Raw genomic sequence first — 288,358 nt, 5'->3', positions numbered from 1 at the left:
AGAAAAAGCTGGCTTGAAACTCAACATTAAAATTAAAAAAAACAAACTAAGATCATGCCATGTAGACCCCTCAGTTAATGGCAAAATAGATGGGGGAAAAGTGGAAGCTGTGACAGACACTCTTTCCCTGGGCTCCAAAATCACTGTAGACATTGACTGCAGCTATGAAGTAAAAGATGCTTGCTCCTTGGAAAAAAGCTATGACAAACCCAGACAGCTTATTCAAAAAGAGGAAACATCACTTTGCTGACAAAGTCCATATAGTCAAAGCTATGGTTTTCCTGTAGTCATATATGGATGTGAAAGTTGGATTATAAAGAAGGTTGAGCACCAAAGAACTGATGCTTTCAAATTGTGGTGCTGGAGAAGACTCTTGAGAGTCCCATGGACTAAAGGGAGATCAAACCAGTCAATCCTAAAGAAAATTAACCCTGAATATTCATTGGAAGGACTGTTGCTGAAGCTGAAGCTCCAATACTTTGACCACCTTACACAAAAAAACAACTCATTGGAAAAGACCCTGATGCTGGGAAAGATTGAAGGCAAAAACGATGGGTGCAATAGAGGATGAGATGGTTAGATATCATTGTAGACTCAATGGACATGAATTTGAGCAAACTCCAGGAGATAGTGGAGAACAGAAGAGCCTGTCCTGCTGCAGTTCATGGGGTCAGAAGGAGTTGACACCACTTATTGACTGAACAACAACGTACATGAGTGTGTGTGCTAAGTTGTTTCACTTGTCCAACTCTTTACGACCCTGTGGATAAGAGCCTGTCAGGCTCTTCTGTCCATGGATTCTCCAGGCAAGAATACTGGAGTGTGTTGCCATGCCCTCCTCCAGGGTACGTGAATATATAATTCATCAAATCAATAGTTAAGAATACTTTAAAAGGTTTCAAGCTTCAAAAGTTTTGGTAGTTGAATGAATGATTATATTGTAACTGAAAGAGACCTATATAACTGAACTAAATTGCTTATCTTCGAGTGAGAATCAGGCTGAGAATTAGGAGTTCAGACTATTGTTTATGGCCGAGATACTATGTAGCTAGAAAATTATTCTGCAATGTGTTTAAATAACTCAGGATGAAATCATTAGTAGGCCATCAAGAAAAATATTTCTGTAATGGGTCACTTCTAAATGTACACTGAAAGAGGCACAGCTACTAATGATATTCAACATAAGAGAAAGTTTGATATAAATTTAACATGTCAGTTGGCCACTTTTATGATATTCCACACTATGATGGTGATACTTTGACATGTTTGCCCTTAGAATATAAGGAACACAGTATTAAGTACCAAATAATTGACAACACCAAAATTACAAAGTGCTCCAAATTAGTTCTAATTCTATATCATGATATAAAATTATAAACCAAAAAAAATCTTGATTTTACACAATACCCTGTTTTCTAGAGAAGAGATATTAGCTCTAATAAATGAAATGTATAAACTATAAGCTTTATCAGCATAAAAAACATCTAATCATTGGTCTAATGACTAGGCTAGAAATTCTGTGACAAAAGAAAAAAACATAATTTAAAAATTAGGGATAGGGAAAAAGAAGAAACATCCATTCATTCTCCAAATACTTGTTGAAAACTTGTAGCTTGGGACTAAATGCAGTTGAGAATACAAGAATGCAAACCTTTATCTGTGACTTTAAGGATGTTACCTAGATAAAATGTGATCATTTTGCAAAATATGAAAATACCAAGTCATTATGTTGAACACCTGAAACTAATATAATGTTTTTTGCCAATTATACCTTAATAAAAATGTCATGTTTTAAAATATATATGTATATACCGAGACAGACAAAGTAATAAATAACTAGAGAAAGTAATAAATAACAGGAGAAAGGAAAAAAGTGTTCAGTTAGGGGAAGAAAAAGATTTTAAGTATAGGAGAATAGCTCTCGATTCTAATATATTAAAACAATTTTAATATACGTAAAAACCTTTTTTGTCATTTCATAAGTTTTCTGATCCACCTACCTGTTATTTCACTGCTTGATGTAATCACTGGAATGGAAGCTACTGAATTGGAGAAAATAATGGGAAAAAAATGTTTTATATGGAAGGAAAATTATGTTTCTGATAATATCTATGGTCATATATAAAATGGATCAACTTGAAATTAATGTTTCAGAGATATCTGATTAAATAGTTACATAGATGTCAAAATATAAAATTAAAGTTTAAAATCTATAGACCACAAGTAAAAAGTCAAAGACTCTTATCAGTTTGTATAACACTCTTTTCTAAAATCTTAAAAACAAAACAAAAACAGAAAAAAAAATATCTCCCCCAAAAAATGTAATTGCAAAGGTATAAATAAAACTGCAAAAGGAAGTTTTGGATTTTAAGTCCCTCGTAAGTTGTGGTTGATGATTATTGCTTACCTGTGCCTGAGCTATTGGTGACCAGTGTAATTGCTATACAAAGGAGGAGACAAATATTTGGAAATGTATGTTCAGATGGTTTTGAAAGACAAGATTATAAAGTATTTATTTAGACACAATTAGATATCTCTAGAATGCAAATAAATGATGAAATGCAACAGTTAAGTTCATTTACCAGATGGTTACACATTTTAATATACTCCTGTACTTCTTTGACCACTGCTTTGATCACAAGTGATTCAGTTAAAGTTAAAATTCTTTGGTGTCAGTTGAAAAGAAAATATAATTTATTTTCAAGGAATTTAGCATACAATTTTCTTCTGTAGCCATTTATTTCCAAATTAGTAACATGCAGAATGTTCTTTTTAGGACACATGGTCTCTAAATAGGGAAGAGGTTCTTCAATATCACAATTGGATGTAGACCTTACTATTTGGCATTTAAGAAATAAATAAATAGAAAATGACAACTTTGGGGGAAAGGGACAAAATGCCTGAGTTGCAAACTCACTCGTAGCTTATTTAGATGCTAAAAAACAAATTAGCAGTTGTTTTTTTTTACCTGCTTCGGTGCTTAATATGGAGGTAGCTGTTGTAGTAGAAACTGTTTGGGGAAGACAATATTTATGAAAATATATTACTTAAATAATTTTGCTGGCAAATTTATTTCAAGAAACCAGTTGCCATAAACTCAATAAACATTTCTGAAATTGTATGAGGAGGTTAATTGACAAAACAATCTTTTATTTAGATCAGTATTAATAACTCTTCTTACTGTATGTTCAACAAAAATGATTAATTATTTTCTGTTATTACCACTTAACCAAAATCTCACAGGAACTTTATTAAGTCTATTTATGGGCCAAGATGAACTCTGAACTTAGCTTTAGGAAACTAACCTATGATAACTAAAATAAATATCACTTCACTGATGATCACATACTAAATACATTATCAAAACCTAAGGCTTCCAATTTATAATACTATCTCTCAATTGACATTACCTCCAAATATTAATGAGAAATAGTATGTAAGTGTACTGCAGTAACTCTAAGTACACTTACCAACCAGTGCATTTAAAGTTCCAAATCCAAAGTTAAACTGCATTTTGCCCAGTACTGTCTTGAATGGATATAACTAAAATAGCCTTATACCTTGCAAGAAATACACAAGTTAAGAAAAATAAATTAATTTTTTTTTCTGTGTTCTCACCTCCCAGAATAATCATGATTTCAAAATATTTACTTCACAGGAGATCACATTCACTTTTTTATTCCATTTGTTCAAATTATCATCTAAAAATGTCAAGCTTTGGATGATGATGTTCAACTAATAATAAGCATATAATACCTATCTTATATTCTAATCACATTACTAACTTAACTCACAGGAGTATAATGAAATTATATTTTGACATATTTTCTAGTAAAAATTTTAATTTGAAATTTTATATCAGTGTATTTATTAGCATATCTTTTACTGGCACAGATTCATGTGGAACTGTAAATGATTATCATAAAAAGAAAGCAGAAATACACATTTAAACCATAATGATGATTTTACCTGTATATGTTGAATTTGTTGGAGTAGTTTCTGAAATAATCACAAATTACTATTATTGACAGAAATGAAAAGTTGTGAAAAAAATTCTAAAACTCAAGTTGCCTATGAATTATCTGTTTCTTTTTTATTTCACTTCTTGCAATTTCAAATACGCAAAAAGAATCATTTATATATTCTTTTGAAGTTTATTGAAATTTCTTTTTAAGATATATGTTGCATATGAATAATCCTTCAAATAGTTAATTCTACCTATATAACTATCATCTTCCATTCCATCCCTTTATTAAACTATTTTAACTGATGTCTCACTTCTTAGTTCCCAGAGCCTACAGAGAGGCAGGAGTAGAGCAAGAGAACTGCCCCCATCTACCAGTGGTTTGACGTGCCTTGGCAGCATTGGTTTTGAACTGACCCAACATAAACAAACACACTGAAATGGAATTGTGGCAATCCACTGAGGAACAGTCTAAAGCATTAAGTACATACTCCTCTACTAACAATGGTCTAAAAAGACTCCAAACCTTTATCTCATCTTTCCTAAATCAATTAGAGTAAAATACAGTGACTCACCACTGCACTCCAATTCTCCTGCGATGCAATAGCTGAAAGTTAAATTACAAACAAAAAAAGAAACAATCAGAAAGAGAAAGAACTTGAAATTTTTAACTCCTAATTATATGAATCTCCTAAATTTAAAGCAACAAATTGTCTAACAGTGAAGATCAAAACAGAACCAAATAAGAGAAAAATAAATAATTGTTTCCCCAAGAGCATGCTATGGATTCAAATTGGTTTTGTTTTTGTTTTTTGTTTTTCCCTGTACTGTTTCCTAATCTTTTCACCGAGGAATTCTTGGGACCTAAAAGAATGTTTGGAATCAAGCTGTAAAGTTAGTTCTTACATTTTCAGTTTCAAACACAATGTTTTTTTTGTTTGTTTGTTTTTTTCCTTTTTTTTTTTATTTTATTTTATTTTTAAACTTTACATAATTGTATTAGTTTTGCCAAATATCAAAATGAATCCGCCACAGGTATACATGTGTTCCCCATCCTGAACCCTCCTCCCTCCTCCCTCCCCATTCCATCCCTCTGGGTCGTCCCAGTGCACCAGCCCCAAGCATCCAGTATCGTGCATCGAACCTGGACTGGCAACTCGTTTCATACATGATATTTTACAAGTTTCAATGCCATTCTCCCAAATCTTCCCACCCTCTCCCTCTCTCACAGAGTCCATAAGACTGTTCTATACATCAGTGTCTCTTTTGCTGTCTCGTACACAGGGTTATTGTTACCATCTTTCTAAATTCCATATATATGTGTTAGTATACTGTATTGGTGTTTTTCTTTCTGGCTTACTTCACTCTGTTTTTGATGGACATGCTGCTCTAGTACAGACCTCCCCTTGAAAGCCTATAAACATGATCTTACATTTATAGAATGAAAACTTTCCTTTTACCCAAAACAATATAGTGACATTTTCTCTGCTGTCTTTTCCACTGATTTAACAAATCATTAGTCAATATGTGGATTTAATGAAAACACAAAATAACCAAAATAAGTAACAAAACTGGACCTAAAGCTGATCTCCTCATTTGGAAATAAGAGTTAAAAATATATTTATTGATTTTTTTCTTGTTTTCTATATAAAAATGTAAGAAACAGAACTATTGGACAGTTAGAGAACATACCATGTTCTCCCACAGTTATCTTGAATCACTCCACCAGCTGGTACGATATCATTATAGAAGCAGCTGCACTCAGCCAAACTGACGCACTTCATGGTGTTCTCATCCAGGTAGGGAGCACTGTCCGGGCATTTGGCATAACAGCCTGTGTGTAAAAATGGCCCTCAGTTCATCTCTATTTGCTGAAACTCCTCAAACTGCATTATATATTTGTACACTTACTTCAATGATTCCAAGAACCGAAGTAGGTAACAGCATACTTTTAGTGAAAAACATTTAAAATTGAACAGGATTCAGATTCTTTGGCAATGAAATATCAACCTGAGAACTTAGAAGTTTCAGCTGACTTAATTTTTTCTAAAATATTTCCTAAATATTTTAAGTGATTTACTACTTTAATGACAGCCACGGTGTTGAACCTAACACAAGACTTGGATAGGTATGTATCTTGAAACGTGAATGCCAATTCTAAATACTTTCGTGAATACCAATTCTAAATACTATTTCATCGGATAGATGAAGATAACAGAAATCATAATAAAATGGGCTGAAAATATCCCAAAGCCTGGGATTTAACATAGATATGACTGTCAGAGTTTTTGTATATCTTGTTTTCTTGCCACGTCTTTATTTTTATCTAAGATATGTAATGCTAAGAGTAAAGTACTTTTTAACTGTGGGTATAGTTAACTGGCCTCCATTCAAGTGAGACTATATTATATGTTGCATTCTGCAATGATAGTCTCAACAAATACCTTGTCTAATGAAACGTATAAAGATTGCTAGTAGGATGAGAGCACTATGTTCTCTCTCTCTCTCCTGTTAAATAGATAATTTATGTCTAGAGAAAATGTCTCTAATGCAGAAATATTAATGTCATAATAAAGATAAATAGCTATTCATTAAATTACAAAATGTAAGACACTGAACTGCCAGAAACTAACAACATTTCCCAGTTTTAAGATATCAGTATAATCTGCACCTTTTTGCCGATATTATTAAACTATGTCTTACCTTCTAAAAGTGCAGAAAATTTCTGGCCAATTACTCGATCTTTGCATGTTTTGGCAGTCACTGTGCCACAAGGTTCATAATGCCAGCTGAATTCCCCAGGTGCGTTATAATAGTCACAGTAGACAGCTATGATTGAATTATATCAAATTACTTGCATTCACTATATGCCAATTTTCAACTTTAATATTCCGAAGCATTTTTATGAGAGATTTTGAATGATACTAACAATAAACAGACCTAATGTGTATCATTCTGTCTTATTAAGTCCTTTGGCTGTATCCAAATTGCCGTATAAGCCAAAACAATTTTTTAAAAAGGAAGGGAAACTTATAGAATCAAAATAGCATTTAAAAAAAAGTCTCACAATAAGGTTGATTTTAGGAAGAAGAGTAAACATTAACTTTTCCAATTTTTGAGCTATTTTAGATCATACTCTATATTCATGGTTTTAATGTCTAGCCTTAAGTGAGGAAAATAAATCTCTAGGAAAATTGGTCTTTTTAAATGTAAATAAGAGTTCCCAAACGAGGTAACTATAATATAATATAATATTTCAATATGTAAAGCTGTACATAATAGGCCGAATAAAATGCAGGTTTAATTTCAACATTTCTCATTTGTCACATTTTCTCTTACAATACCTTCCTTTGGAAGAAAAAGAGTTGACTAATTTCTACTAAAGTTACCACATTTCACACACATCAAAATTCTGTTTATATTCATATTACAGTTTATCTTAACTAGAGCTCTATAAACATTTTCAAGGTGATGTGTGAGGACCTCAAACAGAAGTGATATGTGAGGTAAATATTTAAGAGTATGTAACTATACTAAGATAGATAGGCAGTTCATTGCTCATCTATGAATAAGAAATATTTTCCATCAATATTCAATCTTCCTGTGTGAACAGAACTTTTGAAACTAAAATTGAATTTGATGCACCATGTTAAGTTCTATATTTTCTTAAATAGGTATTTTTTCCATCACTAACAAACATATTAACATGTTTTTAAGCCTGTTTATGTATGCCCAAGAATATGTATTTTCTAGAAAATATGAGAAGATTGATTGTCTCAACAAAACGATTCTAATTATGGTTTAAAGAACAGCAACATATGGGCTTCACTTACGACAGAGATCCGGTTTTCTCCACGTGACACAGACTCCAACTGCACTGCATGCCTCTGCGTACATTGCCACAGCCGTGCAGAATCCCAGGTACTTCCCCTCCATGTCACAGGCACAAGCTTCTTCAATACACGCATCATAGTACTCATTGGGGTCCACCTAAGGAGAGCACAGCACATGAGTCTCTGAGGGCAAAGCCTGTGCCTGTCACTGCTCTCAGGGACCCCTACCTTGTTGTGACACTCTCTGAAGGTGCTGTCCCGAATGATCTCACACTTCCGCACGGCCCAGGCTTTACAGTATGGATTTGAGTCACATGGGAAGGTTTGAGCGACTGTGTCTGAACATTCTTGACTTGTTTTCCAACTATTTCCAAATTCCAGTGTTCCAGCAGCTACTGATGAGTATCTTGTGGTGAAATCATCCTTCAGATCACCATTGTTATTTCCACAGAGACCGCACACCTGACCCTACATAGATCAGAAAGAGTACTGAAAAAGTGCGTTATGCTAGAGATACATAGACAGATAGATTTAGATAGATATATGATAGAGATATTAAGATTGTATACAAGTTTATTTTAAATTCCAAATTTTGGAAGAAAACCAGAATCTGTAGATAAGCTTCTTCTCCCATTTAATACAAGGTGTCCTATATTGCAAAATGATCTAGTACTGATCAAGATAGATGCCTTAAGAATTAAAAAATAATTACATTCACTAGCTTCAAATTTGACAGGACTGTACTCTTAGGTTCTTAGAATATTTTCTCTGAAAACTACATTAATTCTATCTATACACCAAGCAACCAAATATGGCTAAAATAGAATTAATCAGGTTTATTGCATTTATTTTCCACCAAATTCTATCATCTTTGATTACATTTAATATTACATGTGAGATTGAACAGACATGTAGCATTGCTGTATAATAAATATTGCCATTCTCCCACTTTCTACCTTTGAATATGTCCTCTAATTCTCAGTAGCAAAAATGATTTTACTTCTACCATGCTATTTGCAGACTTCCCCAGTGGTTCAGTGGTAAAGAATCCACCTGCAATTCAGGAGAGTCACAGGAGTCACAGGTTCAATCCCTGGGTCAGGAAGATCCCCTGGAGGAGGGCATGGCAACCCACTGCAGTATTCTTGCCTGGAGAATCCCATGGACAGAGGAGCTACAGTTCATGGGGTCGCAAAGAGTAAGACATGACTGAAGTAAACTATCTGTATCTGTTTGCTATTTGCTCTGTTATGGTATGTTGAGATATATATATATATATATACACACACACACACACACACACACACACACATATGAAAGTGATATACATACATTCCAGCGTGGATCCAGTATAACAGAAATTCTTGTATTTTTGTCCCAAATTATGGTTATTCCGTTTAAAAATTTCAGAATCAAGTACAGGCCAACGGTATGAACAGAGTATGAATTTCCATTGAGTTCACATTCCTTACTTTCTGTAGTTTTGACTGCTGTGACTTTACCATCATGCAAGACAATATTTTGATCCTGTAAATTAAAAGACAGACTTACTTACAGTAACATCAATCTTATTTGGCAGTTCATAATCGTAGGGGGAAAAAATAGTACTGTACCTGAAAAGCAACTATAATTTTTCTTGAGCATGTAAGTCCATCCTCACAGCACGGGACGCTTTCAGTTAAAATACGGAATGTGCCATTTTCACGACCACAATAATCCTTTAAAAATTAAATTTTAATAATAATTTATATCAGGAACATGGAACTCAATTACAATATTTGTATCAGACAAATATTTCTTAGACAGTGACACTTTATACTTAATAAATTATCATATGTTACATTATGGAATTTCCAAAAGACAATGGTTATCTGTTACAAGTCTGTAGTCTTGCCTGAGTCCAAACTAACTTCTTTGACTCAGTTCTTTTCCCATTACTTCCATACAAGCTTAGAATTATGCCACAGATGTGTGTGTGTATATATATATATATTATGTAAGTTTATAATCTTAAATATATTTCTAGATTGTTCAGATAGCTAAAAATGTCTTTTTCTTCAATGATTTATATGAAACTTGATATTCACTCAAAACTCATGCAAAACAATCCATATTATGGAGCAAGCATAGACTCCAGAATCTGACAGATCTAGGTTTGAATATGGCATTTTCTACCTAGTAGTTCATGTTGCTTAACCTCTGTAAACGTCAACTTCTTCATCTCCTTCATGGGGATAATAATATAAGCATTTTATATTATAAATGATTAAATGTATAGATTCACTTGGAAAAGAAGCACTCATAAAATGGTAACTGTCACCGTTGCTGATAGTACTGTTGCTAAAATAATGACATCTAACATTTATTAAACACTTATTATGTGCTCCAATATTTTCTCCAATTTGGTTTCAAGCAGGGGCTATTTCCATCATACAGTTAAGGAAACTGAGACACAGAGAAATTAAGGTATGTACCCAAAGTAAATCACACATCTGAGAAATGGCAGAGGCAGGAGTGAAATTTAGGCCTACTGGCTCCAGAATCATCATTACACTATATTACATTTTACTGCCTTCAAGAAACATATATGCGGCATGGTTTTTTTAATTCACATTTTGAGAATAAAAGTCTCCAGAGTTCGTCTAATAATTATGAAGTAAAGAAAAATTGCTTAAAAACGCACTTGTAATTACCTCGATAAATGAATACTGGCAGAGACCATCAAAGCTGTAACTTTTTCCATCAAAAGTTCTAACATGACCTTCCCCGTAGATATGACAGGTGGTTTGACATTCATTTTGTGTACAGTTCCAAGATCCTTTTATGCAAGTACTAGAAGAAAACAATGATACAGCGTGGTAATTGTATCATGCCAAGATCATGACTAAACTCATATTGCTTTTGTAAAGAAGCACAAAGCATATCAGTTTAAATTTTGCAGTTGTCCATTATACAATGTTCAACTTTTTTTTAATTTTATTTTATTTAACTTTACAATATTGTATTGGTTTTGCCATATATCAAAATGAATCTGCCACAGGTATACATGTGTTCCCCATCCTGAACCCTCCTCCCTCCTCCCTCCCCATACCATCCCTCTGGGTCATCCCAGTGCACCAGCCCCAAGCATCCAGTATCATGCATCGAACCTGGACTGGTGACTCATTTCATATATGATATTATACATATTTCAATGCCATTCTCCCAAATCGTCCCACCCTCTCCCTCTCCTTTAATACTGTATAAAATTTGCTTTTAAAATAGTTTTTCTAACTACATCTGACCATTATTTTTCCAAATATCCCAAAGTATGACTCCTTTCCCATAAAAATAAGAGCAGATTGTATACTTTCTAATATCCAAAACAAATAAAACAGTAATTCTTTATTATGTACCATTTGTTGCAGCCAACTGAGGTGACACTTCCTTGGTCATACTCTCGTCCACCAAAAGAGCAAGGGCAGTCATCAGGAAAGACACAGTTCCCTTTAGAATTTCGAACCATTCCTTCAGGACAGTAGCACCCACGTTTGCAAGGCAAGTTCTCCTATAGGAGTAAATATAAAATATACACCATGAGGCACTAGTCTAAATTCATTGCATTATCAGTTGTATTAATACTTGACAATGCACAAATAAACCAAGTATACAGTTGGAATTAGCATTTGACAAGTCAAAATGACACACAAAAATAATATGACCTTCTAATTATTTTTCTTTGATGTTTTAATTTCCATCTTCACTGAAACAAAATTTTTTTTAAATAAAAGTTTTCAAAAATCTAAACTCTAAACCATTTTACTTACATCAAAACTAGGTATGTTCCGAGTGCTACATGTACTATCAACTCTCCTCTGTGCCTTAGGATTCCTACAGTCAACATATTCAGCCCCTCCAGAACAATTCTCTGTGAGACAAAGGAAGTTGTTAGTCAAAGGCGTCTTGATCTGCTTATTTTAACCAAAGTAGATATCTTAAGCTTGCATCGTGATTTCAAAACTTACGTAGTGTCAGATCAATGGGAGTCTGGCAAAGAAGAATCCCATCTCTACAGACACTGGAAATAAAAGAAAATTATAAATTAAAATAAAGTTTCAATGACAGCTTAATACACTGTTATAGCAACTTTCATCCCTCATTCACAAACCCCCTGCTTTATCACGAATAATAAGATCAATGAGATACAGTCCCCCAAAAGATGCATGTGCATGTACTCAATCATGTCTGATTCTTTGCAAACCACCAGGCTCCTCTGTCCATGTGATTTCTCCAGGCAAGAATACTGGAGTGGGTTGCCATTTCCTCCTCCAGGGGATCTTCCCGACCCAGGGATCAAACCAGTGTCTCCTGTGGCTCCAGCATTGGCAGGTGGATTCTTTACCTTTGAGCCACCTTGGAAGCCAAAAAAGATGCATAAAATGTAACAAATTATAAGATATAACTTGTATCCATTATAGGAATGTACAAATAAGGTTCTTATGGACATGCAGAAAACTAAATGAAAAAGATGGCTGGATTTTGATGGATAAATAAGGTTCAACAGATGTTGCTGATAAGATGCAAAGCTGTGACAAAGGAAAGAACAAGGCATGTTCTGATGACTTGTTTGGATAGAAGGTAGGATACACAGGGAGAAGTGGTAGAAGTAAGTTATAACCAGATTTCAGGTAGTCTTAAATGACATGCAAGTTTGTTTCTATTCTTTAGGCAACTGTCACCATAAAATCAGTTTTTGAGCAGCTAAGTGGCACAATCAGAATAGTGCTTTAGATATGACAGTCCAGTGACAGTACCGGAAACATGACAGAGATAGAACAAAGAAAGGTCAGTTAGTTCACACAGTAGTATAAATAAGAGGTTTTAGAGATTTAAAACAGGATGATGCTAACACCATCCATAATTTGGAGGTGCTAGCCTAAGTTTTATTAAAAAGGTAATCTGCCTATTCTCCAGCATTTACTGGGAAAGTATCATTAACCAAATCCCAACCAAATGTTTTGTGTACTTTGTTGATTAAAAGGAGTTGTTACACGTTTTCCTTTAAAATGACCAAATTATTATTATTCATTGCTAAATGATATCTTTTTAAAATTAATTAATTTATTTTAGTTGGAGGCTAATTGCAATCTTGTGGTGGTTTTGCCACACATCAACATGGAACTAAAGAAAAGAGAGAAGGTGCATCCAAAGATTTTTGGAATGACTGCTTCACTTTTGCAGTTATGTTAAGAATTGCTATTTCTGTACATGAAATTAGAAATGTAGATAAATTACTTTGCCCAAACTGCAGGAATCACAACCTCCTTATCCATCACAAGAAGTTATAGTTCTTCAATACCTCCTACCACCCTGGAACAAAGTTTTAATTCTGGAATATGGCCTGGCTACTTTCTTCTTTTCCAGCACAATCTTGTGTAACAATAACCGACTTGTACAATACTATTTCAAGCATTTCCTACATTACTGCATTCTGTTTCCTTGACTGGAAGTCACTCTTCACACTCCAATTTTGTCAGGAAAAAGATTCATCCCTTAGGAAAACTGAAATGCTGGTCTCTTTTGAGAAGTTGTGTTTTTCTTTTTTTCTTTTTTAAATCTCCTGAGGTAGCAACTGGCCCTTTCTGGTACCATATGATAGTATGTAAACCTCTTTGCAATAGTCTGCCTGATGCTTACTCTGAGTCCAAGACAATGACCACTCATCTTTGCAACTCCAGTGCTTAGCACAAAGCCTGGCACATGGTAGGCATTTATTGAATAACTGTTTTTTGAACGATAAATTCTGAGAGACAACTAGGAAGCATTGCCTGAATATGAAATTGCTTTGCATTCTCTGTACGTAGCAGCTCCTAGAATATTTTGCTACTGTCATTTAAAACCAAACATGAGTGGGATATATCAGCAATGGCCATTACAGTGAAATGTACACTCCAGGTAATATTAAACCTTAATGAGAAATACAAAATTTAAAACGTGGCAGGTCTAAAGAAGATTTCATCCTAGCAAAAGACTATTTCTTTGAAAAGCAGTCTGTTGATTTTAAAGTCATAACAAGTATATATGTAATTTCCATACCATTTATTGTCATCAATATGGATGAGTTTGCCTGGTTGCATGACCTCATCATTTATGTAGCAGTCACACTGAGATTTTGAAACACAATTTCCTTCATTATTCTTGTACATTCCATCAGGGCAAGTGCATCCATCAACTGGAATGCCTTCCATATCACAGCTCTTATCTCTCTCTGACAATGATCGGCAAGAACTATTGCAGGTTTTTACATTGTACTTGAAAACTAGGCCGCTAGGACAAGATTGATCTGTTGGTATAGGGAAAATATGGTCAGCATGTAAATATCCAGAGTAATTAATAATCTTAATTCAACTTGATGTTTATAGTATTATAGTGAATTAACCATGAGTTATGAATAATAAAGGAAAAGGTACTTGTCCTTTTTTTCTGTCAGTATTGAGACACTGCTATAATGTTTACACATTCCATTGGAGATAAAGCCCATAAACAAGATAGTTCACTGCTCTCAGGCAGCTTATATTCCTTGGGAAAAGATAATCGTGGTACGTGCTAAAAAGCAAAATAGGAAGTTCTGAGTGTGTATAGCTGGGAACCTGCCCATAGTGAAGAGGAGGGACAGATAGACAGCATGAAGATAGCCTAGACAAAGGGAATTCTATATCTGGAGAACGACTTAAGTTAGAAGAGAGGGGAAAGTGAAAGTGAAGTAATGTCCGACTCTTTGCGACCCCATGGACTATAGCCTACCAGGCCCCTCCTTCCATGGAATTCTCCAGGCAAGTGTACTGGAGTGGGGTGCCATTTGCTTCTCCAGGGGATCTTCCTGACCCAGGGATTGAACCCAGGTCTCCTGCATTCCAGGCAGATCCTTTAACCTCTGAGCCACCAGGGGAGCCCACAGAAGAGAGGGGAATTCTTTCAAAGAGCAAGTAAGAGAATAGAAACTATAAACCTTGTAAGCAGTTTGGTCTTTAGCCTGAAAGCCATAAAATGCCACTGACTTGTTTTAGACTGAAATGTCACATGATCAGGCTAGTTTTTTTTTTCGTTTGTTTGTTTTGTTTTTTTTCTTTTTAATTTTATTTTTAAACTTTACATAATTGTATTAGTTTTGCCAAATATCAAAATGAATCCGCCACAGGTATACATGTGTTCCCCATCCTGAACCCTCCTCCCTCCTCCCTCCCCATTCCATCCCTCTGGGTCGTCCCAGTGCACCAGCCCCAAGCACCCAGTATCGTGCATCGAACCTGGACTGGCAACTCGTTTCATACATGATATTTTACATGTTTCAATGCCATTCTCCCAAATCTTGCCACCCTCTCCCTCTCTCTCAGAGTCCATAAGACTGTTCTATACAGGATCAGGCTAGTTTTATTTGGTTTTACTTTAAAGATTATACTGATTTCTCTGTAGAAATTGAATTAGAGGGAACCAAGACTGGATAGAATACGTTAAGGCTGTATATTGTCACCCTGCTTATTTAACTTCTATGCAGAGTACATCATGAGAAACGCTGGGCTGGAAGAAGCACAAGCTGGAATCAAGATTGCCAGGAGAAATATCAATAAGCTCAGATATGCAGATGACACCACCCTTATGGCAGCCAGTGAAGAGGAACTAAAAAGCCTCGTGATGAAAGTTAAAGAGGAGAGTGAAAAAGTTGGCTTAAAGCTCAACATTCAAAAAACTAAGATCATGGCATCTGGTCCCATCACTTCATGGGAAATAGATGGGGAAACAGTGGAAACAGTGTCAGACTTTGTTTTTCTGGGCTCCAAAATCACTGCAGCCATGAGATTAAAATACGCTTACTACTTGGAAGGAAAGTTATGACCAACCTAGATAGCATATTGAAAAGCAGAGACATTACTTTGCCAACAAAGGTCCATCTAGTCAAGGCTATGGTTTTTCCAGTGGTCATGTATGGATGTGAGAGTTGGACTGTGAAGGAAGCTGAGCGCCGAAGAATTGATGCTTTTGAACTGTGGTGTTGGAGAAGACTCTTGAGAGTCCACTGGACTGCAAGGAGATCCAACCAGTCCATTCTAAAGGAGATCAGTCCTGGGTGTTCATTGGAATGACTGATGCTGAAGCTGAAGCTCCAATACTTTGGCCACCTCATGCAAAGAGTTGACTCATTGGAAAAGACCCTGATGCTGGGAGGGATTGGGGGCAGGAGGAGAAGGGGACAACAGAGGATGAGATGGCTGAATGGCATCTCCGACTCTATGGACATGAGTTTGAGTAAACTCCGGGAGTTGGTGATGGACAGGGAGGCCTGGTGTGCTGCGATTCATGGGGTCGCAAAGAGTTGGACACAACTGAGGGACTGAACTGAAAACCAAAGAAATAAATCAAGAAACAAATATGCAAGGATTAAACAAATATGTTGTTTAGTCAGTAAGTCGTGTCTGACACTTTGTAACATTGAGGACTATGGCCTGCCAGGCTCCTCTGTCCACAGGATTTCCCAGGCAAGAATACTGGAGTGTGTTGCCATTATTTAAAAATAAAGAAAATAATCTTTGAAAGAACCAAATACAAATTTGTAAATACACACACCTAAACTACACATTAAATTAAACTACATCTAAATTAAACTACATATGGATGTGAGAGTTGAACTATAAAGAAGGCTGAGTACCAAAGAACTGATGTTTTTGAAATGTGGTATTGGAGAAGTCTTTTGAGAGTGCCTTGGAGTACATATCAAACCAGCCAGTCCTAAAGGAAATCAACCCTGAATATTCATTGGAAGGACTGATGCTGAAGCTGAAGCTCCAATAGTTTGGCCACCAGATGTGAAGAGCCGACTCATTAGAAAAGACCCTGATGCTGGGAAAGATTGAAGATGGGAGGAGGAGATGACAGAGGATGAGATGGTTGGATGGCATCACCAACTCAATGGACTTGAGCAAGCTCCAGGAGATGGTGAAGGACAGGGAAGACTGGCATGCTGCAGTCCATGAGGTTGGTTGCAAAAAGTCAGACACATCTAAGCAACTGAACAACAGCAACAAACTACACTAAACACACACACACACACACACACACACACACACACACACACACCTGTTGTAAAACTGAGAAGAAAGTAATCTAAAGCCTCGATTTGCTTACCACATAGCCCAGCTCTCCATCCTACCATGGAAGTTTCCTTCTCAGCACATGCTTTCACATAGTTGCCTAAAATTGTACACAGGCAATCTTGGCTATTTTCACAAGTACAAGTGTATTTTTTGCATTCCTTTAAAATAAGAAACATTTATATTATGAAAATATTCAGAACAGGTAAACTGGTATAACAAATCAGTTCATAACCACTCCTCTTCTGGAAAATATTTTGTCCTTGAAACTTTTGGAATTATTTTATGTCTCAAAATATGCAAATTAGCAAATCAAATATTAACTGAGTTTTCCAAGAACTTAGAGAAACTTATTCAAGATTTTCCTCATGTGGGGTTATTTTCTAGTCCCTCTTTTTTGAGTTGGTATATCTAACAATAAAATAAAGTAATATAATCCAATTTAAACTTAAATGTATGTGTTAATCTACTGAAAATGGCTGCTATTTGAACATTTTTAATATCTGATGCTTCTTTTAGTATTATAAAAATATTTCTCAAAAAGGGCTGTTAATGTTAGACCTTCACATACCTCATGATATGGTTTAGGGTCCACAATTGAATGGCAAGAAGCAAAAGGACCACTCAAATCAAGAAGAATTCCACAGTGCCTTTCAGCAAATCGTTCTGGAAGAAAATTAATGCACCCAACACTAGATTAAATACCGTAATTTTTTAATTAAAAGAGAAAGTGTAAATTTTTAAAACTATACTCTGCTTTGTGTCTTTATTAAAACAATTGGTTTTTAAAATGTTATGCTATAATTTGTTATCATGCAAAAAGAATGATATAATAAGAAACAAATCTTTATTAGCTTTGGACTTTTATATTAAATCAGTTAAACTTTTTCTGAAGTGCAATTTCTATATAAAATATGAATAAGGGAACCAGATTAGTTAGGTAACTTTAGTTTAAAGTACATATTTATGTTAAATTATGAAAGGTTGGTGCTGTCACCCTAAAAGGTCAAATCAGTGTTTCTGAAGGTCATAAACTATGACAACCACTATCAATAATTAAAATACAATAATTTCGCTTAGCTGCTTAATTGATACTTGGTAGATTTATCAATAGTCTTCTGTTAAATTAATTGAAGATAGAATTCACAAAACAACCATTTGTTAAAAATGTTTTGCTCGGTGATTTGCAAATTCTTAAGGATGATGACCATGACTAGCACAAACATTGCTAGAAGTTTTTTTAACTATTTGCTGATTGACTTTTAAAAGTGACCATCACCAAGAAGCAATCAAGGACAATGACTGAACCTATTAAAAGGACATTGAGGCCAATTATTCTTAAAATTTTGACAAACTTGCAACCAGGTATCAATGCTTTTATGTAAATATTACTAGCATCTTATTATTGTTAATTTTCTGTATTTTATTTTATTAAGTTATATTTAAAACACTGAAAATTGAAAGAGTCATTTACATATCTCTCAAAAGTGTTAACATATAGTCTGCTTAACATAAATTGGCTTGGTTTCTTATGAGATGTATATATATTTTTTACCTATTCTCATTTTATTTTCATTGCAACACCCACAAAATAAAATAATGACAAAACCTTGAAATGTGCATTACCATACTGATGTTAATGCATTTATCAATTCATTTTTTAAATCAAAAACAAATGAAACTTCAAAAGGAGTCACTTCAGTAGTTTATAAACTGGTCAGATATTTGTTTCAAGTAAGCAGATTAATTAAGGACAAATTAACATTTCATTATAATATATTTTAACTTACCTTCCATTGCATTCCATTATTTATGAAAGAAGCAACATAAAATGAAGCATATGTTAAAATCAATGACGCTAGAGGAATAATTAGAGAAAGACTCGAACTCAAAACACTTGGATTACACCTTATTAAGAACACCCTATCAAAATCTCCATTATCACCATCTACATGAATGGGAAAAATAACCTCATCCACATCCTTCACCACTCTTTGTAGAAATAAACTGAATTATCAATAATATGTATGAAAGTCCTTGGTAAGCTAAAACGTCAGCAGAATCATATAAGGGTACAGCTTTTCCACTAAAATCTCTATCTGGGGTTTGGTATAACTAATATACATGATGGCAGTGGTTAGGAGACTGGATGTAACTACAGCTGTACCGCGAAGTGTCTCAGCAATTTGGGTGAGTGTCGCTATTCAAAGAAATGATCCCTTCTACAACTATATAAAATAGAAATAATAACAAAAGAAGTGATGAGTGAAGTCTCCTCTAACCCTATCATTTTAAAACTATGGAGAAAACTGTATACGGAGGAAAAGAATGGGTAGAGAAGACAACAGTGTCTCTTCCTCCCTCCATTCCCGACTGAGAAGCTTGTTTTCTAAAAGTGCCATCAGCCAGTCAAACTGTTTCTCCACTGTTACCTCTAAAGCTGAAAAAGTTCACAAACACTAGCTGAAAAACTGGATTATCTAGTAGTCTCATATTATTACCAGAATAAGTTTATAATTCCAGTAAAAAATATCTAATTACAGGGTTTGAGGTTCAATAAACATTACCTTTTTCTATACTGATGCATGAAGCAGTGCTAGCTTTAGGACAGGGCATCATTTCCCAAGAACTAGCAAATGCCTGAGATGTCTTTTCTAATATGTTCTGACTTGACATGAAATCATCCTCTGCTCTGTTGTTGTGGGAACCACAGAGTCCTGTAGAAAGCACAGAACAAATTTTAGCATCTTCTCACCTTTGGATTCATATTCAGTTCTTTGCTCAAATCAAATCACGTATGAGCCACATGAGAGTATGTTTTGGTTAGTCTTTACACATTTAAGTAAAATTTCATGACACATCAGGTTAATACTGCCATTTATAATTCCAGGAGCACTGAAACACCATTTGACATGAATATTATTTTCTTCCTGTTTGTTGCTGTAACTTAACCTCCTTTGACAAGGCTTTAGAAAGCATGCCTAAAGTAGAAAGTTTATGACTACACATTTTCAGTTTCATTGTGAAGAGTTGAATCATGTTAAGACCTACCTGCCTTTCTTCTCTGGACCATTCTGACCCTTGAATTACATTTTTTTTTTTTTTGCCTATGTATAAATAAGTAAAAAATGTTCACTTGTTAAGCAAAAGTATCTTGCAATAACTTAGATGGTTTGAAATGAGTAAATGTGGAATTTGCCAAGGTTTCTTTGTTTTGTTTGATATTTGTGACAGTATGTAAAAACTGATTTCTGTAATAGAAAACCTCAGTAAAAGAAAGATAATCTATGAGCAGAAAGACAAGTTGTAAAACAACTTGTTGGAATTGATTTTCAAAAGATTTATAATATTTTCATTTATTCTTCCACAAATCAGTTTTAGTAACATATTAGCAAATTTATATAGAGCATATATTATCAAATCTCACAATAAATCCTTAATTTAAAAACCTTAAGATGTTTAAATTATTGAAAACCATTAGGAAATAGATTTTGTAATAAATAAAGCTATCTACACTGTATGTTAGGTTATTTTACTGAAATATGGAAAGAAAGATTAAGTAAAAATGTTTTACAGTCTACTATTAATGGAGACAACTGAAAATTACAACAGATGGTTACACTAGTGCTTTGGAAATAAAAACATATCTATGAGGTATCATCTCATGCCAGTCAGAATGGCTTCTAACAAAAAGTCTAGAAACAATAAATACTGGAGAGGGTGTGGAGAAAAGGGAACCCTCTTACACTGTTGGTGGGAATGCAAACTAGTACAGCCACTATGGAGAACAGTGTGGAAATTCCTTAAAAAACTGGAAATAGAATTGCCATACGACCCAACAATCCTGCTGCTGGGCATATACACCAAGAAAACCAGAATTTAAAGAGACAGGTATACCCCAATGTTCATTGCATCACAGTTTACAATAGCCGGGACATGGAAGCAACCTAGATGTCCATCGGCCGATGAATGGGTAAGAAAGCTGTGGTACATATACACAATGGAATATTACTCAGCTATTAATAAGAACTCATTTGAGTCAGTTCTAATGAGGTGGATGAAACTGGAGCCTATTATACAGAGTGAAGTAAGTAAGAAAGGAAAACACCAATGCGGTATATTAATGGATATATATGGAATTTAGAAAGGTAATGATGACCCTATATGCGAGACAGCAAAAGAGACACAGATGTAAAAAACAGACTTTTGGACTCTGTGAGAGAGGCAAGGGTGGGATGATTTGAGAGATTAGCATTGAAATGTATATATTACCATATGTGAAATAGATGACCAGTCCAAGTTTGATTCATGAAATAGGGCACTCAAAACCAGTGTACTGGAACAACTCAGAGGGATGGGATGGGAAGGGAGGTGGGAGAGAGGTTCAGGAAGGGGGAACACATGTACACCCATGGCTGATTCATATCAATGTATGGCAAAAACCACCACAATATTGTAAAGTAATTAGCCTCCAATTAAAACAAATAAATTAACGTAAAAAATATCTATAGGACTTACCTACAGTATCTGTGAATTGGTTAGGTGGCATAGAAACATACAATTGCATCACAGGAAAAATTTGAATTTGCATTTTTCCATGAAAGTATGTTTCTGCTTGAAGGTATGAGGAAGATGCATTGAAGATCTGTATTTTGTCTGTTAAAGTAATAATTTATATTAATTAGCAATAATTAATACATTAAACAGTTTTTATTTCTTAAAATGCCTGTATACTGAATATATTTTTTAAAACAGAAACATTTATAACATAGTTAAAAATGGAATAAAGTAATGCATTTTACATTTATAATATTTTAAATGATATCATTAAACTTACCTGAATAATAATAACCAAGATTTCCAAACTTGTCATTTGTGACTGTTCCATCTCTGTTGAACACGTATTTTTCAACTTGAACAGACTAATATTTAAAGCATATTGTTAGTTCATATTAATTTTCAATATGAATACATCTAAGTATATTAATAAATGAACCTAAAATTTTCCCCATAAAGCTTCACTGTAATAGACTAACTTATAAATGTCTAAAATAGTAAACATTTTTAAAGCATTTCTTACATCAATTCTTAAAGGAGGATTATAAAGGACTTTTCAGCCCTGATTTGTAGACGAGGAAACTATGACCCAAGAAGATAACTTGGATTTCCAAAGGTCAACCCACTTATAAGTAGCAAAGATCAAGCTAGGTACTCCCCCTCCCTATGTAGGTTATCTCCAGTTAAAATGGTAGTTAAAATACATGAAATTCTAAGCAAATATAACTGTCTTCTTAAAAGGGCCATAGATTTTAATAATCTAGTAAGTGGAAAAGGTTGACCTGTAATTAGCACCTTAGTTATGTGCCTATGTTAATTTCAATATTCGTAAGGATCCTTAGAGGGCTTCCCTGGTGGTTCAGAGGTTAAACCATCTGCCTGCAAGGCGGGAGACCTGGGTTCAATCCCTGGGTCGGGAAGATCCTCTGGAGAAGGAAATGGCAACCCACTCCAGTATTCTTGCCTGGAGAATCCCATGGACAGAGGAGCCTGGTAGGTTACAGTCCACGGGGTCGCAAAGAGTCAGACACGACTGAGCGACTTCACTTTCACTTTCTTTCAAGGATCCTTAGAACTATACAGATCTTCCAGAGACTTTATCAATCTCATTTATGGTTTTAATTTCATAGTAAAGCCTCTCTTTTTCAACCTCCAAAATTCTGAATTTGTAGAGTAATTGACTCAAGTTTGCTTTAGGAAGCTGATTACTTACCGAATTCAAGAGGAGTGTAACACTATTTAAGCATGTTCCTGACTGACCACTTGGACATGGACGAAGCTCAACACTAATAGACCAATCCTTATCCTGTTAAAAAATACATTATTAAATGTTTATTAAAATGTCATTGAATATATGCTATTACTATGTGATTCATTCATAATGCATATTTTCATTTTTAATATGCAAAAGGCTTACATTCAACCAGTCTGCTCTGAAACTAGAAACCTAGTTCAGTCCATGGGACAGTCTAGGATTGGCCAAGAGTTTTACAGATGGTCCACGTATTTTGCATAAGATATAGACTATCTAAATAGTCTATGATTGGTGGATTCTCTCATTAACCTTTTTTTTTTTCTTTAAGCTTTACTTTTCGTCTTGTCTCTATGGGAATTGTGCTGCATTATTGAGTCTAATAGGACTTAGAGATAACACAGCTTGTTTATTCTCTGGAAAATCCATGATGTGAACTTAAATCCAAGGAGAGAAGCATTTAATTTATAAACCCATAATATAAGTCATGTCAAATATTGACTTCCAGTTCTTATTTCAAGATTTAGGAATCTCTAATCTATATAAAGCAAATATTCTATATATTTTTATGTATTTCCCTCTCACTTTGCCTATCCCCTATCCTCATGGATTATATGAAGAGTATGCAAAAAAGGAAAGGAGATTTGGAAAACTGACTTTTAATAACAGTAACGACATTTTTCAGACACCGGTCCCCATCTCTCACTTCAGGAATCACAAATTCTACTCATCTTTGTTCCTGACCAGGAAGATTAAGTAAAATTGCTTATTCTCATGCCAGTTAAAGGCACAACCTACAAAATGGAATCTTTCTTTTATTGAAATTTAGATTATTTAAAATTTTAATACTGAAAAGAGTTTAAATGTAAGGATAACCTCTATCATACTGTTATAAAACTAAATATCATGTTATGAAACTAAAAATAAATGTAAAGAAATAATGAAAAAAAGGAAAATACTTTATGGAATGTAAAATTTAGTTTCATTTGAAGCACTGGTGAACACATACAAAGAAAAGTAGAAAAGGAAATCTTTTCCTGATATATTTAGAAAATTAATAGTAATAAGGATTTTGATTGTTTTAGTTTTAGCAAAGCATTTCTAAGGAACATGGGTAATAATGATTGTCAATGTCAACATGTGACACAAAGCAGATACTGAAATACACAACCAATGATTGAATTGTTGTTTGTTTTTTTTAATAGTAAATAAAGATGAAGATTGTGTTTTAAACTAGTAAGAAAAAGCTTGGTGTCTATATCAGTTTTCTCAAATGTTGCAGACTATTACATACATGGATGGCCAAAAAGTGACAGTTTCCAGGATGGTTGTATTTAACGCCATCAAAGGTGGTAATCAAACTTCCTTCTATCTTACATCTTCCAGGGCATAATGTTTTAGTGCAAGCCCACTTTGCTTCTTGGCATGTGCTGTTAAAATGCAATGATCATGAAAATGTCATCAATTACATTTTCTTTATGATAAATAGTACAACATTAAAAAAAATCACAACTTAAACTAAGACATCTAGTTAAGTTTTATTATACCATCTTCATTCCCCTCCCAACATCTCAGCCTTGATAAAATGTCTTTCAGACGATGGTATCCTAGTAATTTGTTTTGTACTATTTTTTAGTCTCTCAGTCATGTTTGACTCTTTGTGACCCCATGGACTGTAGCCTGCCAGGCTCCTCTATCCATGGGATTTTTCCAGGCAAGATTATTGGAGTGGGTTGCTATTTCCTTCTTCAGGAGATTTTTGTAACCCAAGGATTGAATCTATGTCTCTCTCTACACCTCCTGCACTGCAGGAGATTCTTTACCACTGAGTCAGGGAAGCTCTAATTCCACTGAACAAAATAATAACTTCTACCTGCTCTGCCCCGTATAATATGGTCTTCCACATTGCAGACAGATTCTCTACCATCTGAGCTACCAGGGAAGTCATAAAGAGACATATAGCTATTGAGTATGTGAAATGTGGCTTGTCAGGACAGAATGAGATCTTCTGTAAATGTAAAATACACATAGACTTCTAAGAATTAATACTGAAAAAGCTGGTAAATTCTCTCAACATTTCATAATAATTTTATGCTGAAATGATAATATTTGCATATGTAAAGTTGTGTTGTTTGTTGCTAAGTCAAGTCTGACTGTTTTGCAACCTCGTGGACTATAGCCCACCAGGCTTGTCTGTCCATGGGATTTCCCAGGAAAGTATACTAGGCTGGATTGTAGTTTCCTTCTCCAGGGACTCTTCTTGACCCAGGGATCAAACCTGCGTCTCCTACATTGGCAGTGGGTTCTTTATAACTGAGCCACAGGGGAAGCCCATATGTAAAGTACATGAATATAATTAATTCCATTTGTTTGTTTCTTTTTGCTTTTTAAAAATAATCAACTGAAAATGTTAAATTATATATGCAGATCATATTTGTGACTCACGTTATATTTCTCTTGAACAGCAAAGCTATATACATTCAATAAATTATAGTTCTTGTTTTCCATAATTATTATTAATTTATTATTATCAGACTAACAGTACATTGCCTATTTGCTGAGAAAATATTACAGTGAAAATGATACATTAGTTTTCATTTGAGTCAGCTTATTCTCCCACAAGGACAAAGTATATTTCTAGAAAGTCCCTTGAATTTCTGCAGATATTTTGAGTTCCAGAGAAAAGTCATAATGAGGGATAGGGAAAGCTATCTGGTCAGCGTTTTGTTCCTGAACTTAAAAGTAAGAATCAAGTTATTCAACTAAAAGAGAAATAATCTATACTATCTTTGACACATTAAAATCCACTCTCAATCAAATATAGCTTCACCAATGTAACCTCATATAAAAATTATTTGAAAAGGGTTGTTTGTAATTGTATATTTTAAAAATATTCTTGAAAATTAGCATAATTATTGTTTCATTATTATAACCATAATTTCGTTTCATTCTTTCCTCTGTTTTGCAACCACCAATTGGTTTACTATTCAAAACATTATTTCAGTTCCTAAAAAAGCATTATCTTTTAAAGATACACAGAAATCTAATATATTTTACATGAAACACACAAAAATTCCTCCAAAAAATGCAAGAATATAAACACAGAAAATGCCAAGAGGTTGAATTTTCTTTCTGAAAAGTTCAAGTGGGAATTTAGGGAATTATTTCAAGTTACGCTAATATATTACTATTATTTCACTATCAATAAAATATAGACAAAAGACACACACATACCACAGAGAACCACAGGAACCTTCACGGACTTCTCCTGACTGATATACCTTTCCATTAGATTCACAGGGACAGTCAGACTTCAACACACATCTCCCTTTCTCTCCAATATCATCCAATAGATAACCTAGAGTACATTACATAAGATTAATCTCAATACTATACTAACATCAGTAAATTTTCAAGCAATGTATTGAGAAATAACTTTTGAGGTTGTTCTTTCAAGTGTAAACATACACTTAAAATGATCATTTCTATTTAAGAAATTTGAAAACTGGCAAGGGTATAGATAACTTTCAGAGCCATAGAGTATTCCTATTGAGCCCAGCATATGACTACAAGATCATCTGTGTAGTATTACAGAGACAGAAATGTATATTAACTTTAAAAGTATCTCTACCCCTCCCTTCCTGTATGTTAGAAGGATGGATTATGAATAGGTGATAATGTATTCAATAAATAATCTTGTTAGAAACAAGATCTCATTATGACTGTGTAACTTCATTTTCAAATGTTTTACCTTCTGGGCAGGTGCAGCCACTCACACACTCAGTGTCTTGAAAAGGAGCCACATTAGAACAAGTTGCAGGATTTGAGGGACCACATTCTTTGTAGATATGTTTTTCTGGGCAAATAGGTTTTTCTGGAGAAATATAGAAATATGCATACATAGAAATCAGAGGAAAATAAATGTGATAAATATATAACATTCTAATGAGTATCTTTTAGAGTAGGAGTCTAAATTTCAAGATATAGGTCAATTTTTAAAGATAGTAACTAAATTATGCCTATTTCCTATGTATTACTTTATGATACAATATTTAATTTGAAGAAAATGTATATTACATAGTATCATTTTACCTTACTTTGACATTGATATTCTATTTATATTTTAACTTATAAAGATTGAACTAAGTATAAATGAAAAGTATATTCAGATTTAATGAAACTCATTTAGATTTTCTAATTTTCTGAAAGAAAATACTTAACCAGTCAACATACTTTTGATAACTTTCTAGTTATTTTTATGGAAATTTTACAGAGTTTCACAAAATTATTTATTTTTCCCAGTGACTTTTACTAATTATAAAGTCTATAAAGTCTCTAATTATATCTTAATACAAAGCACTTATGACAAGTCATTCCACAAAAATGGACCTCAATTTCTTCACAAGTACATGTCAGAGACAAGACCTTTCTTTCACCCGTGAGGTTCCTCCCAGGAGTTACAGGTATTTGAGAAAATTACTTTGAGACACAGCTCAACTTTAAATGCTATAGAATCTTCTTGATTTGGAGTCTGCAATACATTTAAAACCTACCACAAACCACATCAGGATCATCTCTCCAGGATTCAAAGGTGCCAGGACCATCTGAGGCACAGAGGCGGGACAGTTCTGAGTAAGTGTCACACGTGGATGTTTTGTCTCTACTTTGGCAATACTCATCAATGCAGATCATTTTGTAGTCACTGGATAAAGTGCTAACCTTTCCACATTTCTCAAAATAGGTTCCAATAATTTTGTTACAGTACTGCAAAATAAAGCATGAAGTTTTATTAAAGCAACAGGAAAATGAGGAATAAAAGGAGTATTTAGGGAAAGATAAGCTCAGAGGGGGGCGGTTTGTACAATATCCTGTAGCTTCGAAAGGGAAAGTTCTTGAACACTGATGGAAATGGGGAGTTTTGAATTATTACAGTTCCTACAGTGACTGCTAAGTGAAAATTTCACCTCTGATAATATGTAGTGACTTCAAAAATTGTACCTAATTTCATCCAAAATTTCTCTAAAGGTGACATGAAGCTCAGAACTCAAGAAAATGGAAAATATGAGAAAAGAAAAGATTGTCCATGCCAGCGACTAGGATAGTGGATGTTGAAACCACAACAGACAGAAGGGTATTAGCCCTTTAGCTGTCAGTCTGCTTATATAATATTTGATGAGCAAACAAATAAAATAGACTGATTCTGGGCTTTCTTGGTGGGGGTCATGTGAGCTGCTCTGGAAACAGCATATTCTCACGTTGGTTAAGGAAATAAAGACATTACTATCAAACAAAAAAAGTTTTTAAAAAAATTTTTGCAAATTTTAATGTTTTAATTAACGCATAGCAGTTTTATATTCTAATTATGTTTGTTTTCAGATAAATACAAAAGCTGCTGCTGCTGCTAAGTCACTTCAGTAGTATCCGACTCTGTTCGACCCCATAGACGGCAGCCCACCAGGCTCCTCTGTCCCTGGGATCCTCCAGGCAAGAACACTGGAGTGGGTTGCCGTTTCCTTCTCCAATGCATGAAAGTGAAAAGTGAAAGTGAAGTCGCTTAGTCGAGTCCGACTCTTCGCGACCCCATGGACTGCAGCCTACCTACTAGCTAGGAATTACACAATTTCCACCAAGTAATCCCCAGGACAACTGATAATATTCTTCAAGTGAGGTATAAAATTAAGTGAAATGAAATCTCAAAGACTTTTTTTTTACGAACTTTGGTTGGCTAAAAAGTTTGTTTGAGTTTTTCTGTAAGACGTTACAGAAAAATCCAAATGAACTTTTTGGCAAATTCGGTATTATTCTTTGTGTATCTTTCTCACTAGGTAACAGGCTCTGAAGAATTGATGCTTTTGAACTGTGGTTTTGGAGAAGACTCTTGAGAGTCCCTTGGACTGTAAGGAGATCCAACCAGTCCATCTTAAAGGAAATCAGTCCTGGGTGTTCATTGGAAGGACTGATGTTGAAGCTGAAACTCCAATACTTTGGCCACCTGATGCAAAGAGCCGACGCATTTGAAAAGTCCCTGATGCTGGGAAAGATTTAGGGTAGGAGGAGAAGGGGATGACCACCCATGAGATGGTTGGGTGGCATCGCCTACTCAATGGACATGGGTTTGGGTAGACTCCGGCAGTTGGTGATGGACAGGGAGGCCTGGGGTGCTGCGGTTCATGGGGTCCCAAAGAGTCAGACATGACTGAGCGACTGAACTGAACTGAACAGGCTCCTTTAGAGCAAAAACTAGAACTTTGTAACCTCCAGGCTTAACACAATGTCTCATACATAGTCTTTAATATAACTTTATATACTTATTCAGCTAAAACATTTGAGCAACCAGGAGTAAGTTCTCACACACTGTGTAACTACCACAACAGTAAAATGTAATACAGAGCTCATAATCTCATAGGAAACATGTGAGAAAAGCATGAGGCATTTTTATAGATCATAAATTCTAATGATTGGCATTGGGTAAAAGAGAAAAGAGAAAGTAATTCTAACTGCAAAGATCAAGGAGCACTTCACAAGTAAGATAACAGATGATCTTATACAACATTATGGCTTAATTTGCTTTGATAGAAGCTGACAAGATGTTATAAATACAACATCCTTTGTCAATAAAACATGTTTCTTCTACCTATACAATGCATGCATATCTTGATCTTGAGAATTTTATTCTAGATTGAAATAAGTATATGTGAGAATTCCTTCAGTCATCACATAAGTGCAATCTACCAAATTCAAACATTCAGAGAATCATGTTAAGTGCAGAAAATTCAAAGCAAATGATGAATATTTTCAAGTGATGTAGTCAAAAAGTGATCTGTAACTTTTTCAAAAAGATGATAAAGTATACTGGAGATGACAATTCAGACTTGCTGTCTGGGGCAAAAGTAAGGGAGAAAGAGAAGAAAAGTAGTTCTTAGGAACACATTACAGAATTTCTAAACTGTGAAAGTCAAGCCAGTCCCCACTGAGATAATTATGGAGAGGTGAACATATGAGTTTACAGGCCAACTAAAACACTGTTCAAAGAAAATTAGAATTATTATACTAATATATAGTAACTGTCATAATGTTTTAGGGAAAAAATACATGTTAAAGCATCTACAGCTAGACTATAAAGCTGAGAAACAGACCATATGGACATTGGAGAAGAAGCAGTTGCAGAATTCTAATAAGGTCTGTGTGTTAAGAAGAGAATGTTGGCTATTTAAACTGAAACCAAAGGGAATATTGCTGAAGTCTGCTATTAGATGAAATATAAATTTATTACCTGTACTCCATCTTCACAAACTTCATAGCTTTTACTAACAGCTTTGGAACAATCACCAGGAATTTTACTATCAGCAATGTGCTCGTTGATATCATCTCCTTAAAAAGAAAGCAATGTTAACTTCAAGATATAATTATATATGTGCATTATTTTCAAGATAAATATAGACTTGACAATATAAACATTTATTTTAACAATTAATTATTCTTTATACAAAGGCAAATTGTTAACTTTAGATGTATCCAAAATCAAATAATTGTAATTTCCTTTTGGGAGGGAATTTTCTTATACAAATGCATTGAAATCCTACCTGGAGTGCTGTTGAAGTTACCACAAAGACCACAAGTAGGATATTGCTTGTGAAGAGTGAGCTTTAAAAAAATTACATGTATGTTTATAAAATATTGAAAATATCTCAAGACAAAATTTAAACAAATGGAAAGACAGAACCTCTTCATGTTCAATTTTACCTAAGCTGGTTACTTAGTAATATACAACAGTCTTTTCTAAATGATCTGAATTTAGAATTTGCAAAGATCTGACTTCACCTCTTACTGACTGTGTCTTTGGTTAGGTTGTTTAACTTTTATTATCCTGAATTTCCTGAGTCCTATTAACTGTAAAATAAGATTATTAATATTATGTACTTCAAGGTATTTTAAATATTAGATTATGCTTAGTACTGTCCTTGATACATACAGATTACTCAGTAAACCTTATCTCTTATTTTCCTTGTATTATATTATTTTTATAACTGAAAGTAAAGAACAGAATGAACAGGACTATAAGAAAATCATAGGTGGACTTACTGAGAGTTTGTTGTTTTTGTCCCAAATTAAAGACAGGATTCCTCTACGACTATTCAGAACATTATGTTCTCCATATTTTTTAATGTGAATCAACTTATTGTTATATGGTATCTGCACACTGAAAAGTATAAAATACAGTTACACATAAAAGATAATAACAGTATTATTGCATCAAAATTTTTCTGATAATTCATGTTTCTATATTTAGTATCATAAATAATACTTCTGGTAAATATTAAAGGTTTTTCTAGTCATTTCAGAAGGGACACAATGACTTTTTTCTGAATTTGGTAAGACTTTTAAGAAACAATGAATAAATCTTTGGGGCTCTGGAGAAGTGAACAAGAAGAAACTGGTTTGTTATAAAAATAAAATGATTAAATAATTTGAAATGTTCATAAGTAGCCTATCATATCTCATTTTCTTATCCTGAAAAGCATTCAAATACGTCATCCCTTCCAAACATAAATTGCTACTTCTAAAAATAATGGCCTAAGTTTCAGTGTATTGTGAAACCTCAAATTTTTATTTAGCATTAAACATACAAATGAAAGTTGAAATATTCTATTAACAGTTTCGCTGAATATGCATGTTGCCCCAAATCTAGACTCAAAACAGTCAAACAACAGAACTACTCTTTTTTTTAACCACCTTGTTATAGGAATAAATCCCATATACAGTGAAGTCTTACATATGTAACAAGATTTTTTTCTAAATGTCAATATGAGCACCAAAATAGGAAAAGAGTAGTGTATCTTCCCCAACCTTTTTTCCCCCCTTTTTGATCAGATTACTTCAAAATATTCTACATACTTTATTCAAAACACTATGACATTTACCTTTCACCATTAACTAAAAGTATATCACCAAAGATAGAGACATCATTGTTGTCAATTATAACTGTTATTTTTTCAATCTCACTATCATTGTTTCGTTTGATCTCAATATTGAAATCTCCTCCCGATTCAACACAGTGACGGCAGAAAGTATATGTGCATGAAGACTCAAAGGAAAAAACACGGCCGTTGAAAGCTTTATATGCTCCTTTGCCCCAAGTAGAAGCTTCACCTACAAAATATTTAGGGTCAAATATTCATTATTATTTAGAACAATTAATGTAGCTTCCATTTTTTATTTTTTAAGCGTTTATGTACCAAGAAAAAAATTCACTGAAAGGTACCAGTCTCACATCCATCTGAAATCTATAATTTTCTTTCCTACATACTGCAAAATGTGTTAAAAGTAATACCTGAATTCTTGGAAATACCCAAAGTTGGCTATTCCTGCTAAAACAAAAGAAGAAAAGCATCTTTTTTCCCCATGGGAAAGGGAAATTATCTCTATTGTGGGAGAGAATATATGGAGGGAGGCTGAGTTCTGTTTGTTTGTTTGTTTGGCTTTTTATAGAGATAATCTTTCTAATGTTGTCTGAGTGGGTTACCATTAATATTGGATGTGTCACAATTTAAAACTTTTTTAATTAATTAAAATGTGAAAAAATATTAAATAAGTGTAAATAAGTATATTCTTTCTATACATATATATGTGTATGTATATATGTGTGTGTGTGTGTGTGTGTATGTTTATCTGTATGTATGGTGTGTCTGGGTGTATAAAACAGATAGATGACTAGAAAATTTTTTAAACTAGTTTCAAATTTTCTTTACTTGGAAACCTCATTAGGTACTGGCTGCCGGGAGCCGGCATATTGCATATTGAGTGCATATTGAATATTGAGTGCAGCACTTTCCACAGCATCATCTTTCAGGATCTGGAATAGCTCAACTGGAATCCTATCACTGCCGAGAGCCAGCGTGAGGCACTCCGCCCATGACAAAGGTCATGAGGAAGGAGGCTCGGCATACGCAAAGGCGGGATCGAGCCTCAGGAGTCCCCCTGGAAATTCTCGAGCATCTACCCCCAAAACCAGAGTCTGCCTACTTTCTGCTTTGTGCTTTCACCTACACCTCTGACTTTACGGGGGGCTGTCCCCCACTACCTCTCTCTGAAAAAAGAGTTAGCTTACAGCTCCAGTTAATAATTCCTGGGTGTGACAGTGTTTAACCTACAAACTCCTTTGGAAATCCTCTAGCCTGCCTGAATAGGTTTTTCCGGCCACATGTGATTGTTCAGAGCCTCCCAACTGTGAGAGGCAGGAGATGTTCTAAACTGCCTAAACACAGATTCCTTTGAGTAGTTAAAAGATTGATTAGAAATTGTATTGGTAAAGGGTTTTTCACTTGTTGGGCCAATGTTTGCTGCTAAGTCTCCATACTCCTTACCTACTGTGTCCTTGGCAGTGTATTGATTGATATAATGGGTGTATAGAAATGTAAAATGCAGCTTTGTTCAATGCTTTTTGGAAGGCTGGCGCCTGACTTTGGAATAATCACCTTTAGAGAAAGATAAGTTTCTTAAAATGTTAACAGGCCTCCGGGCCAGAAGATGATGTCTATCACCTGAACTTTTGCATATGATAAGTTTACAGGAAAAAAGCCTGGCTTGCTGCATGACTCTACCCCTTCCCCCATTATCCTCTATGCATAACTTAAGGTATAAAAACTACTTTGGAAAATAAAGTGCGGGCCTTGTTCACTGAAACTTGGTCTCCCCATGTCATTCTTCCCTTTAACTTCCGGCTGAGCGTCCATCTGGAGCGTGGATGTCCTCTGCGACCATTTATTTGCCTGGGCTTCTAAGACCCACTCGAAAAGGTGTCTAAGGTGGGGCACCTTCCGCTATTCGAGAGGGCGCCTGCGGCCTCCGTGGTCAGAGCTAACCTGGTGTCACGGGTTATATTGATTTTCCGCGTAAACCAAGCCACTCAGCTTCTTTTCTCCACTGAATTTTCCTACTGAGCTATCCTTATTTCAGCTGCTTTTCTCCACTGAATTTCCTCACTGAGCTATCCTTATTTCAGCTTCTTTTCTCCACTGAATTTTCCTACTGAGCTATCCTTATTCTATTACTCTTTGTATCCTTAATTAAAGTGTAATTAAGCAGTTATTCCCTGACCCTCGCCTAGCCGTCTCTCCTTCGAATACCCTGGATCAGCCGGGGCTGGACCCCGGCAACTGGCTGATGGACATATAAATACATATACAAATTAGAAATAAATCTATTACTTACCAATAATTGCATTTGTTTCTGAGTATTTTGGCGTTGCTTCTGGAATATGGGATCCTTTCTCTATTCAATATAATAAATAGATTACTTAAATTTCTACTATGTATTGGCTTTAAATATATAGAATATTTGGTCTTCTACGTGGGAATTTAAAAATTGGTATTGAAGACTATCAAATGGGTTTTTTATCCTAAATATATAATTTCATCTTGTGATGCTATGATTTGCCAAATTCATATGCATGGTTATCTCTGAAGCCCATATTTTTTCTTGTAGCAATCAGCTGCAGTATGTTCAGACATCATTAACAGTTTATTCATTTTGGGTCATGGACAGTTAATAACATATGCTGCATCCCTTATAGAATTATTTTTTAAACTTCAAAAGTAGAACTTGGTGGCCTATTTTTATTGGAAAATACTACCCAAACAGGTCCAAGATAGATTTATTAAACCAGTCTACTGTCTAATACTAGTAACTCAGTTATCCATATACTAAAAAATCAATTATCCTGATCAAAGGGAAAAATTCATAAACTTGAAATTTGGTTTCCCATAATCCTTTATTCCCAGTGCACTGACTGTTTTATATGTGACCAAGTAAACACATGAAATCTTAGAGCAAGATCTAAAAGCAAGCAACATAATATAGCAACAATTTTAAAAAGTGAATACTTTGATAGAATTTTAAAATATTTTTCACAATACCACTTATTGTATATCTTGAGGCTACTTCTCTTTATTACAGGCCGTCTAACTCAAGTTAGACGAAAATACATTAAATTCTGAATTTATTTATAAAATCAACCTTTAAATACTCTATCTAAATTGATAAATGGGAGGTCGTGTTGTTTTATTTAGGATCTGTTAAGATACAATTGAATGTTTCTTATTCAAAACTTGTTTCAAATATCCAATTGGTCATCTAAATTATGGTATTCAAAGAGAATAAGCAGTTAGAAATTCAATATTGCATGAGAAACACATAATAATATCAAGTTCAGCAAATCAATAATCAAGAGAACATCTTATACAGAGTGAAGTAAGCCAGAAAGAAAAACACCAATACAGTATACTAATGCATATATATGGAATTTAGAAAGATGGTAACAATAACCCTGTGTATGAGACAGCAAAAGAGACACTAATGTATAGAAGAGTCTTATGGACTCTGTGGGAGAGGGAGAAGGTGGGAAGATTTGGGAGAATGGCATTGAAACGTGTAAAATATCATGTATGAAATGAGTTGCCAGTCCAGGTTCAATGCACGATACTGGATGCTTGGGGCTAGTGCACTGGGACGACCCAGAGGGATGGTACGGGGAGGGAGGAGGGTTCAGGATGGGGAACACATGTATACCTGTGGCGGATTCATTTTGATATATGGCAAAACTAATACAATTTTGTAAAGTTTAAAAATAAAATAAAATGAAAAAAAAAAAACAAACAAACAACTGAACATTAAAAATCAAACTACCTGGAGTGCTGAATGGTCCAGATGTACTGTAGTCAGATGAACTTGTGATACCTAATTAATACAAAATGATTAGGCCATTTCTGTTTGTAATTTTATTTGGTAAAATATGAAAAGTATATTTTAAGATCTGATATATATTTCAAAGATCTAAATTCATCAATGGTGATGATAGCAGACTTAGAGCCACATGATGCTATATAAGAAAAAAATTTTTATCAACTCAACAATCTACTGGAGTAACAAAATTATAAGCCTCACTACTAAATGAACTGATACCAATTTATTCCAGATCAGTTGCTTAAAGCTTATTCAGGTAAAGAGAAAAGGGTTGTATAGATAGAGTTCCAAGTCTGCTTTTCAAGTTTCAACCAAACTTACTCTCACTGTGAATTTTTTCACACTTGGGAAATCTAGGTACCATTCCAAAATGTCAAGTGCATAAAGGATTCAGCATTCATAGAAACTGGAAGTATTAAAATTACTAATCTAGATGAACTGAGATGTTCAATCTCAAGATGTCTAATGTCAAGAGACATTAATGTCAGGAGATCCAGAACCTGCCATTTCAAAAGCACTAGATTTACTAGCATTAGATATGCTACTTGGGAGACTATTAATTAACAAAAGTCTATCACTTAATTTGGAAAATTGAAAGCAGTTGAAAACTGACATCCAAATAGCAGAAAAATCTCAAATGGGTAACCACTCCACAATAGAATGATAAGAGATAATTACCTCTTAGTACATTGCTCAGGAACAAAATCTAATAAATTTGAATACCTAGGCTAATGGTAGCAGGTCTGGGGTTCAGAATTTCAGTGTCTCTTTAACCATTTGTATCAACTGTACTTAAGCAAAATCAGTGACAATAAAGAATGAAAAATTCAAATATCTGAATTTCACTGAAGTTTTGACCCCAAAATGTGTGTCCAAAGATTAAGAACAACCCAAAATAAAATTATTATTTCTGTATGACCAAATTCATTAATAGTCAGCTCTAACTGAGACCAACCATTACTACACCACACTATATTTTTTGCTAATTATATTTCATTTTTTAAAAAGGTATTAATCCTAAATTTAAGTTCTAAGTATGAATTGTATTTTTCAGATACTCACTGCTAACTTCATCAAAATAGTTCCCATAGCATATTAAGTGTTACTTTAACAATATGCAACACAAATTTCAATACTATTTAATCTCATGCTTCCATTAAGTGGAAATAATAAATTTTATGAGATTTTCAAAAAGGATGGATCTTATTTACTCTTCTCAGGAATGGACCTGTTAAAAAATACTTTAGCCATCAAGGCCAGATGCAAAATACAAAGTTCAAGCCCAACAAATCAACTGCCACTCTTCCACTTATGCAACTCCAAATCAATTTCACATAAAGGCAACAAAAACTATCTCACACCAATATATTCATAACCACAAAACTAGTTCCACATTCTAGACCAAAATATTAAATTACTTTCATCTGATATCATCTAAAGATATTTCATCATTTTAGGACTTTGCATTGCTTTTTATATTTTATTAAGAAAAGTTACGATTTTCACTATTTTTTTTTTATAATTTACGTTAGAATCGTGCCTTTTTAATTAACAGAAATAAACCTCAATTCTCAAGTTAGGGGAACCATATCCAATAACATCTTTTCCAGCATCACAGGTACCTGTACCACTAACGCCAGTTTCATCAGATATGTTTTGTCCAGAGGTACCAACACCAAGTCCAGCTTCACCCTTGTTTCCTTCACCACTTTCAGAATTAGAAGACCAAATGTTTCCTCCTAATGGAAAATCAAGATGTGATTAAAGAAATAAAGAAGGAAGCAATTAATTTGGATTTCTTGGGAGTAGAATCCAGGTTAAGATATCTGAGCCACTGACTTCAGATCTAGGACTCAAGTATTCAGCCCCAGCAGATCTACCACTACTCTTTCCATTCGCACCAATTCACTGAGTCTAAATCCCTGTTGGTCAGATGACTCCAAACTGAATCCTGAATCTTCAGAAATGCCACTAAAATATTCAGCCTCATTTCTTGCATTCTTTCCAAATACAAAATGATGGTCTAAAGAATTATTTCAAAGCATATCGTGATTTAGAATTATTCCATGCAAAGACATTAACCATCAAAACCTATAGCACTAGAACTAGAGTCCAAAGAACCACCTATTCCATTTCTATCAGTCTATACCACTATGATCACTGTCACCAAATCAATCTGAATCAGAATCACCAAAACCAAATTGAGTTCAGCCCTTCTTTTCTCCATTTCTAAAGCTAGAAATCCTTCCCTCTAGTGGAAAAATTATTATTTTAAAAAATAATGAAATTTTGAAATGCATTTCAATTTTACTGAAAAAATCCAGATTAGGAGAATGTCCGAGTCATGGGCATTGGTCCTGAGATTCATGGATCCAGGTCCAATGGACTTTGCCACCCCATTCTATCAATCTGCTGCCTCCAAATTCCTTTTCACCAAAGGTCAAGCATCAATCCCAAATTTCCAAAATTATCACTACTTGTTCATCCCTACTTCTTACACTAGTACTCCTACCAGAATATATTTAATAAATGTTATGATTCAGAAACTTTTTTCCAAAACTCTTTACTTCAAGTCCAAAATAAAAAGATTCACACTTTTGAGCTAGCAGAAAAAATCAAAATATTATTAAACAATATAATAAATATTTGAAACTCAACTGGATTTCTCAGGAAGGAGACTGAGAGGATACCTGAACTACTGGCATCAGAGGCAAAGCCTTTGAGTTCGTCCTCAACAGATGCACTGCCACTCAAGCCATCCCCTCCAAGTTCATTGATTTCCAATCCCTGTTGACCAGAAGACCCTAAATTGGATTCCAAATTTTCAGACCTGTCACCAACATTGGCACTAACACTTCTCAAACTGGTGTCACCTGCAGAATATAAAATGGTTGTCACAGAGTTTATTGAGAATATTTTATGATTCAGAAATTTATACATGCAAAAATGAGATAACAATACCTAGATCACTAGAAATGGATCCTTCAGATCTAACCACTCGATTTCCTTCAACTGTTTTGCTACTAAAGTCACTGTCACCAAATGAACTTGAACCGGAAGCTCCAAAATCAAATGCAGCATTGACCCTTCCAGCTCCAACTTCCCAACCAAAAGACCCTGTTTCAACTGATGAAAAAACAAATCAAGATCTTATTAAAATTTAATCTTTAATAATTAACTTATTGTAAGATATTATTTAAATGAAAGTGTTTCCACCACTTAATTTAATTAACTTAAAATTTTCCAGAATGAATCTTGATTGGAATACCTGAGCTACTAACATCAGATTCAAGATCTTTAAATCCAGCCCCAACAGATGCAGTGCCACTCAAGCTATCCCTTTCAAGTTCATTGATTTTCAATCCCTGTTGACCAAAAGACCCTAAGCCAGTTTCCAAATTTCCAGAGCTATCACCAACTAAGGTATCACCACTTCTCAAACCGGTGTCACCTGTAGAATACAAAATGATTGTCACAGAGCATATGATTCAGAAACTTGCATGCACAATAATGATATATCAATACCTAGATCACTGGAAATGGATCTTCCAGACCTAGCCACTTGATCTCCTTCAACTGTTTTGCTACTAAAGCTGCTGTCACCAAATGAACTCGAACCAGATGCTCCAAAAGCAAATGCAGCATTGCCTCTTCCAGCTCCAACTTCCCAACCAAAAGACTCTGTTTCAACTGATGAAAAAATCAAAATGTTATGAAAATTTAACCTTTGTTAATTAGGTTGTTGTGAAATTTAAAGAAAAGTGTTTCCACTACTTAATTTAATTAACCTAAAATTTTCCAGAATGAGTCTTTATTGGAATACTAATGACAGCAGACTAATGACTAATACTGTTGTCAGCTAATGACAACAGAACCAAAGCCTTTAAATCCAGCCCCAACAGACGTACTGCCACTCAAACTACCCCCACCAAGTTCATTGATTCCAAAACCCTGTTGACCTAAACTGGAATCCAAATTCCCAGAGTTATCACCAACAGAGGTATTCAAATGTATTTTAACCAATTAATTAATTTAACCAATTTACAATTTTTCTGGAATGAGTCTCAGTTGGAATACCTAAGTCACAGGCATCCAAAATCTATGGATTTACCCCCAGCAGATCCCTTACTGCTAATTTCACTCCAGTCAGCTCTACTGATTTCCAATTCCTTTTGACCAGATGTCCCCAAACCAAATGCTAAATTTCCAGAGGCATGGCTACTAAATTTAGCCCCTCTTCCTATGCTAGTGCTGTCTGCTGAAGTTAAAAAAAGAGACTGTCACCAGGGAATATTTAAATACAACTTATGAATCAATACTTTTTATACACAAAACCTAAATAATAATATTTAGATCACCAGAACTTGATTTTCCAATGTTCCTATTTTTTTAAGACCACTGACACCAACTCCACATGAACCAGAATCATCAAGACTAAATCCAATTTAACCCTCTTTTTTACCATCAAGTCCAAAAATCAAAAAGAAAATGGAAAACTAAATGGAATCTTAAACTGTTACCAGGAGAAATAAACAAAGGATATAAATCATTTATGTTTTTTCTTAATGAAGTCTGAATCAGAATACATGTTATTAAAGAGAGAGCCAAAGCCCATGGATTTATGAACAAACTTCTTACCATTCATTCTATTTCCATCAGTTTCCACATCTTTTAAGATAATTTGCTCTGACACAAAAAATATCTATATTTACTGTACTTTAATGAACCTCAGTTATGTCAATGACTTTAATTTCCAAATATAAATTGATATTTATCTATAACTTTTGACTATTGAAAATATAATATAAAACAATATTGAACAGCATTTTGAAATAAAAATTACTGTAACAAAATTTAGCACTTTTGTTTTGCTTATCTAACCTTCTAATTCTTGACCATAGATATACACATTTGACAGTTTCAAACATTCTGACATTCCTTTCAGGACAATCAGTTCAAATATGAGTAATAGAACTTAAAAATTCAAAAAATCATACAAAAACATGAGACCAAAAAGTTTTTGTTTCTTGTGACAAAACTTGGAAACAAGAGAGTTTAAGTGGCTTTCCCAAAGTCCACAAAAGGTTCATAGGAAAGACTATATAGAAACTGTATTTCTTCATTCCAGGTCCAAGCCACTTCATAAAAGCATTCATTCCACTTGCCTCTTCACTAAAATGTTTAAATTGATTTCTCTTGATGAAAGCACAGATCCTTTAAGAATCAAACGTAGTTTAAAAATCTAAGCACGGAAATTGAAACTGTAATCAGAAATCTTCGAGCAAACAAAAGCCCAGGTCCAGATGGCTTCACAGCTGAATTCTACCAAAAATTTAGAGAAGAGCTAACACCTATCTTACTCAAACTCTTTCAGAAAATTGCAGAGGAAGGTAAACTCCCAAACTCATTCTATGAGGCCACCATCACCCTAATACCAAAACCTGACAAAGATGTGACAAGAAAAGGCCAATATCACTGATGAACATAGATGCAAAAATCCTTAACAAAATTCTAGCAATCAGAATCCAACAACACATCAAAAAGATCATACATCATGACCAAGTGGGCTTTATTCCAGGGATGCAAGGATTCTTCAATATCCACAAATCAATCAATATAATACACCACATTAACAAATTGAAGAATAAAAGCCATATGATTATCTCAATAGATTAAGAGAAAGCCTTTGACAAAATTCAACATCTATTTATAATAAAAACCCTCCAGAAAGCAGGAATAGAAGGAACATACCTCAATATAATAAAAGCTATATATGACAAACCCACAGCAAACATTATCCTCAATGGTGAAAAATTGAAAGCTTTTCCCTTAAAGTCAGGAACAAGGGTGCCCACTTTCACCACTACTATTCAACATAGTTTTGGAAGTTTGGGCCACAGCAATCAGAGCAGAAAAATAAATAAAAGGAATCTAAATTGGAAAAGAAGAAGTAAAACTCTCACTGTTTGCAGATGACATGATCCTATACATAGAAAACCCTAAGACTCCACCGGAAAATTACTAGAGCTAATCAATGAATATAGTAAAGTTGTAGGATATAAAATCAACACACAGAAATCCCTTGCATTCCTATACACTAATAATGAGAAAATAGAAAGAGAAATTAAGGAAACAATTCCATTCAGCATTGCAACAAAAAGAATAAAATACTTAGGAATATGTCTACCTAAAAAAACAAAAGACCTATATATGCTGCTGCTGCTGCTAAGTTGCTTCAGTCGTGCCTGACTCTGTGTGACCCCAAGGACTGCAGCCCACCAGGCTCCTCCATCCATGGGATTTTCCAGGCAAGAGTACTGGAGTGGGGTGACATTGCCTTCTCCAAGACCTATATATAGAAAACTATAAAACACTGGTGAAAGAAATCAAAGAGGACACAAATAGATGAAGAAATATACCATGTTCTTGGATCGAAAAAATAATTATAGTGAAAATGAGTATACTACCCAAAGCAATCTATATACTCAGGGCAATCCTTATCAAGCTACCAACAGTATTTTTCAGAGAACTACAACAAATAATTTCACAATTTGTATGGAAATACAGAAAACCTTGAAAAGCCAAAGCAATCTTGAGAAAGAAGAATGGAACTGGAGGAATCAATCTACCTGACCTCAGACTATACTACAAAGCTAGAGTCATCAAGACAGTGTAGTACTGGCACAAAGACAGAAATATAGATCAATGGAACAAAATAGAAAGCCCAGAGATAAATCCACGCACCTATGGACACCTTATCTTTGACAAAGGAGGCAAGAATATACAAAGGAGAAAAGACAATCTCTTTAACAAGTGGTGCTGGGAAATCTGGTCAACCACTTGTAAAAGAATGAAATTAGAACACTTTCTAATATCACACACAAAAATAAACTCAAAATAGATGAAAGATCTAAATGTAAGACCAGAAAGTATAAAACTCCTAGAGGAAAACATAGGCAAAACACTTTCCGACATAAATCACAGCAGGATCCTCTATGACCCACCTCCCAGAGTAATGGAAATAAAAGCAAAAAATATACAAATGGGACCTAATTAAACTTAAAAGCTTTTGCACAACGAAGGAAACTATGAGCAAGGTGAAAAGACAGCCTTAAGAATAATAGCAAGCAAAGCAACTGACAAAGAATTAATCTCAAAAATGGACAAGCAGCTCCTGCAGCTCATTTCCAGAAAAATAAATGACCCAATCAAAAAATGGGCCAAAGAAATAAACAGACATTTCTCCAAAGAAGACATACAGATGGCTAACAAACACATGAAAAGATTCTCAATATCACTCATTATCAGAGAAATGCAAATCAAAACCACAATGAGGTACCATTTCATGCCGGTCAGAATGGCTACTATCCAAAAGTGTACAAGCAATAAATGCTGGAGAGGGTGTGGAGAAAAGGGAACCCTCTTACAATGTTGGTGGGAATGCAAACTAGTACAGCCACTATGGAGAACACTGTGGAAATTCCTTAAAAAACTGTTAATAGAACTGCCTTATGATCCAGCAATCCCACTTTTGGGCATACACACCCGAGGAAATCAGAATTGAAAGAGACACGTGTACCCCAATGTTCATTGCAGCACTGTTTATAATAGCCAGGACATGGAAGCAACCTAGATGTCCATCAGCAGATGAATGGATAAGAAAGCTGTGGTACATACACACGATGGAGTATTACTCAGCCATTAAAAAGAATGCATTTGAATCAGTTCTAATGAGGTGGATGAAACTGGAGCCTATTATACAGAGTGAAGTAAGCCAGAAAGAAAAACACCAATACAGTATACTAACGCATATATATGGAATTTAGAAAGATGGTAACAATAACCCTGTATGTGAGACAGCAAAGAGACACAGATGTATAGAACAATATTTTGGACTCTGTGGGAGACGGCAAGGGTGGGATGATTTGGGAGAATGGCTTTGAAACATGTATATTATCATATGTGAAACAAATTGCCAGTCCAGTTTCGATGCATGATACAGGATGCTCGGGCCTGGTGCACTGGGATGACCCAGAGAAATGGGATGGAGAGGGAGATGGGAGGGGGTTCAGGATGGGGAACACATGTATACCCGTGGCGGATTCATGTCAATGTATGGCAAAACCAATACAATGTTGTAAAGTAATTAGCCTCCAATTAAAATAAAATAAATTTATATTAAAAAAAACCCAGACAAAACAAAAAAAATAATAAAAATCTCTCCCATGAATTCCTCTAACACTAAATCAGATTTGGTCAAAAATAACCATCAATTCCTGCTTTGCTAATTGATTGCTTTTTCTGTCAAAGAAGAAACTAAGAAACAACCTAGATTTCTGTTTCACTTGCAGCAAAATTAGAGCCAGCTAATCCATTTACTGAATTCACAAAAAATCCATTTTGGCCAGATGCACCCCAGCAAATTCTATTTTTATCTGAAGCAGTGCCACCAAGTTCTGTACCACCAGAGACACTGTTGGCAAGACTACATGCTGAGCTGGTTTTCTTTACCATACAAAAATAATCATTATCAGAGAAAAGTTGCATTCATTCATAGTGTAAAAGAAATTAATCTACACTCACTGCTTGAACTAGGTCTTCATTATTATTTTGAATGTATCATCCCTTCCCCTCCACATATCTTTCCATATGTAATTACACACAGTATAATCAGAGGTGGGTATGGCAGCCAATTTACCATGAGGTTTGAGAGAATTCCATAAGAAAAGTGATGCACTGGCTTCAGAGTTCATTTAAGATTAAGTTTCAATGTGTTCTATAGAACATGAGCAAACAATTCACACCTCAGTGTTGTAAACAAGAGCAAATTTCTATGTTGACTTATTAGTCATATTGAGTTTGTCAATCCCAAAACAGATGAATGGACAGACAGGAAATGTTTGTGTCTTTCCTGTGGATATTTCAACCACAGCCCTACACCTAAAACTGCTATTCCCTTTTTAGTTATCACCACCTGGACTCAAATATGAAATTTTAATATAAAATATTGAAGTTATTTTCTTCACTGGATCTCCTTCTTCGTGACTTTTGCAGAGATACAAACTATAGAAACTTCAGGGACCAGGTAAGCAAAGTAATAGTTTGAATCAGCCAGAAGGAAGAAGTGTATTGAATCAGAAAACACATGCCTAACTTAAAGAAATTAAATTTGTTTCTGATCAAACCAAAATTGAAGGCCACAAACTGCCTAAGAACCCTACTTTATAACATTATTATTTGGCAAATTGAGTATGTAATTTCACGAGGAATCTTGGTATTGAAAATGGATTGTGGTTGCAGACAGAAACATGAGTGTGTGTGTGTGTGTGTGTGTGTGTGTGCGCGCGCGCGCTTACGCGCGCATGAGTGTGCGCTCCGTCGTATCCAACTTTACGACTCCATGGACTATAACGCACCACGATTCTCTGTGGAATTTTCCAGGCAAGAATACTGGAGTGGGTTGCCATTTCCTCCTCCAGGGGATCTTCCCGACCCAGGAATGGAAATGCGTCTTATGCGTTGCAGGCAGATTCTTCATCACTAAGCCATCAGAGGAGCCCAAACCATGAGAGTTTGCACTAAAAATGGGTCCAGGAAGCATTTTAAATTATTAGTTTACAATTATAAAAATGATTGATCATCACGATAATACTAAGAAAGATAGTTTAAGAAAATAAAAATCATCAGGAAGAATTTAATGTAAACTTTGCCAAGATTCTCTTAAAACAGAATACATTACTCTCATTGGCACTGGATTTAGTGTCTTTAGGGCCATATGCTACAAATGAAACAAAGATTATTAGATTATCCCAACTGGGAAAAAGTACTTCTAGGTCAGTATTTTTCTCCAACAGTACCTGCTGGAATGTCTTTTGACTCTAAACTATTAACCGCCCAAAGTTCTCTGACCTGTCTGCAGCAGTTCCTTGAATGCTAAATCCAATGTTAAAGAGTGAACCAAACAAGGGATTTCTTTCTTCTGTTTAAGTCACCAAAGGATGAACTACTGTGCAAAAAGGGACTTACTGTGAATAACAGACATTTTTATATGAAAACAGTATTGCTGACACAATAAATGTGACTAGATTACAATACTATGAAAAGCCATATATTATTTGCTGTAAGCACCTTTATTCTGGTGCTGCTGGGAATGACATACACCCCTTATTAATTTAATTACCATGTCCATATCTTTTTGTCATAGTGGTAAGACCTCAAGAAATAGATGAATAAAGTTGTAAAGATTTAATTGATATGTACTAGAAATTCTTCCTCTCATGGACAGGGCAGAAACCTCCCCATCTGCTTCCTTCTCCAGTACTAAGCTCCGAGTTCCAGTGGTCAACCTTCTCCCATCATAATACTCTACCATGTTGAATTCACGCTGTCCTTGGTTTAGTAACAGCTTGTAAAATTAAAATAACATACCTGATTCTCTTTTCTGTATTTCTGCAAAGAAGAAAGATGAAAACGTTTACTCATAAATTAACATTTGCTCGACTCCTTCAAGAGCTAGTGTAAATGCCATTTCAATGAGGTATACTCTGACAATGTAAAGTTGCACCCCCCATTTTAATCCTCCTAATTATCATTATATGACTCTAACTTATTCCATAGATTTTATCACCTTGTATATACCATTTTACTACTTATAATGTTTATTGCTTATGAACTGTCTTCTAGATTTAAGCTGTATAAACTTAAGATTTTTTGCCTGTTTTATTCACTGAGGTATTCCAGATGTCTTGAAATGTGCTTGAACCATAGAGGATACTCAGTTAATATTTATTTAATAAATACATTAATCAACAAAGGCCTTTTGTTAAGGTAATATATACTGTATAATATAAGGTATTATTGAGGTATTAATATACTGTGCTTTCTATACCATTTCTGTTTTTTTTTCTAATCTCTGTAATAAAATTGAAGAACTTTAGAATTAGTAATGCCTTAATAACTACAATATTATTGTAAATTCATGGAAGACATGCATTTTGGTCACTGATTAGATAATAAAATGCATGACTTGTAAGCAGAACTTAAAGACTATGTAACAGCAAATACAAATAATAGTAAGAAACTTAATTCTCTCTGTTGACAATAAGGGAAGAGAGACTCCCCTCTTTTTTAGATCATTTACTTTAGAAAACTTAAACTCCCTTCCTTTCTCTACCTCTTTAATATGTTTTTTCATCTTTTTAAAGGTTATGTAAGCAACTCAGTAATGTTTCCTTAAGGGATTGGTGACTATCTTTTTGAAATGCTATCATCAAGGGAGAGAGCTCCCCTGTGTCCTGGGTGATATGAACATAACTTCAGCTGGTGTCTGACTCCAAGTGCAAACTTCCCTCCTTTATGATTTTAAAGATACAAGAAAGTATTTTTTCTTATAAAGGCAACTAGCAAACACAGGTGGCTACGTAACTACCAAGCAAACTTAGGACAAATCGTGTGTGATGATTGGTGATGCCAATTGCTCTTGTTTGAGGACAAGTCATTGTTCATCTTAAGGACATGTATGTAGTGGGTTTTATCTTCCTGGCTGTATAAAAGAGAAATATTTCTTTCTGTTCTTTCAATCTCTCCAGATGATTGTCTGTGATGTGTATCACACTCAGGTTTAATCCTTATTCAATAATAAAACTGCTTTCTTTCTCTTCTGCTTTTGTGAAGAGGTTTTCTGCAGTGGCAAAAGATTTTGTATTTAATTACATTTCCCCAACTCCGATTTTTGGACTTAACCATTTTGCATGTTTCTAGTAAATATATTTTTCTATAGCAAACATTATCCAGAAATAAAATATTAAATTTTTGAGACTAGCAATGATTTAGTCTACTATTTAGTTGGAGGAAGAGATCCTTAACATTTAAGACATAATGAAATTATAATAATCACTTAATAGTGTTTGGTTTAAGATGAACTCAAGAGTGCTTAGATTACAGCCAATTTATATTATTATGTTATTAAGTAACCCTCAAAATACTATAACTTTTACAACACTTCTCCATATACAGCGTTTTTTTCTCAACTTGCCCTAAACCTGTCCCACTTGACTATACACTCTTCTCCCTTCCTCTTTTATCTTCTCTCTCTCTCTCATTGTCTTTCTTCACTTCCATGTACTTTTATAACTGCATCTTGAAATCTAAATATCTTAGTTTGATGGCAAAGCAGAAAGAAATAAAGCCATATTCAGTACAGTGGGAAATTTACGAACTTTTGAGTCAGACCCATCTGGACTCCCAGACTTGCAATCAGAATGCCCTTTGTCAATACCTCTCTTAGAGAGGGGGTTTCTACTCTCTCTAGCCACACAAGTTTTACTCTGGCCTTCCTTGAGCCATGGTCCTCCTTAGAGGTCAAAGAATACAGACACAGGGTCAAGGGTATATGCTAACCCAGAGCCAGTTTCATCTTCCCTCCTCCATTGTAGATCATACTATGCCTCAAATAATCTTGAGAGAGATGCCCATGAAGATTCTGGTAGAGGGATTGGAACAACAGGGCCCTGGGCACACATATAATAAGCGAGGATGAAAAATATCTGCTTTATAATGTATGTGTGCATGCTCAGTCACTCAGTTGCATCTGACCCTGCAACCCCATAGACTGTAGCACACCAAGCTCCTCTGTCCATGGGATTTTCCCAGGCAAGAATACTGGAGTGGGTTGCCATTTCCTCTCATTATATTTCACATATTTAATTCATGGGAAGTGTGCACTATATTCATCATATCTCTCCTGAGTTTAACGCCACAGATATATTAGATCCTTCATTTTGTTAGACAAATGTTTCTTCTGAATTTATTCATTCTGTTATTGAAATGAACAGCCTTATATCTTAGCCAGTGTGCCATATTTGTTTCTACTATTTTATCCTTCTCATATTTTATTATGTAAAACTTTCTCAGAAATATAATGCCACTGGGGTCACTAGTAGTAATGGCCAGTATGTTTGTTGTATGTATCACATCTTATATGTGGTATGTATACCTTAATCTACATTCACATTTTTCTCATAGGTTTAAGAGATTTTTATAAATCTAGTAACCAGAGCAGTTTTCTATTTCAAAGGTTACTACCTTCATCAGTACTGACTAGGTATTAAAACAGTTGTCCCAGATTATATTAGAACACACTATGGTATGTTTGTATTAATAAGAAATATTTCAAGTGTTTTAACGATTTTTCCATGGAAGACATGTCTTGTCTCCAAAGAAAAGCAGTTCCACTCTATTGTTATTTAGCACAAATAGCGTAAGAAAAGAAAACAAAGTAATTTACCTGATTTTCTTTCAGCTATTTTGTCATCTGAAGAAAAAGAGAGAGAATTGCTGTCATTAGTACCTTTTTTGATAGATTTGCCAATAGAAAGTGAATCTTGATTGCAGCCAATGCTTGTGCTGTGAGACATTCCCACATCTGCTGACCATAGTATCTTAACACCCCTCTAGACCAGCTCCACAAAGGAAATGGCTATACCAGTCCTCCAACCAGCTAATAGAGTCAGTCTAGATGCATGAATTAGGGCACAACAAAACATAATTCTTAGATGACTGAAAAGGTGTTTCAAAGCATTAATTATTATTCTATTGGCAAAATGTAGATGTTTTAAAGTTTTTCATGTAACAGAAATAATGTATAAACTAAAATTAATTAATGTGAATCAAATGAGTACAATTTTTATTTTACAGCTGTATACTGAAATTCAAATATATACAACTTACAGATAGTTCCAGCATTGCTATTATTATGAATCAAGATGAACTTTAAATAAATAGCAAGCTTGTCAAGCCATAGTAAGTATGTGTGCTGTGCTCAGTTGCTCAGCTGTGCCTGACTTTTTGCAACCCCATGGATTGTAGTCCACCAGGCTCCTCTGTCCATGGGGATTCTCCAGGCAAGAAAACTGGGAGCAGTTGCCACACCCTCCCTCCTCCAGGGGATCTCCCCAAACCAGGGATCAAACCTGCATCTCCTGCATTATCAGGCGGGCTTCCCTGGTGGTTCAGCTGATAAAGAATCCTCCTGCAAAGTGGGAGACCTGGGTTCGATCCCTGGGTTGGGAAGATACCCTAGAGAAAGGAACAGCTACCCACTCCAGTACTCTGGCCTGGAGAATTCCATGGACTGTATAGTCCTTGGGGTCGCAATGAGTCAGACATAACCGAGCGACTTTCACACTCTTTACTACTGAGCCAAGGGCATGAACTAAAACCAACATCAAATAAAGCCAGTTAAAAGATAAAGGGCTTCCTATGTGTTTTGATAAATTGTTGCCAAAACTAAATTGTACATAGTTACACACGCACACACACACACACACACATTTAGCCAAAAGATAAGAAAAAATGGTTTACAGATATGTTTGGGGACTATTTGTCTCTAAAGAAAAATTATACAATAACATTCCCCATATAGGTTTAATATCTGGAAAATTCTATCTGAAATGTAGGTTGCAATTAAGAGTCATCCCCAAATCCTCTTGCCACAAATAAAGATGTCAAAGAACCATGCATGAACTTTTCCCTTCTCGAAAAAAAATTCTGGGGTCTCACACAGAATACACACTATTACAACATATACAAGGATAATGAGCTGGGATCAAAGGTGCTTTCGTCACAGGAAACTGAAGGCAGTAAGTAGGAACTAAAACTGAGTGTTAAAAGCAGATGTAATGATCCTATAAAAACATAAAACTAGATATTCAACATGAGTCAGGAGAAAGAAAGGCAAATTAAGAACAAACATAGAAACTTGGAAACTATCTCCAGAGTAGAGCCCAACTGTCATGCACATATCAGTAAATCCCAAGGGCAACATTCCATGGTATTTAATATAATTCACATTCATTTTTATGTCCTCGAAATAAGGTTAATCTGTGTTCAGAAGTTCCATTTCTTCTTGGGTATGAAGATAGGCTATCTGTGGTTGATTTCAATAAGTTTACCTTTCAGAGAATTTGGTTACCCTCACATAGAAAACTTTTATATGTAGAACATATATTTATCAATGATCCTTAATTATTTTATTCATTCAAAACATATATACTGAGTGTCATTGCACCCATAGATCAAAATCTCACCCTTGAGTAGCTTACAATTGTGAGATAAACAGTGAAGAGTACTCATAATTCAATAACAAAATCAAGTATGTATGAAAATTAAATATATCAATTTTCTGTATTCCATGTTGATGAGAATGTAAATTGGTACAGCTATTATGAAGAACAGTATGGAGGTTCCTCAAACAAAATAAAAATAGCACTACCATATGACCTATTAATTCCACTTGATTATGGATCCAAAGGAAATAAAATCACCATCTCAGAGAGATATCTTCACTCCCATATTCAGTGCATAACTATTCACAACAGCCAAGACATGGAAACAAAATAAGTGCCCATCAACAGATGGACAGCTAAAGAAAGTGATATATATTACATACAATAGAATACTGTTCAGCCATAAAAAAAGAAAATCCTACCATTCATGGCTACATGGATGGACCTTGAAGGCATTATGTAATAGGAAAGAATCTTTTGTATCTAAGTTAATGATTTGTAAGTTTAAATTACACATAATTACCTATCTCTGGGAGCCATGCCTCCCAGGTAATGTGCATTAAGCTAAAATACTTTTGCTTAGCTCACGGGAAACATCCTAACCAGGACCAGCTATGAATGACTGCAGGAAGATTCCCTCCAGAGACTAATAGGAACCAGGAAATAATTTGATTTACTAACCCCCCACCTCCCTCTACACACATACTTTTAGTATAAAAGAGGCCTGAATTCTAATTCAGGCAAGATGGTTCAAGATGGTTCTTTGGGGCATGAGTCTACCTTCTCAGTTTGCTAGCTTTCTGAATAAACTTGTTCCTTGCCCCAACAACTCATTTCTTGATTCATTAGCCTGTCATGAAGTGAGCAGTATGAGCTTGAACTCTGTAACAACTACGTTAAGTGAAATAAGTCAGAAAAAGACAAATATTATACAATTTCCTTTTTATGTGGAATCGAAAAGTATCTAACTCATAGAAAAAGAGTAGAATGGTGATTTCCAGGAGATTGAGAATGGGAGTGATGAAAATACAAACTTCTAATTATGAGATAAATAAGTTCTGGGGATTCAATGTATAGCATCCCGACTACAGTTAACCATTTTGCATCATGTACTTTAAAGGTGCTAAGAGAATAGATCTTAAATTTTCAAGTCACACACACAGATACACATACAAAATAACTGTGTGAGGCAATAGAGGTGTCAAGTAACTTTATTGTGGTAGTCATTTTAAAAATATATGTACACCAAATCATCCATCACATTGTATACCTTAAACTTAGGTCAATTATATCTTAATATAGCTGGAAAATTTTTTGTGTGTTCCAAAAGTGGGCTCAGAATACACCTTGTTATCTAAAAGTGAAGATCAATTTCTGAAAGATACTGACCTGAGTTTAGCCTATAAAATAGGGCTTCCCCATCTATTAAAAAAAAAAAAGTGACAACAGTTAGATCATTTTATACTTCTATATAGCATATATTTTAAAGCAATCAGAATAATTCTATCATTTCCATTCTTCTTGTAAATTCAATATAAGCAATCTGCTTTTCATATCTAATCACTGTTATTTCAATATTAATTTATTATTTTGATCTTTCTTATTTAACAAATCTCATCTATATAGATATATGTAGTATATTTACCTATCAATATACTTAAAAGTTTCATTGTCAGCACATTCTTGGGAACACATGTAGCCAAATAAATTAAATTCACACATTAATATTAACCAATACTTTATATATTTTCATACTAGCTAAATGTTTTAGAGCTGCTAACATGAAGTTTATTTTCTGATCTATATTTCACTCGATTTTCCCTAAACATTTCCTGGTTAATGTGTTAATAAGCAATGAATTAGACCAAAAAGGGGAAGAAGATAATCAATTGTACAGATTTTACTCGAGAGGACAAAATAGTCTGGGAATAAGATAAGAATTGATTATCTACTTCATGCCAAATCTACTGAAGATTTTTTCCCACTTAGCCTGGGAACTGTTTATTTCTTTCTATATATTTGTTGTTGTTCACTCAGTCAGGCATGTCTGACTCCGCGACCCCATGAACTGCAGCACACCAGACTTCTCTGTCCTTCATCATCTCCCGGAGCTTGCTCAAACTCATGTCCATTGAGTTGGTGACACCATCCAACCATCTTATTCTCTGTTGTCCCCTTCTCCTCCTGCCTTCAATCTTTCCCAGTATTAGGGTCTTTTCTAACAAGTCAGCTCTCTGCATCTATATATTTGTGGTTGATTTAACAATACAAATATTTATTCTGCCTGATTCTATGGATGTCTTCTAAATATCTGCTTTCTCCAAATTGTGGTCATTAATTCCTTACCATCCTGTAACCTACTGAAAATGAAGGGAATCTGGTTGGATCCTAAAACTCATTGACTAAGAGCAACAAAAGTTCATTTTCACTAAGGCACGTGGAATTTCTTTTTCCAGGTATACTCCTTACTTCTCACTGTGAACTTAAAAAATTCCTGAATTTTGTCAATCGATAACCAGCCTATGGAAATCCTCTTGAAACATTTGTAATCATTTACCAGAGCTATCATGGAGATCTAGGAATTTGCTTTAGAAATACTCTTCAGTTATCTGGTGAATTTAATATACTTTACCAAATACAAACACATTTTGTTGTGATATATCATTTATGTTTTGAAAATGAAAATAATGTTTCATGATCTATTGCAAACACATGTATACCTGTGGCGGATCCATTTTGATATTTGGCAAAACTAATACAATATTGTAAAGTTTAAAAATAAAATAAAATTTTTTAAAAAAAGAAAAAAAAAGAAATACATTTATGCAAACATAGTCAAAGAATATTTATATTTATATAAAATAGAAACAAAGATTATAGCAAAATGCTATGTTAGATTATGAAAGTCTCCATTACTTGAAATAACATTTTCTAATGGTCTATCAATTTCCCAAGTAGCCAGATTAAGAATAAGAATGTTTTCTCTTAATCATAGAAAATAATTGTAGTCTTCCTCATTATAATTTCTCACAGAAAAGTAAAATGTGTCCTACTCCTAAATTTATAAAATAGATTTAAAATTTCAATATATAGCTAATCTCCTCTCTTTTGCACTTTTCTCCTTATGTTTAGATGGTACAGTTTTCCTACACTTTTCAGAAACAAACTAAAGGGTGAGAAATACATTTGTTTCTAAATATTTTTATTTTGTTTTGCTCATTTTTTAAAAAAAAGATTTATTAGCAATCTTATCTTTCAATAAACTCTAGAAATTAATTAATTTATTTTCTAAAATATCCATGAAAGTTTTAGTTTAAAAAACATTCTCCTTATAAAATTTTTCTTTGATGATGAGCTAGTCTTTTAACTGGTGATACTTTTATGATTTATGAAAACTGAAATTATTGGTATGGGTCTTTAGTTTTGAGGTAGATTCAAGTTCAAAACAGAGTCATCAAAAATCTGTTCACTAGTATCTCAAGCATATGGTTAACAGATAAAGATATTCCCTTAAGTCAGGCTTGTTAAAGCTGAAACAATACATAACAAAATTAAAATCTAATTTCCTTACTTATTATCCTACTCATGGTGCAGGAAAGATTTCCCAGGAGAAAAATATTTGAAATATAGAACATGAAACATTTCAACAAATATATGCATGGATCTATCAAACATGGAAGGATTCTTTAAATTAGTCACTTACTTTTGCAAAAGATGCAAAGTGCCACAACCAAACACAAAAATATTAACTTCATGGTGGTGATTGGGACCTAGAAACAGAAAACAGTCATCGTGGAGAATCAGATCCATAGGGTCCCTTCTATCTGGAGATTTTATACTCACTCATACCACTATATTTCATCATGGGCTAGGTGTGGTAAGCTTAGTGCTGACAGGGCAAAGGTAAATATCACAGCTCACCAGAGATGAAATCCATCTCAAGTCAGTTTAGTGTCTTATTTCTGTGACATCTTCTATCTTGAATTAAGTCCAGCTCATGCCAAATGCAGACCATGCCTTCTTGCCACCCTAGGCAAACAGCTAAGGCAGGAACTAAAAGTCCCAGGATTAAAAACCAAATATGCCAATGATGTACATTTATCTGTACTCTATTAATCATTGCAAAAGTCTTAATACCTCAAGAAACTCAAATACTATGATTAAATATTGTAATTGTCTCTCTGTTAACAATGAAATGTATTTTAAACATTAACCTACCTGGAGACAAAGAACTCTTTTCTAAATGATATATGAACAGGTATTTCCTTAGAGAAATATGTGACTATCACACAGGGTATACATATAGACATACGGACCTATTTAAGTGCACCATGGTTATAGTAATTATTACTCACAAGGATACATAATTCTCCAATAATACACATTTTACCATGAAATTTATAATCAGGCATATAAGTAAGTAGAAAATGTATGATAGCAAGAATATCAGAAAAAATGTTTCTGGCCAAAACTTGAATACAAAATGCCAGCCATGAATTATATATGCAGATGTTCTGGAATAGAAAAATCAAGCTCAAATTAGGATTTAGGAAGAGAAGATCCAGCCTTGGCTGAGCAGGTAGAGAGGGTTGAATGCCTGATACTGGTCAATTGGACCTGAAAAACAGAAGGGTTGACCCCATGGCTTTGATGATGCTTTGATGTTTTTCATGGCTTTGATCTGCTTCTCATCTGCTCCCAATCACTACCAAAGAAAAACTTCAGAGGGAAAATAGTCTTCAGTTTATTCTCTCCAGAAAAGCAGAAGAATCCCAAGAAAGGGAAAAGGTATAAAAACCTTCCTTTCCTTCCCCTTTATTCACTCATGTCTCCACTAATTTCAAAGAAAAAGTGATGCCTTCCTCTTTTGAGGGCCTCCTCATAACATACTGAGTGCTTGTGCTCCTGGGCCCCCTGCTCCTAAAGATCTTGCTGAATTCTTAGATCATTTCAAAAGGGGGCAGAATTCCACAGATTTATATACTTAAAATTCACTTTCCTATTCAAGGTAACACATTTATTGAAGGCCAGGAATTGAAAGTACCAGATTTTTACCTGTAGAACAGAGACCCAGAGAGAGGAACACAGAAACCATGGGGAGAAGGCTTTCATGCCACAAACAGACAGGGAGGTAACAGAGGACCACTTCACCAAGCATAATTTTTTTAAAACCCAGCTCTGATCCTTTCAATAACTCACAAATAAAGACTGTATGGTTAGAATTTTTCTCCAACACAGAAAACAAAAGTACAATTCAGAGAGAACATTGCCACCATTAAATACTGCCATTTGTGATGTTCTTTTCTTTAAACATACACTTCCTTGTGGAGATTTCCTCCCTTCACATTATCATTGTGACATAATTATTCTTTCATGTGCTTGACTGTGGGCTTAGGCATGTAAGAGACCTGAATGAAACATAAAGTTACTTAGAGGCTTTTGGGGGAAATAAGAATACATGAAACATAGAAATTTTCTATAAGTAGAGTTTAGTATGCAACACTGTCGAAGTAAGAAAGAGATTTTTTTCACCTTGAGAAAATCAGGGAAATTTTCATGGTTTCATAGGCTAAGGGCTGGAAAAGGGCTTGGACATGCAGAATCAGAGAGATTCCAAGTGGGAAATGCATTAGGAATAAAGACAAATGCAATTTCAAAATTTCAGTGTCCTCCGTCTTTCCAGATCACTACTTCTAGTAGTCTGATTATAACAATCCACTGATTCCCACTCAGAACTATAATCCATTTAGCCTATTTACCTTGCATTCATTTCATGGCAAGAGTGAACATCAACATTTTAGGAATAAGTGAAATAAAATGGACTAGAAAGTGTGAATTTAATTCAGATGACCACTATATCTACTTCTGCAGTCAAGAACTCCTTAGAAGAAATGGAGTTGCCCTCACAGTTAAAATGCAGTACTTGGATGCAATCTTAAAAACAACAGAATGATCTCAGTTCATTTCCAAGGCAAACCACTCAACATCACAGTAAAACACCCTGATGCTGGGAAAGACTGAGGGCATGAGAAGAAGGGGGCAACAGAGGATGAGATGGTTGGATGGCATCATTAACTCAGTGGACATGATTTTGAGCACACTTAGGAACATAGTGAAGGACAGGGAAGCCTGGCCTGCTGCGGTCCATTGGTTCACAAAGAGTCAGGCATGACTGAGCAACTGAACGACAACAAGAGCCTTTCATTCACCTTCACTTCCCTCAACAATTAATGTACTTTCTTCCTTGGCTTGAAGTCTATGATCAACCATTATCAATATTCCCTGGCATGAATCCCTAATTCCCTTGACCTTCTCTATACTTGCTGGGCAAAAATACAACCATGGCTTAAATTGAACTTTTCTCTATCTATACTAAGCAGATAATCATCACAGGGTAAAAATACATGGTCATGCTATCCTATCTCTCTTAAACTCACTACCCCAAGTGGATCCTTAAGACAGTCAGTCAATTATATTTTGTAGTCTATTTGCTTTTTTCTTTTTCTAATGTTTTTTCTCTTTCCCAAAAGCCAGTGTCTCCTTCCCAACCTCCCTATCATCAATGACCTTACTTCCAAATTTACTAAGAAAATAAAAAACATCAAAAGAGAACATCTACATCCACACATAAAGACATCTTTTACTATTTGTACCCTGAACTCTGAAACTTTCTTATTAATACAGATCAACACTGCATGCTGCCACCTAAGCTTGACCTAACCATTTGTATACTGGATGCCATCCATGAACATCATGCCAGTAATTTGTTCATCTCTATCCATATCATCAAGTTTTCCCTCCTCTTCTGGATTATTCCAAACAGTATCAGATCAGATTGGTTGCTCAGTCGTGTCCGACTCTTTGCGACCCCATGAATCTCACCACGCCAGGCCTCCTTGTCCATCACCAACTCCCAGAGTTCACTCAGACTCACAGCCATCGAGTCCGTGATGCCATCCAGCCATCTCATCCTCTGTCATCCCCTTCTCCTCCTGCTCCCAATCCCTCCCAGCATCAGAGTCTTTTCCAATGAGTCAACTCTTCGCATGAGGTGGCCAAAGTACTGGAGTTTCAGCTTTAGCATCATTCCTTCCCAAGAAATCCCAGGGCTCATCTCCTTCAGAATGGACTGGTTGGATCTCCTTGCAGTCCAAGCGACTCTCAAGAGTCTTCTCCAACACCACAGTTCAAAGGCATCAATTCTTCGGTGCTCAGCCTTCTTCACAGTCCAACTCTCACATCCATACATGACCACAGGAAAAGCCATAGCCTTGACTAGATGGACCTTTGTTGGCAAAGTAATGTCTCTGCTTTTGAATATGCTATCTAGGTTGGTCATAACTTTCCTTCCAAGGAGTAAGCGTCTTTTAATCTCATGGCTGCAGTCACCATCTGTAGTGATTTTGGAGACCAGAAAAATAAAGTCTGATACTGTTTCCACTCTTTCCCCATCTATTTCCCATGAAGTGGTGGGACCGGATGCCATGATCTTCATTTTCTGAATGTTGAGCTTTAAGCCAACTTTTTCACTCTCCACTTTCACTTTCATCAAGAGGCTTTTGAGTTCCTCTTCACTTTCTGCCATAAGGGTGGTGTCATCTGCATATCTGAGATTATTGATATTTCTCCTGGCAATCTTGATTCCAGCTTGTGTTTCTTCCAATCCAGCGTTTCTCATGATGTACTCTGCATATAAGTTAAATAAACAGGGTGACAATATACAGCCTTGACATACTGCTTTTCCTATTTGGAACCAGTCTGTTGTTCCATGTCCAGTTCTAACTGTTGCTTCCTGACCTACATACAAATTTCTCAAGAGGCAGATCAGGTGGTCTGGTATTCCCATCTCTTGAAGAATTTTCCACAGTTTTTTGTGATCCACAGAGTCAAAGGCTTTGGCATAGTCAATAAAGCAGAAATAGATGCTTTTCTGGAACTCTCTTGCTTTTTCCATGATCCAGCAGATGTTGGCAATTTGATCTCTGGTTCCTCTGCCTTTTCTAAAACCAGCTTGAACATCAGGAAGTTCACGGTTCACATATTGCTGAAGCTTGGCTTGGAGAATTTTGAGCATTACTTTACTAGCACTTGAGATGAGTGCAATTGTGTGGTAGATTGAGCATTCTTTGGCATTGCCTTTCTTTGGGATTGGAATGAAAACTGGCCTTTTCCAGTCCTGTGGCCACTGCTGAGTTTTCCAAATTTGCTGGCATATTGAGTGCTGTACTTTCACAGCATCATCTTTCAGGATTTTGAATAGCTCAACTGGAATTCCATCACCTCCACTAGCTTTGTTCGTACTGATGCTTTCTATGGCCCACTTGACTTCACATTCCAGGATGTCTGGCTCTAGGTCAGTGATCACACCACCGTGATTATCTGGGTCGTGAAGATCTTTTTTCTACAGTTCTTCTGTGTATTCTTGCCATCTCTTCTTAATATCTTTTGCTTCTGTTAGGTCCATACCATTTCTGTCCTTTATCGAACTCATCTTTGCATGAAATGTTCCTTTGGTATCTCTGATTTTCTTGAAGAGATATCTAGTCTTTCCCATTCTGTTGTTTTCCTCTCTTTCTTTGCATTGATCGCTGAAGAAGGCTTTCTTATCTCTTCTTGCTATTCTTTGGAACTCTGCATTCAGATGTTTATATCTTTCCTTTTCTCCTTTGCTTTTCGCTTCTCTTCTTTTCACAGCTATTTGTAAGGCCTCCCCAGGCAGCCATTTTGCTTTTTGGCATTTCTTTTCCATGGGGATGGTCTTGATCCTTGTCTCCTGTACAATGTCACGAACCTCATTCCATAGCTCATCAGGCACTCTATCTATCAGATCTAGGCCCTTAAATCTATTTCTCACTTCCACTGTATAATCATAAGGGATTTGATTTAGGTCATACCCGAATGCTCTAGTGGTTTTCCCTACTTTCTTCAATTTAAGTCTGAATTCGGCAATAAGGAGTTCATGGTCTGAGCCACAGTCAGCTCCTGGTCTTGTTTTTGCTGACTGTATAGAGCTTCTCCATCTTTCGCTGCAAAGAATATAATCAATCTGATTTTGGTGTTGACTATCTGGTGATGTCCATGTATAGAGTCTTCTCTTGTGTTGTTGGAAGAGGGTGTTTGTTATGACCAGTGCATTCTCTTGGCAAAACTCTATTAGTCTTTGCCCTGCTTCATTCCATATTCCAAGGCCAAATTTGCCTGTTACTCCAGGTGTTTCTTGACTTCCTACTTTTGCATTCCAGGCCCACAGTATAAATACATGCTATTATTTGTCTTTACTAAAAGAAATGAATAAGTATAATAAAACAAACAAATTTATGTATCTGAACTATTTCTCAATGAACTTGTGATTTTTTAACTGTTGAACTCACTTCCCTCCCAGGTCTCTTACCACACTTCTCCACTGCCCTTAATGGTTAAACTTCACAAGGGAGTTTTTTATGCTTATTGACTCCAGCTCCTGACTTCTCATTGTCGCAGGAACTTATTAGCTTCCATTGTTTTCTCTCTAGCACTTCACACAATGTGCTCTTGTCCAGGACATAGGTGATACTCTCTTCTGTCAATCCAATGGTCAGTTTTCAGTTCTTATTTTATTGACCTCTCAATAATATTTAACACACTTAATTCTTTCTTGACACACCTGACTTCTGCAATTTCCAGTTTTTTCCTTCTTCATTTCTTACTCCCTCTTATCTTCTGCTGATTTCTTCTCATTTACAAGCCCTCTTAACAAACGAACTGCTGCTGCTGCTGCTAAGTCGCTTCAGTCGTGTCCGACTCTGTGCGACCCCATAGACAGCAGCCCACCAGGCTCCCCCGTCCCTGGGTTCTCCAGGCAAGAACACTGGAGTGGGCCGCAATTTCCTTCTGCAATGCGTGAAAGGGAAAAGTGAAAGTGAAGTCACTCAGTCGTGTCCGACTCTTAGCGACCCCATGGACTGCAGCCTACCAGGCTCCGCCATCCATGGGATTTTCCAGGCAAGAGTACTGGAGTGGGGTGCCATTGCCTTCTCCAACAAACGGACTAGAAGCTTAAATTTGGATCTCTTTCTAAACCCTTTACTTCTGTGGTAACTGTACCCAAGCTCTATGGATCTGCAAGGCACTACTCCATTAGTCCCAACTCCGATCTCACCTCCTACCAACTTGCTCTCTCCAGGCTCAGAGGCTTCTCTGTCTTTGGTGAAGCTCAACAGACAGAATCAAAGTCTTTGCATTTGCTATTTCTCTAACTGAAATACTTTCTCTTTGGCTATCCACTAAATTTGCTCACTCACCTCATTAAAACTTGAGCTTTAATGACATATTTTGCAAAAAGCTAATGATCTTGTTTACATGTTATAATTATTTTCCTCCAAAATAACTCTTTTCAAAGCTATAATTAAACATTAGCTTTAAAGCCTCTCTATATGTTAAAGATTAAAATTATATTAGATAATTTATATATTTTTAAATAAATGTCCAGGAGATAGTTAAATAGCATAAATATTTGTCACTATATCTCTATACCCTAATGTTTTATTAAAATTAATATTTTAATTTCAAAGCAAATTAAAAGAACTTTTAAGTTTCTTTTAAAGTCATTTTATACTTTTATGCAATTACTAATGCATACCCTAAATAACAACCACTTATCTCATATAAATCTTTGCTCAAATAATACCTTCTCAGAGACACTTTCTCTGAATATTTTAAATTGCAAACTTCACCCCAAGGCCCTTCTTCCCTCTCTCTGCTTGACTTTTTCCTCCATAGCTTTCACCACCATTGAATGTATGCATTTTTATTTAATCTGTTTAATACATGTAACTATTATCTGTTGTTAGTTCTACAATGCAAATTCAATTAGGACAGGTATCTTCAATGCATTTTGTTCATTGCTGAGTCCCAATACCTAGAAAAGAGCTTGGCATATACTAGATGCTCAGTAAATATTGAATGGATGATTTAATGAATAATTTTTTGGAGGCTCAAAAATAAGCATTACATTAAATAATATGGCAATAAAAATAATAATAGGTGTTAGTACTGAAGCTATTCATGTTAACAGATTTAATTCAACATAATACAGCATCACTGAGTTAGACACATTGTGCTAAAACAGAAAACATATTGATAGTTAAGAAAAGTTTCCCACTATTTGAACTTTCTAGTCCAGATTTATTCTCAATTAATAACACAGGGAAAATGCTATACTAGCAGTATTAATAGTAAATTGTTAGAGTTTATCAACTCCAATTTGCCTAGTAATAAAAAAAATTGTTACAAAGTTTTAATACATTTCTTAGAATTTTTTCACTCTACAGTTAATATCCATAGATCAAATTTGGTTTACAGTGGTGCAAAAAGCCAAGATGACAATAAAATGCCAGTAACTAAGGAGTTCGTCAAGGCTGTATATTGTCACCGTGTTTATTTAACTTATATGCAGAGTACATCATGAGAAACGCTGGATTGGAAGAAACACAAGCTGGAATCAAGATTGTCAGGAGAAATATCAATAATCTCAGATATGCAGATGACACCACCCTTATGGCAGAAAGTGAAGAGGAACTCAAAAGCCTCATGATGAAAGTGAAAGTGGAGAGTGAAAAAGTTGGCTTAAAGCTCAACATTCAGAAAACGAAGATCATGGCATCTGGTCCCATCACTTCCTGGGAAATAGACGGGGAAACAGTGGAAACAGTGTCAGACTTCATTTTTCTGGTCTCCAAAATCACTACAGATGGTGACTGCAGCCATGACATTAAAAGACGCTTACTCCTTGGAAGGAAAGTTATGACCAACCTAGATAGCATATTCAAAAGCAGAGACATTACTTTGCCAACAAAGGTCCATCTAGTCAAGGCTATGGTTTTCCCTATGGTCATGTATGGATGTGAGAGTTGGACTGTGAAGAAGGCTGAGCACCGAAGAATTGATGCCTTTGAACTGTGGTGTTGGAGAAGACTCTTGAGAGTCGCTTGGACTGCAAGGAGATCCAACCAGTCCATTCTGAAGGAGATGAGCCCTGGGATTTCTTGGGAAGGAATGATGCTAAAGCTGAAACTCCAGTACTTTGGCCACCTCATGCGAAGAGTTGACTCATTGGAAAAGGCTCTGATGCTTGGAGGGATTGGGGACAAGAGGAGAAGGGGACGACAGAGGATGAGATGGCTGGATGGCATCACTGACTCAATGGCCGTGAGTCTCAGTGAACTCCGGGAGTTGGTGATGGACAGGGAGGCCTGGCATGCTGCGATTCGTGGGGTCGCAAAGAGTCGGACACGGCTAAGCAACTGATCTGATCTGATCTGATATTTATATTTATATTTGTAATCTTTCTTTGAGGTTTGTTTTTTTTTCAATTTTCATTGTGAACCAGATAATTCAATGATTATGCATGAAAGCATGTAAGCTACAAACCGCATTTGTTTGACCCAAGTGCCTCTCTCCTCAACCACTCGTTTCAGGATTACACTTCAGGTTATTCTTTTTGACCTTCTAAGATTTCAAAGTAACCATCACTGGTATTATAAAAGGAAAAGTATTTTTAAAGGAATTAAAACTATCGACTTAGCAAATGTTAAATAGTGTCCGTAAAAACAATTTTTCTAGGAGGTAGACTCACTTTTGTTCTGCAATTTCTCATTAGGTAGCTTGTGTTTACAAGGAAATTAAGTACTTTAACTCTTTTGTAATGGTATATTGTTTGGATAAAACCATCTAATAATACTAAAACATACACTGCATAACTACGGTACATTGCTTAAAACACATCCATCAAAAAGAACAATAGCTAGATGTTTCCTTCTTGATTTAAAAGGATGTGGCTTAAGTGTCTATACACATAATGACATACTGGTGGAGGAAAAATCAACATTTGAAAGAACAGTGACACTAGAATGGGAAGATTGTTTGTTTTATCAATACTGTTTGCACCAGAAGCAAATACAGAAAATGTTAAACAGTGTCTGTTTGGATTGCAGAACCAAGTTCCCTACTTTCATATATTATGATCTGAAATTATGTTTGAAAGTTGAGTGTCTGGAAATCAGAACCTTTTTGCTGTATGGGAAGCTTCATATAAAAAAAAATACAATTGAATTTTTGAATCAATATTATTTAAATTTATATAAGTAATTAATAATATTTAACATTAGATATAGAAAATGAATAATTTTCTACAGTAAATTACCACCTCCAATTTAACTTTGCCAAATGTTCTTGAAATAATATTTAGTAAGCAGAAGAAATTGTAATATAGGAACAGACTTTCAGAGAGTGATTTTATAAAAGAATAAACAAGAAACTTTCTCAGGGTTCTGATAAACATATTATAGTGGCCTTGATACATACAACTATTCAGTCAACTTCTTTGAATAAAATTTTAAGAGGAGTTAGAACATTGGCCTTCTCTTGATAAAGAGATTTATAGTAGCCATATCCCTCACTAAACTTTGTCTTCTCTCTGCCCTGGTATCATTGAAATCGTTTCTTGTGCTCAACGTAAGACATATTTCTAAAGATCACTCTATTTGTCTTTTAATATTACCCTCTCACCCCATGTATTATATTGTTCCCTCTTTCCAGCTTTCTTCTGCTTCTTAGCATTCACTGCTGTCTTTTCATTCTTCCTGCACTTTCTTAGTTAGGCATACTTCTCAAACCACTTCCAGTGGCCTTCTACTCTATAAACTGAGTTCTCTAAATGGTCACCATGGACAGCTTAATCATATTTATTTGCATTGTTATTTAGTCCAGATAGATCCTTATTGAACATTCTGACACTTTTGATTCCATTGGGCATCTTTAAGCTGTCTCCTCCTCAGCCTGTTCCCTTATATCTCTTCTGAAGCCAGATGTGCTCCAGCGCCTTCTTTCTCCAGTATGACCCTCTTCATTGGCCATTTCATATTCTCATATTTTAAAATGATGGTGTTATAGAATGAATTGTGATCCCTCAAAGTTTCATATGTTCAAATCTTAAACTCTAGTGCCTCAGATTGTAACCATATTTGAAGGTAGGGTCTTTAAAGAATTAAATTAAAATGTCATTAAGGTGGGACTCAATCCAATATAATTGGTGTTCTTATAAGAAGAGAAAATTTGAACAGACGTGTATACAAAGAAGACAATCTGAACACAGGGAGAAGATGACCGTCTATAAGCCAAGGAGAGAGACCTAGGGCAGTTTCTTCCCTCACAGCCCTCAAAAGTAAACAGCCTTGTCAGTGGCGCTAGTGGTAAAGAATTCGCCTGCTAATGCAGGAGACATAAGAGATGTGGGTTTGATCCCTGGGTTGGGAAAATCCCCTTAGAGGAGGGCATGGCAACCCAGTCCAGGAGTGGGTTGGAATTTTGCCTGGAGAATCCCATGGGCAGAGGAGTTTGGTGGGCTATAGTCCACAAGGTCACAAAGAAACAGACACAAATGAAGTTTCTTAGCACACAGGCTGCTTAATCACCCAGTCTTCAATCCTTTGTGATGGCAGCCCTAGAAAATCCCATGGATGGAGGAGCCTGGAAGGCTGCAGTCCATGGGGTGGCTAGGAGTCGAACATGACTGAGCAACTTCACTTTCCCTTTTCACTTTCATGCATTGGAGAAGGAAATGGCAACTCACTCCAGTGTTCTTGCCTGGAGAATCTCAGGGACGGGGGAGCCTGGTGGGCTGCTGTCTATGGGGTCACACAGAGTCAGACACGACTGAAGCGACTTAGCAGCAGCAGCAGCAGCAAACCAATACAGATGACCTCTCAAAGGTCACTTACAGATCTACCTTTGACACACTGTTTTTTCTGAGTCTTGGATCAGTACTCACAACTACCTACTGAACATGCCCATCTGCATGTTTTAAAAAAGCAAAAATAAATGTCAAAAATGAAATAATCATCTTCCCCAAACCTGCTACTCTTTTCTACTTTTCCGGGAGGCCCAACCCCACATTCAAGGATCCGTGGCTGCGCGGGCACAGGAGGGCCTAGAGGAGCTATCCCACATTGAAGGTCAGGAAGGGCGGTGGTGAGGAGATACCCCTCGTCCAAGGTAAGGAGCAATGGCTGCACTTTGCTGGAGCAGCCGTGAAGAGATACCCCACGCCCAAAGTAAGAGAAACCCAAGTAAGACAGTAGGTGTTGCAAGAGGGCTTCAGAGGGCAGACACACTGAAACCATACTCACAGAAAACTAGTCAATCTAATCACACTAGGACCATAGCCTTATCTAACTCAATGAAACTAAGCCACGCCCGTGGGACAACCCAAGATGGGCGGGTCATGGTGGAGAAATCTGACAGAATGTGGTCCACTGGAGAAGGGAATGGCAAACCACTTCAGTATTCTTGCCTTGAGAACCCCATGAACAGTATGAAAAGGCAAAATGATAGGATACTGAAAGAGGAACTCCCCAGGTCAGTAGGTGCCCAATATGCTACCGGAGATCAGTGGAGAAATAACTCCAGAAAGAATGGAGGGATGGAGCCAAAGCAAAAACAATACCCAGCTGTGGATGTGACTGGTGATAGAAGCAAGGTCCGATGCTGTAAAGAGCAATATTGCATAGGAACCTGGAATGTCAGTTTCATGAATCAAGCCAAATTGGAAGTGGTCAAACAAGAGATGGCAAGAGTGAATGTCTACATTCTAGGAATCAGTGAACTGAAATGGACTGGAATGGGTGAATTTAACTCAGATGACCATTATATCTACTACTGCAGGCAGGAATCCCTGAGAAGAAATGGAGTAGCCATCATGGTCAACAAAAGAGTCCGAATGTAGTACTTGGATGCAATCTCAAAAGCGATAGAATGATCTCTGTTTGTTTCCAAGGCAAACCATTCAATATCACAGTAATTCAAGTCTATGCCCCAACCAGTAATGCTGAAGAAGCTGAAGTTGAACGGTTCTATGAAGACCTACAAGACCTTTTAGAACTAACACCCAAAAAAGATGTCCTTTTCATTATAGGGGACTGGAATGCAAAAGTAGGAAGTCAAGAAACACCTGGAGTAACAGGCAAATTTGGCCTTGGAATACGGAATGAAGCAGGGCAAAGACTAATAGAGTTTTGCCAAGAAAATGCACTGGTCATAACAAACACCCTCTTCCAACAACACAAGAGAAGACTCTATACATGGACATCACCAGATGGTCAACACCAAAATCAGATTGATTATATTCTTTGTAGCCAAAGATGGAGAAGCTCTATACAGTCAGCAAAAACAAGACCAGGAGCTGACTGTGGCTCAGACCATGAACTCCTTATTGCCAAATTCAGACTGAAATTGAAGAAAGTAGGGAAAACCACTAGAGCATTCGGGTATGACCTAAATCAAATCCCTTATGATTATACAGTGGAAGTGAGAAATAGATTTAAGGGCCTAGATCTGATAGATAGAGTGCCTGATGAGCTATGGAATGAGGTTCATGACATTGTACAGGAGAAAGGGATCAAGACCATCCCCATGGAAAAGAAATGCCAAAAAGCAAAATGGCTGCCTGGGGAGGCCTTAGAAATAGCTGAGAAAAGAAGAGAAGCGAAAAGCAAAGGAGAAAAGGAAAGATATAAACATCTGAATGCAGAGTTCCAAAGAATAGCAAGAAGAGATAAGAAAGCCTTCTTCAGCGATCAATGCAAAGAAAGAGAGGAAAACAACAGAATGGGAAAGACTAGATATCTCTTCAAGAAAATCAGAGATACCAAAGGAACATTTCATGCAAAAAAAGACAGAAACAGTATGGACCTAACAGAAGCAAAAGATATTAAGAAGAGATGGCAAGAATACACAGAAGAACTGTAGAAAAAAGATCTTCATGACCCAGATAATCACGATGGTGTGATCACTCACCTAGAGCCAGACATCCTGGAGTGTGAAGTCAAGTGGGCCTTAGTTAGCATCAGTACGAACAAAGCTAGTGGAGGTGATGGAATTTCAGGTGAGCTATTTCAAACTCTGAAAGATGATGCTGTGAAAGTGCTGCACTCAATATGCCAGCAAATTTGGAAAACTCAGCAGTGGCCACAGGACTGGAAAAGGCCAGTTTTCATTCCAATCCCAAAGAAAGGCAATGCCAAAGAATGCTCAAACTACCGCACAATTGCACTCATCTCACACGCTAGTAAAGTAATGCTCAAAATTCTCCAAGCCAGGCTTCAGCAATATGTGAACCGTGAACTTCCTGATGTTCAAGCTGGTTTTAGAAAAGGCAGAGGAACCAGAGATCAAATTGCCAACATCCGCTGGATCATGGAAAAAGCAAGAGAGGTCCAGAAAAGCATCTATTTCTGCTTTATTGACTATGCCAAAGCCTTTGACTCTGTGGCTCACAAAAAACTGTGGAAAATTCTGAAAGAGATGGGAATACCAGAACACCTGATTTGCCTCTTGAGAAATTTGTATGCAGGTCAGGAAGCAAGTTAGAACTGCACATGGGACAACAGACTGGTTCCAAATAGGAAAAGGAGTACATCAAGGCTGTATATTGTCACCCTGCTTATTTAACTTATATGCAGAGTACATCACGAGAAACGCTGGATTGGAAGAAACACAAGCTGGAATCAAGATTGCTGGGAGAAATATCAATAACCTCAGATATGCAGATGACACCACCCTTATGGCAGAAAGTGAAGAGGAACTCAAAAGCCTCTTGATGAAAGTGAAAGTGGAGAGGGAAAAAGTTGGCTTAAAGCTCAACATTCAGAAAATGAAGATCATGGCATCCGGTCCCATCACTTCATGGGAAATAGATGGGGAAAGAGTGGAAACAGTATCAGACTTTATTTTTCTGGTCTCCAAAATCACTGCAGATGGTGACTGCAGCCATGAGATTAAAAGATGCTTACTCCTTGGAAGGAAAGTTATGACCAACCTAGATAGCATATTCAAAAGCAGAGACATTACTTTGCCAACAAAGGTTTGTCTAGTCAAGGCTATGGTTTTTGCTGTGGTCATGTATGGATGTGAGAGTTGGACTGTGAAGAAGGCTGAGCGCGGAAGAATTGATGCTTTTGAACTGTGGAGTTGGAGAAGACTCTTGAGAGTCCCTTGGACTGCAAGGAGATCCAACCAGTCCATTCTGAAGGAGATCAGCCCTGGGATTTCTTGGGAAGGAATGATGCTAAAGCTGAAACTCCAGTACTTTGGCCACCTCATGCGAAGAGTTGACTCATTGGAAAAGACTCTGATGCTGGGAGAGATTCGGGGCAGGAGGAGAAGGGGATGACAGAGGATGAGATGGCTGGATGGCATCATTGACTCGATGGACATGAGTCTGAGTGAACTCCGGGAGTTGGTGATGGACAGGGAGGCCTGGCGTGCTGCAATTCATGGGGTCACAAAGAGTCTGACACGACCGAGCGACTGATCTGATGTCTTAATACTGAACACTCTAAGCTTAGAAGTTCAGAATTATTTTGTGTGTATAGTGTTAACTGTAATGTTAAACCTTAGTAACGCAGTGTGCAGTGATGTTAGCTAGCAATAATAATTGATATTAGATCAATTATAATAATAATTGATAATAATTGCTAATAGCTAGCAATAAATGATACATTTCCTTATCTAGGGAATGTTTTGGAATGATTTGTTCCCTATCAAACCATATGCCCTACTAAAAAACTAAACACAAAGAGTAAGAACTACAGAAATTTAAAACATTTTTTAGCAAATGTCTTCAGGACAATTTACTTCATTCAGTGCAGGTAAATTAGTATGATCTCATTTTTAATTGAAAGATGATATGAATAAGTATATAAATGTAAATGTATAATTTAAGAAATTTTTATACAACCAAACCCCATCTAATCATCAGTGTTTTAGATGAAAACATTTTCCAGCATCCTAGAATCCCCTGCCTGCCTGCTTCTCAATCATAATTCCTTTCCTCTTTTATAAAGATGATCACTGTCTTGACATTTGTAGTCACCATTTCTTTACTGCTTCTAGTTTTGCCATGTTATCTATGCATACTTAAACAATAGAGCTCAAATTTTCTTTTAATTTTTATATGAACAGAAGCAAAATGTTTATTCCTTATGTTTGGCTTTAATTGCTCAATGCAATGTTTATGAGATTCACCTAGGTCTTTTATTTTATATTGTGTGTCTATGTGGAGCTATCTTTTAGTTTATCCTAATTTAAATTCTCAAGTCTTCTTGTATAAAGATTGCTATCTTTTATCAGTTCTAGCCATTTCTTAGCCATTGTCTTCTCAGAAACACTTCTCCCCTATCCTTCTTCTAATAGTCCAACCAGAAAATTGAAATTCTTACCCCATCCCACAGGATTCTTGACTACTCAGTGTACATGATTAATCTATTTTGCTATAGATTAATCTGCTGCACTATAAAAAATATCTTTTGTTTATCTTTAGGTTCACTAACTTTTTGTTCATCTAAAATGCTATTAAACTAATCTATGACATTTTTGGGCTACCCCACTAGCTCAGCAGTAAAGAATCTGCCTGCAGTGCAGGAGACCCAGGAGATGCAGGAGACACAGGTTTGATACCTGGGTCAGAAAGATCACCTGGAGGGAAAAAAGGGCAATCCACTCCAATATTCTTGCTGGGAAAAATCCCATGGACAGAGGATTCTGGAGGTCAGTCCATGGGGTAGCAGAGTCAGACACGACTGAACATGGCTTGCCACATGCATATTTGCCCCTGAAAGTAAGTCAACAAAAGACTCAATTTCACTGCGCTCTCTGAATGCAAAGACAACAAAAAAGAAAAAGATGATTTCTTTTAACTATAGCTATTGTATTTCTCCTTTTTAGAAGTTTCACTTGGTTCATTTTCAAATCTCCTTAGTCATGCAATACTTCCGGTTTCCTGATACCTGAAAAAATGTTCAAGCTTATCTTTTTTGCAGACTCTGTTTCACAGTTCTAATATTTGGACTCTTCAGTTCAGTTCAGTTCAGTCGCTCAGTTGTGTCCGACTCTTTGTGACCCCATGAATCGCAGCACGCCAGGCCTCCCTGTCCATCACCAACTCCCGGAGTTCACTCAGACTCACGTCCATCGAGTCAGTGATGCCATCCAGCCATCTCATCCTCTGTCGTCCCCTTCTCCTCCTGCCCCCAATCCCTCCCAGCATCAGAGTCTTTTCCAATGAGTCAACTCTTCGCATGAGGTGGCCAAAGTACTGGAGTTGCAGCTTTAGCATCATTCCTTCCAAAGAACACCCAGGACTGATCTCCTTTAGAATGGACTGGTTGGATCCCCTTGTAGTCCAAGGGACTCTCAAGAGTCTTCTCCAACACCACAGTTCAAAAGCATCAATTCTTCGGCGCTCAGCTTTCTTCACAGTCCAACTCTCACATCCATACATGACCATAGGGAAAACCATAGCCTTGACTAGACGGACCTTTGTTGGCAAAGTAATGTCTCTGCTTTTTAATATGTTATTTAGGTTGGTCATAACTTTCTTTCCAAGGAGTAACCATCTTTTATTTTTCTATTATTATTATTTTTAATTTATTTTAATTTCATGGCTGCAATCACCATCTGCAGTGATTTTGGAGCCCCCAAAAATAAACTGTGACACTGTTTCCTTAGATGACCTCTTTTGCTCTGAGTTGATCGTGAAGCTTCTTTCTCATGTTGTCATCATTACTAGTAGGTTCTGTATATTAAAATGTACACCACTTGTCTTTAAAAACTTATGTTACTTGAAAAAAAGGACAAATATCTATTCCTTCAGAGAAGATGTAAGTTTTTCTTTTTTTTTTTCTAGGCACCTAACCAAAACAACTTTCAATAGTCTCCTGATGTTTTTTGGAAACACATGTGATGTTAATTTGGTCTGTAAATCAGTTGTGAATTAAGAGCTACAATGTCTCAAATTTATTCAAGTCTCCCAGATTTATTCAAGTACACAATGGCAACCCACTACAGTACTCTTGCCTGGAAAATCCCATGGACGGTGGAGCCTGGTAGGTTGCAGTCCATGGGGTCACGAAGAGTCGGACACGACTGAGCGACTTCACTTTCACTTTTCACTTTCATGCATTGGAGAAGGAAATGGCAACCCACTCCAGTGTTCTTGCCTGGAGAATCCCAGGGACGGGGGAGCCTGGTGGGCTGCCGTCTATGGGGTCACACAGAGTCAGACATGACTGAAGCGACTTAGCAGCAGCAGCAGCAGTCACATAAAACTGAAATTACCTCGTTTATGTTATAATTTCCTCTTATAAGAAGGGACTGTCCAGAAATTTTAAGAAATTAATAGATGGTTTAGAATGACAAATTAAATTTCCCATATATGACTATGTGCCAGGGGTATTGTGCTAGTCTATAATGTAGCTCAGACATGGTGGATATGAAGCAGATAAATTTTTTAAAAACCCATATTATAGGGGAGGGAGCAAAAAGGGATTGATTGCAATACATGAAAGTTACCTACAAAAAAGTAATTCTTTGCTAAGGCAGAAAAGTTTTTATTGGATGATCTTCAACCTCAACCCTGTTGTCTACTCCCAGTTACCCTCCCGCTAATAACAAAAAGTCAGAGCATTCTCACTCTACCCTGTAACACAAAACATTACCCAATTCAGAACAGGGATGTACCATCAGGAAACAGGCAGCTGCAGGCAATTCACTGGAGAAGAGAAAATTGTAAATCCTATCAGTCACACTGATTTTCATATTAAAAAATTATGTCCATAGTTAACACCACTGACAGAGTTGCACTTAATATGTTTATTTCAGTAAGTGCAGAAAAAACTCCTGTTAACTGTTTGCAGCTACCACTTTGTCACAAGGAAATCCCCTTGTGGGGATAGTCTGACATGGAATTTAGACCAATGTAGGACATAGCAACCCACTCCAGTACTCTTGCCTGGAAAATCCCATGGACGGAGGAGCCTGGTAGGCTGCAGTCCATGAGGTTGCTAAGAGTCGGGTACGACTGAAGCGATTTAGCAGCAGCAGCAGGACATAAAAAGCAAACCCAGTAAGCAGCAATGAAACTGACAAAAAGGCCATCTCTTTTGCTACCTCTGCACTCTTTCATCAATATATGTCTTACTGTCTTGATGAAAAATAGCTAAATAGTTCACACATAATCAATAATGCTTGCCAGAATTAGATTTATAGGGGCTCCCTTTTCTTTACATCTAAAACTCCCATGTAAAAGTATATTTTTAATTACGGTAAATACTTATGTTTTGATAATGGTTAGTAGTGTTTTTAGTGTTCCAATTAGAAGAAAAAAAATTAATGACTTTTTTTTTTAATAAATTGGTCTTATTTTTTGTATAGTACTCAAGTGAAAAATTCTTAAAATTTCTACGAGAATTTGAAAATAGAATATATTATGCCCACTGGGTTATATCCTGAAATTATATCCTGGATTATATCCTGAGATTATATCCTGGGTTATATCCTGACAACTGATTGTACTATAGGAAACTAACTAAATCTCTAGGAGAAAACTTCAGTTAGCAACTCCTATAGTGGAATGTAACAAACACAGATTAGTACAAAGTTTAGATGGATTACAGACTTACATGTGAAAAACAAAACAAAGTTTTAAAATTCACAAATGTGCTTTTAAAATGTTTATTACTTCATTTAAATACAATGTTCATTTTGTATTTCTTCATAATTGTCTTTTGGAAAAACTGGCATGTAAATACAAAATAACAATGAGAAATATCACAGGAGCAAATAGTTCCATTATTTCTGACTTTTTTTTTTTTAACTACACAACAAATAAAACATAGATGCTTTTGAAATGGAGAATCAGGGTTAAGAATACATAAATTACCATTAACATAAATTTAAAGGCTTCATATAATAAAATTCTCAGTTTTGAGTCTATTAAATAGACTAGTTATCTATTATAGGCTTCCCTGGTGGTTCAGATGATAAAGAATCTGCCTGCAATGCAGGAGACCCAGGTTCAATCCCTGGGTTTGGAAAATCCCCTGTAGAAGGGAATGGCAACCCATTCCAGTATTCTTGCCTGGAGAATCCCATGTACAGAGGAGTTTGGTAGGCTTCAGTCCACGGAGTTGCAAAGAGTCAGACACGACTAAGCAACTAACACTTTCACTTCACTTTCATCCTATCACAGGGAATAGTTTGAAATAAGAAATTTTGGCCAGGGCCAACAGATTTACGCCATTCCGCCCCCCCCCCCCCCCAATGTCTTTTAAAGCAGAAATGACACTTAAATGGTTACCTAGGTACTTGACCCTGACACTCCTATTATGAAGGGAAGTGAAGTGAAGTGAAAGTTGCTCAGTCGTGTCCAACTCTTTGCAACCCAATGGATTATAAGGTCCATGGAATTCTCCACACCATAGTACTGGGGTGGGTAGCCTTTTCCTTCTCCAGAGGATTTTCCCAACCCAGGGATCGAACCCAGGACTCCTGCATTGCAGGCAGATTCTCTACTAGCTGAGCCATAAGGGAAGCCCAAGAATACTGGAGTGGGTAGCCTATCCCTTCTCCAGCAGATATTCCTGACCTAGGAATAGAACTGGGGTCCCCTGCATTGCTGGCAGATTCATTACCAACTGAGCTATCAAGGAAGCCCAACACTCCAACTATAAGAATTTATTTAAACAGTTCAAGTATAATTTAGAAGAATAGGTTAACAGGTACCCATCATAGCTAAAGCTCCTTTCTGTTTCAGCAAACTGGAATGTTACATTCTTATCCCCATGGTCTTGGTGGGAGTTGTAGAATTCTATAATTCTGAAAATAGTTTCTATTTTGACTGATGTAGAATTTGCAGGTCACAAATTAAGGAAAAAGATGAGTACTAATATTTGGAGTGAAGAAGACTGGGAACAAGTAGTCAATGGTGTGGTTTAGCACTTAAAATCAAAATTAAAATATAACAATATCACTTGAAGGACTGAACATTTTATTTACACCAATTATAAAACTTTATGATTTCATATTTGAAGACAGAGTTGCAATATAGGAAAGAGAAAGCTACATCTTTCTTGGATAGGAGGATTTTGACAACATGTTAGTTTCTTATCAGCACATTTTATGGCATTTTGTTTTAGATAAAGTGAAGTTGTATGAGATGCATTGTTTACATCAGCAACAAAAATAACTCATGTTCCAGCAAAGGGCTTCATTAGTGCAAATTCAATGTCTATTTACAAGTATATATGATAACTGCATTTTAAAGCAATCTAAGAAGGAATGTATTAAGCTTTTCTAATATTTTTATTCCACTTCACAGAATATATAGATGGTAATCCAGCAATAGACCTGTCTTAATCACAGAATGCAAAATAAACATAACCTTCATTATGAGTAACAAAACAAAAAATTATCCACTTTGTAAATTTCAGTATGAGTACTACAATCAAGTACTTTTTAGATTTCCTTTTATTACTTAATCCATAAACTTAATTAGGATATATAAGAAATATTACATTTAAAATAGTTCTTTAAAATATATTTTCACTGGTAACAATTTTGTACATTTTTACAAAATAAAATCTATAAACATTCCTTCATATACACATTAGCAAACAGCAAGTAGTGGAAATTATTCTTTTATACATAAACATTTTTAAAAGATATTTACAAGAGAAGATAACCACTTTTCTATCCAAAGATAAAGATTTCCAATATCCCTCTTATTCAACAGATGTTCTTCTCATTTTTTCAGCTAATTCTTTTCTTACTTCAATATGTTTTTCTAAATTTTGCACTTCATGTGGAAGATTGATGTCCCAAACAGACAAGCAAGACTGTATCTCTAGAAAATTAAAAAACAAATCATGTTACAAAGATCTGCCATGAAACATTTTTACCTTTTGTTAATTTATATTTAGCTGTTGGACCAATGTGTATGTGTGTATATATTTATGTGTGTGTGTGTGTGTGTATGTGCTCAGTCATGACTGACTCTGTGGCCCCATGAACTGTAGCCTTCCAGGCTCCTCTGTCCGTGGAATTTTCCAGGCAAGACTACTGGAGCAAGTTGCCATGCCCTCCTCCAGGTCATCTTCCCGACCCAGGGATCGAACCTGGATCTCTTAATTCTCCTGCATTGGCATCTAGGTTCTTTACCATTAGTGCCACCTGGGACTACACACACACACACACACACACACAATATACACATATGCATATAAAAGTAACATACTAAATTATTACCATTTATAAGAAATTATATTTGGAAAGTGTTTTAAAATACATTATAGAACTAACTACTAAATTTTAACAATGGACCTTTAGTAACATAAAACTTCATTTTCTGAAAGAATAAAGCTTTTTCAAACACTTTTCAAAATCAGACTATGATTTGGATAATATGGAGTAGATAAGATCTAAGGAAAAATACCCATGTTGGGTTTGAGCTAGTTCTCATTTAATAGTGGTTGCTAGCTCTACTTCACCAGAAAAATATATTACACTGCTAAATCACTAAAACTTAATTTTGAAGATTTATTTCTAAATTATTTGAACTATAAAGAAGCTATCAATTAAAAATGCCTAAAGTTGTATGCATATGTAATATTTACCTAAATGTATAAAAACATAATATGTTATAATTATTCATGTCATTGCAGTCTGCTTGAAACACAGTATCCTATTAAACATTACCTTTTTGGTGTTGTGTACCTTCAGCACTTTTCCGGTTATACCCCAAAACCAGCATGACATTTTTAAGGCTTCCTATATTAAAAAATAAAAGAGTTCTGTTAAAACAATATAATAAGTTGGACTTTAAAGAGTACAACAGTTCATATTTTAAGACACAAAAACCTTGGAAATTAACTTACAATTCCACTACTTAAGAGATCCCTCAACTGAGTCTGAACAAAAAATACTCTTCAAGGTGATGAACGAAAAATACTCTGCAAGGTGACCAGTACGTTTTAAAGTTAGAAAATTTGATTTACTTTCTTGTTATGATTCTTATTGTGTGAATCTGAGAAAATAGCTTAAACTCTCTGCAAAATAGGCTCAATATTTATATATCACTCCTCCAATAAAAGCTATATATCAAAGAGATAGTGTAAGTTCCTTTTACAGGAATGTATTAAAGAGAGACAAATGGAGTTTTATGGTCTAGTGATGAGATTAGTTACTAAACAGTAACTAAGTTAACTATGCAAAATGAAACAGCACACACAAAACTTTGAGGTAGGATGAAGCATGTATTTAAGAGGGGCTGAACTTTCTTCTAGAGCAGAAAGAGCAAAGAAGAATACGGCAAAGACAAGGGCGAGAGAACGGAGGTGAAGCTAGATCATGCCATATATTGTATATTATGCTTAAATTATTTAAAAAATCAATTAAACCCATTGAAATTGCCCTTTAATGTCAGTAATGAACAACCATTTGGACACCAAGTACATACAAATTAAAGGATACAACAACCTTGGTGAGTAAGACTAGAGAGACAACCCCCCATACACCTACTACTTTGCTTGCATGGACAAGTGTCCTGGCAGTCGTTAGTCACTAGGAGCCCCTAATTCTAACTTTCATGCAACTCTGACACCTATTCATGGAAAATTTGTGAGACTGAAGAGAAACATTGATCTGTCCTTAATACATTCCTGTAAAAGGAGTTTACTGTTGTCTTCATCCTGTTCCAACATTTTTATTATTCATTTGCTAAAGTTACATCCGTTGATGTTGTTTAGTAGCTAGGCCATGTCCGACTCTTTTGTGACCCCACGGATGGTAGCCCACCAGGCTCCTCTGTCCATGGGATCTCCAAAACAACAATACTGGAGTGGGTTGCCATGGTCTCCGCCAGGGAGTCTTCCTGACCCAGAGATCAAATTCACGTCTGCATTATAGGTGGATTTTTTTTTGCTGTGGAGCCACCAGGGAAGCCCCAAAGTTACATAAACTCTAGTTTTATAGAACTTAACCCCATTTTTGTGATCAACTCTGTATAAATACTAAGTCTATTCCCTAAAGCAAATAACTAGTCAAAATAAGAGTTAAGTGTGAGCATCATGTACTATCATGATTTCTTCATAGTTGAGTAGAAAAGTAGGAACAACAGAAAACATAAAGTAAATAAAACATAATGATTTCCCAATATTTGTATGTAGATTATGAAGTATATATTGCTATAAGAATATACACTGGTAGCAATATATACTGTACAAAAATATAAATTTATTTACAGAAAGAAAAACTAAATGGTATTCTTAACAAGGGTAGAAAGTTTAAGATCAAAATAATCATCTGCTTAAATTTCTTTGTCGAAAAGTTAAAAATACTTAACATTATATATCTTTAGCCTTAATTATAAAGAAAAAAGAGAAAGAGAAAGTAAGACCTAAATTTGGTGTTCACTTGCAATACCTGCTTCTCTTATGGGACTAAAAACATCTACTCACTTCATGCTTATAAGGCCCCTATTCAAAATATATCTTGCAAAATTTCACTATGAATTTCTGAGACACTTCATACAATGTTGGGAAGTGAAGAAAAAACATACTCTTATAGTCTTAAGAGAATATGAAAAAAAATTTAAAGGAAGTAAACTTGCCTAACTGTGCAGTCATCATGACTCTAACAGAATCACAAAAGTTGTGAATTATACGTATAATCCGACGAGTTGAAAGATCAAGGAGTAAGATATGGCCTCCTCCAGTTCCTATCCAGAGAGCAGTGTTCTTCTGGAGGCAGAGAGTCTTCACTCTCCCAGAATAACACATTTTGTGTTTCAATTCCTTGCTTACTCTGACCAGTTCCTCCCTAAACCATAAAGAAAGCATGCATTAATCCTTTTTGTTCAAAAATAAAGAGATAAAATAAATGTGACTATACATACAGACACACACACACATAAATATATATACAACATTTTGGATTATGAATGCATGATAAGATTCATTACATATCATTAAAATTATATGAAACTAATTTTGCTAAATATAGAATGTCAAAGAGCCACATTTTGCTACTTAAAGCATAAATTATCAAAGATAAGACAACAATTGCCTCTTAACTTCAAGAAACTCTGAAATAAATAAGATGGTATAATTTTTATATATAACAAACCTATGCGATGCAGCAAAAAATGAAAAGTATCTGTTCAATATAAAGAAAAAAAGCATTACTTTCAACATTTTTTCATGAAGTTTAAAAGTTATAAAAGAAAATTAAAACTATAATCATCTACATGTAAAATATATGAATCCAAATCACTGAATTTTTTCCTGAGCTAATGAATAATTCATGACAAAAATGAGGTATCCAGAAGTAAAAAATTCCAATAATTTTAGAACTCCAGGAAAGGACTAGGCAGAACTGTCAGGTCTTCCAAACAGAAATCTCCTCACCATCCAGAGAAAAACTAAAGTGTTAGTAAACTTTGAAATCTCAATTTACAGATATGGTATATAATCAAAATGTTCTCTAGAAGATAAAAAAAAAATTCTATACAGTAAAACCAAAATAAAACTATACAGTAGCTAGCAAATAAGACTGGTGATGGTCCTGGATGCCAGAGGCAGCACACAAGGTGTGCGGGTGATGTGAAGTCTCCTACACACTTGAGCCTGGTCAGTCTAGCACATTTTCCACCCATATTTTATATTGTTTTGTGACTTCTTCTTTGTAATACCTTGAAGAAACCATGTCTATTATGATTCTATTTTTTTCCAAAGATGAAATTTGCTGGATACCAACAGATGGTGCCAAAAATTATTAATGATTTTGTTTCTGAATTTTTTAACATTTATCTATTTAGAAGTATAAAGGAAGAAAAATAAGCCATAATTTCTCCCTCTGTGAAATCTGAAGTGTAAGGACAGTTCTTACAGGCATGAAATAAAGAACCAATGACACTGTACCTACATTCAACAACACAGGGCACACTTAAAAATTTGTTAAGCAGATAGGCCCCATAGTACTCTTTCCACAATAAAAGAAATTAAAGAAAATATTAATTTACTTTAAAAAGTGCACACAATCTATTAGTTCACAGAGTTTTTCAGTCTTCTTATCCCACACTTCCACAAATGGGCTATTTTTCTTAGCAACATAAAGAGCCGTGTCTACTACCACTGCTATGATGTTGGAATCACAGAAAGATGCATAGGAAAATCTAGAGGGAAAGAAAAGAAAGTCATTTAATTTTTTTTTATTATTTTAAAATGTAATACAACTTCATATTAGCTCTTAATGCATATAAAGGATTAACACTATTTTGAAAAAGAAACAATTATTTCATATTATCCCCTAACCATTCTGAACAGAATACTTTGATACTTCACCTACTTCTGGTTACTTCATATTTCTTCCTTGATAATAAAATTTAAATTTGCTTCCTATTTTATTTCCTATTTTATTAATTTCAGTTTTATCTGGTTATTTATAGAATATTATATTATCTGAATATGTAAAGTATCTTGATTTCTAAGAAAATCATCATAATATCTGTAACTTTATAATACTGCAAAAAAATCCACATTGTCAAGAATGACTGGGATATTAAGGGTCACCCATTTACACTTAAAATCATAAGACCTTTAAATCCACCTTAGTGGCAGTCTTCAAATATTAAAATATATCTGCCTCAACACAAGCCAGTCAAGGTATGGGGGAAAAAATCCACACCATCATCCAAATATTAGAAAGCAAATTGTCATTTTTCTTTCCCCTTTGAAAATAAAGGAAAATGACAGACATTTTTAAACATCTACCTTCCAACCTAGTATATTTGGCATTTCACAAACAGATTGGCAACCAAAGGCCCCATCTGCATGGCAAACTCCAAGTTGTACTTCAAGGCTTAATTTAAATGTCAGCTCCTCTCAAATTCTTCCCTGACTTACTGAAACAGACCAGTCATTCCTTTTTCCATAACTGATGCATTAAATATAAAATATTAATCTATAATGATATTACAGATATTATTAAATATAAAATCATATTCATTAGTATGTCCTGACACTACCCTGTCTCTTTACCATGGTATCTGCTTAATGGGAGAGAGATATTAGACAATGGGTGACAACTTCTGAGAAGTGTCTGTGATATTTCCAAGTGTCTGTGAAACTGGGTCCTAATCTCTTTTTGAAAATGAATATCTTTGAGAGCCTAATATTTATGGCCATTCTATCTAGTAAAGCACCTATATTCCAAATCTTAAAGGGAATTTTAGGGGGCTAATTGATACCATGACCTCATAACATTCTATGTAAAATACAAGAATGCGAGGAGGGCGGTGCTTTTCTTCTTATATCTTCAGGCCTGTTTAAGTTGGTTAAAAGTGGAAATTACAGAATAAGAATGTGCATGTGTGCTAAACTGCTTCACTCATGTCTGACTCTTTGCAACCTTATAAACTATAGCCCGCCTGGCTCCTCTGTCCTTGGGATTCTCCAGGCAAGAATACTGGAGTGGGTTGCCATTTCCTTCTCCAGGGGATCTTCCCAACCCAGCAATCAAACCCGTGTCTCTTACATCTCCTACACTGGGAGGCAGGTCCTTTGCCACTACCGCCACCTGGGAAGCCCAAGTGAGAATACGTTTAACCAAATATTTACCACATGCTAGGAAACAAATCTCTGGAAAAAAAAAAAAAAACAACAGAAAATCCTCATGCATGAGAACTTACCATATATAGCAGTGTATCTGAACTCTGACCACACTTTAGAATCACTTGAGAGTCAAACATAAATACAAACATGGGGGACCCACCCCAGTCTTAACTCATCTGCTTTAATTGCTTTGAGGTAGGTCCTGGGCATCAGATTATTTTTAGCTACCTAGTGGCTTCTAATGTGCAGCCAATTAAGCAGTATGTCTAGTGGTATTGAGAAAATTATTTTTAAAAGTACATTTATAAACTTTTGTGACAGCTATTGTGAGGGGAAATAACAAATACAATGGAAGAAAAAAAATCTAAGGCACCTAATCGCCACAGGTGGGATCACAGACAGCCACCCAGAAGTGACTCTTAGACTAAACAGACAAGAGGCATAGTAATCATCCAGAAAAACAAAGAACCATATGTAAAGGCTAGAGTGAAAGGGAGCATGCTGTCTTCAAAACTGAGACAAATTCATTTTGGTTAAGGCACAGAGGGTAAGCAGGTTGCAAAATATGAATCTACAGAGATGAGCAAGGACTAAATCATGAAAGTCTGATAACTCATCTCAAGGAACTTGGACTTCATGCAAAGGACATTGGAATATCACTGATCACTTCTCAGCAGGAGAGTGGCATCAGCTTGATTTGCATTGTAGAACAATCCCTCTGCCTGAATGTTGGGAATGGATTGAAGGGAAGACAATCAGAGGTTTGAGAACTCGCTGCTATTGTTAAAATGGCCAGGCCTTTGATGGTAGATGGCAGCTTGGCCCATGGTAGCAGCAATCAAACAGTAAGAAGTATACGTATTTGAGAGTCAAGAAGAGCATCAACTGGATAAAGAGTTAGAAACAGAAGAATCAAGGATTTTTCCCAAGTTTCAGTCTTGGGCAATTAGATGGATGTTGAAAAACTAGGATATGCCCTGAGATAAAGATTTCTCACTTAAAGCTAATAATAACCATGGTAATTATCTAACATTTATTGAGAGCTTACCAAGTGCTGGATCTCATATCAAGTTCTTTATATTACTTTTTATTCTTTAGTTTTTCAAGTATCTCTTTGAGACAGGGTACATTACCACCCTCAGGTTAGAGAGGACTGAAGATTTGAGAAGAGCTTGCCAAGTTCACATAACCAATACATGACAAAGCCAGATATGAACAATCTATGCTCTCATCCAAACCCTACACTGCTTCTCACCGAGGAATATGATGAATAAGAACCAACTGCAATGCTTTCGTTAAAACACAATTTGAAAAACTGAAACAACAAATTGGAACAAGGTTTATATTTTATTTTATTCTACTTGAAATTGGTATAACTTTTCTTTTGAGGAAATGTCTGCATAATTATCAACTCTAGAGAGGACTTAATTCCTAAGGTTCATTTCCTACAATCAATAGTTAAAATTATTCACAGGGAAAGTGTGCAAGATAAGTGGAGGAGAAGACCCTGAGTTGACCTCTTCTCACAGGCACACCATCACAACTATTTGAAAAAAATCATAGATTAAAAAAAGACTAGAACCTACCAGAAAAGATCTTCTACAACCAAAGATACAAAGAAGAAATCAAATTGAGAGAGGTGATATAGTCCAATCCAATACCCCCAGGTAGGCGCTTCACAAACGGGAGAACAGTTACAACTGCAGAAGCACTCCCAAAGGAGTAAGAAGTTCAAACCCCACTTCAAACTCTCCAACCCAGAAGCCCTGCACCAGGAAGATGAGCCCCCAGAGCATTTGGTATTGAATGACAGTGGGGCTTGCTTTCGGGAGTCCCAGAGGGCTGGGGAAAACAGAGAATTCACACTTAAAAGACACACACCACACAGTCTGGACTAGAAGGCAGAAGCTGGGTTAGGAGGCAACTGCAGCTCACCCAGGGGACACAGACATCGGCAGGCCAACACAAGCTTCAAGAAACCAGAGGCCACAATAGCCAGATATTTCAGGAACAAGTCCCACCCACCAACAACATGCTCTGGGACTCCTTAGCCCTAAAACAAGAATCCAGGACTTGGTTCTGCCTTCCAGTAAGCCACACTAGCTCCTGGTTTTATCCATTGATGGGCAGGCAATAGCCCCTGGGTCTCCTGGACCCTGACTCCACCCACCAGTAACCCAGCAAAAGTCCAGGGCTCCCCAAAGTTCCACAATCAGATGCCTGATAACCCAGTACCACAAACCAGAGGTTATCTCAGCCTCCATACAAGGCAAGATTGAGCAACCAAATGGACCAGAGGCCGACCAAGTTTAGCAGACTGCTCACATAGTCAGTCAGCTGCAACAGAAAGACCCTTGCAGCCCTCATGGGGGAACCTGTAGAGAATATGGCACTGGTGATGAGAGGGGAATACACTGCTGAGAACAAAAGATGTCTCCTGCAAAAGGCCAGTTCTTCAAAGTCAGAAAACATAACCAACCTACCAGATAAGTTAATATAAAAAAGCAATTTAGGCAAAATTAAGTGACAGAGGAACATGTTTCAAATGAAGAAACAAGATAAAACTCTAGAAGAAGAGCTAAGTAAAGTTGAGTTAGGCAATCAACCTGAGAAAGAGTTCAGAGTTCAGTTCAGTCGCTCAGTTGTGTCCAACTCTTTGCGATCCCATGAGTTAGGCAATCAACCTGATAAAGAGTTCAGAGTAGTGATCATAAAAATGATCAAAGAACTCAAGAGAACTGATGCACAGAGCAAGACATTAGAAGTTTTACCAAAAAAAAAAAAAAAAAAAGAAGTTTTAACAAAGATTTATAAAATACAAACAACCAAACAGAGATAAAGAATATAAGTGAAATTTAAAATGTACTAGAAGAAATCAATAGTAGATTAAATGATACAGATGAATGAATCAATAACCTGGAAGAAACAGTCGTGGAAATCAATGATGCTTAACAGAAAAAAAAATAATAATGAAAGACATGAGGACAATTTAAGAGACTTCTGGGACAACATCAAGCCCAATAATATTCACTATAAAGTGAATAAGGGTCCAAGAAGAAGAAGAGAGACAGAAAGAAAGAAGCTGAGAGCATAATAGAAGTTATAACAGATGAAAAATTCCCTAACCTGGGAAAGGAAATATATAAATTCAGAAAGCAGAGTTCCATAGAGGATTAACTCAAAAACAAACATACCAAGACACAGTATTTATTTATTTAATTAAAATTATTTAATTAAAATAAAAAATAAAGATATAGAGATAATATTACAATAAAAGAGAAAAACAACAAATAACATACAAAGGAATTCCCATAACATTATCAGCTTATTTTTCAGCAGAAACTCTGCAGGCCAGAAGGAAGTGGTATGATATATTTAAAATGATGAAAGGGAAAAACTTAAAAACCAAGAATACTCTATCCAGCAAAGCTCTCATTCAGATTTGATGGAGAAATCAAAAATTTCACAGACAAGCAAAAGCTAAAAAAGTTCAGCACAACCAAACCAGCCTCACAAGAAATGTTAAAGTAACTCTCTAAGTGATAAAGGAAGGGCCACAAGAAAACTGAAAATTATAAATTGAAAAACTTCATCAGTAAGGGCAAACTGGTACTAAAGATAGGAAAGCATCCACACACAGAGGTAGTAGTAAGGGTAAAAGACAAAAATAGTAAATTCATGTATATCCACAATAAGAAGTTAAGAGACATGCAAAGAAATTATATGTAAAATATGGTATCAAAAAATCATAATTGTGAGGGGAGGAGAGTACAAATGCAAGGTTGATAAAATGTATTTGAAATTAAGAGATCAGCAACTTAAAACAGTTAAAGACTCTGCCTGCTATGCAGGAGACCTGGGCTTGATCCCTGGGTCGGGAACATCCCTTGGAGAAGGGAATGGTTACCCACTCCAGTATTCTCACCTGGAAAATTCAATGGTCAGAGGAGCCTAGCAGGCTACACCATGGGTTGAAAAGAGTCAGACACAACTGAGAGATTCTCACTTGTATTTTTTTCCATATATATTTCCACATGTAAAACTCACAGTAGTGATAAGCCAAAAGTCTATAATAGATACAAACAAAAGAAAAAGGAATTTAAAACAGCACTAAAGATATTTATCGAAATACAAGAGAAAAGAACAAAAGAAGAAAGGAACAAAATGCACCTACAAAAATAAACACAACATATTTAACAAAATGGCAAAAAGAACATACATATGAATAAGTATTTTAAATGTAAATTGGACTAAATGTTTTAATCAAAGACAGAGTGGTAAAATGGATACAGAAACAAGATTTGTATATCTGCAGCCTACAAAGACCCAATTCATATATAAAACTGACTGAAAGCTCAGGGACAGAAAAAGGTATTCCATGCAAATGGAAATTTAAAAAGAGCTGGGCAGTGATACTTATATCAGAAAAATAGATTTCAAAACAAAGACTTTTACAGGAAACAAAGAAGGACATTACATAATGATCAAGGGATCATTCAAAAAAGATATAACAATTGTTAAAATATATTCACCCAACATAGAAAAACCTAAATATATAAACCAAATATTAACAGAAATAAAGGGAGAAATCAACAGTAATACAGTAATAGTTGAGGACATTAATGCACTACTTACATCAATGGACAGATCATCCATACAGAAAATCAATAAGGAAATATTGGCCTTAAATAACAAATCATACCAGATGAATTTTACATATATATAAACTGAAGCACATTCTATTCAAAAGCATTTGAATGCACATTCTTTTCAAGTACACATGTAACATACTCTTGGATAGGTCACATGCTAGGCCAAAACATAAGCCTCAGTAAATTTAGAAAATTCAGTTCAGTTCAGTTCAGTCACTCAGTCGTGTCTGACTCTTTGCAAACCCATGAACTTCAGCACACCAGGCTTCTCTGTCCATCACCAACTCCCGGAGCCTACACAAATTCATGTCCATTGAGTTGGTGATGCCATCCAGCCATCTCATCCTCTTCCATCCCCCTCTCCTCCTGCCCCCAATCCCTCCCAGCATCAGAGTCTTTTCCAATGAGTCAACTCTTCACATGAGGTGGAAAAGTATTGGAGTTTCAGCTTTAGCATTATTTCTTCCAAAGAAATAATGGGCTGATCTCCTTCAGAATGGACTGGTTGGATCTCCTTGCAGTCCAAGGGACTCTCAAGAGTCTTCTCCAACACCACAGTTCAAAAGCATCAATTCTTTGGCACTCAGCTTTCTTTATAGTCCAACTCTCACATCCATACATGACCACTGGAAAAACCATAGCCTTGACTAGCTGGACCTTTGTTGGCAAAGTAATGTCTCTGCTTTTTAATATGCTGGCTAGGTTGGTCATAACTTTCCTTCCAAGGAATAACTGTCTTTTAATTTCATGGCTGCAATCACCATCTGCAGTGATGGGACCAGATGCCATGATCTTCGTTTTCTGAATGTTGAGCTTTAAGCCAATTTTTTCACTCTCCGCTTTCACTTTCATCAAGAGGCTTTTTAGTTCCTCTTCAATTTCTGCCATAAAGGTGGTGTCATCTGCATATCTGAGGTTATTGATATTTCTCCCGGCAATCTTGATTCTAGCTTGTGCTTCTTCCAGCCCAGCGTTTCTCATGATGTACTCTGCATATAAGTTAAATAAGATACTACACATAGAAAATCCTAAAGACACTGTCAGAAAACTAGTAGAGCTCATTAATGAATTCAATAAAATTGCAGGATATAGAAATCTGTTGCATTTCCATACACTAACAACAAACAATCAGAAAGAGAAATTAAGGAAACAATTCCATTAGCAACTGCATCAAAAAGAATAAAGTAACAAGGAAAAAACCTACCTGACCTGCCTCTTGAGAAAACTATATGCAGGTCAGGAAGCAACAGTTAGAACTGGACATGGAACAACAGACTGGTTCCAAATAGGAAAAGGAGTATGTCAAGGCTGTATATTGTCACTCTGCTTATTTAACTTATATGCAAAGTACATCATGAGAAATGCTGGGCTGGAAGAAGCACAAGCTGGAATCATGATTGCCAGGAGAAATATCAATAACCTCAGATATGCAGACGACACCACCCATATGGCAGAAAGTGAAGAAGAACTAAAGAGCCTCTTGATGTCAGTGAAAGAGAGTGAAAAAGTTGGCTTAAAGCTCAACATTCAGAAAACTAAGATCATGGCATCTGGTCCCATCACTTCCTGGCAAATGGAAGGGGAAAAAATGGAAACAGTGACAGGTTTCACTTAGGCTCCAAAATTACTGCAGATGGTGACTGCAGCCATGAAATTAAAAGACGCTTACTCCTTGGAAGGCAAGTTATGACCAACCTAGTAGCATATTAAAAAGCAGAGACATTACTTTGCCAACAAAGGTCCAGCTAGTCAAGGCTATGGTTTTTCCAGTGGTCAAGTATGGATGTGAGAGTTGGACTGTGAAGAAAGCTGAGCACCGAAGAATTGATGCTTTTGAACTGTGGTGTTGGAGAAGACTCTTGAGAGTCCCTTGAACTGCAAGGAGATCCAACCAGTCCATTCTAAAGGAGATCAGTCCTGGGTGTTCATTGGAAGGACTGATGTTGAAGCTGAAACTCTAATACTTTGCCACCTCATGCGAAGATTTGACTTATTTGAAAAGACTTTGATGCTGGGAGGGATTGGGGGCAGGAAGAGAATGGGATGACATGGGGTCGCAAAGAGTCGGACATGACTGAGCGACTGAACTGAACTGAACTGAACTGAGGAGACAAAAGACCTGTACTCAGAAAACTGAAAGACTGATGAAAGAAACAAGATGACAGAAACCAATGGAAAGATATACCATGCTCATGGACTGGAAGAATTAATAATGTCAAAATGACTATACTACCCAAAGGCAATCTATATATTCAGTGAAGTCCCTACTAAAACACCAACGGAATTTTTCACAGAACATAAAATTTGTATGGGAACACAAAAGATTTAAATAGTCAAAACAATCTTGAGAAAGAATGTAACTGGAGGAATCACAGGCTCTGACTTCAGACTAGATTACAAAGCTATGGTAATCAAAATATATGGAATTGGCACAAAAAAGACACACATATCAATGAAATACAAGAGACCAGAAATAAACCCACTTACTTATGTTCAATTAATCTACAACAAAGAAGGGAAGAATAAGAATGTACAATAGAGCAAAGACAGTCTCTTTAATAAATGGTGCTGGAAGAAACAGACAGGTATATGGAAAAGAATGAAACATAGAAGAGTCTCTAACAACACATACAAAAATAAACTCAAAATGGATTAAAGACTCGAATGCAAGATTCGATATCATAAAACTCCCAGAAGGAAACATAGGTTGAACACTTCTTTAACATAAATTACAGCAATAAATTTTGGGGTGGGGGGGTCTGTCTACTAAAGCAAAGAAAATAATAGCAAAAATAAATGGGAGGAGCTAAGTACACTTAAAAACTTTTGCACAGTGAAGGAAACCATCAACAAAATGAAGACAACCTACTGAATAGAAGAAAATATTTGCAAATGATGTGATTGATAAGGTGTTAATATCCAAAATATACAAATAGCTCCTATAAATCAACATTAAAAATACAAAACAAAATTAATAAAAGGACAGAGACCCATAGGCATTTTTCCAAAGAAGACATACAGATGATCTATAGGCACATGAAAAGATGCTTACCATCAGTATCATCAGAGCAGCTCAAATTAAAACCACAGTGAAGTATCACCTAACATCTGTCAGAATGGCTATCATCAAAAAGACCACAAATAACAAGCATTGGCAAGAGTGTGGAGAAAAGGGAAACCTCATGCACTGGTTGTGAAAATGGTGCAGCCACTATGGAAATAAAGTATGAAGATTCCTCAAAAAACTAAAAATAGAACTACCATATGACCCCAAAATTCCACTTCTGGGTATTTATCCAAAAAAAAAAAAATTTGAAATGATACCAGCACTCTAATAATAAGCAAGATATGGAAGCAACCTAAGTGTCCACCATCAGATGAATGAAAAAAGAAGATATGGTATGTATAAATATACAAGAGAATAATACCCACCAATAAAATGATTGAAATTTTGCCATGTGCAACAACATGGATGAACTTAGAGGTTATTATGCTAAGTGAAATAAGTCAAAGAAAGACAAATACTATTTGATCTCACTTATATGTAGAATCTAAAAAATAAAACAAACTAGTGAATATAACAAAATTAAAACACACTCACAGATACAGAGAACAAACTAGTGTTTATCAGTGCGGAGAGGAAAGAGGGGAGGGCCAGGATAATGTTAGGAGATTAAGAAGTACAAATTACTATGTATAAAATAAGCTACAAGGATATACTGTATAACACAGGGAATGTAGCCAATATTTTATAATAACTATAAATGGAATATAACCTTTGAAAATTTCGAATCCCTATGTTGTATAGCTGAAATTTATATAATAGTGTAAATCAACAATACCTCAATAAAAAAAGAAAGAACAAAGAAAATTATCCAAAATATATGTGTAAAATTTATATCTTTTGTAAAATAATGAGTTGATTGTCTTTCAAATTCCATGTTTAATTTGATATGGAGATAATGAAAATGATAAAAATTTAAATTGATAAACACTACAAAATTACCATGGATTTTCATATTTTATCCCAAATGTGATTAGACTGGGTGATTTTTTTTAACGTTCCTGTGCTTTCTAAGTTTCATAATGAATATTTACATTTACAACAGAAAAATAATGTATGCATTTTGAAAGATTTTTGTTGGAAATTACAGACAGTATTATTGACATGATTACAAAGAATATACATTAATAAAATGGTAAATTAGCTGCACAGAAAGGAATAACTCACCGCTGATTTGTCCTGGTCTCAATGAGTTTTTGAATGGTGAAATCATCAGAAAATGAGAAAACTTTTGTACCACATCCTCCCCACATAATGTTTTTTTCAGTTAAGTTCACAGATTCACTCAAACACATCAGTGGAGTGCTGACATTTCCTATGTTGAGTATCTTCAAAGGAGTGGCTCCTTTACACTTTGCCAAAAAGAGAAAACACATTCAGTAAATTGAGTATCTACAGAGTGAAACAGTGTAAAATTTGAGCTTCCTAAAAACTACTTTTCCTCTTAAATGGTTAGAGGTATAAAAATAAAAATTCAGGATAAATTTTTCAAAAGGCTTATAAAAACAGGATTTAATTCAAATAGTATTCAATTATCTTTATAACCAATCTCTTCACTTCTCCATGCAAAATTTGTACAGCAGTAACCTAAAAATTCTACTATAATTATTTCTTTGTCTCTCATTAGATAATAAGCTTTTTGGTAACAAAGAGTATGAATGAGTAGGATGTTAAATGACTAGATGGAACCACAGATGAATGCAGGGTGGAGAAATCAATGCTTTAATGATAAATGTGAATCTTAAGAACAGAAAGTCAAATGATTTCTTCAAGATTAAAGAATAGGTTGAGAGCAAGCCAGACTTAAAACTTGTTTCCCTTGTCTTTTCCACAATATAGTTATAAGAAATTATCTACTTCACTTATATAAAAATGGAATTTTTCCATCACTAAGACTATATTATAAATCAGATCTCATTTATCAATTTTTACTTGGTTCATTCATATAAACAGTTAATCAGCAAGTACTTATAGAGAATCTATTGTGTACAAGACTTTCTGAAGCAATGAAAACATAAAAAACAGAATACATGATCCTTGGTGTCAGGGAGTTTATACTCAGAAGGAAGGTGTTGATGAATAAAAATGAAACAATTTAAATTTTGATGCAGAATGTGTTCAATATTTACCTTAACACTTTTATCTTCAAAAATCACTAAGTTGCCATCAGCAGTTCCCACTAAAAGGAAATTTTTCTGCTTGCTAAAAGAAAAAATGTCAAAATTGTTATAAAAAGAATGATTATATTGACCAAGATGGCTTCACATTCCCCCTAGCTTAACTAAACTTTAGACAGGTTTTTTCCCTGGTTATTGGCCCTGACCTCCCTTTCCTCACAGCGTTCATTTGAGAAAACATAAATTGTAACTTCTTTCTTGGCCCATTTAAAATGCAGATCTTCTCCTAGACCCTTCCAAGTTTTATAATTTAAGAATGACTTTCTCAAAGATTTGGGAGCTGTCTTTGAAACGTCATCAAGAAGGATGATGTGCTTTCTCCTAGTCTTTGTAAGACAGTAGGAGCTCAATTTCAATAAGCAGTGATCAGCAAACACAGATGGCCTAATCACATTGACCCTCCTTCTCCCCCAAAGTCCTCCAGCACTTTTCCACTAGCTCGTTAAAGGGTTTAAAAACTCCCCCATCTTTTATTTCAGCAGAGCTGAGTTCAATTCCTCTCCCCTATTGCAATTATCTTAAATATGAAATCTTCCTTGCCTATTTGACTTCCTCTGATGAAATTTTTGACAGTATCCAAACAATAATTTTTGGATCATTGCCAATGGAGTTTATAATTCAGCCACCAAAACTAGGACTTCACATTTTTCTAATACTTATTTATTTTCTGGTACTGACTGAAGGATATGACATATAATCTAAATGACTCATGGAAATCATACTGCCCCAAATATTACAGCAACTAATCTATCATTCATATCTGAAATTCTCTCATTTCAATAACTGATAATGTTTAAGCCATTTTCACCTATTAACAACTTATGAATTCATTTACTGAAGTTTTTGTTTTTGTTATTTTTTCAATCTGGTAGTTAAGTGCTATGCTTTAGAGGCATATAACAGATTATTGATACACATGCATTCAGACAAAGAATAAGAACTCTTTTTGGTAGAAGCCCTATGAAAGTAAATTGCTGTCATGAGTTGTAAAGCGTTGGAGTCAGAGTTGAGGTCTGCAGGCCACACACACACACACACACACACACACACACAGAGAACTGACTCCGGCCAGCCCTAGGGGCTCTGCGGGATCAGAGGCCATGCACCCACATCTGGGTGCTGGGCTGACAAGCACATCCTGGCCAGCAGGCACCCACCCCTCCTCCCCAGCGTCTCCTGAGGCCGCAGCCCCGACTCTTCCCGCCTCCCTCAGGTACTTCCTCCAGCCTGCAGCCCTCTCTCCACCCTGCTGACAGGTGCCCTTGACTGACCTATTTTTAAACTGCTTCAGCCTGATCTGTATACAGGAAAACACCAATATCTTTGAGGCCTCCTATAATTCCCTTTAATACATGCAACCAATGGGAAAATGTTAAAAATTTGCATGTGCTGATACTGTAACAATTTTGCACATAATTAAGTCAACTAAAAGACAGGTAATGCTCCTTCAAGGTCAAATTCACTGTCTTACCTTTGCTTGGAAAAGGAATTGCAATACAAGCAAGTAACAGAATCAGTCATCTTTTCAAGGGTATGCCTCTTTCTCCCATCTTCAGTATTAATGACGAGGAGCATGCCAGACTGTGTTCCAGACACAATCCAACTTTCCTTTTCAACAGGAAGATACACCAAGGCAAGGCACAGAATTCTACTATCAGTAACTTCCTATTAAGAAAAGAAAACACACTCTAAAGGACTTTGGTCTACCGTAAGTGGCTAGAATTTGTACAGAATTATGTAATTCACATATTTAACTTTTTATCTTCTTGCTTTTAATTTTAAAAACAGTGACGATTTTAACTTGCAACAATAAATGAGTTAACTGGCAAAGAAAAAAAAAAAAGGGTCTGTCTAGAATGTACCTGAAACTAAAATTTAAAAACTGAAAATTATTTTCAGTATCATTTCTCACTCAAAATAACACAAGAACACTGTTCAACCTTAAGAATAATATTTAGACATAACACATTTCAAAGCAACTATCAAAATATTAAATTTTTTAAGTCTAGAAATTTACCTTATATTTCCCAATACAATTAGTGACCCATCTTGTAAAAGCCAAACCCAGATCTCCTCTATCAGCCACCCTCAGGTGCTCTGAGTGTTGGCTACTAAGAGCTCAAAGCTGCACCCTTCATTACCTTCAGCCCACAGAGAGCTGGCTTGTTCAGAAGTGGCTGGGAGATTACCCCACTCCTACCATTGGGCAAATTGTGGCTAATGACTGACTGATAAGCGGGACTGACATACCAGACCACTTGCCTGGTGAAAGAATTAATCTGTGCTGTTATCACATTCCAGAGTTTCTTGTGGGTAATGATTGAAAGTTGGAGGGCTACATACAGTACATGGTGTCAAAAGATTGAGCATGAATGCACATACACAAAGCTTGAAGCTAGACTTCCTCAGAAACTACATTTTGCTGAGCTTCTTCCCCTGACCTATGTGGCTTCCCATATCTTCTTTAAAGTTTCTCTCTCCTTGTGCGCTCTGCTTAGTCGTTCAGTCATGTCTGGCTGTTTGAAACCCCAGGCTCCTCTGTCCGTGGGGATTCTCCAGGCAAGAATACTGGAGTGGGTTGCCATGCCCTCCTCCAGGGGATCTTCCCAACCCAGGGATCAAGCCCAGGTCTCCTGCATTGCAGGCGGATTCTTTGCCAGCTGAGCTACCAGGGAAGCCCTCTTCTTTCCTTAAATCACTCATATAAAATCCTGTTTCAGGCTCTGTTTCTAGGGATCCTGACCTAAGACATACATTGTGGTTTTAAAACAAAATACATACCACTTAATTTCTTGTGAATGCACTTGTTCTAACAGGAAGCTAATTTAATAACAAGTCTATATTAGCCCTTATTTAATTTCTTCCTAAGTAACTTTTTTTTAAAAGAACCAGTTGAGTTGCTGCAGTTCCACCTGAAAGTCCTGGTTAGTGTCGAGAATCTCTCAGACCTCTTTCCTGGCTAGGCCCCGGACAATCACTTTCCACCCAGCAGTCGGACACAGATAGCTCTGTCACTGTGTCCCAAACCAAACACCGTGCCTTCAAGCCCTCCCCTGGCCCTGGCCCCAGCCAGATACTTCACATCTATGCACTGAATGCTCCCAAGTAACTTTTTAATTGGCACAAGCTTTAAAATAGTTCACAAAGTGAGTTTTCTAGAATATCACTGATTTAAAGCGTATTTGGATTTACCTCAGAAGTGTATCTTTCTGTATTTAAGTCAAGAAACGAGAGCTGTCCTTTGTCAGTGTGCCCACAGCCCAGCCAAATCCTCACATTCTTGCTGTTATGACTCGTAGCAACCATGCATTCAACAGTAAAGCTTTTAGGTATTGATATACGTCTCATCAGACAGATTAACTCAGCCGAATTCAAAATGTCAAAGACCTGAGAAGTTTAAAAAACAACACACATCAAGTTAACACATGTCTGTTTGAAAGATTATGATGGTAGTTTAGTCGCTAAGTCATGTCAGAGTCTTTGAGACCTTATGGACTGTAGCCCACTATGCTCCTCTGTCCGTGGGATTTCCCAGGCAACATTACTGGAATGGGTTGCCATTTCCTTCTCCAGGGGCTCTTCCTGACCCAGGGATAAAACCTGCATTTCCAGCTTGGCAGGTGGATTCTTTACCACCAAGACATCTGGGAAACACCTTGAAAGATCATATCATTATGCATAATGTTACAGTTTCATCAAGAAAAATCTAAATGTTATTTAAACTGTGATCCACCCAGAGCAACAAGATTAACAAACTAGAGATAAAATTACATTAAAACAATACTTATTTTTAAACTGTTCATGGTATACACACTTTATTATGTAGGGTGTGTTTTGTAACTTTGAATTCTTTGAAAAGAAATCCCCAAAGTGCCAAATTAACAGAAAGTTAGCAGAATCAGGAGCTATTCTTCATTCAGTTTTATACCGCAGAAACACATCATGTTGAAGACAAATATTCGAACCAACAAGAGACTAGAGCTTCTACCAGTTGAAGGGAAATGAAATTTTGATCTTTGGGAACAAGCTTCCCTGGTAGCTCAACTGGTAACGAATCCACCTGAATTGCAAGAGACCCCCAGTTCAACTCCTCGGTTGGAAAGATCACCTGGATAAGGGATAGGCTACCTACTCCAGTACTCTTGTCTGGAGAATCCCCGTGGACAGAGGAATCTGGCGGGCTACAGTCTATGGTGTCACAAAGAGTCAGACACAACTGAGTGACTAAGCACAGCATGGCAACAAACTCACAAATCACCTCCAGATTCTGTTTTTGTTTTTCCCTCAAGCACTAAAGAACTAGAGAGATGGCATAAAGCCAATGTAAGGAAACAACCAGGAGTCAGGAAAATGGAATTAGAGTCTCGTGTCACAGCTTCCTGCCTGCCATGCAGGAGACTCCAAGAAAGCTCCTTTTCACCCAGTGCCTCATCTGACAAAGGTATGAGTTCACCTATCTTGCCTAGCACACATGGTATTTTAAACAGGTATGAGAAAGTTTTTGAATACTGTCATATGCTATGATAAAAAACCCTCAAGGTGATAGGTAAGCTATAAAATACAAGTGAAATATAAGTAAAAATTTAAAAAAGAAAAAGTAAAACAATAATTAAGCTTTGGAGAATATCACCAAGATTTTTTTTTTTAAAGTCTGTGTGATTAATACTGGTAGCAACCAAAATTAAAAAGTAAGACAAGAGGTCAACATGATTATAGGTTGTCTGATAAAGGTAGTGTACATGTCCTCAGCTATTTGTCAGTAAGAAACTGAACAAAAATTTTTCAATTAATTATTATACAAAATTGAGAGTCCAAAATATAAAAACACCTCTTATTTTGATATATTAAATGTTTTACTTAAAACATAGTAAGAGGGACTTCTCTGGCAGGCCAGTGGTCAAGACTTCCACTACAGGGGGCGAGGGTTTGATATGGTCAGGAAACTAATATCCTGCATGCCATGCAGTGTGACCAAGAAATAAAATCAAAATAAAATTTAAAAAACTATAAGAGTTCTATTTCCAATAATATGATAGAAAAGGTTATTTGGACAAGAAATTCAGACTTAAATTGAAGAAAGTAGGGAAAACCACTAGAGCATTCGGGTATGACCTAAATCAAATCCCTTATGATTATACAGTGGAAGTGAGAATAGATTTAAGGGCCTAGATCTGATAGATAGAGTGCCTGATGAGCTATGGAATGAGGTTCGTGACATTGTACGGGAGACAGGGATCAAGACCATCCCCATGGAAAAGAAATGCAAAAAAGCAAAATGGCTGTCTGGGGAGACCTTACAAATAGCTGTGAAGCTCACAGGCCATAGATTAAAACCCTATGGTTACTACGGACTACATAGGATCTTGAGAAATATAAGTCAGACCAAGGAACTAGCCAAAAATGAACTGAACCCACAATACTCACAACAAAACCAGAGAAAGACCTAGATATATGTTTACTATTTTTACGATCAATCTTTCTTTCTTTTTTTTTTTAATTAAAAAAAAATTTTTTAAGTCCTCTATTGTCCTTTAATTTTCACTTTTATAACTATTACTTTGCAAAAAAAAAAAAAAGACCCTATTTTTTTTTCTTCTTCAGCAAACTTCATATATATATTTTATAATTTTTGACTGTGTTTTGTTTTGTTTTTCTCTTCTTTTCTTTAACCTTGTATTTTTGAAATTCCAAACTCTACTCTAGATTTTTAATTTTAGCCTTTTGGTATATGTTATCAATTTTGTACTTATAGTTTTTTTTATAATTTCTGTGACTTTTTTTTTCTTTCTTTTTTTTCCCTCTGTTTCTTTCTCTTCTTCTTTTATATAACATCGTACATCTGCAATTCCAAACTCTACTCAAGATTTTTAATTTATGCTTTTTGGTATTTGATATCAATTCTGTACCTGTATTTTCTTTATAATTTTTACGACATTGTTTTTGTTGGTTTGTTTGTTTTCTCTCTTTATTTTTCTTCTTTTTTTTTAACATTGTATTTTTGAAATTCCAAACTCTACTCTAGATTTTTAATTTTTGCTTTCTGGTATTAGTTATCAATTTTGTACCTGTAGTTTCTTTATAATTTTTGCAACCTTGTTTGTTTTTCTTTGTTTGTTTTTTCTCTCTTTCTTTTCCTTCTTCTTTTCATTAACATCGCATTTTTGAAATTCCAAACTCTACTCTAGATTTTTAATTTTTGCTTTTATGTATTTGTTACCAATTTTGTACCTTTAAGAACCCAATCTTCAGGAACCATTTTTCACTAGAGAACGAGATTACTGGCTTGACTGCTCTCTCTCCCTTTGGACTCTCCGTTTTCTCCACCAGGTCGCCTGTATCTCCTCCCTAACCCCTCTCTACTCTACCCAACTCTGTGAATTTCTGTGTGTTCCAGACGGTGGAGAACACTTAGGGAACTGATTACTGGCTGGATCTGTCTCCCTCCTTTTCATTTCCCCCTTTTATCCTTTTGGCAACCTCTGTCTCCTGCCTCCTTCTTCTCTTCTCTGTATAACTCTGTGAACATCTCTGAGCGGTCCAGTTGTGGAGTGCACATAAGGAAGTGATTACTGGCTAGCCCACTCTCTCCACTATTGATTCCACCTCATCTCATTTGGGTCACCTCTAACTCCCTCCTCCCTCTTCTCTTCTCCATGTAACGCTGTGAACCTCTCTGAGTGACCCTCACAGTAGAGAAACTTTTCATCTTTAACGTAGATGTTTTATCAATGGTGCTGTATAGAAGGAGAAGTTTTGAAACTACTGTAAAAATAAGACAGATAACTGGAAGTAGGAGGCTTAAGTCCAAACCCTGACTCCAGGGAACTCCTGACTCCAAGGAACATTAATTGACAGGAGCTCATCAAACACCTCCATACCAACACTGAAACCAAGCACCACCCAAGGGCCAACAAGTTCCAGGGCAAGACATACCAAGCAAATTCTCCAGCAACAAAGGAACACAGCCCTGAGCTTCAAGATACAGGCTGCCCAAAGTCACCCCAAAACCATAGACATCTCATAACTCATTACCGGGCATTTCATTACACTCCAGAGAGAAGAAATACAGCTCCATCCACCAGAACATCGACACAAGCTTCCCTAACCAGGAAACCTTGACAAACCACCTGTACAAACCCACACACAGTGAGGAAACACCACAATAAAGAGAACTCCACAAACTGCCAGAATACAGAAAGGACACCCCAAACTCAGTAATTTAAACAAGATGAAGAGACAGAGGAATAGCCAGCAGATAAAGGAACAGGATAAATGCCCACCAAACCAAACAAAAGAGGAAGAGATAGGGAATCTACCTGATAAAGAATTCCGAATAATGATAGTGAAATTGATCCAAAATCTTGAAATTAAAATGGAATCACAGATAAATAGCCTGGAGGCAAGGATTGAGAAGATGCAAGAAAGGTTTAACAAGGACTTAGAAGAAATAAAAAAGAGTCAATATATAATGAATAATGCAATAAGTGAAATTAAAAACACTCTGGAGGCAACAAATAGTAGAATAACAGAGGCAGAAGATAGGATTAGTGAATTAGAAGATAGAATGGTAGAAATAAATGAATCAGAGAGGAAAAAAGAAAAACGAATTAAAAGAAATGAGGACAATCTCAGAGACCTCCAGGACAATGTTAAATGCCCCAACATTCGAATCATAGGGGTCCCAGAAGAAGAAGACAAAAAGAAAGACCATGAGAAAATACTTGAGGAGATAATAGTTGAAAACTTCCCTAAAATGGGGAAGGAAATAATCACCCAAGTCCAAGAAACCCAGAGAGTCCCAAACAGGATAAACCCAAGGTGAAACACCCCAAGACACATATTAATCAAATTAACAAAGATCAAACACAAAGAACAAATATTAAAAGCAGCAAGGGAAAAACAACAAATAACACACAAGGGAATACCCATAAGGATAACAGCTGATCTTTCAATAGAAACTCTTCAAGCCAGGAGGGAATGGCAAGACATACTTAAAATGATGAAAGAAAATAACCTACAGCCCAGATTATTGTACCCAGCAAGGATCTCATTCAAGTATGAAGGAGAAATCAAAAGCTTTTCAGACAAGCAAAAGCTGAGAGAATTCTGCACCACCAAACCAGCTCTCCAACAAATACTAAAGGATATTCTCTAGACAGGAAACACAAAAACGGTGTATAAATTCGAACCCAAAACAATAAAGTAAATGGCAACGGGATCATACTTATCAGTAATTACCTTAAACGTAAATGGGTTGAATGCCCCAACCAAAAGACAAAGACTGGCTGAATGGATACAAAAACAAGACCCCTGCATATGTTGTCTACAAGAGACCCACCTCAAAACAGGGGACACATACAGACTGAAAGTGAAGGGCTGGAAAAAGATTTTCCATGCAAATAGGGACCAAAAGAAAGCAGGAGTAGCAATACTCATATCAGATAAAATAGACTTGAAAACAAAGACTGTGAAAAGAGACAAAGACGGTCACTACATAATGATCAAAGGATCAATCCAAGAAGAAGATATAACAATTATAATATATATGCACCCAACATAGGAGCACCGCAATATGTAAGACAAATGCTATCAAGTATGAAAGGGGAAATTAACAATAACACAATAATAGTGGGAGACTTTAATACCCCACTCACACCTATGGATAGATCAACTAAACAGAAAATTAACAAGGAAACACAAACTTTAAATGATACAATAGACCAGTTAGACCTAATTGATATCTATAGGACATTTCATCCCAAAACAATGAATTTCACCTTTTTCTCAAGCGCACATGGAACCTTCTCCAGGATAGATCACATCCTGGGCCATAAAGCTAGCCTTGGTAAATTCAAAAAAATAGAAATCATTCCAAGCATCTTTTCTGACCACAATGCAGTAATATTAGATCTCAATTACAAGAGAAAAACTATTAAAAATTCCAACATATGGAGGCTGAACAACACGCTGCTGAATAACCAACAAATCACAGAAGAAATCAAAAAAGAAATCAAAATGTGCATAGAAACGAATGAAAATGAAAACACAACAACCCAAAACCTGTGGGACACGGTAAAAGCAGTCCTAAGGGGAAAGTTCATAGCAATACAGGCACACCTCAAGAAAAAAGAAAAAAGTCAAATAAATAACCTAACTCTACACCTAAAGCAACTAGAAAAGGAAGAAATGAAGAACCCCAGGGTTAGTAGAAGGAAAGAAATCTTAAAACTTAGAGCAGAAATAAATGCAAAACAAACAAAAGAGATCATAGCAAAAATCAACAAAAGCAAAAGCTGGTTTTTTGAAAGGATAAATAAAATTGACAAACCATTAGCCAGACTCATCAAGAAACAAAGGGAGAAAAATCAAATCAATAAAATTAGAAATGAAAATGGAGAGATCACAACAGACAACACAGAAATACAAAGGATAATAAGAGAGTACTATCAACAATTATATGCCAATAAAATGGACAATGTGGAAGAAATGGACAAATTCTTAGAAAAGTACAACTTTCCAAAACTCGACCAGGAAGAAATAGAAAATCTTAACAGACCCATCACAAGCACGGAAATTGAAACTGTAATCAAAAATCTTCCAGCAAACAAAATCCCAGGTCCAGACAGTTTCACAGCTGAATTCTACCAAAAATTTAGAGAAGAGCTAACACCTATCCTGCTCAAACTCTTCCAGAAAATTGCAGAGGATGGTAAACTTCCAAACTCATTCTATGAGGCCACCATCAGCCTAATACCAAAACCTGACAAAGATCCCACAAAAAAAGAAAACTACAGGCCAATATCACTGATGAACATAGATGCAAAAATCCTTAACAAAATTCTAGCAATCAGAATCCAACAACACATTAAAAAGATCATACACCATGACCAAGTGGGCTTTATCCCAGGGATGCAAGGATTCTTCAATATCTGCAAATCAATCAATGTAATACACCACATTAACAAGTTGAAAAATAAAAACCATATGATTATCTCAATAGATGCAGAGAAAGCCTTTGACAAAATTCAACATCCATTTATGATAAAAACTCTCCAGAAAGCAGGAATAGAAGGAACATACCTCAACATAATAAAAGCTATATATGACAAACCCACAGCAAACATTATCCTCAATGGTGAAAAATTGAAAGCATTTCCTCTAAAGTCAGGAACAAGACAACGGTGCCCACTTTCACCATTACTATTCAACATAGTTTTGGAAGTTTTGGCCACAGCAGTCAGAGCAGAAAAAGAAATGAAAGGAATCCAAATTGGAAAAGAAGAAGTAAAGCTCTCACTGTTTGCAGATGACATGATCCTCTACATAGAAAACCCTAAAGACTCCACCAGAAAATTACTAGAACTAATCAATGACTATAGTAAAGTTGCAGGATATAAAATCAACACACAGAAATCCCTTGCATTCCTATACACTAATAATGAGAAAACAGAAAGAGAAATTAAGGAAACAATTCCATTCACCATTGCAACGGAAAGAATAAAATACTTAGGAATACATCTACCTAAAGAAACTAAAGACCTATATATAGAAAACTATAAAACACTGGTGAAAGAAATCAAAGAGGACACTAACAGATGGAGAAATATACCATGTTCATGGATTGGAAGAATCAATATAGTGAAAATGAGTATACTACCCAAAGCAATCTATAGATTCAATGCAATCCCTATCAAGCTACCAACAGTATTCTTCACAGAGCTAGAACAAATAATTTCACAATTTGTATGGAAATACAAAAAACCTCGAATAGCCAAAGCTATCTTGAGAAAGAAGAATGGAACTGGAGGAATCAACCTACCTGACTTCAGGCTCTACTACAAAGCCACAGTTCTCAAGACAGTATGGTACTGGCACAAAGACAGAAATATAGATCAATGGAACAAAATAGAAAGCCCAGAGATTAATCCACGCACATATGGACACCTTATCTTTGACAAAGGAGGCAAGACTATACAATGGATTAAAGACATTCTCTTTAACAAGTGGTGCTGGGAAACCTGGTCAACCACTTGTAAAAGAATGAAACTAGAACACTTTCTAACACTATACACAAAAATAAACTCAAAATGGATTAAAGATCTAAACGTAAGACCAGAAACTATAAAACTCCTAGAGGAGAACATAGGCAAAACACTCTCTGACATACATCACAGCAGGATCCTCTATGACCCACCTCCCAGAATATTGGAAATAAAAGCAAAAATAAACAAATGGGACCTAATTAACCTTAAAAGCTACTGCACATCAAAGGAAACTATTAGCAAGGTGAAAAGACAGCCTTCAGAATGGGAGAAGATAATAGCACATGAAGCAACTGACAAACAACTAATCTCAAGAATATACAAGCAACTCCTACAGCTCAACTCCAGAAAAATAAATGACCCAATCAAAAAATGGGCCAAAGAACTAAATAGACATTTCTCCAAAGAAGACATACAGATGGCTAACAAACACATGAAAAGATGCTCAACATCACTCATTATCAGAGAAATGCAAATCAAAACCACTATGAGGTACCATTTCACACCAGTCAGAATGGCTGCGATCCAAAAGTCTACAAGTAATAAATGCTGGAGAGGGTGTGGAGAAAAGGGAACCCTCTTACACTGTTGGTGGGAATGCAAACTAGTACAGCCACTATGGAGAACAGTGTGGAGATTCCTTAAAAAACTGGAAATAGAACTGCCTTATGATCCAGCAATCCCACTGCTGGGCATACACACTGAGGAAACCAGAAGGGAAAGAGACACGAGTACCCCAATGTTCATCGCAGCACTGTTTATAATAGCCAGGACATGGAAGCAAACTAGATGTCCATCAGCAGATGAATGGATAAGAAAGCAGTGGTACATATACACAATGGAGTATTACTCAGCCATTAAAAAGAATACATTTGAATCCGTTCTAATGAGGTGGATGAAACTGGAGCCTATTATACAGAGTGAAGTAAGCCAGAAAGAAAAACACCAATACGGTATACTAACGCATATATATGGAATTTAGAAAGATGGTAACAATAACCCTGTGTACGAGACAGCAAAAGAGACACTGATGTATAGAACAGTCTTATGGACTCTGAGAGAGAGGGAGAGGGTGGGAAAATTTGGGAGAATGGCATTGAAACATGTAAAATATCATGTATGAAACAAGTTGCCAGTCCAGGTTCGATGCACGATACTGGATGCTTGGGGCTGGTGCACTGGGACGACCCAGAGGGATGGAATGGGGAGGGAGGAGGGAGGAGGGTTCAGGATGGGGAACACATGTATACCTGTGGCGGATTCATTTTGATATTTGGCAAAACTAATACAGTTATGTAAAGTTTAAAAATAAAATAAAATTTAAAAATAAATAAATAAATAAATAAATAACAAAAAAAAAAAAAAAAAAAAAAGAAGAGAAGCGAAAAGCAAAGGAGAAAAGGAAAGATATAAGCATCTGAATGCAGAGTTCCAAAGAATAGCAAGAAGAGATAAGAAAGCCTTCTTCAGCGATCAATGCAAAGAAATAGAGGAAAACAACAGAATGGGAAAGACTAGGGATCTCTTCAAGAAAATCAGAGATACCAAAGGAACATTTCATGCAAAGATGGGCTCCATAAAGGACAGAAATGGTATGGACCTAACAGAAGCAGAAGATATTAAGAAGAGATGGCAAGAATACACAGAAGAACTATACAAAAAAGATCTTCACAACCCAGATAATCACGATGGTGTGATCACTGACCTAGAGTCAGACATCCTGGAATGTGAAGTCAAGTGGGCCTTAGAAAGCATCACTACGAACAAAGCTAGTGGAGGTGATGGAATTCCAGTTGAGCTATTCCAAATCCTGAAAGATGATGCTGTGAAAGTGCTGCACTCAATATGCCAGCAAATTCAGAAAACTCAGCAGTGGCCACAGGACTGGAAAAGGCCAGTTTCCATTCCAATCCCAAAGAAAGGCAATGCCAAAGAATGCTCAAACTACCGCACAATTGCACTCATCTCACACGCTAGTAAAGTAATGCTCAAAATTCTCCAAGCCAGGCTTCAGCAATATGTGAACCGTGAACTTCCTGATGTTCAAGCGGGTTTTAGAAAAGGCAGAGGCACCAGAGATCAAATTGCCAACATCCGCTGGATCATGGAAAAAGCAAGAGAGTTCCAGAAAAGCATCTATTTCTGCTTTATTGACTATGCCAAAGCCTTTGACTGTGTGGATCACAATAAACTGTGGAAAATTCTGAAAGAGATGGGAATACCTGACCACCTGATCTGCCTCTTGAGAAATTTGTATGCAGGTCAGGAAGCAACAGTTAGAACTGGACATGGAACAACAGACTGGTTGCAAATAGGAAAAGGAGTACGTCAAGGCTGTATATTGTCACCCTGCTTATTTAACTTATATGCAGAGTATATCATGAGAAACGCTGGACTGGAAGAAACACAAGCTGGAATCAAGATTGCCGGGAGAAATATCAATAACCTCAGATATGCAGATGACACACCCTTATGGCAGAAAGTGAAGAGGAACAAAAAAGCCTCTTGATGAAAGTGAAAGTGGAGAGTGAACAAGTTGACTTAAAGCTCAACATTCAGAAAACGAAGACCATGGCATCTGGTCCCATCACTTCATGGGAAATAGACGGGGAAACAGTGGAAACTGTCAGACTTTATTTTTCTCGGCTCCAAAATCACTACAGACGGTGACTCTAGCCATGAAATTAAAAGACGCTTACTCCTTGGAAGGAAAGTTATGACCAACCTAGACAGCACATTCAAAAGCAGAGACATTACTTTGCCAACAAAGGTTCGTCTAGTCAAGGCTATGGTTTTTCCTGTGGTCATGTATGGATGTGAGAGTTGGACTGTGAAGAAGGCTGAGCGCCGAAGAATTGATGCTTTTGAACTGTGGTGTCGGAGAAGACTCTTGAGAGTCCCTTGGACTGCAAGGAGATCCAACCGGTCCATTCTGAAGGAGATGAGCCCTGGGATTTCTTTGGAAGGAATGATGCTAAAGCTGAAACTCCAGTACTGTGGCCACCTCATGCAAAGAGTTGACTCATTGGAAAAGACTCTGATGCTGGGAGGGATTGGGGGCAAGAGGAGAAGGGGACGACAGAGGATGGGATGGCGGATGGCATCACTGACTCGATGGACGTGAGTCTCGGTGAACTTCGGGAGTTGGTAATGGACAGGGAGCCCTGGCGTGCTGCGATTCATGGGGTCACAGAGTCGGACACGACTGAGCGACTGATCTGATCTGATCTGATCCATATCACTACAATTAAAATGCTGAAGAAATTATTTTTTTAACCTCTTAAAAACATTAGGGATCTGACCACACCATACAGAATTATCAGGCCAAATATTAATGAAAGAGAGAATCCAGAGAGATCAGATAAGCCCCAAAGCCTGATTTTCCCTTAAGGCACTGGTCTACTGAAGTAAAACTGATTTGTAGTTTTGAATGCCTTGTGGGGCTGGTGGGAAAGAGTTAAATCTAGGGATTTCCAAAGTGGAGAATGTAGTAACATGATAAAACTGTGATCTCAAAAGGCCACTTATTCAGAATAAATGAAAACTAGAAATGAAGCCATGCTCCACTCCCGCTGGTCTATAAGGAAAGTAGACTTGGGACTTTACAGACACAGGGTGAAAGAGCAAAAGAACCCCGAGAAACTGTTATTCATAAGCTTGCTCTCAAGATTTGCAAATAAGATTCCCATCACCTAGGTGGTTCAAAAACATCTCAAGCCAGGAAGTGAGTTTAAAGCAATTTATAGCAAAAAATATCCAATAAAAGATGTGCAAGACCTGTATGCAGAATTGTAAAATTTTATTGAAAGACACTTAAGACCTAAACAGAGAGACAACCCACATTCAAGAATACAGTGACTTAATGTATCGTAAGGCTATTGCCTATAGATTCAGTGCAAGTCTAATCCAAAGCACAATAGAATTTTCCAAAAAAGTTAACAAAGTGATTTAAAAACTTATATGGAAAAACTAGACCAAAGAACAGCTAAGTCATTCCTAAAGGATAACATTGGGGAGTAGAGGGGAAGACTATTAAAGCTTCAGGAATTAAGACAGGACTGTACTGGAGGAAAAACGGGTAAATTGACCAATGGAAGAGAGTATGTGTGTGTGTATCTTTGAGAGTATATCAGAGAGTGCAAAGGGGAAAAAAAAAATCAATGGAAGACAAAGAAAGAAACAATTTCATAGAAGAAACTGGAAAATAGGTTATCCAAATGGAAAAAAGAAAATTGGATCTAGATAAAAAAACAATTCCTGATGAATTAAGAACTTTATCAAAAGCAAAACTTTTAAACTTTATGAAGAAACCATAGGTAAATACTTTTGTGGCTCTGGGAGAGATAAGGGCCTTTTAAAACAAGATTCTAAAACTAATAGCTAAAAAAGTAAGTACTGCTTAGTTTATCTCTATTAAAATTAAGAAATTCTGTTAAGCAAAAGGCACTCAATAGGAAATAAAAATGGGAACCATGAATTGGGAAAATAAATTTTCAACATACATAACCAACTAAGTTTTAGTATACAATGTAGAAAAGAAAGAAGCTGTTTTAAAATTTCATTTTTATGCAAATAACCTAATAGAAAAATGGGCAAAACAATGAACAAGCATTTTCCAGAAGAGAAAACATATATATTACCAATGAATATATAAAGAAATGCTCATCCTTATTAGTAATTAGGAAAATGTAAGCCAATGTACAAAACTGAATCCATTTCAAAAATATTAAAAAGTCAGATAGTACAATATTTAAGGAGAATATATTTTAAAAAACAGCTACAATAATATACAGGTGATGGAACTGTTAAGCTGGTACAACTTCTTCAGAAAATTATTTAGACATTCCCATATTCCATGAATCTGTAATTCAACTTCTAGATATATAACATAAAGCAATTCTTATGCAATTTGCACTAGGAGATGTACAACCATGCTCATAACAGTACTGATAATAGCATAAAACTAGAAAGAATACCCACTGATATGGTCATGGGTAAATACATTGTTGTGCATTCAAACAATGGAATGGAGCAGCCAGGAAAGGAATCAAACAGCTATGTTCAACAACATGGATGAAGATCACAAAACAATGTTGGGAGAAAAACTGAAAAATCTCAGAACAGCATGTGACTGATTCCATTTTAAATAAATTATGAATACAGGAATATTAAACTGGGTAGTGAAACCTTAAAGAGGAAATAAAAATGATTATCATGAAAGTTAGGAGAGTGGCTGCATTGATAGGGAAAGAGAGTGATGCGATCAGAAAGAGGCATCGGTGCGTTTCTGGAATGTCCGCCCTTGGTTTTGTGCTCAGGGTGGTGAGAGGATGTAAGAGTTTGCTTTAAAACTGCTTTAAACTGTGAGTGTATTTATATGTTTAAGTGTGTGTGTGTGTATATATATATATTTTTTTTAATAAATAGATAAATATTTTATGTTCTGCACAAAATATTGATAAATTTTAATGATACGAATACCTGGGCAGAAGTGGGTCTTTCTTGAGGATTTTCTTTCAAACATTTTTTAATTAACTTCTCAACCATAGGCCATGGGGCACAACCATATTCTTTAACTGGATCTAAAACATTAAAAAACATATCACACTAAAACACTGAACAAATCAGAAAGATTATATTTCTTCTCAATGTGTATGAGAGGTCCAGACACTGCAAAGGAAACACTGATCTCTATAATCCCACATTATTATGAACTGCTTATCACTCTTCAAGCTAATTTTGTTAATTATCTCCACTAGAAACATCAAAAAAGAGTCCTTGATTTTTACAGTATAAAAAGAGACACAAATACCAATTGAATAAAAATAGATTTTCATTTCATACCTTCATTTCAAATAGATTTTGAAAACACTTTTGTTCATATATTAGACTTTTTTGCAAATACTTTTATTTTAATATTCAAAGTAGACAAGCATTCAGTCTTCACATGCCCACAGTCAGTTTTTGAACATTTGTTTTTAAGTTAATGCCATTTTTCTGGTCGGTGTAGAATAGAGACCTGAAAACTTTTCCTGGAAAGCTAATTGATAAAATGAGGGAGATGACCCAGATTGTGCACAAAGTATTAAGTCAAATAATAATTGATTTCCTTCTGTTGGGAATCTTTAAGGGTCCCCAAAAGGAGATAGTTATCTTCCCTGTAGCTGGAACACAGTATACACTCAAAGCTTTTTTTAAGTGAAAAGCAGAAAATATGAGAAACAACTAAATATATTTTAAAGAATATTTCAGAATGCAAACAGAAGTAACAGTTAAGGAATGAAAGAAAAAAGTCCTAGAATTTCTTTAAAGCATGAGTGAAAGTAAAAAGTGAAAGTGAAGCTGCTCAGTCGTGTCCAACTCTTTGCGACCCCATGGACTCTAGCCCACCAGGCTCCTCCATCCAAGGAATTTTCTAGCAAGAGTACTGGAATGGGTTGCCATTTCCTTCTCCAGGGGATCTTCCCAATCTGGGGATCGAACCTGTGTCTCCCACATTGAGGGTAGACGCTTTACCGTCTGAGCCACCAGGGAACCCCTTGAAGCCTGAGGCAACCATTCAAAATAGATCTGATCTCATTAAACACTTATTTACTAATTCTTGCTAATATTTACTACTAAAAATTATTATAGTAAATAATTTGTTTTCATTCCTGCATAGAAATTACTTCCCTCAAGAAAATGAAAATACTCCAAGCTAGTGGACACTTAGTAACTCTTTATGAGAAGAAAAGTCACTAAACCTGGACTTATAATATATTTCCTTTCCTGAGTATTCTTCTAAATATAATACCTAATATATAAATATTTAGAATACTAAAAAGAAACCCTATATCCTCTATGTTTCTCATATGATTTATATTAACATCACAGAATTTAAGACTATTCATGCATTAAACAAAAAAATTAAGAGTTGTAAAATGAATTAGTATATAAATAAAATTAAATAACTTAGAAATGAAGCTGCTAAGTTAAAATATAATAATCTTTATTGTAGATAAAACTTACCGGGTAATTTCCCTTGTATTGCCAATTCATCAAACTCATTCGGAAACTTCAAACCCTCTGCTATTCTACCTCCAGTTGTCAAAATGTCATAAAGTAGCAAACCAAATGAATAAACATCAGCTTGTTGGTTATAAATAACATTTCCTCTAGCAACTTCAGGTGCACGAAAACCTGAAAGGAAACAGACATATTAATAAATATGCTCAAACCCAGGGCTTATACACCCAAATAAGTATATATTTAGGCCTGTATGCTGATGAATAGGAGATGAGTCTAAACAGGCCATATCATCTCTAAATGGAGATATCTTAAGTCAGTTAAGAGCCATGTCCCAAGACATTTCACCCACGCTCAATTTTGAAGAATAATAAGGATAAACATGCAATAATAAATTATTTAGTGATGTTTCACAATTAAATAAAGCCTAAAAGGGGGAAAAACTAGATCCTTCTTAATAATAACTATTCTCAGGGTAGTATTTCAAACAGAAGAGAAGACAGGAGGCAGATTTGCAGATTTTTTTACTCCAAGTCACTTTAACCTGGCTAAAATGTTAATGGACTTATTATTTCAAGAACGTGTGACTCTACTCCTTCAACTCAGTTGAAAACTAAAAAGAAAACCACAACTAAAATGAATAAAAGCCCTCTATCTCAAGTGAAGGTTCATGCCTAAAATTCTTTTATAAGGAAATAAAACCTTTCATCTCACAATAAAGATAAATCATTTTAATCACTTGAGAAAAAAAGAGTAATTTCAACATTACCTATAACAATAAAAATATTAACAATCTAAAGAAATCCAACTATAAAGAAAATAAGTTAAATATTGTACACTATGCAGTAACTTAAAATAATTTTTAAGATGTTATAATGTAAATGAAAAAAAAATGTATAATATAATTCTGAATAGACAAAATTATCACCTGAATTAATTTGCTTAGCTGTGATAATGGTATGGCTATTATGCAAGCAAACATCCTTATACAATACTAAGAAAATACATGCAGATACATTTCAGGATGACACAGCATGATATCTTCAACTCAGTTTCAAAGACTCATAGTCAAACAGAAGAGAAAGAGAACAACAATGTGGCAAAAAGTTAATAATCAAATTATGTGAAGAGTATATAGGAATATATTATACTATTCTTTCAACTTTTTCATAGGCTGAAACATTTTAAAAGTAAACAGTTAATGGGAATATGCAAAATTAAAACTACAAAGAAATATGTCCAAATGTAATAACAATTATTTCCAAGTATAGATATTATGAGTAGCTTTTATTTTCCTTTATAATTTCAAATTTTCCACAATGAACATATATGATCGCTATGGTAAATATATAGCCAGAAAATATATAATGAATTCATACCCTTCAAGGAGTAAACGACTGAATTGAGAAACTGTTTTTAACAATACTCTCAGCAAAAGACAAAGCTCATCAGCCCTTCAACAAGCTAGGAGTCAAAAGGATGGAGACAACAAATTTGAGCATGATAACCTCTACTGAACTAACTGTAAACATTCTCTCATGAACATTTTGCTGCATTTATTCCTCTTCTCTTTCTCTGTTACCATTTCCACACATTTGTATCTGTGTGTGTGTCTTCTTCCTTCTCTGTCACTCCCTCTCACTCTTTCTCATTCTCTCCTTGTCTTTGTGCATGTACATAAAATATTTGACATTATATTAAGTTGAAGATAAAATATTTCAAACCTAAGTACAATATGTATCCTTAAGATAAGGATACATGGGGATCTTTAGGCAAGAATACTGGAGTAGGCTGCCGTTTCTTTCTCCAGTGGACCACGTTTTGTCAGAACTCTTTTCTATGACCCGTCTATTTTGGGTGGCCCTGCATGGCATGGCTCATGGCTTCACTGAGTTATGCAAGCCACTTTGTCATGACAAGGCTGTAATCCATGAAGGGGATCTTAAGACTCCTTTGGACTACAATGAGTCAATCCTAAAGGAATCAACCCTGAATATTCATTGGAAGGACTGTTGCTGAAGTTGAAGCTCCAACGCTTTGGCCACCTGATACAAAGAGCAACTCACTGGAAAAGACCCTTATGCTGGGAGAGATTGAAGGGAATAGAAGGGCATGGCAGAAGATGAGATGGTAAAATAGCATAACTGACTCTTTGAACATGAATTTGAGCAAACTCCAGGAGACAGTGGAGGACATAGGAGTTTGCTGCTGCTGCTGCTGCTGCTGCTGCATCACTTCAGTCGTGTCCGACTCTGTGTAATCCCATAGACGGCAGCCCACCAGGCTCCCCCATCCCTGGGATTCTCCAGGCAAGAACACTGGAGTGGGTTGCCATTTCATTCTCCAGTGCATGAAAGTGAAAAGTGAAAGTGAAGTCACTCAGTCTTGTCCAACTTTTAGCAACCCCATGGACTGCAGCCTACCAGGCTCCTCCGCCCATGGGATTTTTCAGGCAAGAGTACTGGATTGGGGTGCCATAGGAGTTTGGCATGCTACAATTCACAGGATCACTAAGAGTCAGACACGACTTAACAACTGAACAACAGGATAAGGACATTTTCTAACATAGCTATACATGTAATTCTCACACCTAAGTGAAAGAATTATATAAGTAGTTAAGATAGTTCTAAAATAGATCCTTAATAAACTGTACCTATGACATAATGTATATATATCACAACAGTTTCTAATTTGTATCACTATAGCATTTTACACACACCTTCCTGAATAGGCAGATGAGAACTTTCCATTTTACAAAGAACATAATCATCACGAAAGTGTTAGATGTTTTCCTAAGGACACACAGAAAATAAATGGTAAAGTTAAGAGTATTTAAAAATTATGGTTGGATCTCATAGCAGGCTGGAGGCCAGCCCCACTCACCAGCATGCTTCAACACCAGCTGCAGTTCTACACAACTGGAGGGTGTATACAGCCCACAGAGAGGACACTCTTTGAGCACCTGCCTCTGGGGGCCACGTGGGACTGCACTTCTGATTCACAGAGTATATCTCCTTAATAAACCTACTCCTTCAAGAACAGGAGAGATCACAGACTTACTCAATACATACAAACAAACAGAAAATGAGGCAAATAAGACAGAGGAAGCCGTTCCAATTCAAACAACAAAACAAAACTTCAGAAAAATAAAAACAGTGATAGGAAATCCTCTTCATGAAGCATTCAAAGTAATGGTCATAAAGATGTTCAACGAACTTGAGAGAATAACGAAGGAACACAGTGAGAAACTGAACAAGAAAAAAACATAAAAATTCTAAAACTGAGTTTATAACTGAACTGAAAATCACTAACGGGGCTCAATAACAGATTAGATGAGGTAGAAGAATAAGTCAGTGATCATTCTAAGATGATGGAAGACAGAGCAATGGAACTCATCCAGATAGAGAAGTAAAATAAAAATACTGTTTTACATGGACATACATTAAAGTACGTTTGTGACATCATCACCCAGAATAACATCTGCATTGTAGAGTTTTCAGAGGGAGAGGAGAGAAAATGGCAGAAAAATTATTTCAAGGAATAGTGGTAACAGTCTATAACAAATATAAACAAAGACATTACTTTGCCAACAAGTCAAATCTATGGTCTTTCCAGCAGTCATGTACAGATATGAGAGTTGGATCATAAACTAGGTGGAGTGCTGAAGAACGGATGCTTTTGAATTGTGGTGCTAGAGAAAACTCTACACACGGACATCACCAGACGGTTAATGTCGAAATCAGATTAATTCTATTCTTTGTAGTCGAAGATGGAGAAGCTCTATACATTCAGCAAAAACAAGACCTGGAGCTGACTGTGGCTCAGATCATCAGCTCCTTATTGCAAAATCCAGACTTAAATTGAAGAAATTAGGGAAAAACACAAGGCCATTCAGGTACAATATAAATCAAATCCCTTATGATTATATAGGGGAGGTGATGAATAGATTCAAGGGACTAGATCTGATAGAAGAGTGCCTGAAGAACTATGGACAGAGATTCAGACCATTGTACAGGAGGTTGTGACTAAAACCATAGCCCAAAAAAACAGATGCAAGAAGGCAGTGTGGTTGTCTGAGGAGCCTTACAAGCAACTGAGAAAAGAAGAAAAGTGAAAGGCAAATGAGAAAGATAAACTCATCTTAATGCAGAGTGCCAGAAAATAGCACGGAGAGATACCAAAGACTTCTCAAGTAAACAATGCAAAGAAATAGAGGAAAACAACAGAATAGGAAAGATTAGAGATCTAGTAAAGAAAATTAGACACCAAGGGAACACATTTCATTAAAAGATGGGCACAATAACAGACAGAAACAGCAAAGACCTAACAGAAGCAGAGGAGATTAAGAGGAGATTAAGAGGTGGCAAGAATACACAGAAGAAATGTTGGGGGAAAAAAAAAATCTTAATGACCCAGATAATCACAATGGTGTGGTCACTCACCAGAGCCATACATCTTGGAGTGTGAAGTCAAATGGGTCTTAAGAAGCATTACTGTGAACAAAGCAAGTGGAGGTAATAGAATTTCAGCTGAGCTATTTCAAATCCTTAAAGATGATGCTTTGAAAGTGCTGCACTCAATATGCCAGCAATGGCCACAGGCCTGGAGAAGGTCAGTTTTTATAAAAATCTCAAAGAATGGCAATGCGAAAGAATGTTCAAACTACTGAAGGTTGTGGCTGTGAGCCATGTGCTACACTGGGATTCGTAACCTCCGGAAGAAAGGATTTCAAACCAGAGCCAGAGATGAGGCTTGACCACTCAGAGCTTTTTGTGTAGCAAAGTTTTATTGAAATATAACAGAGATAGGGAAAGCTTCTGACATAGACATCCAGAAGGGGACAGAAAGACTGCCCCATTGCTAGTTTTTAGCAAGACAATTTGCGTTTGTTAGTAAGCTTCTAATCAGAAGAGAGAAATGCCTCAAGGCTGAGGGAGTTTCACCAGGCTCTTCTCCCACAATATGCACTTTTGAGATCGTGCATATAGTGACACAAGGTATGTCATCCCCAGCCATAAAACAATTAACAAGAATACTGGTTTGCTGAGCCATTATCTGCACAAGGTTTGAGGGGAAAAAAAAAAAAAAAAAAAAGTCTGCCACTTGTAGTTTATTCTTTTTGCCACTTGGGGACCTCGGGCCTTCCTCCCTGTTACCCTCTCACTACTGCACAATTGCGCTTATTTTATATGCTAGAAAGCCCAAAATCCTTCAAGTTATGCTTCAACAATACAGGAACTGAGAATTTCCAGATGTACCAGCTGGATTTAGAAAAGGTAGAGGAGGCTTGTTGTTAACTTATTCAACATCTGCTGCATCATAGAAAAAGCAACAGGAATTCAAAACAAAACAAAAAAATCTAATTCTGATTCACTGACTACACTAAAAGCTTGGACTATGTGGATCACAACAAACTGTGAAAAATTCTGAAAGAGATGGAAAAACCAGACCACCTTACCTGCCTGCTGAGAAACCTGTATGCAGCCCCAGAAGCAACAGTTAGAACTGAACATGGAACAACAGACTGGTTCAAAATTGGGAAAGGAGTACAGCAAGACTATATACTGTCACCATACTTATTTAAACTATATGCACAGAACATCATATGAAATGCTGAGCTTGATGAAGCACAAGCTGAAATCAAGATTGCTGGTGGAAATGTCAACAACTTCAGATATGCAGATGATACCACACTAATGGAAGAAAGCGAAGAAAAATTAAAGAGCCTCTTCATGAGTGTGAAAGAGGAGAGTGAAAAAGCTGGCTTGAAACTGAACATTCAAAAAACTAAAATTGTGGCATCTGGTCCCATCACTTCATGGCAAATGGAAGAGGAAAAAATGGAAACAGTGACAGATTTCACTCAGGCTCCAAAATCACTGCAGATGGTGACCACAGCCATGAAATTATTATACACTTTCTCCTTGGAAGGACAGCTGTAACAAACCTAGATAGTGTATTAAGAGCAGAGACATCAGTTTGCCCACAAAAGTTCATATAGGCATAGATATGGTTTTTCCAGTAGTCATGTATGGATGTGAGAGTTGGACCATAAAGAAGGCTGAGCACCAAAGATTTGATGCTTTCGAAATGTGGTGTTGGAAAAGACTCTTGAGAGTCCCATGGACTGCAAGGAGATCCATCCAGTCCATCCTAAAGGAGATCAGTTCTGAATACTCACTGGGAGGACTGACACTGAAGCTGAAACTCCAAAATTTTGGCTACCTGATGCGAAGAACTGACTCATTGGAAAAGCCCCTGATGCTGGGAAAGATTGAAGGTGGGAAGAGAAGGGGACAACAGAGGATGAGATGGTTGGATGGCATCACCGACTTGATGGACATGAGTTTGAGCAGCTCTAGAAGATAGTGAAGGACCGGGAAGCCTGGCGAACTACAGCTCATGGGGGGTCACAAAGAGTCAAATATGACTTAGCGACTGAACAACAACGAAGACTCTTGAGAGTCCCTGGGATGACAAGGAGATAAAACCAGTCAATCCTAATGGAAATCAACCCTGAATATTCATTGGAAGGACTGATGCTTAAGTTCCCATACTTTGGCCTCCTGATGTGAAGAGCTGACTCACTGGGAAAGACCTTGATGCTGGGAAAGACTGAAGACAAAAGAAGAGGGAAGCAGAAGCTGAGATGGTTGGATAGCATCACTGATCAATGTTCATGAACTTGGGCAAACTCCAGGAGATAGTAAGGGACACAGAGGCCTGCCATGCTGCAATCCATGGGTTCGCAAAGGGTCAGATATGACTTAGCAACTGAATAGCAACAACAAATGGTTGAAAATGTCCCTAATCTGAGGAAGATTTCCCTAATCCAGTCCCCAAACCTCTAAGATAAACAAAAAGAGACACACACCAAGACACATATCATTAAAATGGTAAAAGTTAAGGATGAAAGTAGCAAGCAAAGCAACATATTACATACAAGCGAAATCCTATAAGACTATAGCAGACTCTTCGGCAGAAACTTTACATGCCAGAATAGAGTGACACGGTATGTTCACAAAGTGCTCAAAGGGAAAAAAAAACAAAAAACCTTCTAACCAAGAATACTCTACCCAACAAAGTTATCACTGAGAACTGTAGAAGAGATTGGAAATTTCCCAGATAAACAAAAGAAAAAGGAGTTTACCACTTTTTCACTGTCCTCTTTCACTTTCACCAAGAGACTCTTGAGTTCCTTTCTCTTTCTGCCATAAGGGTGGTGTCATCTAAATATCTGAAGTGATTGATATTTCTCTCAGCAATCTTGATTCCAGCTTGAGATTCATCCAGCCCAGCATTTCGCATGAGGTACTCTGCATGTAAGTTAAATGAGCAAGGTGACAGTATACAGCCTTGACGTACTCCTTTCCCAATTTGGAGCCAGTCCATTGTTTCATGTCTGCTTCTGTTGTTCCTTGACCTGCATACAGATTTTTTCAGGAGGCAGGAAAGGTGGTCTGGTATTTCCATCTCTTGAAGAATTTTCCAGTTTATTGTGATCCACACAGTCAAAGACTTTAGCATAGTCAATGAAGCAGAAGTAGATGCTTTTCTGGAATTCTCTTGCTTTTTCTATGATCCAAGGGCTATTGTCAATTTGATCTCTGGTTCCTATGCCTTTTCTGAATCTAGCTTGAAGTTCTAAAGCCTAGCTTGAAGAATTTTGAGCATTACTTTGCTAGTGTGTAAGATGAGTGCAATAGTGTGACAGTCTGAGCATTCTTTGGCATTGCCTTTCTTTGGGATTGGAATGAAAACTGACCTTTTCCAGTCCTGTGGGCACTGCTGAGTTTTCCAAATTTGCTGACATATTGAGTGCAGCAATTTCCAAGCATCATCTTTTAAGATTTGAAATAGCTCAGCTGGAATTCTATCACCTCCATTAGCTTTGTTCGTAGTGATGCTTCCTTTTTTTTTTTTTTTTTTTTTTTTGTGATGCTTCCTAAGGCCCATTTGACTTCACACTCCAGGATGTCTGCCTCTAGGTGAATGATCACACCATCATGGTTATTTGGTCATTAAGATCTTTTCTGTATAGTTCTTCTGTGTAGTCTTGCTACCTCTTCTTAATCTCTTTTGCTTCTGTTAGGTCCATACCATTCCTGTCCTTTATTGCATCCATCTTTGCATAAAATGTTCCCTTGGTAGCTCTAATTTTCCTGAAGAGATCTCTAGTCATTCCCATTCTATTGTTTCCATATCACGGATACTTTAAATAATGCTGCAATGATCATTAAACCACATAAGTCTTTTTGAATTAGTGTTTCTATTTTCTTCAGGTAAATGCCCAGAAGTAAAATTGAAGGATCATACAAAATTTCTATCTTCAATTTTTGGAGTAACCCCCACCCATATAGTTTTTGGAGGCTAAATTAAATCATCCAATTATTTATTATTCATTCAAAAGATTTATTGTGTATCTGTTACATCAAGGTACTATTAAAAAACTTAAAACCTTTGGCATTTTCCCACTTGACTGTTAGGAACATTAGGATTAGACTTGTAAGTTCTTAGAGTAGGGAGAGACTTGAGGGGTCACTTAGTTTAAATTTTAATCTATGGCACATAGCTTTTTACATTAGTTGTTTTTTTTTTTTTTTTTTTTTTTTTATCCCTTTAGATAGCAATCCACAGATCTTATGGCTGCACAAAAGGTTACAATTTTTCTCAAAATTAGTCAGAGACAGTAAGGAAGATAATTTTGAGGATACAGAAAGGAATATTTACTTCAATAAGGAAATGGTTTCAACCTTCTTATCTTCTCCTTTTCAAAATATAAGTATCTTCACTGACATAATTCCCAGTAGGAGAATGTAATGCCTATTTATATAACCAGGAATTACCTCAATTATTAAAAAAAAAAAAATGCACTCTTAAGTGCTTCTTGAAATTCAACCAATGAATTTCTAATGATTCTATTTCAACCAATGAACTTCTAATGATCTTATTTCTTGACCATGCTAACAGTTTCTTCCAAAGTTATCTATGGAAAACAGATGCCTTTAGAAAAATCTCCCTCAAATAATAAACACTAAATGATGACAGGATTTTAATCCTTCTGATGGACTGGTCTAGATCAAACATATTGTCATAGATAGCAATAAAATGGCATTTAATGAAAAAGGTATATGAATAACGTGAAATATACTATCCACAACTATATCTTTAAATACAAAACTGCATAAAGCATTACTATAATTCATTTCTCTGAAAATAATAAATCTACTTGAAAATCATTAATTTCAAGAACTCTGAGTAAATAACACTTTAAATCAGACTGTCCTATAAAATTACATACTTAAAACATTGATTCCTCTACCTAAGCAGAATGACACAGCACTGAAACTGAATGGAGGACTTAGACCCAAACATGCAGGAAAGATGTGACAAAGGTGACACTCAAAGTAGTGGAGAAAAAGACATAGTTAAATACATGATAATAGCATAAGTTGTCTGATAAAGAAAAAAGGAGTACCTACATTATTCAAAACAACTAATAAACTCTTGATGAACCAAAAGTTTTAACATAAAATGTAAATCTACATTTATGAGGCTGATTCATGTCAATGTATGGCACAAACCACCACAATATTGTAAAATAATTAGCCTACAAGTAAAATAAATAAATAAATTTTTTTAAGTACTAAAAAATATTCCAATTAAATGGATAATACTGGAATTTAAAAGGCCTCCCTCATCACTCTATCAGAGATGGGTGGTGTAAGAGACACAGGTTGAGAACTGGGGAATACATTGTCTTCGGAGAATTTTAAATACGCAGCTACCTGCACAGGATAGTTACTACTGACCCTGCCTTTGATATATCACTGACTAAACATGTCAGGAAAAACTAAAGATTATTTTGTCTAAAAGAATCAAACTCAGCAATAGCATAATACCATAAACAAGTAAAAGACAAACCCTAAACTGAAAAAAATTTGCAATACATGAGAGACAAAGAGTCAACATTAAGTGAAATCAGCTTTACAAATAAGTAAGAAAAGTAGATAAATGAGTAAAGACAGAAAAATATACAAAACATGAAAGGAAAAATACATGTCCTATATATAAATAGATATTTGAAAAATAAAAACATTAAACTATAACTTTTTGACTATTAACTCCATGAAAACTAAAAATAATAACAAACCCAGAATGGAAAATAGGTGTTATAATTCAAGTATTGATGGAATTTGAATTGATAAACCTTTCCAGAAGGCAAGTAGTGTTTCAAAATTCAAAATATGCCTATCCAGCAATATGATCCTTAGAAATCTACTGTTTACAAATTAGCTTCATAAATGAAAAAATTTTAATTTACAAGTCTTTTAATTAAAGCTTTTTAATATTTCAAAAGGTTAGAAAAAATAAATAAATATCAAGATAAGATATAGTTAACTGAATCACTAAAATATTATGTAAATGCTAAAACTGATACTTAACAAAGAAAGATTTCCCTGAAATAGTAAGTAGAAAAAGAAGATAAAGAAGTAGAATTTACAATATAATATGTATATAAACCTCTTAAGCACATCTAAATCTAGATATATCTCTGTGTTACCAAAGTGTTATTATTTCACTAATTTATGAGAAATACATCTTTCGACCTGCTCAATATCATTCACTGCTTTCACATCAGGACCTTACATTTTGAAAATAAAATCTTAACTTAAAATGACTTGCTTGAACTACTCATCATGGAGTCTTTCACTTCAAAAACCAAAATGGGGAGAGGAGGGGATGGATGGCATTAAAACCTAAGCTACCAACATAACATTTGATTATCAATCTAAACCATAAGATCCTCCAAGCTACTCTACATATATCCTTATCACTGATGACTTCCCTGGAAGAGCAACTGCAATTTCTTCAAAATTTTTTGCCTTATATTTAACTATGCTGGTGACCATAGTAGGAACAGGAAAAATAACATTTCAAGCTATTCAATGTATTCATCACTAAATTTAATTTGGGATGAAAATGAGTATTTTTAACATTGCTTGTCATCAGAAGGCTAGAAATAGAAACATTTACCGCCTGTTTACAAAAGGACAACATTGTCATCTGATCTAATACTGCAAATGATCTATGGTGGGTATAGACTGTACTACTGTACCACATGGACACCCTGTTTAGCATCAATGACCCTCAAAAACTAGAAAATTTAAGCACTTACTAAAATCCTAAATATGCATTGTTGTATTAGGCTGTTCAAATAAGTCATTTATTTAAATATGTGTCACTTCTACTTCTAGGTAAAATGGAACTAGGGACTAGACTTACTATCCTGCATAAAACAATGAAATAACTAGACAACAAAGACAAAATTCTGAATACTGGGAAAAGAAGACAGCGATCCCTGAGAGAGAGCAAGCAAACAAGGTGGGTTCTCCGAATGCCTTTCAGAGGACTGGAAAAAGGGAAGGCAAACAGAGCTGAGCCCCTGGTTAAGAAGACAAAGCAGAAGCTGGGAAAGCAAGGACAGATAAGGAATGTGTCAAGTGTGGTGCTAAACCCTTTATATGAATTTCTCATTTTATTTTTACAACAATCCCTAAACAGATACTATTATTAGGTACTGCTGTTTAACCAAGGAAAGGAATTAGGTGGTTTCTCCAGCCCCAGCTAATAAGTGGTAGAGCAAGGATTTAAACTAAGACACTCTGACTTCATAGCCCAAGTTTAATAGAATCTATTTAATTCACATTTGCTTCATTTTTGTTTGAACAGAAGTGTAAATCCTATACTCAGTCTCTTAACATTTTGTTTATATCACAGGCTCACACTCTCAAAATTTAGAGTAAATTCTAATCATCTTATAAAAAATTTTCTTACAAATAACATTTTCCCTAATGTGAAAGATACCAAAATTTGACCTGCCTATCTTATAATTGATTAATATAGGCAATTACACTGTTTATATGATGCAAAGATGGGAATCACTTGGAGATCATTTAAATAGCCTCGATGTCTGGGCTCCATGGTGACTCCATGGTAAAGAATTCACCTGCAATGCAGGAGACCCAGGTTCAATCCCTGTGTCAGGAAAGAGAAGGAAATGGCAACCTATTCTAGTATTCTTGCCTGGGAAATCTCATGGAGAGAGGAGCCTGGTGGGCTACAGCCCATGGGGTCACAACAAGAGTTGGACACCACTTCGCGACTAAACAACAAATGTCTGGGCTCCACCCAAACTAGTTAAATCAGAATCCTGGGACCCACACATTTGAAAGTCTTCCAGAAGCTCCAAACATGTGCCCACACGGAGGGCTCCTGCTCCACAACTGTAAATGACACAACCCCAGGGGAAACATTCTTAAGCCTACATGCTATCTAGTTACAGCCAGAATTAAAAACACAACAGAATAATCCTCCATCTATCACTTAGAACACAGGGCATTTCTTGCACAAATTATTTCTACATTAGTACATTTTGCCTGAAGCGTCTCCTCCTGCTTTTCTATCAATATTTATTTATTATTTTCTTAAATCTCAAACTTCTCCTTTAAGATGTAATTTCAGAATCACCTTCCTCTATAGGAAGTCCTAAAGACCTATGGCTCAGTTAAGGACTTGCTCCTCTGGACTATCATTGTGCCTTGAACTATATCTCCTGTTGAAACTGACACAATGTTTTATAATGATTGTTTATAGCCCTATTTTTCCTGGCAAAATGTGTGCTTCTGGAGGAAAAATTTCACATTTATTCAGGCACATTCTCCAAGTTCACCACTAAAGCAACTGCTAACACACTTGGAGCAACTGCAATATGCCAGTCCTTCTCCATGTTACTTACATCGATTGTTTCATTTTATCTTTACAATAACTCTGTTGAAATAGGCATTATTTTTCTCATCACAATTTACAGAAATGAAAATTGAGTCCCAAAAAATGAATCTTGATGAACACCACACAGCTATGTTGCTGCTGCTACTGCTGCTAAGTCACTTCAGTCGTGTCCGACTCTGTGCGACCCCACAGACGGCAGCCCACTAGGCTCCTCTGTCCCTGGGATTCTCCAGGCAAGAGTACTGGAGTGGGGTGCCACTGCCTTCTCTGACAGCTATGTTAAGTAGTGTTAATACTTAATCTGATGTTAAGTAGTAACACCAGATTGGTATTTGGTGTTTATAACATTCAATATATTATTGCCAAATGTATGAATAAATGAATAAAAAATAAGAATATTTTCCCCTAGAGAATTTTTATAACAAGTACAAGGTTAAAATAATTGGGAAAATATGATTCATCTAGAAACTATATTTTTCAGATAAGGCTGCATTTTTACAAATGGAATGAATTAAGATCCATAAATCAAAGATACAAGAAATTTATAAATTAGGTCTGATTATATATGACAAACTACATGTAAACATATACTTTCTTTTTACTTTCAGAAAAGTCTGAGTAGAGCATGTTTCATAATTCCTATCAGATGATAGGTATAACCAGAGAATAACATTTTTATTTACCCGAAGACTGTTGTATTTGTATGGATGTTGACTGAGTGAAAGCCATCGGTCAGTATCCGTCTCAGTCAATAGCACATCTGTCATAAGGCCCAGAATTAACTGTTAATACCAACCGGATATAATATAAACATAACCAACTGACTGAGTTAAAATTGAATCTCTTTAAATTATTTGAGGTTGAAATTCTCCATCCCATAGTTACCTTTCAAAATGTAGACAGACGTGGTGCTGTGGTTCTTGCCAGTAACTGAATTGTTAACACCTTTGCCCACAAGCTGTGATGGTCGCTGGCCGGGGCTGTGCTCTCAGGAGGCACAGGTTTGTATCCAGTGTAACCCTAGACAAATTTTAATAGTCCCTAAGCTTTAGTTTCCTTATCTCTAGACTAGGAGTAGTAATACAACTTATGTCAGAGGGTCATAAGGATTAAATAAGATAATCAAACCATGAAAAGGGCTAAGTGTGAGACAAGCACCTCTGTTAATGCTTTGAAAGGTTTGCTCCCATCACCTCCTTCCCTGAGACAAGAGTAATGAACCCGCACTCACAGTCCACATGGCGTGAATACACCACAGTAAGAGTTAGTACAAAAATATACAAGAGTTTAACAAACACATGGTCTTCTGTTTCTCTAAAATTTCTAAGTTAAACCTTATATTGTTTCTCATGAAGTTTCAAGTATAACATTAACAAAGAAGATTCATCAAAAAGGAAAAGAGAAGGAGAGAACTAAAATCATATGAGTGGTAATGATCTTCCACTCAAACATAATTGCTCTGGGGAAGGAATTATGATGGTGCTAGCAGTGGTAACAATTACTGTTATTTAAAAAGTTTAAATTTGAGTTTAGGGCTGATGTGATTAAAAGTGTTCTAACAACAATAAAAACAGAAATGATAAAGAGAAGCTCCAAGATACAGCTAGGAAAAATGCTTACTATGCAGCCTGGGGAAAAAGGGGGCAGAACAGAAAGGATCAGGCTCTGGGTTTTCCTGTCATGATCTTTCTCCTTTACCTGTGTTACTGCACATTGATAAAACAGATTAAAAGGGATCAGGAACAAGTATCTGACTTGATATGAAAAATCAGTTGGATATTGAATTACAGGCAGGTTTTGACCCAAACCAGAAAGTAAGACTCTTAAAATGAAGGGTCATGAGTTGGAAGAGAGTTGAAACAAGCTGGCTGCTGGTAGCCCAGGCCACCGAGGGAGCACAATCAACAAGGATCACAGAGATCCACTGCCAAGTAGGGGGCTGAGGCTTTAACATCAGGATCTCCTCTCCATGAACAAAGTGACAGGGCTGAGGGGAGGAGGAACAAATTGCGGGCCCAGATGAGTGGCCTGGCCCACCTTCACGAGATATGACAGTAATGACAGATCTTCTAAGAGAAGAGCACCATCAGGTGCCTACATCTCTAGGTGGGTTTCTGAGGCCTCTGGAATCCCATGTTCAGTACTTGAGATTTATGATCCTATCAGTTTGCTTTGTTTGACTGGATTTTTAAATAACTAAGATTTATCATGTAAACCTCTGTACGTACATGTTACAGTTGTATGTGATCCAGGGGAGCGACTGTAGGCATACCTTGGAGATACTGCGGATTTGGGGCCAGATCACCTCGATACAGCAATAAAAAGTGAGTCACACAAATGTTTTGTTTTTTCTAGTGCATATTAAAGTTGCTTACACTGAGTTGCTTAGTTGCTAAGTTGTGTTCGACTGTTTGTGACTCCATGGACTATAGCCCACCAGGCTCCTCTGTCCATAGGATTTCCCAGACAAGAATAGTGGAGTGGGTTGCTATTTCCTTCTCCAGGGGATCTCCCTGATTCAGGCATCAAACCCATGTCCTCAGCTGGATTCTTTACCACTGAGCCACCTGGGAAGCCAAAAAAAAAAAGGCAAATAGCTGTCCTTCCCCACCAACCAAAGCCTCTCCACCTTTTCTACATTACATAGAATATTTTACCATACAAAGAGCTTGTTTTGACTACAAAAAGGCAAATCTCAGTAAAGATTTGAAAATATTCAATGATTGGATTCTTTCATTTCAAGTAAGAGGTTTTATAAAGGGTTAGCACTTGAAAAGAAGCAAGACACAGCACACCAGCCGCTGTTTTCCACATTAAGTAAAAAAGGAAAATGTAAAATAAGATATTATATCAGGAAAAGTTCTTATATTATAGGATGAAATACTTTAAATTTCCCAGGAAAACAATTTTAATTTCTCCAAGGCAGACACTGGGTAACAGCATAAGTCACACCATACTGCAGTTTATTAATAGCAACAGCATTATGTCTAAAATTAACATACATACCTCAAAGATAGCTTACTGCTAAAAACTGCTAACCATCATCTGAACCTTTAGCAAGTCATAATACTTTTGCAATAGTAATATCAAAGGTCACTGATCACAGACCACCATAACAAGTATAATAATAATGAAAAACCTTGAAATACTGTAAGAATTACCCACATGTGACACAGAAACTCAAAGTTAGCAAATGCTATTGAAAAACTGGCTCTGATAGCCTGGCTTGATGCACGGTTGCCACAAAAATGCAATTTGTTAAAAAAAACAAAACAAAACTGCAAAGCACAATGAAATAAGGTATGCCTATATAGATTTAAAGGCCAAATAGCTCTAGATTCAATTGTCATTTAGACTGAGCTTTATCTTGGCCACTTACTGCATGACTTTGTGCAAGTTATACAATCTCACTGAGCCTCAGCGTCCTCATTTTACAGATGAGAAGATAAAAGATAACTTTCAGCCCTGGCATGAGGATAGGATAACCATGTGTCTAACGTACCTGGACTTGAGCCTGGGATATAGCAGGTGCTGGAGAGATGACAATTATCTTATTATTATTTAACAATCCAGAGACACTTGCAGCCAGAAAATATACCTTGAAATATTTATGAGCATGCACACTCTACTTCCAACAGATAGCTATGTAAAATGAAAGAGAGGATATGCATATAAAAAATAATAAAACCAGCCATTGGAAGCTGGGACCATTTGCTTATCTAAGAACATAAACTGAGGAAAGGAGAGAGGGTAGGGAACAATTCTGACTACTCAGATAAAGTATTTTCTTCTGTCTTAGGAATATGTTTTAATTGAGCTGCAATCACCAAGATGATGTAAAGCCACTTGCAATTTTATTTACAAACAACCATGTTAGATTTCTCTAAGGATAGAGTTGGCCCCACTAAACAGATGTCAACCCTTCAATTTTCTATTCCCACTCAAACTAAAATCTGAAAGACAGGATGTCTATACAGATCACTTGTCCTGTGACAGTTTCATAATAATGAATCTGAGACAAGAAGAGGAATGAGAGCTGAGAAAGGGAGAGAGGATTTCATGTGGAAAGAATATGTCTAAGATCATGAAAACACAAGAACACAGGAAACAGGATTTTCACTGGTATAAAGTCAGTTAACAATTAAAGTAACAGGAGTATTACAGTAGGTTTGGTAAAAAATGGTTAGAGATGACCCTTAAAAGCAACATTAACTGATGATCTTATGACCAAGTGTTTTAAAACTTTTCTTACAAACTTCCCAAATATCAAATTTTAATCAAAGTTCTTTTGACTTTCAGCTAACTTTGAGATGCTTTAGAGGACCCTTGAGGCATATCAGAGAAATATTAACTATATTATTCAGTATGATAAATTACATAGAAAGCATTATCACATTAGCAATAAATCTACCTAAAAATATACTGTATGAATGAATGCTCTTTATACAGACATTCTAACAATTATATGAAGTTTCAAAATTTGGATATATCCTCAGTTCAGTACAGTTCAGCTGCTCAGTACTGTCCAACTCTTTGTGACCCCATGGACTGCAGCACTCCAGACTTCCCTGTCCTTACCACCATCCCCCAGAGCTTGCTCAAACTCATGTCCACTGAATCAGTGATGCCATCCAACCATCTCATCCTCTGTCATCCCCTTTTCCTCCTGCCTTCAATCTTTCCCAACATCAGGGTCTTTTGCAGTGAGCCAGTTCTTCGCATCAGGTGGCCAAAGTATTGAAGCTTCAGCTTTAGCATCAGTCCTTCCAAAGAATATTCAGGACTGATTTCCTTTAGGATTGACTGGTTTGATCTCCTTGCTGTCCAAAGGACTCTCAAGAGTCTTCTCCAGAACCATGGTTCAAAAGCATCAATTCTTCAGCGCTCAGCTTTCTTTATGGTCCAGCTCTCAACCATACATGACTACTGAAAAAACCATAGCTTTGACTAGGTGGACCTTTGTTGGCAAAGTAAAGTCTCTGCTTTTTAATATGCTATCTAGGTTGGTCATAGCTTTTCTTCCAAGGAGCAAGTGTCTTTTAATTTCACGGCTACAGTCACCATCTGCAGTGATTTTGGAACCTAAGAAAAGAAAGTCTGTCATTGTTTCCATTGTTTCCCCATCTGTTTGCCATGACGTGATAGGGCCAGTTGCCATGATCTTAGTTTTTTGAATGTTCAGTTTCAAGCCAGCTTTTTCATTCTCCTCTTTCATCAAGAGGCTCTTTAGTTCCTTCCTCTTTCTGCCATAAGGGTGGTGTCATCTGCACAACTGAGGTTATTGATATTTCTCCCAGAAATCTTGATTGAAGCTTGTGCTTCATCCAGCCCAGCATTTTACATGATGCACTCTGCATATAAGCTAAATAAGCAGAGTGATAATATACAGCCTTGACATACTCCTTTCCAATTTGGAACAAGTCCATTGTTCCATGTCCACTTCTAGCTGTTGCTTCTTGACCTGCATACAGATTTTTCAGGAGGCAGGTAAGGTGGTCTGGTATTTCAATTTCTTTAAGAATTTTGCGCAGTTTGTTGTGATCCACAGAGTCAAAGGTTTTGGCATAGTCAATAAAGCAGAAGTAGATGTTTTTCTGGAATTCTTTTGCTTTTTCTATGATCCAACAGATGTTGCCAATTTGATCTCTGGTTCCTCTGCCTTTTCTAAATCCAGCTTGAACATACAGAAGTTCTCAGTTCATGTACTGTTGAAGCCTCACTTGGAGAATTTTGAGCATTACTTTGCTAGTCTGTGAGATGAGTGGATCTGTGCAGTAGTTTGAACATTCTTTGGCATTGCCCTTATTCAGGATTGGAATGAAAACTGACCTTTTCCAGTCCTGTAGCTATGTCCAAGTATAATGCTATAGTTCTATTTGTTATGTTAAAATGTATGTCATAACAGTAACCAAACTTCTTTATTAATTATACTGTAACAAAATATTTAAATATGATTTTAAGTCTTTTGTCATTTACAGACAGTTATTATACTCTGATGTTCTTACAAAAGTGCTTCATCTCCAAAAGGATTCATAGGAAGGCTACAGAGGCAGTAACAACAGTTCTATACCAAGATGATGGCTATGCAAAGACTCCAGCCCATATTCACACCAAACAAGAAGCCATCCTGCCCCTGAGGCCCCTAGATCAGGCATCCAGAGATCTTTACTCCCTAACAGACAGGGCTGACACCCCTACTCAGCCCTGAAGCATCTACAGAAGATAAACACCACCCATCCACTTCCCAGTATATAACAGGAATAAAATCTCTGAGGGAGTGATTGAGACAGGGAGATGGCAAGGTACAATCTTTAAAAGAATAACACAGCCCAAGAACATGACATAAACTGATTAGAACCAACTAGGTCCAAGATGGCAGATGAGTTGACTGTCACTAGACCTTGAGCCTCAGTATACACTCACTGTAACACATCAGCAAGCTAAATGACACACTCACAGGCAATATGATAGTTCCAAGGCATACCAAAAAGGTCAAAAACGGCAGTAGCCCAATGCCTAGAAACCTCCTCCTCTTTCCCAAAATAGCTGGAATACTCCTCCCACTCATCAGCCAATGAAATTACTCACCCCTGTAAAAACTTACCACCTTCATGGATCACAGCCTTGCTGTGGCAAAATGGCTCGAGTAACTCAATGAAGCTATGAGCCATGACCTGCAGGGCCACCCAAGATGTACAGGTCATAGTGAAAAGTTCTGACAAAATGTGGCTCACTAAAGAAAGGAATGGCAAATCACTCCAGTATTCTTGCCTCAAGAACCCCATGAACAATATGAAAAGGCAAAAAGAAATGACACCAGAAGATGAACCCTCCAGGTTGGTAGGTGTCCACTATGCTACTGGGGAGTGTGAAGAGGCTGGGCTAAAGCAGACACAACTTTCAGTTGTAGATGTGTCTGGTGATGTAAGTAAAGTCCGATGCTGTAAAGAACAATATTGTATAGGAACCTGGAATGTTACGTCCATAAATCAAGGTAAATTGGACATGATTAATCAGGTGATGGACAGAGTGAACATCAACATCTTAGAAATTACTGAACTAAAATGGACAGAAATGGGAGAATTTAAATCAGATATCCATGATATCTACTACTGCGGGTAAGAACCTCTTACAAGAAATGGAGTACCCCTCATGGTCAACAAGAGTCCAAAATGTGGTACATGGGTGCAGTCTCAAAAATGACAGAATGATCTCGGTTCATTTCCAAGGCAAACCATTCAACATCACAGTAACCCAAGTCTATGCCCAAACCACTAATGCCAAAGAAGTTAAAGCTAAACAGTTTTATGAAGACCTATGAGACCAACTAGAACTAACATCATCAAAGACGTCCTTTTTTCTCATATGGAATTGGAATGCAAAAGTAGGAAGCTAAGATTTACCTGGAGTAACAGGCAAGTTTGTCTTTGGAGTACAAAATGAAGCAGAGCAAAGGTTAAGAGAGTTTTGTCAAGAGAATACACTGGCCACGGTAAACACCCTCTTTCAACAACACAAGAGACGACACAAGAGATGACTCTACACATGGACACCACCATAGGGTCAATATTGAAATCAGATTGATTTTATTCTTTGAAGCCAAGTTGGAGAAGCTCTACACAGTCAGCAAAAACAAGATCTAAAGCTGACTGTGGCTCAGATCATCAGCTCCTTACAGCAAACTTCAGGCTTAAATTGAAGAAAGTAGGGAAAACCACTAGGCCTTTCAGGTATGAAATCCCTTATGATTATACAGTGGAGGTGATAAATAGATTCAAGGGATTAGATCTGGTAGAGTATCTGAAGAACTATGGTCAGGGATTCATAACATTGTACAGGAAGCAGTGACCAAAACCATCCTAAAGGAAAAGAAATGAAAGCAGGCAAAGCAGTTGTCTGAGAAGGCTTTACAAACACCTTTAAAAAAAAAAAAAAAAAAAAAGAGGAGTGAAAGGAAAGGAGAAATGGAAAGATATACCCATCTGAATGCAGAGTTCAAGAGAATAGCAAGGAGAGATAAGAAAGCCTTCTTAAATGAACAATGCAAAAGAAAAATAGAAGAAAATAATAGAATGGGAAATACTAGAAATTTCTTCAAGAAAATTGGAAATATCATGCAAGGATGAACACGATAAAGGACAAAAACAGTAAGGACCTAACAGAAGCAGAATAGATTAAGAAGAGGTGGTAAGAATACATAGAAGAACTATACAAAGAGGTCTTAATAACCAGTGATAACTGGATGCAGATAACCAGGATGGTGTGGTCAGTCACCTAGACCCAGATATCCTAGAGTGTAAATTCAGGTGGGCCTTAAACAGCATTACTACAAAGCTAGTGGAGGTGATGGAATTCCATGTGAGCTATTTAAAATCCTAAAAAGATGATGCTGTTAAATACACACACTCAATACATCAGCAAATTTGGAAAACTCAGCAGTAGCCATAGGACTGGAAAAAGTCAGTTTTCATTCTTATCCCAAAGAAGGGCAATGCCAAAGATGTTCAAACTACAGGGTTTGCTTGTACAGTAAGGTTTTCTTGTACTGCAAGGTTTGTTCAAAATCCATCATGCTAGGCTTCAGCTGGACGTGAACCAAGAGCTTCCAGATGTACAAACTAGATTTAGAAAAAGCACAGGAACCAGAGATCAAATTGCCAACATTTGCTGGATCATAAGAGAAAGCAAGGGAATTTCAAAAAAACTTCTGCTTCACTGACTACACTAAAGCTTTTGACTATGTGGATACAACAAACTGTAGAAAATTCTTAAAAAGATGGGAATATTAGATCACCTTACCTGTTTCCTGAGAAACCTGTATGCAGGTCAAGAAGCAACAGTTAGAACCAGACATGGAACAATGGACTGGTTCAAAACTCGTATAGAAGTCAAGGCTGTATATTGTCACTATGCTTATTTAACTTCTGTGCAGCGTACATCATGCAAAATACCTGGCTGGATGAATCACAAGCTGGAATCAAGATTGCTGGGAGAAATATCAACAACCTCAGATATTCAGATGATACCACTCTAACGTCAGAAAGCAAAGAGGAACTTGAGAGCCTCCTGAGAGCATGAAAGAGGAGCGTAAGAAAGTTGGCTTGAAACTCAACATTCAAAAAACTAAGATCATGGCATCTAGTGCCATCACTTCATGGCCAATAGATGGGAAAACAATGGAAACAGTGACAGATTTTATTTTCTTGGCCTCCAAAATCACTGTACACCTTGACTGCAGCCATGAAATTAAAAGACACTTGCTCCTTGGAAGGAAAGCTGACAAACCTAGACAGCAATTTCAAAAGCAGAAATATCACTTTGCTAACAAAGGTCTGTATATTCAAAGCTATGGTTTTTCCAACAGTCATGTACAGATGTGAGAATTGGACCATAACCAAGGCTGTTGTTGTTTAGTTGCTAATCGTGTCTGACTCTTTGCAACCACATGGACTATAGCCTGTCAGGCTTCTCTATCCATGGGGTTTACCAGGCAAGAAACTGGAGTGGGTTGCCATTTCCTTCTCCAGGGGATCTTAATGACCCAAGAATGGAACCCATGTCTCCTTCATTGGCAGGTGATTTCTATTACCAATGAGCCATCAGGGAATGAAGGCTGAGCTCCAAAGAATTGATGCTTTCAAATTGTGGTGCTAGAGAAGACTGTTGAAACTCTCTTGGACAGCAAGATATTTTTTCCAGGTGGCGAGACTGGTAAAGAACCTCCCACAAAAGGAGGAGACACAAGAGATGCAGGTTTAATCCCTGGGTCCAGAAGATTCCCTGGAGAAGGGCCTGGCAACTCACTCCAGTATGCTCGCCTATAGAATCCCATGGACAGAGGAGCCTGGTGGTCTTCAGTCCCTAGGGTCGCAAAGAGTTGGCCAGCAAGGAAATGAAACCAGTCAATCCTAAAGAAAATCAACCCTGAATATTCACTAGAAAGACTGATACTGAAGCTGAAGCTCCAATACTTTGGCCATCTGATACGAAGAGGTGACTCACTAGAAAAGACCCTGATGTTGGTACAGATTGAGGGTAGGAAGAGAAGCAGGCAAGAGAGGATGATATGGTTGGATAGCATCATCGACTCAATGAATATGAGTTTGAGCAAAGTCTGGAACATAGTGAAAGGATAGGGAAGCCTGGCACGCCGAGGTCCATGTGGTCAAGAAGAGCTGGACACGACTTAGCGACTAAATAGCAACAACAACATAAAAACTGACAATCCCACACCCTGGTGCCTCTCTTGCCTTCCAAGATGATCCACACTCTGTCTGTGGAATGTGTTTCTCTCTGAATAAACCTTCTTTCACTTTAAAGAAAAAGAAAGTGCTACATTAAAATATAAGGTACGAAAATGATACCTGTGATTTCTGGAGACCATAATATATGCACAATATGATATAATACGCAGAATGGGTATGTCTCATTTTACATAATAACCTTGACTCATATTGTTTTACAGGGTCAAAAAGAGACACTACAAAATTTTTAAGTATTTAAGTGCTAACAATCAATAAACTATGAAGAAAGAAAAATGAAGTTCAGTAGTTAAAGGTTTAAACTCACATGCCAATCAGAACCCTCCTACAGTGTTGGTGGAAATGTAAATGGTACAACCACTAGGTAGAAGAGTGTGGAGATTCATTAAAAATACTAAAAATAGAGCTACCATATGATTTACCAATTCCATTCCTACGCTTGTATCTGGAGAAAATCATAATTTGAAGAGATACATGTACCCCAATGTTCGGTGCAACACTATTTACAATAGCCAAGACATGGTATCAACCTAAATGTCCACTGATGGACAAATGGATAAAGAAGATGCAGTACATATATACAGTGAAATATTACTCAGCAATAAAAAACAGAATGAAACAGAGCCATTTGCAGCAACACCAGATGGACCTAGAGATTACCATACTAAGTCAAAGACAAATGTCATATCACTTATATGTGGAATCTAATTTAAAAAAAAACACACCAATGAACTTATTTATTAAAAATAAGACAACAGAACTTATTTACAGATATCAAAAACAAACTCATGATTACCAAAGGGAAAATGTGGCAGGGAGGGTTAAAGCAGGCGCTTGGGATGAACATACACACACTACTATATGTAAAATAGATAACCAACAGGAATCTACAGTTTAGCGCAGGGAACTCTACTCCAGTAAAATTAAAATTTTTTAAAACTTAAAAAAATTTTAATTAAAATTTAATTAAAAATTTTAATTAAAAAATTTATATATATATGTTAAAAAAAGAGCAAGAAAGTACACTTGTGTCAAGAAGAGTGCAACAAAGAACTCCAGCAGCACCAAAGTCCTTATCTGAAACTCTTGGAGCTACAATTATTTAGGGATTTTATACTTTTTAATATTTAAGAAAGTAATAATGCATACAACAAATTATACCAACATTCAGTGGGATAAGAGCCAACACCCTATACTCAAACATATTTATATTTCTGCCATGAAACATACACATTCACAGTGAGTATGAGAAATAAAGATCATAATGAGAGTCAATTCCATTAGGCCAAATTTCACCATGAAATCAGTTATTTAAAAAAATCTTTGGATTTTCAAAATTATTTGGATTTCCTAGTTACAAAAAAAAAAAAAAAAAAAAAGGTTTGTGATCCTAAATCTAATTTGCCTCATTTTATGTAAGTGTTAACAGCAACTAGATTAAAACTTTGTGTGTCCCTTACCACCTCTGTAGTAATTCAATGTTTTTAAGAAATCCAACTTTTAACAATAACCCTGTGTACGAGACAGCAAAAGAGACACTGATGTATAGAACAGTCTTATGGACTCTATGGGAGAGGGAGAGGGTGGGAAGATTTGGGAGAATGGCATTGAAACATGTAAAATATCATGTATGAAATGAGTTGCCAGTCCAGGTTCGATGCACGATACTGGATGCTTGGGGCTGGTGCACTGGGACGACCCAGAGGGATGGAATGGGGAGGGAGGAGGGAGGAGGGTTCAGGATGGGGAACACATGTAAACCTGTGGCGGATTCATTTGATATTTGGCAAATCTAATACAGTTATGTAAAGTTTAAAAATAAAATAAAATTAAAAAAAAAAAAAAAAAAAAAAGAAACATAACTTGACATCAGACATACTCTATGTTTTATAATTTGACTTTTTCCCTAGAAAATTACATCAGTTGGTTTTTTTGCCCTACTGGATACAATGATCAAAATCACAAATATACTGGTCACGATTATAAATGAACATCTGTTCACAGCGTGATAGGCTACAGTGTTCTCTTGAGTCTCCTGAACTCACCCCTGAGGGCAGTGGTTATCCATCCTGAAGATGGAATTATCAAACAAAGCTTGTCACCTACCTGGAGTGCCCTCTGATGTTTTTATCCCCATTCTACAGCAGTACTGAGCAATCCCGTAGTCCGCAATCTTGGCGATGATGGCAGCATTGGGATACAAGGTGAAAAGCAACACATTGTGGGGCTTCAAGTCACGGTATATAATCATAGCTGAATGGAGGTATCTGCCATAAAATGCACAGGAGATTTTATTAAAATGTGATTATATCATAATATATTTTGGCATTATTTTTTAAAATATACATATTCACTAGGAAAAGCATCAAAATTCTGTGCTGTTTTACCTTCAAAGTTAAAAGATACTACAGAAGGAAATCAAAATATGTAAGCCCTGTTTTACAAAGTTTATGCATTTAAAACAAACTAAAAGACATGTTAAATTTTGATAAGTGATTTAAACTTTAAGGCACAACCACTTTAAGCAGAACATGTATTTTTTTGAGACTTCTTTTCTGTATACTTTAATAATCACTAAAAGGAATTCTCAATTCCCTCAATATCATGTAAATATTTTAATTGGTTTAAAATGAAAATACATTAAATAAGAATTGATAGTATTTTGTTATAACTCTCATTTATTTAAAAATTTTAGAAGTTCTTCATAGCCTTTAAAATTCTATCTCTCCTTTGATATTTATTTTTTTCTGAATAAAATATTTCCTAATTTTTTGGAAAATGTTTTCTACTTTTTCAATAGTTAACAAATTAAAATAAAAGACTTTTTTAGCTATTTGTACTATATCATTTGAAGATGCAATCTACTTTAAACCCAGATCTACTATGAATTATCAAAGAACAACTTGAATTGAGAGCTGAAATGAGTAAACCACTGTCTTAGGAAAGGTGATGTGGGGAAGTTTAAAGTCTTTCCTTTTAGAAATTGATCCATTCGTCCACTGGCAACCAGAGTTTGACATTCACTGTAGGTGAAGAATAAAAACTAGCTAATATAAAAAAACAAAACTAAGTTTTCCTCTCAACCAGGTCTTGTCCATTTTAGAAACATGGCCAAAGAGCTATCACTAGCTCTAAAACTCTATTACCTTTCCTTACCCATCTAAAAAATTCAGATTTTTCCCCAGCTCTTTTTACCCTACACCATGACATCAAATTTGCCATAGTTCTGCACATGACCTCACAACTATATTATGTCCTACCTTGAAATTACAATTTTTCACAGAACTACAAGGCTGTATATTGTCACCTTGCTTATTTAACTTATATACAGAGTACATTATGTGAAATGCCAGGCTGGATGAAGCACAAGCTGGAATCAAGATTGCTGGGAGAAATATCAATAACCTCAGATACAGATGACACCAACCTTATGGCAGAAAGCAAAAAAGACCTAAAGAGCCTCTTGATGAAAGTGAAAGAGTAGAGTGAAAAAGTTGGCTTAAAACTCAACATTCAGAAAACTAAGATCATGGCATCCAGTCCCATCACTTCATGGCAAATAGATGGGGAAACAATGACAGACCATTTTCCTGGGCTCCAAAATCACTGCAGATGGTGACTGTAGCCATGAAATTAAAAGACGCTTGCTCCTTGGAAGAAAAGCTATGACTAACCTAGACAGCATATAAAAAGCAGAGACATTACTTTACCAACAAAGGTCCGTCTAGTCAAAGCTATGGTTTTTCCAGTAGTCATGTATGGATGTGAGCGTGGACTATAAAGAAAGCTGAGCACCAAAGAATTGATGCTTTGAACTGTGGTGTTGGAGAAGACTCTTGAGAGTCCCTTGGACTGCAAGGAGATCCAACCGGTCCATTCTGAAGGAGATCAGTCCTGAATTGGAAGGACTGATGCTGAAGCTGAAACTCCAATACTTTGGCCAACTGATGCAAAGACCAACTTATTGGAAAAGACCCTGATGCTGGGAAAGATTGAAGGCAGGAGGAGAAGGGGACGACAAAGGATGAGATAGTTGGATGGCATCATCGACTCAACGGACATGAGTTTGAGCAAGCTCTGGGAGTTGGTGATGGACAGGGAAGCCTGGCGTACTGCAGTCCATGGTGTCGCAAAGAGTAGGATACGACTGAATGACTGAATTGAACTGAAATTACATTTTTTCACAGAACTTAAGAGAGGTAAATTTAAGTCCTTTGTGTCTTTTGGTATAGGCTCACCTTATATTAATAAATATTTGCTCCATTACTGAGTACTAATCACTGCTAGAGGGATCAGGAGCAGAGAGGCAGAAATATCCTGAACTTTCCATTGATTGATGACCTAGAATGTATGTATCATTTAACTTCATCAATAGAAGATTCCTTCTCTTCCAGGATGTAGTTAGAACATTTGACATTAGGCCTATTCCTTTCAGTAGACATATTTTTGGCTGAAAGTAAGAGAGATATACTAATGAAGCTGACCTTAACAATAAGTAATAGGCTTAAAAGAAAAATTTACTGAGGGCTTACTGAAAGGCCATTAGCTACTCTTATCCTGTTGAAGAGAAAAGCTGGGAGATTAAGAAGAAAAAAGTTAAAGCCAAGTCATACATTATTGAATAGCATCCAAATCCTTCCTATTGCATGCCTCTTTCAGAATATTTAAAGACTACAGACTCTCTCAAAACACTTTCCAAAGGTTAAAAAAATTAAACTTAATTTTAAATAATGTCAGTGGGAAGGAAAGATTATCTGGATTAGTTAAAATGTTCAATTACAGAATTTAATCTTAAAAGCATAGTTTTAATAGCTTTAAATAGCAGAATAACTTTCAAAACATAAAAAGTACAGATGTTGCCTTAGTAAGAATAATTCAGCCATAATTTATGTATTATATGACAATGATCATTTTCAAATATTTTATTAAAACAAACTGGCTAAACTCAATTTAGTTATTTTTAAATTGTGATTGTTATTAATGTTGCAAAGAAACTTCTTTGTAACTTACAGTAAACCTTATCTCACGCTAAAGAGAATTATTCTAAGAATAGAATATCTTCATTCATTTAACAAATACATATTGGGCACCTATGAGAGACAGTCCCTGGGGATATAAAGCCATCCTCGTCTTCCTGATCTTTAGGGCCACAATCGAGAGGGAGAGATGGGTATTCTAACAAGACTGCAAAAATGTGATACTTCCCTAGCATTTGGTACTACTTCCCTAGTAGTTCCAAAGCAGACTCTCCCACTAGACTATAAGTTTTTAACCTTGATAAGAGCAATATAATCTCTATCTTTCTTTTCCCTCTTCAGCAGCCAGTGTAAAGTCCTGTGTGGAGCAGAGTCAAAAAACATGTGTTAGCCAGGGCAACTCTTCATGGTACAGTCAGTCATCACGGTGAAGACAGTATGTGAGCAAATTCTAGAGGAACATGAGTTTTGTAGGCGGACAATTTTTTTGACAAGACAGGAATGACAAATGCAAGCACAGACATGGATGCCAAAGAGAAGTCAAGCCCTTCAGCATGGTTGGAATGAGGGCAATGGAATGAAAGGAGTCTGGAAAGGCAGGCAAGAGGCATACATAAAGAGTTCTGAGGCTATGACAGGAATTTAGATGTATTCTCCAGATAACCTGAAATTCTAAGGAGTTTCAAGAATACTTAAATTTTTATTTTGGAATGATATGATATCAGAAATATTCTGATAATTACCTATAAATATCAGACCAAGACAGCAGTAGTGGCATAAAAATAAATTAATCAAGGACCTACTGGGCAAAGGAGTACTTACTTTTGGGGGGGAGGGAGTGGTCTGGATGTGACTACAAAGACCTTTGTTGCCAAATGGGATACAAAATAAAAAACAGATTTATGGTGAAACAAAAGAAAATAATTTCAATTTTGAAAATATTGAAACACAAACTTATAGGAAATATAGGTTACTATACTTCAAAGGTTCAGTTCAATTCAGTTCAGTTGCTCAGTGTGTGTGTGCTCAGCGTGTTCCATTCTTTGAGATCCCATGGACTGCAGCACGCCAGGCCTCCCTGTGTATTACCAGCTCCCAGAGCTTACTCAAACTCATGTCCATTGAGTCAGTGATGCTATCCAACCATCTATACTCTGTTGTTCCCTTCTCCTCCCACCTTCAATCTTTCCCAGCATCAGGGTCTTTTCAAATGAGTCAGCTCTTCGTATCAGGTGGCCAAAGAATTGGAATTTCAGCTTCAACATCAGTCCTTCCAATGAATATTCAGGACCAATTTCTTTTAGGATGGACTGGTTGGATCTCCTTGCAGTCCAAGGGACTTTCATGAGTCTTCTCCAACACCACAGTTCAAAAGCATCAATTCTTCAGCGCTCAGCTTTCTTTATAGTCCAACTCTCACATTCATACATGACTGCTGGAAAAACCATAGCCTTAACAAGACAGACTTTTGTTGGAAAAGTAATGTCTCTGCTTTTTAATATGCTGTCTAGGTTTGTCATAAGGCAAAAAGATAGGACACTGAAAGATGAACTCCCCAGGTCAGTAGATGCCTAATATGCTACTGGAGATCAGTGGAGAAACAACACTAGAAAGAGTGAAGAGATGGAGCCAAAGCAAGAACAACACCCAGTTGTGGATGTGACTGGTGATGGAAGTAAAGTCTGATGCTGTAAAGAGCAATATTGCATAGGAACCTGGAATGTTAGGTCCATGAATCAAGGCAAATTGGAAGTGGTCAAACACGAGATGGCATGAGTGACCGTCAACATTTTAGGAATCAGCAAACTAAAATGGAATGCAATGGGTGAATTTAACTCAGATGACCATTGTATCTGCTACTGTGGGCAAGAATCCTTTAGAAGAAATGGAGTGGCTATCATAGTCAATAAAAGAGTCCAAAATGCAGTACTTGGATGCAGTCTCAAAAATGACAGAATGATCTCTGTTCGTTTCCAAGGCAAACCATTCAATATCACAGTAATCCAAGTCTATGCCCTGACCAGTAAGGCTAAAGAAGCTGAAGTTGAATGGTTCTATGAAGACCCACAAGACCTTCTAGAACTAACACCCCAAAAAGATGTCCTTTTCATTATAGGGGACTGGAATGCAAAAGTAGGAAGTCAAGAAACACCTGGCGTGGAGTACAGAATGAAGTAGGGCAAAGGCTAGTAGAGTTTTCCCAAAAGAACACACTGGTCATAGCAAACACCCCCTTCCAACAACACAAGAGAAGACTCTATACATCAACATCACCAGATGGTGAACACTGAAATCAGACTGGTTATATTCTTTGCAGCCAAAGATGGAGAAGCTCTATACAGTCAGCAAAAACAAGACCAGGAGCTGACTGTGGCTCTGATCGTGAACTCCTCATTGCCAAATTTAGACTTAAATTGAAGAAAGTAGGGAAAACCACTAGACCATTCAGGTATGACCTAAATCAAATCCCTTATGATTATACAGTGGAAGTGAGAAATAGATTTACAGGACTAGATCGCACAGACAGAGTGCCTGATGAACTATGGACAGAGGTTTGTGACACTGTACAGGAGGCAGTGATCAAGACCAGCCCCATGAAAAAGAAATGTAAAAAAAGCAAAATGGCTGTCTGGGGAGGCCTTAAAAATAGTTGTGAAAAGGAAAGAAGCAAAAAGCAAAGGAGAAAAGGAAAGATATATCCATGTGAATGCACAGTTCCAAAGAACAGAAAGGAGAAATAAGAAAGCCTTCCTCAGTGATCAGTGCAAAGAAATAGAGGAAAACAATAGAATGGGAAAGACTGGAGATCTCTTCAAGAAAATTAGAGATACCAAGGGAACATTTCATGCAAAGACAGGCTCAATAAAGGACAGGAATGGTATGGACCTAACAGAAGCAGAAGATATTAAGAAGAGGTGGCAAGAATACACAGAAAAATTGTGTATTCTTGACTCAGAAAGATCTTCTTGACTCAGATAATCATGATGGCATGATCACTCACCTAGAATCAGACATCCTGGAATGTGAAGTCAAGTGGGCCTTAGGAAGCATTAGTATGAACAAAGCTAGTGAAGGTGATGGAATTCCAGTTGAGCTGATACTGTGAAAGCGCTGCACTCAATATCTTCAAAGCTAGTTGAGGATTATAATAAAAAGCTCAAAGCAGCACACAATTTAGAGATATAAGTTAATAGCTGAATATAGAATATGTAAAAGATATGCACAGGATAGAATATATAACATGAAGAAAGTTCTTGGATGTCACTCTAAACCGCTCCATCATTTAAGGGGCTGCAAAATTGTATGACTTTATTGCCTCTTTCTATCTCTGTAGTTATGACTCTATGCTTAAATATATTTGGAAGACAAACCCTAATGCTGAGTTTTTTAAATACACTTAGTGCTGGTAGAAGATTGTTAGCTATTAAAATCTCTTAGCCTTCTATGGCACAGAACCCAGAAGATACATTGGCATTATGCTGAAAACAAATCAGACAAATGATAGGAAAATATGCTGAGATCATTTACTTTATCAGAAACTGCTAGACATGTTATTTTAAGTAAGGTCTCTAAGAACCAGAGATCAAACTGCCAACATCCGCTGGCTTATCAAAAAAGCAAGAGAGTTTCAGAAAATCATCTACTTTTGCTGCATTGACTATGCCAAAGCCTTTGACTGTGAGGATCACAACAAACTGGAAAATTCTTCAAGAGATGGGAATACCAGACCACCTGACCTGCCTCCTGAGAAATCTGTATGCAGGTCTAGAAGCAACATTTAGAACTGGACATGGAACAACACACTGGTTCCAAATCAGAAAAGAAGTACGTCAAGCCTGTATATTGTCACCGTGCTTATTTAACTTCTATGCAGAGTACATCATGAGAAATGAACCACGCTGGATGAAGCACAAGCTGGAATCAAGAATGCTGGAAGAAATATCAACAACCTCAGATATGCAGATGACACCACACTTACGGCAGAAAGCGAAGAAGAACTAAAGAGCCTCTTGATGAAAGTGAAAGAGTAGAGTGAAAAAGTTGGCTTGAAACTCAACATTCAGAAAACTAAGATCATAGCATCCAGTCCCATCGCTTCATGACAAATAGAAGGGGTAACAATGGAAACGGTGAGCAGCTTTATTTCTTTTGGACTCCAAAATTACTGCAGATGGTGACTGCAGCCATGAAATTAAAAGATGCTTGCTCCTTGAAAGAAAAGCTATGGCCAACCTAATCAGCATATAAAAAGCAGAGACATTACTTTGCCAAAAAAGGTCCATCTCAACAAAGCTATGGTTTTTCCAGTAGTCATGTATGGATGTGAGAGTTGGACTATTTAACAAAGCTGAGCACTGAAGAATTGATGCTTTTGAACTGTAGTACTGGAGAAGACTCTTGAGAGTTCCTTGGACTGCAAGGAGATCCAACCAGTCAATAAAAGAAATCGGTTCTGAATATTCATTGGAAGGACTGATGCTGAAGCTTAAACTCCAATACTTTGGCCAACTGATGTGAAGAACCAACTTATTTGAAAAGACCCTGATGCTGGGAAAGATTGAAGGCAGGAGAAGGGGATGACACAGGATGAGATGGTTGGATGGCATCACCAATGCGATGGGCATGAGTTTATGGATTCTGGGAGTTGGTGATGGAAAGGGAAGGCTGGTGTGCTGCAGTCCATGAGGTCGCAAAGAGTCGGACACGCCTGAGCAACTGAACTGAACTGAAGAACCAGATAAAGTTATATAAAAGATGAGATCTCTCAAACAGTGATGAATTTTTTTAAAAATCAATTATTCACTTCACATATAAGTACTTTGGGAATTATGTAGACGATTGAGGAAAAAACCAGGACCTGGAGTAAGTTAAATTAAGGAAAATGACCTGTTTGGTTTTGAAATAGATAAGACATAGTTGCACTTTTCCTAGATTAATTTAGTACAAGGTTCCCCCTGGTGTTCAAAAGTAGATACAGCAACCCAGATCTAAATATGCTTTTATGTTTGGAGGGCTTCCCTAGTGGCTGAAAGGGTAAAGAATCTGCCTGCAATGTGGGAGACCAGGGTTTAATCCTTGGGTTGGGAAAATCTCCTGGAGAAGGAAATGGCAAACCACTTCAGAATTTTTGCCTGGAGAATCCCAAGGACAGAGGAGCCTGTCAAGTTACAGTCCACGGGGTTGCAAAGAGTCAGACACAACTGAGCCACAAACACATGTTTGGTAGCCCTGACGGTAAAGAATTTTCCTGCAGTGTGGGACACCCAGGTTTGATCACTGGGTAGGGAAGATCTCCTGGAGAAAGGGATGGCTCCCCACTCCAGTATTCTTGCCTGGAGAACTCCATGGAGAGAGGAGTCTGGTGGGCTACAGTCCATGGGTTCACAAAGAGTAGGACACAACTGAGTGACTTTCACTTATCTTATAATAATGTGTTTTTCAATAGCTTCTGGACTTCTTCAGGAAAGGAAATCTACTTATTTTATTCTCCTATTATATTCCTTATACAGTATTAATAGTTAAATCCCATATATCAGCAGTTTAGTTTTATTTATTTGTGAGCAGTGTTTGTTTTCCTTACCATCCATTCCATTTAAGTTTTCTGGATACTGCTCAAAAGGAGCAGACACTATTTAAGAAGTGAAGGAAGAGAAGGAAATTTGCATCCACTCTGAGGCTACTACACTCCAGGCAGTCTTTCCTTTCTCTTTCCTGGCTCTCTCCTCAACACCAACACGTATATTGAGGATGTGGTATTCTTGGTGCTACAATACAACTGTGAACAACCTGAAAAGTCCTTACGTCATGGCACTTAGATTGTGGTGGCAAAGACAGGCAATAAACAAACTTTTTAAATGAAAATATAAAGAATACTAGGCAGTGATAATTGCTACAGGTGCCCGAGAGACATGAGATAGTCAGGAACTTCATTCTGAGGAATCTGAGTGAAATAAGTGAGTCAAGAGGCTATCTGCAGGTTAGACATTTCTGGCTGAGAGAAGAAGGGGTACACAGCCCCTGGTATATTCCAGAAACCTCAGGAGAGGTGTGGCTGAGCATGGTGACCAGAGAGTGTGGTGGGAGAGGTTTGATAACAGGAGAAAGATGTGATCCAGCTTCCATATTAGAACAATCTCTTTGGCAGCCATGAGAAGGATGACTCCAAGCTGACTGGAGTTGGGAAGGGGTGGAGAAGCAGGGAATCGAGACTTTAATTTGGGATGTCTTCAATTATTACAGACAAACTCGGGACACTATACTTTAAGTATCAGACACAGTGTAGAGACTACAAAAAACAGAGAATCAGAGATTTAAAACACAAAAAATAGAGAATTAGAGAAACAAAATCAAAGGAAAGTAAGTACATTAAGCAGTGATTTATTCTAGTCTCTATCTCCAAAGGCCATGGCCTTTTCTCTCTGCTGTGCTGCCTCTCCAAGGCTCTGTCTGGGTACCATCCAGCTGCAGGGCTGGTGTACCTCGGAGACACACCATGGTCTTTCAGGACAACCCGACTTAAATAACTCGTCCCTTTCAGAAATCTGACCTCATCTCTCCTCATCAGAATTATCCATGATAACTGAAACTTTCCTTGATACTTTGAAGCCTCACCCACATGTTTTTAGGGGAGGGAGGTCAATGCATGGTTAAGATCATGGGCTCTGGAGCAGGACTTCTGGATTCAAACTCTACTTCTGTTAGCTATGAGGGGTGCATGCTTTTCTTACTCTTATTTTATGAAATTACAAAATCTGAACAGGGAAATGGTAGTTTTACACTCAAATAGTTTGTGAAATATTACCAGGACACATTGTTACAGGGAAGCGCTGTCCTCAAAGTCTGAGAGCAAGTTTGGGCTCATATTCATTATGCACTGAATAGAAAACAGCATGACCTAATCAATTACCTCAAGCCATCGGCCACATGTAGCACGATTCTGTGCTGCAGCGTTCTGGTAAGACTGGTTTTGTCTTGCTGAAGCAGGCGGTCCAGGGAACCCTTGGAGGCTAATTCCATCACCAACATTCGAGGACGAATCCCAGCTGCCAGCAAAGATATTAAGCTGGGATGGTGGAGGTGGCAGAGCACCACCAGCTCCTGCGAAGTCAAAAATCATTTAAGAGTAAATAGACCATCAGTTCTTACCCTAATGCCTCCTTCCATAAGTCCATCAACACTTGGAGAACAGTTTTCCCTGAGTGACTGGATTACAGCAAACTATCCATTTCTTCTTTGAGCTTTTTTATATTTTCCACGTTTTCAGAATTAAACCACTGGTTTTGCAACTACGCTGTGAATTAAACATTTAAGTTCTCCTTTTCTGTTTGCTTTGCTTTATCAGAACATTTAATGCTGGGACAATACATATACTGTGGCAACATTAATAGTTCACGTCAGTCTTACCTACTGAATCTTCCTTGGCCACAGATCCCTGAGCAGCCACTACTGGTCAACTGCACTCGGCGTCTGCAGAACCGCCTGCCTATTATCTCTAGCTTGATGACTAGAAAGTTTTACAGAGAAGAGTATCTATGTCTACAGAAGTATCTGGCATTGCCCCCCACCTAAAAACTCTCTGCTGACTTCCTGTTACTTTTAGATTGAGATCCCATGCGCTTACACAGCCTTCATGGCCTGACCTGATCTCTCAAACCTCATCTCCTTTCTCTTTCCTCCTTGTTCACCACCTTTTCATAACACCTGTGTTATTAAATCCCCAAAAGCCCAATCCCAGCATACACCCAGCTCCTTCCTTCCAGCCCCAGGGTATTTGCCCTTGCTGATCCCTCTGCCTAGAAATCTCTTCAATCTTCACATAGCTAAAGTTTTCTTGCCATTCAGACCTTAGCTTAAAACTCGTACTTCCTCAGAATGATCGGCTCTGGTAATCCCCAGGGCAACACTCTCTCTCTAATCCAAGAAGTTAGCTGGAACAGAGAGGTCTCTATCCTGATTCTAGGCCACATCACATGAGACTTTATAATCTCTTTCATGATATGGTTGTTTTTGAATTCTATACACATATTATTCTGTATATTTCACTCTACTCTGAAACTATATTTACTTGAAATTTATAGCTTCTGTGGTATTAAATTAATTTATGTTTTAAACTATGGTTCAGCAGCAGCTCTGCTTCTTAACAACTGGCTTCAAAGATGGGGAGTATCAGTGCCAACTGCATTTATCAGGAAACTGAAGTATGAAGAATTCTGCAAGCTGAAGAATAAAGGCTCAGTGCCCTAAGAGGAGATTTTTAAGAACACGGGCTTCAAACTGCAATCATACTTCCAGAGAGGATAAAAATCTTTTTTTTTTTTCTTCTATGTCTGATTAGCTCAGTTGGCTAAAATTGATGAGAACAAGTCAATCTAGCTCTGTTTTCTTTCATAAGCACAGACAGAAGCCTAATCCAAATTTCCTATCCTAGAAAAACAGCTCACTGATTGCAGACAGCAAGGAGAAAAAGCCTGTAACAGATCAGCCCTGATTCATAACCACAGGTAGAATGACCCTCAAAATGTAGCACTGAACACTGAAGTGTTTTTCTTTTTTTTTTAAAGAAACACATTACATATACCGTTTTTCTATTTCTATTATTTCCTTGGTTCATCTAGCTGCCCATACACTAATCAGTCCAATATGCTTTTCTAGTGTTCTGATTTCCAACAAGGTTTCCTGAGCACGTTACTTAAAATTTGAAACATGTTGAAGACTAATGATCAAGACTGAAAAATCAATTCATACAACAAACTGCCTACAGACAGAAAAGAAATTGTGCCCAGATTTGGTTCACTGACTTACAAAATATTATATACAAAATGTGTATTAGTTTATTCCTAGAGCTACTGTGTAACTTTTGGTACTAATAATTAAAATTACTCCAGGACATTTTACACAGACATGAAATGTTTTCATTATTCAGAGTAATTAATATATTGCAACTGTACTTATTGTTTATGTTAGTTATTTAGATTCAGATATAGGCACAATTTTTTTTTAATAAATCAAGAAAAATAAGAATAAATAGACTCAAAAATACAGTTGAGTTCTGGTGTAAGATTGCAGAATCCACACTGGATTTTATTTCTTCACTGTGTCTCTCTCACTCATCCCTACTGTTAGGAAAGACTCAGAAAAAAAGAAATAAATCCCCACCAGTATTCAAAACAAGAAAGGGCAATGGAGTGACTACTCTTGGTTATGCATTCAATCAAATTTCATTCTTCCTAAGAGTATCCTGGACTTTTGCTGTGGTACCCAACCCTCACCTAAACAGCTGATGAACGTTAAGGGGAACTGATTCCAATCAGTTTAAGGGAAACTGATTCCAATCAGTCCATCACGGACTGCATGCTGCAGTCCATGGGGTTGCAAAGAGTCGGATACGACTGAGTGACTGAACTGAACTGACTCCAATCCCAGCTTCAGGGAAAAAGGGGAATTAAAAAAAAAAATACCCTGCTCATTACCACATTGATTGGTTCAACAACACATGCCTATGCCAGTCAGCAACAGCACTACCCTGAATATTGGTGTTTGCTGAAAAAAGAATATGTGACTTAACTGAGTCCAGGAGAAGTTTTCAAATGGACTACTGTCGTATGGATTTTGGTTCCTTTGAACTGCAAAAATGCAAAACAGGTGCCCTCTTTTCTTTTGGGCTTGTGAAGCCTGGAACAAGAATTCTCAGAATACTGTCTTTTGTTTGTTTTTCAACAAGAGAAACAAAACAAACCTATTTCACTCCATAAGGAAAGGACAAAAGTGGGATTTTATAACGAAACTCAACTTTGAAAACAGGGTCAATACAAGCATGTGCCAAACAAGGGTTCCAGAAGATTAACAATGTACTATTTAATGTAATAATATTGTTGCATTTCTTACTTGTCTTAACAGCCTAAGTGATGTATGTTTATTAAAAATCTTCACAGCCACTTCTTCTCCTTCATAGGCTGCCCGATAAACAGATCCAAAACTGCCGTCACCTTTCAAAAAGAAAGTACAAAGCACTTGGGTTAATCTGTGCAAGCAGAAAAACTCAATAAATTTTATCTTTTGTAATTATATTTGTTTTGAAGAGAAATCTGACCCACGAGTTTCACTATATCAAGTCTTCTTTAATGCTTGCTCTTCCTTCTACTCCAGGAACCAAGATGCAACTAAAGATTTTGTCTCTAGCCTTTCTGTCTTCCTTTTACACACTTCCTACTCAATTACCTCATGCATTCCCTAACTTCATCTATCTCTGTATGCAGAGAATTTTCACATTTAAATCTATAGTCACAGCTACCACCTGAATTCTACCCTATATTTACAGCTCTGTGTTGGAGATAAGCACTGGCGTGTTCTTCTGAATCTCAACTGCATTCCATCAAAAGTCCCATTCATCATCTTTTTTCCAAAATAGTGTTTATCCTACCTTTCATATATCTGATAAAAACAAAACAAAACTCTTTTTGTGGTCATCGTGGAGTCAAAAACCAAATAATTATCTCATGCCTCATAAGATAATGTGCCTCATGACAGCCCCACAGCTGACCAGCTCTACTGTGCTGCCTCTCTTATGCCCAAGCCTCCCTTCCCATTTCCACTACAATTGTACCCTCTTGGTACCTTCATGCTTTCTGCCTGCACGTGGGGCCTCATGACTTCATTACCCCTAACTCATTCTCTCTCTCCTGAAAAATTAGCTCTGTAATTACATTTTGATTATGTCATTCTCTTGCTCAAAAACAAATCATTCTACATTGTCCCAAATGAAATCCAAAATCAAGTTCATATTCATATTGCAGCCCCAAGTTCCCTTTGTGGTTCTCTTCCTGGTTCTACTTCTTCCTACTCTCACTCTCTAGACTCTGGGCCAGTAGTTCTTCTCCTAGATTTGGCTTCACAGTACATCCAAAGAGCTTTTTGAATGCAGGAAAGTCTGAATCTATCCTCAACGATTCTGACCTAATCAATCCCAGGAGGTACCGTTCATCAGCTGGTAACAGCATAACCACCAGGGTTGAGAACAACCGATCTAGCAAGCTGGAATAGTCAAAATTTCTTAACCATGCTTTCTATCTTCAGACCTCCATCTCCTTGTTATGCCATAATTTACAGAGCTCTTGTTTCTCCCTCAGCTCAACCAGTACTTCTCTGATTGTAAAATGTTTTTAGAATAATTTATCTGGTTTGTTTAGGTCAGTGGTTCTCAATCAGGGTGATGATGCTCCTGACCTCCAACCACCACCCTTGACAGTGTTTGCAGACATTTTTGGTTGTCACATCTGGGATGGGGTGAGATAATATTACTGACATCCAGTGGGTAGAGACCAAGGATACTCCTAAATACCATGCAATGCATAGGACACTCCCCCCAACAAAGAACTATCTAGTTCTGAATAGCAAAAGTTAAGAAACTCTGATCTAGATTGCTTTTTGTAAATAAACATAGAACTTATGAATTTATTGGAAATGGGGTCAGAGTATAAGGAGTACTCATAAACATTCTCCTATCTGCAAGAAGTGTGTGTGAAGTGAAAGTCACTCAGTCATGTTTGAGTCTTTGCAACCCTGTGGACTGTAGCCCACCAGGATCCTCTGTCCATGGAATTCTCCAGGCAAGAATACTGGAGTGGGGTGCCATCCCTTTCTCCAAGGGATCTTCCCAACCCAGGGATCAAACCCAACTCTCCTGCATTACAGGCGGATTCTTTACTGTCTGAGCCCCCAGGGCTCCACCTATCTGCTAAATAAAAGCATATAGAACATAGGTGCTTTTAAAGGTAGTCAAAAGGTACAAACTTCAGTTATAAGGTAAATAAATACTAGGAATGTAATGTACAATATGATTACTATAGTTAACAGTGCTATATAATATATACGCTATGCTATGTTAAGTCACTTCAGTCGTGTCTGACTCTGTGTGACCCCATAGATGGCAGCCACCAGGCTCCCCCGTCCCTGAGATTCTCCAGGCAAGAACACTGGAGTGGGTTGCCATTTCCTTCTCCAATGCATGAAAGTGAAAAGTGAAAGCAAAGTCGCTCAGTCGTGTCCGACTCCTAGTGACCCCATGGACTGCAGCCCACCAGGCTCCTCCATCCATGGGACTCTCCAGGCAAGAGTACTGGAGTGGGGTGCCATTGCCTTCTCTGATATAATATATATGGAACTTGTTAAAAGAGTAAATCCTAAGAGTTCTCATCAGAACAAAATTTTTTTTTATTTTTATTTTTTATATATTAATATATGCAAGGATAGATGTTAATAAAGTTACTGTGGTAATCATTTCACCATATATGTAAGTGAAGTTATTATGCTGTACACCTTAAACTTATACAGTGCTATATGTCAATTACACCTCAATAAAATTGGGAAAAAACACAGTTGTTTCAAAAAATGAACTTTTTGAACACTTCTACATAACATTGCTCAAAATGTGTCCATTAATCCAACACACATCTTTTAGTGCAGTAAAGAGGTATATTTGGGAGAGCTGTATGTGATGGCTTGAGACTCCAGAGAAAGAAAATAATATGCCTGGTACTTGCCTGTATCTTTCAAATCACAAGTCAAGTTTGGTGTTGGTTAAGATCTAGGATTCAGTCTTGAGAATTCAGCATTTTACGTTAACCTACTAGTACTAATCGGAGAAGGCGATGGCACCCCACTCCAGTACTCTTGCCTGGAAAATCCCGTGGACCGAGGAGCCTGGTTGGCTGCAGTCCATGGGGTCGCTAAGAGTCAGACATGACTGAGCGACTTCACTTTCACTTTCCAGTTTCATGCATTGGAGAAGGAAATGGCAACCCACTCCAGTGTTCTTGCCTGGAGAATCCCAGGGATGGGGGAGCCTGGGCTGCCGTCTATGGGGTCGCACAGAGTCAGACACGACTGAAGTGACTTAGCAGCAGCAGCAACTAGTACTAATATAATCACTTCCAGAGTTCTAAGGTATTTAAAATCATCCTAAATTTCCCAATCAATGTAAAAAATAAAGGTAAAAAGGAGTTTATTTACTCCTACATGTCATATCCCAAATTTTAGACTTGGTTTATTAATAATATTAATATTCTGGCATATATTTTAATCATCCTCTCTGTGAAAGTTTAATTAAAATTAAATGTAAATATTCACAACAGCAACAAATATTCCACAAAGTAAAGTCAGAATTGTCTTTAAATACTTTACATTAAATAAATTCAATACTCTTCTCAGCTCCCAAGGACTCTTGGGAATGTTTAGAACTTGAGTACATCAGCAATCTAATACTTTTGAATTTTTAAACTCAAATTGGTTTTTGTGACTATTTTAATGAAAATGTATGATTGTTATATAGAATAACATAACTGCCACTATCACTACATAGAGGTGTTCCTCCTTTATTTATTCTTTTTGCAACTGGAAAATGGCTGAATTACTCCTCTGGAAATTACCTAACTGCCTTCCCTATCACTGGCAATCAAACAATTAAAACAAATGCAAGGAGGTGTTTCATAAATACCTGTGCTTCCACAGAGGTGGAAACCTAGGGTACAAATGTGTGTGAGCAAAGCAAATTCCAGATTTGTAACACGTTACTTTAAAATATATTATCCCAAAGGAAAAACATTACAAAAATATATGAAGACACTAAAAACTATGACAATTTAATTATATGTGAATATTTGCTACATTATAAATAAAAACTGTACCCTGATTTTTATTCTCAAACCAACAAAAACAGTTACCTAAGAGAAACTCTGGAGCTTGTTCAAATTCCAGTTCATCATTATTCAACATAATATTTCTAGGCAGATCAGCCAAAATCAAATCAGGAGCAATCTGAGATATTGGAATTGTGAGCCTTGGTTGATCTGGATTTACTAGGAGGTCTCCTGAGAAGTACATAAAACATTTTTTTAAAAGATAAACCTTTAAGATTGTACATAAATTTGTCCTTTTGATTTACAGAAATAATCACATATTGTCTATGCTTTCCAATCACTCTTAGGTTCACTTTCCAATCTTATTTTTCTCTAGAAAATTTGAGAATGTTTTAAAAGTTGGGTTACTCTTTTTGGAAGTTTAAGAACTCATTCCTAGGTTCACTCACTAGAAAGTAGAACTCAGAACTGCCTAGGCTATTTATATATGCTAGGAAATTATATATTCTTTACTTTCACAACATTCATGGAACACAGCATATGGCTGACATTACTAAGTTACTTCCATGTATCATCTATTTTCATCTTCATAACAATTGTATGGCATAGTTTTGGTTAGTAATCTCACTTCACAGATGACATAACATTGCCCAGGAGCCAGTATTCAAACTCTCACACCAACATTTTTTCTGAATCTAGAGTATAAGATCTTACTGGCAATAAATATATTTTTCTGAACTGTTAACTATAATTGAATGTAGTATCCTCTAACTTATCCCTTATAAATAAGAGCAATCAATTTTTACATTTATTTCAAATCTCACTTCGCAAATATTGAAAAGAGCACTTAAAAACATTTGTAAGTTGTGTCAACACATACATACCTTCTTCCGCTTTCTTCATCAAGTGGTCAAGCAATATTTTTTGATGCTCTTCACCATCATTAAAACTATATAATGCCCATTTCTTCAGCAGAGTTTCTCCTTCACCACAAATATCAATCTCCAATAATCCAGGAAACCACTCTTCCATGAGAGAATCAATGTGGTCCACAACTTGGCCCAAAAGAATACAGCCTATGTCATCCAAAGAAAACTTGATTAACATCCTAGCTGAACCTTATCCTGTCACAAACTGAAAAGAAGAACTATAGAGACTTTTTAAAAAAGTTTAGATTTCTTTATTGGTACAATTCAGTTTTGAATTAATTTCCTTACCTTTTCTACAAGAGGGAACTGTAATTTTTAAGAAACTCTCTGGGTGATGATCTAAAACTTCAGATCCTACCAAGCAGTAAGCTTCAGGAGACCAATTCAAGTAGATGCCTTGTCGCCAATACATTCTGTTTGGGCGAAGTGCTTGTTCTGAAAGAAATTTAAATGAACCCAAATACAGCTATTAATTGTTTGCTGTTCCAGGTTCTTAAAGAAATTTAATTGAACCCAAATATAGCTATTAATTATTTGTTGTTGCATAAATTGTAGGGGAAAAAAAAATCACTGCACATATTACAAGTGACAGTAACAGAGATGTATTTGTTTTGAAGGAAAGTACTGAAATTGTTAATGATATGTTATCTGTTAAATATAATATTAAATATTTCATCCTCAATTTGAAATGAAACAAACAAATGCCCAGTAGATTACCTAAGACAGACTTCAGGTTCATGGTGTGAAGCAGTTTAACATATGTAATAGATGAAAAAGAGAATCATAAACAGGTTCCCATAACTTTTAAAAAGAGGTTGGTGGTAATGCTAAAACCAACACTTTGATGTGAGGTAACTCTCTATATGTTGATTAACTGCAAGCAAGATAAGGTTTATTTCAGAATACAGTACCTTCTACATAAAGCTGATTTTAAGCACAAAACAGAAAAATTATATTTTCCCCCTTGGAGCATTAGGATCTCTCTTTCTTCCAGGAGGAAGAGCTAGCATTGTAATTTATAATTATAGCATGATGAAGTCTTTATTCTTTTTTGTAAACCCCTTAGGGACCATGCAGCAGAATAGAGCTATTGTAATCCCCACAGAGAATGGTTAGGACCTGTTACTCTATTAAACAAAACTCCCTGACTGAAGGGGTGGTCATTTCTAGCTTGTATTTCTCCACGCATGCATGTGTATTTGTGTGTATGTGTAGTGAGATAGGTGTTTTTACTCCAATGACTCTGTAATTTCATCTTTTAAAATTGCTGCTTCTAGTCTGCTTTGGCTTGCAAAGCAAGATATTCATACATAGTGTAAATGTGTCTAAAATAAGTACACATGGACTTTAAGGAATTTTATTCTTAACAAATTTCATGAATTTATCTGTGTATATTTTTATATTGGCCATGCTGAGGTCTTTTGAGCTTATTTCCTGATTTTTAGCTGCATTATAAACCAATAAACTCTAGGAAAATGACATATTAATTTTAATATGCTTTCTAACTATCTTCTCCAAATATTAATTCTTCATTAAATACATACCTCTTCCTGAAAGCATGTAAGGTGAAATTTCAAGCAACCGATTGATTAATCTCGACCAAAAGCCCATTGGAAAATAAGGCATTTCATACAGTCGAATGATAATTTCAGAGTTCTCACAATGGGGAAGCTCTATTACAGGCCTGTGGTCAGACAAACTAAAGATAAAAGCACACTATCATTATATAGCTTCAGAAAATGCCCAACCATGTTGACCAGGGTGCTTTACTACTCGAAATCAATGCACTGATGATGATAAATATTCCAACCAATTTTATTTTTTAGTAATGTTATTTTGCTACATACTCTTCCTACTTCAAAATTTAATGGTTAATCAATTCAAATCATGCTCAGATATAGTGATGTATAAAATTTTTTCAGTAATCCTGTTTACATTATAAATAAATTATTATAGTTAGTTATGTATAAAAAGTAAAGGGATTATATAAAACTTCAAAAAATGTATGGCCTAGAATCAAGTGTATATCTGTGTTTAGAATTAGTTACCATCCATCAATCAGTGCAATTTTCACTTTTCAATGTCATTTACTTTATAACATTTCCCAGGTTTTATAAGGCAGTAAGAAAAATTTCTACAACACAGGGCTAGAATTTAGGCCTCCTTGTTTTGGCCACATCCTCTGAAAATTCACAGTCATAAATTATTTAAAGACTGTTGAAAACTCACCATTTCTCCAGAATCTGCCTAATAATTCCTTCAATATCATATAAGGAACATACATACACACACAGCAACACAAACACACACACTCTAATCTCCACTATTAACCTTTCTTAAATAAGCTGAGCATTGTCAAATCAAATAATAATTATATAGATATAAAATCAGTCATTTACATCTTTAAAATGTCAAATGTAGTTTTCATCAAAAGAAAATGTTATACTCCAGTACAAAGTTTACACAAGAAGAAAAAAATTAGTACATTCATCATAGACCAAAGTTACTTTCACAACTAAAAGAATATATGGTAAATTTCCATAGGGTAATTAAAATTTTAAGTTTTGGCTTACCTGCTTGGAACCAGTAAATACTCTTCTCCAATTGGCAAGGCAATCTGGAATTTTTCTAGGAGTTTAAAGTACTGTGCCATGTAGTTCTTTGGAAATCTCTTTTTCTTTGAAAGAAATTTTTCCACATCTCTGCGTGAAATAATTCCCTTAGGATGTTTTGGAAAGCCTTCCACTTTCACTGTCAAAATCTGAAAGGTTTAAACTTATACATAATCATAGAATTCGTTTTCTGGGAAGTTCTGAATTTAAAGAATTTCCTTTGCTCAGTAAAAATGATCAAAACAATTCTAATGTTGTTAAGTACAACACAGGACCTAATTTCTCTACCTAGCAGCCACGTAAGCCTAGCATCTTTCACACACACACTTACACACAGAAATTATTAAAATAAGTGAGTGAATCCAGATCAGAAACGATGGAGATCCTCTGATACCAATGAACCACAAGCCTTCCCCAGTTCAATTAATACATCAGTCCATTGCCCCACATGCTTATTACAGTCTCATCAATAATATATTCTGGAGGAAATTATCTTCCAGGCTGTTATCACCACAGATTTGCAACAGAAATGCTGCTTTACATTTATACAACTGGAAGTGGGTTTCCATTAGTGGAAAGAGAGGCAGCTTAGTAAATTAAGTGATTCTCAAACAAGTAACCACTGAATTTCAGTGGACTCCATGCAGTCTGAGTCATAGGTCAGGGATAAGGCTTGAGAATCTGCTTTTTTAACAAGAAACTCTGAAGATTCTAATGTGGAGACCATAATTTGAGCTTTGATCATCATCACAGCAATTAAAAATATGAGTTGAGAAGAATTCAGGTTCAAATCCAAACTCTACTGCCAGTTGTATGACCTTGAGAAAGGTATTTAATTTCTTTACCCACAGTTTCCTTCTTTGTAAAAGGAGAAATAAAAGTAACTGTCTCTTAGACTGCCATGAGAACAAAATAAGATAACATACATAAAACACGTAAAATACATATCACTATTTTTAGCAAATAGGAAGCCCTCACATTTTACCAATCCTATTTACCTATTCCTATTTATTTTACTTGGATAAACTAATTTTAAAAAGAGATTTGTGCTTAATTTTCTTTAGTAGATCTATAATATTTAAGGGATTCTTAAATAGAAACACGGGGAAGGAAATGGCAACCCACGCCAGTACTCTTGCCTGGAAACTCCCATGGACGGAGGAGCCTGGTAGGCTGCAGTCCATGGGGTCGCTAAGGGTCAGACACAACTGAGCGACTTCACTTTCACTTTTCATTTTCATGCATTGGAGAAGGAAATGGCAACCCACTCCAGCGTTCTTGCCTGGAGAATCCCAGGGACGGGGGAGCCTGGTGGGCTGCCGTCTATGGGGTCGCACAGAGTCGGATATGACTGAAGCGATTTAGCAGCAGCAGCAGCAAATAGAAACAAACACTATTTGTATTATTATCATCATGTGGTTGGGTAAAATACTGGATTGTAAAATCCTCAGGTCTGAGGACATGTCTTAGTTAACTCTGTTTCTAATTTGTATGTAAAATGTTATTGAATCAGTGAATAAATCATTAAACATAATGCAATGTATAATGGGCCATTAAATAATTAAAACTATAATTTAAGACTTCTCCCATATTCTGTACTTTATAGCCCAAACTGCTCTTAAAGTTTAGGTAGTGAGGAAAACTGCTGTTTTATTGTTTCTAAAGTTGCTAAGTCTCTGCCGGCCTGAGTCCTTTTGAAGGAGGTTGCCATTACAGCATTATCCCTGATACATTACAGCATTATCCCTACCATAGTTTGGCCTCAGGCCAAACTACAGGGAGGGAACACGGCCCCACACTTCAGCAGAAAATTGTTTTAAAGATTTACTGAGCTTGGCATTGCCCAACAAAAGAAGACCCAGTTTTCCCCACAGCCAGTCCCTCCCATCAGGAAGGTGGCACAAGCCTCTTAATCCTCATTCATCAGGGAGGAGACAGAATGAAAACCACAATCACAGGAAACTAACCAGTGATCACATGGACCACAGCCTTGCGCAACTCAGTGAAACAATGAGCCATGCCATGCGGGGAGACCCAAGACGGAAGGGTCATGGTGGAGAGTTCTGACAAAACATTCACTGGAGAAGGGAATGGCAAACCACTTCACCATTCTTGCCTTGAGAATCCCATTAACAGTATGAAAAGGCAAAAAGATATGACACTGACTGTGAATATTCCAGGTAGGTAGGTGTCCAATATGCTACTGGAGAAGAGCAGAGAAACAGCTCCAGAAGGAATGAAGAGTCTGAGCCAAATCTGAAACAAAGCCCCATTATGAATGAGTCTGGTGGTAAAAGTAAAGCCTGATGCTATAAAGAACAATATTGCACAGGAACCTGGAATGTTAGGTCCATGAATCAACATAAATTGGAAGTGGTCAAACAAGAGATGGCAAGAGTGAACATCAACATCTTAGGAATCAGTGAACTGAAATGGACTGGAATGGGCGAATTTAATTCAGATGACCATTATATCTACTACTGTGGGCAAGAATTCTTTAGAAGAAATGGAGTAACCCTCATAGTAACAAAAGAGTCCAAAATGCAGTACTTTGGAACAATCTCACAAACAACAGAATGATCTTTGTTTTGTTTCCAAGGCAAATCATTCAATATCACAGTAATCCAAGTCTATGCCCCAACCACTAATGCAAAAGAAGCTGAAATTGAATGGTTCTGTGAAGACATTCAAGACCTTCTAGAACTAACACCAAAAGAAGATGTCCTTTTCATTATAGGGGACTGGAATGCAAAAGTAGGAAGTCAAGAAACACCTGGAGTAACAGGCAAATTTGGCCTTGGAGTACAAAATGAAGCAGGGAAAAGGCTAACAAGAGTTTTGCAAGAGAACTCACTGATCAGAGCAAACACTCTCTTCCAACAATACAAGAGATGACTCTACACATGGACAACACCAGATGGTCAATATTAAAATCATTATATTGATTATAATATATTATAATATAGTATATAAAAATATTATATTATATATAATATAATATATAATTTATATAATATATAAAAATATTATATATTATAATATATAAAAATCATATATATTGATTATATTCTTTTCAGCTGAAGATGGAGAAGTGCCATACAGTCAGCAAAAACAATACCTGGAGCTAACTCTAGCTCAGATCATGAACTCCTAATGGCAAAATTCAGACTTAACCACTAGGCCATTCAGGTATGACCTAAATCAAATCCCTTATGATTATACAGTGGAAGTGACAGGAAGATTCAAGGGATTAGATCTTATAGACAGAGTGCCTGAAGAACTATGGACTGAGGTTTGTAACATTGTAGAAGACAGTGATGAAAACCATCCCCAAGAAAAAGAAATGCAAAAAGGTAAAATGGCTATCTGTGGAGGAATTACAAATAGCTGAGAAAAGAAGAGAAGCAAAAGGCAAAGGAGAAAAGGAAAGATATACCTATTTGAATGCAGAGTTCCAAAAGATAGCAAGGAGAGATAAGAAAGCCTTCCTAAGTGATCAATGCAAAGGAATAGAAGAAAACAATAGAACGGGAAAGACTAGATCTCTTCAAGAAAAATAGAGATACCAAGGGAACATTTCATACAAATATGGGCACAATAAAGGACAGAAATGGTATGGACCAAACAGAAGCAGAAGTTAAGAAAAGGTCGAAAGAATACACAGAAGAACTAAACAAAAAGATCTTAATGACCCAGATAACCACAATGGTGTGATCACTCACCTAGAGCCAGACATCCTGGAGTGCAAAGTCAAGTGGGCCTTAGGAAGGGCCACCATGAACAAAGCTAGTGGAGGTGATGGAATTCCAGCTGAGCTATTTTAAATTCTAAAAGATGATGCTGTGAAAGTGCTGCACTCAGTATCCCAGCTAATTTGGAAAAATCAGCAGTAGCCACAGGACTAGAAAAGTTTTCATTGCAATCCCAAAGAAAGGCAATGCCAAAGAAGGTTCTAACTACCACACAATTACACTCATTTCACATATGAGCAAAGTAATGTTCAAAATTTTTCAAGCTAGGCTTCAATAGCATGTATACCAAGATCTTCCAGATGTTCAAGCTGAATTTAGAAAAGGCAGAGGAACCAGAGATCAAATGGCCAACATCCCTTGGATCATAGAAAAGGCAAGAAAATTCCAGAAGAACATCTACTTTTGTTTTATTGACTATGCTAAAGTCTTTTAGACAAAAGACAAGACTGTGTGGATCACAACAAACTGTGAAAATGTCTTCAAAAGATGGGAATATTGGACCACCTTACCTGCCTCCTGAGAAACCTGTATGCAGGTAAGAAGCAACAGTTAGAACCAAACATGGAACAACCCACTGGTTCCAAATTGGGAAAGGAGTACATCAAGGCTGTATATTGTCACCCTGCTTATTTAACTTATATGCAGAGTACATCATGCAAAATTCCAGGCTGGATAAAGCACAAGCTGGAATCAAGATTGCCGGGAGAAATATCCATATCCTCAGATAGCAGATGACAGCACCATTATGGCAGAAAGTGAAGAAGAATAAGAGCCTCTTAATGAGGTTGAAAGAAGAGAGTGAAAAAGGTGGCTTAAAACTCAACATTCAAAAAACTAAGATAATGTCACCCATTGCCATTACATCATGGGAAATAGATGGGGAAACAATGGAAACAGTGACAGACTTTATATTCTTGGGCTCCAAAATCACTGCAGATGGTGACTGCAGCCATAAAATTAAAAGAGAGTTGCTCCTTTGAAGAAAGCTATGATAAACCTAGATAGCATATTAAAAAGCAGACATCACTTTGCTAATAGAGGTTCTAGACGTCTAGTCAAAGCTATGGTTTTTCCAGTAGTCATGTATGGATGTGAGAGTTGGACTATTTAAGAAAGCTGAGTGCCGAAGAACTGATGCTTTTGAACTGTGGTATTGGAGAAGACTCTTGAGAGTCCCTTGGACTGCAAAGAGATCAAACCAGTCAATCCTAAAGGAAATCAATCCTGAATGTTCATTGGAAGGACTGATGCTGAAAGTGAAGCTCAAATAGTTTGGCCACCTGATACAAAGAGACAACTCATTAGAAAAGACCCTGATGCTGGGAAAGATTGAAGGCAGAAGGAGAAGGGGACAACAGAGGACAAAATGGTTGGTGGAATCACTGACTCAAAGGACACGAGTTTGAGCAAGTTCCAGAAGATGGTGAAAGACAGGGAAGCCTGACGTACTGCAGTCCATGGGGTCAGAAAGAGTTGGGCATGACTGAATGACTGAACAACTACAAAGTCACTAAGACCTTGTCTGACAACTCACTCTCCATCCCCAACCACACTTGAAGCTTTCTTTGTAGCAATCTGTACCACCAAACACATTAAGTATTCTTGCTTTGGTTGTTTTTCCCATTTGAACATCAACTCCATGAATGTAGAAACCTTATTTTCCCTACTGCTATATAGCCCCAGTACCAGAACAATATCTGGAACATCATTAGGTTCATAATAAATATTGTTGAATGTGTGAATTTTGGGAAAATAAAGTTTTGAGCATTTTATCATAGCATTAGGCTTTCAGGCACTAGAGTCAAACCACTTAGTTTAAAATCCCAACTCTAATTCTCCCTGAATATGAATAATATTACATTTGCTGCTGCTGCATCGCTTCAATCGTGTCCAACTCTGTGCAACCCCATAGACAGCAGCCCACCAGGCTCCCCTGTCCCTGGGATTCTCCAGGCAAGAACACTGGAGTGGGTTGCCATTTCCTTCTCCAATGCATGAAAGTGAAAAGTGATTTATCAGTATGCAATTTGATAAATTATTTAACCTCTCTATCAAGTTCTTCATCTTCAAGGTAGGCACTCAAATAGTACTGTTTAAAAGAGTTGTTCCAAGAATTAAATGAGATAATCTTTGAAAAGCATATAAGTAACCTCTCATATGTCAGCCATTATTACATACTTACTCTATTTTACTTAAGACAAACTGATTTTAAAATAGAAGTTTGTGCTTGATTTTTTAGATCTATAGTGCACTACCAGTATTTGGAAAAGATCCTGGTGCTGGGAAAGATTGAAGGCAAAAGGAGAAGTGGGTGGCAGAGGATGAGATGGTTAAATAGCATCACCAACTCAATGGATATGAATTTGAGCAAACTCTGTGAGACAGTGGAGGATAGAGAAGCCTGGTATGCTTCTGTCCATGTGATCACAAAGGAGTCTAACACAACTTAGCAACTGAACAATAATCACTACTTGTAGCAGATAGTTTCCAAAGATGGACAAATTAATTTTTTTCTCTCCCTAAGTATGTAGGTTGCTTAATCCTTCAAGATATAAAATCCATACATTTTCCCTTAAATCTGAATAAGATCTGTGGTTGCTCTGGTTACCAGAACATGGCAGAGCTAACATTTTACCAGTTCTGTGCCTGGCCTTTAAGAGGTCTACATATGTACAAGAGGTCACATGGAGGAGAACCAACAAACCAAAAATGTGAATATAGCCTTCCTGGAATCTCCAGCCCATCTTAATGAGGAAGTCAAGTGAATGACCCCTGCCAATGCCATGTGGAGGAGACCCACTTGGCTGAAACCAGTAAACCCACAGAATAGTGAGAAACAATAAACTGGTGATGTTTTTCTCCAATGAACTGTTGATGTTTTTCTCCAAATTTACTTATGTACTCTAGGTTTGTGGGTATTCTGTTACATACCAATAAAAAAACTTAAACCTTTTCATAAATTTATCACCTTTAAAATACCTCCTATTATTCCTTCAGCTTGGCTATTTCTAAGGCTAACTTAGGCTCATATGCAAGGAAAGAGACTCTTCCAAATTCCTCATACATTTTATCAAGACTAAATCACCATGCAAGCTTTATAATAGTCAACACAATTGATCCAGTGAGTCCCTTTCATATTTCTTTTATCATATAGTTAGTTGAGTTTTGCAAACTTCTTTGTGTGTTGATGGAAACTTCTTTAATAAGTTTAGTGACCTAAAAGCTCAGGGCACAGAGAGGGTGGATGGGCTCATTAGAGCTTCTGCACGATAAATTATTTCTGCCCTTGCCTTGATGATTCATGGAGGTGAATACCTCTATTTATTTTTACTGATTTAGTGTCAGGAAAGTCATTCTTGTTTTCACTTGATTACTTAGAGCCTTCATTCTCTTTAAACCTTAGTAAAATAACATATTTCAATATATCAGCATAAATAAAAATGATTTACATTAATAAGAAATTTAAATCACTTTACTGACCCTTTAGATCCATCTTTCAAAATAAATTGAGCTGTTCAAATTCCTAACAATTTTCAATTAAATTAACATGCTTATAGTATAACTAATAGTATAAGTATGCTAATGAGAAAACTTTCATGGAGTTTCCACTTAATTACTCCATAGCATCTTCAGAGATTTTATTTAGTCATGGTGGAAATTTGATTTTGTTAAAAGATAGTGATTTTGATGCAAACCAATTCATTATTCTATTGAATATGATGTATCCACCCTAATATCCACATGTGTGCAACTTTAAATATTCCCAATTCATAAGGAAACACATGCACTTTTTGGTGCAACTTTAGTCTTTTCTTGACTGTACGGAGTTTAGTTATTATCTGATAGAATGTGCCACCTAGGGTAACAACTCTTCAGGGTATAATTAAAACCCCCTTTCCTACACAGAATGTATATACCTACAGTATATTTCTTTTTATTCATTCCATTCCTGGCACATTTTTTCAAAAATACATGAATACATCTTCATAGTTTTGATGATTTTTTTTTTATTTTCTGACGTAAGTATTTAATTACCAAATGGGTTAAATATAAAATTTCACTAAAATTTATTGCTCATTTTTACCAAACTACAAAAGCAATGTAGGAGATAATATTGTTACTATTGTTATTTTACAAGGGAAGAAACAAAGGCTGAAAACATTAAGCAATGTCAAAGTTGATAAGTATTTAGGAGAGATTTGAACACAGGTTGTACTGACTCTAGAGTTTACGCTTGACCACTATACTTTTCTGGCTGCATTCTCATTGAGTAGATGAGTAATATCACACTTTCCATGGCTTATTGCATTAGGGTTAAAATCGAATTTTAAAATATCTACCAGAATATTAGCAACTGTCCAATTACAATTAATTGCCAACTGTAATGTTTCAATATGTTCTCAGGTTCCATGGTATAGGGTTTAGCAGTAAATGAGTTCCCTCTTTAAAATAACTTTTTTCCTTAGATGAAATTTAGGGGGGGCGGTCCTAAGATGGCATAGTAATAGGACAGGGAGACCACTTTCTCCCCCACAAATTCATCGAAAGACCATTTGAATGCTGAGCAAATTCCACAAAACAACTTCTGAATGCTGGCAGAGGACATCAGGCACCCAGAAAGGTAGCCCATTGTCTCCAAAAGGAGGTAGGAAAAAATATAAAACATAAAAAGAGAGACAAAAGAGGTAGGGACAGAGATCCAACCCAGGAAGGGAGTCTTTAAAAAGAGAGAAGTTTCCAAACACCAGGAAACACTCTCACTGGCGAATCTGTGGAAAGCCTTGGAATCTCAGAGGGCACCATAACCGGGAGGAAAAACAAATAAATAATTAAAGCCCACAGATTACATGCCTAAATGCCCAGCGGAGAAGCAGCGCAGACACTTGCATCAGCCATTAGCAAGCTAGCAAGCGGGGACTGGACAGGGAAGCGTGGGCTGCTTAGGGTAAGGACCGGGCCTGAATACCCCGAGGGCAAACTGAGGGACCTAACTAGAGATAGCAACCCAGACCCTGGGATAGCTATCCCACAAAAAGCCCTAACCTAAGACACCGCCAGGCCCAGTCACAGAACAAAGGACTGAGCAGAGCTAGCTGGCTGCAGACCGGCCCATCCCCCACTGGAGACAGGCAGGCGAGGGCAGCCAGAGCCAGAAGGGTGCGATCGCGGCTCCAGAAAGGTATCATCTACCAAACTGCAAGCAGGCTTCATTGCTAACCAAGACTCCTTGGAATTCTGGATGGTCAACATCCACCAGGAGGGTTGCAGCCAGAGATCAGCTCCCCAGAAGAGACACAAGGCACACTTGAGAAGGCACGCCAGTTTACACCCAGAAAACCGAGCAGCAGGAAAAGGGAAGGCGATAAGTCACAGCAACTGCACTCGCCAAGCACCTGGTCACCTGAGCTGCTCAGACCAGAGAAGGGCACAAAACGCAGGCCCACTCAAGTCTGCGCCTTTGTGGAGTACCCGAGAACCTGAACCTGAGTGGCTTAGACCTGGGAAGTGCACTCAACCCAGGGCCCGCCTCAGACAGTTCCCGGCAGAGCAACCTAGAGCCTGAGCAGTGCAGACTGGGAAAGCACACACACCGTGAGCCAGGGCAAACCCAGTGTGGCCGAGACACTGGGAGCACTCCCCACAGATGCCAGTGATATTTGTCTGCAGTGTTCCTCCCTCCCCACAGCATGACTGAATAAGTGAGCCTAAAAGAGTGTCCACCACCGCCCCCTTGTGTCAGGGTGGAAATTAGACACTGAAGAGGCCAGCAAACAGAAGAAGGTAAAATAAACCGAAGGAACTGCTTTGGAAGTGACAGGTGCAATAGATTAAAACCCTGCAGTTAGCACCGACTACATAGGAAGGGGCTTATAGATCTTGAGAAGTGTAAGCCGGATCAAGGAACTATCTGAAAATGAACTGACCCCACACTGTCCACAACAACATCAGAGAAAGTCCTAGATATATTTTTACTATTATCATTTAATTTTAATTTTTTTAAATTTTAAGTCCTTTATTACTCCTTTAATTTTCATTTTTATAACCTACTATTACTTTGCAAAAAAAAAAATACCCAATTTTTAAAGCAAACTTCATATATATATATTATAATTTTTGTGACTTTGTTTTTTCCTTTAATACTGTATTTTTGAGAATCTAACCTCTACTCTAGATTTTTAATCTTTGCTTTTTGGTATTTGTTATCAATTTCGTACCTTTAAGAACCCAATCTTCAGTACCCATTTTTACTTGAGAGCGAGAATACTGGCTTGACTGCTCTCTCCCTCTGTGGACTCTCCTTTTTCTCCACCAGGTCACCTCTATCTCCTCCCTCCCCCTTCTCTTCTCTACCCAACTCTGTGAATCTCTTTGTGTGTTCTGGGTTGTGGAGAACACCTAGGGAACTGATTACTGGCTGGATCTGTCTCTCTCCTTTTGATTCCCCCCTTTATCCTCCTGGCCACCTCTGTCTCCTTCCTCCCTCTTCTCTTCTCTGTGTAACTCTGTGAACATCTCTGAGGGATCCAGACTGTGGAGAGCACACAGGCAAGTGATTACTGGCTAACCTGCTCTCGCCCCTTTTGATTCCTCCTCATTCTCCTCCTTCTTACTTCTATTTCCCTCCTCCCTCTTCTCTTTCCCATGTAACTCTGTGTACCTCTCCAGGTGTCCCTCACTGTGGAGAAACTTTTCATCATTAACCTAGATGTTTTATCATCGGTGCTGCATAGATGGAGAAGTCTTGGGGCTACTGTAAGTTTAAGACTGAAAACCAGAGGCAGGAGGCTTAAGTCAAAACCCTGAGAACACCAGAGAACTCTTGACTCCAGGGAACATTAATCGATAGGAGCTCATCAAACGCCTCCATACCTACACTGAAACCAAGCACCACCCAAGGGCCAACAAGTTCCAGAGCAAGACATACCACACAAATTCTCCAAAAACACAGGAACATAGCCCTGAGCTTCAATATACAGGCTGCCCAAAGTCACACAAAACCCACTGACATCTCAAAACTCATTACTTGACACTATAGTGCACTGCAGAGAGAAGAAATCCAGCTCCACCCACAAGAACACAGATACAAGCTTCCCTAAGCAGGAAACTTTGACAAGCCACAGGCCCAACCCCACCCACAGCTAGGAGCCTCCGCAATAAAGAGGAACCACAAACTGCCAGAATACAGAAAGGCCATCCCAAACACAGCAATATAAACAAGATGAAAAGGCAGAGAAATACCCAGCAGGTAAAGGAACAGGATAAATGCCCACCAAACCAAACAAAAGAGGAAGACATAAGGAATCTACCTGATAAAGAATTCCAAATAATGATAGTGAAAATGATCCAAAATCTTGAAAACAAAATGCAGTTACAGATAAATAGCCTGGAGACAAGGATAGAGAAGATGCAAGAAATGTTTAACAAGGATCTAGAAGAAATAAAAAAGAGTCAATATATAATGAATAATGCAATAAATGAGATAAAAAAAAACTCTGGAGGGAATCAACAATAGAATAACGGAGGCAGAAGATAGGATTAGTGAGGTAGAAGACAGTATAGTAGAAATAAATGAAACAGAGAGGAAAAAAGAAAAAAGAATTAAAAGAAATGAGGACAATCTCAGAGACCTCTGGGACAATGTTAAATGCCCCAATATTCGAATCATAGGAGTTCCAGAAGAAGAAGACAAAAAGAAAGGCCATGAGAAAATACTTGAGGAGATAATAGTTGAAAACTTCCCTAAAATGGGGAAGGAAATAGTCACCTGAGTCCAAGAAACCCATAGAGTCCCAAACAGGATAAACCCAAGGCAAAACACCCCAAGACACATATTAATCAAATTAACAAAGATCAAACACAAAGAACAAACATTAAAAGCAGCAAGGGAAAAACAACAAATAACACACAAGGGGATTCGCATAAGGATAACAGCTGATCTTTCAATAGAAACTCTTCAGGCCAGAAGGGAATGGCAGGACATACTTAAAGTGATGAAAGAAAAGAATCTACAGCCCAGATTACTGTACCCAGCAAGGATCTCATTCAAATATGAAGGAGAAATCAAAAGCTTTACAGACAAGCAAAAGCTGAGAGAATTTAGCACCATCAAACCAGCTCTCCAACAAATGCTAAAGGATCTTCTCTTGACAGGAAACACAGAAAGGGTGTATAAACTCGAACCCAAACAATAAAGTAAATGGCAATGGGATCATACTTATGAATAACTACCTTAAATGTAAATGGGTCGAATGCCCCAACCAAAAGACAAAGCCTGGCTGCATGGATACAAAAACAAGACCCCTATATATTTGCCTACAAGAGACCCACCTCAAAACAAGAGACACATACAGACTGAAAGTGAAGTGGAAAAAGATATTCCACGCAAATAGAGACCAAAAGAAGGCAGTAGTAGCAATACTCATATCAGATAAAAAGACTTTAAAACAAAGGCTGTGAAAAGAGATAAAAAAGGACACTACATAATGATCAAAGGATCAATCCAAGAAGAAGATTTACATAAATATATATGCACCCAACATAGAAGCACGGTAATATGTAAGACAAATGCTAACAAGTATGAAAGGGGAAATTAATAATACCACAATAATAGTGTGAGACTTTAATACCCCACTCACACCTATCGATAGATCAACTAAACAGAAAATTAACAAGGAAACACAAACTTTAAATGATACAAGAGACCAGTTAGACCTAATTGATATCTATAGGACATTTCACCCCAAAACAATGAATTTCACCTTTTTCTCAAGCGCACATGGAACCTTCTCCAGGATAGGGCCATAAATCTAGCCTTGGTAAATTCAAAAAAACTGAAATCATTCCAAGCATCTTTTCTGACCACAATGCAGTAAGATTAGATCTCAATTACATGAGGAAAACTATTAAAAATTCAAATATATGGAGGCTGAACAACACACTGCTGAATAACCAACAAATCAAAGAAGAAATCAAAATATGCATAGAAACGAATGAAAATGAAAACACAACAACCCAAAACCTATGGGACACTGTAAAAGCAGTGCTAAGGGGAAGGTTCACAGCAATACAGGCTTACCTCAAGAAACAAGAAAAAAGTCAAATAAATAGCCTAACTCTACATCTAAAGCAACTAGAAAAGGAAGAAATGAAGAACCCCAGGGTTAGTAGAAGGAAAGAAATCTTAAAAATTAGGGCAGAAATAAATGCAAAAGAAACAAGAGACCATAGCAAAAATCAACAAAGCCAAAAGCTGGTACTTTGAGAAGTTAAATAAAATTGACAAACCATTAGCCAGACTCATCAAGAAACAAAGAGAGAAAACCAAATCAAAAAAATTAGAAATGAAAATGGAGAGATCACAACGGACAACACAGAAATACAAAGGATCATAAGAGACTGCTATCAGCAACTATATGCCAATAAAACGGACAACTTGGAAGAAATGGACAAACTCTTATTAGAAAGGTACAACTTTCCAAAACTGAACCAGGAAGAAATGGAAAATCTTAACAGACCCATCACAAGGACAGAAATGGAAACTGGAATCAGAAATCTTCCAGCAAACAAAAGCCCAAGACCAGATAGCTTCACAGCTGAATTCTCAACATAATAAAAGCTATATATGATAAACCCACAGCAAACATTATCCTCAATTGAAAAATTGAAAGCATTTCCCCTAATGTCAGGAACAAGTCAAGGCTGCCCACTCTCACAACTACTATTCAATATAGTTTTGGAAGTTTTCGCCACAGTAATCAGAGCAGAAAAAGAAATAAAAGGAATCCAGATTGGAAAAGAAGTAAAATTCTCTCTGTTTGCAGATGACATGATCCTATACATAGAAACCCTAAAGACTCCACCAGAAAATTACTAGAGCTAATTAATGAATATAGTAAAGTTGCAGGATATAAAATCAACACACAGAAATCCCTTGCATTCCTATACACTAACAATGAGAAAACAGAAAGAGAAATTAAGGAAATAATTCCATTCACCATTGCAACAAAAAGAATAAAATACTTAGGGATACATCTACCTAAACAAACAAAAGACCTATACATAGAAAACTATAAAACACTGGTGAAAGAAATCAAAGAGGACACAAATAGATGGAGAAATATACCATATTCATGAATCGGAAGAATCAATATAGTGAAGATGAGTATACTATCCAAAGCAATCTCTAGATTCAATGCAATCCCACTCAAGCTACCAGCGGTATTTTTCATAGAACTGCTGCTGCTGCTGCTAAGTTGCTTCAATCATGTCCGACTCTGTGTGACCCCTTAGATGGCAGCCCACCAGGCTCTCCCATCCCTGGGATTCTCCAGGCAAGAACACTGGACTAGAACAAATAATTTCACAATTTGTATGGAAATACAAAAAACCTCGAATAGCCAAAGCAATCTTGAGAAAGAATGGAACTGGAGGAATCAACCTGCCTGACTTCAGGCTCTACTACAAAGCCACAGTCGTCAAGACAGTATGGTACTGGCACAAAGACAGAAATACAGATCAATGGAACAAAATAGGAAGCCCAGAGATAAATCCACACACCTATGGACACCTTATCTTCGACAAAGGAGGCAAGAATATACAATGGAGAAAAGACAATCTCTTTAACAAGTGGTGCTGGGAAAACTGGTCAACGACTTGTAAAAAAATGAAACTGGAACACTTTCTAACAACATATACAAAAATAAACTCAAAATGGATTAAAGATCTAAACGTAAGGCCAGAAACTATAAAACTCCTAGAGGAAAACATAGGCAAAACACTCTCCGACATAAATCACAGCAGGATCCTCTATGACCCACCTCCCAGAATATTGGAAATAAAAGCAAAAATAAACAAATGGGACCTAATTAAAATTAAAAGCTTTTGCACAACAAAGGAGACTGTAAGCAAGGTGAAAAGACAGCCTTCAGAATGGGAGAAAATAATAGCAGACAAAGCAACTGACAAAGAATTAATCTCAAAAATATACAAGCAACTCCTGCAGCTCAATTTCAGAAAAATAAACAACCCAATCAAAAAATGGGACAAAGAACTAAATAGACATTTCTCCAAAGAAGACATACAGATGGCTAACAAACACAGGAAAAGATGCTCAACATCACTCATTATCAGAGAAACGCAAATCAAAACCATAATGAGGTACCATTTCACGCCAGTCAGAATGGCTGTGATGCAAAAGTCTACAAGCAATAAATGCTGGAGAGGGTGTGGAGAAAAGGGAACCCTCTTACACTGTTGGTGGGAATGCAAACTAGTACAGCCACTATGGAGAACAGTGTGGAGATTCCTTAAAAAACTGGAAATAGAACTGCCATATGACCCAGCAATCCCACTGCTGGACATACACACCTGAGGAAACCAGAATTGAAAGAGACACGTGTACCCCAATGTTCATCGCAGCACTGTTTATAATAGTCAGGACATGGAAGCAACCTAGATGTTCATCAGAAGATGAATGGATAAGAAAGCTGTGGTACATATATACAATGGAATATTACTCAGCCATTAAAAGAATACATTTGAATCCGTTCTAATGAGGTGGATGAAACTGGAGCCTATTATACAGAGTGAAGTAAGCCAGAAAGAAAAACACCAATACAGTATACTAACACATATATATGGAATTTAGAAAGATGGTAATGATAACCATGTATGTGAGATGGCAAAAGAGACACAGATGTATAGATCAGTCTTTTGGACTCTGTGGGAGGGGCAAGGGTGTGATGGTTTGAATGGTTTGAGAATGGCATTGAAACATGTATATTATCATATGTGAAACAGACTGCCAGCCCAGGTTCGATGAATGATACAAGGTGCTTGGGGCTGGTGCACTGGGATGACCCAGAGGGATGGGATGGGGAGGGCGGTGGGAGTGGGGTTCAGGATGGGGAACATATGTACACTCACCGGCAGATTTATGTCAATGTATGACAAAACCAATACAATATAGTAAAGTAATCAGCCTCCAAAAAATAAATAATTCAAAAAAAAAAGAAATTTAGGAACTATCATTCAGATTATCTGAAGGGATTTAATTAACATTATGGTTAATTAGAAAAGAGATTTCTAATGTAAAAAGATACATTTTAGTAAGTATAAATTATACTTATAAGAAAAATAGCTTCCAGTGAGTACACATGCTGAAGACTCCCTCCCCAAACTCATTTGAATTCATGATTTATCCAGATACAGTCATCCTCCCCAAGGTGATTTTTTACTTCCTAAAATATTTGGAAATGTCTGGGCACATTTTTGCTTCTCATACTGGGAAAGTACTACTGGTGTCTAGAGGGTAGAGGCCAAAGATGCTGCTATCATCCTACAATGTACAACAAAGAATTGCCTGCCCCCAAATGTCCATAGGGCTGACACTGAGGAACCCTGAGCTAGTGTGTTGTTTGAGTGGTTTTCTGCGGCAAATCTACAGAGAGGATTATGGTAGCTAATTAATATAAATTCATTGGTAACTGATTATTATTGATACAAGAAATCATTTTCCATATAAAATATAGACAGCCATAACTACCACTTTTCAAAATGCTAAGCATTTAGAGTTTTATATTATATTGAAAAGTCACAATTTCCTTCCTTATTGTCTACACAGAGGTTTCACAGCCTTATCAATCCAATTATGTCTGCCAGGCTCCTCTGTCCATGGAATTCTCCAAGCAAGAATACTGGAGTGGGCAGCCATTCCCTTCTCCAGGCCGATCGTCCTCACCCAGGGATCAAACCTGAGTCTCCTGCATTGCAGGCAGATTCTTTACCATCTGAGCTACCAGAGAAGCCCAGAGTTTTATATTCCACTGAAGAGTCAAAATTTCCTGACATGCTATAGACAGAGGTTTCACAAGCTCATCAACCCAATTTTCTTATACTTATTTACCCCACAGATTTTCACAAAGCTGTCATTCAATTTATTATATCAATAAACAAGCCAAAAAACTGTGAATATAGAAAATGGTAGAACAATTTGTGAGAAGACTGCATAAAGAAAAACTTCTTGGATCTAGAAAGGTATTATGGAACAGAGTGCCACAAACACCTGTCTATGAATTGAAAACAAAGACATTAAATTCTAAGATATCTTCTCCTCCTCCATGAAGTTCTTCTTTATGCAGTCTTCTACACAAATTGTTCTACCATTTTCTATGTTCACAGTACTTTCTACCTTCAGTCAGTTCACTCAGTTGTGCCCAACTCTTTGTGACCCCATGAACTGCAGCATACGGTGCCTCCCTGTCCATCACCAACTCTCAGAGTTTACTCAAACTCATCCCCACTGAATTAGTGATGCCATCTAACCATCTCATCCTCTGTTGTCCCCTTCTCTTCCTGCCTTCAATCTTTCCCAGTATCAGGGTCTTTACCAATAAGTTAGTTCTTCACGTCAGGTGGCCAAAGTATTGGAGTTTCTACCTTAACTAAACACAAAGTCTATAAAGCTCAGTACTCTAGGTGTCACCTGAAGTTCATTACCCCCATGCCTCAGAAGTATAATATACCAACCTGTGCCATGACTTTACAAAGCCACTTGGGTTCTACAAAATATAAGTCACTTAACTGCAGTGCTGGGTCTTGAAAATGAAGAAGGACCCCTGTAGGAAAAATCAAAAGTGAAACATGGAATTTAGAATATGAAAATATCAAGGGGCTTCAGAGAGAAATCTAGCCCAGTCTCCTCATTTTACAGATTAGGAAACTTCAGCATTGTTGGGGTCAGAGCTGAGACCAGAACCAGGGCATCCTAGCTTTCATCTCAGTCAGCCATTGATTCTCCAAGTGCCAAGTTAAACCATCACAATTATAATTCTCCTGCGAGTGTAAAAATAACTTCCACATACGCTAAATTCACTTGATACTATGAAGGATATAGCTTGAACTTAGAGTCTCACAGCTCCTGAATACTAGTCAAGCTCTAGAATCCACATGTTTTAACTCTGGCTGAGAGACTTTTTCCACTACTGTCCTTAGATAATTTCTAAATTTTTCTCTTATGACATAATATATGATTCAACATCAGTACACATGATGATCTTTCAAAAAGAAAAAAAAAATCAGCGACCTATTAAAGAATTTTGTCAATATTCTTTTAAATGTAAATTCTATACAAAGTTCAGATACATTTTCACCAACTCTACTGCAGAACTTTTAAAAAATATGTAATAAACAAACCTGATTCATTTAGAAAGTGAACTGCATGAGGAAGCTCATTTTCATCTAACTGCAGCTGATGTTCTCTCACAAGTTGTAATAATCGTTTCCGGTCAATTACAGGAAATTCAATTGGCACATTTTTACGCTCTGATAAAATGATTTTCTCAAGTTCTACATAGCAGTCTGGAATCAGCTGCCCAACAACAGGCTGATCTCGGATCTATGAAATTACAGATGACAAGCTGTAAAAATCCATTTTATACATCTATGTGTCAGGTGGTTGGTAAATTCTGTGCTAATCATTCAGAAAATGATTATTTTTAATAAAATCAAGATGCAATGTAAGACTAATTAAATTGTTAGAAATAAATAAGATTACCTTAAAATAAGAAAAAAATGAACACAGAAGCCCATTTGGAAAGAACTATCAAATAACATTGTATGGAAATAATTATCAAGGTATTCAGAAAATCCATGGTGAAATCCAGGACAAATCATTAACCTTAAATAAAGGACCTACTATTTTCTAAGACATTAAATTTACAGGCAATAGATATGCTAACATAAAAGTCAGGATTGTAAGAGCTTTTGGACTTTATTTTTTATTTTTTTTTAATTTTTTTTTAATTTATTTTATTTTTAAACTTTACATAATTGTATTAGTTTTGCCAAATATCAAAATGAATCCACCACAGGTATGGGATGGAATGGGGAGGGAGGAGGGAGGAGGGTTCAGGATGGGGAACACATGTATACCTGTGGACTTTATATTTTAGATGAAAATATCCATATCCCAAAGTAAAATTAAATTTTGTTCTTGCTATTTACAAAATGTAATATTAGTGGGATGTAAATATCAACAGTGAAGTCTGGAGACAGACATGAAATTTCCTCACCAAGCTATGCTTTTTCATGGAGACCTGAACTTGGAAAAATAAAAAATCATCTAAACCCCAATGATTCTATACGAGAGGATGATTTGGGGTCTCTTACACTTAGAATCTAATTAAAATCAAAATTTTAATAGAATGACCTTATGATGAGAGTTTCTGTAACAAAAATATTTCCAAACATTTTTTCTTCTTAAAAATCTAGTTTTAAATAGAAATACAACTTTAATAATAGTAAATGCCTTTGCAAACCACCAGGTGGCAAACTCTCCTCATTTCTCAATCCATGAATATATTCTTGACAATAAAGAATAAAATTTCTACTTGAATTCTTCAACTTATTACAAATATAAATTGGGTTTATTATACCTGCACGTGTGCGCGCGCACACACACACACACACACACACACACACACACTTTATACTTGTTCTTTTTCTACTCTTAACTTGATCCTTTCAGGAACCTGATTTATAGCAGCCATAACCATTACTTACATATTTACTTCCAAACAGTCAAGATTGTTTTGAGGTACCCCTTGAACCAGAAAATTAAATATAATTTCACTAACCTCCACTTTTCATATTCCCTCTCTTCATCATTTATAAATTAAGATAAAACAGAACTTCAGATTGAAGTTTGCGTTTAACCCAAGAAGGGAAACCTACATATAAAAGTAAACAAGAGTTCACACAGTAGTCAAGTAACAAAGGGATGGACTCTACAGGGCTGGATTACAGGGTGAGCAAAGGATCCCACTCTGCTAAGGGGCTGGACAAGACCGAGAGGGACATTGTTGGCACTGATTTCTATTTTGTCCTACTTCCTTTATCATCAGGTCACCAACAGTCAAAAACAGAAAGCTTTTATTCTAAACTCTGCATGGACACATGTTAATAAGAGTGAGACACACAAATATTAGAAAAGATCAAGATAAAAGGAAAAAATGAAAAACAAATGAAAGGCCAAACAAAAAAGATTTCTAAATAGATTAAAAGCTGCTGACTGAATACAGGCTGAGGCACCTCAGGGAGGAAAGAATATTCAAGTTCTGGCAGGCTTATTGTTTTGGGGTCATCTGAATCACTATTCTGCAAAGCAGCCAATTGAATTTTCAAACCAATATAACAGAATGATGCATCCATTTGCAATATATACCTTCCTTCAAATAATACTGCCTATTTCTCAAAGCATTTGTTTTTAAACTCCTCATCCGGTATTGCCTTCAGAGTTCATGTACAAGTGCAGAAAGCAGACTGGCCTTATTGCCAGTAAACTGGTCTAACTTGCTATTAGCCTAAAGTAGTACCAGTCCAGCTTGATGAATCAACTACTTTATTCATAGACTTCCTCAACTAAATTCAGATTTTCTCAAAACAAACTCATACTTTAAGAATTCTTTTTAAAAATATGATAAATGGTCTGATATCAATGATAAAAGAGAAGCTATTAAAATATTATAAGTAACAGCAAAGTTCTGTAAGTACAGATATAGTCTCAAAAGGAAACTCCCTGGGTAAAGATATTTAATTGAATATATTAATTTGGTGCATTTGTTTCTTAAAAGTCATGTCACTCTTTAATCATATGTCTCACAAAAGAGCAGCAAAAACTAGAGATAAATGATATTTTATTCTTCTAACGTAAAACTCCATTAACCCACATTTGTAAAAGCTTTTATTGATTGTGATAAATGTGTGGAAAGATATAAATGTGCAAATTCTCTCTCTGTGCACCACAAAGACTGGCACACTTATAAATGGCTCATTAAGTTTTGGACAGAGCATAATCTGTGGAAATGCAACAGAACTAAGCTAACTGGACAATGTGCTATAACCAAGGTGACCATATAATTTATCATCCAAACTGGAATGCTTCTGAGAAGCATTAGTGAGCATTAGAGAAGCAATAGTGAGACACAATTAATAATTACACTGGGACTGTCCAGGAAAAACAAGACCCTTGTTAGAAGCCACTGCTTTGATCATTAGTACTAATGAGCTAAACCAATAGAGACTAACAGTGAAATCCACTATTGTGTTTGTCATATTGAACTATTCAAAGTGGTTTTCAGTACAGTTTACCCCTTGCTATCTGTAGAGCCCAGGTAAAATTTCTCTTTCCAGTATTAAAAACAAGCATTTGCTAACCAATTTATTTGTGTTTTATGAACTCTATGAACTATATTTGTCTTACCAGAAAGAAAAACTTTATAAATCAAAAACATAATTCTTAAAATAAAGTTTGTATGAACTAGAATATTGCTTATACATTGTTGAAAACCAAATTAGTGACCGTGGTGACCAGATGAAAGAGCCTTCTCTCAATATTGAAGAAAAAACAAATTTGAAAGTGGGATCACAGTGACAAAGACATGAAGGAACAACAAAGACCAAGATGAACATAAAACAGAAACTCCAAAAGAAAGGAGCAGATGGAGAAAAACCAGAGAAAAACACAAGAAAGATAACTCCAAGATCCCAACATCCATCTTTATCCTTTTGATTGAATCACTGCTATAGGATGTTGGGAGAGAAAGGGCATCAGAAATATGTCCTCAGATTCTCTCAGGAACATTCTCTCAGCCTCTCAGATATCCTTTTCATTTCTCTCAGGATTATCAATTATTTTTAATTCTCAATTCTGTTGGTGATGGACAGGGAGGCCTGACGTGCTGCGATTCATGGGGTCGCAGAGTCGGACACGACTGAGCGACTGATCTGATCTGATCTGATTCTCTTCTCAAGACTGCTGACATTTCTTAGCAGTTGCAGAATGTAAGAGTTAATAAATTATATTTATCTACCACCTAGGGTAGGCAATGAACCATGTTACCTTGAAATTAAGGCTCTCATTGATGATGGTTTTCCGAAGTTTTGCCAAAGCATCGGATTCCTCAGTGGCATTCACAAAGTGGTAATCTCGTATTGCAGGAAACCCTCGTTTGTTCAAGAGTTCCTTGGTAATTTTACTGATACAGGCTTTGCGCTGCTTCTCATCAGTAACATCTAAATGTGTGCCAACAAGAATCACAGGGGAAGAAGAAGCACGGGCCTATGGGGGAAGATACAAAATACTCTTGTGTTTGTTTTAAAATCAACACTGCTTATATTTCCATCGATATTCACTTTCTACGAAATTCACTAGAGTCGAAATGAGAATTCAAAAGACTTCAAGAAGAAAATGACAACTGTCTTCCCTTCCTTAAACCTAAGGAAACATATTAAACTTAAGAAATTTTTAAAAGTCATTTTTATGCTCCTTCTTAATCTAGTTATTGTCACTTTTCAGGCGGCCCATGTGACAGAAATAGCACATTTCTTTCTTCTGTGCCTAAAATGGGTTATTCTTTAAGTGTGCTTTAGGCTTCTAGATAAAATAGTATTTAATAACACCCAAATAATATCAGAGTAATACAATTTGTTTTATATTTTCTCTTCCTTATCTGTGAATTAAACCTCATTAATTCAAAGTATAGTAATTCAGTGTGGCTTCTACAAAGAAAAAACAAGTCACTAAAGTAATAAAGCATTTGGACAGTAATTTGAAGTAAAAGATTTATTTGGAAAAAACAAAACTATGTTCGGCAAAGTGGAACTGAACACTATTTTTCATACAAAGTTAAAAGCACATTGTATTTCCTTCCTGACCACTTGCCCAGTCCCCATCTCTTTGAGAGAGAAAAGCTTCATCTAAATTATTTCATCTGATTGATGACTGTCATTTATAACTTTATTGCTACTTCTGTCTTGGGTATTCCTTTGGAAAAGGTGTATGGATTCATTACATATTCTAGTGTATTGTCTATAGATTATAAGATAAAGTCAAGCGTGTATCTGCTGATACTTTTTCAGTTGACCTGTCTTTATACTTAGAAATGTCTCTTAATAGGAGGCTTCCCTGGTGGCTCAGATTTGCCTCATAGAAGAGCCTACTAGAGCATTATTCAATAACCATTCATTTTTACTTTAGTCTCATTTCTAAAAAGGCACATATTTTTAAAACCATATATACATGAAGGAATATCTAACAGCAAGAGACAAAATGGAAAAGTTACAAAATTTCAAATATAATATTCATCTGGGACCATTTAAAACTGTAAGTCCTACAGAGCTTTACACTAAATTGCCTCTGAGGATACAGTTGGTAATGCATAGATTGCTTCTTTTTCTTACTACAGTTTATTTTAAATTAAGGAAATTCATGTTATACATAAGCAATAATACCATGGAGCTCCCTGATAGCCTCGCGGTTAGGATTTGGGGCTTTCACTGCCATGGTCCAAGTTCAGTCCCTGGTCAGAGAACTGAGATCTTGCAAGCCACACAGTGCAGCCAATAAATAAATAAAATAAAATAAAAAAGAATATAAAAATATAGTCTAACATATATTCTCATTTTTAACAGATTAAAAGGGCTTCAAATTTCTATACCTTTCATTAACATAGAACATACTATTTTCATGTCACAACTTAATTACTCCTAAAAATTTCCTAACTCAAAGTTTAAGTTCTTCTAACTTTCTTGCAAAAAAAGTATTTGAAAAGTCTGTTTGATGGTACTATTTGACCCAAATAAATCACCTTATATACAATAAGAAAACCCATGAACTATTTTCTATTTTCAAATTATTAGGTCATATCACCTTTATATTGAAAAGCCAAGGCTTCATGGCATCAACTTCTGCTTGCCCTTTGCTGAGGTCATAGACCGCAAGATACAAGGCTCGTTGGGTCATAAAGTGGGGATGAGTGCTGTAGAATTCCTCACGACCTAAATAAAGATAGGAGAACTTTTCAGTCTTCCAGAGAATAGACAAGAATCCTCTTCTTCAAAAATAAAGTTAGGTGGCACTACCCACTCTTTACCATACAAAAAAAAAAAGAGAGAGAGAGAAAAACAATCAAAAGATAACAGCTACAAGATTACACTGGGTTTTTACTAGGGATTGACAACTTCTTGCTATGTGTCAGCTATGTAGCTTCAGCTGACACGTGCTGGTTCCTAACATTTCCTTCCATGGCTTCTCCATTCTGGTGGCAAGGGAAGAATTAGGAGAAATAAATGACTTTGGAATAATTCCATATGATCCATCAGGTCTCTGTATTGAAACAGAAAATTCAGTTTTTAAATGCCTGTTTTAAAAAAGATATCTGAATAAAAAATTTAGCAAAATAAATACCTGCAAAATCCCATACATTCAGAATGAGGTCCTTCTTCCCTTTGCCTCTTATTTGGATGGGCCAGTCTTTCACATCGATGCCAACTGTGGCACCTTGCATCCCAAGATCTGATTTCTTGATTTTCATTAATTGCTGCAATAAGGTGGTCTTGCCACTCCCAGTATTTCCCACAATCATAAGTTTCATTCGGTTATAGGGCACAGCCTTTTTCAACCGCTGCTGAAGAAACCTGGTATTTGAAAAACAAAAATAAAATAATAAACTGCTTAACAGCATACTTAGGCTATAGGTGAATTCTTATGCACTGAATTATTTTAAATATCAAAATGTCATAATGTACAGTATGCAAAAGAGCACATAACTCATACGAATTTAATAATGCATGTGTCTTTCAATGCATTGTTAATACATCTACTTTGTTAGTGATGTTGGTTGGTCTAGCTGATAATGATTGGAAGCCTCATCAAATATAATGACACTAGAAAGAATCTAAGTATCAAAATGTTTATAATACTCATTAAAATTTTACATAAAACACATACACAATTTCTTTAAATATCACAAATAAAACTCTAAAAATTATGAAGCATAAAATTTTACAAAGCCCATAGGATAAAGAATCAAGGTAGATAAATGTTTAGTTTTTTTTGTTTGTTTGTTAACAAGTTTTATTTTTTCTTTTTTTTTTTTTTTGCTATTGTTTTTTTTTTTAATTTTAACTTTACAATATTGTATTGGTTTTGCCATGTATTAAAGAAGCTCCATAATGTTCTCCACAGTGGTTATACCAATTTGCATTCCCACTAACAGTGTAAGAGGGTTCCCTTTTATCCACACCCTCTCCAGCATTTATTCCTTATAGATTTTTTGATGATGGCCACTCTGGCTGATGCGAGGTGATACCTCATTGTAGTTTTGATTTGCATTCTCTAAGAATTAGTGATACTGAGCATCTTTTCATATGCCTTGTGGCCATCTGTATGTCTTCTTCGTAGAGATGTCTATTTAGGTCTTTCACCCATTTTTGATTGGACTGTTTGATTTTTTGATATTGAGCTCCATAGGCTGTTTGTATATTTTAAAGGTTAATCCTTTGTCTGTTGCTTCATTTGCAAATATTTTATCCCATCCTGAGGGTTGTCTTCTCATCTTGTTTATGGTTTCCTTTGCTGTGCAAAAAGCTTTTATGCTTAATTAGGTGCCAATTATTTGTTTTTATTTTCATTATTTTATGGGATAAGTCAAAAAAAGATCTTGCTGTGATTTATGTCAAAGAATATTTTTCCTACGTTTTCCTCTAAGGGTTTTACAGTTTATCTTTTTTTATGATATTAGGTAGAATTCTAATTTCATTCTTTTACATGTAACTGCCCAGATTCCCCAGCACCACTTACTGAAGAGGCTGTCTTTTCTCTATTGTACTCTTGCCTCCTTTGTTATAGATTGAAGGGAAGTTGCTCAGTCGTGTCCAACCCTTTGCAACCCCACAGACTATAACCTACCAGGCTCCTCTGTCCATGGGATTTTCCAGGCAATAGTACTGGATTGCCATTTCCTTCTCCAGGGGATCTTCCCAATCCAGGAATCGAACCCAGGTCTCCCTCTTTGTAGACAGACGCTTTACCGTCTGAGCCACCAGGGAAGTCTGTGGGTTTATCTCTGGGCTTTCTATCCTGTACTGCTGGTCTATATTTCTATTTTTTGTGCCAGTACTATACTATAGTGTTTTGATTACTATAGCTTTGTAGTATAGTTTAAAGACAGAGAACCTGATTCCTCCTGTCCCATTTATCTTTTTCAAGATCACTTTAGCTTTTCAGGGTCTTTTGTGTTTCCATACAAACTATAAAAATTTTTGTTCTAATTCTGTGAAGAATGCCACTGGTAATTTGATAGGAATTTCTCTGAATCTGCAGACTGCTTTGTGTAGTATATTAATTTTCTATCAATTCTATCAATTCTTTCTCTATCAATTCTTCCAATAGAAGAACATGGTATATTTTTCCATCAGTTTGTATCCTCTTTGATTTCTTTCATCAGTGCTTTTTAGTTTTCTGAGTATAGTTCTTTTGCTTCCTTAGGCAGATTTATTCCTAGGTAATTTATTCTTTTGTTGTGATGGTAAATGTGATTACTTTTTTAATTTCTCTTTTTACTCTTTTGTTGCTAGTGTACAGGAATGCAAGAGATTTCTGTGCATTAATTTTGTATCCTGAAACCTTACCAAATTCATTGATAACATCCCAGCAGTTTTCTGGTAGAATCTTTTGGATTCTCTGTATATAGTAACATGTCATCTGCAAACAGTTTTACTTCTTCCTTTTCAATTTATATTCCTTTTATTTCTTTTTCTTCTCTAATTGCCATGGTGAGGGCTTACAAATCTATGCTGAATAAGTGGTGAGACTGGACATCCTTGTCTTGTTTTTGATGTTAGGGGAAATGCTTTCAGTTTTTCACCACTGAGAATGATGCTTGCTGTTAGTCTGTCATATATGGCCTTTATTATGTTGAGTAAGTTCCCTTTATGCCCATTTTCTGAAGAAGGAAATGGCAACCCACTGCAGTATTCTTGCCTAGAGAATCCCAGGGACAGAGGAGCCTGGTGGGCTGCCATCCATGGGGTCGCACAGAGTCAGACACAACTGAAGCGACTTAGCAGCAGCAGCAGCAGCAGCAGCAGCACGACCATTTCTGGAGAGTTTTGATCATAAACAGGTGCTGAATTTTTTCAAAAGCTTTTTCTGTATCTATTGAGATGATCATATGATTTTTATTCTTTAATTTGTTAATATGGTATACCACATTGATTTATTTGCATGTATTAAAGAATCTTTGCATTCCTGTGATAAACTCCACTTGTTCATGGTATATGATCCTTTTAATTTGTTGCTGGATTCTGTTTGCTAGTATTTTGTTGAGGATTTTTGTGTCCATGTTCATCCGTGACATTGGTCTATAATTTTCTTTCTTTTTTTTTTTTGTAGGTCTCCCCTGGTAGCTCCGTCTGTAAAGACTCTGCCTGCAATACAAGAGACCCAGGTTTGATCCCTGACACAAGGAGATTCCCTGGAGAAGGAACGTTTTTTTGCAATATCTTTGTCTGCTTTAATTATCAGGGTGATGGTGGCCTTGAAGAACAAATTTGGGAGTGCTTCTCCTTTTCCAATATTTTGGAAAAGTTTTAAAAGGATAAGAGTTAGCTCTTCGTTAAGTGTTTGACAGAATTTGCCTGGAAAGTCATCTGGTGCTGGACTTTTGTGTGTTGGAAGATTTTTAATGACAGTTTTAATTTCATTACTTACGATTGGCCTTTTATATTTTCTAATGCCTCCTGGTTCAGCCTTGGACCAATCCCACTGCTGGGCATATACCCTGAGAAAATTATAACTCAAAAAGACACATGTATCCCAATGTTCATTGCAGCAGTATTTACAATAGCCAGGACATAGAAGCAGCCTAGATGTCTATCGACAGATGATAGGTAAAGATTGGTACATATATACAATGGAATGTTACTCATAAAAAGGAATGAGATTGAGTCAGCTGAAGTGATGTGGATGAACCTAGAGCTTGTCATAAAAAGTGAAGTAAGTCAGAAAGAGAAAAACAAATATCATATATTAATGCATACATAAGGAATCTAGAAAAATAGTACTGATGGACCTATTTGCAGGGCAAGAATAGAGACACAGACACAGAGAACAGACTTGTGGAAACAGGTAGGGAAGGAGAGGGAGGACGAATTGAGAGGCAGTATTAACATATATATATCACCGGGTTTACAACAGCGAGAAGCTGCCGTATAGCACAGGGAGCTCAGAGCACAACTCCGTGATCACCTAGATGGGTGGAATGGCAGGGGGAGGCTCCAGAGGGAGGGGATGTATGTATACATAGAGCTGCTTCACAGTGTTCTACAGTAGCAACTAACACAACATTGTAAAGCAATTATATTCCAGCAAAAAAAAATCAAAACCATCAAGATAGAGTATACAAGCATACTGTTATATTCATCCTTGATAGTGAGGTTCTATTTGGTACATGTATTCATACATGGTATACATAATGTATATATTCATATACATTGTACATGCATACATATAATGTACATGGAAAGGAAGAGCATATTGGTTAAACTACATTGATGCACATAAATGATTTTACTATTGGCAGATAATATGTTGCTATTCCTAACAATCTTAATGCAAAGTAATTGAAACTTACTAGAAGTGCTACCAGTGGCTAACAACACCATCTTTAAATTAACAGAACATGTAAATGTTCTTAAAAATAAAATGGATACAGAAAAATACATTTAACTATATTAAAATGCTGCCACAGTTCAAAATTAGAATAGTGAACTAAATCATAAGTGAATCTTAGGGAATATTAACTGATTTATTCTCACAATTAATAGGACTTTGAGGAACATTCTTGATAATCTGCATCACCAATAAACAAGAAAATCAAAGTTCCAAATATCTATTTATTAAGACTTCACTATTCTTTGTCATTCTTCAAAGAAGCAAGTGAGAACTACAATTTCTAAATTACTCCAGGTCTATGTTCTCTCTAAAAATGTTTAAAAGATTTAAAAATATTTAAGTTACATAGTAGCTTGATAGCATAATACTCTGAAAACTTCTTACAACTAAACATTTAGTAAGAACTGAACAAATTTTATATGAGCATCTTTTCCAGTTTCAGAAAGGAAAATCATGGGAAATACTTATGTAGGATGAGGGGGTAGTCATGTTATTTAGCATAGCTGCTCACAAACAGTTTGATCATAAAATAGACAGAAAGTCAAATGTAAATTATGAAAATTTAAGGAAGAGAATTGGGTAAATAGATAACTAGGTAATTAGGAACTACAAGTTCACTGATAATGCAACAATTATTAACTGTATGCCAGACTCTGTGTTTGGTGCCACGAATGAAACAGAGAGTAAACACAGCAGATATTATAAGCAAGTCAAGGATCCATTGAGAAGTAATAACTGAGTTGAAACCTATAAGATAAATACAGATAGGAGCAGTTTGTGGAAATAAAAACATGATTTTATGGGTAGGTAACAAGACTAACATGCTCAAATGGTAACAAAGAATAGAATAAAGTTCATTATTAACTTGAAGTTCATAAAGTATAAAATCAGAAACAAGCATACTTGAAAGTTTTGGTGGTTTCAAAAATGATAAGGTTGAGTAGGTTATCAGCTTCATAGGCAACACAGAAGTAATTTTATGTTCTTAAAGTAACTATAATGCTTTAAGATAGAATATACATACAATAAACACTTCCTACATGAAACCCAGATCGAGAAGCCATTATATTCTGCTCTATTTCTTCAGATTGATAATTGGTAATAAGAGAACAAAGATTAATAATTTCCTTTTAGAGTCCATTTCTACTGAAAAGCATAATGAGGAGAAGTAATTTTCTCAACCTTAACTTGGCCAGGAGGAAATAAAAAGCTCTGCAGTGGCACCAAATAAACCCATTCACTAAGTAAAAAGCAAATGACATGGAGTACATCATGCTAGATGGTCCTATACATTCTTTTTTATGAATTCTAACTGTATATCCACCAAAGTAACCAGAAAAGGACATCGGAAACAAATTCAGTTAAAAAAATAAAAATAAAATTATCTAACCTTATGATGTCTTTGGCTTTACATCCTACATGTTTAAAATCAAAATTAAGATGCAGTTCATCCAAAGGAAGATCCCATATTTTGCTTAATTTCCCCATTTCATTGGGAAAGGATCTCAGTTCCAAGTTGTAACTAACATCAAGAGATGTCAGATTTTCAAGACAGCCAATCTCAGGAGGAATCTTAATGAAATAAAAAAGAGCAAACGCTGTTGGTGGGAAGGAAAAAAAGTGTGCTACCAAAAAAACAAGATGCTACTAGAAAACAAGAGAGGCTCAGAGACTCTATGAGCAAACTGTACAGACTTCCAACAGAGTTCTAAAACTTTCCAAAGGTTTGTCATATTTTCCATCAAAAATGTTTGAAAACATAAAGGACTTACCCAAAACAATCTATGGCATTTGTTTATAATCTTTTAAAACCCATTCTCCCTTGGAAGCATATTTCATCGCTTCACAACATTGAAATAAAGAACTTTTTTTATATGTATCCAAATACAATCGTCGGTGGCTTCAGGCTATTCCCTATGACTATGTTCTTCAGCAAAACCAAAGATCTAATCATCACAAATTTACATATAACTTAACATTCTCAAAATACAACTAAATGTTTAAACCTTAGGTACATAATAATTGCAATATTCCAAATTTTTAAGTAATACTCATTATTTTTACAACAGCTAACAGTAATCTGATGCAAAAAAGCTAAGTACCAAAACTATGCAGAGTTATTCTGGAACCTCATGGTCTCAGACACTTTACACTATTTGGCTTTTACAGACAATAGGCTTGAAGCTGGCAAAAAATATGTTTTCTGGGATGAATGGACAGTCAATTTCAGATTTATAATAAAGACTGGTCCATTTGGGTGAGGGGATGGAGGAGTATGATGGAAGAATACAAAATTTAAGAATGTGAAAAAAAAAGTCAGCTGAAGAACAAAGGCTATACATGGCCTGGTGAAACTTGAGAAATGCAGCATGTCCGAGTCTGTTAACAGATCAGAGGTTTCATGGTAAATTGACACAATTAAAGCATTACATGTATTTGCAATTAAACATATATAAATATATAGATATTCAAAATAAAAGACAATACAAAAGGCAATCTTTAAGGAAATTAAACATGTTAGTATACACATTTACCTCAGGGTAGGATTAGATCTTACTCAAAAAGTAAGCAGTATCAAATAACAGATTTTGAAATGATCATCTATGATAACAGACATTACAAAAGCACATTTTTTCAAATTGGCAATAATTTTAAACAAATATTATCTCCTTACCTCTTTCAGTTTATTATGAGAAAGATGTAGTTTCTCTATTCTAGACCATGCACATGCTTTTTCACTCAAGTCCAAGATACTGATCTGATTATGACTAAACAAGAGTTCCCTTAAGTTCAAAGATCTCCAGTGCACAGGACCTGGTAGATATCGAATATCATTGCTGCTCATATCTAAGGACCGCAGGCTGAAACAATACAATGTCGAGAATAAAAATCAAGTGAGTATTTCCTAAATACATGAAATAACATCAAAATAACTTTCAGCAGAGTGAGAATAAGATATAATTTTAAAACTAATATTATTTAAGTCAGTCCTAATGAGGCGGATGAAACTGGAGCCTATTATACAGAGAGAAGCAAGTCAGAAAGAGAAACAATAACACTATATATTAACGCATATATATGGAATTTATAAAGACAGTAACAACAATCTTAAATACAAGGCAGCAAAAGAGACACAAATGTAAAGAACAGGCTTTTAACTCTCTGGGAGAAGGCAAGGGTGGTATGATTTGAGAGAACAGCACTGAAACATATGCATTACCATATGTAAAAAGATGACCAGTGCAAGTTCGAAGCATGAAGCAGGGCACTCAGAGCCAGTGCTCTGGGACAACCCAGAGGGATGGGGTGGGGAGGGAAGTGGGAGGCGGGTTCAGGATGGGGGGACACACGGGCACCCATGGCTGATTCATTTCAATGAATAGCTAAAACTATCACAAAATTGTAAGTAATCATGCTTCACTTAAAAGAAATTAATGAAAAGAAAGGAAAAATTTTAAAAAACTTATAGATGAGTACACAGGTGTGTTTTTTTTTTTTGTATATGTAAAGGTATATGTGGTAGGAAAAAAAAGGCATGTCTTAACAGGAACACTTAAATAAGGCCCAATAAAAACTAAATTGAAATCTAATTTCCCTACTTCAGAAATATAAAAATGTCAATCAGAATGAAAGATCGCATTTTGCAAACATTTACAATGCATGAGAAATCATAATTAAAAAATGCAAAAACAAATATTAAAATTCCTGCCTTCTATACAAGATTCACAAATATGTAGCTTCCATTTCTTTCTTCAATCTCATTCAAATCTGGATGGATTTTTCAGAGGTCAGGTCCTCAAGTTTATTAACCAGCGTGTCTCAGTGTGAAATATATCATAACACTGAGCATGATATCTTGTGTACAATAGGCCTTCAATGAAAATTTGTTGCTTTCATGCAGGAATAGCTACCCAAAAAGAAAATGAAGCGCTCAGTAATGTCTGACCCTTTGCGACCCCATGGACTATAGCCTACCAGCCTCCTCCATCCATAGGATTTTCCAGGCAAGGGTACTGGAGTGGGGGGCCATTTCCTTCTCCAGGGGATCTTCCCAAGCCAGGAATTGAATGCCCAGGTCTCCTGCATTGCAGGCAGACGCTTTACCGTCTGAGTCACCAGGGAAACAAAGTTTTTAAGAAACAGCAGGAAAACACATGTCACATATACGTTTACATGTGTAGAAAGACTAAAAATAGCAACTGTGGTATATTTGACTATGTAAAAGGTTGCCTGGACTTTTACTACTGTTACTGATTCTTTTCACCCAGCATATTTGACGCATGATAAATTAATTCTAAGATCTGCTAGACCAAGATTCAGATCTATAAAGCAACATTTTTGCTCTACTTTGTAAATGATATTAGATTTTGCTCTAGTTACTTTATAAAAACAGTTGAAAGCAATAAAATTAATTTGACTATATGAAAGGCAAGACACGTATGTGTGACCAACAATGCGACTGAGGCAAAATTGACCATCGTAAAGTTGTTCAAAGGCAATGCCTCTTGGCTTTAAGACTAAGCTTGGAGCCTAAAGGTGGCCAAGTACATGCTCGTTTGTGAAACGAGAACAAATTTAAAGAAACACATATAAACACTGGAAATGTACACCTGAAAATGGTGTCTGAAGGTACAGTGTAATTCAGTTCAGTTCAGTAGCTCAGTCGTTTTCGACTCTGTGACCCTGTGAATTGCAGCACGCCACGCCTCCCTGTCCATCACCAACTCCCGGAGTTCACTCAAACTCACATCCATCGAATCGGTGATGCCATCCAGCCATCTCATCCTCTGTCATCTCCTTCTCCTGCCCCAATCCCTCCCAGCATCAGGGTCTTTTCCAATGAGTCAACTCTTCGCATGAGGTGGCCAAAGTATTGGAGTTTCAGCTTTAGCATCAGTCCTTCCCATGAACACCCAGGACTAATTTCCTTTAGAATGGACTGCTTGGATCTCCTTGCTGTCCAAGGGACTCTCAAGAGTCTTCTCCAACACCACAGTTCAAAAGCATCAATTCTTTGGCACTCAGCTTTCTTTATAGTCCAACTCTCACATTCATACATGACCACTGGAAAAACCATAGCCTTGACTACATGGACCTTTGTTGGCAAAGTGATGTCTCTGCTTTTGAATATGCTATCTAGGTTGGTCATAACTTTCCTTCCAAGGAGTAAGCGTCTTTTAGTTTCATGGCTGCAGTCACCATCTGCAGTGATTTTGGAGCCCAGAAAAATAAAGTCTGGCACTGTTCCCACTGTTTCCCTATCTATTTCCCCTGAAGTGATGGGACCACATGCCATGATCTTCGTTTTCTGAATGTTGAGCTTTAAGCCAACTTTTTCACTCTCCACTTTCACTTTCATCATGAGGCTTTTTAGTTCCTCTTCATTTTCTGCCATAAAGGTGGTGTCATCTGCATATCTGAGGTTATTGATATTTCTCCCACAATGTTGATTCCAGCTTGTGCTTTTTCCAGCCCAGGGTTTCTCATGATGTATTCTGCATATAAGTTAACTAAGCAGGGTGACAATATACAGCCTTGAAGTACTCCTTTTCTATTTGGAACCAGTCTGTTGCTCCATGTCCAGTTCTAACTGTTGCTTCCTGATCTGCATACAGTTTTCTCAAGAGGAAGGTCAGGTGGTCTGGTATTCCCATCTCTTTCAGAATTTTCCACAGTTTATTGTGATCCACACAGTCAAAGGCTTTGGCATAGTCAATAAAGCAGAAATAGATGTTTTTCTGGAACTCTTGCTTTTTTGATGATCCAGTGGATGTTGGCAATTTGATCTCTGGTTCCTTTGCCTTTTCTAAAACCAGCTTGAACATCTGGAAGTTCACAGTTCGTATATTGCTGAAGCCTGGCTTAGAGAATTTTGAGCATTACTTTACTAGCATGTGAGATGAGTGCAATTCTGCGGTAGTTTGAGCATTCTTTGGCATTACCTTTCTTTGGAATTGGAATGAAAACTGACCTTTTCCAGTCCTGTGGCCACTGCTGAGTTTTCCAAATTTGCTGGCATATTGAGTGCAGCGCTTTCACAGCATCATCTTTCAGGATTTGAAATAGCTCAAGTGGAATTCCATCACCTCCACTAGCTTTGTTCGTAGTATTGCTTTCTATGGCCCACTTGACTTCACATTCCAGGATGTCTGGCTCTAGGTGAGTGATCACACCATCATGATTATCTTGGTTGTGAAGATCTTTTTTGTACAGTTCTTCTGTGTATTCTTGCCACCTTTTATTAATATCTTCTGCTTCTGTTAGGTCCATACCATTTCTGTCCTTTATCGAGCCCATCTTTGCATGAAATGTTCCCTTGGTATCTCTAATTTTCTTGAAGAGATCTCTAGTCTTTCCCATTCTGTTGGTTTCCTCTATTTCTTTGCATTGATCGCTGAGGAAGGCTTTCTTATCTCTCCTTGCTATTCTTTGGAACTCTGCATTCACATGGATATATCTTTCCTTGCCTCCTTTGCCTTTCACTTCTCTTCTTTTTACAGCTATTTGTAAGGCCTCCCCAGGCAGCCATTTTGCTTTTTGGCATTTCTTTTCCATGGGGATGGTCTTGATCCCTGTCTCCTGTACAATGTCACGAACCTCATTCCATAGTTCATCAGGCACACTATCTATCAGATCTAGGCCCTTAAATCTATTTCTCACTTCCACTGTATAATCATAAGGGATTTGATTTAGGTCATACCCGAATGCTCTAGTGGTTTTCCCTACTTTCTTCAATTTCAGTCTGAATTTGGCAATAAGGAGCTCATGATCTGAGCCACAGTCGGCTCCCGGTCTTGTTTTTGCTGACTGTATAGAGCTTCTTCATCTTTGGCTGCAAAGAATATAATCAATCTGATTTTGGTGTTGACCATCTGGTGATGTCCATGTGTAGAGTCTTCTCTTGTGTTGTTGGAAGAGGGTGTTTGCTATGACGAATGTGTTCTCTTGGCAAAACTCTATTAGCCTTCGCCCTGCTTCATTCTGTATTCCAAGGCCAAATCTGCCTGTTACCCCAGTTGTTTCTTGACTTCCTACTTTTGCATTCCAGTTCCATATAATGAAAAGGACATCTTTTTGGGGTATTAGTTCTAAAAGGTCTTGGAGGTCTTCATTGAACCTTTCAACTTCAGCTTCTTCAGCGTTACTGGTTGGGGCATGGACTTGGATTACTGTGATATTAAATGGTTTGCCTTGGAAACGCACAGAGGACTGAGTAAATTTCTAGCTCTCTAGGAAGAAACCTTCCTTATGACATTAATCTCCTAATCAATTTTTATAAATAAGTGGTCTCCAAACACATTTTCAGCAAAGCATTATGTTTAAAATATAAGACCATCTATATTCTACAGGTGCTTGTATGTCAGAATTAAGAATCTGAAATCAAACTACCAGTGTGGTGGTTTGAACTATGACTTTGGGCAAGTTACTTCCTCTCTTTAATGAAACGGTGTTCTCATTTTAAAGTAGAGATAATAATAGCAAGTACTGATATGTCATAGGATTATTAGGAAGATTAAAGATATGACACACTGTTACGCAGTTAGAACAGTGCTCCACACACTTTAATGCTAGTTTTAAATTGAGTACTATATATCTGTCTCACACCTTCCATTGCTAAATCACAACTAAGGATTATTGGCCTGTATCTGTATATATATATGCACGTGTACCTTTATGGATTTTGCTTATAATATATAACACTAGTAGAATAGTTATTTAAGATGACAACACCTTTGAAAGCCATTTAATATCTGAATTTGCAGTTAACAGGAAACTTTATTTTTAATGAAATTAACTAAAAATATTTCCAAATACCTGAAACTACAGAAATTTTCACCAAAAATGTCATTCAAACATAACTGAAATATAATTTCAAAGTTAACAGTGTCTTAGCAACATAACCCCCAAAGCAAGTGAAATTTTAAAAGTTAAAGTGACAGCCAGTCCAATCTCATTTGATTATAATAATGTAACCATTAATTACTCTTAAATTGTTTCTATGCAACAATACATTAAATTAAAAGTTTAAAAGTCCAAACAACAACTTAGGTCTTTTGTCTAATAAAAATCAAACATTCATAGATTTTTAAACATTAAGCTTAGTAGGTTTAGAAATCAATTACATTTATATGTCTAAGTTAAAACCAAGTTTCTGAAAGTTCTGTTTCAGCTCATGTGGTTTTTAAAATTAAAATAATAAACTTACTGTGGGAGATGTAAAATTGCTTCTGGGACACACGTGAATCTGTTTTGAGATAATTTTAGGCTTGTGATAGAAGAAGGCAAAAAAGGCATAGCAGCTAAGAGAAAATAAAGGTGAGTTAATGGACATTTTAATCACTTTAACTAGATTTCTACCAGATTCCACACTAAGACAGCTATCAGTGATCTGACATGTAATTTAATTTCCATTCTTACCCTGACAATAAAAAGTTCTACTTCTAAAATTAGTTAATACTACCACAAAATACTAAAATAATACACCATAATTATAAGAATCTTCTAACTTGAAAGCTCTACAAGTGTCTAAATATAAATTCTTCTAACGTCTGCACAAAGGAAAAACCTTTAGAATATTCATTTCCAAGTATGTGTGATATTATGTGATATATACTATGCGTGCGTGCAGCGTGCTAAGTAGCTTCCATCGTGTCCTCCTCTTTGCAATCCTATGGAGTGTAGTCGGCTAGGCTCCTGTGTCCTTGGAATTCTTCAGGCAAAAATAATGGAGTGGGTTGCCATGCCCTCCTCCAGGGAATCTTCCCAACCCAGAGATCAAACCCATGTCTCTTATGTCTCCTGCAATGGCAGGTGGGTTCTTTACCACTAGCAACACCTGGGAAGCCCTATATATATTATATGTTAATTCAAATTACTGAAGTAAGTTTAAAAAACCATTTTGGAATAATTTACTAATCCACAGCATGATATAAAAATTCTCTTTAACACCATCTTATAAAGAATATTCTATGAAATAATTATGAAAATGAAATTGAAAGTGAGAGTTGCTCAGTCGTGTCTGACTCTTTGTGACCCCCATGAAATGTAGCCTGCCAGGCTCCTCTGTCCATGGCATTTTCCAGGCAAGAATACTGGAATGGGTTGCCATTCCTTTCTCCAGCATATCTTCCTGACCCAGGAATCTAACCCAGGTCTCCTGCATTGCAGGTAGATTCTTTACCATCTGAGCCACCAGGAAAGTCCATTGAATAATTATGGATGTTACTTAATAAAAGCATTCTTTGATCATATGATCTTCAGAGAATGGGGAAACACTAGGCAAAATAAAGTGAAATATCTCAAAGCTGTCAACACCCAGGTCTCCCGCATTACAGGCAGACTATTGTCTGAGCCACCAGGGAAGTCACACCAAAGCTGTCAACATTTTAATGTATTTTATGAATTTCCAAAGGGAAATACAGTATTAAAACAAGGTACCTCCAAGGAATAAAATTCTATGGAACATAATTTTGAAAACTAAATAAATCACACTGCCTGTTTTGTCATCTGTAAAAGTGCACCTAAATCAGATGAAGTCTGAGATTGTTTAGCGATCTGAAAATCTGTGGTTCTGTGAAAGTGGTTTGAGAAATTATTTCTTAGCATTTTCAAGGTTAATAATATGGGTTATCCTTTATCAAGAAAATCTTCCAAGGGTCAAAATGTTCTAGGACATTACTAGAAGCTGTCTTCCTAAGAAGCAGAAACTTACATGCTATACCTTACCTATTTCCCAAAAGTATTTGTAGCAAAATAAATTAGTTTAATAGAAGTAATTCTCCACTTAGGAATTAAGAGTCTTTGGGTTCAGAGATTCTTAAGCTTTCTCATTCTATATGAGAAAGACTCATAAAATCAAAGAACTGAAACTTCATTTCACAGAGAAATTTTTAATGGTTAGGGTTCTACTGAGGTTATCACCTCCACAGGGTGTTTTTCCAAATAGAAGGCCATTTCTACAACTATTAAATTTGTGTCGTGCAAAGAAAGCAGATTCCTGAAACAACTAATAAATTAATTCTATGTTCCTGAACATTTCACACAAAAATCTCAGTACTTCAATTTCCTCAATTAGTCAAGCAGAGATCAATCTTGTCCCACCCTATAGGATTTTTGTGAGATTCAGCTGAGATGACATATTGACTATATGCTAGCTTCAGGGACCCTCAGATGCTCTTTTTTTCTAGATCTAATTAAATGCAACAAACACAGACACTTCCGTATCTCCACAATGTAGATCAGATCCCCTTGAGGTACCCTCATAGCATCTCGAAACTTATCATCATAGCACTTAGCACAATACACAATTACATTCATTTGTTCCATCATTACTTACTGTCTGTCTTCTGAACTTAACTACATGTTCCTTAAGGACAGAGTCTGAATTACTTTGCTCATTAGTGAGTGAATAATTCTATACCCAGTTTCAGGCTCATGGTAAGAACATGGTCAATATTCAAGAGGGTGAAAGGAAGGGAAAGAGAAGGAAAGTAATTTTACGTAAATTAATATGGATTTCATTGTTAGTAGTTTCTCGAAAATGTATAAAAATAAAATATTTTAAAGTAAGTAGTCAAACTATATTCTTGTATTTAATAGAATTAAAAATTATTTTACCAAGTCAGGTATAGAATAGGCATGTGGGTGGCAAGGTATGTATATGTATGGCCTCCATTAAGGAAGCTAAAATAGGGGGAAAGTTCCCATTTATTACCATAGAAGTATTTTGTTCCTCAGTATTAGAATTTGCAGACAGGCTAAAGTGAACATAAATCTCGGCTGTCTCACATGCTAAGAGAACATAGAGTATTCCAGGATTTTTAACAAAAGTGGCAATCATATAGTCCGTGATTATAATACTTTGAACAGAGCAAGAGCTCAATGAATATACATTAAGCTAACTAATTTGAAAACTTCTAAATGATTAATTTGATTCCTAAAAAATAATAATAGCACATATACTCCAGAAAACTGCTGAACAAATTTCAGTAGGAAATCCAGTATTTCTGCTTCAACCATCTCAGGCAGCCATATTGAAATTTTAGTATAACCACAGAACCACAGGTTAATGACTACTTGTACTCCAAGATACTGCAGTCTTGGGCTTCCCTGGTGGCTCAGTGGGACAGAATCTGCTTGCAGTGCAGGAGACCCGGGTTCAATCCCTAGGTTGGGAAGACCCCCCTGGGTTGAAGAGGGAATGTCAACCCACTCCAGTATTTTTGCCTAGAGAATCCCTTAGACAAAGGAGCCCGGCAGGCTATAGTCCATGTGGTCACAAAGAGTTGGACACAACTGACCGACTAACACTTTTCATAAGATATTGACATAAGGCTATTGACATAGCCTATGACAATAACAGCATGTTAAATAGCATAATATAATTTTTAATATTTTAGAATTTAAAAACTAGACTAATTTTTAGAGCAGCTTTAGGTTTACAGATGGAGAAGGAAATGGCAACCCACTCCAGTACTCTTGCCTGGAGAATCCCATGGACGGAGGAACCTGGTGGGCCACAGTCCATGGGGTCACAAAGAGTCAGACATGACTGAGCGAATCCTTAGGTTTACAGAAAAATTGAGAGGAAAATACAAAGTTCTCCCATATTCACCTTTTCCCCTCACCACCAGCAGCCCACACACATACATCTTTTCCCCATTATGAACACCTACAATAGAATGTGCTGTGCTTAGTTGCTCAGTCGTGTCCGAGTCTTTGCAACGCCATGGACTGTAGCCCACCAGATCCTCTGCCCATGGGGATTCTCCAGGCAGGAATACTACAGTGGGTTGCCATGCCCTCCTCCAGGGAATCTTCCCAACCCAGGGATTGAGCCCAGGTCTCCTGCATTGCAGGCAGATTCTTTACCATCTGAGCCACCAGGGAAGCCCTAGAGTAGAATAGTTTGGTGTGTTTGTTATAACTGATAGGCTGATATTATTAAGTAAAGTCTACAGTTTACAACAGAGTTCACTCTTCGTTTACAATAGAGTTTACTCTTTGACAGGGCTTCCCTGGTAGCTGAGCTGGTAAAGAATCTACCTGCAATGTAGGAGCTGCTGCTGCTAAGTCGCTTCAGTCGTGTCCGACTCTGTGCGACCCCACAGATGGCAGCCCACCAGGCTCCCCTGTCCCTGGGATTCTCCAGGCAAGAACACATTTCCTTCTCCAATGCATGAAAGTGAAAAGTGAAAGTGAAGTCGCTCAGTTGTGTCCGACTCTTAGCGACCCCATGGACTGCAGCCTACCAGGCTCCTCCATCCATGGGATTTGCCAGGCAAGGAGACTCCGGTTCAATTCCTGGGTCGGGAAGATTCCCCTGAAGAAGGGATAGCCCATCCACTCAAGTATTCTTGGGTTTCCCTGGTGGCTCAGATGATAAAGAATCTACCCACAAAGCAGGAGACCTGGGTTCAATCCCTGGGTTTGGAGGAGCCCCTGGAGAAGGGAACAGCTACACTCCAGTATTCTTGCCTGGAAAATTCTATGGACAGCCAACACTCTCTCCCTCACTCCAAGATCCTGGAAATTTCTGGTTGTTAGCTTTGCCTTTTCCAAAATGTGATACAGTTAAAATTATACAGTGTGTAATCTTTTCAGATTGGCTTCTTTAACTTAGCAATATGCATTTAAGTTCCCTCCACATTTCACAGCTTGACAGCTCATTTCTTTTTATCTCCAACCTGAAAACTTTATATTTAAAACTCTAGCATAATATTTAACTGAAACACCACCTTTAAATCCCCATCTAAAATGTTCATACAGGGCTCATGTGATTACATTTATTTGTTCCATTTGACCCATATAACACTCAAAATAACTGGAAAGAGAAGTCTCATAAAAATCACTTACCAAGAAAATTCATTTTGGCACTTAAAATCTCCATTTTAGGACAAGTCTCAAGGAAGTCCTCTGATAAAGATGAAATCTGGTTTTTACTAAGGTTTAAAATCTTCAGTTCCTTCAGGCTCAAAGGGGAACATATTTCTGATATTTTATTTCTAGTCATAAGAGACAAAGTGAGGATTAAAATTGCATAAACTCACAGGCTTTGAAGAAAAACAGTCAACCATCTTCAAAAATAGCATCAAAACACATTTATTAACTTTTAAATTAATTGTAAAAATTTAAGTCAACTGATAGAAGCTATATTATGAATTGTCTCAGTTGTTTATCACTTTACCATGTAAAATTACTATGGAAACAATGTCACTGTGTGTCAACCTTATGAAACTTCAGTGTGAGGCAACCCTTTTGTCTTCAATGAACTCCATGCTTACCCTTCTAAAATGAGCTGTTCCAATTTCTCTACCACATCACCAAGGTTCGCAGGAAGAGAAGATATCTGATTATACGACAAGTTAAACTGTTTCAAGGTCGGGCACTTCACAGCAGGGTCCAAAACTACCGAGGGTCCAATGTCATTTCGAGAGACATCAAGGTTAGCAATACAATTCATTTTCAACAAGTAAGTGGGAAATGATGTAAATTTATTACTATGCAGATCCAAATGTGTTAAACATTTCAGAGTCTGAAAAGACAACATTTTTAAATTTTTAAATGAACCATCTAAAAAACTTATATCTAGCTAATATTTCTGTCTTCCATACCTCTGGTAACTACAACCATTAAGACTTTTTCAAAAAATTGAAAATATAATCGACAAGATAACTTCAGTATACTCACTAGTCCTATCTGCTCTGCTATAAAATGGGTAAAGACAGGAAAAATATTAATAGGTCAACAGTCAAAAGCAGGCTCACAAAATAAGGTTTAGAGTTTAATTCAGCTTTTGTGGTAAATTATTCTTCCAATGAGTAAAATGGAAGAATAATAATAGGCTCCAACAAATACTTGAACAAATGACTTAATGAATAAGCAGTACAACATAATCCTGGGAATATATTTTTCTCTAGCTTTTACATATTGCTTAACATTTTAATATAAGTAAGATATAACCATAAAGTAGTCATGTATATAGTACATGTGTTATTTCACAAACCCCTCTTTCAAATGAAATATTTTGTTTTAAAAGTCTATTTTCTATTTTTAATATATTATATAGTTATTATATTACTAATAATTATATATTTGTTATATTTCTAGTGTCTATACTCTATCATTTATTATATCCTTATATATTAATTATATATTTAGGCATCATAAATATATTATAAATTATATATAAATCTTATAAATTTGTACTATAGACAATTATTTTACAAACTATGCATAATATATGAATTTTAAATATATAACAAGCAAGTTATATGTTATACACAATATATATTATATAACATATTTATAGTATATATAATGATATATATATTACATGCTGTATATACAATACTATCTTATAATTATAAAATGATAATATATAATATAAAACATGTTATTTTATATATATATAATTAATGACTATAAATATATATTTTATAATTTATACAATACATATAATCATAAATTATATAGCATATAATATATAATGTATGAAATGTTATATAAATATAAACATTATTTGAATATTATATATAAATGATATTTATAATTATATATTATCATATATATATTATATTTATGTGATACAAATATTATATGTTTATTTATATTATGGACTTCCTAGGTGGCACTAATGGTAAAGAACCTGCTGCCAATGTGGCAGACATAACAGACATGGGTTCAATCCCTGCATTAGGAAGATTCCCTGGAGGAGGGCATGGAACCCCCTCCAGTAATCTCACTTGGAGAATCCCAAGGACAGAAGAGGTCATAATATTATATGTAAGTATGTAATTATATACTTATAAGTATATAATTTATATACATAAATATATAAATTTATATTATAAAAATACATTTTAATATAAATAAGAGTTAACCATAGAGTAGTCATGTAATAATACATGTTTTATTTTATAACCTCCTCTTTCAAGTTAATTTCCCAGTTTGCTGTGATTCACAGTCAAAGGTTTTAGTGTAGCCAATGAAGCAGAAGTAGATGTTTTCCTGGAATTCTCTTGCTTTTCTATGATCCAACAGATGTTGGCAACTTGATCTCTGGTTCCTTTGCCTTTTCTAAATCCAGTTTGTACATCTGTAAGTTCTTGGTTCATATTCTGTTGAAGCCTAGCTTGGAGAATTTTGAGTATGACCTTGCTAGCATGTGCAATGAGTATAATTGTGTGGCAATTTGAACATTCTTTGATATTGTCCTGCTTTGGGATTGGAATGAAAACACCTTTTCCAGTCCTGTGGCCACTGCTGAGTTTTCCAAATTTGAGGGCATATTGAGTGCAGCACTTTAACAGCATCATCTTTTAGGATTTGAAATAGCTCAGCCGGAATTCTATCACCTCCAGTAGCTTTGTTTGTAGTGATTCTTCCTAAGGCCCATTTGACTTCACACTCCAGCATATTTGGCTCTAGGTAAATGATCACACCATCATGCTTGTCCAGGTCATTAAGATCTTTTTTGTATAGTTCTTCTGTGTATTCCTTAATATCTTCTGCTTCTGTTAGGTCCCTACCATTTCTGTCCTTTATTGAGCCCATCTTTGCATGATTGTTCCCTTGGTATCTCTAATTTTCTTGAAGAGATCTCTAGTCTTTCCCATTCTATTGTTTTCCTCTATTTCTTTGCATTGTTCATTGAGGAAGGCTTTCTTATCTCTCCTTGCTATTCTTTGGAACTCTGCATTCAGATGGGTATATCTTTTGTTTTCTCCTTTGCTTTTTGCTTCTCTTCTTTTCTCAGTTATTTTAAGGCCTCCTCAGACAACGCTTTTGCCTTTTTGCATTTCTTCTTGGGGATGGCTTTGGTTCGTACAATGTTATGAACCTCCATCAATATTTCTTCAGGCATTCTGTCTATCAGATCTAATCCCTTGAATCTGTCTGTCACTTCCACTGTATAATCGTAAGGAATTTGATTTAGGTCATACCTGAATGGCCTAGTGGTTTTCCCTACTTTCTTCAATTTAAGTTTGAATTCTGCAATATGGAGTTCATGATCTGAGCTACAGTCAGCTCCAGGTCTTGTTTTGCTGACTACAGAATCTTTGAATGTCCTAATGTATAATATAAATATTATTTATAATATATAAATGACATTTATAATTATTTATATGATATATTTATATATAAATATATAATGCCATGTTCTCTTCATATTTTCTTTGTTTTAGCTGGGCTAAACCCTAGATTCCTTTACTTACTCTTTAGAAAATATTTATTGACAGTCAGCCAAGTGACAGTCATTAGTTTCTTCACAAATTACTTTCACTAATCATCTATACAGCCTCTACTATACTTACTAGGCTCCAAGGGTAGACATGAACAGGCTGAAACATTTTCTGTTCTCAAGGAGTTTATAACTTAGTGAGGACAATATACTTTAGATTCAAATTTATAGTGTGAGCGTTGGAGGAAAAAGACTGGGTGCCACAGAAATCCAACCTAGCCTGGAGATTGGATCTAACATGGGCCCCTGTAACTTGGAAGATTTAGTCAGGTAAAAGGAGGATAGAGAGGGGCTATATTTTAGACATCGTGGTGGGGGTAGGGATCACCTTTCTTTCTTCTCTCTCTTCAGATACACAAACTTTAAGGGAAAGATATCACTTAAATATATTTAAAAATCATACAATTCTGCTTTTAAAGTGTCAAAATTATGGTAAATTTTATGTTAGAAAAAGGGAAAATGTATTTGCAACAAAATTAGTTTTTTTAAAACATATAATTCTTTAGCAAACTTTGCAGTTCAATCTAAGAATTCATTTAATAATTTAAAAGGCAGTATGATCATTTTAATTTGTAAGCATATCTTTGAATTCTAATCTATAGTACATAAAAATGATGAACAAAGTAGTCAGAGGACTACCCTATCAGCAGATTACTTTAAAATTTAATTGCTATAAAATAGGAGTTTTGAGCATAAAAATCAATTTTTAAGGAGCATATAATTTTAAGACTTGATTAATGCCTTGTGGGTAGTTTAGTTGAGCCTCTTTGTTTTGCAGACAAGAAAATGAGGGCCTAGAGCAGTCGAAGTGATATGTTCTTATTGTCATACAGTTGGTAGCTGACGAAAGTCAGGACCATCATACCAGATCTAATTGAATTTAAACAGTTTAAGTTGTCTTACTAGAATTAAATAATTGAAGGCATAATCAACATGCAACCTTGCCAGACTTTAATACATACCATGAATCATCAGGACAGAACCTAGAATTCCTTTTAAATCAGATTTCCATTTCCACTGTCTACCCCCAAAGATGCATCAGAAAGATCACATAAACTAAGATACTTGTGTGACAACCAGAACAATGGAGGAATTACCATTCAATGACACAAAAGTAGAACCTTCTTTTTAAAGATTTAAGCATACAACTTAGATACAAATGTAGATGCTCTTGAAATATCCTGAGAATTATAAGGATAAATTAAATTTACTTCACATAGTTGTTGTGGAAAACTTGTGAGCGCATTCTGGTGAAGCTCCAGCTTTTCAAGATGCTCCAAATGACCACTTATACAGGAGTTCTGGCTCAGGGCATCAACATCTTTTAGTTCATTTGCTGAAAGGTCTAATGATGTAATATATTCTCTCTCAGAAGGCAGGGAAGACATGCTCTCTGAATGCTTCATATGGGACTGGAATTTTGATGCTCCTTTTGTCAAAAACAAACAATGGAGATATAAACAAGTAATTTAACTTTACTCAGCAAATGCTTATTGATCATCTACCAGTGTCACTGGTTTTCTATTCCAGTGTCTTCAAGGCATTGGAATAGAAAACCAAACTATGAAACTTTTATTCCAATGTCAGACATGAAAGTAAATAATAAATATTAAATCAGGTAGTTTAAATAGTATAAAAAACAACAGACCTAGAGAAGAACATTAAGAGTGGCACTGGTGGAGGGTTTTATTTACATTTTAGGAAAACAGCAGGAAGGATAAAAAGTGTCTGACATAACATCATAAAAGCTTAAATTTTAAATTTATAGTTGTGTTCCCTGGTGACTCAGACGGTGAAGCATCTGCCTACAATGCAGGAGACCCAGGTTCAATCCCTGGTTTGGGAAGATCTCCTGGAGAAGGAAATGGAAACCCACTCTAGTATTCCTGCCTGGAAAATCCCATAGACAGTGGAGCCTGGTAGGCTACAGTCCATGAGGTCACAAAGAGTCAGACACAACTGAGCGACTTCATTGTCACTTTCATTTTTCTACAGAATGATTTCCATGGAATCACTAGGTAAATAAAATTTGAAGGTTATGTATGATGAAATTGGTACCAAGAAAATTTGAATAATCAGAGGAAATTCACAAAGTGGTATATTCTGCTCAAAATATCTATTTACTTATGATTACTTTCAACTACTTACTGAGTGAATCATCTGATGAAAATATTTTTCTTTTTCTCTTTATTAAATCTTCATGATCAAAAACGGGTCCCTATTAAACAAATAAACATTTATAATAAAATTACCATCACTGTTTAGAGCAAAGAGAACATTTTCCTAGCTGATTTCTTTAGGAGTCCCTATAAGATTACTGGGCTTCGCTTGTGGCTCAGTTGGTAAAGAGTCCTCCTGCAACGCAGGAGACCCTGGTTCAATCCCTGGGTCAGGAAGATCCCTTGGAGAAAGGAATGGAAACCCACTCTAATATTCTTGCCTGGGAAATCTCATGGACAGTGGAGCCAGGCGGGTTACAGTCCATAGGGGTGCAAGACCCGAACACAATTTAGCAACTAAGCCACTACTACTGTAAGATTATTATTAACAGCTAAAGTATTCAAGCAACTAAGCCACACCATAAGACACAGACCTAGTCTGTGCTCCACAGACATGATGCTCTACAAAGAAAAAACAATAAACTATTTCAAAGTGTACAGAGCACATATATGCCCCAGACATGCTCAGAAGTCTACAAACATAAATTCAAAATAGCATATGCATGCATGTACGCACAGACACACACGCATGTGTGCATGTGTACGTGTGTGTGTGTGTGTGTGTGTGTGGTGTGTGTGTATATATATATATATATGTATATATGTATATAGTGGCTCAGCTGGTAAAGAATCTGCCTGCAATATGAGAGAGACCTGGGTTCAATACCTGGGTTGGGAAGATCCCCTGGAAAAGAGAAAGGCTACCCAATCCAGTATTCTGGCGTGGAGAATTCCATGGACTGTATAGTCCATGGGATCGCAAAGAATTGGACACGACTGAGCAACTTTCACTTTCATATACATACAGAGAGAGAGCACTTTCACACATTAGGGAATTTCTCTATCTAGCTTTGACACACAATTTCAGTTATTAAAAGAATGTCAAACAAGATATACAATATTTAACTACAGTTTTTACAATATAACTTACCAATGAACTGGAATGTCTTTGCAAATTTGGTGAGCAACGCTGCAAGGCAGGATCTCCGTAAAATTCTCCTACACTAATTGAATTTGATTTCTTTTTCACAAGAAATGAGCCTTCACTTCCTATTTTTAAATAATAACATAAAGGCAAGTAAAAATGCTGACCTAATCATAAGATGTTAGCATCATAGTTCAATCACAAAACATTTTTAAGCACATTTTCATGAATGGAATTTACCTAATTCCTTTTGTAACATCTTTAAAGTAGAAAAAATGAACTATGCTGGCTTTTCATTTTCAAATTCAACATTTTTTTCATCCACAACTATTTACTGAATGGCTGTCACAAGACTAGAAGCTGAGTAAGTGCCGGAAAAAGATAAACAGGAAAAGTAATCCACTTAATCCTTAAGTGAGCTCACAGTATGGCAGGAAAAAGCCAAGAAAAAAAAAGTAGTATAGTTACAAGTGCTAAAATTAATACCTGGAAGCAGAGAAAGTTTATACATAAATCTGATCAGTGTTATTCTTTTCTGTTTCTCTGAATTTTTCTTAAAAAATTTTCAAATATTGTTTTAAATATTGGAATCGCACTTTAACACTCAACAAGTTTATGTACATTTTTATTTAATTACATATTGTGTAGTTTAATTTATGAAATGACATTAAAATAAATACAATGAGTTTAGCTGGTAGTATTGTTTTGAAAGAGAGGTGAGAAATTGCTTTTAAAATTATGGACTTTCAAGAAAATAAGGATCAATGCTAGCAAGTTATATTTTAAGGATAAACAATGTAAAGCCACTTTTGAGAACCATGCTATTTTAAATTCTATCACTCTTTATCTTTGAAGCATAAAAACTGTGTCAAAACAAATTGTAAAATTTACCTAACCAAAAATCAAGTCGTTTTTGCAGTTGCATTTCCGATATTATCCTTTATTTAAAAACACTTAAAGAGAATTCTTCTTTCAGCCCTGATGATATAACAAACACTGAACTTAACCTCCCCACAACAAATAACTAGAAAGTTGGACAATTTTTAAAAAATAATTGGTTTCAGACATGGGCTTCCCAGTAGCTCAGTGGTAAAGAATCTGCCTGCCAAAGCAGGAGACGTGGGTTTGATTCCTGGGTTGGGAAGATCCCCTGAAGAAGGGAATGGCAACCTACTTCAGTATTATTGCCAGGGAAATCCCATGGACAAAGGAGCCTAGTGGTCTACAGTCCATGGGGTCACAAAAGAATGAGACACAACTTAGCTACTAAACAACAGGCTAACTTAGAAGTGTTCTAGAATCAGTTGGATGCCTACGGTTCCTTGACCAAACTTCCTCTGGGCTTCCCAGGTGGTGCCTGCCAACGCAGGAGATGCAAAAGACACGGGTTCAGTCCCCTGGAGTAGGAAATGGCAACCCATTCCAGTATTCTTGTCTGGAAAATTCCACGGACAGAGGAGCCTGGTGGGCTACAGTCCATGGGGTCAGAGTCGGATACAACTGAGTGACTGACAACACACACACACACACACACACACACACACACACACACACAGATATTGGGCTGCAGACAGTGTAGGACTGTGTAATCCCTGAAAGAAAGAAAACAAATTATGTGAACCTTTCAGGCACCCTAGCTTCCTGCCTGGAGGCAATTTAAGGGCTATGGGCAGTGAAAAGGAATTTAAACAAAGCCCAGTAGCTTTCCTGAGATGAGGAAATGGAGATCAGTGCTCATGGAGATTAATTTAGATGGGAATTCCAGGGCAGACTCACGGACAGAAAGGAAAATGAAGCAAAAACCTGATTCTTTGAAAAAGTTCAATAAAATTGATAAATCTTAAGTGAGAATGAAAAAGGGAAAAAAAGAAAGACAAAAACTATCAATGTCAAGAATTAAAGATCAGATATCACTAATGATCATATAAGTATTAACAGGATAAGAAGAGAATTATTATAAATATCATTAAACAAACTGGTAACATATAAAGAGGACAGATTTCTTGAAAGTTTCAAATTATAAAAACTGACAAAAGAAATAATAGAAAATCAAAATAACCATAAATTGATTACTTTTATAATTAAAAATATTCCCCCTCTGCACCAAAAATATATTCCTAACATACAAGGCTTTACTAATGAATTCTACTAAACATTCAAAAATTAGACCTCTCCTATAAAAAACCTTTCAGAAAACAGTGGAGTCAGGAGCAATTTTCAATTCATTTCAAGAAGCTAGCATTACTCTCATAGTTACAAGGAAACAAAACTACAGACCAATATCTTTCACAGATGCTATATCCTTAATGAAATTTTAGAAAATCAAATAATATTTTAAAAGAAAAATACACCATAACCAAGTGAGATGTATCCCAGAAAAACAAATTTGTTTTAACATGAGAAAATCATGGTAATAAACTAAACAACAGAATACAGGGAGAAAATATGCCCATTGCAACAGATGCAGAAAAGCATTTTCCAGCACCCATTATGATAAAAAGTCTCAGCAAATTATTACTAGAAATTTTCCTCAACTTGATGAAGAGTATCTATTAAAAAAAAAAAAAAAAAACGATAACATCATACTTAATGATGAGACACTGAATGCCTTCCCTCTAAGTTTGGAAACCAGGGAACAATGCCTACTCTTACCACTTCTATTCAACATAATACTAAAGATGCTAGCCAGTGCTATAGGACATGGAAACATTTTAAAAGACAGATTAGAATGGAAGAAATAAATCTTTTTTAGCAAATGGCATTATTGTGAACATAGAAAAAAATCTATGCAGTCAACAAAAAGCTGTTAGAACTCATGAGTTTTGCAAGGCCATATAATACATTAATGTACGAAGAAATCAACCACATTTCTGTAAACCAGCAGTGAATGAATTATTGGAAATGAATTTAAAAACAATACTATTTACAATAGCATCAAAAAACATGTAATACAAAACACTGGAGGGAGAAATTTAAATACAAATAAACAGAAATAAATACTACATTTATATCTAAGAAGACTCATTAAAATATCAGTTCTCTCATTTATTTATATATTTAATCTAAAGCAATTTTTATTGATGCTAATTCTGTATTATATAACAGTAATATAGTATTTATACATTAATTTTATATTAAATGTAGATTTAATTCTAATAAAAATCCCAGCATAAAATTAATTGATTCAAAATGTAATATATGGAAATGCAAAAAAACTAGTATAATAAGAACAATTTTCAAAAAGAATACCACCAGAGAACTTATACTACCAGATTTCAAGACCTCCTATTAAGCTAAAGTAGTCAAGAGAGTATGGCTTTGGATAATGATCTAAATCAACTGCACAGAATAAAGAATTCAAAAATAGAACAACATCTATATGGTCAATTAAATTAGACAAACATGCCATTAACTCAACAAGGAAATAAAGTATATTCAACAAATTATGTTAAAACAACTGAATATCTATGTGGAAAAAAGTAAACGTCAATTCTTCACTAATACTATATACCAAAATTAACTTAAAATGGATTATAGGCCTAAAGGTAAAAGCTAAGATTTTCATACTTCTATAAGAAAACACAGGAGAAAATATTCACACATTTGAGATAGGAAAAGATATCTTAAATGATATAAAAACAACACAAATCAAAAAAGAAAAAACTGAAACACTGCACTTTTTAAAATTTAACAATTTTGCTCTTTGAAAAATATCAATAAAATAAAAAAGACAAGCTATAACTGATAGAAAATATTCATATATCTGTCAAAGGACTTCTGTTAAGAATATATAAAGAACTCTTATAATAACATAATAAGACAATAACACAACAAAAAATTAACAATGATCTGAACAGACACTTTGCAAAGAAAATATATGATGGTCAATAAGAACATGAAAATAATCTCAATATCAGTAGTTTCCAGGGAAATGAAAATTAAGCCCAAATGTACTAGGACTACACCCTCAGTAGAATGGCTAAAGTTAAACTGACATACAATACTAAATGATATAGTGTGATAAACATTAAGAGAAGCTAGAATTTTCGTATATTGCTGATGGGAGTATAATATGGTATAACCACTTCAGAAAACAGCCAGAGATAAATAGATATCCTACTTATATGAAAGTTGAGAAAATACTAATTTAGTATCCTGTGACAGAAAGCAGACCAGCAGTAGGGGGCAGGTTTTTTGTGAAGAGACATGTAAAGGGACTTTTTTGGATGACAGAAATGTTGCATAACTTAACAGTGGTGATGCTTACATGGATATATAAATGAAAACAAACACTTAAAATGTGCATATTTTACTGTATGCTAATTATGTCTCAATAAAGTTAGTTTCTAAAAATACTTGAGACATGAAATTTTTGGAGTAATCCTTACTTATCACCTTCTCAGATACATTCATTCTATCACCCAAAGTCTTCAATCATACTAATCATAATATTTTTAAAAAATCACTTCACCCCATTTTTACCAAACTGCATTATGTTAAATGTCAGCATTAATCACTGCCATTAATATCTCACCATGTCAATTTTTTCTCATGAGTTATTAAAATATTATTTTTAATTCTAACAAACATAAAAATATTTATAATATACTTCCTATTTGCAAGCACTCTCTCAGACACTTCACATACATTTTTCCAAATTCCTATAAATAATCCTGGAATGTTAGCAACACTGCCTTTAATAAGGGTAACAGGTTTACACAAACCACAAAAGGTTCTAGGCAGTGATGGAATATGAAATCCAATTCAAGTCTGAGTCCATGTTTTCACTGCAATAGCCACCATTCACTGATTTGGGGGAGTACAATAACACTTCAAAGTGCAGAGATATATTTTCTTCACTGCCTCAACTAATGGTTAAGAAACAGTAAGCATTAAGTAGTGAATAGAGTTTTCCTCAAGTTTTTCTAAATGAAGTAAATCAGGTTTTTGTCTCAATTTCCATTGTTCCATGCCAGAGTGTGTGTGTGTGTGTATATACACACATATATTAGAGCATAAAGGGAACAACTGGTTTGAAATAGTCACCTTCACTATCCAGGTCATCACTTTGACCAAACACACTGTCAATGTAAGACTCAGGAACGAAGGTCCATTCATCAAATTTATCAACCATTTCTTCTGAAAAATTCCCATTGCTGCCTGAGCCAGCTTCTTCCTCCACAGAACTTTTCATCTGATATCTGAGCACCATCCTTGCCAGGGTGGATCCTACATCTAAAAATAAAGATATATCAACAACTTCTTAGAAGTCAGTAATTACACAAATATAAACATATCAAAGTTCCTTATATAGTTTCATACTGTTAAGAGAAATTTTTATTCTTACTTTCAAGTCACTTTACAACCATAACATTCTATAAAGTAACAGGTAATAAACTTAAATTTTTTAAAAGTCATAAAAATCTACACAAAGCTTTCATGTAGGTGACAAAACTGAACCATTATAAAACTAACTTGACTCTTGAAGGGGCCTCGACGTTGCAGCCTGACAGGCCTGTGTTCAAGTTACTTGCAAGTTGTACAAGCTGCCTGAGTGTCAGTGTCCTAACTGGGAAGTGAAGACAACAGTACACACAGCACAGGATTACAGAAAAAGTTAAAGAAAATGATGCACATAAAGTGTTTAGAATAATACTTAGGACACTGCTGCTGCTGCTAAGTCACTTCAGTCGTGTCCAACTCTGTGCGACCCCATAGACGGCAGCCCACCAGGCTCCCCCGTCCCTGGGATTCTCCAGGCAAGAACACTGGAGTGGGTTGCCATTTCCTTCTCTTAGGACACAGAAGATAATAAATGATATTCTTATTTTTATAAACTATTTGAAAAGTGATTCATTCTACTAAGAAATCTGATAAAATTTCAAAATTAACTTGCTATTTTACTGAATTTTATATTAAGTGCTATAATGAATAAATAAGTTGACACAGTTCTCATTGTCCTAAATATATCCTGGAAATTTTCTTCAAATATTACTCTTATGGCTCACATTACAACATGTGTACATAATTCAGTCAAGTACTACCTGGAAAATACTTTAAAGCTTTGAATTCAAAATGTTTTTTACTCAGAGCACCTGTCAAAAAAATTAAGGCTATGCCCTGCAATATTAGAAAAGACTTGTCAGTACTTGTAAAAAATTTCATACAGAACCAAAAGAATACAGTGAATGTAAATCTCCCTTCATATCTTCAAAGGGTCCTCAATTTCTTACCATTAGAAAACAAAGATTAAAGTTAAGCAGGTTGTTGGCATGAGACTGGCTGAAGTGACAAAACATGGAATCTAATCATTTCTCATTAGTTCCCAAGGTCCCCAAAGGCAATCAGAGAATTTTTTTCCGGACATACTATTCTCATATTCAAAATTTATGGCTACAATATCCCAACTGTGTTTTCACCAATATTACTAATTAAAAAAAAAAACAAAACACTATTCTCTGCATTTTTTTCCCCTTAAGAAGACATTCTATCTGTGGACATTTGGATTTGCAAGGTGCTTTTCTCTCAGTGATTGCAGAGCATTATACTGTATGAATACATCAATTTATTATTAATTTGAATAGTTTCTTTGGGAAATATTTAGATTTTTTCCCTAATTTTTTGTCATTATGAACAATATTTAATGTGCATCCTTGAACATTTTAAGAATGCTGTATCATGGATTTTTAGCACTACATTATTTGATAAAAGTACATTTGTTGTTGTTCAGTCACTCAGCCGTGTCCCTCTCTTTGCAACTCCATGGACTGCAGCAGGCCAGGCTTCCCTATTCTTCACCATCTCCCGGACCTTGCTCAAATTCCTGTCTGTTGAGTCGGTAATGCCATTCAACCATCTCGTCCTCTGTCGTCCCCTTCTCCTCCTGCCCAGTCTTTCACAGCAACAGGGGCTTTTCTAATGAGTCACCTTTTCGCTCTAGGTGGGCAAAGTATTGGAGCTTCATAATCAGTCCTTCCAGTGAATATTCAAGACTGATTTCCTTTAGGATTGACTGGTTTGATCTCCATGCACTCAAGAGTCTTCTCCAACAACACAGTTCAAGAGCATCGATTCTTTGACACTCAGCCTTCTTTAATGGTCCAAATTTCACATCCTTGGCTACGGAAAAACCATAGCTTTGACTAACAGACTTCTGTTGGAAAGTAATGTCTCTGCTTCTTGTTTAATATTCTGTCTAGCTTTATCACAGCTTTTCTTCCAAGGAGCAAGCATCTTTTAATTTCATGGCTGCAACCACCATCTGCAGTGATCTTGGAGCCCAAGAAAATAAAGTCTGCCACTGTTTCCACTGTTCTGCCATTTTTTGCCGTGAAGTGATGGAACTGGATGCCATGATCTTTGTATTCTGAATGCTGAGTCCTAGGCCAGCTTTTACACTCTCCTTTTTCACCTTCATCAAGAGGCTCTTTAGTTTCTCTTTGCTTTCTGCCATAAAGGTGGTGTCCTCTCTGTATCTGAGAGTATGGATATTTCTTCTGGCGATCTTGATTCCAGCATGTGCTTCAACAAGCCTGGAATTTCACATGATGTACTCTGCATATAAGTTAAATAAGCAGGGTGACAATATACAGCCTTGACATACTCCTTTCCCAATTTGGAACCAGTCCATTGTTTCATTTCCAATTCTAACTGTTGCTTCTTTACCTGAATACAGATTTCCAGGAGGCAGGTAAGGTGGTCTGGTATTGCTATCTCTTGAAGAATTTTCCACAGTTTATTGTCATCCACACAGTCAAAGGCTTTCATGTATTCAATGATGCAGAAGTAAATGTTTTTCTGGAATTCTCTTGCATTTTTATGATCCAATGGATGCTGGCAATTTGATCTCTGGTGCCTCTGCCTTTTCCAAATCCAGCTTGAACATCTGGAAGTTCTCTGTTCATGTACTTTTGAAGTCTAGCTTGGAGAATTTCACCTGCTACATTGCTAGCAAGTGAAATGAGTGCAATTGCCCAGTAGCTGGAACATTCTTTGGCATTGCCCTTCTTTGGGATTGGAAAGAAAACTGACCTTTTTCAGTCCTGTGGCCACTGCTGAGTTTTCCAAACTTGATGGCATATTGAGTGAAGCACTTTCACAACATCTTCTTTTAGGATTTGAAATAGTTCAGCGGGATTTTCATCACCTCCACTAGTTTTGTTCATAGTGATGCTTCTTAAGGCCCACTTGATTTCGTACTCCAAGATGTCTGGCTCTAGGTGAGTGATCACACCATTGTGGTTATCTGGGTCATTAAGATCTTTCTTTTTTTTTTTTTTCCTAGTTCTGTGTATTCTTGCCACCTCTTCTTAATATCTTCTGCTTCTGTAGGTCAATACCATTTCTGTCGTTTATTGTGCCCATCTTTGCATGAAATGTTCCCTTGGTATCTCTAATTTTCTTGAAGAGATCTCTAGTCTTTCCCATTCTGTTGTTTTCCTTATTTCTTTGCACTGATCATGGAGGAAGGCTTTCTTATCTCTTTTTGCTAGTCTTTGGAACTCTGCATTCACATGGGTATATCTTTCTTTGTCTCCTTTGCCTTTCACTTATCTTCTTTTCACAGCTGTTTGTAAGGCCTCCTTAGACAATCATTGTTGTATTTCTTTTTCTTGAGGATAGTTTTGATCACTACCTCCTGTAAAATGTTACAAATCTGTGTGTACTTCTTCAGGCACTCTGTTTATCAGATCTTATCCTTTGAATCTATTTGTCACTTCCACTGTATAACTGTAAGGTATTTGATCTAGGTCATATCTGAATGGCCTAGTGGTTTCCCCTCTTTCTTCAATTTAGGTTCAAGTTTGGCAATAAGGAGTTCAACATATGAGCCACAGTCAGTTCTCAGTCTTGTTTTTCCTGATAATATAGAGCTTCTCCACCTTTAGCTGCAAAGAGTATTATCAGTCGGATTTCAGTATTGACCATCTGGTGATGTCCATGTGTAGAGTCATCTCTTGCGCTGTTGGAAAAGGAGTCTGCTATGACCCGTATGTTCTCTTGGCAAGCCTCTGTTAGCCTTTGCCCTGCTTCATTTTGTACTACAACACTAAACTTGCCTGTTACTCCAGGAATCTCTTGACTTTCTACTTTTGCATTCCATTCCCCTATGATTAAAAAGATATCTTTTTTTGGTATTAGTTCTAGAAGGTCTTGTAGGTTTTCATTGAACCATTCAACTTTAGCTTCTTCTGCACTGGTGTTTGGGGCATAGACTTAGATTACTGTGATACTGAATGATTTGCTGTGATTACTGTGATTACCGTGCTATTGAATGGTCTGGACAGCAAAGAGATCCAACCAGTCCATCCTAAAGGAAATCACTCCTGAATATTCATTGGAAGGACTGATGCTGAAGCTGAAGCTCCAATACTTTGGCCACCCGATGTGTAAAACTGACTCGCTGGAAAGGACCCTGATTGGGGAAAGATTGAAGTTGGGAGGAAAAGGGGACGACAGAGGATGAGATGGTTGACGGCATCGCTGACACAATGGATGTGAGTTTGAGTAAACTCCGGGAGTTGGTGATGGACAGGGAGGCCTGGCATGCTACAGTCCATGGGGTCGCAAAGAGTCAGGCACTACTGAGCAACTGGACTGAAACTGAATGGTTTGCCTCAGAAATGAACAGAGATCATTCTGTCATTTTTGAAATTGCACCCAAGTACTGCATTTTGAACTTTCATTGACTTTGAGGGCTACTCTGTTTCTTCTACGGATTCTTGCCCACAGTAGTAGGTATAATGGTTATCTAAATTAAATTCACCCATTCCAGTCCATTTTAGTTCACTGATTGCTAAAATGTCAATTAAAAAAAAATTACATGTACTTTATTAAAGTACATGGATGTACATTTAAAATATTAATGTTGTTCAGTCACTAGGTCATGTCAGACTTTTTGTGACCCCTTGAACTGCAGCACGCCACACTTCCCTGTCCTTCACTATGTCCTATAGTTTGCTCAAACTCATGTCCATTAAGTCTGTGATGCCACCCCCTCCATCCATGGAATTCTCCAGGCAAGAATACTGGAGTAGGTAACCATTTTCTTCTCCAGGGACTCAATTCAGGACTCAAACTTGGGTCTTCTGCATTGCAGGTGGATTCTTTACCATCTGAGCCACCAGGGAAGCCCCATAACACTAACGGATATTGCCAAATTTTCCTTCCAAAAGGACAATTTGAATTTATATCAATAATGTGTGACATGTCTGTTTCCATTTATGCTTATCAACATAATTTATAACCAAATTTGTCTATCTGAAATGCACTAGTATAGATACTAGGAGAAGGCAATGGCACCCCACTCCAGTACTCTTGCCTGGAGAATCCCAGGGACGGGGGAGCCTGGTGGGCTGCCGTCTACAGGGTCACGCAGAGTCGGACACGACTGAAGTGACTTAGCAGTATAGATACTAATGATAACTAACATATTTACTACATACAAGACCTATATTAATTAGAAAACACATCCTTAAGTAAAATGCAAAGTATACTAACTTGAAAATGCAAAATACATATGTATATTTCTACATATATATTTTAATTCATATGCAAGTGTATAGCAAGTTCACAGAAAAAAATAATCTACATTGATTACCTACAGGTAAAACAGGTAAGTTACTGTTATTTTCTTCCTTATGTTAAGTTTTTCTATTTTTAAAGGCACATAGATTATTTTATAATAAAAACTAAAATACTTAACAAAGAAAAGTAACCTCACAGAAAGATCTCAGTTATGATTTATCTTTATAAAATATGAATTTGCTGGGTCATAAGGAACTTAAATATAATGTCAATTTCAAGCGTTTCATGATCAAAAAGAAAAAAAGCCAAGCCTTCACAATATTTTTGACTTAAGTTGCACCAAATGGAATGAAAACTAAAAGATTAGTGATGTTTAAAAATACTACTAAAATTAAGCCTTCTATAAAAGTTGCTTGGAAATCCTTACTTGTCTCTTTTCTTAAATAAGATGTCTTATCTGGAAATAAAGGACCAAGCCAGGAAGGGTCAATTTTTCCCATACAAAATCCTCCAAGACAGATGCTATTATTGGCCAGATCCAGGGCAAGCCTCCTCAAGAGTAAGCTGATTATTTGGCTGTTGCCTTTCCCAATGCTGATTGTCAGAGCTTTCCGAACATCCTGCTCACGAGATCCACTATTCAGTAACAATTCTACCAGTTTGGGACTGCTTGCTTTCTCACATACCTATTAAAGAAAAAGAGAAGGTAAGCATATATTTTTTTAAAAAAATCATGTTTCCTTTATAATACTGGTAATCAAACTTTGTGTGACTTTCTCCTACATCATTAAATTTTCAGTTCAGTTGCTCAGTTGTGTCTGACTCTTTGCAACCCCATTGACGCCAAGCTTCCCTGTCCATCACCAACTCCCGGAGCTTGCTCAAATTCATGTACATTGAGCTGGTGTTGCCATCCAACCATCTCATCCTCTGTTAACCCCTTCTCCACTGTCTATAATTTTTCCCAGCATCAGGGTCTTTTCCAATGAATCAGTTCTTCACTCAGGTAGCCAGAGTACTGGAGCTTCAGCATCAGTCCTTCCAATGAATATTCAGGACTGATTTCCTTTAGGATTGACTAGTTTGATCTCCATGCTGTCCAAGGGTCTCTCAAGAATCTTCTCCAACACCACAGATCAAAAGCAGCAATTCTTCAGCACTCAGCTTTCTTTATGGTCCAACTCTCACATCCATACATGACTACTGGAAAGACCACAGCTTTGACTTTATGGACCTTTGTTGGTAAAGTAATGTCTCTGCTTTTTAATATGCTGTCTAGGTTGGTTATAGCTTTTCTTCCAAGGAGCAAGCATCTTTTAATTTCATGGCTGCAATCACCATCCGTGGTGATCTTGGAGCCCAAGAAAAGAAAGTCTGTCACTGTTTCCATTGTTTCCCCATCTATTTGCCATGAAGTGATGAGACTAGTTACCATGATCTTAGTTTTTTGAAAGTTGACTTTTAAGCCAGCTTTTTCACTCTCCTTTTTCACTTTCATCAAGAGGCTTTATAGTTCTTCTTTGATTTCTGGTCTTTAAATTTAGAATCAAACAAAATAAGGCAAAACTCATTCTTGAAGTAAATTAGGAAAATAAAGTAAGATTAGCACTGTAAGTATCAGAGCAGCATAAATTAAATCTGCCATGTGAGAGCCCGTTACCATGAAAAAGACAACATGATACGAAGTAAAACTCACAGGCTTGAAGTCAAAATACCTGAGGCTCCATCAATTTACACATTTCTCACACTTTCTGGACTTGTTTGTTTATTGGACCATATCTGGGAAACTGATACCTTAACATAGCAAATGCTACTTCATTTACTTGGCAAATGCCTTCCCTTCATTTGTGACATAGAATAACTAAGTGTGTGTATAAATATTATTAAATTCACCAGTGTCACATGCAAAGGACAGTCATCATTCACTGGATATCCAGGACAAGAATTTGAATTTCTACAAAGATATATATTGTCTCTCAGTTTTCTATCTCACCCTGAAAGTTATGCTTTCAGAGCATGTCCTCAAGGTGGGTTAACATGGTAACTGCTACAAAAACTAGAGTGACCACAGTAAGACGAGAGAAGCCTTAGCAACCTGCAGCACAGCACACTGGCCCAACCCCGGCTAAAGCTTCTGAAAGGCAATGGAATCTAACGTTAGCAACTACAAGAATGAAATCATAAGTAACAAAATTAGGATGTCAGGTACTGTGCTACCTTCTGTAAACACATGATCTCCAACTATTTTTTAAAAACCCTATGCCATAAAAAGTATTACTCCCATTTTATAGATGAATATTTAGGAAAAATATGTGATTTGTCCAAAATCTTAGAGCTACTTAATAATACACTTGGATTTGAAATCACATCTGCAGATTCCAAAGCTTGTGGTCCTTTCACAACCTAATATTAATGATTTAAAAAAGAAATATATATCTATTTAGGTTTTCTGCCTATTTTTTAACTGAGTGGTTTGTTTTGATGATAGTAAGCTTCATGAGCTGTTTTTGTAAATTTTAGAAAAATGAGCAGAAGACCTAAATAGACACTTCTCCAATGAAAACATACAGACAGTCAAGAGATACATGAAAAGATGTTCAGTATGTTAAACTAATATAGAAATGCAAAGCAAAACTACAATGAGGTATCACCTCACAAAGGCCAGAATGGCTATCATCAAAAAATCCACAGAAGATGACTTCCGTGGTGGTTAAGGGGTTCAGTAGTTAGGAATTCACCTGCCAAGGTAAGGGATGTGGGTTTGATCCCTGGTCCAGAAGATTCCACATGCCTTGCAACTAAGCCCATGCACCCCAACTACTAAAGCCTACATGCCCCAGAGCTCATGCTCTGCAACAAAAGAGGCCACCACTATAATAAGTCCACACACCACAACCAGAGAGTAGCCACCACTTGCTGCAACTAGAGAAAGCCTATGTGCAGCAACAAAGGCAGCCAAAAATAAATAAATATTATATATATATATATTTTTTTTTAATACACAAACAATAAATGCTGGAGAGAGTATGGAGAGAAGGGAACCCTCTTACACTGTTGGTGGGAATGTAAATTGGTGCAGGCACTGTGGAAAATAGTATAGAGGTTCCTTAAAATCTAAAAATAGAGCTACCATATGATCCTGCAATCCCACTCCTAGGCATAAACCCAGAGAAAAACATGGTCCAAAAGGATATATGCACCCCAAAGTTCATCACAGCACTGTTTACAGTAGTCAAGACATGGAAGCAACGTAAATGTCAATCAACAGAAAAGTGGATAAAGAAGCTGTGGTACATATATACATTGGAATATTGCTCAGCCATTAAAAAGAACAAAATAATGCCATTTGCAGTAACATGAATGGACCTAGAGACTGTCATAGAGACTGAAGGAAGTTGGACAGAGAAAGAGAAATATTGTATAATATCATTATATGCAGAATCCCCAAAAAATAATACAAATGAACTTATTTACAAAACAGAAACAGACTCATAGACTTAGAGAATAAATTTACAGTTACCTGGGAAGGAGGGATAATTAGGGAGTTTGGTATTGACTGTACATATTGCTATAATACTTAAATAACTAAAAAGAATCTACCATATTAAAAAAAAACATGGAGAAGGGACGTGAGAATGATACAGACAAGATGAGATTAGACATGTATTGATAATTCTTGAAGATAACTGATAGATTCGTAGGGATTTATTACACTACTCCTTCCACTTTGGTGTATGTTTAAAATTTTCTATAATAAAGTTTAAAAAAATAAAAATTAGTTTAAAAAGTGATTTTTTTTTTTTTAAGGAAGGAGCAGAGATTAATCAGAGGTAATGGTTCCTGTGGGCCAAAACCTGTCTCTTCCCATCCCTCTAACTACAAGAGAAGCCAGTGGTGGGACCTAGAGACTGGCACCATCCAATGTGGTCTCTGTGTGCCTAGTTGCTCAGTTGTGTCAGACTCTTTGCGACCCCATAGACTGTAGCCCGCCAGGCTTCCCTGTCCATGCGAATTCTCCAGCAAGAATACTGGAGTGGATTGCCATGCCCTTCTCCAGAGGATCTTCCCAAACCAGGGATCGAACCCAGGTCTCCCACACTGCAGGCAGATTCTTCACAGTCTGAGCCACCAAGGAAGCCCAATGTGGTCTATTAAGAACTTGAAATTTGCTGTAAGTGTCAAATGAGCTATAAGAGTAAAATACTCACTGGAATATTTTACTCCAGTGAGTAAAATACTTCAAACACAGGTTTGAAGGCCTGGTATTTTAAAATATTAAATATCTCATTAATAATCCTTATACTGATCACATGTTGAATATTTTGGATATATCACAAACTCATTTAATAATATTTTGAAAATATTGATTAAATGAAATATATCATTAAAAGTCTAAATAAATAAAAGGAAAGATCTTAATATTCAGGGTACCAGGTCAGGGGGAAAAGTTGGTTGAGGGAAATTTCTGAATTCTTCAGAATTAATGTGTGTCCAAACACATTTGGGGGCTCCATAATTACTGCAGATGGTGACTGCAGCCATGAAATTTAAAAATGCTTGCTCCTTGGAAGAAAAGCTATGACCAACCTAGACAGCATACTAAAAAGCAAAGACATTACTTTACCAACAAAGGTCCATCTAGTCAAAGCTGTGGTTTTTCCAGCAGTCATGTATGGATATGAGAGTTGGACTATAAAGAAAGCTGAATGCCAAAGAATTGATGCTTTTGAACTGTGGTGTTGAAGAAGACTCTTGAAAGTTCCTTGTACTGCACGGAGATCCAACGGGTCAATCCTAAAGAAAATCAGTCCTGAATACTCATTGGAAGGAGTGATGCTGAAGCTGAAACTCCAATACTTTGGCCACCTGATGCAAAGAACTGACTCATTTGAAAAGACCCTGATGCTGGGAACGATTTAAGGTGGGAAGAGAAGGGGATGACAAAGGATGAGATACTTGGATGGCATAACCAACTCAATGTACATGAGTTTGAGCAAACTCCGGGAGTTAGTGATGGACAGGGAAGCCTTGCGAGCTGCAGTCCATGGGGTCACCAAGAGTCAGACACGACTGAGTGACTGAACTGAACTGAACATGTGTCCAAGAAGTTTGAGGGGACAGTGCTCTGGTTTGATGGAACCAGCTAAATGCCCACCAGCCTTTAAGGAACACCCCATCTTCAATCTGTTCTCCCGAGAACCACTATAGTACTTTTCTAGTCTAGATATAATCAAGTCATTGTACTATTTTAAAATCTTCTAAAACCTTTCTGCTCCAGGACACTCCCTCAAATACAACATGCAATTTTTCAAACCTCATTTATGCTATTTCTATTGCCTTCAATGTCTAATTTTGTTCTTCATCCAGGGAAAAAAAAAAATATTCATTCTTGAAGGAATAGCTTTAAAGTCTCTTGCACTAAGTCCTTGCTATAACCTCCCAGGCTACACACGCTTCCTCCTCGGGAGTCCATCCCATTTTGTTTAACACAGCACTTAGCACACTGAACCAGACATGTTTATCTGTTTGATGACTAGAATAAAAGGCATGGATGCTACTGCAATTCAATTTGTACCTCTGTAACCTAGCACAATGCCTACAGAATATATTTAATTTAGCAAACTACTAAAATCCGCAGGAGTCTGGCTGGCTACAGTCCATGGAGTCGCAGAGAGTCAGACACAACTTAGTGACTGAAAAATAACAAAAAATCCACTAAGGGCCCACAGGAAATTTGAAAGGAAGAAAGGAAGGGAAGAAGGGAGGGAAGGAGAGATGCCTTCTCTTGGAGTCCCACAAAGTTTTATCTCTAAATTATGGTATTTATTGCCTACCTTCTATTAAGGTGATTTATGTTTTACTCCCTTAACTCCCAAGTGACACTTTGAAACTACCTTGAAGCAGGACACCCCTTTTATATTCTTTACTAATTATCTAGCACTGTGCTTTCCACAGAGAAGATGCTCAATACATTTTTATAGCAGAATTCTCCTTGGGGGACCCAAACTATCCAAGATGATTTCTGACATATGGTGACATGAAAAGTGAAGTGAAAGTCACTTAGTTGTATCCGATTCTTTGTGACCCCGTGGACTATACAGTCCATGGAATTCTCCAGGCCAGAATACTGGAGTGGGTAGGTCGCCTTTCCCTTCTCCAGGGGAACTTCCTAACCCAGGGATCGAACCCAGGTCACCTATGGTGACATGAAGAGAGAAATATTTGTCTTTTATACCAGATAGAAGAAATAAAATAAAACTAGGAAAATAATTCATGAGAGGGAAAAAAAAAAAAAATACTGCTCAGATACCCTGGTGCTCAAACAGTAAAAGAATCTGCCTGCAATGTCAGAGACCAAGGTTCGAGCCATAGATCGGGAAGATCCCCTGGAGAAGGAAATGGAAACCAACTCCAGTATTCTTGTCTGGAGAATTCCATGTAACCCTGGAGGGCTACAGTCCATGGGGTCTCAAAGAGTTAAACATGACTAAGAGGTCAACACTTTCATACACAGTTCTGTATTTTAAATGGGGACAATTCAAATATATATAATCAAAGTGCAACTTTCTATCTTTTCCCATCTTTTCTCTCATACTCTAATTTATAAATAATGCAGCTCACAATCAAAGCCAAGTACTTTAAGCTAGCATTCAAGAGTGAATGTACAAGGCTCTCCCCTACCACCACCACTATAATGAATCCGTTATGTAAACAAGAGATTCAAGTAGGCACAAGGGAGGCAGATTTTCCGCTACTTACCTGAAAGTTATAGTTAGTCCTCAGGCAATTTACTTAACCTTTCTGTGCCGCAATTCCTCACATGCCTAATAAGATAAATACTAGGAGTACTCCTAAGGTTGTTGTCAGGATTTTACTAAGTAAAGGACTCAGAGCAGGGCCCAGGTGGCAATGAATACCACAGAAGAGCCTGCTATTATTTTTATTCAGAATTCATTATACTTGCTCTTCCCACCATGACCTGATAAGTCTTATTTTCATGTCTCTAATTCATGCATTTTCATACCCAATATTAATCCTCCCAAAGCCTAATAAGATTAACTCTGCCCTTAATAATGCAACATTGGTACCTGGATAAGTCTTTACTATGCTACTTTGTACAAAATAAGGTATGTTCAAACAGTCTACCCACAAAAATCAATGTTTACTATTTGTTAGATATAAATAATCTCTGACAACCAGGATAAGTTCTTTACATTTAAAGATCTGATTTTGTTTTAAGAAGAAAATATATAAATAAGCACATTAAGTTCAAAAGAACTTGGGAAGAAGAAAATAAAAACCTTCTGTGCAGAAAGATTTGAATAAATTGAGAGAAAAGTAGAAAGCAGTCCCTGTGCAGAATGTAGAGTAACTGTACTTAAGGGCTTTTAGGTGTGTTGTTTCTCTAAGAAAGACCTGGAGGAAGCTCCCTTTCAGTTCTCTGGCATATCCAAGTAACATTAACACAATGATCTGAAGATCACACAAAAGAAATACAATAAAAACATTACATTATTGAAGGAAATGATTCAATTACTTTTAATAACAGAGAAGCAACTATTTTCATGTTGCCTGCTAAGATGAAATTTGACTAAATTTAAATAATTTGATTATGTATTTGGTTTTAATGAATAACTTAACTGTGCATGAAAATGAGTTACAGGTTCAATTTCTTTTTATGTAGATTGCTAAGTAGTACTACCTTAATCTTATGGTTGACAAATTGATTTGAACCCATAGGTGAGCAGAAAATTAAATAAAGTGAGGCTTTAGAAGTAAGTTATTGAATAATACAGCACTCTGTTGGTTATTTCATAATGCATATAGAGTTCAGTTCAGTTCAGTCACTTGGTCGTGTCCGACTCTTGGCAACCCCATGGACTGCAGCACACCAGGCTTCCCTATTACCAACTCCCAGAGCTTACTCAAACTTGTGTCCATTGAGTCAGTGATGCCATCCAACCATCTCATCCTCTGTTGTCCCCTTCCTCTCCCACCTTCAATCTTTCCCAGCATCAGGGTCTTTTCCAATGAGTCAGCTCTTTGCATCAGGTGGCCAAAGTATTGGAGTTTCAGCTTCAGCATCAGTCCTTCTACTGAATATTCAGGACTGATATCCTTTAGGATGGACTGGTTGGATCTCCTTGAAGTCCAAGGGACTCTCAAGAGTCTTCTCCAACATCACAGTTCAAATGCATCAATTCTTTGGTGCTCAGCTTTCTTTATAGTCCAACTCTCACATCTATACATGACTACTGGAAAAACCATGCCTTTGACTAGACAGACCTTTGTTGGCAAAGTAATGTCTCTGCTTTTTAATATGCCGTCTAGGTTGATCATAGCTTTCTTCCAAGGAGCAAGCATCTTTAATTTCATGGCTGCAGTCACCATCTGCGGTGATTTTGGAGCCCCAAAAAATAAAGTCTCTCACTGTTTCCATTGTTTCCCCATCTATTCATCATGAAGTGATAGGCTAGATGCCATAACCTTAGTTTTCTGAATGTTGAGTTTTAAGCCAATTTTTTCACTCTCCTCTTTCACTTTCATCAAAAGGCTCTTTAGTTCTTCTTTGCTTTCTGCCATCAGGGTGGTGTCATCTGCATATCTGAGTTTATTGATATTTCTCCCGGCAATCTTGATTCCTGCTATGCTTCATCCAGTCAATAAGGGATATTAAATCACTACATAATTGCTTTGTTGGAAATATTTAGAAAATATACATAGGGCTACCTGAATACTACTGCAAACTAAAATTTATACAGTGAAGCAAACTGGAAATGACATGTAATGTACTCTGATACTTAATTGAATTCCTACTGTATGTACAACAGTGAGTTAGATATTCTGAATGATACACAGATGAACACTGTACATCTCTACCTTCATACAACTCACAAACTATAAAAAAGTGTACAAAAATTGTCATGGATTTACACAGCAAGTAAATCTTTATTTTGTATGGAGGTCAGGAAGTGTGGGAAGAGCTTTATTGAGGACAAATAATTTGGTTTATATTTTGAAGGCAGAGCAGAAGAATTAGATAGATGTGTTTGCACAGTGCGTAAGGGAAGGGAGAGAAGGAAGGCACGACCACAGTGCCACTCTACTGCAGGATGGCCCATAGAAGGGCTGTCAATGTGAACAGGCCCCAAAGTGCGCAGTGCACAGGCCACGAGGCCACCTGTGGTAGCCCTGAAGGCAGAACTTTCTAGACAGAGAAGTTGAAAACAGAAAGAAAATACTTAAAAGGTGAATCGAAACAAAACATAACTGTGTGGTGTGTTCCTGGAGAGTGATTCACACAGAGATGCACAGTAGGAGACACGTTTAAAGGTTATTTATCATCTAAACAAAGCAGGTAAACATGTAAAGGGAATGATTAGAAGATAATACCTAAAGAAATACCCTATTTCTGAAACTCTATGAATCTAAACCCTACTACAAATTACAAGCAATTGGGCCAAAAACTGATTCTGTAATGAAGAATCATATGATGTAGGTAAGAGCTATACAATAGCAGGGTCATAGAAAAGAAGACAAAAGTGAATCTTTGAATATTTACCTGACAAATCAAAGAAGTTGCTTCTTTTGCTCGATTGGCATCTGCTCCCAACAGAAGCAGGCATTCAACCATGATGCTGTTATTCTGATCACATGCTTTCTCCAGCATCACACTTTTTAACTCATTATCAATGGCCAATTTTGCAAAGCACTTGCAACAAAGGTTTAGAAACTAAAAAGAATGGAAATGAGGATTAGAGTCAGCGAAATGTGTAACAGTTAGAATACAGGTTAAAAAACATTGTACCTGTTGATCCTTTTGCTCCGTGATACTGGAGGACAACTGATGGAATATTACTGAATCAAAGGAGTAATGCACCAGTAGCTTGGAAAAGGACACTGACAATTCCAGCATCGTCAAGACTGTCTGAAATCCCTGAAAGTGTGACCAAAATTAATAATAACAAGGTAACTATGGACAAAAAAGAATAAACAAATGATATAAAAGAGAGACTGTATACAGTACTTAAAACTTGAGGTGTTCACTTAGCTAAGTAGATACATTTATTGGGCTTGTACTTTAAAGCTGTAAACTTTGAAACAATGTAATAAATACACCTTGCTCTCTCATTACTAAGAAATAAGAAGATGCACACAGAGAATAAGATGCTAAACTTTCGTCTAGCCAAACAGGAAAAAAACCTAAAACACCTAATTTACCAAAATTTGGCTTTTAAAGATTCCTTGCCTAAAGCCATACCTACTGATTGGAAGCTAGATATTAATCAGGATTAGACAGCAGACTCAGCAGTGCCACAAACCCAAATAAATCAGTGACTCGAGTCCTTTAATACAAGACCGCGGATCAGGTTCTATACAGAGCCTAGCAATTCCCCCAACAATTTTTTGTGCTATCTTCTGAAATTTTAATCTCAGACAGATGTGAGCTCCTAGACTGTGTTCATCTTGAGAACATTTTAGAAAAGCTCTAAAGACACTCTGAGGTTTACATCCTTTTAGCAAATCATTTATAAGGAACTGATCGGATACACCATTACTTTTTAGGACCACTCAAAAAGTTGTCTAGGCTCTATTTATGCGATGTTTTAAAGAAAGAATGAACTTCAGACTTGCCTATTATATACCTTGGGTACATTCACCAAAGATCAGTTTTACTTTTAAAATGTTTATCTTTCCAAAATATATTAATGAGATCATCTAAATGTTAAAAATTATTATTTTGAGCTCTTAAGATGCTAAGTTTCTATAAATGCTTCCTAATATTTGACAAGAGAAGCAGTCTGAGGGGCATGTGGTCCACCCACCTCTAGAGCAGAAGTCCTTGCAAACAAATGAATGCAGCAGCAAAGCAGACAATACACACACAGACAAGGCATACAATTCAAACTCAAAAACTTACAAGCACTGAACTGGTCAAATAAAGTATGTTGGCAGGCAAAATTTAGCCCACTGGTCAACAGCTTACAATCTCTACATAAAAATCTTAAAATTTATACCTAGATGAATAAATACTGAGTGAGAGTTTCATACCTGCACAAAATAATTTACCTCAGATTACTTACAATCAATTCTGTCTTGGCTTTAGTCAACCTAGCTTCAGGCACATTACAGAAAGCAGATATATAAAGCCCATTGTTGGTTCTAATCTAAGAATGCTATATGTTCAGCACTTTATAATTTAAAATCTTACATGCATTTTCCCATTTACTAATAATATTTGTGCAAAGATCAGAGCTTAGACATTTTCACTCCTGGCCAATACTGTCATTTTTGAAAATATTTGCTGAGTATGGTTTATGAAAGTTGTAAACTTCATTACCAAAAACACTACAACAAAGGTAGAAATTCTTTAAAAAAAAAAAAAAAAAAAAAACTTGTTTTGTTAACACTAAAATAAAAGTACTCTGAAACAATTTACTTCATCTTCCCTGAATTAATCCTAAACCAATATCTTGGATTCCTCATAGACAGCTAATATAGATTGCATTTTAAATTTTGCTTAATGAAGAACATTTAAAATATTGTTTCAATGCAAGAACAAAATTAAGGGGAAAAATTACTAAGCAAGCAGCTCAAATAAAACAAAGGGAATGACAAACTTCATAATAATTGTAATTTTTATTTATCTAAAATCTAAGCAAATAAAAGTACCTTGGACAGGAAGGGGATCAAACCAGTCAATCCTAAAGGAATCAGCCCTGAATATTCATTGGAAGGGCTGATGCTGAAGCTGAAGCTCCAATACTTTGACCACCTGATGCAAAGAGCTGACTCATTGGAAAAGACCCTGATGGTGGGAAAGATTGAGGGCAGGAGGAGAGGGCGTGACAGAAGACGAGATGGTTGGATGGCATCACTGACTCAATGGGCCTGAGTTTGGGCAAACTCCAACAGATAGTGAGGGACTAGGAAGCCTGGTGTGCTTCAGTCCAAGTCCATGGGGTCACAAAGAGTTGGACATGACTGAGTAACTGAACAACAACAAAGAAAATAAAGCTCAGCTAGCTGAAATTTCTTTAGCATATGCTCTGCTTTTTCACAGAAAAGACAAACGTACTAATTTGAGAGATTTAGTAATGAAACATACGATATTTTGAAATTCAACCCAGTTCTCTTCATCTACTATAATAAAAACACTATGAAATGATAAACGGCTTTCAATTAACTAGAAAATACCCATTAATGCTAAGTAGGAGTTACACCAGCTGCTCTGAAAGAGAAATCTGTACAAGATCTCGATTCCCTTCAAGATAATGCACATACTTTTATCTGTACTTCACCAATATCCTTAAATCGTTGTAGGGTGGAAATCAGAATTTTTGCCAACAGATGCCCAGTTCCCATGCATAAATTCTTCTTTGTAATCAAACATCCTATAAGACTTAAACCCAGACACTGAATTTCTAGAAAAATAAAAGAAAAAAATGAATAAAATGTACTGTTTTAAATCTCAAAACAAAAGAAAAAAATTAAACATGTTCAACTAATAGCTAAAGGCCTATAAAAATCTAAATCCTGACTTCAGTTGTACCAACCTTGGTCATCTGGATACATCTGCAGTGTATGAAGCACCGAATCAATAGCACCTTCCAGGGATAATACCTCTAATGCATCAGGAAAATGTATTATAGATGATATTACTTTTAATCCACACTTCTGAATCCCAGGATTTCCAATGAACTAAAAGTCAAAAGGATAATTAAGTAAATTTGCTGTGTTAAAAAATGAATTCTAATACTTACCTTAGTTAAAGCCAGCTTATAGGCTGATGAAACATAACTAAGGAGTCCAAATAAAATTACTATTCTTGATTCTGCCTTGTATCACTAATTACTTTTATTTATTATTAAGCATAAAAGCTAACATTTTTGCACTTATTAAGTACCTCTTCTTCACCAGGCACTGTACTAAATAATTTCACATGCTTTTCTTTTCAGAGCATCCTTATTAAATATATACTAATCTGATTCCTATTAAAAGATGAGTTCATTGACTGTAGACTGTACACTGCTGAGAAGATACCAAGTTAAAGACATCTGCTGTCACAACCTAAACTCGTAACCAGAAAAAGGCAATGCTGTCCCTCATCATAGAAAATACTAACTGAGAATTTACTCTTTATATGTTTACATGCTATACCTCATTTATTCCCCATCAAGTTTCATACAATAGGTTCACTAACTTTAATGATGCAGGAAAAAGAGCTCAAGTCACATAGCTAACAATTGTCAGGACTAGAACTTCCCTGGTGGCTCAAACAGTAAAGAATCTGCCTGCAATGCAGGAAACCTGAGTTCGATCCCTGGGTCAGGAAGATTCCCTGGAGGAGGGCATGGCAATCCACTCCAGTATTATTGCCTGGAGAATCCCCATAGACAGAGGAGCTTGATGGGCTACAGTCCATAGGGTCACAAAGAGTCAGACACGACTGAGCAACAAAGCACAGCACAGTCAGGACTAGTACTTTAACATAAATGTTTCTGCTTTAAAAGTCAAGAATCTTAATCTGTACCAACCTTTTAAATTCAATTCTTCTAGAATTTGATATTATTTGACAGGTATTCTAATAGAAGCCACTACTTTTCCGAGGCCATCCTTCTCATTGACTAAGAAGAAAACAATCAACAACACACTTTCCAATCACAATCACACCTCCCCTCTTTCAATGTCTGTGACGTTTATCTAACTCTTACACTCTGCTTTTCCATGGTGTTCTTCATCATGTTCTAGGTAGTCACTCACCTAGAGCCAGACATCCTGGAGTGTGAAGTCAAGTGGGCCTTAGGAAGCATTACTACAAGCAAAGCTAGTGGAAGTAATGGAATTCCAGCTGAGAGATTCAAAATCCTAAAAGATGATGCTTTTAAAGTGCTAAACTCAATATTGTCAGCAAATTTAGAAAACTCATCAGTGGCCATGGGACTGGAAGAGTTCAGTTTTCATTCCAATCCCAAAGAAGGGCAATGCCAAACAATGTTTAAACTACCATACAATTGCACTCATTTCATATGCTAGCAAGGTTATGCTCAAAATCCTTCAAGTTAGGTTTAGGCAGTATGTGAACCACAAACTTCCAGATGTACAATCTGGGCTTCAAAGAGACAGAGGAACCAGAGATCAAATTGCCAACATTTGATGGATCCTGGTAAAAGCAAGAGAATTCCAGAAAAAACACCTACTTCCTCTTCACTGACTATGCTAAAGCCTTGGACTGTGTGGATCACAACAAATTGTGGAAAATTCTTAAAGACAGGGAAATACCAGACCACCTTACCTGTCTCCTGAGAAATCTATACATGGGTCAAGCAGTAAACAGCTGGAACTGGACATGGAACAACTGACTTGTTCAAAATTGGGAAAAGAGTAAGACAAGGCTATATATTGTCACTCTGTTTATTTAACTTCTATGCAGAGTACATTATGTGAAATGTCAGGCTGGATGAATCCCAAGCTGGAATCAAGATTGTCTGTAGAAATATCAACAGCCTCAGATATGCAGATGATACCACTCTAATGGCAGAAAGTGAAGAGGAACTCAAGAGCCTCTTGATGAGGGTAAAATAGGAGAGTGAAAAAAGTGGCTTGAAACTCAACATTCAAAAAATTAAGATCATGGCATCCAGTCCCATTCAGTTCAGTTCAGTCACTCAGTCGTGTCCGACTCTTTGCGACCCCATGAATCACAGCACACCAGGCCTCCCTGTCCATCACCAACTCCTGGAGTTCACTCAAACTCATGTCCATCGAGTTGGTGGTACCATCCAGCCATCTCATCCTCTGCTGTCCCCTTCTCCTCCCACCCCCAATCACTCCCAGGATCAGGGTCTTTTCCAATGAGTCAACTCTTCGAATGAGGTGGCCAAAGTACTGGAGTTTCAGCTTTAGCATCAGTCCTTCCAATGAACACCCAGGACTGATCTCCTTTAGGATGGACTGGTTGGACCTCCTTGCAGTCCAAGGGACTCTCCAGAGTCTTCTCCAACACCACAGTTCAAAAGCATCAATTCTTCGGTGCTCAGCTTTCTTCACAGTCTGACTCTCATGGGAAATAGATAGGGAAATGGTGTCCGACTTTATTTTGGAGGGCTACAAAATCACTGCAGATGGTGATTGCAGCCGTGAAATTAAAAGACACTTATTCCTTGGAAGGAAAGTTATGACCAACCTAGATAGCATATTCAAAAGCAGAGACATTACTTTGCCAACAAAGGTCCATCTAGTCAAGGCTATGGTTTTTCCAGTGGTCATGTATGGATGTGAGAGTTGGACTATGAAGAAAGCTGAGCGCTGAAGAATTGATGCTTTTGAACTGTGGTGTTGGAGAAGACTCTTGACAGTCCCTTGGACTGCAAGGAGGTCCAACCAGTCCTGGGTGTTCTTTGGAAGGACTGATGCTGGTCCTATTACTTCATGGCAAATAGAAAAGGAAGAAGTGGAAGCAGAGATAGATTTTATTTTCTTGGATCCAAAATCACTGTGGACCATGACTGCAGCCATGAAATTAAAAGACACTTGCTCCCTGGAAGGAAACCTATGACAAACCTCTTCAGTTTATTAAAAAGCAGAGACATCACATCACTGACAAAGGTCCATATAGTCAAAGCTATAGTTTTGCCAGTAGTCTGGTATGAATGTGAGACTTGGAACATAAAGAAGGCTGAGGGCTATAGAATTGATGCTTTCTAACTGTGGTGCTAGAGAAGATTCTTGAGAATCCCTTGGACAGCAAGGAGACCAAACCAGTCAATTCTCAAAGGAAATCAACCCTGAATATTCATTAGAAGGACAGATACTGAAGCTGAAGCTCCAATCCTTTGGCCACCTGATGTTAAGAACTGACTCACTGGAAAAGACCCTGATACTGGGAAAGATAGACAGCAGGAGGAGAAGGAGGTGACAGGATGTGATGGTTGTATAGCATCACTGACTCAATGGACATGAGTTTGAGCAAACTTTGGGAGATAGTGAAGGACAGAGAACTCTTCTGTCCACTGGGTCAAAAAGAGTCAGAAACCACTTAGCCACTAAATAACACCTTCACTATAAAGCTGAAATACCTTCCAGTCAGACCTCAAATTCTGATGTAGCCTCTTCAACAAAAACCTACTGCCTTCCAACCTTTTTCACTTCCCCCTATTGTCACTGAACAGATTTTTATTCATTTCCCAATCTAGTCCCTCAATACCTCTCATGTGTTTTTCATTCGCATCTTTCTTTATATAGGTTATGGACCGAAGCATCATTTTCTCATCTTGTATTGTCCTCCTCCAACACTGAACTGCTCAGCTCAGATATCATTTCATCTATCATTTCAACAAGACACGCACATCCTTGTCTTCCTTGGCAATTTTCCCCACCATTATTTCCATCTTACCAATTCCTTGAGTAGTAAAAGTATATCAGCTTGGAGCCAATTAAATCTGGGTTTAAATTGTCTCATCACTTAAAGAGTTCCATGAATCTCTGGGCCATTAAAAATGAATGAAATAACATTTACTGAGAAGTGGTATTTAGTCAGAAGGTATTATTCAAGAACATAAAGAAATTCAAAGTGGTACAAAGTGAAGCTGGAGGGATGGCTCAGTGTTTGCCCAGGTTTCCTCACCTCGAAAATGATTCTAATAATGCAGTGTTGTTATGAGGGTGAAATGAGATAAATCATCACCCACGCAGTAAACACTGAGTGGCGGCATAGTTTAGGCCTTGGAATGAACGAACATTCAAGCCACCATAACAACAATAGCAACAACCACAAGGATAACCAAAACCTAAGGAGCATTTGCTATGTGCCAGACAATCTTTTAAGCACTTAAATGAGTTAAGTATTAACTCATTTAAGTGCTTAAAAGTACTTAACTCATTTATGTGCTTAAAAGAATGTCTGGCACATAAGCACTTAAATGAGTTAAGTATTAACTCATTTAATCCTCACACTCACCCCATGATGCTGACACACAATTATTATCCCTGTGTTATTGGTAAAAAAGAATTGAGACACAGAAACCTTTGAGCAGATAACTCAAAGGATTGGGGGCGGGAGGAGAAGGGGACGACAGAGGATGAGATGGCTGGATGGCATCACTGTCTCGATGGACATGAGTTTGAGTGAATTCAGGGAGTTGGTGATGGACAGGGAGGCCTGGCGTGCTGCGATTCATGGGGTTGCAAAGAGTCGGACACGACTGAGTGACTGAACTGAACTGAAACTCTCTTAAGTTCTAAGTCCATATTTCTCCTTTGTTTGACACTAGTATCTTGAACTTAGATGTTCAAAGTTAAAAGTTTATTATCTTCTCAAAGAAAAAAAAAGACAACTCAGATTGCCATTTTGAACTTTCTGTTTTAATTAACAGTACCACCATTTCTGCATCCTAGGGAGGCCAGCTTGAAGAGTACACACATGTGTAGTAGCACAGATCCCTGTGTTCAGAAGGGCCCCAGACCTGGTTTAAAACTCTGCAGCCACCACCTTGAAATTCTTAATAATTTTAAACACCGGGTCCTGCATTTTCATCTTGTACTGGGTTATGTAGCTGACCCTGCTCTTAACCTCAAAATGCACCCATAGGCTTATTTTTATGCTAAAATTAAGTCAAATTGGTACCTAATGGCTCAGACAGTAAAGAATCAGCCTGTAGTGTGAGAGACCCAGGTTCCACCCCAGGGTTGGGAAGATCCCCTGGAGAAGGAAATGGCAACCTACTCCAGAATTCTTGCCTAGGAAATTCCGGGACAGAGGAGCTTGATGGGCTACAGTCCATAAGGTTGCAAAGAGTCAGACACAACTGAGCAACTAACACTTTTACTTTCACTTATAAAGTACCTGTTCTTGTCCTTAATTCCATCACCTCTAACAAGTTTCTACTCAACTCTTGGTTCTGCTATCTTGAGCTTCCCTAATCTCTATTTCAGGTACAGTTTGATGATGAACCTGGTTACTAGCGACAGGAAACCCATGATCTGTCTATGTAGAAAGAGAATGCAGAGTATCACATTATTATATGTGATGGAGTTCAAATAAACTATTTGATGATTTTAAATAGTGATATATGATTTTGACAGTTTCATAAATTTGAAAAGTACATATCATTATGTATATATGTATATATGATATTTACAAGCCTATAATGGACTTTTACTTACTAAATGTTCTGTCTTGAAAACAGTGATTCATTACACTGTTATTCAAATGGGGATTGAAATTAATTTACTAGCCAGTGTTGTCCACATGAAATTTTTGAAAGTACCAATGCTGGACATCTACAAATATTAATTAGAAACATCCTGTTAACTATCCTTCACAATTTCCCAAGTTTTTTCAAAGACTACAAAAACAATCAAAATATTTTTTCTAGTGAGTCAGCTAGCCAACTCAAAGAGAAAATGCCCACACCAGTCTCTTTCCTAACTGCCAGCCAAGTCAAACTGCAACTCAGAAAAACTTTCCAGAAAAAAATTAATGTACGGCTAAAAAGAAGATACCATAGTCCAGGACTAACACTGAGATATATCCTAATAAAGTATATTCCAAGAAAATGAATCCTTTGGGCATCCAGATAAAAATACCAAACCATTTAAAAATGAGAAAAGAATTAAATTGGTCTCAGACTGTTCCACTAAAACATTCTGTACTACAAAACAGTGAAAAGCCAAAAAGGCTTTCAAAGAAAAGAAAACAAAACCCCAATACTTTGCAATCAACCAAACTGTTTTTTCAAGAGTCCAAATATACAGACAACACAAAATGTTCAGGAAATGAATCTTTTTTTAAAAGAAACAGACAACTAAAAAATAAATGGAAGAACTGTAGCAAAAGAGCTTGCAGTGAACACTGAATCCACATGACTGTAGGAAGAAGATGAAAACATCTTATTAAGTATGGTTATAGAATTGAATATAAATATTTTAAAACTTGTCAATGTAGAATTAATGTATTTAACAAAAGTTGGTTAGAAAATAGGTAAAAATAGGAAGATGGTGTGAATACTTCAATTTTCTCATCTTTTATAGCCACAAGTCAAAAGATAGTTTTGAATCTAATAGTAATAATATTAACTAACATTTACTGACTGTACACCATGTACCAGGCATTGCATAGAGTACATGGCATGAATTATATAATAAAATTCTTCATAAAAACCCTAAGTGAAAAGCCATTTATTATCTCCATATTATAGATACTGTAACAGAGGCTTTAAAAAACTTGTTCAGAATACATTAGTCTGTAGATGGTGAAGCCAGATTCAAATACAGATATCCTGATTCCGGGGGCCATACACATTAGAATACGTTATACACTTAACGATATAAAACTAAAGACCATATAATCTGCTTTAACTGAGTGATACAGGGAAGAGAGAAGATATAAAGAAGTGAAAATATACTAGTTTCACCAAAAGTATGCATGATGTGCTAATATATGTGAAGGAAAAAAATGACTACCTGGGCAATATATTTGTCATATTCATGGAAAACTGTACATAATTCCTTGGCAACACATTAGGAATCTCACCAAGCTGTTTTTAATTCCTACATAGAGCTACACAGTTTCAAAATACTATAATTTATTTTCTTAGGATCTATTGATAAGGATTGTATTGTCAGGACAGACTGAATTAACCTGTAGTAACAACTTCAAAATTACATAAACTGGAAAAAGAAAAGGTTCAGTTTGTATTCATGTCTCATATGTGTTATAGATCAGGAGGGAGCCTCTACTCAGCATAGCCACTCTGGGAGTTGTGCTAACTGAGCAACCACCATCTCAAATATCACAGGTCACAGTGCCTGAGAGAGTGTTCTATAAGATGCCTCACCAGCAATTAAATGCTTGGTCCAGAAATCACAAATGAAACCTCTACTTACAACTCTTTGGCCAAAACCATTACATGATTCAATCCAACTACAAAAGCACCAATAAATACAATCCCAGAATCACCAGACGGAGGCAAACAACACTAACGATTACCATGTAAGCGTTTAGTCTGCTGCCACATTCTTCTTACTACAGATAATGCCACAATAAATAGTCTTGTTAAAAAACTTTGTGCACATGTATATGCATATCTATATTATAAATTCTTAGAGTGGAATAGCTGGTCAGAAAACCAGATGATGAGTAATAATGTAGATGAGTATTATTAAATTTCCTCCAACAAGGTTTTTGTTTTGTTTTGTTTTTACATTTCTTTAATAATGATTGTGGGCTTCCTTGGCAGCTCAGACAGTAAAGAATCTGCCTGCAATGTGGGAGACCCAGGTTTGAGCTCTGGGTCGGTAAGATTCCCTGGAGAAGGGAATGGCTACCCACTCCAGTATTCTTCCCTGATTGAGAATCTATGCCAGATTCATTTTTACTTTTAAATCTCATTCACGTGAGATTTGATTCTTTAATGTAAATACGCAGCTTCCTTTGCTTTCTCCAGATGGCCAGAGAATTAGCTGATTCAGTACAAGTTACTGAGCAATCTATTTTTCCTTGTGGTGGTTGGGAAACCATACACTAATTGAACATTTGCATTTGAGTCTATCTCCTAAATCACCATTATGTGATACTGATCTATCGCTAGTGCCAATGTCACACCAGTATAATCACTAAAGTTTTATAATACATTTGATAATCTATTAATACTAGAGTTAGGCCATACTAATTATCTTCTTTTTCCAAATTATCTTGATTATTCATGTAATTATCTAATTAATTTTCTCAAATTTTTACATTAACTTACCTAGTTCCAGAAAATATCATTCTTATTTTTATAAGGATTCATAAATGTAGATAAATTTTCATTTTTTAAAAATTAGTAATTTTATCAAAACAGAGGGTATACATTTTCCTATGCTTAACTCTTTTTTTGTACTCCCAGTTGAGTTTCAGAGTCTTCTTTGGAGTAGTTCTATAAATTTTTATTTACCTTAGAAGTGAAAGTGACGTCGCTCAGTTGTGTCCGACTCTTTGTGACCCCATGGACTGTAGCCCACCAGGCTCCTCTGTCCATGGGATTTTCCAGGCAAGAGTATTGGAGTGGGTTGCCATTTCTTTCTCCAAGGGATCTTCCCAACCCAGGGATCAAACCTGGGTCTCCTGCATTGCAGGCAGATGCTCTACCCTCTGAGCCACCAGGGAAGCCCAAAGTGAAAATGAAAGTCGCTCAGTTGTGTCCGACTGTTTGCGACCCCACTGACTGTGTAGTCCATGGAATTCTCCAGGCAAGAATACTGGAGTGGGTAGCCTTTCCCTTCTCCAGGGGATCTTCCCAACCCAGGGGTCGAACCCAGGTCTCCTGCATTGCAGGCGGATTCTTTACCAGCTGAGCCACAAGGGAAGCCCAGTATTTCTTTAAGCCCCTTTTTTTGGTGGGGGGGGGGGGGGGCAAGAATACTGGAGTGGGCTGCCATTCCCTTCTCCAGGAGATCTTCCCAACCCAGGGATTGAACCCGGGTGTCCCACATTGTAGACAGATGCTTTATCGTCTGAGCCACCAGGGAAGTGCTATGTAATTTCTCTTTGTTTTTGTTATTGCTGTGGCTTTCACAAATCAGCTCTTGCTTTCACTATATATTAATCACAATTGAAATAAGTATCTTCAGTATTTAAACTGAGTACATTTTGCTTTACGGTTTTTGAGAAGCACACAAGCTCTTTGATTTGTGTAGATTTAATGAGAAGATAGGTCTGACTTCGTAAGTTTCCTGACTTAAGACAGCAGCAGTGCCACTGCACACAAAGCACAGATGTGACCAAAATGCTGAGAGCTCTATTTTCTACTGTGTTCTCCAGAGACAGGACTGGGTAAATAGATCTCTCTGGAACAGATGACTGAAGTTTTCATGTGTAGAAAAAGCTAAAAGGATCAAGAATAAATGCAATGTTAATATTTCAGGCAGATTTAACTTCAGTCTGAATGTTACTGGATTTACATATACCTCCAGACATTGATTCACTTTAATAAATACTTTTAATAATTTTTTCATTGTAAATCTTAGTTGAATCACAAATTCTACCTTATTTGGAAGTTTGCTATCCAAGAAAAGGCTTATTTTTAATTGCAATTTATTTTACTGCATCAACAGTATTTGGATCCAAAATCTCTGATGCCTTGTAATATTTATTCAGAGTGACACATGCAATTACGGGATTTTAGAACTAAAAAAAAAAAAAAGAAAAAAATACATTCATCTTTTAGAGCATTTTTTTTCTCAACCATGGAAAAGATTTAGGGGAATTACACAGGGAAGATTTTTAAAAATAAAACAGTACCACTTCTGCTTCCCCATGACCTTAATTCCTTGCCCACAAATGGCAGTCACTATTTAGTGAGATGCTGTGTCATTACCCAGGTGTGGCATGGAAAATAAAGAAAGGGGTAGGGAGGTTCTCGGGTTTCCCTGGTGACTCACAGCAGTAAAGAATCCACCTGCCATCCAGGAGACCCTGGTTTAATCCCTGGGTTAAGAAGATCCCCTGGAGAAGGAAGTGGCAACCCACTCCAGTATTTTTGCCTGGAGAATCCCAAGGAGAAAGTAGTCTAGTGGGCTATAACCACATAGGGTCACAAAGAGTCAGACACAACTCAGTGACTAAACAACAGTGAGGTTCTCAACCACTTCTCCTGGGATTATATAGCAAAAGAAAGTAAGACCTAGGAGCACGGTGATTTTCTTGGCATCACAGTACTGATGGCAGTAAGTACAATACTTCTCCCTTGACTGACAACTCCTTCCACTCTATCATACCTGTACTCAATAATGTTAGGAAAGATGACATAACCAGAATCAAGGTTACCAAAAGGCTTTTCTGGTATCACTTGCTTTTCACCAACACACATCACGAATAAAATTAACTATTCTTTCCTCTAGTACTGAGCTTCTCTGTTGGCTCAGTCGGTAGAGTCTGCCTGCAATGCAGGAGACCCGGGCTCAATCCCTGGGTTGGGAAGATCCCCTGGAGAAGGAAATGGCAACCCACTCCTGTATTCCTACCTGGCAAATCCCATAGACCGAGGAACCCGGTAGGCTACAGTCCACGGGGTCCCAAGAGTCAGACATAATTTACTGTATCTAAAGTACTATTCATAAAACCAGTGCAGCTCATAAGTGCTAACACCCAACCACTTCGTGTTGTTTTCTGTTTTATGTATGGCTGTTACTTCCCCAGCCAGATTATGAGATCCATTACAGAAGGATACAAAACATATTCATTTCTGTCTTCCCAGCGCCTAACACAGTTCCTTCCACATTCTTATTTTCACCAAGTATTTCTGGAATTAAATTCAACCCAAAGCTATACTCAAGGATCATATTAAAGTCTGAGTAAAAATGACTCAAATATATCAGACAATTACATTATAAAGTTCAGTTTAAAATGAATGTTTGAAGATCTCTCTGCAGGCTCTTCTATTTAATTTGTGACATTTTTAAAAGTACACTAAATCAGAAGGAATTATGTCCATTAATTACTTTGACTACATTTTCCTTTCATAAAAACATTAACCTAATCTTTACATCTTTACCTTTATATCTTTTATAAAGAACCAATTCATCTTATGTTAAACTTCCAAACCATCTTAATTCCATCAATACCTTTTGCATTGCACAACATAAACATAATTCTCCTCTTCTCTTTTTTCAGACTTAGTATGATTATTAATTTATTAATTATAGTACATCTTTGCAAATGTACATAGTTATGTGCATGCTCAGTTGCTAAGTCGTGTCCAACTCTTTGCAACCCCACAGACTATAGCCCGGCAGGCTCCTCTGTCCACGGGATTTTCACAGCAAGAACACTGAAGTGGGTTACCATTTCCTTCTCCAGGGAATCTTCCCAATCCAGGGATCAAACGCATGTCTCCTTCATCTCCTGTATCACAGGCAGATTCTTAACTGCTGAGCCAGCAGGGAAACTCAGTATTTGTAAATGCCTAATACTAGGAAGAAACAATGTACACTGAGCTATTTCATAGGTTATCTCTAAGGAGTACAATACAAAAAAGCACAGGGAATGAAAAAAAAAAAAACTTCAATGTTGCTCCCTGTGTGTCTTCATGGACCGAATCTTTCAGCATGGGACCAGAAAAGAAAGACCAGGAAGACAGAGAAAACAGCAGCCATGGCTCCTGACATCACTCATGAGGTTAAGGTGAACATCCAGAGTTCTCTCTCTGACTGAATTGACTCAAATGGATTTATCAAAAGAGCCTGTCAAAATCTGTAAATGACAGCGCGCTTCTCTTAGCTGGAATGGTATATCTTTTCACCCTCTTACATCCCTACTATCATCTTATGTTTCTAAACAGATAACTTCTTACTATCATAGTAAACAGAACATGGGAAGCTTAGCTAATAAAAGCCCCCATACAGCCCCAAATTTCATATTCTAGTTAAGAGTATAAAGGCAGAATCTTATATTATACATACCCTGTTCAAAGCTGCCAGGACCAATTTGTGAATATCATTCCTGAAACACTGCTTTTCAATCATATTTAGCTTATGCTGATATTCAGTATCTTCCCTGTATTCTTCCGGGATGCCTAAATACAAAATAAATACAAATCATTTTCTCATAAAAGATTTAGGCTGAATAGAATGTCATTTATTAGGAATGATTATAATTAACCCAACAATACATACATTGTACATTTTTCTAATACATGGTTCTTTATCAAAGAAATAACTCTAAAGTTTAAGAAATTTTTTAAAATTGTTCATCACTGAATATAAAATAAATACACTGTATGTGGATGTTTACTGAATTTAAAGTAGCAAGAAGTTACTATGGTGGAGCAATTTTATGGAACCAACAATCTCTTTTTTGTGTATTAACAAGTAGTCTGTACTTACTACAAGAAGCTAGATTTTTATGCAATGGTGGACAATTTGAAAAAAGTTCAAAGTTATTTGGAACTCTAACATAAAAACGTCAGATATGAAAGGTAGACATAAGAGAGTAGCAGGAATAACAGTGGAAAATTCAGCATTATGATGGTAAAGAACATGTAGTTTTATCAAAAGTCCTCTAAGGCTGTATAAAAGTATTAAATAACTTAAAGAAACATACTTTATTAAGCTACATTATAGCTGAACTATCCCAAAATGGTTGAAAAACAGGAAGTCAAAAAATATTGAACATATTTAATATTTAAATATTAAATATATAATAGAACATGTAGGTATAATAGAACATATAACAGAACATGTAAGTAAAATAATTGTAACATTTCTAAAATCTATGACTATAGAAATAATTATTAATAAACAATACCTCATAATCTTTCATTTCAGTAATTTGTATTAATAAAAGTTATAAGTTGGCTGCATATAAGTTTTCATTTACTTAACAAAAATTTAAATGCCAACAATACATGCAAAGGATTTTGCTGCATGCTGAGAATATCACAATGAATTTGACAGGCATAACTTTCACCCTCCTGGAACATTCAGTGCTCATTTTAAAATTTATTCAAATAGGTCCTGACATGCACTACAGCTGTATGACCTTGGACAAGCCAGTTAAACTCTTAGTGTCTCATTTTCAGTGACCAAGACCACATTAATTTCTAAAGCTGCCTATTATATCACAAGGAGATGTAACCATTAAAAGCAGTCCTGTTGAAATGTAAAAGCTTCATACCAAATGTAAGGAGTCTTACTAACTGTCTTTCTTACATTAAGACCAAATGAACTCTCCCAAAATTTCATCTCTGGTCTTTGCCATATCACTTGGGGTTCTACTATCCAGAATCGATATAATTTCCTTACCAGATAATAGCCCTTTAAACTGTTTGAACTGCAAACTTTTTGAAGAGGGGATCCATAACCTAATCATCTCCAGATTACCAAGAGTTCCAAGCACAGCTCTTTAGGTATAACAGCAGTTCAATAGCCACTTGTTGCACAAATGTGTCTTTAGAAAGTAGCCATTCTGATTCAGTGCTAAGTCGCTTCAGTAGTGTCTGACTCTCTGTGACCCCCAAGGACTGTAGTCTCCGAGGGTCCGCTGTCCATGGGACTCTCAAGGCAAGAATACTGGAGTGTGTTGCCATGCCCTCCTCCAGGAGATCTTCCCAACCCAGGGATCGAACCCACATCTCTTAAGTCTCCTGCATTGGCAGGCAGGTTCTTTACACTAGCACCACCTGGTAAGCCCCTAACTCAGGCTGCCTTGGGTGAAAACCTTCCATTATATAAGCTGTGACCTTAAAATCTTTGTATCTTATGTCTCAGTTTCATCATTGGTAAAATGGGGGTGGGGTGGGGGAGAAGTGGGTAGAATCTGACTGATGGGTTGCTATGAGAATTTTAAAATTTTATATGAAGTACTTTGAATAATGCCTTACACATTTGTTATTAACTAAATATAAATGAATGGGTTTTAATATTTTCATAACCTCTTGAATTATCTCCTCTGCAAAAGTAAACAAATTCAGTTTCTCCTACTGTTTGACTTTATATTCATAATCACTTTCCTCTATACACTTCCCAATATGCATATGTCCTTTCCTAAAGAATTTTGCAATTTCCTCTAGAACTGACACAAGACAAGAAGGAACAAGTCAAATGATATTTATTAAAATAAGTAGGTCTTTAGGCTCAATCACTTCAATAAGTTATTGTTATAAAAAAGGAGGAAGTGAACAATACCAGATTGAAAGCAATTTAAGTGACATAATACTAGATGCAATATGTGCTCCTGAATTAGATACTAAATTACACAAATTTGCTATAATGCACATCTGTTACAATTAATAGTTTGAATATGGTTTAGTAAATAATGGTATACATGTACATTTAAACATCTTATAAGTACCTACTTCAACTTAACATGTCAAAACCATAATCATATTCAAACTTAAAACTACTGGGGTACTGATATTATAGTTACTCACTGACATACTGAATCATATGCTATAGGATGGTATATGCTCAGTTGTTTCAGTCGTGTCCGACTCTGTGCGACCCTATGGACTACAGCCCGCCAGGCTCCTATGTCCATGAGATTCTCCAAGCAAGAAGACTACAGTGGATTGCCACGTCCTCCTCCAGGGGATAGTCCCAATCCCTAACTACAGGATGGTATAGTATGGCATAATTACAGCATGATAGAATATTGTTATTTGTGTGATGTGCTATGGTAATACAGTATGTTACCACAGAGTGAAGCAGATGATTAAGCCTTTACCTAATAGAGAAATGTATTTATATATTGATATGCTTATAAGGTCAATAAAGCAGAAATAGACCTTATAAGCATAGTTGATTGACTATGCCAAAGCCTTTGACTATGTGGATCACAATAAACTGTGGAAAATTCTGAAAGAGATGAAAATACCAGACCACCTGACCTGCCTCTTGAGAAACCTATATGTAGTCAGGAAGCAACAGTTAGAACTGGACATGGAACAACAGACTGGTTCCAAATAGGAAAAGGAGTACGTCAAGGCTGTATATCGTCACCCTGCTTATTTAACTTCTATGCAGAGTACATCATGAGAAACGCTGGGCTGGAAGAAGCACAATCTGGAATCAAGATTGCCAGGAGAAATATCAATAACCTCAGATGTGCAGATGACACCACCCTTATGGCAGAAAGTGAAGAGGAACTAAAGAGCCTCTTGATGAAAGTGAAAGAGGAGAGTGAAAACATTGGCTTAAAGCTCAATATTCAGAAAACAAACATCATTGCATCTGGTCCCATCATTTCATGGGAAATAGATGGGGAAACAGTGGAAACAGTGGCTGACTTTATTTTTGGGGGCTCCAAAATCACTGCAGATGGCGACTGCAGCCATGAAATTAAAAGACACATATTCCTTGGAAGGAAAGTTATGACCAACCTAGATAGCATATTCAAAAGCAGAGACATTACTTTGCCAACAAAGATTCGTCTAGTCAAGGCTATGGTTTTTCCAGTGGTCATGTATGGATGTGAGAGTTGGACTGTGAAGAAAGCTGAGCACTGAAGAATTGATGCTTTTGAACTGTGGTGTTGGAGAAGACTCTTAAGAGTCCCTTGGACTGCAAGGAGATCCAACCAGTCCATTCTAAAGGAGATCAGTCCTGGGTGTTCCTTGGAAGGACTGATGCTGAGGCTGAAACTCCAATACCTTGGCCACCTCATGTGAGGAGTTGACTCATTGGAAAAGACCCTGATGCTGGGAGGGATTGGGGGCGGGAGGAGAAGGGGACAACAGAGGCTGAGATGGCTGGATGGCATCATCGACTCGATGGACATGAGTTTGAGTAGGCTCCGGGAGTTGGTGATGGACAGGGAGGCCTGGCGTGCTGCAATTCATGGGGTCACAAAGAGTGGGACACGACTGAGCTCTGAACTGGAAATGGATGCTTATAAGGTATGTCTATTAATATATATTTTCATATATAAAGTATCACCATGAATTTATAATATTATTTTCAAGGGCACCTGTTTAATATACCTAAAAACATTATAAAACTATGATTTATCATTTAAATACATCATTTCAAACATCTAAATTATTACTATCAATGTCACTTCAGGATCATCTCAGTACAATAAAAAAAATTCTATATTCAAAACTTACTTCTTAACTAAAAGAGTATTATTTTATTAACAGACAATTCGGAATGTCTTTTGGTTATCTTTAAAACTCAAATCCACTCTCAGAAGAATAAGGTTGACATCTTTAAAGACAATCAAAAGGGTTTTTGCTTTTTACAATCTATAAAATTTTTTAAAACTCTCAATAATATCCAAGCAAAATTATGTCTGTTAAATTATATCTCAAAAGTTGTTTGACAATTTGAATGGGACATGATTCAATTCAAAATTTACTGAATTTTTGTCCAAGTTTCCAAGGGATTTAAAAACAAAGACATGACTAAAGAAAGCCCTTTCCTTGAAAAATTCTATACTCTTATACTCAGAAATATAAATACCAATATGACTACAGAAAATGGTAGGTTTAGGAAGATTTCATTTAAAAGCACCAAAAAATGAACTTCAAAAGTACTGGGACTCTAACAGAGCAAAATAATAATAACATCCCTGATATTCAGTAGTCAGAAAATCACATCAAAGGTGCCTCCTAATCACCTCCCACATGAATCCTCTCATGCTTTCTTGGCTGGGCTCCCACTATGTCTCATCTGGGCATCCCAGCCTCCAGCCTAGTCTTCTTGCAGGAGGCTCTCCCCTGCCAATCATGCTCCACATATACTACTGCTGTTATAAATGGCAGCTTTAGTTATGACACTGCAACTTTCAAACACCTTTAATAAATTTTTTAAATTGACTTGCATTAAATAAAGCACAAACTGCTCAGCCTTCTGTTCAAGGCCCTTCCCTCTCAGCCTCTGCCCACCTTTGCACATTCACCCCCTGCTCTCCTCAACACCATGCTCCACTCATCCCAGACCATGTGTTCTTTCTCTTTCTGCTTGAAATGTCCCTCCTGGCCTTTTTACCAGGTCAGCCTTACTCATCTGTCAACTGCAAACATCACAATTTCTCACATACTCTTTTGAATAAACTATTTGGGCTTCCATCAATATTTTCATGGACTTTTATAATGTGAAAGTGAAAGTTGCTCAGTCATGTCCAACTCTTCGTGACCCCATGGACTGTAGCCTGCCAGACTCCTCTGCCCATGGGATTCTGCAGGCAAAAATACTGGCGTGGATTGCCATGCCCTTTTGCAGAGGATCTTCCCAAGCCAGGGATTGAACTCAGGTCTCCCTCACTGCAGGTGGATTCTTTACCATCTGAGCTACCAGGGAAGCCCTGTAACAGGCTCTCTCAACTGTCTGGTAATTAACTATCTGTCTCTCTACCTCTAAGCTCCCATAAGTAGTACAATCCTGTTTTTTTTCACCTGTTTTTCAGACCTTTGCATTTATCACAATGTATAGAACATAAGAGGCAATTAATAAATACATGATAAAGGAAAGGAGGAGCAGGTTTTTAAATGGGTTTGGAGGACAAATAAAGTCATAATAAATGTAAGCAGGATGTAAATGGGGTACAATGGACACTACTGTAGTTAATGAGTAAAAGCCACATGGTTATATATGAGAAAGATGCATTCAACCACAGAGTAAAAGAAGGACTGGAAAGAGGCAAGAGAGGAAGTGTGAAAATTAGTTAGCTATTATTATAATTGAGACAGAAAACAAACAAAAAACTTGATTTCAGCAATGTCAACAGAAATACAAAAGAAATAGCAGAGATGACACTATCCTTGGAGTTGAAGCACCACACTATGTTGCAGTTATATTTCTGTAAATAAACTATTGATGCTTCTTATTAAATCTTAATGTAAATCTATCTGACTCTTCCATCTCATCATTTTCCCTCTAGTTTTATTTTTGGGCTAGTGCAAAGATTTGAATTTGGTTGGGAGAAACCAGTCCTTTAATTTTTGCCTAGAAAGTTGATATTTCATGAAAAGTCAAAATATTCATTTACAATGACAGCTCTTCCCACAATCAGTTCTGTAACTTACCTGGAACTATAAAATGTAACATAGCTCGAAGTGCCTCCAGCTGCACTGATAACGATGTCTCATGACTTTTCATGACGGTTATTATTTTGGGGACCACTGCTGCCATTGTATCCAGGGAAGTGCTCCTGGAGATATAATATTGAAATGCTTATTAAAAGTCCAACCTGATTCCAATACAAACACCAATTTGAAACAAGTACAAGAAAACAACTATTTTATCAGAAAAGGCTATGTGAACTCAGTAATATGAGCAAACACAATTTAAATTCTTATTCGGTTAAACTTTGACCTCAAGAAGTTAAATTCACAGTAAATCGGGAAGTCTTTTACTTAGTTTCCCGGAACTAACAACCTCCTTTTGATCTGTACAGGGTCACTGGCAACAACTCCTGGAAAGAAGGTATTATTTGCATTTTCTAGGTAGAGAATTTAGGCTGATAGAGGTTAAACATCAAGGTCCTTTCACTGGAACATGACAGAGCCAGGGCTGGAATGCAAACTCTGACCGCCAAGTCCAGAGAGCTGTTTACAGCATAACTACCTGCCCGTTCCTGATTAACACCACTGGACTTCTTGTATGGTAGTCTTAATTAGTTTTATTTGCACTAAAGTCTTGGTTTCTCTAAGGCATTTTAGCTATTATTTAACATATACACAAATGTATGTTAATCTAAACATAAATGTAGATGTCAGTAGGTCCTACCAAATTTAATAGAGGCAACCCTTGCCTTTACATAGTACCATATTGACTAAAACTTCTGCATATCAGATCTGGGTCCTCACTTTGCATGGATCTATGGTTACTGACATATAGTCCCTCTTTACCATCTTAAAGTCCCAGTTTAAACACATCCCCTCTTTGCAGCCTCTCTCCTTTGGTCACCCTAGCTTGATTCACCAATACCTTATGATTTTACACATCTCTGTCATTGAATTATCACACTGTATTGTAAATATCTGCTTAAAAATGAGATTTTTAGGGGCAGGCACGTTGTCATAGTCAATTCTGAATCCCCAGAACTAGAAATTTATGCATTTTACATATGAGGAAACAGCCAAAAAGATTAATTGCCCAGAATCTACAACATCTTAAACTGTCCATTATTCCACTGTATTTTTCCCTCCTTATAAAGGTTCACACACTGACAGGACCATAAACAATCACAATTTAACATAAACTTTTCATTTAAATGTCAAGAACAACATTTAAAAAAGAGAGAGATTGTTTGAAGTTATGATATATAAACATAAATAGATAAGCTGGACTTATTAAATTATATTAAATTATTACATTTACATTACATTAAAAACAATGTATTTTTACATTAAAAACAATGTAATGCCATTCATTCTAAGTCTGTAAACACATTACATACAGTTTATCATGCTACATGCATTTCACTTAGTCATATTTGAAAGTGAAAGTGTGAGTCATTCAGTCATTTCTGACTCTCTGAGACCGCAGGCTACTCTGTCCATGGAACTCTCCAGGCAAGAATACTGGAGTAGGTAGCCATTCCCTTCTCCAGAGGATCTTCCCAGTCCAGGGATCAAACCCGGGTCTCCTGCCTAGGAGGCAGATTTTTTACCATCTGATCCAACAGGGAAGCCCTATTAATATTTAATACCTGTTAGTAAAAACAGTTGTTTTATTGGGGGCTTAAAACGCACCATTTTCCTAAGTCTTTTGTTCAAACTTATTTAATCGTTACATTATAAGCTAAAAACTTATGAATTTGTTATTATTACTCCTCATCACCAATGAGGATTCTGAAGTTTAGAGATCAAATAGTTGACTCAAATTAGTGGGAAAACCAGGACTCAAAATCAGTTTTTACTGCAACATCTGTGCCACTTGACACAGGACAGTTTTTTAATGCTCTTTTTCTGTTTGAAATTTATTTAGACTATGTCAAAGTTAGCTCGCATTCTTTGACCTAATAAAGTACAAAAATGTGCTGAGCACATCCTTCAGGAGGAGATAACCCTCTGTATTTTTTTTTAATTTAATTTAATTTTATTTTTTAACTTTACAATATTGTATTGGTTTTGCCATATATCAAAATAAATCCGCCACAGGTATACATGTGTTCCCCATCCTGAACCCTTCTCCCTCTTCCCTCCCCATACCATCCCTCTGGGTCGTCGCAGTGCACCAGCCCCAAGCATCCAGTATCGTGCATCGAACCTGGACTGGCGACTCGTTTCATATATGATATTATACATGTTCCTCTGTATTAACTCAGTTTTAGCCTTTTAAACAAATTTTAGATAGATTCCACTCCCCTTCCCTCCCCACCCACCACTACTTGCCATTCTACCCCAAACCTGCATTATCCATCCCCAGATAAATGATACAGTCTCTCTGTGCCACAAACTAGACATATAATCTTAACATCTCTGTACTTGAACTAAAAGTGTTAAAATGCTTCCCCAGGTAAGGAATGAGAGCAGGAAGAAAAGACAAAGCTAATTCTAATGAATGAATATTGATAAATATTAGTTGTGAGAGAGCAACAATTAGAAGCCATATCCTAATTTTATATTTTATATCTTCCACATAACAAAATTTTAAAAACTGTTTAAGGTTATGTGCTATATAAGCACCATTTTTCAAAACACAGTCAATACCAATCATAAAGCACAAAAGCAAATTTTCAACATATTTCTATATATAAATAAAATAAGTCTATGTATTACTGACATGAGATTATGTTGCAAAATGTTTCCATCTTCAACTGCCTTGTTTCTCTTTTTATTCTTACAATTATGCTCAAAATATTGATATTCTACCTGGTCCAATATTATATATTCTACATAAATTCATAAATATTTATTACCTTTCTTCGAAAAGATGATTTAGCATTTTACAGCCACTTTCAGCCACTTCAGGAGAATGCATATGCTTCTGCATTAACTCCAACACATTCAGATATATTCCTTTGGACAACAGGATCTTTCTAAAATTAACTACAAGATTTTTTAAATGTTATTTGAATAAATGAAAGGACATTGTCATAATCTTGCAATAAGACAAATACTATTAAAGATAATCAAAGTTCATCAGAATGTATATACAACTATATATTAATTTATATTTCACTGACAACTTAAATCGGAGAAGGCGATGGCACCCCACTCCAGTACTCTTGCCTGGAAAATCCCATGGATGGAGAAGCCTGGTAGGCTGCAGTCCATGGGGTTGCTAAGAGTTGGACACAACTGAGCAACTTCACTTTCACTTTTCACTTTCATGCATTGGAGAAGGAAATGGCAACCCACTCCAGTGTTCTTGCCTGGAGAATACCAGGGATGGCGGAGCCTGGTGGGCTGCCGTCCATGGGGTCACACAGAGTCGGACACGACTGAAGTGACTTAGCAGTAGCAGACAACTTAAATATCATTAATTTTTTTCTTTAAAATATATATTATTTCCAATGTTTTCCTATTTATTAACCATTTGAGGTTTTAGTGTGAAAGTTTCATTCACAGAGAAAACTAGGGGAATGTGATTACCATTCTGTGAAAAGAATATTTTTGAAGAAACACATTTTTACATAATGGCCTCCAACATAAGAATGAAAACTAAATTTCATTCTAATTATAAAACAACTTCACAAAATAACTGAACTGATGTAGAGCAGAGGCTCACTGGTGACCTGGGAATAAGTTATAGATGAGTGAAGATCCTATCAGCTCTTAAGGGATGGAGGAAGTAAGGCTGAAACCAGGTTGGGTTGCCCTCAGCCTTCTCCACTTACTCCAGTGGACCATGCAAACATTATCATTTCTATCTGTGCTATGATACACAAAGTTATGAAAAGCACTAATAAAAAATATATAAAACATAACTACATATTTTCACAAAATAATAACAAAGCTTAAGAAACACATAGATTGCTTTACAATTGACTTCACATTATGTGTGGGAAATGATTATGAAATAATTTTCCTCTTCATAATAAACTTTCTTCAGTAAATGCAAATCCAGTGTCTTGAAAGTTTCCATAATACCTTAAAGTTTCCATATAAATACCATTTATCTTGAAGCCTCCATATAAATATCAATTCCAACATTATAAACTATATTTTAATATTGAAGGTGGGAGGAATGAAACTGACAGAACTTTAAATACTATTTTTTAAAAAATTAGTTAATCTGAAATTGAGAATAAAAGAAAAGATCAGACAAAACTCATAAGTAGAAGTAATATATGTATTCTAAATTACTGACAAAATCTGAAAACTCATACTTTTTCAAAATCTAAAAAATCATCAAAATATGAAGTTGGTTATTCAAGTGTTGGTGAGGAAGTGGATAAAAGGTAATGAAAAATGGTACAGTTGCTATGGAAAACAGTATAGAGATTCCTTAAAAAACTAGGAACAGAACTACCACATGATCCAGATATCCCACTTCTGGATATTTATATTTAAAAAAACATGAAAATACCACTAATTTGAAAAGATATATGTACCCTTATGTTCTTCATAGTATTATTTATAATATCCAAGATACAGAAACAACCTAAGTGACCATTAGCCAATGAATGCATAAAGAAGGTATGACATACATATATGGTACAATACTACTCAGTCATGAAAAAAGATGAAACCTTGTCATTTGCACCAACGGATGGACCCTGATGGTATTATGCTAAATGAAATCAGTCAGATGATGAAAGATAAAGACTGTATGATTTCACTCACATGTAGAATATAAAAAACAAAATAAATGAACAAACCAATCAAAAACAGAGTGGCAGTTACCAGAGGGGAAAGGGATAGAGGTGGGTGAAGTGTGTAAAGGGGATGAACAGTATGGTGATAAATGGAAACTAAATTTTTGGTAGTGAGCACACTGCAGTGTGTACATAAGTAAAAATAAAATGCTGTACACATAAAACTTAGTATAAACAAATGCTAGTCCAATAAAAAAAGTTACTGATTTTTAATCAATCAATTAAAAAAAGAATAATTTGATTATTTTGCTCAGTCAAATCAAAAGCTTTAATAGCTCCTCCTAAAATGGCTAAATTCTAACTAAGGAAATAATTTACATCATAGAAGTTATTTTAGATCAGCAGTTCCCACACTTTAGAGTACACAAGAATTCTCTCAGGGACCTGTTAAAACAGATTGCTGAGTTTTAACTACACAGTTTATGACTCATTGGGTCTGTATGGGGCCCTAGAACTTACATTTTTAAAAAGTTCCCAAATGATGTTGCTGGTCCAGAGACCACACTTTAACAATCACTGTCTTGGACATGAACTGAATTTGAGATTTGAAAATTAAGAACAGAAATTTCCTCATACAGTACACCTTGGAGAAAAAATTACAGCATGGAGTCACTTTAGAGTTTATAGAACATTTTACACATCTCATTTACCAGCTCTCTACACAATACTCAGGACCTCTTCTACACCATTTTAGCAATAAATTATCTGTTATAAAAGACCAATAACAAAGAGCAACTTTCTTCAGGCCTTCACTTCAACAGTCACCTTGTTTCCTCACTGCCTAATCACAATTTCGTCACCTCTGAACACCAACATGCATACTCTTTCTTTGCTTCATATTTTTTTTTTTGGCTTCACATTCTTTGTAATACAGTCAAGGTTCACATATCATATATCGATTAGCCTTTTTACTTATCTTTCCCACTAGAGTAAAAGCTTCATGAGCCAGGGATTTCTATTTATCTGATGTAGCTCAGGTGTCTAAGGCTCAATGAATACTAATTTTATTAACTAATTAATTAAATGAATAAAATGTCACACAAGATCTTTGAACCTTGACCTGGGAACCACCATGACAAAACCCAGTTTTGCTGGCCACCAAACCAATTATTTTCCTAAACTATACCCAGCCCTTCCTATGCAATGTTCCCAAGTGTCTTTCAATGGAGACTGGTGAATGAGCTGCTTAAGTTCTTACTATTCTCATAAGGCAGAACTCCAAGGACTATTCAAAGGGATCCGAGGAAAGTTAACATGGCTGGGAACCAAGAACAAAGAAGTATGAAGTCAGAAAGACCAGATAATTGAATCTGAACAAAGAAATCAAGGTTAATTTCAAATGTAACCAATCCTGAGGCACCATAGTAAGAATCAACCCAGGGAGTGATCAAGATTGCACAGAAGATTCTTCTCAGGGAAGACCCTGAACTCACTTCCTCCCATGAGCACACCAAAATTATAACTACTTACAGTGCAACGATCTATGAAAATGATCTGAAAACTAGCAGAAAAGATATTCCACAAGTAAAGATATAAAGAAGGAACTACATGAGATGACAGGAAGGATGGGGAATGTGATATAGTGAACACCCACACTACCAGATAAGCAACCAATAAACAAGAGGATAATCAGAGAGGTTATTTATAGAAGTTCTCCCTATGAATCAAGGGGTCCAAGCACCTCATTAATCCCTCAAACCTGGAGGTGCTGGGCTTGAGCCCCTAGAACATCGGGCTTTAAAATCCAGCAGGGCTTGCACAATGAGAGAGCAAGAGGGCTACAGGAACCAAAGACTTCACTTTTAAAGAGCCCATGAAAAGTCTCATACACTTGGAAACCCAGCATGCAATAGGTTTAGAAGAGTCTGGATCAGACCCACTTGCTATCTTGGAGAGTCTCTCAGGGAGACAGAAGGCACTGGGACCCCCCTTGGGAGAGTCTCTCTCCAGAAGATGCTGCTGACAGCCATTTGAGGTAGCATATTTTACCACGAGGACATTGGTACTGGCAAGTGCCATTTTGGGGTTCTGCATCTATCCAATTAGCACTAAGAATCAGCTGTGCTTACCAGCAGGTAGGCACCAGAACTGAAAATCCCCAGGGCCCATAGTCAGCTGCCCTGGGACTCCCAGGCTCACAGCCAGCTACCCAGGGACCTTACACTACCAAGCAGCACGTTAACTCCAGCTCCAAAACCCTGTGTCTGCAGTAAACTGCCCCAAGACCTCCCAGACCTTAAGTCAGCCATGCCAAGACACAGCTCCACTTACCCGTGGGATGGAACCAGTTCCAGAAACCCCTAGTCTGTGCAGTCAGCCATACTACGACCCTGTCTTGAGCGCCAATGACCAGCAGCCTCTACACAAGGAGGTCTCAGCAGCTAACCCACCAGAAATGGGCCCCATCTACACAGCACCACAACATTCAATGGCCCACTCAGACCATGCAGAGGGCACCACTAGATCATACAGCTCTGTTAACCAGAAAGGAGTGTACTATAAGGACACTCCTCTAAGATTAGGAAACATAATCAAACTCAATCTACAAACAAAAACAAAGAATTATGCAAAATGAGGCAACACAGGAATATGCTCCAAATGAAGGAACAAGATAAAATCTCAGAAGAAGAATTAGCCAAATGGAGATAAGCAATCTATCAGACATCAGCTCAAGGTAATGATCATAAAGATCCTCAACAAACTCAGGAGAAGAATGATGAATATAGTGAGTTTATCAAAAAGCTAGAAAATATAAAGAAGAATAAAACAGAGTTGAAACAGGATACAAAAACCAAAATTAAAATTATATACAAATAATCAACAGTAGATTAAATGATATAGAGGAATAGATCAGTGAACTAGAAAACAGTGTGATGAAAATCACAACAAGCTGAACAAACAGAGGAAAAGAAATTTTAAAATATGAGAACTCCCAGACAACATCAAGCATACTAACATTTTCATATAGAGATCCAAAAAGGAAAAGAGAGAGAATGGTAGACAAATTATTTGAAGTGATAATAGCTGAAAAATTCCCTAAACTTGGAAAGGAATAGATATCCAGGTCCAAGAAGTACAAAGTCTCAAACAAGATCAATAAAGAGAGGTCCGTAAAAAGACAAATTGTAATTAAAATGACAAAACTTGAAGATTAAGAGAGAATATTAAAGCAAAAAAGAAGCAATAGTTATATACAAAGGTATTCCCATAAGTCTGTCAGCTGACTTTTCCATATTAAATTTTGCAGAATACCAGGGAATAGTGGGATCCATTCAAAATGCTGAAAGGAAAAAATAGTCTATCCAGTAAGGTTATCATTCATTTGAAGGAGGGATAAGAGTTTTACAGACAAGCAAAACCTAAAAAGAGTTCTGCACCACTAAACTAGCTATTAAAAAAATGTTGGAGAGACTTCTCTAAGTGGAAAAAAAGAAGCCCACAACCAGAAAACAAAATTTATGAAAGGAAAAGATCATTGGTAAAAGCAAATGAGAGTAGCAGATCACCCACTTAAAAAACTAGTAGGAATAGTAAAATTATCTATGTCTACCGTAAGTATACATAGAGATAAACAAAACAAAAAGATGCAAAATATGATGTAAAAAACATTAAATGAGACAGTAGCAAAATTTGACTCAGTTGTATTGAGGTGGATGAACCTAGAGCCTGTTTTACAGAGTGAAGTAAGTCAGAAAAGAGTAAAACAAATATATACTATCACATATATATGGAATCTATAAAAACATTATTGATGAACCTATCTGCAGAGCAGGAATAGAGATGGAGCTGTAGAGAACAAATTTGTGGACATGGAGAGGAAGGTGAAGGAACAAACTGAAAAAGTAGCATTGACATATATACACTGCTGCTGCTGCTAAGTCGCTTCAGTTGTGTCCGACTCTGTGCGACCCCACAGACGGCAGCCCACTAGGCTCCTCTGTCCCTGGGATTCTCCAGGCAAGAATACTGGAGTGGGTTGCCATTTCCTTCTCCAATGCCTTACTACGTGCAAAACAGATACCTAGTGGGAAGCTGCTATAAACACAGGGAGCTCAGCTTGGTGCTCTGTGACAACCTAGAGGGGTGGGATGGTAGGGGTGAGAGGAGGCTCAGGGAGGGGATATATGTAGGCTTATAGCTGACTCATGCTACAGCACAGCAGAAACCAGCACAACACTGTAAGAAATTATCCACCATTTAAAAATAAACAATAAATTACATCAAAACCATAGAAATATAAAGAATCGTAAGAGATCACTACAATTACATGACTATAAAATGGACAACCTAGAAGAAAAGGACAAATTCCTAGAAATATACAATCTCCCAAGACTGAAGCAGAAATAAATAGAAAATACAAACAGACTGATTGCCAGTAATGAAACTGAATCAGTAAACAAAAGAAAAAAAAAAAACTCTCAACAAACAAAAGTCCAGCACCAGAGAGCTTCACAGATGAATTCTACCAAACACTTAAAGAATAGTAAATGCCCCTACTTCTCAAACTATTCTAAAAGCTGAAGGGAAAGGAATGCTTGCAAACCCATTCTACAAGGTCAGCATCACCCTGACACAAAAACCAAAGATATCACACAGAAAAAAGAAAATTACAGGCCAATATCACTGATGAGCATAGATGCAGAAATCCTCAACAAAATATTAGCAAACTGAATTCAACAATACATTAAAGGAATCATACAACATGATTCATCCCAGGGATACAAAGATGGCTCAATATTCACATCTGTCAATGTGATATACCACACTACCAAACTGAAGAAGAAAAACAGCATATGATGATACCAAGAGGCAAAAACAAGTTTTGATAAAATTTAGTATCAATTTATGATAAAAACTCTGCACAAAATGAGTTTAGAGGGAGGATATCTCAACATAATAAAGCCCTTATATGAAAAACCTATAGCCAATACCATACTCAATCAGGAAAGCTGAAAACATTTCCTCTAAGATCAGGAAAAAGACAAGGATGCTCACTCACTTCATGTCTATTCAACACAGTATTAGAAGCACCAGCCACAAAAGACAGAAATACAGGGAATCAAAATGGGAGGGGACTGAAACTGTTTGCAGATGACATGATATGTATAAAGAAAATTCTAAAGATGCCACCAAAAATACTAGAACTAATAAATGAACTCAGTAAAGTTGCAGATGCAAAATTAATATACAGAAATATGCTATGTTTCTGTATACTAAGAATGAACAGTCAGAAAGGGAAATTAAGACAACAATTCCATATACAACTGTATTAGATAGAATAAATCTAACTAAGGATGTAAAAGACCTATACTCAAAAAACTATAGACACTGGTGAAAGAAAATGAAGATGACACAAACAAATGAAAAGCTATACTGTGTTCATGAATTGGAAGATTTAATACTGCTAAACCAACCAAATTATCCTAGGCAATCTACAGATTCAGTGCAATCGCTATCAAAACATCAATGGCATTTTTCACAGAACTAGAACAAACCATTCTAAAACTTGTATGAAAACACAAAATACCACAAATAGCCAAAATCTTGAAAAAGAACAAAACTGAGGGTAGCATGCACCCTGATTTCAAACTATACTACAAAGCTATAGGAATCAATACAATACGATACTGGCCAAAAAAAAAAACAGACACATAAATCAATGGAACAGTTTAGAAAGCCCAGAAAAGAAAACTTACATGTTCATTTAATCTCCAACAAAGTATGCAAAAATATACAATGGGGAAGACAGCTTATTCCATAAATGGTGTTAGGAAAACTGCACAACTACATACAAAAGAATCAAGCTAGATTTCTTTTCACATGATATACAAAAATAAACTCAAAACAGATTAAAGAATTAGATGAAAACCTGAAATCATAAAACTCCAAAAAGAAAAGAAGCAGAATGCTCTTTGACACTGATCTTAGCAATATTTTTCTTTCAATCTGTCTCCTCAGGCAAGGGAATGAAAAGTAAAAATGAATAAATGGGACAACATCAAACTAAAAACCTCTTTCCCAATAAAGGAAAACATCAACAAAATGAAATGACCACCTACTGAATGGAAGAAGATATGTGTAAATGATATATCTAATAAGGGGTTCATATTCAAAATATACAAAGAATTCATAAAATTCAAGATCAGAAAAACAACATAGTTAAACTGTGGGCAGAGGACCCTATAAACATTTTTCAAAGAAGACTTGGGGATGGCCAACACACACTAAAAGATGTTCAACATTACTAATCCTCAAGGAAATACAAATCTAAACCATAAAAATTTATCACCTCACAACTGTCAGAATGGCTGTAATCAAAAAAAAGCACAAATAACAAATGTTGGCAAGGATGTGCAGAAAAAGGAATCCTCATGAACGGTTGGTAGAAATCCAAATTGGTGCAAGCATTATGGAAAATAGTATGGACACAATTCAAAAAACAGAACTACTGTATGATCCAATGATTCCACTCCTGGATATTTACCGAAGAAAACAAAAACACTAATTCACAAATATATATGTCATACTAAGTGAAGTGAGCCAGACAAAAAAAAGACAGACATGATATTATTTATGTAAGGAATCTAAAAAAGTGAAACAAATGAACTTATTTTCAAAACAGAAACATACTCACAGACATAGAAAACAAACTTATGGTTACCAAAGGGTGGGGAAGGGATAAATCAGGAGTTGGGGTCTAAAATATACATACTACTATATATAAAATAGATAACCAACAAGGACCTACTATATAGCACAGGGAACTATGCTCAATATTTTATAATAACCTATAATGGAAGAGACTGTAAAAAAGAAAACATATATATATGTGTGTGTGTGTATGTGTGTGTGTATATATATATATATATATATATATATAAAACATATATATGTAAGTATAATTGAATCACTTTGCTGTATACCTGAAACTAACACATTATAACTCAAATATATTTCAATAAAAATTGTTTTAAAAAAGAAATAAGGTATACAGACCTATATGTTCATTGTAGCATTATTCACAGTAACCAAAATACATAAGCAACCTAAATGCTCATTGATAGATGCATAAATAAAGAAGATGTGAATATTACTGAGCCATGAAAAAAAATAAAATCTTGCCACTTGCTGCTGCCTGACAGACCTTATGTTAAGGTGAAAGGGAGTTATGCTAAGTGAAATAATTCAGACAGAGAAAAACACTGTATAATTTTACTTCTATGGGGAACCTAAAAAGCAAAAGAACTGAACAAACAAAACAGAAACATGCTCATAGTACAGTGAACAAACTGGTGGTTGCCAGAGCAGAGGATAGTGGGGGATAAGTGAAATAGGGGAAGGAACTTAAGAGGTACAGACTCCCCATTACAAAATAAAGAAGTCATAGGGATGAAAGTGCAGCATGGAAATATAATCTATAATAATGTACTATTTTTTGTATGATGATAGATGATAACTAGACTTATCATGATGACCATTTTGTAATGTACAGAAATATCAAAGCACTGTATTGTGAACCTAGAAATTATAGGGTGCTACAGGTCTGATGCTGGGAGGGATTGGGGGCAGGAGGAGAAGGGGACGACAGAGGATGAGATGGCTGGATGGCATCACCGACTCAATGGACGTGGGTCTGAGTGAACTCCAGGAGTTGGTGATGGACAGGGAGGCCTGGTGTGCTGCAATTCATGGGGTCGCAAAGACTCAGACACGACTGAGCAACTGAACTGAACTGAACAGGGCAATTATATTTCAAGACTAATAGAAAAAGAGATCATATTTGTGGTTACCAAAAGAAGGGGGTACTGAATGAAGGTGGTAAGGAGGTACAAACTCCCATCTATAAAACAGATACTAGGGCTGCAAAGTACAACATAATTAATATAAGTTATACTGTTGTATGTTATATATGAAAACTGTTAAGAGAGTAAATCCTAATCCTCATCACAAGTAAAACATTTTTTTGTTTTTCTTTCATTTTGCATCTATATGATATGATGGATCTTCACTAAACTTACTGGACTAATCATTTACTGAGGTAAGTAATTCAAATCATTGTGCTGTACACCTTAAACTTATTTTGTGATCCCATGGACTGTAGCCTACCAGGCTCCTCGGTCAATGGGATTTTCCAGGCATGAATACTCGAGTGGGTTGCCATTGCCTTCACCAGCGTACCTTCGCGACCCAGGGATCGAACCCGGGTCTCCCGCATTGTAGGCAGATGCTTTATTTTCTGAGCTACCAGGGATGACCTCATACAACACTTTACATCAATTAAATTACAATGAAAATTGAAGAAAAAAGAACAAAAAAAATTTTTAAGTAAAAACTGTACATCTTCTAAGTAAAATACCACTGTTCTGCATGAAGCACATGGAGCAGGACAAGCTTTCATCCGGGGACATATCAATGGTACCAGCTAATCAGAGCATGTGACGTCTACCTGGTCACTATAGGCTCTTTATGAACTGAACTACCAGTATAAAAAAAGGGATTAAGCTCACAGCTGATGCAATTGATCCATTTACCAAGAAGAGAGAGGTTGCTACTACACAGTGGCTACAGGAAGCCTGTCTGAGATCCAAAGTAATCTTGAGGAGCCTCTTGATACCTCCATCCGCAACAGTAAAAGTGAACTGAAAATTACAGCAACCAACACAGTACTATATATAAAATAGATAACCAACAAGAACCTTCTGTACAGCACAGGGAACTATACTCAATAATTTGTATAATATGTTGTATTTCTATCTCACCTATAATGGAAAATTATTTCAATTCCTAAAAGATGATGCTGTGAAAGTGCTGCACTCAATATGCCAGCAAATCTGGAAAACTCAGCAGTGGTCACAGGACTGGAAAAGGTCAGTTTTCATTCCAATCCCAAAGAAAGGCAATGCCAAAGAATGCTCTAACTACCACACAAATGCACTCATCTCACATGCTAGCAAAGTAATGCTCAAAATTCTCCAAGCCAGACTTCAGCTGTACATAACCTGTGAACTTCCAAACATTCAAGCTTGTTTTAGAAAAGGCAGAAGAACCAGAGATCAAAGTGCCAACATCCATTGGATCATCGAAAAAGCAAGAGAGTTCCAGAAAAACATCTATTTCTGCTTTATTGACTATGCCAAAGCCTTTGACTGTGTGGATCACCACAATCTGTGAAATATTCTTAAAGAGACGGGAATACCAGACCACCTGACCTGCCTCTTGAGAAACTTATATGCAGGTCAGGAAGCAACAGTTAGAACTGGACATGGAACAACAGACTGGTTCCAAATAGGAAAAGGAGTACATCAAGGCTGTATATTGTCACCCTGCTGAGTTAACTTATATGCAGAATACATCATGAGAAACTCTGGGCTGGATGAAGCACAAGCTGGAATCAAGATTGCTGGGAGAAATATCAATAACTTCAGATATGCAAATGACACCACCTTTATGGCAGAAACCAAAGAAGAACTAAGCCTCTTGATGAAAGTGAAAGAGGAGAGCAAAAAAGTTGGCTTAAAATTCAACATTCAGAAAACTAAGATCATGGCATCTAGTCCCATCATTTTTAATGGCAAATCGATGGGGAAGCAGTGGAAACAGTGAGAGACTTTATTTTTTTGAGCTCCAAACTCACTGCAGATTGTAACTGCAGCCATGAAATTAAAAGACACTTGCTCCTTGGAGGAAAAGATACGTCCAACCTAGACAGCATATTAAAAAGCAGAGACATTACTTTGCCAATTAACGTCCATCTAGTCAAGGTTATGGTTTTTCCAGTAGTCATGTATGGATCTGAGAGTTGGACTATAAAGAAAGGTGAGAAGAATTGATGTTTTGAACTGTAGTGTTGGAGAAGACTCTTGAGAGTCCCCTGGACTGCAAGGAGATCAAACCACAGCATCCTTAAGGAAATCAGTCATGAATATTCACTGGAAGGACTGATGTTGAAGCTGAAGCTCCAATACTTTGGCCACCTGATGTGAAGAACTGACTCATCTGAAAACACCATGATGCTGGGAAAGATTGAAGGTGAGAGGAGAAGGGGACGACAGAGGATGAGATGGTTGGATGGCATCACTGACTCAATAGATGTTAGTTTTTGTTAATTTTAGACCAGCTCAACTCCGGGAGCTGGTGATGGACAGGGAAGCCTGGCATGCTGTATTCCATGAGGTCGCAAACAGTCGGACACGACTGAGCAATTGAACTGAACTGATGCATGTATGTATGTATAAAAGGCTTTCCACATGTCAACAGTGGTAAAGAACCTGCCTGCCAACGCCGAATTCATAAGAGACATGGATTCAATCCCCAGGTCGGGAAGATCCCCTGGATGAGGATACGGCAACCCACTCCAGTATTTTTGCCTAGAGAATCCCATGGACAGAGGAGTCTGGCAGGCTACAATCCATTAGGTCAAAAAGAGTCAGACACGACTGATACGACTTATCACACAGCATATGTATGTCTAACTGTGCTATATACCTGAAACTAACACAACACTGCAAATCAACTAGACTTCAATAAAAACAAAAACAAAGAAAAAAAAGTACAGCAACCAGAAAAGGCAGTATGACTGAGGACTTTGACCTTTCATGGCTGAAGGTTCGGGTCACTCCAGAACCAGGAGCCATGCAAGTTCCAGTTGAGGGAAAGGGAAATATGGAATGAGGAGATGAAAACAGAAACTATAAATACTAACTTTATATATATACACACACCAGCTGTCACCTGGTGACCAATTACAGAAATGAGTACTGTAGTAGCTTTGGCTAGTCTCTCCATGACTGTTACATGTATGTGTCTATTTGTATAAAATAGTCCTTCTTTAAAAAAAAAAAGGCAGAAGTTTAAATCTCACAAAATCTTGGTTGTTTTGTTGACATATCAAATAGTCCCATGGAGTTAAGAACTACAGCACCAGCACAATGTGTTTTGTACTTGGTAAAGGTTTGTCTACTCTCTGCTGCTGCCGCTAAGTCGCTTCAGTCGTGTCCGACTCTCTGAGACCCCACAGATGGCAGCCCGCCAGGCTCTGCCATCCCTGGGATTCTCCAGGCAAGAACACTAGAGTGGGTTGCTATTTCCTTCTTCAATGCATGAAAGTGAAAAGTGAAAGTGAAGTCGCTCAGTCGTGTCTGACTCCTCGCGACCCCATGGACTGCAGCCTACCAGGCTCTTCCATCCATGGGATTTTCCAGGCAAGAGTACTGGAGTTGGTTGCCATTGCCTTCTCCGGCTGTCTCCTCTCTAAGGTGCCTCAACAAAAGCAGCAAAGTCCAGTGTTCATTTTCAAGAGTGAGACCCCCACACATACCCCCACAACCCAGGCCTCTGCACAGCAGAGGAAGGGAGACTCAAGAAGAGCAGCTCCCCTTTCTGCCACTTCCACTGACTCATTATCCTTTGAGAGCAACCCCGATCAATCTCTCAGGGCTTGGCCAGCCCAAGCCTTTTATGATGGCCTTTTCAGTGCCATCAGAGGTGAAGTGAGAAAGAATGAAAACAAAGAAGTGATTTTCCTCTTGATCTGACTTAAATAACCGTGTACGGAAACATGCATGAGGAGGCTTTTTTCACTCTACTCGGGTTCTCTACTAAAAGCTGATGCTAACACTGGTCTTTTTTTTCAAGCTTTCAGTGTTCTTCTGTATTTTTCTCCCTTCAAGAATATCCTTCAAGAGCTGCCAAGTCCTAATGCTTTTATGATTAGTTTTCTCCCAAGATTTTCTGGCCGTATTTCCTATTTATTAGGGCTGAGCCCTAATAAGAGCAGCCTGAGCCTCAATTCTAAACCTCAAGAGTTCTTCCAAAGGTATAACAGCTATTTTTCTCTCCTAAATAATGGAAAGCTGTAAGATTTACATGTAAAGGACTATTTTTTTAAATTTTTATAATGGACAATTTTAGAATATTTTATAATGGTGACTCTCTCTCTATCCACTGCATTCCTAAGAAAAAAACACAGGAACAGTGTATAAAAAAAACTGGGGCGGAAAAGTGACCATTTGGCTACTGTTACAAATATTCAAAACAAGACCACTGGACACAAGCTAAAAGTCCATCCATAAGAAACTGGAACATAAATGAGGACATAGGTATGCATTGGGAAACTACACAACCATCAAAAATGGTAATGTGGGAATTTATATTTAGCAACATAAAAAAAGAAATGTAAAATTTGGTTATAAAAGATTATAATAGCATCCCATTTCTCCAAAAAACATAAAATGTATTGTATATGTCATGTGTAAGTACATACACATAAATCCAGAAGAAAAGCATCAAAATGTTATTTTCTTCTTTCTCTTTTTACCTATTTGTCAATATATCTATATATCCGATATACATATATATTTACATATTTGAAGTTTTTATAATTATCGCTTTTATAATTTTAAAAATACCACAAAACATGTTTCATTATACTAAAAAATATGGTGTACCTCTTACCATTTTGTTCTAACAGAGTTGACAAAGCATTTGCAGATGCCTGGAAGACTTCTTTTGATGAAGAGTGCATCAGCATGGACAGCATCACTTCCCTGTGAGCTGGGAACCTTTCACAAATTCAATCACAACATTAATAGTAATCTCTTTAATAATTAACTCAAATATTCACTTACTGTTATCTAATCTAACAACCAATAAGGGCAGATAAACAGTATTTTATGCCACTTCTACTCACAGGAGAGCAGTGTTCTATTTACATTATATTCAAATACATAATAAAGTAGTGTTTCTGTTTCTTCAAAGTAGATAAGCAGTAGAAGGAGAAAGAAGACTCGGTAGATATATAAATAAGTGCTAAGAGTAAAAAGATTAAGTGAGAAAAAGGAGATGATATAAGCAAGAAAGGAAAAATTAAGAATCATAAAGAAGTAGAATGAAATTTTTTAATTTAGAGCATAAATATGTTTTAATGATGTATTTATTTTAACAATCTCCTGTGAGTTTTAAGGGATTAGTATCTATGAACTGAAATTTTTATAAATTGCAGAATGAACCAACCTTATCCTAACTTCTTTAAAAGATTGCTCAAAGCAGATTAGAAGGCTGGTTTAACACATATTTTTCAAAATTTACAGTTTCCATTCAAACTAGAAACATTTAAATAAATAGAATCTGTCATTAACTGCCTTCTAATTGGCAGTAGATCACTCTGGAAATGAGGGCTTCCCTAATAGCTCAGTTGGTAAAGAATCCACCTCCAATGCAGAAGACCCTGGTTCGATTCCTGGGTTCGGAAGACCCCCAGAGAAAGGATAGGCTACCCACTCCAGTATTCTTGGGTTTCCCTTGTGGATCAGCTGGTAAAGAATCTGCCCACAATGCGGGAGACCTGGGTTCGATCCCTGGGTTGGGAAGATTCCCTGGAGAAGGGAAAGGCTCCCCACTCCAGTATTCTGGCCTTGAGAATTCCATGGACTGTATAGTCCAGGGGGTCACAAAGAGTCAGACACGAATGAGAGACCTTCACTTCACGTCACTATGGAAACAGGCTGTCAGAATTTGAGGTGCAGATAATACTATTTAAATATCCAAGGTAAGGCATTCAAAATTTAAAATTGAGAGGCTATGCAGAGCCAACAGTACAAACAGAAGCAGTTGCTCATGGATATGAAACAAATCAGACATACAGAACTCCTGGTTACAATGTGCATCTTTGTCTGGTCTTATGATGTTTAAATGGAGCTCCATAGAAAGCATCCTCAAGAACTGACAGTTATACAAATAACCCTCTCAAGACAAGACAGGTTAACACCACCACATAAAGTGGGGAGTCACTAAAGGAGGCTTCTAACCATATCTAATTACTGATATTGACAACCTCCTGGCTAGTAACCACAATAGAAAAGGTCACAGGCGGCTCTGCAACTTCTGTCAGTTGAGAATAATTAGTACTTATAAATTATTAGCCAGAAAACTGAAAGGTTCTTTTTTGATGATTCATAACTTACTGAATGACTCTTGATTCTAAATTTCCCCATAATAACTCTCACACAAAGAGAGTTTTACTAAATATTGAAGACAACAGGCATCAAAATATTATATATCCACAAGTATTTTATGGCAACACTTAATATAAATACCTATACCAAAAATATTTCGAACAATAAAAATTTCAGTGAATTGATTAAAAATATGACTAAAATTTTCTATCATATAAAATCACAACTACTCACTGGCCATCTTCATCTCCGATCTTCTCGTGTAAACTGTTCTGATACATAAGGAGATTATTCAGGGCCCAACAGGCAGCCTCCTGGATTCGGAAAGGGAAAAAAGAAACCTGTCAAAAAATAAACTATTGAACAAAAAATTTTGAAGGACTATAAAATTTATGACAGTGTCTAACCTGCACATGCTTGTTCTTTCTATGCCAAGTTAATGCTTTGTAACAGGCTTCCAGCCAAAACAATTTATCTTCTTCATCATTGTCATTCTCCTGATTCTCATTCTTTTCCTCTAAGTCTTGATTTAAGAAAATGGTCTCAGCTTTGAAAAAATGTAAACATAAAACTTAAGTATACGTTCAAGTGACCAACTCTTAAGACCATTATTTTCAAACATCAACAGAGCACTGGTTAATTAAAAGACCTCTTTAATATATTACACACTTTATCATATTGCTATTCCATGTAGATAAATCAGATGAGGGAGAGGGTACCAAACAAAACTAATAGGCTAGAGGAAGATTAATTAAGAAAATGAACTGCTGATAATAAAGCTAAATCAAGGATGTATTCACTGATATCTGAATTGGGATATTTATCACAACTTTATTTTTTTTTCTCAGTTTCTTTTTTTCTTAATTTAATTTTTACTTTTTAACTTTACAATATTGTATTGGTTCTGCCATATATCAAAATGAATCCGCCACAGGTATACATGTGTTCCCCATCCTGAACCCTCCTCCTCCTCCCTCCCCATACCATCCCTCTTATCACAACCTTAATTCCCTTGAAAGTATCCTCCATGAGAAAATGTGTAAAAGTAGGAAAAGAAAAAGCATTAAGGGTTCCTTCTTTATATAAAACTTTCTTGTTATAATGTTAACATTCAAGATCAAATGCGCCTGAAAGAATTTCCTTGTTAGTGAAGTTACTTACTGAGGAGCGCTAAACAGCTGAGTGCTGCGATTTGTAATACTGCGTTCTCTGAATACTGCTGCACGGCCTTCACCACAAACTCATGCACCTCATTTAATACCAGGATATTAAAAAAATTACCTACAAGTTAAGTGACATATTAGCAGAATTCTCATCCACGAAACTTATATTACCTTTAATTATGTAACAGTATTTAAATCAACATATTTGAGTAGTGATAACTATTCTTAATTACATTAAAACATATTTACTGTAATTAAAATCACTTAATGATTACATAAAGAACTAAAAACATTTCATGCACTCATTCAACTATCTTGCTCAGACAACAGAAATGACTGGGCCCAAAAAAAAAAAACTCTATGTTTGAGTTATATAACTTGTGTTGTTTGATTCCATCTCATGTCTTGTTGCTGTTGTTTATTTGCAAAGTCTTGTCCGACTCTTTTGTGACCCCACGGACAGCAGCCTGCCAGGCTCCTGTCCACAGGATTTCCCACATGATAATACTGGAGCGGGTTGCCATTTCCTTCTCCAGGGGACCTTTCCAACCCAGGGATAGAACCCATGTCTCCTGCATTGGCAGGTAAATTCTTTACCATAGAGCCACCAGGGAAGTCCCCCTCTTGTCATCATCATATAAAAACCACGAGGTGGAGACTTCCCTGGTAGTCCAGTGGTTGAGAATCTGCCTTGCAGTGTGGGAAAGGGTTTGATTCCAGGTTAGGGAACTACAGTCGCATATGCCACAGAGCAACTGAACCAGAGCACCGCAACTACTGAGCCCATGTGCCCAACTAGAGTCTTTGCACCACAATGAAAAACGCCTCATGATTCAGTGAAAATCCTGCGGGCCACAACTAAGACCAAACACAGTCAAATAAATAAATATTTTTATACATGGCACTACAATATTCAGTGTACAAAACAGCTTAATTTTCCTGTCTTCTAAAAGATAAGGAAAAAACCTCCTTGTCATTAAATGCTTTTACTATAACTCACTAACAATTACCACATTTCCTTGTAGGAATAAGAATGAAACTTCTAATTAGCTATATGTGTAATTAGATAATCCCTAAGATACACAGCCAGAATTGGAAAAGATCCTATACCATTAAAAGCCTAAAGCCCACACTAAATATTAATCAAAGTTTCAAAATCAAAAAGCAGATTAGTGTAACTCTTCTGTATCAGCATCTTTCTATGTTCATACCTCTTCCACATTCATCCATTAAGCTGACATAATCCCCAGTCCTTAGTCTCTAGTTTTGGAAAGTCATTTCAAAAAAGATTCTTTTCTACTTTTACTGGCTTATCTAAACTTCAGCTGTCTCACCCCCTTTTCCCTACTATTATTTGCAAGTCACTGCCAACAGCTGCTGTACCACTGACCAACTTTGTGACTCTAAGCAAATACCAGTGGCCTTTTCTTATTTTTAGACAATTTAGGTGAAAATGCATTATGTTACAAAAGCCGCCATAAAAAGACAGCTCGACATTTTCAATACATATAACTGACCACCAAAACATTATTAGCCAGAACTATGAATCATTTTTTTAAAAAGACAGAATATATTATGGAAAAACAGAAAAAGGCAAATCAGGTATTCCACAAAAAAGAAAGCACCAAGAGCAAAGAAATATTTCAAAAGATATTCACCTTCCTTTACAATGTTCATGGCAATACAGATGGTAGTAACATAAAACAAGAAATAAACCAATGTCCGTGGATAGGAGAATGGATAAATAAATAGTGGTATACCTACATAATAGAATACTACATACAACAATGCCACGCTTCCCAGGTGTGTCAATGGTAAAGAATCTGCCTGCCAATTTAGGAGATGCAGGTTTCATCCCTGGGTCAGGAAGATCCCCTGGAGGAGGAAATGGCAACGCACTCCAGTATTCTTTCCTGGATAATCCCATGGACAGAGGAGCCTGACGGACTATAGTTCATGGGGTCACAAACAGTCAGACACAACTGAGACTGAGCACACACACTGCACACACATACAGCTATATGCAAGATATTCATGAGTCTCAGAAACACAGTTTTTAAAAACTTGCAGAAGACAACATTCAGCGTGATACCATTTTTATTAAGCAATAACAAGCAAACATTAACAATTTTATTTACAGAGATATATAAACAGTAAAATTTAATTTAGAGCAAAAGGTTTATTAACACAAAACTCTGGAGAGTGCTCACCTCTGTAGAGAAAGCAGTGGAAGGGCAGAGCCCAGAGTATCTTTACCAGCGCTGGTAACGTACTAATACTTAAATTTGATGAGGTGTTCTTTTGCATTGCACTTCACATTTTCTATATGTTATGTTTATTCTTTTGTATGCAATAAATATTTACATAATAGTACTTCAAATATAGCATTAACAATAAGATGAGACTTCTAATATTGCACACATTTATTTTTGCCACTCCTTTTAAAATTCCACCTAAGCATGGCATGACATTTTGCTACTTTACAATATTTCCATCCAGGGTATGTTGATTGGCTGCCTATCCACCAACATACAACATATGTATGCTATATACACTTACATCATATAAGCCTGTGATAAAAAATTAACCAAGAGTTGTAACTTACCTAACGTAAGCCTATGGAGCAAGCAGCAACTTACTTCTTGAATTTTTTCACTGATAGGGAATGCTTTCATGGCTTCTACCACAATATTGTAACACCTGACATTGCCACTCATGAGGACTTCAACATTACTACCTAAATTTAAATAAATCATAATTATCAATATGGCAATAATTTTCCCCATTGAAATATCCATACAAAAACATCTCATAGAGATTTTAAATACACGGCAGTATAATGGCTACAATACCAAATTTACATGTCATTTTCTGTCAAATAGCTATAAAAATACTGTTGTTCATTGTTAATATAACAGAATTTAGAACTCATTTCTAGGACTAAGGGAAAGTTGCTTTATTCCTGTATCTTGGCTTAAAAAAGTAAATAAATAGGGAAATCTGAAAAATGCTTTTATGTAAGTCAAAATACGTAAAGTCCTGGCCATTAGTTTTCAAATAAATGAATTTGGGGCCTGTTTCCTAATGAGGCAGTATTCCATTGGATAATAGATTTTAATTGTTCTTTTTTCTCAAACCAATAGAAAGAAAAGCAAGATTATATCACATAACAGAAGAGCTAGAATCAGCCATGATCTATTCCTATTCATTCCAGAAGGGCAGCAGAATAGCCAGTGTAAAAGCCACACAACCAAGCTTCCTGAAGGCTCTGCCACAGACAGGGAAAAGAGTGGATGAAGGGGAGAGAAGAGACAGAATATTAAAATATATGACTAAGAGATAAACATAAATGAACCACAAGGAAGGAACGAATTCACTGGAAAAGGCAATTAATCAATAGAGAGAGTATGTGAAACCATGTGGAGAAAATTAATTTATATGTCTCAATGAAACATTTACTATTCTTAGACAGAAAAAGGTGTGCAAAACAATTTTCTTTTTTTTTGGCACAATCAAACTAACTTTTTTTCCTAAAATTACATTTTTCATGTTCAAATTGTATTTTAAAAAATACTAAATATGAAGAAAGCTATTGTAATTAAAGAAAATGGCCTCTTAAAACAATTACCTACTTTTACTCACAACCACAGATATGATCTGCTCTAGATTCAAAGGTAGTCTAAAACGCTTGCTTTTGTATTTTTAGTTGCCACTTTCTTTGACCTTTTCATTATGAATCAGCCCATTTACAGTGAGGATATGTCAATGTGGGTGGAAAAAAATGAATTTCAAAAGAGCCAGTAAAAAACAAATAAATATATAGCCAAGGAAAGGCAAAATGAAAAATATATTCAGTTTGTTGGCAGGAGATGACTCAGAGAAGTTTAAATTCCATTTTCCGGGGGCAGTCCAATGATGGCAGAGGAATAGGATGGGGAGACCACTTTCTTCCCCACAAATTCACTGAAAGATCATTTGAACACTGAGCAAATTTCACAAAACAACTTCTGAATGCTGGTGGAGGACACCAGGCACCCGGAAAGGCAGCCCACTCTCTTCAAAAGGAGGTAGGACAAATGTAAAAGATAAAAAGAGAGACAAAAGAGTTAGGGACTGAGACCCATCCCAGTGAGGGAGTTGTGAAGGAGGAGAATTTTCCAAACACCAGGAAACCCTTTAACCGGCAGGTCTGTGGGGAGTTTTGGACTCTAAGAGGGCAACATAACCATGAGGAAAAAAACAAAAAACTTTCCAAAACTGAACCAGGAAGAACTAGAAAATCTTAACAGACCCATCACAAGCACAGAAATTGAAACTGTAATCAGAAATCTTCCAGCAAACAAAAGCCCAGGACCAGATGGCTTCACAGATTAATTCTACCAAAAATTTAGAAAAGAGCTAACACCTATTCTATTCAAACTCTTCCAGAAAGTTGCAGAGGAAGGTAAACTTCCTAACTCATTCTATGAGGCCACCATCACCCTAATACCAAAACCAGACAAAGATGCCACAAAAAAAGAAAACTACAGGCCAATATCACTGATGAACATAGATGCAAAAATCCTTAAGAAAATTCTAGCAAACAGAATCCAACAACATACTAAAAAGATTATATAGCATGACCAAGTGGGCTTTATCCCAGGGATGCAAGGATTCTTTAATATCTGCAAATCAATCAATGTGATACACCACATTAACAAACTGGAAGATAAAACCATATGATTATCTCAATAGATGCAGAGAAAGCCTTTGACAAAATTCAACATCCATTTATGATAAAAACCCTCAGAAAGCAGGCATAGAAGGAACATACCTCAACATAATAAAAGCCATATATGATAAACCCACAGCAAATATTATCCTCAATGGTGAAAAATTGAAAGCATTTCCCCTAAAGCCAGGAACAAGACAAGGGTGTCCACTCTCACCACTACTTTTCAACATAGTTTTGGAAGTTTTAGCCACAGCAATTAGAGAAGAAAAAGGAATAAAAGGAATCCAGATTGGAAAAGAAGAAGTAAAATTATCACTGTTTGCAGATGACATGATCCTATACATAGAAAACCCTAGAGACTCCACCAGAAAATTACTAGAGCTTATCAATGAATATAGTAAAGTTGCAGGATATAAAATTAACACACAGAAATCCCTTGCATTCTTATACACTAACAATGAGAAAACAGAAAGAGAAATTAAGGAAATAATTCCATTCACCATTGCAATGAAAAGAATAAAATTCTTAGGAATAAATCTACCTAAAGAAACAAAAGACCTATATATAGAAAACTATAAAACACTGATGAAAGAAATCAAAGATGACACAAATAGATGGAGAAATATACCATGTTCATAAATTGGAAGAATAAATATACTGAAAATGAGTATACTACCCAAAGCAATCTATAGATTCAATGCAATCCCTAACAAGCTACCAATGGCATTTGTTCAGAGAACTACAACAAATAATTCCACAATTTTTATGGAAATACAAAAAGCCTTGAAAAGCCAAAGCAATCTTGAGAAAGAAGAATGGAACTGGAGGAATCAACTTACCTGACCTCAGACTATACTTACAAAGCTACAGTCATCAAGACAGTATGGTACTGGCACAAAGACAGAAATATAGATCAATGAAACAAAATAGAAAGCCCAGAGATAAATCCACGTGCCTATGGACACCTTATCTTTGACAAAGGAGGCACGAATATACAATGGAGAAAAGATAATCTCTTTAACAAGTGATGCTGGGAAAACTGGTCAACCACTTGTAAAAGAATGAAACTAGAACACTTTCCAACATCATACACAAAAATAAACTCAAAATGGATGAAAGGTCTAAATGTAAGACCAGAAAGTATAAAACTCCTAGAGGATAACATAGGCAAAACACTCTCTGACATAAATCACAGCAGGATCCTCCATGACCCACCTCCCAGAGTAATGGAAATAAAAGCAAGAAATAAACAAATGGGACCTAATTAAACTTAAAAGCTTTTGCACAATGAAGGAAACTATAAGCAAGGTGAAAAGACAGCCTTCAGAATGGGAGAAAATAATAGCAAGCAAAGCAACTGACAAAGAATTAATCTTAAAAATATACAAGCAGCTCCTGCAGCTCAATTCTAGAAAAATAAAAAACCCAATCAAAAAATGGGCCAAAGAACTAAACAGACATTTCTCCAAAGAAGACATACAGATGGCTAACAAACACATGAAAAGATGCTCAATATCACTCATTATGAGAGAAATGCAAATCAAAACCACAATAAGGTACCATCTCACGCTGGTCAGAATGGCTGCTATCAAAAGTCTACAAACAATAAATGTTGGAGAGGGTGCAGAGGAAAGGGAACCCTCTAGCACTGTTGGTGGGAATGCAAACTAGTACAGCCACTGTGGAGAACAGCGTGGAGATTCCTTAAAAAACTGGAACTAGAACTATACGACCCAGCAATCTCACTGCTGGGCATACACACTGAGGAACCAAAATTGAAAGAGACACGTGTACCCCAATGTTCATCGCAGCACTGTTTACAATAGCCAGGACATGGAAGCAACCTAGATGTTCATCAGCAGACAAATAGATAAGCAAGTTTGGGTACATATACACAATGGAATATTACTCAGCTATTAAAAAGAATGCATTTGAATCAGTTCTAATGAGGTGGATGAAACTGGAGCCTATTATACAGAGTGAAGTAAGTCAGAAAGAAAAACACCAATACAGTATACTAACACATATATATGGAATTTAGAAAGATGGTAGTGATGACCCTATATGCGAGACAGCAAAAGAGACACAGGTGTAAAGAACAGTCTTTTGAACTCTGTGGGAGAGGGCGAGGGTGGGATGATTTGAGAGAATAGCAATGAAACATGTATATTATCATATATGAAATAGATTGCCAGTCCAGATTCGATGCATGAGACAGGGTGCTCAGGGTTGGTGCACTGGGATAACCCTGAGAGATGGGGTGTAGAGGGGGGTGGGAGAGGGGTTCAAGATGGAGAACACATGTACTCCTATGGCTGACTCATGTCAATGTATGGCAAAAACCACTACAATATTGTAAATTAATTAGCCTCTAATTAAAATAATTTAAAAATAAACAAATAAATTCCATTTTCCATTATTGTTCAGCCCCATCTAGTTTTAACAGTTTAACTTTCCATGAATAAGATTTTATAACCATTACTAAGAAAGGGCATTCTTTCACAAGAGTTTTTACTGAAGTCTCATATCTGTAAGATTTCATGTCTGAAATCATACGTTTATTATATATAATATATTTACTACATATATATGAGATACAAAGTATGTAGTAATACTGTCAAAGTTTTAACCACACTTATTATATCACATTATCAGGTACTACTCTACATTTTTAACATTATTTAACTGATTTAATCCTCACAACTTTACACATGTGAAGATGAAATTATTACCAGATAAATGCATGTGTAAATCCTGTACAAACCCAAATAGGTAATAAACGAAATACAAAATGCTCAAGTGTACTTATAAAACAGAAGGAATTGAAATCTGAAGTAATAGAAGCATTCACTGGTGGCATACAGAGCAAATTAATTTTTTTGTACTTTTTTACTATAAAAGTGGCTAGATTTCAAAGCATCACCAAAATGCAAACCAAGAATCACAAAATAAAGTTCAAACTCCTTCCTGTGACTTTTCAGGCCTTTTAGCATCTGATTATGTCTCCAGCCGGAGAAGGCAATGGCACCCCACTCCAGTATTCTTGCCTGGAAAATCCCATGGACGGAGGAGCCTGGTAGGCTGCAGTCCATGGGGTCTCTAAGAGTCAGACACGACTGAGCGACTTCACTTTCACTTTTCATTTTCATGCATTGGAGAAGGAAATGGCAACCCACTCTAGTGTTCTTCCCTGGAGAGTCCCAGGGACGGGGGAGCCTGATGGGCTGCTGTCTATGGGGTCACACAGAGTTGGACACAACTGAAGCAACTTAGCAGCAGCGTGTCTTCAGCCTCATCCACTAATTCTTATCAAGCCCTTCCCTCACCTCCATTAAACAGCATACAAGCAGATGCTCAGGGCTCTGCATGTGCATTTCACACACACATGCATCCACACACTTACAAATATAGCTTACTGAGCTACTTTTATCCTCTTGATATGTCTATGCTTTCTTGCTTTACACTTTAAGATGTCCACCCTTGGGTTACTGCCTGCACCTCTACTTCATCTCACATTTTTCTGCACACAAAGCTGTCCTCATCATTCAAGACTCTGCTGAGAGATCTTGCCTCACTCCCTGTTTATTCTCATAATGCTAGGTACTTCTGCCAACATTTGCCTTATACTACTCTGTAATCACTTCTGCGCTTATCTGTATCTTGTGCAGTACTATGGGAATAGAAAAGGCAAGACATATTTATATTTTTGCTACTATTTCCCCAGCACAAAGCTCAGAGCCAGCGGCAGTACTAAATCAATAAACAAAAATTAATCAGATGAATAAACAAATGAATGGCTTTATCACCTACAGGTTTCCAATAAAAACATTTTTGAAACACACTCAGAAAGAACATATATTGTAATTTTCAGGTTCAAGAAAGAAACCATGTATGCAGGCTACTTACAAGGAATTGCTAAGGAATGTAAACAGTGCAGTACATGGAGCACAATTTCCTCTTCATCTTCAAAATTTTTTAACGCACTGAGCAATATCATATAATCTTTATTCTCAACAAATTCAGTCAGTTGCTCCTCTGAAACTAAAAAATGAAAGACAAAATACTGACAGAGCTGAAACATGATTTAAAAGTTTAATTACTCAAAAATATAATATTCATGATAATTCATGATAACACAGTATATACAACAGACATAAATTAAAGACTATACTTTAGCAAATATCCCTTCCTAGTAATTTTAAAATAGGAAAACAAGCAATTGAGGTAAAATAATTTTGTTTTGACCCATATCAGTTACTATTAGTTACTCCATGTTTTGAAATGTAGTGACTAGTTCTCAGAAAAACAAAATTATTTACAATTTCATTTGATTCTAGAGAAAACTAATCTATGATTAATAAAGATGGCCTATTGAAGTAAACATATCACAATACTTAAAACAGAGTGGTTAGTGATACACTGTTGAAGGGCAGCTAAGCTAAATGCATCAGTTTAAGAGGGATGAACTTCAGCAAATGACAAGTAATGAGACTTTGAAATACTCTATCTTAATGGTCTAGATTTCATCAGAGAACAACAAAGTTCAGTTCAGTTCAGTTCAGTCGCTCAGTCTTGTCTGACTCTTTGTGACCCCATGAATCGCAGCGCGCCAGGCCTCCCTGTCCATCACCAACTCCCAGAGTTCACTCAAACTCACGTCCATCGAGTCGGTGATGCCATCCAGCCATGTCATCCTCTGTCATCCCCTTTTCCTCCTGCCCCCAACCCCTCCCAGCATCAGAGTCTTTTCCAATGAGTCAACTCTTCACATCAGGTGGCCAAAGTACTGGAGTTTCAGCTTTAGCATCATTCCTTCCAAAGAACACCCAGGACTGATCTCCTTTAGAATGGACTGGTTGGATCTCCTTGCAGTCCAAGGGACTCTCAAGAGTCTTCTCCAACACCACAGTTCAAAAGCATCAATTCTTCTGTGTTCAGCTTTCTTCAACAAATGTCCTCATTAATTTTCATAATTAGTCTTTGGATCAAGCAGTGAGTTTCATTTAGAGTCATTTTATTGGGTGGGAACCTCAAAAACATGTATAAAAATCTGGTTTATCTGGCCTGAGAATAACACTGACATAAATGTTAGAAAATGCAGCACTCTTCATGATCAACATTAGTTTCTGTTGTTCAACTTTATACCAATAGTCCATGTAGTATAATGTGAAATTGATTGGGTTCTTTTAATAAAGGTGGAGTGTCACCAAATCTTCTCATTTTATGGAACAGTATCCAGAGCATAGTTTTAAATTTTGAAAATTCACTTTACAGGTGTCACTAAGTCCTGGGGAACCTGAAACTCTTCAAAACTTCAGAAGTGTTTCTACTCTACATTTACAATCACACTGTTAGCGTTGATCTTTCTATCACAGTAAGATCTTCTTTTCAACATTCCTTGGTGCCTCTTCACAGGTCTTGGATCCCACAGCGCTGGAGAGAATTATGTTAACCCTTCTTTCATGAATAATGATGTGCCCTTAAACTGCAGCACAGACGATTACAAGCTCTCAAGACAATAACTCCTCAAATTCTATTCTGCCCAATTCTTATCAAAAGCTTAGTTGCCAGACGTAACATTTAGAGAAGATAGCCTGAGAAACATGCACCTCCTCCATTCCTCTCCTCCACCAAGCCCCTTCATCAGAGAGCTGAGGCCCAGGCCCAAGCTTTGCTCTTTGATAGTCTTTCACTGAAATGACACTGTGTTCCTTACAGAATGTGCACATTTTATCACCTCATCCAGGGAGACTCAAGGAGGATTTTCTCCAAGTCTCCCATGATTGCTTCTTCTGATTAATGGGTTTACTTTTATTTCAAGTAACTTTGTAATCAATGATGTTTCTGCCTCTTTCCTTTGCCTGATAGAAAGCAAAGAACTGAATTTCTGGTCCATCTCTCTGCAAAGATACAGGATCTGAAGTAAGCAATAAATTTAACCTAGCATCATATTTTCCCTTCACCCATTTCCTCATTCATTTTTCCCCTCTAATGTATTATAAATATCTATAAACTATTTGAAGTCTTTTTGGAATAAAGCAGGATATTAAACAATATAAGGTGATCTATTCCATTCCTAGAGCTGCCAGAAACTGGAATAGGTAAACTGGTATGGACACAGGGCCCACTGAGGTTCTTCTTATTCTAAACCCCGATCATTGTTGGCTCTCACAATGACATAAAAGGTGCTCTCAAAAAACTTAGTCAACTGAACGGTAATGGAGATAACTAGCTGGGTGCCCTCAGGCAGGTTACTCATTTCACTTCTCTGATCCATTTCCTCATCAAGCCAGTGGAAGAACCAAAGGTTCCAACTAACTATAAAATTACATGGCTATCTCTGTCATCAATCTCAGTGTTATGTGATAAAATACATATTAGTCTTATTCCTAAGGGAAACTTTGTAAACTTTCTGTTCTTTAGCCAGAGCCTTGAGCAATTTCTAAAATCTCTGGTAATGACTTAACATCATAAACCCAAATTTAACCTGTGCTTGACTTCATAGTTTTACTTTTTTCTTTTTTAACTCCTACACATCCAGTTTACAAAGTGAACCTATGCCTTGTTAAGCAATGGAAGAAAGTTTACTACAATTGCATAATTTATAATCCATGAATGAAATGTATTCTGTAAAAAACAAGCAATATTTCTGAATTAATTCCATTACCTATCCTTCACTGACAACTCAAATTTTAATAAACAGTAGTTTTAAATATCTTCTTATCATGATAATTAATCCTAATTTTCCTACTATAAATCCTTATAAACCCTTTTTCCTATTATAAATATCAATATAAAGAGTTTGACATTTTTAAATACCTCTCTCAAACAGCACATGTAAAACTTTACATCCAAGTTTCTGGACTTCATCACTGGCTGAAAATGTGCGCATGGCATCGAAGATTAACAAGAAAATATCATTTTCTTCATCCAATATCAGCAAAGTGATTTTACCTATTTTGAAGAGAATAATAAGCTCCAAGTAAATAGCTGCTTTAACATTTAATGTCTTAATTTTTACATGAGGGCTATGATGGTTTGTGAACTTCTCTTTTTGATGAACCACTTAATTGCCCCAGCTGTTAGCCCTATCAAGATCTATGGTCTTTCTAAATGAGATAAATCCCTAGTACACTTTCCTATAACTTTATGATTCCCAATCAATGACCATTACCAAGACCTCTTGCCCCAAACTCCTGAAATATTTCTGCCTCTTAAACAACATCATCTGAATGCTCCATGGCCACCCCAAACCTCACCTACTCCAACTGCATCTCTTCATCAATGATACCACCTTGGATCCAATAGTTACCAGGGAAATTTAAATCATCTTCCTTCTTTCATTCTCCCTCTTTCTTCTCATTCTGCCCAACGAAAGAATCAACTCATACTAAGTCCTTCAAGTTTAACCTCTAAATATTTCAAAAAGTCCTTTTGAACTAGGCCCCTCCATTTCTACTTTGTTCTGGACCCCATCCCCTCTCACCTAAAATGCAAACACAATTGCTTAACTACTCTGCTTGGTGCAAATTCCTACCTAACTAGTTGATCCCCTGCACTATATTTCTATAACACAAATGTGATCTATAATTCCCTTTGAAGTCTTCTAAGATATTCTCATATTCCTCAGTCTGACAAACGAGATTCTTCACAGATTACATGTATCTCATCAGCCTCACGCCCCTCCCTGCACTACTGACTCCAAACACGCTAAGCTCTCTGCTCATCACAAACACATTCCCTTTGATATAAATTTTTGCATTTGCACTAGCTGAGTGGAATGCCCTTGCCCTTTTCTACACCAAATATAATGCTACCTTAATTCAAGGCATAACATAAACAGCATAAACAGCACCTATTCGGTCAATAAAAACTGTAGGAGGGGTTAGTCATAGCATACACGTGTACAGCACATAACACATCAGACTTAGGTTGAAGCACTGGCAGTTCACTCTAACATGTGTAAATCACCACAGCCCCACGAGACAGGTGCAATCCTCATGTCAGAGATGAGAAAACAGCCACAGAAGTGACCCAGTAACTCTGCCCAAAGTGAACAAACAAGAGTCAGAGCTGGATTAAAATTTAGACAGGTCACGGACATGCCCTTAAATCCCACAAATAAGCCGAGCTTCTCTCTGTGTTCCTATGGTAGTTTTCTTCCTATTTCTGTTATGGTACTTTTCTCATTAAACTGAAATTATCTCTTTAAATGCTTTTTATCTCTTTGTTGGGCTGTTCAATTCTGTAGCCACTAATCGCATGAGGCTACTTAAACTCAAATTTAAATTAAGTAAAATTAAATAAAATTAAAATTTAGCTCCTCACATTTCCCATGTTCAACCACCACATATGGCTATGAGCCATGATTTTAAACATGTACAGTATTTCCTTCATTGCAAAAAGTTGTATTAGACAATGCTGCTGGACTGTGAACTTCTTCTTTGCAGGAACTCTGCCTCAGCTGTCTGAGAGTTCTCTAGTAGCCAGCGTAGCAGTAAGTGCCCAATAACTATCACATCAGTTAACAAATAAGCCAAACAAAAAGTGATTCATAAATTAGCCTCTAATAAAGTATCTGAAATGAACTCTAAAACACTTTACAAACTTCCCTAAAAACTCAAAATTCTCAGTGTTATAGAGAAGAAATTAAATAGTCTTTTGCAAAACACATATCAAATTTCATAACTGTCTGCATGCTGCTAATCTCAACATATTCATATTGCGAGATTTTTTAAATTCATAAACCACCTGTCCATTGCCAAATGCAGAATAAATCTTCACACACTCCCAAAAAAGACTCCCAAGGATGAGTTTAAGATAAATCATGATTAAGACTAGTTTGGAGGAGGAAATGACAAACCACTCCACTATTCTTGCCTGGAGAATCCCATGGACATAGGTGCCTGGTGGGCTACAGTCCATGGGGTCACAAGAGTTGGACAAAACTTGGCAACTAAACCGCCAAGACTAGTTAGCACATTCTATTACATATTTTAATAAAAGGCTCTGGTGAAGTGGTGAGGACCTTCAGGCCTTTCCTATCCCTCTTCTTTCATTCTCTGATCTTCACCCTCTGTCTTCCTTTTTCTTTCTCCTAATGGGCCTTCATCACTTGGCAGGGATTATGAAAGCATTTAAAATCTTACCACCCACACCTCCAGCTCCTCTCATGCTCTCCTCCTAGACCTCTGCAATGCTGCACATGCTGTTCTCTTGACCTCAAGTACCCTTCACACGTGGAAGGAAAGCCTCCCTTCTGATTAGCTTCCCTGTAAGCAGTCTTTCTTCTTAGAATCTTACATCCCAGCAAGTGTCCAGCACAGCAATGATCACAACAAATGCACCACAGCAACTCTTTGTTTCCAGGTCCATTATCCTTCAAGCAGAAGTTTACTCAGGGAAAGAACCTGACACGTGAAATAAGAACCTGTTTCTACTGCTTTTTGCTGAGGCAATCTCTCTGGTTTCAGGGTTCACTCAAGGGATGTTTTGGGGATTATGTTTTTAAAAGCATATGAAGTATTTTACATGTTAAACCTAGCATTTAGCAAGCACAAAAGAAGAAAGGCTATATATTTTTATTATGACATATTACTATTGTTATACTCTAGAACATGTTTTATAGAAAACACATTAGAGATATAATGGAGAACAAATACTCATGACAGGAAATGTATGGCTAACAAACTAATGGGAATATGAGATGCGGGACCAGATCAGAGGAGCAAAGCTGAGGACAGAAATTAAATTTGGGAATAATATACAAGGTGATGTTTAAGGCCAATATGTTGGGTGGTATTTTTGAGAGAAAAAGTTTAGAGAAAAGAGATAAGGAGAGAAAAGGAAAATGGATACACAGAATTTTGGAAATCATCAATATTGAGGTTATAATATTATATTTTTTTAAAAAACTAAAATATATTCAGTAAATGGTTTAAATTATTTTTTAACTTGTGTCAACATTAAAAATATGTGTGTATATACTACCTGAAGTTAGGAGAAGATCTAAGGCCTTCAATCCAACTGTTGTCAGGTTGACACTGGCATTATGAACTGTTAGCATTTTAAGAATCAATCTGTAATTAAAAACAAAAATCAAGATCATCCTAGATGTTTATTCTTTTAGATATTGTCTTTTACTCATCTACATTTTTATTTATCTCATTGCACTTCATTCCCTATATTGAAGCTAGTGTGTTTTTTCCCTATAAACCTGAGCGAGGCTTACAATGATTAACAGGGAATTATGAGTCTCAACAGAAAAGTTATAACTTTTTCCTCAAAATATTTTTCAATTATTAACTATTTCACTCAATTCTATATTCAAATTAATACAGAACTAAATGTACTAAGGGATTAGTCATTTTATATGTGATACAAACTTGTGAATATTATGTGACACATATTTATGTATTAAATTTAGAGATGTAATTAAAATGTTAGCTTGTATACAAAAATTAAAAACTATTTGAATATTTAAATTATTCACTTTTTACTATTTTTAAAAGAGAAATTGATATTACAGAAAGTGAACCTAGTATATCAGTAATATTGTCAGTTCAAATACATTTGATTTGAGCCCCTGAGTTATTAATTTTAAAATATACAGGCTGTAGTCTATTCCTACTCGGGGCTGATTAATTTTAAAAATACAATCTATAGTTTATTCCTACCCAGTGCTGCTTGGCTTTCTATTGTTAGAAAATAGAGCTTCCATGGCTTCACTTAGATTCAAGAAACTAGGCACATGGTCTCTAGCGATGAGGTAAGGAATTGAGAGACTCCTTCAACTCTGTTAATTCTCTTCCTACCTACGCTGCCCCTACCTCTTCTTGAATCATTCCCACTATTCCTGACTTCATTACCACACTAGAGATTTCTCCTTTAGTACTGTAAGCCTTTAGGGAGGAAAAGTCCTTGAATATAAGGAGATATGTTTCACAATAACTATTGGCTGGAAATGATCTAATATACTCCACTACAGAGAAGAGTGTGTCTATATTGTTCACACTACTTCTGGCCTAAAGGAGGGGTGTAATAAATACCCGATGAACCGAAGATGAATAAATGATGAGTGAGCAAATAAATGAATGAAAAGAAACTTCCTGCAGAAACATTCACGTAAGTTAACTGGAACATTCAGTTTGTACTAAAATATGACTAAGTATGTTTTCCAAGTCTCCCTAAAGTTACAGATTCCAAACCTTTGGGGATTTTGGAAATTCTCATCCAAACCAAGGGACACATAACATTATAACTATTAATTGCAGGCATATTTTGCCTAATTCTTCATTAAATGCTGTATTCCCTTGAGTTAATACTTTTCTTGTTATAGCCCATCACACTTTTGCCCTATAGGAATGCAACTTTATCTAATGCTTTTGGAGGGTGGCACCTGACTTTAGAACAATCATCTTTAGAGAAAAATAAGTTTTCTGAAGAAAGGGTCATAAAATGTTAACAGGCCTCCTGGCCAGAAGATGATGTAAATCACCTAAAACTTTTGCATATGATAAGTTTGCAGAAAGAAAGCCTGGCTTAGATAAGGATCAAGGACTGCTGACCTTGCATGACTACCCCTTCCCCCATTATCCTCTGATGCGGCTGCTGCTGCTAAGTCGCTTCAGTCGTGTCCGACTCTCTGCGACCCCATAGACGGCAGCCCACCAGGCTCCCGGATCCCTGGGATTCTCCAGGCAAGAACACTGGAGTGGGTTGCCATTTCCTTCTCCAATGCAGGAAAGTGAAAAGTGAAAGTGAAGTCGCTCAGTCGTGTCCGACTCTTAGCGACCCCATGGACTGTAGCCCGCCAGGCTCCTCCATCCATGGGATTTTCCAGGCAAAAGTACTGGAGTGGGGTGCCCTCTATGCACAACTTAAGGCATAAAAACTACTTTGGAAAATAAAGTGCGGGCCTTGCTCACCAAAAAATAAATAAATAAATAAATGCTGTATTCTTTATTACTGACATAGAATTTCAGGGATTAGTTTGGAGATGAGAATACCTATTAATTGTAAATAGTCTCTTTGCAAAGCACACTCTTTAATGCTAGAATCTGAAAAACAGCAACTCATATTTATCAAAGATGGAAAAATACACAAGCATAGGTGTACTCGCCTATGAACAAACAGCTCTTATTTGTCTAAACTTGCAGCCACGGTTAAAACTAATAGAGATGTAAAATTTAGTTTTGCATTAATTATGTTCTCCACAGCAATATATCTTTGGAAATTATAGTATTTACTTTTCTGAGGTAAAGAAAAGTCACATTAAGTATAAAGAACACCTAAACTTGATGACAGAAGATATTTTATTAAATGTCAAGAAACAAAAAAGTTATCCAACAGTTATCCAAAGTTATCCAAAAAGGATTTTCCTGGAAACGCAGAAAAAATTTTCTTAACTAATTATGGCTAAAGAAGTAGTTTCATTTAAGAAGTCATTGTGTTGAAAACTGCAATAACATAGCTAGTAAATAGCTATCAAGATTTGGCTGCAGATGTGCTAAAAGATAATTTCCTCTTTTTCCTTCATTTTGAAAGCTGCATTTAAGCTCATTAAATATATACATATGAATATACATAAATGTGCTTTTTAAAGACAGTAAAGCATACATTTCTAAATTGCCTGGAAAATTCCATGGACAGAGGAGCCTGGTGGGCTGCAGTCCATGGGGTCGCTAAGAGTCGGACACGACTGAGCGACTTCACTTTCACTTTTCGCTTTCCTGCATTGGAGAAGGAAATGGCAACCCACTCCAGTGTTCTTGCCTGGAGAATCCCAGGGACAGGGAAGCCTGGTGGGCTGCCGTCTATGGGGTCGCACAGAGTCGGACACAACTGAAGCGACTTAGCAGCAGCAGCAGAGAACATTTTAGTTTCCATATGTTTGTTCTGAAGAAGTAGTGGTTTGTGTCCTGTGTGTGTGCTCAGTCGCTTCAGTCATGTCCTGCTTGGTGCAACCCTATGGACTGTAGCCACCAGGCTCCTCTGTCCGTGGGACTCTCCAGGCAAGAATATTGGAGTGGGTTGCTGTGCCCTCCTCCAGGGGATCATCCCAACCCAAAGACTGAACCCAAGTCTCTTCAGTCTCCTGCATTGCTGGTAGGGTTCTTTACCACTAGCGCCACCTGGGAGGCCAGTGTTTTGTGTCAATTCTACTAGTAAAAAGTTAAAAAACAAAAAAGAAAGAAAGAAATCTTTTATTCGCTTGAATTCATAAGCATTCATCAACAATCTACAATTTAATCAATTGTATAACTATTATTATATTAAAATAATAACAACATCTAACATTTCACCTCAAATAAGCTCTCTATAAATGTAAATCGTTGATTCAAGGAAAACTATATGTATTTTAAAGGGTTTTTATCAGTTTGGCTTGAATTGCAAATACAATATATCAAGAAAAGGGCTGTCATACAGATATTTAGTGCAGTATATTTTTACATACTTACTGGTGAACCCCAAGGACTTCCCAATCATGTCCAATATCATGGGGTCCCATTAAGCTTTGCATTGTATTTGGACAGATTTCTATTAATTTGCATAAAAGTGACCAACCCACCTAAAAATAAGAAGCAAATATTCACATTTTAAAACAAACACACATATACGGAACATATTTAGTCAAAGAATCTCTTCATTCTTAATAGACTAGGTGACTATTATTTTAAAATAGTTATTTTAAAACAAACTTATACTCAAAATTATACTAAAAAGGAGTATAACAAAATTATACTCAAAAAGCAAGTCATACAATTAGAAAACATCTTTCTCCAAAAATCTACTTAAAGGGCATACAAAAAGTAACATTTCTGAATGATGAAGGAAACAAATTGCTTATTGTCTAAATAAAAAGCAATAAAATAAAACTTAAAAAATAGTTTTAGAGGACATACCAAGACTATGACGTACAGGAAAGGCTGGTCTCAGGGCTTTGTACTTTTTAAGGCACATCCACCTGACAGAATTTATTTTAGATATTTAGGACTTTAATTAAAAGAAGAGATGAAGTAGTTTGGAATGGAAGATTAGGAAAAGCCAGAGATTTTGACGGCCAAGTGTAAATTATCAGGAAAGACTGCTCCCCAGATAATAAAGCTAGGACAAATGGCAAGAGAAGTAGAACTGTCTGACGACAGTGTAACATCTTTCACAGGTAGAAGAGAAAGGCACTAGGAGATGGAGAGCAGGCAGAACTTTTCAATGGACTCCTCTAGACTTCTTCAGTGTACCTAAGTATGGGTTGATGAGGTCGAGATATCACAAACGTCCTTTAAGTCTTTCATATTTCCAAATGATTTATGATTTTACTGATGCATTTTAAATATACCTTCATTCACTTCACTTATACAAGTGATGCCAGATTGAGTAAGTTGCTCTTTACTTCTAAAAAATACATTTTCAAATATTAATGATATTTTAATTCCAAACTGGAGATTAACTCACTCTTCCTGCCATATATTTCTCTCCAAATGTAAGGACTCTTCAATTCTTTTCACTATGCTACAAAACTACGCTTGATATGGTCAAAAAAAGAATATGCATAGATATTCAGTTCTACAGATTAATGGAGAAGGGCCTAACCATGATGTGTGATAAATACCAATATAATATGAATTTTGAAAGCTGGATTCACTGTCAGCTAGAGTTGCTCAGGGAAGAATATAATACAGAAAAAGTGTGATTTGAGTCAGATTTCAAAAGAACTATAAATTTGGTCACTTATACTGGATGCTTGGGACTGGTGCACTGGGACGACTCAGAGGGAGGGTATGGGGAGGGAGGAGGGAGGAGGGTTCGGGATGGGGAACACAGGTATACCTGTGGCGGATTCATTTCGATATTTGGCAAAACTAATACAATATTGTAAAGTTTAAAAATAAAATTAAACTAGAAAAAAAAAAAAAAACAGTGAAATGGAAACTTCTAAAACTGATGAGCTGTGAGGAAGAGAAGTAAGATTCTAAATAGTGAAGAGGCTGCCAGAGAGGGCCCATTGCTAAATGTGACTGAATGTGTGAGTTGGAGCTGAGTGGCACAGAGTTGAATGACCAGGGGAGAAATTTCTATGCATCTGAAGAGGAATAATGGCACACATTTCCTAATTGTTTACAGGAATAAACAAGGGGTATTTAATATGATAAACGTGTTTATACAAGAGTTCTTTACAAATACTATTTCCTGATCTTTTCTGGATTAAACATGAATTGCTTTACTCTGTCATTACTTGCTCTTACACAATTTCAAATTCCTTGAAAAGGAAGCAATTTTTGACAGCTATTTTTACCTATATTTGAGTAGACATCCTCCTCCACGTAAGCCGAACAGATATTGACAATCCAGATGCCATAGAAACTGGCTATTTCTGTGCTTTCATAAAATATATCAAGATTTTTTCAACTAAGTATTTCAAAAGTAACATTTGGAACAGTTTCTGGAGGGAAATAAACCATAAATCACACAGGATGCTATACTCATCTCTGCACCTGCATGGCTGACTCAAGGAGAAACCCTGTTTTGCTTTGGTTGGTGAAATAGCAGCATCAGTAAAATTGCTTTGCAAAAAGACTGAAGTAACTGAGCTTCTATGATTAAATAGAATCGCTAGCTGCAAAGTGGAGGTAACAACTGATCCATTAATGTATTCAATTAAAAGCTTATCTTTCAAAAAGAGAAACCTCCCATCTTGGACAGTCGTAATACAGTTGGTAGTTTCACTTCATTATAATTATTCTGTAAACTCAAGTTATCTAATTAATGCACAATGGGAAACATCTTGGGTTTAAAGAAAATTTTAGTCACTTGCATATATTTCACTCACATCAAAGATGGAAACTGTGTGAATAAAGTAATGTAAAACTGAAGAACACAGAGAAATGTTCAGATGATTTGCAGGAAAAGAAATTTATAAGACAAATAGCCTAAGTATCAACTGTCTAAAGATTGTGATTATTAAGGAGAACTAATAAAGTATGAAAAGACATTGAAAATAAAAAATTCAGAGTCAGAAATGTCATGTTAAATTCTAAAAACAAACCTTGATGTTTATTTTTGAAGGGTAATTTAATTCCCTAAATTCATCAAATGCTTTTATTTCAGTACTTTCAGCTGATTCAAATGTATAAAGCTTTAAAGTATATCTATATTAATTTTACCAGTAATATGCATAAATTTGAAGAAGACAATATTTTCTTTTAAGAGAGTATTAAAACATCCCTTTGATAAGATCAATGATAATTTAAATCAATAATGTCAGCAGGCATGGCATGGCCACAATATTTGTACCAAACCACTATACTCTTTAGTTATACAAAAAGCTTGTGAATTTAGCACCTATTGTATTATGAAAAAAGATTTTGAAGGCGTGTGAAACTTGAGTTCTGACTCTGTTACTTGCTCTGTGGTCCTAAATGAGCTACTTACTCTGAGAAAAAAATATTCAGTGAGATTTCTGAAAGGGAAGCAGATTTCATCAAGAATCAAATGATAACTACACAAACATAATGCCTTTTACTGTGCTGCAACTAGTAATTCTATTCCATTAAATCACCAAATCAAAAGACAATTCCTGATTTTCTTACATACTTTGTCTTTGGTACCTACTGGGCAAGGATATTGAATAACATTCATAACTACCCCAAACAAACATGTCTGGGATCTGGCAGTTTCTAAAATGAAGAAAAATTAGGAGGTGGGTATGTTGCAGACTCCCTTGGATTCTCAAGTCTAGCACTACCTCCTCTGCAGACCAAGCCTACCCAGGGCCCAGCTGTTCAGAGTTGTACCTGGCAGAGGAGACTCTACCAAAAACAGAATCCAAGGAATGGAGTGTGACAAACAAGGCAATTTTGAACACCAAAGCAGAGGCAAGTAAGAAGGATGATGTGGGTGGAGAGCAGCAAGCACAAAAGGCCAGTGCGGGAGAGTGAATCATGTTTCATAGGCAAAATTTCAGACACTGGGTGTTAAAAGAATAGTGTCTTTATCATGCCTCCATTTTTTTCTTGATCTTATTTGCTAACAGCCTGAAAATCAATAGTCAGATGGGATACACTTCAGCTGAAGAAAAATAAAAGTACCCATTTATCTCACAGATATATATCTTCATATAAAAGCTAGGTATATAGTTCACCCAAGCTAGACATAGTTGGACACAGAGATAAGCATAAGATAATTGATACAGACAGAGATTCAGATAATTCTTACATCGGTCTAGCCTCTCAAGTAGATATTAAGAAACACTGCACCTCGAAAGAGTTCAAAGTTCAATTCTCTTTCCGTTTAGAATCTAACGTGCAAATGAGAAAACTAATGTCAGTTCCCCAAATCTCAAAATCTACAAAGGAAGTTAACCTTAAGCAGTAATTTTGTTTTGACGGTGTATCAGACTTAATTTTCATCTTAAGGCTCCTTTTCAAATATATCTGAGATATTTAACAAATTTCTGGGTTTCCTATGATACAGGTTCTAAAAGGTTCACTTTAACATTCATTTTATATGAAAACAGTTGAGAAGTACAGATTTAAACTTACAAGGGAATCCTAAAACATTACTCTCTTAAGATAATACAAGGTGTACTACAACTAAAGAAGGCTAGAAATCTGTCTTCAAGTTTAAAAAAGAAAACCTTAAACCTATGAGAGTTTGCCAGTAACTTCAATTCATTAATTATTAATTCTATTATTGTTCATTATTCCTCTTTCCCAAACTATTCACAATGATGTCATCTCTAGAACATGCTGTACATTGGGAAGAATCTTAGAATAATTTCATTTAAACACTTACGAACACATCTAGCCAATGAAAGAAACCAAACCTCAACCCATTATTATTCCCCTCCCATCACCATCCATATTCTGTCAGTTAATTATATAGTTACATCTTAATGATAATTAAGGAGCACAGAGTAGGCCCTCTTACACCGTTAACATTTGATAATGATTTAACAATGCTTCCATCTTAAAACCACAGACAGTGGTTTGTCAGGACAAATCTCAGAAATAACCCAGAACTCTGGGTACAAAGTATCAGTAGAAAAACACCTATTTTCAAAGAAGGGGAAATGGGCGAAATGAAAGCAACTCTTTTACCTGCTGCACACTAGCGACTCTCATATAGGAGTCCAAGACGATCAACAGAGGCACGTGGACATTTTTGTCTTGAAATAACTTGGAGGCTGGAAAAGAAGGGGGTTAAGGGAAAGGAGCAAAGTCACGATTCATGGCACCCCTTTTAAGTCTGAAAAGGAGGGAGAAAGCAGAAGAAATGAGCGCAAGACCTTCCTAGAATTGTCGGCTCTTTTCTGCCCAAAGGACTAGAGAGCTTTCGACTTCTCAAGAGTGCAGGTTTGTGTGGCCACAAAGTTGGGAGGAGAAAGTTTGTTAAAAAGGCCTGGGAAAGCGGCGGGGGGGGGGGGGGGGGTGGAGTGAGGGGGGGGGGCGGTGCGGGCGGTAAGGAACAGTTTCCCGACAAAAGATTACCGTGATCGGCGTAAGTAAACACCAGCATATCCTCCAGGATTTGAACCAGCGTCTCTATCTGTTTTCCTTCCTGGACATTGTTCAGCCTAACTATCAACTTCTTCAGAGATTCCTCGTCCTCCTCCTCGCACCCCTGGCAGCTGCCACTGGCCATGACCGACCCTGCTCCAAACCGGCCGCCCCTCCTGCACTAAGGCCGAGAGCTCCGGGAAGGAAGAAGACGAGCCCAGCTCACCGGCCGCAGCCAGCACTCACAGCCAGCCGCATCAGCACCCACGCCCGCCTATTTATACGAAGGTGGCGGCTCCCGCCCTCTCTCGGAGCCCTCCTCCTCAGCGTCCTCCTCCCCCACCCAAGGCCAAAACCCCGAGCAGGAGCCTGCAGGAGAGAAGGCCGAGGTGTGGCCCAGCGTAGAACCTTGCCGGGTGGGCAGGACTAGCGAGAGCGGCCCGGCCCGAGTGAGGCCGCGCCCGTGTCCCCCGCGCGGCCGAGTCGAGACCCTGGGCGGGCGCAGCCTCCCGGGACCTGATCCCGCCCGACCCGGTGGAGGGGCCGGGAGTCGCGCAGGAAGAAACAGACTCAGCGGACTCCGCCTAATTGCCCAGGCCCCGGGCACTTCAGAGGCCGGGGAGGCGTGCGGTCCTCACCCCGGGCCACCCCCTGACCCGCCAGCCTGGTCTCCTGCAGCCCGCGGAACCTCTGGGAACTAGGAAGAAGAAAAAAGCCGCCGCAGATCTCCAGATCCAAGAATAGAAATCGGGGCCTTGGGAAAAGAGAACGCCGCCCAGTTGGCCCCTTTTAGGAAAACGTTCTCTTTGGAGTTCCCCCTATTGGGAGATGAGGAATTTCCCCCCCGAGGATGGACATAGTTAAGCAACCAAAATGTGCTTTTCTATGGTTGCTACGACTTGTTTGTAGGAAAGGAAATAAAGACATTTTTCCTGTTAACTGAGGCTCTGTTGGCCAAAAGGCCACGAAAATTAGCTTTTGAAAATTTGAGTTTGCACTAGGTAAGATTCTGAAAATTGGGGCACACCAAAAAGTAATGGATTCTCATTGCAGTTAAAACTAGAGAGAAACAAACACGTGGTAAATGATATGAACAGGTGACAGATACAAACCTAAACATTGTTCTGTTGGTATTCAAAATTACTACAGTGTTTGAAAAAAATATTATAGTAATGTGTTTTTCAAGAAGAGAAGCCTGAGCAAGAAAAAGAAAGACAAGGCTGGACAGAGATGACCTATTGCCTTCAGATCTGTCCTGGAATACGGGTGAGGTCATTCACAAAGAAGAAGATTGAACTGGAAGTTAGTACTTCACAATTTAAATCCTTCTATTTCACTTCGGTTACCCAGTTCTGACGACAATTTTGAAATGGTTAAGACAGCTACTTACCCTTCTTTTACTGATGAGGAAATGGAGATTTAGAGAGGAATCGCTAAGGGAAGCATTGTTGGTATCACAGGGTTGGGAAGTTGAGTCAGGACTTAAATGCAGGTAGATGTCTTAACCTCAAACTTAAGGTTCTTTATACTCTACCACTTTAATCAAGTCATGGCAGTGTTTACCTTAGGGCTTCCCTCATAGCTCAGTTGGTAAAGAATCTACCTGCAGTGCAGGAGACCCCGGTTTGATTCCTGGGTCTAGTTAACAGAAGAAAAGGCAAACTTCAAGCACAAATTCATGATAGAAGTAGTGGTCAGTGGACAATCAAATGGTGCTGGAACAGTTCACTAGCTTCCTGGGAAGAAAAAAATAAAACAGACATTGCTAATTGCATCAAATTACCAAGACAAATTTCAGCTGGATTAAAAAGTTACTGAAAGTAACTAAAAATAAAATGTAAATTAACAGTTATTTAATCTTGGTATGAGGAAACATAAAAACTAAGAAACTACAGATTGATATATGTGACTCCATAAAAATTCAAATTTTCTGCAAAGAAAACAACATAGAACTAAAAAGCAAATGACAAACTGAACAAAAAATATTATAACACATATGACAAAAACAATCAGACTTAATCTTTTAAAAGTTGTTACAAATCAGTGGGGGGAAATCACACTCTACAGGTACCCCAGAAGAAAAATGGATTAAAGTTTTGAGCCAGAAATTCACTGTGAATGGGAAATAAGCATAAGAAAAGTATATTCATAATTATACAAAAATTGTAATACATATTTATAAAATGTAATTTTCTGTCATATGAGTGTATAATAATAAAAATGAGAGAGAGAACCAGGAATACATTCCAAAGATATTTTAAAAACCTTTATGAAGAAATTATTAAACTACATTAAAAGGCATTATTAACAAGGTATAAATAAGTGAATAGGCCATATCAATTAATGAGAAGTTTAACTACCAAAAAGATGCAAATTACCCCACAGAGTAATAAAAAAACAGACTAATGAAAATCTAAGCAAGATAGCAAGTTTTTGTTTTTTTTTT

At 36.5% G+C, this 288,358-nt stretch overlaps 2 protein-coding genes across 7 annotated transcripts in view; both read right to left on the bottom strand.

The window, feature by feature from the left end:
• The window catches only part of MUC19 (mucin 19, oligomeric), a 92,879-nt gene extending 43,992 nt beyond the window's left edge, over nucleotides 1-48,887 (bottom strand). The window contains 40 exon segments of the mRNA XM_045165516.1: nucleotides 2,408-2,440; nucleotides 2,969-3,010; nucleotides 3,970-3,999; nucleotides 4,540-4,571; nucleotides 5,657-5,798; nucleotides 6,668-6,793; nucleotides 7,798-7,954; nucleotides 8,026-8,265; nucleotides 9,130-9,324; nucleotides 9,411-9,515; nucleotides 10,491-10,629; nucleotides 11,193-11,344; nucleotides 11,604-11,704; nucleotides 11,802-11,854; nucleotides 13,873-14,119; nucleotides 16,957-17,083; nucleotides 17,494-17,588; nucleotides 19,490-19,639; nucleotides 21,441-21,578; nucleotides 21,760-21,844; nucleotides 22,693-22,785; nucleotides 24,026-24,161; nucleotides 25,966-26,089; nucleotides 26,483-26,605; nucleotides 27,285-27,495; nucleotides 30,005-30,102; nucleotides 30,315-30,375; nucleotides 30,814-30,931; nucleotides 31,653-31,881; nucleotides 33,943-34,002; nucleotides 35,416-35,466; nucleotides 37,164-37,213; nucleotides 37,301-37,376; nucleotides 37,379-37,472; nucleotides 38,152-38,345; nucleotides 38,998-39,197; nucleotides 39,559-39,730; nucleotides 40,354-40,446; nucleotides 47,687-47,824; nucleotides 48,758-48,887. Coding sequence (XP_045021451.1) covers nucleotides 2,408-2,440; nucleotides 2,969-3,010; nucleotides 3,970-3,999; nucleotides 4,540-4,571; nucleotides 5,657-5,798; nucleotides 6,668-6,793; nucleotides 7,798-7,954; nucleotides 8,026-8,265; nucleotides 9,130-9,324; nucleotides 9,411-9,515; nucleotides 10,491-10,629; nucleotides 11,193-11,344; nucleotides 11,604-11,704; nucleotides 11,802-11,854; nucleotides 13,873-14,119; nucleotides 16,957-17,083; nucleotides 17,494-17,588; nucleotides 19,490-19,639; nucleotides 21,441-21,578; nucleotides 21,760-21,844; nucleotides 22,693-22,785; nucleotides 24,026-24,161; nucleotides 25,966-26,089; nucleotides 26,483-26,605; nucleotides 27,285-27,495; nucleotides 30,005-30,102; nucleotides 30,315-30,375; nucleotides 30,814-30,931; nucleotides 31,653-31,881; nucleotides 33,943-34,002; nucleotides 35,416-35,466; nucleotides 37,164-37,213; nucleotides 37,301-37,376; nucleotides 37,379-37,472; nucleotides 38,152-38,345; nucleotides 38,998-39,197; nucleotides 39,559-39,730; nucleotides 40,354-40,446; nucleotides 47,687-47,824; nucleotides 48,758-48,887 — 4,840 coding nt within the window.
• A 25,493-nt stretch (nucleotides 48,888-74,380) lies between these two features.
• Nucleotides 74,381-286,542, bottom strand: LRRK2 (leucine rich repeat kinase 2). 6 transcript variants are annotated; one of them, XM_025283992.3, is made up of 51 exons: nucleotides 285,904-286,542; nucleotides 285,514-285,599; nucleotides 280,876-280,985; nucleotides 277,406-277,494; nucleotides 274,235-274,369; nucleotides 271,322-271,456; nucleotides 265,307-265,438; nucleotides 262,700-262,819; nucleotides 261,946-262,085; nucleotides 261,773-261,852; nucleotides 260,040-260,146; nucleotides 245,685-245,814; nucleotides 242,845-242,969; nucleotides 236,783-236,895; nucleotides 224,899-225,043; nucleotides 224,627-224,766; nucleotides 222,150-222,278; nucleotides 221,904-222,074; nucleotides 212,769-213,027; nucleotides 206,861-207,049; nucleotides 201,821-201,939; nucleotides 200,819-200,888; nucleotides 199,882-200,099; nucleotides 195,711-195,961; nucleotides 195,283-195,431; nucleotides 190,634-190,727; nucleotides 185,102-185,288; nucleotides 183,818-183,999; nucleotides 178,159-178,388; nucleotides 177,622-177,749; nucleotides 175,813-176,031; nucleotides 172,107-172,308; nucleotides 171,441-171,529; nucleotides 154,123-154,310; nucleotides 153,094-153,248; nucleotides 151,838-151,984; nucleotides 151,505-151,696; nucleotides 150,705-150,851; nucleotides 146,872-146,972; nucleotides 143,894-144,084; nucleotides 134,117-134,277; nucleotides 108,960-109,130; nucleotides 107,433-107,533; nucleotides 94,102-94,296; nucleotides 92,381-92,574; nucleotides 90,862-90,934; nucleotides 89,900-90,084; nucleotides 79,426-79,578; nucleotides 78,016-78,224; nucleotides 76,104-76,175; nucleotides 74,381-75,252 (listed from the first exon to the last, which is right to left on the bottom strand). In XM_025283992.3, the coding sequence occupies exons 1-51, from the start codon at nucleotides 286,055-286,057 to the stop codon at nucleotides 75,131-75,133; spliced, it is 7,584 nt and encodes a 2,527-aa protein (XP_025139777.3). In that variant the 5' UTR covers nucleotides 286,058-286,542; the 3' UTR covers nucleotides 74,381-75,130. The 6 variants fall into 6 exon arrangements, with proteins under 6 accessions (XP_025139777.3, XP_025139778.3, XP_025139779.3 ...); XM_025283993.3 differs by lacking the exon at nucleotides 274,235-274,369; XM_025283994.3 differs by lacking the exon at nucleotides 285,514-285,599 and having other exon boundaries at nucleotides 285,904-286,040.
• Between the last annotated feature and the right edge of the window lie 1,816 nt (nucleotides 286,543-288,358).

Source organism: Bubalus bubalis, chromosome 4 (genome assembly GCF_019923935.1).
Source record: "Bubalus bubalis isolate 160015118507 breed Murrah chromosome 4, NDDB_SH_1, whole genome shotgun sequence".
NCBI classification, from domain to species: domain Eukaryota; kingdom Metazoa; phylum Chordata; class Mammalia; order Artiodactyla; family Bovidae; genus Bubalus; species Bubalus bubalis.
The sequence above is the reverse complement of the archived record's forward strand: the minus strand, read 5'-3'. Positions and strand labels throughout refer to the sequence as shown.

Bases quoted from the DNA above. Each gene is read 5' to 3' on its own strand.
- LRRK2 (XM_025283992.3), bottom strand. From the start codon at position 286,057: ATGGCCAGTGGCAGCTGCCAGGGGTGCGAGGAGGAGGACGAGGAATCT. The intron at 171,530-172,106 runs GTTTGTTTATTA...TTTTTCCTACAG, and splicing joins TCACTTTCTAAATGAATCAG to GGGTCCTTCTTCATTTTCAA. The intron at 75,253-76,103 runs GTAATGTTTAAT...TTAATTTTCTAG, and splicing joins AGGTACACAACACCAAAAAG to AGATACAGTCTTGCTTGTCT.